We start from the raw sequence: 252,404 nt of genomic DNA on the forward strand, positions 1-252,404 counted from the left end.
TTAAATATGATCAATCTATCTTTGTTAGTTGGCTATGTACCACAGGCTTTTAAGGTGGCAGTAATTAAACCATTACTTAAAAAGCCATCACTTGACCCAGCTATCTTAGCTAATTATAGGCCAATCTCCAACCTTCCTTTTCTCTCAAAAATTCTTGAAAGGGTAGTTGTAAAACAGCTAACTGATCATCTGCAGAGGAATGGTCTATTTGAAGAGTTTCAGTCAGGTTTTAGAATTCATCATAGTACAGAAACGGCATTAGTGAAGGTTACAAATGATCTTCTTATGGCCTCGGACAGTGGACTCATCTCTGTGCTTGTTCTGTTAGACCTCAGTGCTGCTTTTGATACTGTTGACCATAAAATTTTATTACAGAGATTAGAGCATGCCATAGGTATTAAAGGCACTGCGCTGCGGTGGTTTGAATCATATTTGTCTAATAGATTACAATTTGTTCATGTAAATGGGGAATCTTCTTCACAGACTAAAGTTAATTATGGAGTTCCACAAGGTTCTGTGCTAGGACCAATTTTATTTACTTTATACATGCTTCCCTTAGGCAGTATTATTAGACGGTATTGCTTAAATTTTCATTGTTACGCAGATGATACCCAGCTTTATCTATCCATGAAGCCAGAGGACACACACCAATTAGCTAAACTGCAGGATTGTCTTACAGACATAAAGACATGGATGACCTCTAATTTCCTGCTTTTAAACTCAGATAAAACTGAAGTTATTGTACTTGGCCCCACAAATCTTAGAAACATGGTGTCTAACCAGATCCTTACTCTGGATGGCATTACCCTGACCTCTAGTAATACTGTGAGAAATCTTGGAGTCATTTTTGATCAGGATATGTCATTCAAAGCGCATATTAAACAAATATGTAGGACTGCTTTTTTGCATTTACGCAATATCTCTAAAATCAGAAAGGTCTTGTCTCAGAGTGATGCTGAAAAACTAATTCATGCATTTATTTCCTCTAGGCTGGACTATTGTAATTCATTATTATCAGGTTGTCCTAAAAGTTCCCTAAAAAGCCTTCAGTTAATTCAAAATGCTGCAGCTAGAGTACTGACGGGGACTAGAAGGAGAGAGCATATCTCACCCATATTGGCCTCTCTTCATTGGCTTCCTGTTAATTCTAGAATAGAATTTAAAATTCTTCTTCTTACTTATAAGGTTTTGAATAATCAGGTCCCGTCTTATCTTAGGGACCTCGTAGTACCATATCACCCCAATAGAGCGCTTCGCTCTCAGACTGCAGGCTTACTTGTAGTTCTTAGGGTTTGTAAGAGTAGAATGGGAGGCAGAGCCTTCAGCTTTCAGGCTCCTCTCCTGTGGAACCAGCTCCCAATTCAGATCAGGGAGACAGACACCCTCTCTACTTTTAAGATTAGGCTTAAAACTTTCCTTTTTGCTAAAGCTTATAGTTAGGGCTGGATCAGGTGACCCTGAACCATCCCTTAGTTATGCTGCTATAGACGTAGACTGCTGGGGGGTTCCCATGATGCACTGTTTCTTTCTCTTTTTGCTCTGTATGCACCACTCTGCATTTAATCATTAGTGATTGATCTCTGCTCCCCTCCACAGCATGTCTTTTTCTTGGTTCTCTCCCTCAGCCCCAACCAGTCCCAGCAGAAGACTGCCCCTCCCTGAGCCTGGTTCTGCTGGAGGTTTCTTCCTGTTAAAAGGGAGTTTTTCCTTCCCACTGTAGCCAAGTGCTTGCTCACAGGGGGTCGTTTTGACCGTTGGGGTTTTACATAATTATTGTATGGCCTTGCCTTACAATATAAAGCGCCTTGGGGCAACTGTTTGTTGTGATTTGGCGCTATATAAAAAAATTGATTGATTGATTGATTGACATTTGAAATTGCTGGCTAAGGCTAAGCGTAAATTTGGTAAGATTGTAATTCACGTCGGCAGTAATGACACTCGGTTACGCCAATCGGAGGTCACTAAAATTAACATTAAATCGGTGTGTAACTTTGCAAAAACAATGTCGGACTCTGTTGTTTTCTCTGGGCCCCTCCCCAATCGGACCGGGAGTGACATGTTTAGCCGCATGTTCTCCTTGAATTGCTGCTGAGTGGTGTCCAAAAAATGAGGTGGGCTTCATTGATAATTGGCAAAGCTTCTGGGGAAAACCTGGTCTTGTTAGGAGAGACGGCATCCATCCCACTTTAGATGGAGCAGCTCTCATTTCTAGAAATCTGGCCAATTTTCTTGGATCCTCCAAACTGTGACTGTCCAGCGTTGGGACCAGGAGGCAGAGCTGTGGTCTTATACACCTCTCTGCAGCTTCTCTCCCCCTGCCATCCCCTCGTTGCCCCATCCCCGTAGAGACGGTGCCTGCTCCCAGACCACCAATAACCAGCAAAAATCTATTTAAGCATAAAAATTAAAAAAGAAAAAATAATATAGCACCTTCAATTGCACCACAGACTAAAACAGTTAAATGTGGTCTATTAAACATTAGGTCTCTCTCTTCTAAGTCCCTGTTGGTAAGTGATATAATAATTGATCAACGTATTGATTTATTCTGCCTTACAGAAACCTGGTTACAGCAGGATGAATATGTTAGTTTAAATGAGTCAACACCCCCGAGTCACACTAACTGTCAGAATGCTCGTAGCACGGGCCGAGGCGGAGGATTAGCAGCAATCTTCCATTCCAGCTTATTAATTAATCAAAAACCTAGACAGAGCTTTAATTCATTTGAAAGCTTGTCTCTTAGTCTTGTCCATCCAAATTGGAAGTCCCAAAAACCAGCTTTATTTGTTATTATCTATCGTCCACCTGGTCGTTACTGTGAGTTTTTCTGTGAATTTTCAGACCTTTTGTCTGACTTAGTGCTTAGTTCAGATAAGATAATTATAGTGGGCGATTTTAATATCCACACAGATGCTGAGAATGACAGCCTCAACACTGCATTTAATCTATTATTAGACTCTATCGGCTTTGCTCAAAAAGTAAATGAGTCCACCCACCACTTTAATCATATCTTAGATCTTGTTCTGACTTATGGTATGGAAATAGAAGACTTAACAGTATTCCCTGAAAACTCCCTTCTGTCTGATCATTTTTTAATAACATTTACATTTACCCTGATGGACTACCCTGCAGTGGGGAATAAGTTTCATTACACTAGAAGTCTTTCAGAAAGCGCTGTAACTAGGTTTAAGGATATGATTCCTTCGTTATGTTCTCTAATGTCATATACCAACACAGAGCAGAGTAGCTACCTAAACTCTGTAAGGGAGATAGAGTATCTCGTCAATAGTTTTACATCCTCTTTGAAGACAACTTTGGATGCTGTAGCTCCTCTGAAAAAGAGAGCTTTAAATCAGAAGTGTCTGACTCCGTGGTATAACTCACAAACTCGTAGCTTAAAGCAGATAACCCGTAAGTTGGAGAGGAAATGGCGTCTCACTAATTTAGAAGATCTTCACTTAGCCTGGAAAAAGAGTTTGTTGCTCTATAAAAAAGCCCTCCGTAAAGCTAGGACATCTTTCTACTCATCACTAATTGAAGAAAATAAGAATAACCTCAGGTTTCTTTTCAGCACTGTAGCTAAGCTGACAAAGAGTCAGAGCTCTATTGAGCTGAGTATTCCATTAACTTTAACTAGTAATGACTTCATGACTTTCTTTGCTAACAAAATTTTGACTATTAGAGAAAAAAATACTCATAACCATCCCAAAGATGTATCGTTATCTTTGGCTGCTTTCAGTGATGCCGGTATTTGGTTAGACTCTTTCTCTCCGGTTGTTCTGTCTGAGTTATTTTCATTGGTTGCTTCGTCCAAACCATCGGCATGTTTATTGGACCCCATTCCTGCCAGGCTGCTCAAGGAAGTCCTACCATTATTTAATGCTTCAATCTTAAATATGATCAATCTATCTTTGTTAGTTGGTTATGTACCACAGGCCTTTAAGGTGGCAGTAATTAAACCATTACTTAAAAAGCCATCACTTGACCCAGCTATCTTAGCTAATTATAGGCCAATTTCCAACCTTCCTTTTCTCTCAAAGATTTTTGAGAGGGTAGTTGTAAAACAGCTAACTGATCACCTGCAGAGGAATGGTCTATTTGAAGAGTTTCAGTCAGGTTTTAGAATTCATCATAGTACAGAAACAGCATTAGTGAAGGTTACAAATGATCTTCTTATGGCTTCGGACAGTGGACTTATCTCTGTGCTTGTTCTGTTGGACCTCAGTGCTGCTTTTGATACTGTTGACCATAAAATTTTATTACAGAGATTAGAGCATGTCATAGGTATTAAAGGCACTGCGCTGCGGTGGTTTGAATCATATTTGTCTAATAGATTACAGTTTGTTCATGTAAATGGGGAATCTTCTTCACGGACTAAAGTTAATTATGGAGTTCCACAAGGTTCTGTGCTAGGACCAATTTTATTCACTTTATACATGCTTCCCTTAGGCAGTATTATTAGACGGTATTGCTATTGCTATTGATACCCAGCTTTATCTATCCATGAAGCCAGAGGATACACACCAATTAGCTAAACTGCAGGATTGTCTTACAGACATAAAGGCATGGATGACCTCTAATTTCCTGCTTTTAAACTCAGATAAAACTGAAGTTATTGTACTTGGCCCCACAAATCTTAGAAGCATGGTGTCTAACCAGATCGTTACTCTGGATGGCATTTCCCTGATCTCTAGTAATACTGTGAGAAATCTTGGAGTCATTTTTGATCAGGATATGTCATTCAAAGCGCATATTAAACAAATATGTAGGACTGCCCTTTTGCATTTACGCAATATCTCTAAAATCAGAAAGGTCTTGTCTCAGAGTGATGCTGAAAAACTAATTCATGCATTTATTTCCTCTAGGCTGGACTATTGTAATTCATTATTATCAGGTTGTCCTAAAAGTTCCCTAAAAAGCCTTCAGTTGGTTCAGAATGCTGCAGCTAGAGTACTGACGGGGACTAGCAGGAGAGAGCATATCTCACCCGTGTTGGCCTCTCTTCATTGGCTTCCTGTTAATTCTAGAATAGAATTTAAAATTCTTCTTCTTACTTATAAGGTTTTGAATAATCAGGTCCCATCTTATCTTAGGGACCTCATAGTACCATATTACCCCATTAGAGTGCTTCGCTCTCAGACTGCGGGCTTACTTGTAGTTCCTAGGGTTTGTAAGAGTAGAATGGGAGGCAGAGCCTTCAGCTTTCAGGCTCCTCTCCTGTGGAACCAGCTCCCAATTCAGATCAGGGAGACAGATACCCTCTCTACTTTTAAGATTAGGCTTAAAACTTTCCTTTTCGCTAAGGTTTATAGTTAGGGCTGGATCGGGTGACCCTGGACCATCCCTTGGTTATGCTGCTTTAGACGTAGATTGTGGGGGGGGGGGGGGTTCCCATGATGCACTGTTTCTTTCTCTTTTTGCTCCGTATGCATCACTCTGCATTTAATCATTAGTGATCGATCTCTGCCCCCCTTCACGGCATGTCTTTTTCCTGTTTTTTTCCCTCAGCCCCAACCAGTCTCAGCAGAAGACTGCCCCTCCCTGAGCCTGGTTCTGCTGGAGGTTTCTTCCTGTTAAAAGGGAGTTTTTCCTTCCCACTGTTGCCAAGTGCTTGCTCATAGGGAGTCGTTTTGACCGTTGGGGTTTTACATAATTATTGTATGGCCTTGCCTTACAATATAAAGCGCCTTGGGGCAACTGTTTGTTGTGATTTGGAGCTATATAAAAAAAATTGATTGATTGATTGATTGATTCACTTTGGGATGTATATAATGTGCAGCTTTTTAAGTGTTTTTTTTAATGTCGTGCAATGCTTTAAGTCAGACTGTCTTCAATATTTTGTCCAGTTGAAGTTTGTTTGATTTTTGCACAAAAGACGGCATCTCATAAAATCTCACTCTGTACAGATTTTAAATCATTGTACACAGTATTGTTATTCATCATGTATTCCATCTGTGAAATTTTACACTAAATCATATAAATTGTCAACTTTTCTCTGTCTGAATTTGAATGGTTGGACTGATCTCATATGGGGACAGTGATTCAACACAAATGTGGATTGGTACAGTTTCACTTTTTGGTTCATGCTTTAGACGAAAAAGGTAAATAAACCAATTCCATTTATGCTTATAGAGTTTCTTGGTGGAATAATGTGATGACTTGCTTCAAATGGCTTCCTCGCTGTTCCTGTTTGCCTCACACACAGAGAGCAGGCTGGGGGGCTGACCACGCCTTCTGCACAGAGCATTAGACAAGAGGGATACAGTCTGTGGACATGAGCAGTGCTTCCCGCTGAATTGTGACTTTTGGAAACAAGTATGCACAACTGTAATAATTATTCTGTGCAGAGTCACACCGTGTATTCGGCTTACATTTCTGTGTATCGAACCATTGTTTGTGTACCATACAGTTCAAAATGAATACATGTATTGTGACACCCCTAATAACTGGTATTTACAGTTGTTTTAACCAAAGCCATTGGGTTCAATTTCAAGTGTTCTTCAGAAAGACACTACACCACAAAAAGTGCTCAACATTTGGGTACAGTGCCCCATAGTTTATATTTTATTTGGTTTACAGCGCCACTGACAGAAGCAACTGAAGAGGGTTGTGCAAGGAAAACCATTAAATACACTGAATTGAAGGGGAACACTGGAATTTTTCAACCTAGGCCATATTTTTTCTATGTTTTGTGCTCAAATTTACACTGAGGACAAAAATGATGATAATCAGCCGAGTATTGAATTAGAATGCTAATTCTTTCACAGGATAAACAGCCATAAAATGAAAGCCTGTGGGGCAAATTAACAGCCTCAAAGTAATCCGTTTCTAGTCACCACTGAATAGGCAATTATTGTCATTAGTGACTAGTAGCATGGAGAGGATTCCCAGAGGTACACATGTGCAAGTTTACCTTAATAAATGCAAAGAAAATATTTAAAACAAATGACTATGTAAGGGTGCAACTTACCTTCATCTTCTTCACATCTGGCCACACAGTTCCCTGCTAATGCTGCATTCACGTCAGCCGTAAGAGGCAGATGGTAAACCAGATGCTACATTATTTTCAGTGAGAGGTTGCCATAAAAAATTCCTCCACCTCTGGATGTAACCGTGGCAACCATGCACTGCCATGGCACTTGAAGTCAAAAGTTAACAACGTTCAACTTTTGTTGCTTACCGCAGCAACAAGGACAAACTGGATCTCTGTTGTATCTTTCAATGACGTGAATAGTTATCCATGTTGTTAACATTGAAAATAATGCTGCCTCATGTCGTTACCTACAGTCTGGCACTGCAGGCAACAGGAATTCTGCAAATATGACTGATGTGATGTCTTTCTGCTGCTGATGTGAAATCAACATAAGTCCATACAGTTCAGCTGTTGACAAGGGCAGAAGAATGAGCCTCCAATTGATTGATTAAACCCTCCCAGAATGTCCTGAATGTTCCTCAGTGCCTGGCCAAGTAAGGTCCTTGTAACCTTCAAAGACCTCCACACCAGGATTGCTTCGGAACTTTCCTGAAACATTATGAAATGGCATCATTTACACCAGCAGGGATATTCTCGGAAGATTCTGGAATCAAACAAGTTGTAGCTGGGATGGAACCTTCAACATTCTCAGAATATTATGAATGTTACCAGAAAGTCACCAAATAACATCTCCCTATACCTTTTAAACTAAATATCATTACTGTCAATTAATGTTCATATGTGACAAACGTTGCTCAAGAAGAGACATTTTCAGAAAGGTCTGGGATTGTAAAATTTCTAGTTGAGTAGTCACATATGGGAGAAGACCTTTGTTAATGACTTTTCAATACTAACTCAAAAACTAATGCACATATCTTGATTTAAGCCCCTGAATTAATAGATTCAGACAGAGGCCCAGATTCTTCATGATGTTATTAATTTGGGGTAAGGTTTATACTCCAGTGGTCAGAAAGAAATTGTTGTGTGGGCCGCTGAAGAGGAGGTACTGCTGGCCCACCACCAGAGGGCGTCCTGCCTGAAGTGCGGGCTTCAGGCACGTGAGGGCGCCGGAGCACCGGGAGTGGCAGCTGTCACTCATCTACAACACCAGCTGTCACTCATCATCATCATCCACACCTCCATAAGAGCCGGGCAGCATCTTCACCTCACTGCCGAGAAATCGTCTACCGTGAAGTAAACGTCTCAGCCTTTGATTTATACAGTTGTAACGTTTTTACTTCTGTACGTACTGACAGTAATCTGAGTTTGCAGGATCTGTACAAACTCCGTGATTGAGAGGTGGAGGTGCTTTCACCTTCGTGTTGAACTGTTTACTGGGTGTTCATACACCTACCATCACCTGTCTGTTCTTTCTGCCAGCAGTACCCGATCTGACAGCCGGAGGCAGTGGCCACCTGGGGACCCAGTGCTTGGCGGCTCCAGGATTGCTTCAGGTCCAGTGGAGTGGAAGGCGTGTGGGATCCGGCTCTTTTCTGGACAGGCGTCTTCTATCCTCGAGCCTGCTCACACACCACCGTAACTTATTTGACTGGTGATCTCAATTGTGATGTCTGTTGCTCTGTTGTGCACATTCACAACATTAAATTGTTATATTTGGCTTATTCCATTGTCCGTTCATTTGCGCCCCCTGTTGTGGGTCCGTGTTCCTACACTTTTCACAACAGGATTTCTCGGCCAGCGTCATGGATCCCGAGGGGCGTCAACCATCGCTTGAACCGCCAATGGAAACACAGGGTGCACAGGCGTTGGCAGGAGGCGTGTTAGGAGAGCTGCAGCAAATCTTAACCGCCTTCACTGCTCGGTTGGATTTAGTAACCGAGCAGAACGTCATACTCAATCAGAGGATGGAGGCTCTCACCATCCAGGTGGAAGCGCGCACTCCAAGCGCTGCTGCAGCGCCTCCTCCATCCGAACGAGCAGAAAATACAGATGTTCCAGTGGTGATTCAACGAACCCCTCCCCATCCCCTGAAGCATACATAAGCCCACCGGAACCGTACGGAGGTTGTGTCGAGACGTGCGCGGACTTCTTAATGCAGTGCTCGCTCGTCTTTGCACAACGTCCCGTCATGTACGCGTCAGATGCCAGCCGGGTGGCTTATGTCATCAATTTGCTTTGAGGAGAGGCGTGCGCTTGGGCTACGGCGCTCTGGGAGCAAACTCACGGCTCCTAACAACATATACTGGGTTTGTGAGGGAGTTTTAAACTAGTGTTTGATCATCCCAATAGAGGCGAGACCGCTTCGACTGTGCTGCTGTCTATGAGACAGGGACGTCGGAGTGCAGCCGAGTACGCCGTCGACTTCCGCATCACGGCTGCGAGGTCCGGCTTGAATAACGTTGCACTCCGCGCCGCCTTCGTAAACGGACTATCTCCGGTCCTGAAGGAGCACCTGCTGGCTAAGGCTGAGCCGCGGGATTTTGACAGGCTTGTTGACCTGGTTATACGGTTAGACAACTGGTTAGAAGAACACCGTTGGGAGCGGGGCGAAGGGTGTGGCTGGGCGCAAGCCGTCCCTCTTCCTTCCGGGTCCGAAAGGGTGCTGCCGTCTCCACGCTCCACAGTCAGAGAGCCCCGTGGAACCACAGCTCCCCCTGCTGACGAAGCTATGGACACGAGCAGGGCCAAAGTAAAATCACATGACAGACAACGGAGGCTGGCTCGCGGGGAGTGTTTTTTCTGTGGCTCTGATGAGCACATACAAAGAAACTGCCCCAAGCGGTTAAACTTCAACACCCGCCCTTAGAGACTGGGTTAAGGGTGGGTCATAACATCCACGCGGGAAAAGCCCGTAGATCAGCACGCATCCCAGTAACGATCCTTTGTGGGGATCTTACCCTTCACGCCCCAGCACTGGTGGACACGGGGTCTGAAGGGAATCTGCTGCACAGCAGATGGGCTAGGGAGGTAGGGCTCCCCCTAGTGGCACTACCTTCCCCATTGAAGGTACGGGCACTAGATGGCACCCTTCTCCCATTAATCACACATCAGACACAACCAGTGACATTGGTTGTGTCTGGAAATCACAGGGAGGAGATTGTGTTTTATGTAACACCTTCTACCTCCCGAGTGATTTTGGGGTTTCCATGGATATTAAAGTACAATCCCCGGACTGATTGGCCGTCTGGGGTAGTGATGCAGTGGAGCGACATCTGCCACCGGGAATGTTTAGCATCCTCGGTTCCACCCGCTGTGACAGCTAATGAGGAGGTTAAAGTCCCCCCCAATCTGTCAGCGGTGCCTGAGGAGTACCATGATCTTGCTGACGTCTTCAGCAAAGATCTGGCACTCTCTTCCCCCGCACCGTCCGTACGATTGTGCCATTGATTTGATCCCGGGCGCTGAGTACCCGTCCAGCAGGCTGTACAACCTCTCACGTCCTGAGCGCGAATCAATGGAGACCTACATCCGGGACTCCTTAGCTGTTGGGTTGATCCGGAACTCCACCTCCCCGATGGGTGCAGGTTTCTTTTTTGTGGGCAAAAAAGATGGCGGACTCCGTCCATGCACTGACTACAGGGGACTGAACGAAGTCACGGTTCGTAATCGATACCCGCTGCCTCTGTTAGATTCTGTGTTCACGCCCCTGCATGGAGCCCAAATTTTTACCAAATTGGATCTTAGAAATGCGTACCACCTGGTTCGGATCCAGAAGGGAGATGAGTGAAAGACGGCATTCAACACCCCGTTAGGTAACTTTGAGTACCTGGTCATGCCGTTCGGGCTCACCAATGCGCCCGCAACGTTCCAGGCATTGGTTAATGACGTCTTGCGGGACTTCCTGCACCGGTTCATCTTCGTATACCTGGACGACATCCTCATCTTCTCCCCGGATCCTGAGACCCATGTCCAGCATGTACGTCAGGTCCTGCAGCGGTTGTTGGAGAACCGGCTGTTTGTGAAGGGCGAGAAGTGCGAGTTCCACCGTACTTCTTTGTCCTTCCTGGGGTTCATCATCTCCTCCAACTCCGTCGCACCCGATCCAGCCAAGGTTGCGGCAGTGAGGGATTGGCCCTAACCGACGAGCCGTAGGAAGCTGCAACAGTTCCTCGGCTTTGCTAATTTTTACCGGAGGTTTATTAAGGGTTATAGCCAGGTAGTTGGCCCCCTGATGGCCCTGACCTCCACTAAAGTCCCCTTCACCTGGTCGGATCGGTGCAAAGCTGCGTTTAGGGAGTTGAAACATCGGTTCTCGTCTGCACCCGTTCTGGTGCAGCCCGATCCCAATCACCAGTTTGTTGTTGAAGTGGATGCCTCTGACTCAGGGATAGGAGCCGTGCTGTCCCAGAGCGGGGAGTCCGACAAGGTTCTCCATCCATGTGCCTATTTTCCCACAGGTTGACCCCGGCGGAGCGGAACTATGATGTCGGCAATCGGGAACTTCTTGCGGTGAAAGAGGCTCTTGAGGAGTGGAGACACCTGTTGGAGGGAGCTGCGGTACCATTTACGGTTTACACGGACCATCGGAACCTGGAGTACATTCGGACCGCCAAGCGTCTGGACCCCAGGCAAGCCCGCTGGTCACTGTTCTTCGGGCGATTTGACTTCTGGATTACCTACCGTCCCGGGACTAAGAACCAGCGATCTGATGCCCTGTCCCGGGTCCATGAAGAGGAGGTCAAGGTCGAGCTGTCAGATCCACCGGAACCTATCATCCCCGAGTCCACTATCGTGGCAGCCCTCACCTGGGACGTGGAGAAGACCGTCCGGGAGGCCCTGACATGGAACCCGGACCCAGGGACCGGCCCTAGGAACAAACTTTATGTCCCACCAGAAGCCAGAGCTGCTGTCCTGGACTTCTGTCACGGGTCCAAGCTCTCCTGTCACTCAGGGGTGCGAAGGACCGTGGCAGTGGTCAGCCAGCGCTTCTGGTGGGCGTCCATGGAAGCCGATGTCTGGGAGTATGGCCTGCACCACCTGTGCCAGGGGTAAGGCAGACCACCAACGGGCACAGGGTCTCCTCCAACCGTTACCTGTGCCCCACCGCCCCTGGTCCCACATCAGCCTGGACTTCGTCACAGGCCTCCCGCCGTCCCAGGGCATGACCGCCATCCTCACGATAGTGGACCGCTTCTCCAAGGCGGCCCACTTCGTGGCCCTCCCGAAGCTCCCGACGGCCCAGGAGACTGCAGACCTCCTGGTCCACCACGTCGTGCGTCTGCATGGGATTCCTTCCGATGTCGTCTCTGACCGTGGTCCCCAGTTCTCCTCGCAGGTCTGGAGGAGTTTCTGTAGAGAGCTGGGGGCCTCCGTGAGCCTCTCATCCGGGTACCATCCCCAGACCAACGGACAGGTAGAGCGGGCCAACCAGGAGTTGGAACAGGGCCCTTCGCTGTGTGACCTCGGCGCACCCGACGCCCTGGAGTAACCATCTGGCCTGGATCGAGTACGCACACAACAGTCAAGTCTCGTCTGCCACCAGCCTCTCCCCGTTTGAGGTGTGTTTGGGGTACCAGCCCCCATTGTTCCCGCTAGTGGAGGGAGAGGTCGGGGTGCCCTCGGTCCAGGCCCATTTGAGGCGGTGCCGTCGGGTGTGGCGCTCTGCCCGCTCTGCCCTGCTCAAAGCCTGGACGAGAGCCAAGATCCAAGCAGACCGCCGGCGGTCCCTGGCCCCTGCATACCAGCCCGGGCAGGAGGTTTGGCTGTCTACGAAGGACATCCCATTGCAGGTGGAGTCCCACAAGCTGAAGGATCGGTACATTGGCCCTTTCCCCATCGTCAAGGTCCTCAGTCCTGCCGCGGTGAAGCTGAGGCTGCCAGCTTCACTGCAGATCCATCCTGTATTCCATGTCTCCCGGGTCAAGCCTCACCACACCTCTTCCCTCTGTGCCCCCGGACCGGCGCCGCCTCCTGCCCGGATCATCAACGGGGAGCCTGCGTGGACAGTTCGCCGGCTCCTGGATGTCCGTCGTAAGGCTGGGATTCCAGTATTTGGTGGATTGGGAGGGTTATGGACCCGAAGAGCGCTCCTCGGTGAAGAGGAGCTTCATCCTGGACCCGGCCCTCTGGCTGAATTCTACCCGGCGGACATCCGGACAAACCTGGTCGGGCGCCAGGAGGCGCCTGTTGAGGGGGGGGGTCCTGTTGTGTGGGCCACTGAAGAGGAGGTACTGCTGGCCCACCACCAGAGGGCATCCTGCCTGAAGTGTGGGCTTCAGGCACGTGAGGGCGCCGGAGCACCGGGAGTGGCAGCTGTCACTCATCTACAACACCAGCTGTCACTCATCATCATCATCCACACCTCCATAAGAGCTGGGCAGCATCTTCACCTCACTGCCGAGAAATCGTCTACCATGAAGTAAACATCTCAGCCTTTGATTTATACAGTTGTAACGTTTTTACTTCTGTACGTACTGACAGTAATCTGAGTTTGCAGGATCTGTACAAACTCCGTGATTGAGAGGTGGAGGTGCTTTCACCTTTGTGTTGAACTGTTTGCTGGGTGTTCATACACCCACCATCACCTGTCTGTTCTTTCTGACAGCCGGACGCAGTGGCCACCTGGGGACCCAGTGCTTGGCGGCTCCAGGATTGCTTCAGGTCCGGTGGAGTGGAAGGCGTGTGGGATCCGGCTCTTTTCTGGACAGGAATCTTCTATCCCCGAGCCTGCTCACACACCAGCGTAACTTATTTGACTGGTGATCTCAATTGTGTTGTCTGTTGCTCTGTTGTGCACATTCACAACATTAAATTGTTATATTTGGCTTATTCCATTGTCCGTTCATTTGCGCCCCCTGTTGTGGGTCCGTGTTCCTTCACTTTTCACAACACAAATAGCAAAAATCAATGGCTTCAATTGGTTTTAAAATTTAATAGCAAACAAGTCTACCAGTTTTATTTAGTTTATAATACTGGGGTAAAAATGAGAAAACAACAGGAATAGAAATTAGCAATAGATGCAAAAAATGTAATAATAATTAGAAGCTCTTTATTTGTATGTACAAATCTAATGAATAACATCCAAATACAAGTTAGGTCAGATGCAACTGAATAATAATTTTAAAAAAATCATAATGTAAAACTGTCTTTAGAGAGAAGCTGGGAGAGCATGTTGGTGGTTACAGGTGTAACAACGACAGGATTCCACATGGTTTTATGGTTCACTTTATCTCTTCATTAACTGCTTGACTGTGAAATTCTAAACTCACTTTAGGAGGACTATTTCCTAATCTTTGGACAACCCCAACACAAACCCCAATGAAACAAATCAGACATAATAAGAACTAACAGAACACCTGCTCGTAGGAAAAGTACACTATATTATGTCACAACTGATAAAATTAAAACAATAAAACAAACAAACAAACAAAAAAATCATTTTGACAGAGAGGCTTGTCAAAGAAAATGTATAACAGTCAGTACAGATGACTTATAATCAATTATCATTAATTAGTTCTCTTGGGTTTGTGAGTGCACAATTTCTTTCCATCCCTTTACTGAAGCTGCTCATCGTGTTGACAGGTCAGGCCCAGCTTTAATGGGAGGGGATTAGCACACCATCCAGTCTGCTGACACCAGTTCCAATTGCACACATCATTACTGAAAAATTTCCCACACATTAAGAAGGTTTATTATGCCATATTTTTGGAAAACAGGAAACAGCATGATAAAATTCATCTTTTTAAATTGTGTCTCATCTGCCACTGCAGCAGTGAACAAAAAATGCCAATAAATTGTTTTTTTAAGGAAAAATTAACACCCGTCACACAAAAAAAAACCCACCTTAACTGCATGTCCTTATGGAGAGAAGTAACTTTGTCCAGGTATCTAACCCCCACACCAATTTGTAATAATCTGCAGATTTCCTTGTCAATAGAGGAGATTTCCAAACCAGAAATACTACTGTATGTTGGATGCTCTAAGTGGTGTTCAGACAGCGAACTGGATAAGTGGCTGCAACATGCATGCTTTATTGTGTACTTCACTTGAAGATAAATGTACTGGTTCATCTTCAAACATAGGAGGACCCAAGCAGAACACGTTGCACAGTCTCTCTCACACACACACAGACACACCCAGTCATACACGCACAGGAGCAAAGTTGGGCACACATTAGCTGTGCCATGGCTGTGAGATGTAAGCTTTGACAAGCTTTGAGAGCATAGTTCCTAACGACGAGCCCATCCTAGTGGTGGTAGTCCCTTTTACTGTGAGGACGATTGCCCAGTATGTGATCCACTTCTGAGGCAATGCCTGCTGTCATCTTTGGAATTACCTGTGATTTCACAAAACAAGAGGTTTCATAGCAGATATGTGATGATACGTGCACTGGCCAATTCATTAGGTACACCCGTTTAACTGACGATTTAAGGAACCAAGTGGCAGAAGCTCAATGCATTTAGGCATTTAGACAAGTGTAAGAGGATCTGCTGGAAGTCAAACTAAGCATCAGCAAACGGCTTGCTGTCACGCAGTCTAGTTTGAGTATTTCAGAAATTGCTGATCTACTGTTTTCATACACAACCATCTCTAGGATCTACAAAGAATGGCCTGAAAAAGTCACATCCAGTGAGCAGTGGTTCTCTTGGTGAAAATGCATTGTTTATTTCAGAGGTCAGACAAGACCAATCAGACTAGTTACAACTGATAGAAGTAACTTATATAACTACTTGAAACAACCAAGGTATACAGAGGAGCATCCCTAACAAGATGTCAAACTGCGGTGTATCTGGAAAGTATTCACAGCGCTTCACCTTTCCTACCTTTTGTTATGTTACAGCCTTATTCCAAAATGGATGAAATTCATTTATTGCCTCTCAAAATTCAACACACAATACCCCATAATGACAATGTGAAAAACTGTTTTGAGATTTTTGCAAAATTATACAAATCACATGTACATACGTATTCATGGCCTTTGCTATGAAACTCAAAACTGAGCTCAGGTGCATCCTGTTTACACTTATTATCCTTGAGATGGTTCTACAGCTTAATTGGAGTCAACCTGGGATAAATTCAGTTCATTCAACATGATTTGGAAAGGTACACACCTGTCTACATATAAGGCCCCATAGTTGACAGTGCATGTCAGAGCACAAACCAAACATGAAGCCAAAGGAATTGTCTGTAGACCTCCAAGACAGGATTGTCTCAAGGCACAATTCTGGGGAAGGGTACAGAAACATTTCTGCTTCCATCATCTGTAAATGGGAGAAGTTTGGATCTACCCACAGAGCCCTATATAAGTACTAGAGTGCACAGTCGCACTGAAACGTGTCCCGGCAAGGGGGTGTTGCCATTTCGGATCAGAGCAACTCAGTGGGAAGTGTGCACTGACGCTCAAAGAATCTCATCAAGAAACAGGTGCAAAATACTGGAAAGCTCTGTATGTTGGCAATGCCACAAATGGAGGAAGAAGGGAGACAGATCTTCTGTAGACCTCTGAGAAAGGGCTGTCTTGAGGTACAAATCTGGGGAAGGGTACAGAATAATTTCTACTGCTTTGAAGGCCCCAATAAGCACAGTGACCTCCATCATCCGTAAATGGAAGACGTTCGGATCCACCACGACTCTTCCCAGAGCTGGCTGCCTGTCTAAACTGAGCAACTGGAGGAGAAGAACCTTAGTCAGGGAGGTGACCAAGAACCTGATGGTCACTCTGTCAGAGCTCCAGCATTCCTCTGTGGAGAGAGGAAAACCTTCCAGAAGGACAAATATCTCTGCAGCAATCCACCAATCAGGCCTGTATGGTAGAGTGGCCAGACAGAAGCCACTCCTTAGTAAAAGACACATGGCAGCCTGTCTGGAGTTTGCCAAAAGGCACCTGAAGGACTCTCAGACCATGAGAAACAAAATTCTCTGGTCTGATGAGACAAAGATTGAACTCTTTGGCATGAATGCCAGGTGTCATGTTTGGAGGAAACCAGGCACCATCCCTACAGTGAAGCATGGTGGTGGCAGCATCAATTTCAATTTCAATTTATTTTTATTTATATAGAGCCAAATCACAACAGAGTTGCTTCAAAGCACTTCACACAGGTAAGGTCTAACCTTACCAACCCCCAGAGCAACAGTGGTAAGGAAAAACTCCCTCTGAGGAAGAAACCTCAAGCAGACCAGACTCAAAGGGGTGACCCTCCGCTTGGGCCATGCTACAAACATAAATTACAGAACAATTCACAGAACAATTCACGGACGAATATGCAAGAAATGCTATTGACGCACAGGACAGGAGGATCGCCAACACGAATACAACTCCCATCTCTGCATGGAGCTGCACCTTAAACAGAGAGAAAATACAGAATCAGGCATCAGAAAGACAAAAATACTGTATAACTTGCCAGCATTAAACAACAAGAAAAACAGAGAAATACTAAGGTGATCACCGGCCACTAGCCCTAAACTTCACTAAAAGACCCAGAATTTAGGTAAAGTTCAGGCCGCAGCCCGCTCCAATTGCTAATAAATGAATTAAAAGAGTAAAAAGCATAAAACAAAACTGTACCAGTATGCTAGCCATATGAAAGGGAAAATAAGTGCGTCTTAAGTCTGGACTTGAAAATCTCCACAGAATCTGACTGTTTTATTGACGCAGGGAGATCATTCCACAGAACAGGGGCACGATAAGAGAAAGCTCTGTGACCCACAGACTTCTTATTCATCTTAGGGACACAAAGTAGTCCTGCACCCTGAGAACGTAAAGCCCGGGCCGGTACATAAGGTTTAATTAGGTCAGTTAGGTAGGGAGGTGCCAGTCCATGAATAATTTTATAGGTTAGTACCAGAACCTTAAAATCTGATCTCACTGGGACAGGAAGCCAGTGAAGGGATGCCAAAATGGATGTAATGTGGTTGCACTTTCTGCTTCGTGTCAAAAGTCTGGCTGCAGCATTCTGAACCAATTGGAGACCCCTAATGCTAGACTGCGGTAAACCAGAAAATAGAACATTGCAGTAGTCCAGTCTAGAAGAGATAAATGCATGGATCAGGGTCTCAGCATCAGCCATAGACAGGATGGGACGAATTTTCGCTATATTTTGCAGGTGTAAGAAAGCAGTCCTAGTAATATTTCTAATGTGGAGGCCAAAGGACAACGAAGGATCAAAAATTACCCCAAGGTTCCTCACTTTGTCAGTGTGATGTATGACACACGAGCCGAGGCTGAGCATTAACTGGTCAAATTGATGCCGATGTCTCACTGGACCAAGGACCATCATTTCAGTCTTATCAGAGTTTAAAAGTAGGAAGTTTCTAGACATCCAACTTCTCACTGCTGCAAGGCAATCTTCTAAGGATTTTATGTGAACGAGATTACCAGCAGTTATTGGCATGCATAACTGAGTATCATCTGCATAGCAGTGAAAGGTAATCCCAAAACGCCGCAATATGTGTCCAAGGGGTGCTATATAAAGGGAGAAAAGCAGGGGGCCTAAGACAGACCCCTGTGGAACCCCAAATTTCATGTCACTAAGGTTAGAGGTAGTGTTACTGTACAAAACACAGTGAGAACGACTGGTCAAGTATGACGTCAACCATGCAAGGGCACTCCCAGTAATCCCAAAATGATTTTCCAGCCTATCAAGTAGAATATGATGGACCACTGTATCAAATGCAATAGTGAGCTCTAACAGCAACAGAACCGTAGTGGTGTCCGAATCCATTGTAAGCAGAAGATCATTCATCACTTTAGTGCGAGCCTTCTCTGTGGAATGATAGTTTAACTGCAGTGGCTCAAAGAGATTATTCTCAGTAAGATAGTCTACCAGCTGCCGTGACACCACTTTTCCAGAATTTTAGAGAAAAATGATAGATTTGATATTGGCCAATAGTTTTTCAATACACTAGGGTCAAGATTAGGTTTCTTAAGTAATGGTTTAATCACTGCAGATTTGAAACATTTAGGAACAGATCCAGAAGTTAAAGGAAGATTAATCGTTTCCAGCACAGTCGGCCCAAGAGTGGGCCACAGCTCCTTAAACAGTTTTGTTGGTACAGGATCAAATAAACAGGTTGTGCTTTTTGTTGACATTATGAGTTTTGTCAGCATGCCTAGTGAGATACTATCAAATTCTGTAAATCTAGGTAATACCTCAGTAGTGGCGCCCATCTCAATAGTGGCTGGTGTAGTGGCTGGGTTAAGGCATGCCGGGTTAATGTTTAAGCTGATGTCTTCTATTTTCTTCCCAAAGTAATCCAGGAAATCTTGTGCTGTAAAAGGAGAGCGAACGACAGGTGGTTGTCCATGCATAAGTGTTGCCACCATGTCGAAGAAAAACTTTGAGTTATGCTTGTATTTGTTGATCAAATCAGAGTAGTAGGTCCGCTTTGCAGCCAATAATGCATGCTTATAGTCTAATGCTGCGTTCACACCGGGCGCGATCAGATTCCACAAATTCTTGGGGGTCACGTGGCAATGGATGCGCCTCCTTCGCCCGGTGTGTCGCTCTGCTTTTGCTGCGAAAATTCACCCCGGTGCGTCATCAAATAGGAGGAGCTTCCATTCCGCTCGCCGGCTCCGGTTGTCAGTCAAGTTAACATGATGGATCTTGATCACACGGAGCGAGTTGTTGTGGAAAGCTCCCAATACAGGGAGTTTCATTATTTGCTGCAGGAGCTGCATCTGGATGATGGCCGCTTTCAGCGCAGAGGTTCTTCCACCTCTGCGGGGCCCAGTTTGAGGACCTTCTGTCCTGTTCACACGCGCACATGGAAACAATAAAAAAAAAGAAACTCCGCTGCTTGCTGCAGCTTGCTTTTCCCCCAAAAAAACTCTGTCATAATTGTGTTTAGAAACCAGTCACCATTTGTTTTATTATACATCTGTGTAGTTAATTAATAAAATATTCTCCACAGACGATTCGCTCGCGCGCGCACGTAAGAAAAGAGAAAAAGAAAAAACTCCGCTCCCCCTCCTGCAGGGCTGCTGCTCGCTCCAAAAACTCTGTCATAATTGTGTTTAGAAACCAGTCACCATTTGTTTTATTATACATCTGTGTAGTTAATAAGTAAAATAATCTCCATGGATGATTTGCTCGCGCACGCACGTAAAAAAAAAAGAAAGAAACTCTGCTCCTCGCTGCTGTGGGGCTGCTGCTCACTCCAAAAACTCTGTCATAATTGTGAAATAAAGGACAAAAGAGACATAAGTCCTGCTCACAGGCTGCTACCAGAGAAAGGACATGTTCACATCTTCAGTCAAACTCCAGACATCTCCACGTCACTACATATTCAGTCCCTGATTGGTCATCATGGCGCGACGAGACGAACAAGTTCAGATTTTTCAACTTGGGGAGGAGGGCAACGCGACGTGATGCGACAATATCGTGCCACAAATGCGCCAATCGCTCAAAATCGCTTCACTTGCGTTGCTTCATTCACGTCCATCGCATTGCGCTGTGACTTGGCGCCAAAATGCATCGTTCCATAGGGATTACATGGCAACCTGTTGCTGCTGTCGCTCGCGTCGCGCCCGGTGTGAACGTGGCATAAGATAGCATCACGCCACGCAAGGTGAAATACTTCTAATTATGAATGACGCCATTTCCGTTCTAGACCTCTTGCTTCATGCTTGAGGTCATGCAGATAATCATTGAAGCAAGGTGACTGTGATTTGGGGGAGTGCGTTTTTAACACAGGTGGTGAAATCATGTCGAGTGTAGTTTTGAGCACTGAGTTTAAACTATCCACAAGTCTGTCTATTGACTGGGTATTTGTCAAATGTGAAGCTAAGACATCAGGCAGTCTAGGTTCGAGTTCAGTCTTAGTTGAGGAGTTGATGCATCGCCGTAATGATACATAAGGTTGTTGTTCCACTAAACACGGCAGCGAAACTGTAAACTTAATAAGTGAGTGATCAGACACCACTGATGTAAGAGGCATGATGTCAATATTCGTGACAGCAATACCACGTGCGAGAACCAGATCAAGGGTATTTCCACTAATGTGCATCGAATCCTGAATGCATTGCTAAAATCCTAATGCATCCACAATTTCCATAAATGATTTGCAGAGGGGATCAGAAGGCTTATTTATATGAATGTTAAAGTCACCAATGATCAGAATGTTATCTACACTAGTTGACAAGTTAGAGATGAACGCACCAAATTCATCTAAGAATTCAGAATATGGGCCAGGAGGCCTATATACAGTGACAAAGTAATACGACTGATTTTTATTCTTCTGACCTTGGCAATGTGTAATATCCTGAGCAGAGCGGAGAATCAGATGCTCAAACAAGTTATATTTGTAATCCCCAACAGCTAATAAGCTAAACCTACATTTATAAATAAGAGCAACACCCCCGCCTTGCTTTGCATCACGAGGGACGTGACTAAATGTATATGCTGGTGGGCAGGCCTCATTTAAGGGGAGGACAGCTGTAGGTTTAAGCTACATAGCCCAATCATATCTAAGTGATGATCAATAATTAGATCATTGATCAACAGTGATTTTGAGGACAGTGATCTTATGTTAATGAGACCCAGTCTAAGGACCTCAGTGAGGTTGACAGTTGAACTGTTTGGCTTTAGGGGTGGTTCCAGAGTAGCATATATAAGATGCCTAGAAGTAGGTTTAGGTTTGAGACATTCCACGCGCGTTGTAGGTAGCAGACACAAAATCTTTGCTATTGCTGGAACAACCACTGGGCCATCCTCAATTTCAACATCATCCAATATAGTAATGGGTATTAAGTTTGGAAAGCATATCCCTCTATGATTTTTATGGACACAACTACGGAAGCAGGCCACAGTCTCAGCTTGTTGAAATTCCCTCCCTGGCAAATAAACTGCACTATCACCATAGTGGATTTTCTGCACTAAATTCCCTGTTAAGCTAATGGATTCCACACCCACATTTGTCATAAGCCTTGCAGGGTCTCTAATCACCTGCTCCGTGGCCTGCTGTAGATTCCTAATGTTACCCTCCCTGTAGAGCTCTATCTATGTTCACAGACAAGATAGCGGCGCCTTCCCCAGTAGGGTGGAGGCCGTCCGGCATCAGCAAGCCACGGCGGCCCCAGAACGAAGGCCAGTTATCAATAAAGCTAAAGCCTTGCTGTCTACAAAACTGCACCAGCCACCTATTTAACAATGTCAGCCTGCTAAACGCCTCATCAGTACCCCGGGAGGGGAGGGGACCAGAGACTATTAATCGATGCCAACACATCTTTCTGGCAAGGTCACAAGTCCTCTCTATGTCCATTTTTGTGACCTCTGAGTGCTTCATCCTGATATCATTGGTGCCAACGTGAATAACTATGTGACTATACGAGGTCTATTAGAAAAGTATCCGACCTTATTATTTTTTTCAAAAACTATATGGATTTGAATCACGTGTGATTGCGCCAACGCGTCGTGACGTCAGACAAGCTTGAACCCTTGTGCGCATGAATGAGTTTTTTCACGACTGTCGGTTGCGTCATGCGCCTGTGGGCAGGCTTTGAGTGAGCACTGGTCCACCCCTCCCGTCGGAATTCCTTTGTCTGAGAACTTCCTGAGAGACTGGCGCTTTGCTTGATCAAAATTTTTTCAGAAACTGTAAGGCACATCCAAGTGGACACCATTCGAGAAATTCAGATGGTTTTCGGTGAAAATTTTAATGGCTGATGAGAGATTAAGGAGTGTTACTATCGCTTTAAGGACAGCCCACGTCGCTGGACGGCGCGCCGCGCCCCGAGCTGCCATCGTCAGCCGTTTCGAGCTGAAAACTTCCAAATTTAAGCCTCTGTGTTGCTGCAAAACACATCCGTTGGAAGTCTCACAGGACAAGTTTGAACATGCCCAGCTGTTAAACAATTTCTCGGATACTCACTCGACTGAAAGCCATCGAAAACTGCCTGAATCTTATGAATGGCTATCAACATGGAGATGTTTTTCTGTGGCGCCGTGCGATGAGCGCGAATCCGTCCGCACGTCTTTCATTACAAAATCTCCTTTAACAGTGGAATGTCCGGATGAACTGATGATCCCGACCTCTTCTGAAACTTCTCTGCTCTCTCACGACGTCCTGGGTCAACAGAGGCCTAAATTTGGAAGTTTTCAGCTTGAAACAAGCTGACGACGGCGATTCGGGGCGCGTCGCGCCGTCTGGCGCCTTGGGCTGTCCTTAAAGCGATAGTAACACTCCTTAATCTCTCATCAGCCATTAAAATTTTCACCGAAAACCTTCTGAATTTCTCGAATGGTATCCACTTGGATGTGCCTTACAGTTTATGAAAAAATTTTGATCAAGCAAAGCGCCAGTCTCTCAGGAAGTTCTCAGACAAAGGAATTCTGATGGGAGGGGTGGACCAGTGTTCACTCAAAGCCTGCTCACAGGTGAATGACGCAACCGACAGGCGTGAAAAAACTCACGCATGTGCACGAGGGTTCAAGCTTGTCTGATGTAATCGCACGTGATTCAAATCCATATAGTTTTTGAAAAAAATAAAAAGGTTGGTTTCTTTTCTAATAGACCTCGTATCTCATGTCATGTTCCTTTGTCTGTCTTCCCTTCTGCAGCGTCAGCACCCTAAGATGAGATGCAATGTTGGGAGCTCTGGCCCCAGGAATACATTTAACGTCAGCCGGCGTCTGTAACCTGACTTTGCGGGTGATAGAATCCCCTATCACTAAAGTCCGGTGTTTCGGCCTGGAGACAGGAGTGGAAGTCACTTATGGGCTCAGAGAATTCATATCAGGCAAATCCAAGGGGGAGAACCGATTCACAGTTCGCACTGGTGAATGTGATCAGGGTGCCACAACCGGGCACCAAGCCGTACGGGGCTTCCTCCGCCTAGCCACAGTCCGAAAGCTGTCCTCCACAGCCGGAGTTTCTAAGCTGATACTAATGGGCTCACTAGCCGGCCCAACACTAACCTCATCTGGAGTGCCCATAACATCTAACTCCACTGAGCTAAGAAGCTGCTCTAACTTATGGACACGACTCTCTAAGAGAGCCACCCTATCTTCCAACATCATGCAGGATTTACGGAGGGTGTAAAGTAGAATTACTAGTGTACCTTTTGCACAAAGAAATTCAAGAATGTAGCCAAGCAAACACGAGCTAACCAATAATGGATAAACTAACCACTATTAAGGCTCACACTGACACAAATAAATGAATTAAAATTCACAGCAGTTACATTGAAAAACTAGCAGAAGTATTAAACAGGTATTAAACAGGTAAAAAAAGTAGCAGCTATAAAATACACTAAACAGTTAATTAACTAACAGGAGTGTAAAAAAATGAAATGAAAAAATGATGATGGGGGTCCGAAATAGCTAACGCAAGCTAAACCGGGAGCGAAAATGCTAGCCGCTTCTAAGATTTTACACAGGAGTAAAATAATTACTTAAAATTCACAGCAGTTCGACTGAAAAATGAACAGAAGTATTAAAAGGGTAAAAAAGAAACAGCTATAAAAAGTAACGACGGGGGAGGGGAGGGGTCGACTTAGCTAGCGAAAGCTAACCAGTAGCAAATGCTAACTGCTAGCGATTCACAACAGGACTGTTGTTAAATAATGTTCAGAGTAGATACAATTAATAACCAGAAGAGTGCTAAACAGAAATAAAAGAAGCGTATACAACCGTGTGAAGTTCAGAGTGGAGTCACAGCAACAAACCATCAGTCAGAAGCAAGTTCCCACAGCATCATGCTGTGCAGGAACTGGGCGACTAGTCAGGATTGAGGGAAAGATGAATGCAGCAATGTACAGAGACATCCTGGATGAAAACCTGCTCCAGAGCGCACAGACTGGGGTGACAGGACATTGACTCTAAGTACACAGCCAAGATATCAATGAAGTGGCTTTATGACAACTCTGTGAATGTCCTTGAGTGGCCCAGCCAGAGCCCAGAGCTGAATCTGATTGAACATTTCTGAAATCTGAAAAAGGCTGTGCACTGACACTCCCATCCAACCTGATGGAGTTGAGAGGTGCTGCAAAGAGGAATGGGCAAAAATGCCCAAAGATAGGTGTGCCAAGCTTGTGGCATCATATTCAACAAGACTTGAGGCTGTAATTGCTGTCAAAGGTACATCAACAAAGTATTTCGCAAAGGGTATGAATAGTTATGTTATATATGTTATATGTTTTTATTTTTTTATAAATTTGCAAAATAAAAAAAAACTTTTTCATGTTGTCATTATGGGGTGTTGTGAGTAGAATTTGAATTTACTCCATTTGGAATAAGGCTGTAACATAACAAAATGTGGAAAAAGTGAAGCTCTGTGAATACTTTCCAAATATACTGTACATCAGTCCTGGATTTCTGCTCTTTATTGGTTTATGTATTGGTGATCCCACATGTTGGTGTTTTCCACTAAAGTCCCACCCTGTCCATTTTGTTAAAATACTAAGTCAAATTTCACTTTGGATAATAATGAACTCTGGGGAAAAAAAAAAAAAAAAATATATATATATATATATATATATATATATATATATATATATATATATATATATATATATATATATATATATATATATATATATATATATATGTGTGTGTGGTGGCCAAGTGGTTAATGCACTTGGTTTCAGTGCAGAAGGTTCCGGGTTCAAATCCCACCCCTGCCACATTTCTCCATGTAATGTGGAGTTGCATCAGGAAGGACATCCGGCGTAAAACCTGTGCCAGTTCAACATGCAGATCCACCTTGGATTTGCTGTGGCGACCCCGAGTGCAAACAAGGGAGCAGCCGAAGGGACTTACTTACCGGATCCGGCGCCACGGGGGCATTTGGGGGCGATGCCCCCTCATGTCATCAACCTCGCCCCCTCGGATGTTAGACTTATCAAAAAATAAAAACAAAAAAGAAAGAAAAAGAAATACTGGAAAATATATCAAAATATTAGTTATTCAATAATATCACGTATTTAACAAATAAACCAAATTAATTAACTAAAGTAATTAATTTTAAAACAAACGTATATGGCGTGTGTCTGCGTTCAAGCGATTTGATAGGTTGAGGGTTCCGCTTGTCAGTGCAGCAGAGGGCAAGCTCGATTTATTCAAGCAGCTTTCACACTGCAAGCCTCAGCGCGACGCTTTCCCAACGCGTCGTAACGCCAGGCCGGTGCGTTTCCAACACGTCGTGATGTCAGACGCGTTGCTTCGGAAGTGGTAAGGGGGAAGATTGCGGCCACGTCACACTCTGGCTGTTTCCACAACCTGAAAAAAGTTCAGCGATCGCCGTCTTGAATTTAGGTTGCCTGAACCACAAAAAAACTTTAAAAAACAGCAGTAGAACGATTTTCCCATCACCCTGCTGGGAGAAGCTTTTTTTCAGCTACTTTTCGGAGTGACGCCGACTGAGGGAGGACTGACGACTTGGTGGGATATCGATCGAACCGCGACAACGGACTGACCCGCACGGAGAAGCCGGCCTTCAGGCATCATTCCTGGGCAGACCGAGGCAGGCAGCCGGGGGGATGGAGCAAACCCACTCAGTCCGAAATCTCCCACTTTATGGATATATGCAAAGTCCCAGTTTGCCCAGCAGAGATTAGTTCTGCAGCTTTATCGAGGTGAGGATAAAATAAAAATAAAATGTCACATTTCTGCACTGCTGTGAAGGTTTATTGATCGGCTAACGTTAGCTTAGCTTTTTAGCACAGTTGATCTGAGTGAACGCTTTAATTTGTACATGGTTCAGTCTTTCTTATTTTTACCAAATAAAGCTACAGCTTTTTTGAGACACCACAAAAGCTCAACTTTATATAACTTATTTTTTCAGGCGTTTTTTTTCCATCGTTTTTTTGCCGTTTTTTTTCTCTTTTTTATATATAAACTGTTTAGTGTTTCTTTATATTTAAAGAAATATTTTTATTTGTCCCAATCAGAAACACTTGCTGTGCAGACTTCCATTGATGAGCTGAACACCACGAAGTCCAGTCGAAAGAAAACATCTCTGCTCTTCAAAATAGGACAAAAGTGTCTTCAGCAACACCACCAGAGTTCAAAGCTGCAGAAGAGACCTTCATGTGGTCCCGAGAATCCAGCAGAACATCACCTGCTTCTAAATAAAAGGCTCTTTCAACAGCAACTATTTTATTATTTTTTAAAAAGCTGTTTCATTTTATATTTTAACAATAAATGAACGGATTATTAAAAATGTCCACGAATCAAAGTCAAAAGACATTTGCACAGGTAGAAGCGCTCCACTTATTGTGCTCAAATTCATATTTTAGAAATGACTCTGTCCTGATAACATTAAAGGCAATTACATATTCTGACGAAATTAAAAGTTTAAATGACTATATATATATATATATATATATATATATATATATATATATATATATATATATATATATATATATATATATATATAAAAACATCATGAGGATTATGTCACAGAAATCCTACTTTACAATCACACTGCAGTCATTGTTACATTATTTCCTGTTGCTTGTTTTTCTGGTTGAAATGAGATATAAATAATCTACCAGACTTAAAAAATGTACAAGTTTCCATGTTATTTTATTTGCCTAAAAATAAATGTCCGAGGTTCCTTATGTTAAACAAGAAATTATATAATCTGAAATAACAGAGGTGGTTTTAATTTACAGATGAAAGGTTTCTAAAGAACCATTTATTGATTTATTTAGCTATTTTAATTACAAGTGTTCTAAACTTTTTTTTAACAGTAATCAGAAATTTTGAGGTAACAAACAACAACAACAAAACAAAACATTTCCAATGATTTTTCTTCAGAAAACTGCTCTATAAATGAGTTCAGGTCTGGAGACTGGCCAGGCCACTCCAGGACCTTGAAATGCTTCTTACGAAGCCCCTCCTTAGTTGGCCTGGCTGTGTGTTTGGGGTCACTGTCATGCTGGAAGACCCAGCCATGAGCCATATTCAATGCTCTTACTGAGGGAAGGAGGTTGTTTGCCAAAATCTCGCAATACATGACCCCATCCATCCTCCCTTCAATACGGTGCAGTCGTCTTGTCCCCTTTGCAGAAGAGCACCCCCAGAGTATGATGTTTCCACCCCCATGCTTCACGGTTGGGATGGTTTTCTTGGGGTTGTTCTCATCCTCTAAACATGGTGAATGGAGTTGATTCCAAAAAGCTCTATTCTGGTCTCATCTGACCACATGATCTTCTCCCATGCCTCCTCTGGATCATCCAGATGGTCACTGGTGAACTTCAAACGGGCCTGGACATGTGCTGGCTTAAGCAGGGGGACCTTGCTGCCCTGCAGGATTTTAAACCATGACAGCATCATGTGTTACTAATGTAATCTTTGTGACTGTGGTCCCAACTCTCTTCAGGTCATTGAATTCTTTCTGGTTGGTAGGGGAACAAATACTTATTTGCAACCGTAACATACAAATAAATTATAAAAAAAATCATACATTGTGATTTTGGGATTTTTTTTTTTTTAATTATGTCTCTCTTTCTGGGTGCAAAACAGCTTTAACCCAGGGGCGGTATAGATGGCGCTACAACAAAGTGCTCCTCTCATTGGCTGACACCATAGAGCGGGAGAGAGTCAAGAAGAGACCAGCCCACACAACTGCAGGAAGAGCATTCACCTTCCTTAAGGAAGGAGCCAGGCCTGTACAGACCACCAAAGGGAAAAGACCCAGCATACTACATGCCGCAAGCTCCTGGGAGATGAGGGTGGATCTAGGGAGGAGGTTGCAGTTTCCTGAGGTGGTGCAAACATCCCTCCGCCCTGACATAGTGCTGTGGTCGGCAAGAGACCAGAAGATAATCCTGGTCGAGCTGACGGTGCCGCGGGAAGAGGGCTGTGAGGAGGCCCACGAAAGGAAGGCTGTAAAATATCAGCCTCTGGCCCAAGAATGCCGAGACAGGGGCTGGCAGGCATGGGTTTTCCCTGTAGAGATAGGGTGTAGGGGCTTCCTAGCAAAGTCCACATGGAGCTTCCTTTCTGCCATAGGGATGGACGAGCAGAGTAAAAAGCAAGTGGCTGGCAGGATGGGGGAGGAGGCAGAACGTGCCTCATGCTGGATCTGGAGCAAAAGGGAGGAGGAAAGCTGGAAGCCGGGGACAGATGGGTAGTGAGCTGGCCACTCACTGCAGGCCCACCAACTGGAGGGAGTTGTGGTTCAGGGCCGAAACACCCAGTGAAGGTTGGACACCACCTGACGACATCTGCCCCTGGCCTAAAGCTACAGCTACCTGCTAAGGTAGCTGAGGAAGGCACCAACAAGTGTATTCATCAAGTCATCTCTGGGTTACCAGTGGTGTCTAGGAATTAGACTAGATGACAACCGAGAAAGGTCGGTGATGCTGGTGAGACAGCTGACCTCCAGGAAAGATTGGCATGGGCACACAGGGCTAGCTATCCTGTGAGCAGCACTCGCAAGAGGGCACCAACCAAAGCCAAGAAGGAACCAAATGAACAATACCCCCAGAGTCTCATGGGGGGGTGGGGGGGGGGTGGGGGTGGAAGAGAGACTCAATGGGATGGACACATCGGTATTGGCCAGGACAAGGAACATGACTACGAGAAAGCTCAAGCAATCTGCATTGACTGGAGTGGAGTACACTGTAGGGTGCCATTGCGGGAAGATCTGCAAAAGCACCAGAGGACTTAAGCAACATCAGAGTAGGTCCAAGTGCGGAACATCAGCAACTCCGGTGCAGCGCACAGACTCAGAGTCTGGTCAGACGACGGAGAACTACAGCCAGGAAGCATCCCACAGTGCTGAAGATCTCTCCGCACCTGAGTTGCCTCAGCACCAGAAACCTGCTCATGTGAACCCCCCTCCAGTAACCCCAACCCAATTGGCAAAGCGAGACAGGATTAGATGGCCAAAGATGGCAGACAACAATGCGTCGATACAACTGGATGATGACATCGAGGGCATCTTGGAATCGACTACAGCAGAGCCGGTACATAGGAAGATAGACACATTTACCACCATAATGTACAACCTCGCCAAGGAATGGTTTGGCACAATAGAGCAGAAAGGCCAGTGCCAACCGCAGCAGCAGCCAAACAGGAGGAAGATGTTGGGAAAGTGTAATGACATGGACCCACAACAGGGGGCGTAAATGAACGGACAATAGATGAGCCAAAAATACAACACTTTACTGTTGTGAAGCGTACACAACGAAATACAGACAAATACAGAATTTGGACAGGGTCAAATGTACTAAGGTGTTACTAAAGCCTGGAACGTCGCAGGGGCGTTAGTGAGGCCGAACGGCATGACCACGTACTCAAAGTGACCTAACTGGGTGTTAAATGCCGTCTTCCACTCGTCTCCTTTCCGGATCCGAACCAGGTGATACGCATTCCTAAGATCTAATTTGGTGAAAATTTGGGCTCCATGCAAGGGCGTGAACACTGAATCCAACAGAGGTAACGGGTATCGGTTGAGAACCGTGATCTCGTTCAGCTCTCTGTAATCAATGCATGGACGGAGTCCGCCGTCTTTCTTGCCCACAAAAAAGAAACCAGCACCCATCGGGGAGGTGGAGTTCCGGATCAGTCCAGCAGCTAATGAGTCTCGGATGTAGGTCTCCATTGATTCGCGTTCCGGACGTGAGAGGTTGTACAGCCTGCTGGACGGGTACTCAACGCCCGGAATCAAATCAATGGCACAATCGTACGGACGGTGGGGGGGAAGGGTGAGAGCCAGATCTTTGCTGAAAACGTCAGCAAGATCGTGGTACTCAACCGGCACCGCCGTCAGATTGGGGGGAACTATAACCTCCTCATTAGCACTTAAACTGGGAGGAACCGAGGATCCTAAACACTCCCAGTGGCAGGTTTTGCTCCACTGAGCCACAACCCCAGACGGCCAATCAATCCGGGGATTGTGTTTTACCATCCACGGGAAGCCCAAAATCACGCGGGAAGTAGAAGGAGTCACATAAAACTCTATCTCTTCCCGATGATTCCCAGACACCACCAGAACTACTGGTTGTGTCTTGTGTGTGATTAAAGGGAGAAGGGTGCCATCTAGTGCCCGTACCTTCAAAGGTGAAGGAAGCGCCACCAGAGGGAGCCCTACCTCCCTTGCCCATCTGCTGTCCAGCAGATTCCCTTCAGACCCCATGTCCACCAGTGCTGGGGCTTGAAGGGTTAAATCCCCGCTCAGGATTGTGACTGGGAGACGTGTGGAAATACGTGTACGTGTCACGTGAATGTTGTGACCCACCCTTAGCCCAGTCTCTAAAGGCGAGTGTTGTCGTTTTGGCCGTTTGGGGCAGTTTCTCTGTATATACTCTTTTTGAGCTGCAAAGAAAATACTCCCCGTGGGCCAGCCTCCTCATTCTGTCATCTGATCTCCTTTTGGCCCTGCTCATTTCCCTAACAACGTCAGCAGGGGGAGTTGTTGCCACACGGAGTGCTGAGGCTGTGGAGCGTGGGGAGGGCGGAACCTTTTCGGACCCGGAAGGGAGAGGGATGGCGCGTGCCCGGCCACGTCCTTCGTCTCGCTCCCGACGGCGTTGTTCTAACCGATTGTCTAATCGTATGACTAGATCAATAAGCCCGTCCAAATCCCGCCAGATGCTCCTTTAGGACCAGAGACAGTCCGTTTACAAAGGCGGCGCGGAGTGCAACGTTATTCCAGCTGGACCTCACAGCCGCGATGTGGAAGTCGGCTGCAGCACCGTTGAAGCGGTCTCGCCTCTACGTGGGTGATGGAACACCAGTCTGAACTCCCTCACAAACTCAGTATACACCGTTAGGAGCCGTGCATTCTGCTCCCAAAGCGCCGTAGCCCAGGCGCGTGCCTCACCTCGAAGCAAATTAATTACATAAGCCACCCGAATGGAGTCTAATGCGTACATCACGGGATGCTCTGCAAAGACGAGCGAACACTGCATTAAGAAGTCTGCGCACGTCTCTACACAACCTCCGTACGGTTCCGGGGGACTTATGTATGCTTCAGGGGACAGTGGGGGGGGTTCGTTGAACGACCAGTGGAATGTCTATATTCGGCACCAGGACAGCAGGAGGAGAAGCTGCAGCCGCGCCCTGTGCGCGCGCTTCCACCTCCGCTGTGAGAGCCTCCATCCTGCGATTGAGTATATTGCTCTGCTTGGTCACTACGTCCATCCGAGCAGTGAAGGCAGTTAAGATGCGCTGCAACTCACCTAACACGCCTCCTGTTGGCGCCTGTGCACCCTGCTCTTCCATTGGCTGTTCAACAGATGGTTGACGCCCCTCGGAATCCATGACGTTGGCCGAGATATCCTGTTGGGAAAGTGTAATGACACGGACCCACAACAGGGGGCGTAAATGAACGGACAATAGATGAGCCAAAAATACAACACTTTACTGTTGTGAAGCGTGCACAACGAAATACAAATACAGAATTTGGACAGGGTCAAATGTACTAAGGTGACGTGTGGGCAGGCTCGAGGACAGAAGACGTCCGTACAGAGAAGAGCCGGATCCCACACGATTTCCACTGCCACCGAACCCGGAGAATACTGGAGCCGCCAAGTTCCGAGTCCCCAGGTGGCCACCGTCTCTGGCTGTCGGATCTGGTACTGCTGGCAGGAAGCAGAAACAGTTATGTGTGGGTGTGTGTACACCCAGCAATACAATCAGCGACAGTTCCTTACTGGTGGGTAAGACACCTCCACCTCCAAAACAGGAACACAATAACAATACCAGTAGTACCTACTGAACACGGCTGAGAGTTTTACCTCAAAGGCAAACGATATCTCGGCAGTGGGGTGGAGATGTCTTCCAGCTTATATGGAGTGGTTGATGAGTTGATGATTGGTGACAGCTGTCAGGAGTTAATGAGTGACAGCTGTCACTCTCGGCTGTCCTGTGAGGTGGCAGCGCCCTCTCATGCCTGAAGCCCGCACTCCAGGCAGGGCGCCCTCTGAATGGTGGGCCAGCAGTACCTCCTCTTCAGCGGCCCACACAACAGAAGAGGGAGATTCGTCGCCTGAGGAGCGAGATAAAGGCGCTGAGCAAACTGTTCAAGACCAGCTCACCGACCGAGAGAGAAGGTATTAAAGACCTAACAAGTGAGCTGCGAGGACAGCTGCGCAGGCTCAGAAGAGCAGAACACCTTCGGAAGCAGCGTCAGAAAAAAGAGAAGAAGAGAGCTCAGTTTGTAAAAGACCCATACAGCTTCACTAAAACACTTCTTGGCCAACAAAGATCTGGCTCACTCTCCAGCTCAAAGTCGGAGGTAGAAGAGTTTCTCGTGGAAGCCTACAGCGACCCCAACAGGAGTCAGGGTCTAGGAGCCAACCACAATATCTCAAGGCCTGGAAAGCCAACAATTGAGTTGAACGTGAAGGAACCCACATGGCAGGAGGTTCAGGACATCGTCCGTAAAGCCAAATCTTCAGCTGCCCCTGGCCTAAGTGGTATACCATACAAGGTATACAAGAAATGCCCCAAATTCCTCAGGAGGCTGAGGAAAACCATGAGGAAGATCTGGGCCAAGGGCACAATTCCACCTAGCTGGAAACTGGCAGAGGGATGCTTTGTTCTGAAGGAGGAGAGGTCCTCCACAATCTCTCAGTTCAGGACAATCTCTCTCCTTAGCGTAGAGTGTAAGATCTTCTTCTCTGTTCTGGCACGAAGAATTACCACCTACATGACGCAGAACCAATATACCAACACATCCATCCAGAAAGGTGGCATCCCAGGCTTTTTGGGTTGTCTGGAACACACCTCGATGATCAGCCAATTGATTCAAGAAGCAAGGCAGAAGAAAAGTGACCTAACAGTCACCTGGCTAGACCTTGCCAACGCTTATGGGACAATTCCACATGACCTCATCCAAGAAGGGCTTGAACATTATTACATCCCTATGGCAATCCAAGGCTTGATTACCATCTTACCTTGCGGGATTCCGACTCAGGTTTTCATCAGCGCTCTTTGCCACCAGCTGGCTGGACCTCCAAAAGGGGATTCCAACAATGTGCACCATCTCCTCCATCTTGTTCATTATGGGAATGAACCTACTGTTATCCACAGCAGAGGGCATAACAAATCGGAATCCGATGTTGTGCAGCCAGTGCTGCGAGCGTTCATGGACAACATCACTGTAACAACTGTGATGCACGTCCAAGCAAGATGGGTGCTGGAAACCTTGGGCAGCGTCGCCACCTGGGCAGGTATGCTGTTTAAAGCCAGGAAGTCCAGGAGCATGGTCATTAAGAAGGGCAGAGTCACCAGCAAGTTTAGCCTCAAAGTCCAGGGTGAGGTCATTCCATCCATCGAGGGCAGCTCAATAAAATGCCTGGGAAAATGGTTCAATGCATCGCTGACGGATGGCGCCAATGTTGCTGAGGCTGTGAAGCAGACCGAGAAATGGCTGAAGAAAATAGACAAGTCTTTACTCCCAGGCAAGTTCAAGACCTGGCTGTATCAACACGGCCTCTTGCCCAGCTACTTTGGCTATTCACGGTCTATGAGTTTCCCATGACTACCATCGAGGTCATTGAGAGGAAGACCAACAAGCACCTGCGGAGGTGGCTGGGAATTCCCCCAAGCTTCTCAGCAGTGAGCCTTTACATCCGGTCTGGTCAGCTGCAACTCCCCCTGTCATCATTTGTTGAGGAGTACAAGGTGGCAAAATGCAGGGTCGTCCTAACCCTGAGGAATTCCAACGACGACCTCATCAAACAAGCTGGCATTACAACCAGGTCTGGACGCAAATGGTCTGCCAACACAGCTGTGGAACAGGCTGTTGGTTCCCTAAAGTTGCGGGACATAGTTGTCAACCAATGCGTCCACCGACAAGGTCTCGGCTCTGCACAATTTCAAACCTGGGGAGGCGCAAACATGAGAACCAGGCAAGGCATGGTGCAGGCAGAAGTGAGGAGCAGGGAGGAGGAGAAGCGAGTAGCCAGAGCAGTGCAGCAAGGATCCCAGGGGGCCTGGACAAAATGGGATTTGCCCAGGTGCAAAGTCACGTGGAGGGAGCTGTGGCGCCTGGAGCCATACCGCATCTCCTTCCTCTTGCGATCGGTCTATGACACCCTCCCCTCCCCAGTACATCTGCACACATGGGGGCTAAGAGAGGATCCACTTTGCAAGTTGTGCAGCCAGAAGGGGACCCTGGCCCACATACTCTCTGGGTGCAAAACAGCTTTAACCCTGGGACGGTATAGATGGCGCCACGACAAGGTGCTCCTCTCATTGGCTGACACCATAGAGCGGGAGAGAGTCAAGAAGAGACCAGCCCACACAACTGCAGGAAGAGTGATCACCTTCCTTAAGGAAGGAGCCAGGCCTGTACAGACCACTAAAGGGAAAAGACCCAGCATACTTCATGCCGCAAGCTCCTGGGAGATGAGGGTGGGTCTAGGGAGGAGGTTGCAGTTTCCCGAGGTGGTGCAAACATCCCTCCACCCTGACATAGTGCTGTGGTCGGCAAGAGACCATAAGATAAGAAGGAAGGAAGGCTGCAAAATACCAACCTCTGGCCCAAGAATGCCAAGACAGGGGCTGGTAGGCATGGGTTTTCCCTGTAGAGATAGGGTGTAGGGGCTTCCCAGCGAAGACCACATGGAGCTTCCTTTCTGCCATAGGGATGGACGAGCAGAGTAAAAAGCAAGCGGCTCGCCGGATGGGGGAGGAGGCAGAACGTGCCTCATGCTGGATCTGAAGCAAAAGGGAGCAGGAAAGCTGGAAGCCGGGGGCAGATGGGCAGTGAAATGGCCACTCACTGCGGGCCCACCAACTGGAGGGTGTTGTGGTTCAGGGTCGAAACACCCGGTGAAGGCTGGACACCAACTGACGACATCTGCCCCTGGCCTAAAGCTACAGCTACTTGCTAAGGTAGCTGAGGAAGGCACCAACAAGTGTATTCATGAAGTCAAGTCTCACAGTGGACATGCACCTAAGATGAAAATTTCAGACCCCTCCATGATTTCTAAGTGGAAGAATTTGCAAAACCGCAGAGTGTTCAAATACTTATTTTCCTCACTGTGTGTGTGTGTGTGTGTGTGTATATATATATATATATATATATATATATATATATATATATATATGTATGTATATATATATATATATATATCAATCAATCAATCAATCAATCAATTTTTTTTATATAGCGCCAAATCACAACAAACAGTTGCCCCCAAGGCGCTTTATATTGTAAGGCAAGGCCATACAATAATTATGTAAAACCCCAACGGTCAAAACGACCCCCTGTGAGCAAGCACTTGGCTACAGTGGGAAGGAAACACTCCCTTTTAACAGGAAGAAACCTCCAGCAGAACCAGGCTCAGGGAGGGGCAGTCTTCTGCTGGGACTGGTTGGGGCTGAGTGAGAGAACCAGGAAAAAGACATGCTGTGGAGGGGAGCAGAGATCAATCACTAATGATTAAATGCAGAGTGGTGCATACAGAACAAAAAGAGAAAGAAACAGTGCATCATGGGAACCCCCCAGCAGTCTACGTCTATAGCAGCATAACTAAGGGATGGTTCAGGGTCACCTGATCCAGCCCTAACTATAAGCTTTAGCAAAAAGGAAAGTTTTAAGCCTAATCTTAAAAGTAGAGAGGGTGTCTGTCTCCCTGATCTGAATTGGGAGCTGGTTCCACAGGAGAGGAGCCTGAAAGCTGAAGGCTCTGCCTCCCATTCTACCAAACCTGGGGTTGTTCTTATTTTCTTCAATTAGTGATGAGTGGAAAGATGTCCTAGCTTTACGGAGGGCTTTTTTTATAGAGCAACAGACTCTTTTTCCAGGCTAAGTGAAGATCTTCTAAGTTAGTGAGACGCCATTTCCTCTCCAACTTACGGGTTATCTGCTTTAAGCTACGAGTTTGTGAGTTATACCACGGAGTCAGGCACTTCTGATTTAAAGCTCTCTTTTTTAGAGGAGCTACAGCATCCAAAGTTGTCTTCAATGAGGATGTAAAACTATTGACGAGATACTCTATCTCACTTACAGAGTTTAGGTAGCTACTCTGCACTGTGTTGGTATATGGCATTAGAGAACATAAAGAAGGAATCATATCCTTAAACCTAGTTACAGCGCTTTCTGAAAGACTTCTAGTGTAATGAAACGTATTCCCCACTGCTGGGTAGTCCATCAGAGTAAATGTAAATGTTATTAAGAAATGATCAGACAGAAGGGAGTTTTCAGGGAATACTGTTAAGTCTTCTATTTCCATACCATAAGTCAGAACAAGATCTAAGATATGATTAAAGTGGTGGGTGGACTCATTTACTTTTTGAGCAAAGCCAATAGAGTCTAATAATAGATTAAATGCAGTGTTGAGGCTGTCATTCTCAGCATCTGTGTGGATGTTAAAATCGCCCACTATAATTATCTTATCTGAGCTAAGCACTAAGTCAGACAAAAGGTCTGAAAATTCACAGAGAAACTCACAGTAACGACCAGGTGGACGATAGATAATAACAAATAAAACTGGTTTTTGGGACTTCCAATTTGGATGGACAAGACTAAGAGTCAAGCTTTCAAATGAATTAAAGCTCTGTCTGGGTTTTTGATTAATTAATAAGCTGGAATGGAAGATTGCTGCTAATCCTCCGCCCCGGCCCGTGCTACGAGCATTCTGACAGTTAGTGTGACTCGGGGGTGTTGACTCATTTAAACTAACATATTCATCCTGCTGTAACCAGGTTTCTGTAAGGCAGAATAAATCAATATGTTGATCAATTATTATATCATTTACCAACAGGGACTTAGAAGAGAGAGACCTAATGTTTAATAGACCACATTTAACTGTTTTAGTCTGTGGTGCAGTTGAAGGTGCTATATTATTTTTTCTTTTGAATTTTTATGCTTAAATAGATTTTTGCTGGTTATTGGTAGTCTGGGAGCAGGCACCGTCTCTACGGGGATGGGGTAATGAGGGGATGGCAGGGGGAGAGAAGCTGCAGAGAGGTGTGTAAGACTACAACTCTGCTTCCTGGTCCCAACCCTGGATAGTCACGGTTTGGAGGATTTAAGAAAATTGGCCAGATTTCTAGAAATGAGAGCTGCTCCATCCAAAGTGGGATGGATGCCATCTCTCCTAACAAGACCAGGTTTTCCCCAGAAGCTTTGCCAATTATCTATGAAGCCCACCTCATTTTTTGGACACCACTCAGACAGCCAGCAATTCAAGGAGAAAATGCGGCTAAACATGTCACTCCCGGTCTGATTGGGGAGGGGCCCAGAGAAAACTACAGAGTCCGACATTGTTTTTGCAAAGTTACACACCGATTTAATGTTAATTTTAGTGACCTCCGATTAGCGTAACCGGGTGTCATTACTGCCGACGTGAATTACAATCTTACCAAATTTACGCTTAGCCTTAGCCAGCAGTTTCAAATTTCCTTCAATGTCGCCTGCTCTGGCCCCCGGAAGACAATTGACTATGGTTGCTGGTGTCGCTAACTTCACATTTCGCAAAACAGAGTCGCCAATAACCAGAGTTTGATCCTTGGCGGGTGTGTCGTCGAGTGGGGAAAAACGGTTAGAGATGTGAACGGGTTGGCGGTGTACACGGGGCTTCTGTTTAGAACTACGCTTCCTCCTCACAGTCACCCAGTCGGCCTGCTTTCCCGGCTGCTCGGGATCTGCCAGGGCGGCTAAGCTACCTTGGTCCGCACCGACTACAGGGGCCTGGCTAGCTGTAGAATTTTCCACGGTGCGGAGCCGAGTCTCCAATTCGCCCAGCCTGGCCTCCAAAGCTACGAATAAGCTACACTTATTACAAGTACCGTTACTGCTAAAGGAGGCCGAGGAATAACTAAACATTTCACACCCAGAGCAGAAAAGTGCGGGAGAGACAGGAGAAGCCGCCATGCTAAATCGGCTAAGAGCTAGTAGCTACGCTAACCTAGCGGATTCCTAAAAACACGCAAAGTGAATAATGTGTAAATAATTTAGAGGTGATTCAGCAGAAGGAGTGCTTTAGTTAAGGCACGTAAAGATTACACTGGGAAACAAATCGTAATCTAGATAACTAGATCAATCTAACTGCGCAGATTAAACAGCTAACAGATACAGAAAAACACAGCTGTGCTCCGGAACAGGAAGTGATACAATACCGCAGTGAGAGCCAACATATATATATATATATATATCACCTGCAATAAGCTGTGTTGTGTCCTGTATTTGGTTTCAAGCCTCCTGCTAAAATTGACATAAGACAGTTCCGAAGAAAAATGGGCCAAACCTGATACTAGCAAGGTGTATCAAATGAGGTGACCAGTGAGTGCATTCCATTACAACAACTAATGACATGATCATTGAGTGAGGTTTGGAAATAGGTTTGCACCTGTATGGCTCCCAGGTTCTCTGTTAGTTGGCTTGGATTGGAGGATCCGAGCAACACTGAGCTCACTCCTTCATTCCTCAGGCACCAAACTAGAAATCAGGGACAGTTTGTCACTGGAATCTTTAAGGTTTTATACTGTTGCTATGTATGTAGATAACACTGCAAACAACACCTAAATAAAGGCTCAAAGACATCTATCACAATTTCAGGAATGCATGAGGTACAAAAAGGGTGTTTACATTACCTATGGCAAGTTGTGGCAAAGTACAGCCAAGCTTCTCAGCAATATGAGTCAATTCCTTCAGCTTGGCTTGTTGTTTTCGCCCTTCTTCACTCATTATTTTCTCTCTCAACCACCCGTATGGCTGGGAACAACAAAAAAATCAGTTGCTTCAGAAGACAGAGGCTACTTGAGCAAAATTCTGCAGTATTGCTGGCATTGTGAAAAGAATGACTTGAACTGCAGTCCAGAACATGTTCAAGCCATACCTTCATTGAGGCCCTGGAGGATTCAGGGATGCCATTCTCATACTTCCCAGTGATGATTCCACAGGCCAAAGGTGACCAAGAGACCACACCCACACCTGTGATGAAATAAATTTGCAGGGGATGTAAATTCTACTTTACACCTGTTCAGTTACTGAAACTATGTGGCAGCTGATTTAAATTACCTATCTTGTGGTATAGTTCAGGTAGTTGAGTTTCTACTTTGTCCCTCTGAAAGAAGTGATATTCGGCTTGCTCACACACTGGTGGAATTAGATTAAACTGCCTCGCCACAGAGTATGCTTCCTAATGGAATATGAAGGCAAAAAAGACAGAGAAGAAAATGTTCAAGAGAGACGAAGGAACATACAGTGCATCCGGAAAGTATTCACAGAGCTTCACTTTTTCCACGTTATGTTACAGCCTTATTCCAAAATGGATGAAATTAATTTTTTCCCTCAAAATTCTATTCACAAGACCCCATAATGACAATGTGAAAAAAGCTTTTTTTGAAATTATTGCAAATTTATTAAAAAACAAAAACTAAGAAATCACATGTACTTAAGTATTAATACCCTTTGCTCAATACTTTGTTGATGCACTTTTGGCAGCAATTACAGCCTCAAGTCTTCTTGAATATGATGCCACAAGCTTGATGCACTTATCATTGGAAATTTTTGCCCATTCCTCTTTGCAGCATCTCTCAAGCTCCATCAGGTTGGATGGGGAGTTTCGGTGCACAGCCATTTTCAGACATCTCTCTCCAGACATGTTCAATCGGATTCAACTCTGGGTTCTGGCTGGGCCACTCAAGGATTTTCACAGAGTTGTCCTGAAGTCACTCCTATGATATCTTGGCTGTGTGCTTAGGGTCATGGTCCTGCTGAAAGATGAACCGTCAGCCCAGTCTGAAGTCAAGAGTGCTCTGGAGCAGGTTTTCATCCAGGATGCCTCTGTACATTGCTGCATTCATCTGTCCCTCAATCCTGACTAGTCTCTCAGTTCCTGCCACTGAAACATATATGTTCCAGCTTCCAAATTCTGCAGACATGAAGGCACAATATTACACAATCCAGACTGGGCACGCAGGCTGCATCAATTAATTCCACATGGTCCACATTAATTGAATCCATTTTGTCCATCCATTCATCCATTTTCTTCCGCTTTATCCCAGAGTCGGGTCGCGGGGGCAGCAGCTCAAGCAAAGCCGCCCAGACCTCCCGATCCACACACCTCCCCCAGCTCCTCTGGGGGAACCCCGAGGCATTCCCAAGCCAGCCGAGACACGTAGTCCCTCCAGCGTGTCCTGGGTCTTCCTCGTGGCCTCCTCCCAATGGGACGTGCCCGGAACACCTCTCCAGCGAGGCGTCCAGGGGGTATCTGAAAAAGATGCCCGAGCCACCTCAGCTGGCTCTTTTCAATGTGGAGGAGCAGTGGCTCAACTCCGAGCTCCTCCAGAGTGACCGAGCTCCTCACCCTATCTCTAAGGGAGCGCCCAGCCACCCTGCGGAGGAAACTCATCTTGGCTGCTTGTACTCGCGATTTTGTTCTTTCTGTCATGAAATTGCTTCCTTCTGGAAGGAAATCTGTCTCCCTTCTTCCTCCATTTGTGGCATTGCCAACATACGCAGCTTTCCAGCATTTTGCACCTGTTTCTTGATAAGATTCTTTGAGCGTCAGTGCGCACTTCACACTGAGTTGCCCTGATCCAAAATGGCGACCATGCCCCCTTGCCGGGACACTTCTCAGTGTGACTGCACACTCTAGTACTTATATAGGGCTCTGTGGGTGGATGCAAACTTCTTCCATTGACAGATGATGGAGGCAGAAATATTTCTGTTCCCTTCCCCAGAATTGTGCCTTGAGACAATCCTGTCTCAGAGGTCCACAGACTATTCCTTTGACTTCATGTTTGGTTTGTGCTCTGACATGCACTGTCAACTGTGGGACCTTATATGTAGACAGGTGTGTACCTTTCCAAATCATGTCGAATCAACTGAATTCATTCCAGGTGGACTCAAATTAAGCTGTAGAAACGTCTCAAGGATGATCAGTGGAAACGGGATGCACCTGAGCTCAATTTTGAGCTTCATGGCAAAGGCTACGTACATGTGATTTCTGTTTTTTTTTTTAAATTTTGCTAAATTTGCAAAAAACAAAACAAAGCAAAAAACAAAAACAAAAAACTTTTTTCACATTGTCATTATGGAGTGCTGTGTGTAGAGGTTTGAGGGGAAAAATGAATTTTGTCCATTTTAGAATAAGGCTGTAACATAACATAATGTGGAAAAAGTGAAGCACTGTGAATACTTTCCAAATGCACTGCATATTAATACTGACCATTACCACTAGGTTTATAGGTAGGTATTTGGACAGCAACAAAACCTCGGATTCGCGCGTTGGGACGTGGCCGCTCATGGCGTGGGACAAACAACACCTCCATGTTGGAAGTCTCACAGGACAAGTTGGAACATGCCCAGCTGTTAAACAATTTCTCGGATACTCACTCGACTGAAAAGCCACCGAAAGCCGTCTGAATCTTACAAATGGTTTCCAACACAGAGGTGTTGTTTGTCCCACGCCATGAGCGGCTGCGCTGCGTCCCGATGCGCAAATCCGTCCGCACGTCTTTCATTACAAAATCTCCTTTAACAGTGGAATGTGCCGATAAAGTGCTGATCCCAACCTCTTCTGAAACTTCTCTGCTAGTCACACGACATCCTGCATCAACAGAGCCTTAAATTTGGAAGTGATCTGCTCATTCCAGCCTATCGATGGCCGCTCGGGGCGCGGTGCACCCTCCGCCGCCGTGGGCCGTTTTTAATCCAGTTTTAATGGTCCTTAATCTGTGTGATACCGATAGAATCTTCCCCAAAAGCCATCTGAATCTTCCAAATGGTTTCCATCTGGCTGTCTGGCAGAGTTTCTGGAAAAAATTTCATGGAACAAAGCGGCAGTCGCTCCGCCATTCCTAAACAATAAAAATCCGACGAGGGGGGTGGACCAGTGCTCACTCAAAGCCTGCCCACAGGCGAATGACGCAACCGACAGGCGTGAAAAAGCTCACGCATGTGCACGAAGGTTCAACCTTGTCTGATGCAAGCGCACATGATTCAAATCCATATAGTTTTTGAAAAAAATAAAAAGGTCGGATACTTTTCTAACAGACCTCGTAGATTGTTATGTCTGTAATCTGAAAACATATACAGTATGGATTCCACTTTGTAGTGAGTAGTCTTGTGATTTCATGTTCATTATAGACTGACTTTCTTTATATCAGCCTACAGATTAGTTGCAGTATTTGGACTCTACATGTTGCTTCTATGCTGCAATCACAAACAGCTATCAAACATTGAAAACAAAGTGCCAAAACCCTTCTTATCACCTGCCATGACAGCACCAAATGCTCAGCATCACCAAATGTTCCCCCTCATCTGTTACAACAGGATTAAATGTTTCACCTCATCCTCCAAACCAGGATCAAATGTTCCACCTCACTTTCCATGAAAAGAACAAATGTTCCACCTCACCTGCCATGCCAAGATCATATGTTCTACCTCATCCTCCACACCAGGATCAAATGTTCTACCTCACCCATCATGAAAGGATCAAATGTTCCACCTCACCTGCCATGCCTAGATCAAATGTTCTACCTCATCCTCCACACCAGGATCAAATGTTCTACCTCACCCGTCATGAAAGGATCAAATGTCCCATCTCCCCTGCCACGCCAAGATCAAATATTCCACCTCACCCATCATAAAAGGATCAAATGTTCCACCTCATATGCCATGGTAGAATCGAATGTTCTACCCCACCTGTCACCCAGTCTCACGGCAAGTCATGATTCAGCAGCACGAAATATACATTAATCTATTGGTTCGTGATATTTTGCCGAAAAGCGCTTTATTTTCGTCATGGGGGGGGGGGGGGGTGTTCAGGGGGAGTTATGCTTAGGGTGAGGGGAAGGGGTAGGATTAGGTTATGGTTAAGGTTAGGGTTAGGGGTAGGGTTAGTAATAGCGAGTTAAAAAAAACCCTGTCACGAGAATTTGACTCATTTCATGACGGGAGGACAAAAAAGAAATGTGAGACTGGGCTGGAAAGGTTCCACCCCACCTGCCATAAAAGAAGTAAATATTCTACCTCACCTGTCATGAAAGGTTCCATCCAACTCATCCACTGTGAAAGGATCAAATATTCTACCTCACCCACCATGAAAGGATCAAATGTTCCATCTCACCTGCCATGAAAGGATCAAATGTTCACCTCCATTCCGGCATTAATCATCCTGCAACTCCCCCCATGACAGTATCACATGCTCTACATCATCTGTACTGACTGCATTAAATGCTCTGCATCACCCAGCATGACAGGACCAAACTTTTCTTATCACCTGCCATGACTGGATAAAATGGTCTACATCACCCACCATGACAGGATCAAACTTGCTGCATCAGCCCCCATAATCATATCACATGCACTGCATCACCACTCACAGCACCTTTAAATGCTGAGCATCTCCTATCAAACCTTTTCATATCACCGCTCATGACAGCATCATACTCTCTGCATCCTCTGTCATGATGGGATCAAATGTTTTGCATCACTCGCCATGACAGCATCAAATGTTCCATACTGGAACTCGCTTGAGGCTCTTGCTATCTCATGCATGTGGTGTGTGCATCCAGCTTCCAGGCTAAGCATCTGTCTGCCAGACGTGATGTTGAACACAGTGAAGTGGAGTAAAATGTCAAGTTATGCAGTGATATTTCTGACATAACAATCATCATTGTAAAATTAAGGTGAGCAAAACCACTACATTCATAATATTCAAGCATTTTGGAGATCATGCACATCAAAGTGTTCTTATAAATATTAAAAAGATTAAGTTTAAACTGAATCCATGAATGGCTCAGTGAGTAACAATGATGTTGAGAAAGATTCAAGATTCAAGATTCAAGAGTTTTATTGTCATATGTACAGCAGAAACAGGCAGTTACACTATACAATGAAATTCTTACTTTGCTATTCCTCCATTCACCAATATAATCTTAAAAAGAAAGAAAGAGAGAGAGAGGAAAAGGCGAAATGTTTAAAATAATAATAAAAAAACACTTACGTTATTGTGCAAATTGTGCAAATATGTGGAGCAGCGATTCAGAGAGTGCAAATCACGAGTAATGGATGTGGACAGTAGTATTCAGAACAAATATAAATAAACCTATGTAAACAGTATTTTAATAGCAGCCGTACGGTGTATTTAAGGTGCAATCTAGTGTAAACAGGCAAAAATTAAAAAACAGTTCCGGGTGGGAAGGGAGAGGAGGTAGTGTATGATGTGTTTATAAGCCTGATGGCCTGTGAATAAAAGCTGTTTGTTAGTCTTGTGGTCCTGGACTTCACACTCCTGTAACATCTGCCTGAAGGTAGGAGTGTAAAGAGGTTGTATAGGGGGTGAGTGCTGTCCTTGATTATATTCTGGGCCCTCCTGATGACTCTGGTGTGATAAATGTCCTGTAGTGAGGGAAAGGCTGCTCTTGAGATGGACTGAGCAGTCTTGATCACACGCTGGAGAGCCTTTCTGTCCTGAGCAGTGCAGTTTCCATACCAGACTGTGATGGCGCTGGTGAGAACACTCTCAATCGTACTCCTGTAGAAGGTGCTGAGAATTTTGGCTGGCATGCCAAATTTCTTTAGTCTTTTCAGAAAGTATAATCGCTGCTGGGACTTCCTTATGATGGTCTGTGTGTTGTGAGACCAGGTGAGATCCTCACTGATATGGATGCCAAGGAATTTGAAAGTTCTCACCCTCTCCACCTCCGTTTCACCTATATACAGGGGTGTGTGCAGCACCTGCTTCTTCCTCGGATCAACAATCATTTCTTTGGTCTTGTCTGCATTTAATAAAAGATTGTTGTCATGACACCAGGCCACAAGCTCAGCCACCTCCTTCCTGTATGCTGTCTCTTCCCCGCCAGTGATCAGACCAATGACTGTAGTATCGTCGGCAAACTTGATGGTACTGGTGTTATTCTGAGAGGTCACACAGTCGTGTGTGAAGAGTGTGTACAGGAGGGGACTCAGCACACAGCCCAGGAGGACCCCAGTGTTCACTGTTCTTGTGCTGGATGTACGACTGCCGATTCTGACTGACTGGGGTCTATTCGTAAGGAAGTTCAACACCCAGTTGCAAATGGCAGGTGTCAGTCCAAGGGCGAGGAGCTTCTCTATAAGTTTGTATGGTATGACAGTGTTGAATGCTGAACTATAGTCGATAAACAGCATTCTGACATACATATCCTTTCCCTCAGGTGAGTGAGGGCTGTGTGAAGGGCAGTATTGACTGCATCATCTGTGGAGCGGTTCTGATGGTACGCAAACTGAAGAGCATCTATGGTATTAGGAATGCTCTCCTGGATATGAGTCATGACTATCCTCTCAAAGCACTTCATCACAATTGGAGTGAGTGCCACAGGGCGATAGTCATTTAGGCAGGTCACAGCACTTTTCTTTGGAATGGGCACGATGGTAGTACTCTTGAAACACGATGGCACAAAAGCTTGTGCAAGTGACAGGTTGAATATATCCACGAACACATCAGTCAGTTCTGATGAGCAGACACTGAGTGCATGCCCTGGGATGTTATCTGGGCCAGCTGCTCTACGTGGGTTTATTCTCCTCAAGTTCCTGCGCACATCTGCTGGTGTAACAATGAGCGGTGCGTTCTGTGTACGTTCCTAACTAAGGTTTAGTGAACAGAAGTACTTCAGATTTTCACTCACCATGATCTCCATAGCAGACCACCGTGACGTCCCCCAGTACATGGACATTCCCTGGTTGATGACATGTGTCATCGCTCTCACAATCTCTGCACACACAAAACAATACATTCATTGTCCATTTTTGAGCAGTTGATGGCGCCACAACCATGCTTTTATCTAACTAGAAAGAGTTTTAAAATCCTCATTTAGGCCAAGAGGCAATGATTTATTTTGTTTTCAGATTATATGGACAAAAAATACATTGCAAGAGATTCGTTTTCAGGCTTTTACAATAAATAATCATTTCAACTAAGCAAATTTATGGCACAAACGCCAGATTAAGAGTTAAAGGCTAAACATTCTTAAACCTCTTTGTAAGAAGCTCGTCTGTCCCTTCAGAACCATGTCTAACTGCTTGATGTAGTGACATTACTGAGTATTAAATGCTACAGGCTGCTTATGCAGTGACACAAATCATAACTAATTATAGCTGATATATGGGCTATAAATATAGGCCACAGTGGCCTTTGGCGTCTTTATGCATTTAAACCTACATGCTTGCCTTGAAGCAGCAGCGTCCGTATATCATGTGGATGGAATCTTGGACAAGCAGGATTTCATTCATAAACATTGTGTTATAATATTCTAACCAAATCAGTTACAACATTGTACTTGGACTGAAGAAAACAGCATGAAGGAAAAATAATGACTCTTTGTACTGTAGTTTATAATTATATTTAAAGATAAGTTGAAATGGGTCCAATAGTTAGGGGCAATCTTACAAACAGGGTACACTAAAGAGCAAAAAGGAGCACTGTGATTCAGTTCTCACTATAGCATGTAGGCAAAATCGACCCACAATGCACTGTGTCATCAACATTCTGTTTTTTTTTTCTGTTAAAAGCAGCCAGCAGAAGGATTCTTAAGTATTTTGATCTGCTGCATTCAAAAATTGCTGTTGCCAAGTTGTATCTTTACTCCTTCACCCCCTAATTTGCATAAAACAACATGGCCGCCTGTTTGATCAAGTTTGTTTGTGATGTTGCACAACTTCATATCAACAGGAGTCATCTTCAGGCAGTAGCTTGGCTGCAGGCAAACAAAGCTCTTGTCCAAACCAGCATGTGCTGGGAGACGAGGAATGGGCAGCTAATGCCAACTCTGCTGACACTGCTCCTTATACCCGAATCCTGCTTGCAACTTGTGAGCAGTAGTTGCACATCTGGCTGTTCCTCTTGTCACTGCGAATTCAGAAAGTCTGGCATGCTTTGCTGTGGTTCATGCAAATGTAGCTCTAACTGCTGCAATGTGGATGCATCGTACATCTAGTGTTTGTTAAAACCTGTTTGTTGTTCTGTATGTTAAAATGTTTCTATAAATACAAAAGTTGCTTGAGAAATGTGAATTTTATTATATATAGTTTTGTGTACAAGATAGTTTAATGTTCATGTTAGACTTATGGGAATATTGATATTTGTTTCTCACAAACAGTGTTAGTTTCATATGTACACATTTTCCCCATATTTTAAACTTTTTCCTAGAAACGTGTTTCGTTACAAACTGTCAATATAAAATAAGCATGAGTTTAGATTTATTTTAATTTCCTACATGTGTAAAACTGACAGAAGTTATTACCTTGGAAAATTTGGCATCGCTAGCTACTCTAGTTAAGACCTTAAAATGAAAATGTCCTAATATAGCTGTATATAAAAAATGTTTTTAAGTAGATGGTAAATAATGTTGAGATTATTAATTTCACTTTTGCACAAAAAATAAATAGTAATTTTGGTATTATGGTAATAATTTATGTTATAATGTTATAATAATAATAATGGTATGTTGCAAATTTGCGACAACAGGCATACTGGTCAGTTTGGTATGTTGCATATTTGACTCAAATATTGTAGCATATATGCGACAATAGGCATTAAGGGGTTAATTACATGTGATTAAGTGGAGTCATAACAGTGTTGAAAATACTAATCTTGATTATGCAAATTGGGGATAAAGGATTGCATGTACTGCCTTAATATAGTTATTTTGCAGTTAGTCTCACCAAAATACTTGACATTTTTCATTTTATTTCTGGAACATGTACAAGCAGACTAATAAGTAAAATGGTTGGTCTTGCCATTTTATGCAAACTTGGGGTGAAGGGGTAGAGATACAGCTTGCCAATTGCAAATTTTGGATTCAGCAGGTCAGCCATGTTGTTTTATGCTAATTAGGGGGTAAAGATACAGTTGCAAGCATCATTTTTTAAATTCAGCAAGTCACAATACATGGAAATCAATCAATCAATCAATCAATTTTTTTATATAGCGCCAAATCACAACAAACAGTTGCCCCAAGGCGCTTTATATTGTAAGGCAAGGCCATACAATAATTATGTAAAACCCCAACGGTCAAAACGACCCCCTGTGAGCAAGCACTTGGCTACAGTGGGAAGGAAAAACTCCCTTTTAACAGGAAGAAACCTCCAGCAGAACCAGGCTCAGGGAGGGGCAGTCTTCTGCTGGGACTGGTTGGGGCTGAGGGAGAGAACCAGGAAAAAGACATGCTGTGGAGGGGAGCAGAGATCGATCACTAATGATTAAATGCAGAGTGGTGCATACAGAGCAAAAAGAGAAAGAAACAGTGCATCATGGGAACCCCCCAGCAGTCTACGTCTATAGCAGCATAACTAAGGGATGGTTCAGGGTCACCTGATCCAGCCCTAACTATAAGCTTTAGCAAAAAGGAAAGTTTTAAGCCTAATCTTAAAAGTAGAGAGGGTGTCTGTCTCCCTGATCTGAATTGGGAGCTGGTTCCACAGGAGAGGAGCCTGAAAGCTGAAGGCTCTGCCTCCCATTCTACTCTTACAAACCCTAGGAACTACAAGTAAGCCTGCAGTCTGAGAGCGAAGCGCTCTATTGGGGTGATATGGTACTACGAGGTCCCTAAGATAAGATGGGATCTGATTATTCAAAACCTTATAAGTAAGAAGAAGAATTTTAAATTCTATTCTAGAATTAACAGGAAGCCAATGAAGAGAGGCCAATATGGGTGAGATATGCTCTCTCCTTCTAGTTTTTCATTTCATTTTATAGAGCCAATACAGGCAAACTTGTAGAAAATTTGATAAAACGGGCAGCCATGTTGTTTTATGGAAATTAGGGGTGAAGGAGTAGAGATACAGCGTGCTTGCATCAATTCAGCAGGTCAAAATACTTGGAAATAGAAGTTTAATTTTCTTTTCTGGAGGAAAAAAGAAAAAGCAAGCTTTTGAAAAATTTTATAAATTAGGCAGTCATGTTGTTTTATGCTAAATGGAGGTAAAGAGTAGAAATACAGCTTGCTAGCATCAATTCAGCAGGTCAAAATACATGGAAATAGAAGTTTATTTTTTTTCCCTGAGTAAAAAAAAAAGAAGGAAAAAAAGAAAAAAGAAAAAGCAAGCTTTTGAAAAATGTTATAATTTAGGCAGCCATGTTGTTTTATGTTAATTGGAGGTTATGGCGTAGAAATACAGCTTGCTAGCATCAATTCAGCAGGTCAAAAAACCCTAGAAATAGAAGTATCATTTTATTTTATACAGCCAATACAGGCAAACTTGTAGAACATGTGATAAAATGTTGTTTTATGCAAATTAGGGGGTGAAGGAGTAAAGATACAGCTTGGAAACAGGAATTTTTTTTAATAGGTACGGTCGAGCCTACGTCACGTCCGTGTAGTTACGGCCGCCATTTTGGGTCGCCACTGAAAACAAACTGTATGTGCTCTCACAACCATTGCTGATATAGTCATCTTTACTGCTGTTTATTTGCAAAGGCCTGACAATTTGGTCATGCCAAATGGCGTAGGTACGGTTGGACATCCGGGTCCCTGATGTGCGCGCACACAGCAACACGCATAGTAACCAGCGAGCCGCTGAAAACAAGCTGCTTTATCCATTCCCTTTTCCTGAAAATGCAACCTAAGTATTATGTTTTATTTCTACATGTGTCTGTGAGAAAGCAGTGCAAGTTTATGTGATTTTGGGAGAGTGTGACCGTGAAGGTTTGTACAGGGAACAGCACTGAAACGGCATCTACAGTGGGACAGCAGCTCAGTGGGACAGCTGACAGCACTGCTCAGTGTCCGTGATGTCTACTGTGGTAGGACAAATGAAACAATCAAGACCCAAAAATATGATGATGGCAATCAGATGTTTAATGACTGCCATGTGGAACTAGTGAAACTTAGTAGTACTGAAGCTTACAAACACGTATGAAGTCTGAAGCAGCTGTGTGTCACCTCTCCTGAAGTGGACAGCTGTATTTGTGATCTCAACAGACACAAATGAAAGAATGAAGAAACACAAATATGATGATGGCTATAGAGATCTACCTTCCTGACACTCTTAGTTGTCTCCCTGCTCCAACACACCTGAATCCCATGAAAGACTTGTTAGCAGGCTTTTAATGAGCCTTTCATGGGATTCAGGTGTGTTGGAGCAGGGAGACAACTAAGAGTGTCAGGAAGGTAGATCTTGAGGACCGAACTTGGGTACCCCTGGTCTAGTGGTTAAAGCGTTGGGCTGCATGAGCCACTAAGCGTGTGTGCAGAGCGCACATGCGCGTGTGCCACTGGACACCTGAAAGTTTGCAGCAGTCCCACTATGCGTCAGATGCATCTTTTCCAGTGAACTTTAATTTCTTTTTTGCTCACTTCAGATTACTCATAACCATCCCAAAGACGTATCGTTATCTTTGGCTGCTTTCAGTGATGCCGGTATTTGGTTAGACTCTTTCTCTCCGATTGTTCTGTCTGAGTTATTTTCATTAGTTACTTCATCCAAACCATCAACATGTTTATTAGACCCCATTCCTACCAGGCTGCTCAAGGAAGCCCTACCATTATTTAATGCTTCGATCTTAAATATGATCAATCTATCTTTGTTAGTTGGCTATGTACCACAGGCTTTTAAGGTGGCAGTAATTAAACCATTACTTAAAAAGCCATCACTTGACCCAGCTATCTTAGCTAATTATAGGCCAATCTCCAACCTTCCTTTTCTCTCAAAAATTCTTGAAAGGGTAGTTGTAAAACAGCTAACTGATCATCTGCAGAGGAATGGTCTATTTGAAGAGTTTCAGTCAGGTTTTAGAATTCATCATAGTACAGAAACAGCATTAGTGAAGGTTACAAATGATCTTCTTATGGCCTCGGACAGTGGACTCATCTCTGTGCTTGTTCTGTTAGACCTCAGTGCTGCTTTTGATACTGTTGACCATAAAATTTTATTACAGAGATTAGAGCATGCCATAGGTATTAAAGGCACTGCGCTGCGGTGGTTTGAATCATATTTGTCTAATAGATTACAATTTGTTCATGTAAATGGGGAATCTTCTTCACAGACTAAAGTTAATTATGGAGTTCCACAAGGTTCTGTGCTAGGACCAATTTTATTCACTTTATACATGCTTCCCTTAGGTAGTATTATTAGACGGTATTGCTTAAATTTTCATTGTTACACAGATGATACCCTGCTTTATCTATCCATGAAGCCAGAGGACACACACCAATTAGCTAAACTGCAGGATTGTCTTACAGACATAAAGACATGGATGACCTCTAATTTCCTGCTTTTAAACTCAGATAAAACTGAAGTTATTGTACTTGGCCCCACAAATCTTAGAAACATGGTGTCTAACCAGATCCTTACTCTGGATGGCATTACCCTGACCTCTAGTAATACTGTGAGAAATCTTGGAGTCATTTTTGATCAGGATATGTCATTCAAAGCGCATATTAAACAAATATGTAGGACTGCTTTTTTGCATTTGCGCAATATCTCTAAAATCAGAAAGGTCTTGTCTCAGAGTGATGCTGAAAAACTAATTCATGCATTTATTTCCTCTAGGCTGGACTATTGTAATTCATTATTATCAGGTTGTCCTAAAAGTTCCCTAAAAAGCCTTCAGTTAATTCAGCTAGAGTACTGACGGGGACTAGAAGGAGAGAGCATATCTCACCCATATTGGCCTCTCTTCATTGGCTTCCTGTTAATTCTAGAATAGAATTTAAAATTCTTCTTCTTACTTATAAGGTTTTGAATAATCAGGTCCCATCTTATCTTAGGGACCTCGTAGTACCATATCACCCCAATAGAGCGCTTCGCTCTCAGACTGCAGGCTTACTTGTAGTTCCTAGGGTTTGTAAGAGTAGAATGGGAGGCAGAGCCTTCAGCTTTCAGGCTCCTCTCCTGTGGAACCAGCTCCCAATTCAGATCAGGGAGACAGACACCCTCTCTACTTTTAAGATTAGGCTTAAAACTTTCCTTTTTGCTAAAGCTTATAGTTAGGGCTGGATCAGGTGACCCTGAACCATCCCTTAGTTATGCTGCTATAGACGTAGACTGCTGGGGGGTTCCCATGATGCACTGTTTCTTTCTCTTTTTGCTCTGTATGCACCACTCTGCATTTAATCATTAGTGATCGATCTCTGCTCCCCTCCACAGCATGTCTTTTTCCTGGTTCTCTCCCTCAGCCCCAACCAGTCCCAGTAGAAGACTGCCCCTCCCTGAGCCTGGTTCTGCTGGAGGTTTCTTCCTGTTAAAAGGGAGTTTTTCCTTCCCACTGTAGCCAAGTGCTTGCTCACAGGGGGTCGTTTTGACCGTTGGGGTTTTACTTAATTATTGTATGGCCTTGCCTTACAATATAAAGCGCCTTGGGGCAACTGTTTGTTGTGATTTGGCGCTATATAAAAAAAAAATTGATTGATTGATTGACTTCAGGAGCACAACGCAAGTCTGTACACTGTGGTGTTGGTTGGATTATCACATGGGATTTAATTTTTGTGTGGTTATTTGCAGCACACAGGAGCTTGGTGAGAGGCTTTTCACCACAGGCTGTGGTTTCTGGAGTGTGCTCTGCACTGTCCTGGTTCTGTGCTGGAGTGAGTTTCATGTTTAATAACATTGTCACAGCCTGGGTTACAGTTCCATGTCACACCTCCTTCAGAGTTTAGATGGTGATCAAGTAATAATATATATATTACAGCGGTGAGATCCATTCAGCTCTGATGCATGCAATGATGCATTACTGCGCATGAGACCACACAGGTGCAGTGGCACATGGTGCTTTCTGTTTGACTGCGTGCTATTCACATTCACTGTACATGATGAATGTGTGCAACATACATGTTATACATATCAACATTCGCTTTTCCCTCCCTGGTCGGAGTACAGTGGAGTTGGACATCCCACAACACGCCGGCAGACTTTGCTGTGACCAATCTATCTCAGAGCTCAATCAACCACGATCGCATCAGATGCTGTTTTGATGCTGTCAGAATATGTAGACTGCCATCAGATGATGAAAAAACAGCACATAGACTGCCATCAGATGTGTGTCACATCTCGATGGCGCCAAGAGTGTTTTGAACACTTGCAACCGAGAGAATGGGACTAAATATGTAGATTGCTCCTAGAATGCTGTCCGTTGGTCTTCAGACCGCACCTCAATATTTCCCGATTGTGGCCGGATGTGTCATTCTGACGCAGTTCGGCCTCAATCGGGGTATGTGAGATGGGGGTATTAGGGTCAGCTGTCCAAAGTAATGAAAAGTGTGGTAGAGAGGTGAAGAAGAGAGTCCAGTCAGGGTGGAGTGGGTGGAGAAAGGTGGAAGGAGTGATTTGTGACTAATAATAAGAATAATATCTGCAAGAGTGAAGGTGAAAGTCTACAAGATAGTAGAGAGACCAGCTATGTTGTATGGCTTAGAGACGGTGACACTAATAAAAAGACAGGAGGCAGTGCTGGACGTGACAGAGATGAAGATGTCGCGATTCTCTCTGGGAATGACGGGGATGGACAAGATTAGCTCAATTAACTCAATCAAATCTGTAAACACTGATGATTTTTGTTTTACTCTAAATACTATATTTTATCTGAGGGAAGAAGGCTATCCACATTGCCAGACTGAGAACTGCTTGACTCAGCATCCAAGAGTCATGTGGTGGTCTCCTGTCACCTGCGTCATCCTGTCAGCCGTCGTCTGGTAGAATGCCACCTGTGAGGCCTCATGGTTAATCCCAGATATCCTGGACATCTTCATGATGCAAGAACTCAGATGCTTCTCGAGCAATGTGCACAGTTCTGTAATATCATACAAACCCGCTGGGCTTGCTGGGGACTTTTCCACAGTTTTGGCAGCTTCACAGAAACTGAAGGCAGGTGTCAGGTCCTTCATGATGCCTCTCATATTTTCTTTGATTTGTGTGGACTGAAATAAATGATGCATATTTCATCGTGTTGACTGTGTAATACCTCAGTGATATCGAAATAATTTATGACTGAAAATAAAATGCAAATTGTTCTTAGCAATGAGTTTTGTTATTCAGCAAAAGAACGTGGTTCTTCTGAAACAATATCAGGATCTCCAAGATTGATGCCAGCCAATATTTCTTTGAAATCCTGGCTAAAAAATATAAATTGCTGCAGTGAGGCCGGCAACCTTCTGATATCGCACACATCTCTGCATGTTGCCATTGGACTGACTAACCAACCCCCTCCCTATAAAATTTTTTCTTTTTCAGGCCATTATTTTTTTTTCCAAGATAGAGTTTATGTTTGAGAGCAAGGGTGGTGGCCAAATGATTAATGCACTTGGTTTCAGTGCGGGAGGTTCCCAGTTTGAATCCGACCCCTGCCACATTTCTCCATGTAATGTGGAGCTGCGTCAGGAAGGGCATCTGGCGTAAAACTTTCAACATGCAAATCCACCTTGGGTTTGCTGTGGCGACCCCGAGTGCAAAACAAGGGAGCAGCCAAAGGGACTTACTGGGGTTTATTTATGTTTGAGAGGTCACTCTCACATTTTTGAGGTGCAAATATGCAGATATGACTCAAGAAAATATTTTATATTTAACTTTGTGGAACAGCCTCCCCATCATGTGGTAAATGCTCCAAGTGTTATTACTTCAAAGGAATACTTTAATTATTTTATGGTGTTTGATTTTTATTGATTGATGATTTTATTATGGTGTTTGATGACCTTTACTGTGGTATTTATGAGTTTTATACAGTTATATTTATGAGTTTTACTATGACGATTTTTTTAAATGAGGAATGATGTGTGCTTTTATTGTATTTTTATACACGTTTTATGTATAAATAATGATCATTGACTGTGATTTTCTGCCACAGTTGCTGACAGTCTGCATGCTCTTATCAATAATATTAGCAAGTTTTGTCCTGAATGCAATTTAAAATCAACAAGATCTTCATTCAAGCTACACTTTGAACATATTTCAAAGGGATAACCTGCTGAAGCCACGGCAGAAAATGCAAGAAAACATGTGGAAACTGTGCTTTAAAAGTGCATCTGGTGCTATTGCTGGCAGACGACTGGAAGTGAAATACCCCAACTCTCATGGCCGAGTGGCTGAAATCTCAGGGTCGCAATCTCACAAACAGAACTCAGTGGAACACGATCTTGAGTTGGCATTCCACCTCTCTACTTCTATGGAATGAACATATCAGAGGACGGTTTGGAGACAAATTCAAGAAGTGAGACTAAGATGGTTTGGAGATGTGCAGAGGAAGGACCCATGGTATATAGGGAGAAGGATGCTGAGGATGGAGCCACCAGGCAGGAGGAGAAGAGGGAGGGCAAAAAGGAGGTTTATGGATGTGTTGAGGGAGGACATGCAGGTGGGTGGTGTGACAGAAGATATAGAGGACAGGGAGAGATGGAAACGAATGATCTGCTGTGGTGACCCCTAATGGGAGCAGCTGAAAGAATAATGATGATGATGATAATAATAATAATAAATGTCTTCATGTACATTTTAATTCATGACAAGAGATCTGGAAATTGTTTGGCTTGTAATAGACTTTAATGTGAACTGCTATAACATGTTCTCTGTATTATATCCAGATCTTTTCAGTGATCATTAAAGTCTCATGTTATGTTTTTTATTAAACATCTGTTATATTAATGCAATGCAAATTGTGGGTGCATGCTGTGAAGTGGGTATAGTGAAAATGAGGGAGAGGAGATAAGAGAACAGCAGAGTGTGATTTAAAAAAAGAATGATTATATTTCATTAGAACTTCTCCCTCTGGACCAAAATGTAGCTCAGTGAGAGACTGAGAGCACGTGTGAGTGTGTGTGGGTGAAGCAGGTGGGAGGGCAGAAAAATAACAGTCCAGCTGCTCCAGAAGTGAGGGAGGGATTTAGAGGAATGGAAGGACTGAAAAATACTGAATAGAAACCTGACAGAAATGCACTGAACCTGTCAACATGAATAATCAACCTTACTGCCAGGAAAGGCAGATGATAATTTAATCCACAGTGATGTCCACTCATTCTAAAAGTCTGAAAGTAAGTGTCAAGTTCCACAAATAGTCATCATCTTTCTTACTAGACGTCACTCATATCTTGCTCAGATATACCATACCCTGTGTACAATCAACACTCGCACAGTCTATTAATGATTAATGCTTTGCTGTATATTGTATTTATATGTGTAAACAAACATATACTGAAAACGAGGAAAAAACACTTTCAGTGGTGCTCAAATTGAGGGGCAGGACCCCTGTGAGACACAGAGTCACTTCTGGCAGCTGGTACATAGACATAAATTTTTGAAGACTCAAATATGCAGAATTCCAGCAACATATGTAGTTCTAAGGTGGGGCCTGATGGGGTTGTATACGCGCCCCACCAAGAATTCTAGTCACCTCACTACAATCCCAAAAGAAAACTGACAGTTTTTCAGTCTTACGTTGTCAATGCCACCGTCATTCTCTGACACCGTAGTCTCATGTTTTTTTTTAATTCATGATACCGTCACAAAATGTATTACATTTTCACTAGCTTGTTGCCCGTGGCATGGGCGCACACACACACACACACACACACACACACACACACACACACACACACACACACACACACACACACACACACACACACACACACACACACACACACACACACACACACAGAGGGCCCTTTGTTTTGAATTGATGATTTACTGCCCTCTGCCGGAATTGCATGAGTCCAGAATGTAATAGGAGGCCGTAGTCTCATTTGAACCCTCTTTCATATCGCTGGATTTGACCACTTAAGGGGACCTCCATTTAATATATACACACAACATAACTTCACATGGATACATGGTGTACGGTTTTGTTTTCGCCTGCAATCACTGAAGCAGTCGCAAAAAGTTTTTTTTTGGTTCCCGGTGGAGAAGAAAAGGTGAGGAGGTAGGAGACGTCATGTCGGTAAGTGTTAGCCTGCACAGCTAACCAGAGTAGCGCCGTTCTCTCGTCTGCAAAACCGCTTCGACACTTTTTGTTGCGGATCATAAACAAACTGCAACACAAGTCCACTTTCCCACCGCATTGTCACTTTTTCTTTGCATTTTCCCTTTGGTTGCATGTAATTTGCTCAAAACCCCATTGAAAATGCTGTGGTTTGTACTCTGGGAGTAGAGAAATTACATCATATGCATCATATTTTACCCCTTTAGCACCTTCCCCCAAACGAGACTGCGCTGCCCTATTATCAATGTCCTTTGTTTGGTGGCATTCATCCTTGACCCAAAATACATAAGCATACCAAACAACAAATGGTACATGGACCTCATTTATATAGCACTTTTCCATCTGTATCAGATGCTCAAAGTACTTTACACATCAATGCCTCACATTCATCCCGATGTCAGGCTGCTGCCATGCAAGGCTCCCACTACACAATGAGAGCAACTAGGGGATTAAGGACCTTGTCCAAGGGCCCTTAGTGATTTCCCAGTCAGGATGGGAATTGAACTGAGGATCCTCTGGTCTCAAGTCCAATGCTTAACCACTAGACCATCACCTCCCCAAATGTCAGCTCTCCCCAGTTTCTGTGTGATCGGAGCCCTATACACATACAACCCCTGGCAATAATTATGGAATCACCGGCCTCGGAGGATGTTCATTCAGTTGTTTAATTTTGTAGAAAAAAAAAAACAGATCACAGACATGACACAAAACTAAAGTCATTTCAAATGGCAACTTTCTGACTTTAAGAAACACTATAAGAAATCAGGAAAAAAATTGTGGCAGTCAGTAACGGTTACGTTTTTAGACCAAGCAGAGGGAAAAAATATGGACTCACTCAATTCTGAGGAATAAAACAAAACTAACACCTGCATCAAATCAGATCTGCTCGTTAGTCTACATCTAAAAAGGAGTGATCACACCTTGGAGAGCTGTTGCACCAAGTGGACTGACATGAATCATGGCTCCAACACGAGAGATGTCAATTGAAACAAAGGAGAGGATGATCAAATTCTTAAAAGAGGGTAAATCATCACGTAATGTTGCAAAAGATGTTGGTTGTTCACAGTCAGCTGTGTCTAAACTCTGGACCAATTACAAGCAACATGGGAAGGTTGTTAAAGGCAAACATACTGGTAGACCAAGGAAGACATCAAAGCGTCAAGACAGAAAACTTAAAGCAATATGTCTCAAAAATTGAAAATGCACAACAAAACAAATGAGGAACGAATGGGAGGAAAGTGGAGTCAACATCTGTGACCGAACTGTAAGAAATCACCTAAAGGAAATGGGATTTACATACAGAAAAGCTAAACGAAAGCCATCATTAACACCTAAACAGAAAAAAACAAGGTTACAATGGGCTAAGGAAAAGCATTCGTGGACTGTGGATGACTGGATGAAAGTCATATTCAGTGATGAATCTCGAATCTGCATTGGGCAAGGTGATGATGCTGGAACTTTTGTTTGGTGCCATTCCAATGAGATTTATAAAGATGACTGCCTGAAGAGAACATGTAAATTTCCACAGTCCGTGATGATATGGGGCTGCATGTCAGGTAAAGGCACTGGGGAGATGGCTGTCATTACATCATCAATAAATGCACGTTTACGTTGATATTTTGGACACTTTTCTTATCCCATCAATTGAAAGGATGTTTGGGGATGATGAAATCATTTTTCAAGATGATAATGCATCTTGCCATAGAGCAAAAACTGTGAAAACATTCCTTGCAAAAAGACACATAGGGTCAATGTCATGGCCTGCAAATAGTCCGGATCTCAATTAAATTGAAAATCTTTGGTGGAAGTTGAAGAAAATGGTCCATGACAAGGCTCCAACCTGCAAAGCTGATCTGGCAACAGCAATCAGAGAAAGTTGGAGCCAGATTGATGAAGAGTACTGTTTGTCATTCATTAAGTCCATGCCTCAGAGACTGCAAGCTGTTATAAAAGCCAGAGGTGGTGCAACAAAATACTAGTGATGTGTTGGAGCGTTCTTTTGTTTTTCATGATTCCATAATTTTTTCCTCAGAATTGAGTGATTCCATATTTTTTTCCCTCTGCTTGGTCTAAAAAAGTAACCGTTACTGACTGCCACAATTTTTTTTTTCCTGATTTCTTATAGTGTTTCTTAAAGCCAGAAGTTGCCATTTGAAATGACTTTAGTTTTGTGTCATGTCTGTGATCTGCTTTTTTTCTACAAAATTAAACAACTGAATGAACATCCTCCGAGGCCGGTGATTCCATAATTTTTGCCAGGGGTTGTACACGCATACAACACAGAGGCCACTTCGCTTTTAATATATAGATGATTTACCACTCCTTGCTGGAATGACATGTGAGTCAATTCAATTCAATTTATTTCATTTATATAGTGCCAAATCACAGTAAAGTTGCCTCAAGGGACTTTACAGAAGTAAGGTCTAACTTTACCAACCCCCAGAGCAAGCACACAGATGACAGTGGTAAGGAAAACTCCCTCTGAGGAAGAAACCTCAAGCAGACCAGACTCAAAGAGGTGACCCTCTGCTTGGGCCATGCTGCCGACACAAATTACAAAACAATTCACAAAACGAATATACAGGAAATGTTGCCAGTGCACAGGGTTTCAGAAACAGACACCACACCCATGTCTGGATGGAGCCGCACCTCAAACACAGAGAAAAAAAACAGGATGAGGTATCACAATGACAACAAATACAGTTTAATTTCTCGGTTCGCAGAGGAGCTAAACAGCTACTTTAACCATTTTGGCTCCTCCACGCCTGCCCCCCTGCCTGCTCCCGGCTCTCCACATGTCTCCAGCAGCCAGCCCTCCAGTCCCTCTGACCCTTCACGTTCTACCCCCGGTCACCTCCACTGCACCTCGGACCCCGTCCCTCCTCTCCTGGGAATGTATTCAGCACCAGCTCCCCCCTCCCTCCCCCCTCACTGTAACTCCAACCGAGGTGAGAGGCCAGCTGCTGTGGCTGAAGCAGAGGAAAGCAGCAGGACCTGATGGGATCCCCCCGAGGCTGCTGAGGACCTGTGCAGATGAGCTCTGTGAGGTCCTCAGCCACATCTTCAACATGAGCCTCAGCCTGGGGGCGGTCCCCACCCTGTGGAAGACCTCCTGTGTAGTCCCAGTTCCCAAAACACTGCACTCCAAGGAACTGGCCCACTACAGACCAGTTGCCCTGACCTCCCACCTCATGAAGACCATGGAACGGCTCGTCCTCTCTCACCTCTGCACTGTGGTGAGCGAGATCCTGGACCCACTGCAGTTTGCCTACAGGCCTAACATTGGGGTAGATGACACCGTCATCTACCTACTGCAGCGAGTGCTCACCCACTTGGAGACCAGCGGGAGCGCTGTGAGAGTCATGTTCTTTGATTTCTCCAGCGCTTTCAACACCATCAGACCAGCACTGCTGCAGGGGAAGCTGGAGGATGCAGGTGTGGATGGACATCTCATCGCCTGGACCATCGACTACCTCACTGACCGCCCGCAGTCCGTGCGGCTGCACGGCTGTCAGTCTGAGGTGGTAAGGTGCAGCACCGGGGCACCAACCACTTGTGTCTCAATACCAGTAAGACGAAGGAGATGGTGATCGACTTCAGGAGAAAACCACCACCTCACCCACCGGTGAACATCCAGGGGGAGGACATAGAGTCTGTGGACAGTCTCAAATACCTGGGTGTTCACTTCAACAACAAACTGGACTGGACTCACAACACTGACGCCCTGTACAAAAAAGGCCAGAGTCGCCTCCACCTCCTGAGGAGACTGAGATCCTTTGGAGTGAGCAGGCCTTTGCTTAAGACCTTCTACGACTCTGTTGTAGCCTCTGCTCTCCTCTATGTTATCATCTGTTGGGCCCCGGGCAGCACAGAGCGGGAGAGAAAGAGACTGAACAAGCTATTCAGGAAGTCCAGCTCTGTCCTGGGCTGTCCTCTGGAGTCTCCGGAGAAGGTGGCTGAGAGGAGGGTGTTAGCCAAGTTCAAATCCATCATGAACAACTCCTCTCACCCTCTGCACCAGACTGTAGTGGAGCTGAGCAGCTCCTTCAGTGACAGGCTGAGGCACTCTCAATGCAAGAAGGAACAATACTGCAGGTCGTTCCTCCCTGCTGCTGTCAGACTGTACAATAACACTGTGAAATAACCACATGCAATAATATGTCCACAATCACGTGCAGTATTAATATGTCCACAAATCATGTGCAATAACAACTCGTTTACAAATCCCTGCATTAATGTCACCTTACCACACCTAAACTCCATTTCACATATTGTAAAGATGATGCTCCTATCGCTTTTTCAATCCCAATCACGTTTATATATATATATATATATATATATATATATATATATATATATATATATACACATATGCATGTATGTGTGTGTGTATATATGAGGGCTGTCAATAAAGTAACGGTCCTTTTTATTTTTTTCAAAAACTATATGGATTTCATTCATATGTTTTTACGTCAGACATGCTTGAACCCTCGTGCGCATGCGTGAGTTTTTCCACGCCTGTCGGTGACGTCATTCGCCTGTGAGCACGCCTTGTGGGAGGAGTCATCCAGCCCCTCGTCAGAATTCCTTTGTCTGAGAAGTTGCTGAGAGACTGGCGCTTTGTTTGATCAAAATTTTTTCTAAACCTGTGAGACACATCGAAGTGGACACGGTTCGAAAAATTAAGCTGGTTTTCAGTGAAAATTTTAACGGCTGATGAGAGATTTTGATGTGATTCTGTCGCTTTAAGGACTTCCCACGGTGCGAGACGTCGTGCAGCGCTCCCAGGCGCCGTCGTCAGCCTGTTTCAAGCTGAAAACCTCCACATTTCAGGCTCTATTGATCCAGGATGTCGTGAGAGAACAGAGAAGTTTCAGAAGAAGTCCACTGTTAAAGGAGATTTTTTTTTTAATGAAAGATGTGCGGACGGATTGCAGCATCGGCTCGCAGCCGCCGCGATGCTCCGCCACAGGAAAAACACCTCTGTTGGAAGCCTTAAGGACAAGTTGGAACATGCCCAGCTGTTAAACAGTTTCTCAGATACTCACTCCACTGAAAGCCATCAAAAGCCGCCTGGATTTTACAAATGGTTATCAACACGGAGGTGTTTTTCCTGTGCCGCCGCACTGCGCTGGCTGCGTCCCGACGCGCGGACCCGTCCGCACGTCTTTCATTAACAAAATCTCCTTTAACAGTGGAATATCCGGATAAAATGCTGAAACCGACTTCTTCTGAAACGTCTCTGTTCTCTCACGACGTCCTGGATCAATAGAGCCTAAAATGTGGAGGTTTTCAGCTTGAAACAGGCTGACGACGGCGCCTGGGAGTGTTGCGCGACATCCTGCTCCGTGGGAAGTCCTTAAAGCGACAGTATCACCTCAAAATCTCTCATCAGCCGTTAAACTTTTCACAGAAAACCAGCTTAATTTTTCGAACCGTGTCCACTTCGATGTGCCTCACAGGTTTAGAAAAAATTTTGATCAAACAAAGCGCCAGTCTCTCAGCAACTTCTCAGACAAAGGAATTCCGATGAGGGGCTGGACGACTCCTCCCACAAGGAGTGCTCACAGGCGAATGACGTCACCGACAGGCGTGGAAAAACTCATGCATGCGCATGAGGGTTCAAGCATGTCTGAGGTAAAAACATATGAATGAAATCCATATAGTTTTTGAAAAAAATAAAAAGGACCTATACTTTATTGACAGCCCTCATATATTCTATTTACCTCATTTCTTATGTCTCGTCCTGTTACAAGTATTATTATTGCTTATCCTTGCACACGCTGTTTGATGCATATTTTCCTCTACTTGCACCCATCTTGCGTGCTTTTTAAGAGCTGACGTAACATGCGAATTTCTCCTCTGTGAGATCAATAAAGTTTATCTTTATCTTTAATTTGTCAGCATTAAGCAATAAGAAGAACAAAAGAAATACTAAGGTAATCGCTGGCCACTTGCCCTAAGCTTCACTAAAAGACCCAGAATTTAGATAAAGTTGAGGCTGCTGCCACAGGTGGTGCTATTATATAATAATTTCAGAAATGTTCCGTATTGCTTGTGCACATGGAGATTCAAATTCAGCGTTTTCAGTTTGACCCACTCTGGAACCCATTTTCAAACAGTACTGTTTTAGGCAACCGAAAATGCTGGTTCTGTCCGCACAAAAAACCAATATGATACAGAACATATTTGGATATGCCTACACCCCTTTCTGCGAGGATGGGGCCTTGAACTACTGTAACAACACGGAGGTGCAACATGGCGGTCTCCATGAGGGGGTCCGCTCAACCTCAGTTAAAAATTGTTGCATGCAATTATGGTTATACAACCCCTGGCAAAAATTATGGAATCACCAGCCTCGGAGGATGTTCATTCAGTTGTTTAATTTTGTAGAAAAAAAGCAGATCACAGACATGACACAAAACTAAAGTCATTTCAAATGGCAACTTTCTGGCTTTAAGAAACACTATAAGAAATCAAGAAAAAATAATTGTGGCAGTCAGTAACGGTTACGTTTTTAGACCAAGCAGAGGAAAAAAATATGGACTCACTCAATTCTGAGGAATAAATTATGGAATCACCCTGTAAATTTTCATCTCAAAAACTAACACCTGCATCATATCAGATCTGCTCATTAGTCTGCATCTAAAAAGGAGTGATCACACCTTGGAGAGCTGTTGCACCAAGTGGATTGACATGAATCATGGCTCCAACATGAGAGATGTCAATTGAAACAAAGGAGAGGATTATCAAACTCTTAAAAGAGGGTAAATCATCACGCAATGTTGCAAAAGATGTTGGTTGTTCACAGTCAGCTGTGTCTAAACTCTGGACCAAATACAAACAACGTGGGAAGGTTGTTAAAGGCAAACATACTGATAGACCAAGGAAGACATCAAAGCGTCAAGACAGAAAACTTAAAGTAATATGTCTCAAAAATCTAAAAATGCACAACAAAACAAATGAGGAATGAATGGGAGGAAACTGGAGTCAACGTCTGTGACCGAACTGTAAGAAACCGCCTAAAGGAAATGGGATTTACATACAGAAAAGCTAAACGAAAGCCATCATTAACACCTAAACAGAAAAAAACAAGGTTACACTGGGCTAAAAAAGTCATATGAAAGTTATATTCATTATATGAATCTCGAATCTGCATTGGGCAAGCTGATGATGCTGGAACTTTTTTTTGGTGCCGTTCCAATGAGATTTATAAAGATGACTGCCTGAAGAGAACATGTAAATTTCCACAGTCATTGATGATATGGGACTGCATGTCAGGTAAAGGCACTGGGGAGATGGCTGTCATTACATCATCAATAAATGCACAAGTTTACGTTTATTTTGGACAGTGGAAAGGATGATAGAATGATGATGATGGAATCATTTTTCATGATGATAATGCATCTTGCCATAGAGCAAAAACTGTGAAAACATTCCTTGCAAAAAGACACATAGGGTCAATGTCATGGCATAGGGTCAATGTCAACGAGCAGATCTGATTTGATGCAGGTGTTAGTTTTTTGGGATGAAAATTTACAGGGTAATTCCATAATTTATTCCTCAGAATTGAGTGATTCCATATTTTTTTCCTCTGCTTGGTCTAAAAAGTAACCATTACTGACTGCCACAATCTTTTATTCTTGATTTCTTATAGTGTTTCTTAAAGCCAGAAAGTTGCCATTTGCAATGACTTTAGTTTTGTGTCATGTCTGTGATCTGCTTTTTTTCTACAAAATTAAACAACTGAATGAACATCCTCCGAGGCCGGTGATTCCATAATTTTTGCCAGGGGTTGTAAATGCTATATTCCATTTCTGATAAACACCCCTAAATCCTACACACTGTAGCTGTGTGTGTGCATGTATATGTGTATATTTGTGTTTTTTTTGTGTGCAAGTCCTACACACTACCATAATCATATTCAGTGTTATGTTTTTACATTTATTGTGCTGCAACTCCATTCCAAGCATCATGTTTTTTTTTAAAAGTGACTGACCTACTCTGATTTATTGTTTCACCATAATAACAAATGAAGAACAGCGCTGCAGGGCTGCTGCAGGCACAATACACTCAGCCCATCAATCTTATAATTTATTTATCAGGTTTTGTTTTTTAAAATCTGACATCTCTGCGTGCTCAGTCCATTGATTTGTCGGGTCAGACTTCTCCTTGTAAGTGTCAAAAGTTAAATGGCTCTATGTGGAGAAACAGCTCACTTTACATTTTGACGGGGATGGCCACAGGCTCTGTCTGCCACTCACCAGCAGTACCAGTGACAGCAGTGCTGTGGGTATGACAAGTATGATGACAGATTGTCTGTCCACTTGCCGCCTGTTGGCTCACAGAGGGGGAGAAAAATCACTTGGGAAAGCATGGAAAAAGATTTAAGGGTCCTGTAGATTTTGTGTACTAGAAGCATGTCCAAAAATCAGAAGTGGTCACATCATAGGGGATAATTACATTAAGGCAGAAATGGTGGCATGAAGTAGATGTCCTGGATGGACAGTAATAAAGTGTTGAAGGAACTGAGCACACAGTAAGAATTCTGTCTACTGAGATGCCCAGAAATACCAGCTTCCTCCTGGGGGCAGATAATCTTGCTTCAGAAGAGCAGGGAGGGCTGGGAGCTGGGTGCAGCCTCAGAGACCCTGTGGAAAGTAACAATCCCGTAGAGAACTAAAGCGAAAACGCGTGAGGCTGGTGGACAGAAATAGTGGAAGAGCGAGGTGAAGCAAGAGCCTTGCATAACTTGTAATAAGCACGTATCAGCGTGATTCAATTGCACGCGGATGCTTCAAGTCAAAAGCAAAGGTCGCTGTGTCTGCTGAGAGAAGCTGACCTACCGGTATTTTCTCACCTTCTCTTCTTACAGCCTGAACCCCCAGCCAGCCCTCCGGGGTCTGCAAAGTGATCACTCACCCTCCATGGGAGTGTTGCTGTCCGGCCGATTGGCAAAAACCACGTCCACATACTCCAGCTGCATCCTCTGGAGCGAGCCCTTTAAACCTGAGATGAGAGATGTTTATGGAGTCTGGTTTTTATTATTGATTTTTTTTATAGACGTGCCAAACACATGGAAAAACCTCAACAAATATCCAAACAGAAATAAAAATTGACAAGTCAGAGGAGTCTCATCCTGCATACATATATTTGTGCAAATGCCACCAGGCCAAGGATAATAATGCAGTATGACTCAAAGAGTAATGCCAACAAAAAATTAGAGCCTTACGCCCAAGGCTTTTGACTTCACTTCAAGGAATGAAAACAATCGATGTGTTGCTGGTGACAGCAAAACCAGAAATGTAATAGGTCCTTATCATTTGAATGGTGCTTTGAAAGCACCTTCTACTCATATTAATTTGCATGGTTATGTCACACATCCTTAAATGGAATGTCATTTTCCGGTATTTCATTTGGTTCTTACCGCTTTGGGAACAATAATTTTAAGGTGGAACCCACAATCAGAAATGTTAAAATAACAATTAGACTCAGAATGAACCAAACTTATTTCTTTTTAAATGAAATTATAGTTTGAAGTCCTGCTCATGCCTTGGACATGGAAATGCAGACCTGGATCTGAAGAAGTGATAATCACCCTGTGCATGCCATATCCTCCAATTCACAGTCTCCTTTTTTGTAAATAAGCTCAAATTGATTTTTAAAAATTTATACTGTTTGTCTGGGTGGTGCTCAGTTCAACAAAAGAAGATAGTGTGGAATGTTGTGTTTCATTATTCACTTTATTATACTTTTTATATACAATACGTTTTATACAATGAAGATGTGCAATAATCTTTCTCACATTATTGTATATAGTGTCTTTCTTTTGTTGATAAATGCATGCCTTGTTTAGTTATTTATTACTTATCTGATTTTCGTCTTTCCTTTTGCACCGAGGAGGAAGACTATGCCCCACTTTCATTGTGCTAATGGACACTGTGCAACTGTGCAATGACAATAAAGAATCTTGAATATTTACTATCAGGTACAATTGGGAGAAAAGCACATTGGATTGTGGAGGGTGTAGTATTTAACATCAAGCCTTTGGCAAAACATGTTTCATGCTCACACGCGTGGCAAAGTGACAGTCGACCACCCGTAACTCAAGTCTTGGTCCAGCACGTTTTTAGGTGCAGTTTGCACATACATTTTGCTTGTCTTATGCAGTCTGTTTCATCCAACTGGAAGCCTTGTTGTGGGATTATGCATCCTGTTTGCAACTCAACAAAATACTGTGTAGTTTTGCTAAAAGAATTTTAGTGTTAAATCTTCAAACACATCATACAAGTGAACAGTTTTAGGAACACTTGACTGGGGGGCTGTTTCTGAAGATGTCACACAATAGGACAGAGCAGTCTCGTTTAAACCCCAGCATGATATCGTGGGATTTGACCACATTCGATGACAGCCAGCACAAACACGACACAGACTAATCCCCGGGTGGACTGTAGGAGTTCCAGCACAAACCATTTGGCCCAGCTCGGTAAACTTAAACGCATACTTGCCATCACCTACTGGACTTGCCAGTTTAAAATGGTTTCTGCTGAAACCCCATCCACTGAATGATTTGTGTTGACACTCTCACACTCCACCCGCGGATTAGTCTCTCTACACGAACAGCGTTACTTCTAACGGAAAAATGGTGTACTGTTTTGTTTTCGGCTACAATCACTGAAGTATTCGCGAAAAGTACAGTTTTTTCTCGGTTCCCAGTGGAGAAGGGAAATGAGGTAAATGGGAGAGGTCATGTCAGTAAGTGTTAGCCTAGTGATAACCAGAGTAGCTGCGTTCTCTCTCCTGCACAACCGCCTCGATATGTTTGAGCTCCGGGTCACGAAGAAACCACAACACATGTCCACTTTCCACCTCATCATCAATTTTCTTTGCATTTTCACTTTATTTAAAGTGTAATTTGCCCAAAAACTCAGAAAGTGCCGTGTTTCTGATGGGGGTATACGAGAGTTGTTGTCCCCAGATGTGTAAAAATTGTGTCATATTTTAACCCTTTAGCGATCGTCCTCAAACAAGCCTGCGCTGCCCAGATACAAAGTATGAACATATACAGCACATACCAGAAGTGAGTACATTTTATTTATTTATGATGACTTGTAAATATTAGGTATTTAGTATTTTTTCCATTATTTTTGCATTAGGCACAGTTTTTTAAAAACACTACTGTATTTATGTATAATATTTATATTTTTGTTTACTTCCTGGTATTATATCCACACTGGCCAGCAAAGCGCAAACTGTTCAGAAGATGGAAGAAGTGGGCTATCTATCTGAAAGTGATGTGTGTCTATATTTTGTTGTATGCATGTCACGTGTATGTTACAGGCACAAAGTGTGTGTTCCAAAACCGTATGAATTACTTTATTTATTTGCTTATTGCACCGAAAGGCCATTGTGTACAATTCACAATGAAAATGCAAAGGTTTCGTGGATAATCATGTGAAGCTGCATTCACGCCACTATCCCCCAGTCAGAAGGCAAGCAGACATTTATCCAGTGAAGACTGTTTTCACATTTGACACTTGGTGGAAGAACCAAACAACTCCAATCAGGAAAGATGAAAGGGCTGAAAAAAGGTCAGGGAGGGAATGACAGACTGTATAAACATCGACGATAAAAGGATACAAGGTGACAACAAACAATGTTGTGAACAGATGAGCCCTGTTACACACACACACACAGAGCAACAAATAAAAGCTGGAAAGCAAACACAAGGGACTGTCACAGGGGACAGCAGAATTATAGAGAGGAGATGACAGGAAAGAGATGCTCTGAGTATCTCCAGCAAGTGAGAGTGAGCGTGACAGATTAGTGCCAGTGGCTTCATCATTCCCGCCTATCCTGTCTGAGAGTTATGGCTTCTCCGCCACTTAGCCCTTCTTCCATCAAATGCACACCAGTGACTCCAGAAGAAACCATCCCATAAATCCTAGTTTTCGCTGTCTAGTGGATTAGCTGGAGTTTGCCAGCTATAGTATGTGTATTTTTGTGATAGGAAAAAGATAATGAATATGAAATTCAGTTAGGAAATGATAGAGTACTCAGTTTCTTTAATACATGGGCAGATATTAAAAAAAAGATTGACCTGTTCTAGTAATGCCACAATAGAGTTCATCAGTAGTCATTACTGTTGTTGGTTCACCCGTTATCCTACACACTTCACTTTTCTCGATGTATTAGCTGGCCGGGACCAAATGGCTGCCACTGTAGGCCCTGCCACCCGCGTACTAGAGCCCGACTCATATGGATTATTTTAAAGGGCTGATCCTGCTACTGATAATAGGGAGCAAAAAAATTCACGATACTGAAATATCTACCGATGCATGCATAAAAAATAAGCATGATGTTTACAGTTTAAACATGAACTTTTTTGTAAATAGCTGTAAATATAACCAACAACAGGCCAAATCACAATGTCTTCAATGTCGCATCATTCAGCATTTGCATAAGATAGACTTCTCGTCTATTTTGGTCTCATAGATGGTGGCGCAGCGACCACTTGTCTCTTGTTGCTGTACCACCACACTGTAAAATCTAACGTGTCGTTTCAACTTAAAAATACGAGTGAAAGGGCTGCCTTAAAATTTCGAACATAAGTTGTTATCTAGGTTAGATATTCCTTGTTGGGTAAACACCTGCGTTAGTTTGGCTTGATTTGTCTTTCATAATTGATTTAACTCATTCAGGTAGTTGCTTGAATCTGAAATGGTCAGTTTTATAAACCTTTTGTTTCAGTTAAGTTGACTTGGATATTTGTCAGTTGATTTAACTATTTAGGGTAGTTGTCTGAACTAGCAAATCTGTTTCATTTTAATTAAAACTGTAAGTTGTGTAAACCTTTTGTGTCAGTTAACTTAGAGACTTGGATTTATTAATTGATTGACCTGCTTGGTTGTGATTTGAATTTGCACACACACACACACACACACACACACACACACACACACACACACACACACACACACACACACACACACACACACACACACACACACACACACACACACACACACACTTAAATGAAATCGATTAATTTCACCGAGTGAAAGTTTTACCTCCGAAGAAACATGGGGTCAACGATGCCCTCCAACTTGCATCCAAAATGGAGGAAGGGAGGAAAGGAGCACATGTTCACCTGCCCGCAGCTGCATTCCCACAATGCATTTCAAGAAAAGCATGATGACGCAGGTGTTTTTATCCCCAAAGTCGAGTTGACTTACATTTCTAATTCAGTTGGGCCTGGATTTTCAAATTAGCATTTATTTTGTAGTTGAGACATTTTTAACGAATAATTTCATGTTATTATAACAACCTCAGTAATCATGTGTCTTAATGACATAGAATAATATGTTAAGATAACAAACAGACAAAATCACAGTTTACAGTGCATCTATGAATGATCTTTGATTAAAAATTAATGGCAGCTGGCCACTTTGCCTCTGTCTCTGGTAGCTAATGTGACCAAGGAGTGATGGGGTCCCAGCCATGCTTGACAGCATTGTAAACAATGCAGTCAGCACGCCCTCTCGTGGACAGACTATGTCATCGCCCTACTGACGTATCCCATAATCTCTTGCGCGCCGCAGAGCCGCTGCAGTCAAACACATGATGGCAATTGTAAATAAATATTATACTACAAAAATGTATTTTTTATGCTTTTCATCACGTTAATAAGAGACTGCTGCATGATACCCTGAAAACTTGCTAAAACAATTACAGTATAACAAATAATCCATGTCTGATACGTTTAATCTGCGTGGAATTTAATAAATGGAAACCGAATTTCAGACATATTATATATATTAGTCTGGAACAAAGAGGACAAACAGTGTTGTAAAGAACAATAATCAAGATGTTAAAGAGCAAACTTCACTTTCCCCCAGAACGACATGATCAGGAAGCGAGCGTAGCTCACAGCAGCTCACACTGAAAATAACGGAGAGACAGCCTGTGATTCTCGCATGTTTACATAAAATAAATGCAATAATAACATCTATAAACCCAGAGAATATATTCATGAGAGTTTTAGGCACAATATAAAAGTTTTATGTTGCGATGTTAATGGTGTTGTCCGTGTGCGGTGGTTAAAGTGAAGCATGATCAGAGCGTCTCAATGCAGTTCTCAGTGTTACTGAGATCTTGCAGCACGGCGACCTCTCCGAGGTTTTGCGGGATTTGAAACGTCAACAGGGTGAATTGACAAAAAGGGGTGATGGGGTCCCACCATGCTTGACAGCCTTGTAAACAATGCAGTCAGCACACCCTCTCCCAGACAAAGTATGTAATGACACATTTCCGAAAGCCAAAATGTATTTTCTGCATTGTTTAATTGGTAAAATAAAAGTTGACATATTGACAAATATAACACCAATACCGATATGTTCATGACCAGCTGATCTCCATGGATATTATCAACCAACTGATATATCAGTTAGGCTCTATTATGCACAATCCAAGCTGATTATTACCCACCTATCTCAGGTTCTCCACACTGATGCTGCAGTGACAAAAGTGTGGAAAGAGATGACCAGACTCCACAGTCTCCGTCACCTCTGTCCAGTCCCACCATAAGCATCACATTAAACTCAAGCTATCTTCAATTAAACTACAGGTCAAGCGTTTGCTTGGACAGACACTCCATTCCTCAAAGCCAAAACTCTTCAATTCCATGTGACAGTGGAGTCAAGTGAGAAACAGCAAGAGACATAAGATTGGTTGAGATGAGCTGGAAAAATAGGCTGAGTCCTTCAGTGAAACTGAAGCTTTGGTGTATTCCAGAATTCCAAGTTCAGTTTCAGTTTTCACATACAGACCAAGGACGTCTGTGCCACCTACATTCAACCAGGATCCTCTCAGGTGAGCTTTGACAGCAAAAATAGAAATCTGATCATGCAGCTGTGTCAGGAACCCCTCACACATAACTGCTCTGCTATCCCAACTTCCTCCAGTCCAGCCTCTACCCGTCTTTACCCCATGAGGCAGACTAGGAGATGCACAAACCTGTCAGACCAGGGAAAGACACATTTTTACACAAATTGTAGAGGAAGTGCTTCATGACCTGTGAATTATTTACAATTTTCAATCATTAAACATCGATCTTATATGCAACTGGATGCATGTCCTGGACATGACTTCAGGGTATTGTAGGTAGTCCTCCATCCTACAGCTAACCCCTTTCTTGGGGATTGGTGATGGGATTGACCCTTCATCCCCAAGCACACTTCACAAGCCTTGGCACCAGAACAGATGATCTCTTGTTTCTGCAATATGTGGGAATAACTCTGCTGCCTCCTATCTGACCACGGACAGCGATATCTCTTTGTAGGGGACTTTTTGCTCACTCTGTGAGTGATGACTGCCCCAGAGGTGACAAACCTTTGGTCATGGATGATTTCAGTGTGACCACTGGCACTGACAGGCTGCCTGTGAAGACTGTATTAATCTTTACAGATCTGGTAATGATGTCGAAAGTGGCTCAGATTATATTAGATAGAACTTTATTGATCCCTTGGGGAGACTCCCTCAGGGAAATTGCGGTTCCAGCAGCATTGTATAGCAGTACACAGGGTAACAAGCACACAGAGTATAAAAAAATGAAAGTAAAAAGAAAAACTGTTTGCAAATATAAATATAAATACACAATATCAATAACAGACATACTGATCAATACTGGTTTACTGGCTACTACTGTTCCTCTCATTCTCATTCCCGTCCTCAGTCTGATGGCCTGAGGGACAAAAGAGTTTTTCAGTCTGTTGGTCCTGCACTTGGGAAGGAGCAGTCTGTGGCTGAAGAGGCTCCTCTGGTTGCTGATGACGGTGTGCAGAGGGTGACTGGCACCATCCATAATGTCCCTCAACTTGTCCAGTGTTCTCTTCTCTGCAACTGTCACCAGAGAGTCCAGGTTCATACCAACCACAGAGCTTCCAAACTGCAAACAGTCATGGGCTAAGAGTTGTTGGATTTTGGTTTCAACATCCAGATGTTGTCCAATATCCAGGACGGATGAATACACTACATTATTATCACTTTACCGGGGCGTTGCTAGGCCGGTATCACAGATTTACGTCGACGCTATCTGGCTATACCTGCCTGCTGTGCGTAAACAAATGACGTCATAGCGCACGCGCAGCCCAAGAACTGTCCGCAGAGGAAAAGATGAGAGGTGAGAAGTGTGTTTTGGTCCCAATATGGATATTCCTGATGATTTTCTCATGGATAGTACGACAATGAACAGCAGCTAAAGCAGCCAACTTGATGAGGACACACTGGCTAAATTGGAGAGCAGCGCGTGCCAGCTAGCCGACACGACAAAAGTTAAGTGAGCCAACTTTTTTATGTACGCGTTACATGTTGTGTATCTCACTAAAAAGTGATAATAATGCAAATAACATGCTGTTGTCATGCGGCATGCATTTTCTGACTACCTCTGTTCACGCCCAGTCGCCCAAAATGACAGATATTCGCCCGAGTTAGACGAGGTTAGACATCGGGCCTCTGAAAATGCATGCCGCCCTCCAAAAGCATGTTATTGTATTATTATCATTTTCTATATGGTTTATGTACCATTGTAAAATCCAGATTTCATACATATCCATGTACAATATAGTTTCAGATTTGTAAATTTCAGATTTGTAACAAACAGCATTTTTTCTATATTTGTTTTTGTTCCCACATATCACACCTGAATAGAATATTGCAAGAGGATGCCTTCAGTGCAAGCCAGAAAGGTACTTACTTTTGACACCCCGTCATACCCAATAAGTGCTGCTTAACCAATTAGATGATTCATTGGCTGGCCTGTGGTGGATCTTACAGACAGTACTGAAGAAGATGGTGTCAGTAGATGTTTAACTCAGACAATTCATTAGCCCTTAGTGATGCCATACCGGTTGTATCAGCAATGCCACCTATCATGTGGACAGGCACATTGGCTTAAGCTTTACCCCTCTGTCATTGTCTCCTTTTGCCCTTCTCCTCCAGCCTGTCTAATTATAGTCACCTGCTGTTGTTTGGGGCGGAAAGTTTCAGAGGTTGCAGTGAATGCTAATAATGTGGGAAAGCGCTGAGTCACTGTGTTAAGGTGCACTGTGTTGTTGTGCCCTGTTATGGGGTCAAAGTGACATGAAAGGTACTGTGTGCCATTATAAGGAAAACACCTGCATAAAAAAAGGGTTAAAATAGGAAGAGAGGAGATGTTATCAGATTCTTAGAGAGAAAAAAAGTATTACACACAAACACAAAACATCATTTGCTATTTATTGCAGCGTTGACTACAGGAAGTGTGAAATCTAGCACATGCCAAGAAAAATCAAAGACAGGGAGGAGGCACAGACAGGAATAAAAGGGGGAGGGGGAGCAAAAGAGATAAAAGAGGCAGATTACAGGCGTGCGGCATGACTCTGAATAATGGAGTAATGTGAAGGATGAAGAGGAGGCGAGGAAATCCTCGTTACCTTCAATGATGTGCTTTCTGTTGAGGCCTCTCTCCGTCTCCGCTCTGGCACGGCGGGGGGGGAGACAAATACAGGTCAAGACACCGGCATGAGCACGCGCACTTATGCACACATATGCACCTCAAACCAGCTGAATAAGATCATCAAATGGCAAACAAGAGACTGCAAAGCAAACTCCCTGCAAATCATAGAAGAGAAATAACACCCACTCGGTTCCACAGTGGGCCCGCATACCACAAACTGTGCAGTCTGTGAGGTGGCCAAATGGGAGGCATCTGTCTTCTTCAGCAGTAATTTGCAAGCGGCTTCCCACTGAGCTCAGATATAGTGAGTGAAATGTAAAATGACACGAAGGTAAGCATTGCGAAATTAGCTCATTGTGACAGCTTGTGTATGTTATTAGGTTATCTGATATTTTAATGACTAAAAGAACTTGAATTATTGAAATTTCTTTATTTGATTCGTTATTGTCTAAGATGTTTCATTTCCTAGAAATATACCCAGATTATTGCCGCATTCAAGAATTCTGAATTGCTGGCTGTCTGAGTGGTGTCCAAAAAATGAGGTGGGCTTCATAGATAATTGGCAAAGCTTCTGGGGAAAACCTGGTCTTGTTAGGAAAGACGGCATCCATCCCACTTTGGATGGAGCAGCTCTCATTTCTAGAAATCTGGCCAATTTTCTTAAATCCTCCAAACCGTGACTCTCCAGGGTTGGGACCAGGAAGCAGAGTTGTAGTCTTACACACCTCTCTGCAGCTTCTCTCCCCCTGCCATCCCCTCATTACCCCATCCCCGTAGAGACGGTGCCTGCTCCCAGACTACCAATAACCAGCAAAAATCTATTTAAGCATAAAAATTCAAAAAGAAAAAATAATATAGCACCTTCAACTGCACCACAGACTAAAACAGTTAAATGTGATCTATTAAACATTAGATCTCTCTCTTCTAAGTCCCTGTTAGTAAATGATATAATAATTGATCAACATATTGATTTATTCTGCCTTACAGAAACCTGGTTACAGCAGGATGATTATGTTAGTTTAAATGAGTCAACACCCCCGAGTCACACTAACTGCCAGAACGCTCATAGCACGGGCCGAGGCGAAGGATTATCAGCAATCTTCCATTCCAGCTTATTAATTAATCAAAAACCCAGACAGAGCTTTAATTCATTTGAAAGCTTGTCTCTTAGTCTTGTCCATCCAAATTGGAAGTCCCAAAAAACAGTTTTATTTGTTGTTATCTATCGTCCACCTGGTCGTTACTGTGAGTTTCTCTGTGAATTTCAGACCTTTGTCTGACTTAGTGCTTAGCTCAGATAAGATAATTATAGTGGGCGATTTTAACATCCACACAGATGCTGAGAATGACAGCCTCAACACTGCATTTAATCTATTGTTTAGACTCGATTGGCTTTGCTCAAAATGTAAATGAGTCCACCCACCGCTTTAATCATACCTTAGATCTTGTTCTGACTTATGGTATGGAAATTGAAGACTTAACAGTATTCCCTGAAAACCCCCTTCTGTAACTAGGTTTAAGGATATGATTCCTTCTTTATGTTCTCCAATGCCATATACCAACACAGGGCAGAGTAGCTACCTAAACTCTGTGAGTGAGATAGATTATCTTGTCAATAGTTTTATATCTTCATTGAGGACATCTTTGGATGTTGTAGCGCCTCTGAAAAAGAGAGCCTTAAATCAGAAGTGCCTGACTCCGTGGTATAACTCACAAACTCGCAGCTTAAAGCAGATAACTGGTAAGTTGGAGAGGAAATGGTGTCTCACTAATTTAGAAGATCTTCACTTAGCCTGGAAAAAGAGTCTGTTGCTCTATAAAAAAGCCCTCCATAAAGCTAGAACATCTTACTACTCATCACTAATTGAAGAAAATAAGAACAACCCCAGGTTTCTTTTCAGCACTGTAGCCAGGCTGACAAAGAGTCAGAGCTCTATTGAGCCGATTATTCCTTTAACTTTAACTAGTAATGACTTCATGACTTTCTTTGCTAATAAAATTTTAACTATTAGAGAAAAAATTACTCATAACCATCCCAAAGACATATCGTTCTCTTTGGCTGCTTTCAGTGATGCCGGTATTTGGTTAGACTCTTTCTCTCCGATTGTTCTGTCTGAGTTATTTTCATTAGTTACTTCCTCCAAACCATCAACATGTCTATTAGACCCCATTCCTACCAGGCTGCTCAAGGAAGCCCTACCATTAATTAATGCTTTGATCTTAAATATGATCAATCTGTCTTTATTAGTTGGCTATGTACCACAGGCTTTTAAGGTGGCAGTAATTAAACCATTAATTAAAAAGCCATCACTTGACCCAGCTATCTTAGCTAATTATAGGCCAATCTCCAACCTTCCTTTTCGCTCAAAAATTCTTGAAAGGGTAGTTGTAAAACAGCTAACTGATCATCTGCAGAGGAATGGTCTATTTGAAGAGTTTCAGGTCAGGGTTTAGAATTCATCATAGTACAGAAACAGCATTAGTGAAGGTTACAAATGATCTTCTTATGGCCTCGGACAGTGGACTCATCTCTGTGCTTGTTCTGTTAGACCTCAGTGCTGCTTTTGATACTGTTGACCATAAAATTTATTACAGAGATTAGAGCATGCCATAGGTATTAAAGGCACTGCGCTGCGGTGGTTTGAATCATATTTGTCTAAGAGATTACAATTTGGTCATGTAAATGGGGAATTTCTTCACAGACTAAAGTTAATTATGGAGTTCCACAAGGTTCTGTGCTAGGACCAATTTTATTCACTTTATACATGCTTCCCTTAGGCAGTATTATTAGACAGCATTGCTAAATTTTCATTGTTACACAGATGATACCCAGCTTATCTATCCATGGAGCCAGAGGACACACACCAATTAGCTAAACTGCAGGATTGTCTTACAGACAATAAGACATGGATGACCTCTAATTTCCTGCTTTTAAACTCAGATAAAACTGAAGTTATTGTACTTGGCCCCACAAATCTTAGAAACATGGTGTCTAACCAGATCCTTACTCTGGATGGCATTACCCTGACCTCTAGTAATACTGTGAAAATCTTGGAGTCATTTTTGATCAGGATATGTAATTCAATGTGCATATTAAACAAATATGTAGGACTGCTTTTTTGCATTTGCGCAATATCTCTAAAATTAGAAAGGTCTTGTCTCAGAGTGATGCTGAAAAACTAATTCATGCATTTATTTCCTCTAGGCTGGACTATTGTAATTCATTATTATCAGGTTGTCCTAAAAGTTCCCTGAAAAGCCTTCAGTTAATTCAAAATGCTGCAGCTAGAGTACTGACAGGGACTAGAAGGAGAGAGCATATTCACCCATATTGGCCTCTCTTCATTGGCTTCCTGTTAATTCTAGAATAGAATTTAAAATTCTTCTTCTTACTTATAAGGTTTGAATAATCAGGTCCCATCTTATCTTAGGGACCTCATAGTACCATATCACCCCAATAGAGTGCTTCGCTCTCAGACTGCAGGCTTACTTGTAGTTCCTAGGGTTTGTAAGAGTAGAATGGGAGGCAGAGCCTTCAGCTTTCAGGCTCCTCTCCTCTGGAACCAGCTCCCAAATCGGATCAGGGAGACAGACACCCTCCCTACTTTTAAGATTAGGCTTAAAACTTTCCTTTTTGCTAAGCTTATAGTTAGGGCTGGATCAGGTGACCCTGAACCATCCCTTAGTTATGCTGCTATAGACTTAGACTGCTGGGGGGTTCCCGTGATGCACTGAGTGTTTCTTTCTCTTTTTGCTCTGTATGCACCACTCTGCATTTAATCATTAATGATTGATCTCTGCTCCCCTCCACAGCATGTCTTTTTCCTGATTCTCTCCCCTTAGCCCCAACCAGTCCCAGCAGAAGACTGCCCCTCCCTGAGCCTGGTTCTGCTGGAGGTTTCTTCCTGTTAAAAGGGAGTATTTCCTTCCCACTGTCGCCAAGTGCTTGCTCACAGGGGGTCGTTTTGACCATTGGGGTTTTTCTGTAATTGCTGTATGGCTTTGCCTTACAATATAAAGCGCCTTGGGGCAACTGTTTGTTGTGATTTGGCGCTATATAAATAAAATTGATTTGATTTGATTCAAGTTGCCTTGGAAATCAGAAGTTGTGACTGGGAATAACTTCACACCTGAATTAAGTATGATTTTTGAAAGTCAGAAAACATGAGCCAGACGTTTCAGATTTTGGAATACAGAGTGCCAAAAAATACAAGGTCCATCAAAGACACCTCATGGAATGCGACAGATGGCTCACTAGTGTTTCAATTTGCTGCTTGGTTTGTAGTGCAGTTGTTGTTAGCAGCGACTTCCAGGTTAGCCTGTATCAACTGCACCGGTTATTAAACAACACGTAAGTGGTATTTCACGCATATAAACACCATAGCAACATTTCCACACATAACATTAGGACAGTACTTTGTGTACGACTTAATAAATTGGAAACAAAAAAGACAAAAGTCTGTCAAAAAAAAAAGACTAAAAACTACAGCTTTTGATGCTCAGAGCAGACTGAGGGTATTCGCCACACTCTCACGAGCGCCACTAGCTTAGCTTATGGCAAGCGAAACGTGGGTGCTCTCGTTATGGCCGAACAACTGTCCAGTTTCTGGGTATTCTGTGTTAGTACGTGCCCGCGGCCGATGTGCTTGATGAATTCCTGCGCAAACAGTAGTTCCCTGATAATTGTGATATATTCCTGTGAGATCATGAGTATATATATGTCATCTAAATCCATTCTAAAATTTACCAGTAATAAAATTATAAAGATAACTGAAGTTTTAAGAGTGGCCGTAATAAATATTTAAGACACTTAAAGTTTATGAGCACTTTCACCTGTTATTGCTCAAGCACATTGTAAACATTGACACAATGGAGACTGATGCGGAAGAGTTCAGAAAGATACAAATGTAATGATTTGATTACCATTTACAGTTGGCGATGAAAGACTTGGGTGTTAACTTTGTGTTAAAGTCAGAACAAGAAGCTGCACTGAAAGAGATCTATCTGGGAAGAGACACATTCTGTGTGTTGTTGCTCCAAAGAGAGCGGCACGCTGAGCAGGGTGGCAAAAGTAGTCCGGCGAGCTGAATCTGTGGGCGCGAGCTATCCCACAATGCCAAAATAGCAGAGATATCGGTCCAATGAGACCGGCACTCTGAGCACGGTGGGTATTCGCCCTATTGAGCTATCCCATAATCCTTTGTGCGCCAGAGAGTTGTTGCAGTCAAAATAACCACATGACGAACCCACATGATGACAATTGCAAATGAACATATGATCAAAATGTACTGTACATTTTATGTCTTTCATAACATTTATAAGAAACTACAGGCATGAGACCCTGAAAACTTGCTAAAACAAATATTCCAAATATTCCGTGTCTGCTACGTTTAACCTGCGTGGAACTTCATAAACACCAGCCGAATTTCATACATTTTATGGAACAAACAGGACAAACTGTGTTGTAAAGGACAATAAGCAGGGCGTTAAAGAGCAAACTTCACTTTCTCCCAGAACGACATGAACAGGAAGCAATCGCAAATCACAGCAATTCCCATTGAAAATAACAGAGACACAACCTGAGCTTCTCGCATGTTTACATAAAACAAACACAATCACAACGTCTAAAAACCTAGATAATATATTCATGAGAGCTTTAGCTTTATATACAAAGGGGTTTATATTGCGATGTTCATGCTATTCTCTGTGTGCAGCGGGTAAATTACAGCCTGATCAGAGCGTCTCAATGCATTTCTCAATGTTACTGACATCATGCAGAACGGCGAACGCTCCGAAATTTTGAGAATGTGGTCAGATGAGTTCACGAGTTGGAATTCCAACTTTAGGGGGTGTTCCAGTTAAAATGTCCTACTCGTAACTGAAGATTTACGACCTCAGAGTATGACTGAAACGTATCATATGACCTGGACCAGAGCCAGTCTTGCCTTGACTAGAAAATTTACTTCATATGTTCTTTGATCTGTCAGCAGCCTTCACCTGTATGTGCTCAGTTATATTTGAGGTTTACTCATTCTTATAATGCTGTTTTCCCTTCAAAATGTCCTGTTGTTCTACTGTCATAGGTCCTTGTTTGTGCAGTACTGTGATACTTTGCTTCATTTCAATTTGTCCTTTTGTTTCCCTCCTTTTCCAGCACATTTAACAACGAGCACTGCATGTAGTGCGGATATAGACCCTGTACTGACTGTAGCCTTTAAATATTCGATTTAAAAACAGTGCGACCATCCATAATTCAGTTGAGTTCTATTCCATTTCAACATCAGAGGGTGCAAATCAAATTAAACATTTTGAAACATTTGTTTGAAAGCAAGGCTTGCGACAGTCTGGCGTCCTGTCCAGGGTGTACCCCGCCTCACACCCATGCCTGCTGGGATAGGCTCCAGCTCCCCCATGACCCTTACTTGGAGTAAGTGGTTAAAGATGAGTGAGTGAGTGTTTCAAAACAGTGGGTGACACATTTAAACTTAACCCACACACTGAGCAAGCACATTGGCAACAGTGGAAAGGAAATATGCCCTCAGCCAATTTTGATTATAGGAAGAAACCACAAGTAGACCAAACTCAGTGAAGTGACCATCTGCTTTGGCTACACTAATGAAAACAATGTAATTAAATAAAACAGAAATCTTGCAGCTAAACAACCATATGCATATTGTAAGTGTGGCTATCAAAAAAAAAAAAAAAAAAATGAAGCCCCCGTCACACATAGCAAGAATGTGCCAGAACCATGCCCGACACGGCAAATATTGCCATAATCCAACACAGTTGGGAGGAAAAGAGGCATGGTCAGCAATGTCGGCGGGCAGACAGATTGCCTCGTCCACACCTGTCAGATCGCATCCAGAGTGCATGTAGATGACAAAGACTGTTGTCAGATATCCATAAAAGGCGCTGCAGACTGCCCGATCTCCAAATGTCTGGATGGCAAAAGCGGGACCAGAGCACTGTGTTCCTCACACGCATGGGCGCATGAGTGCATGCACACGCATGGGGCTGCAATTCTCAATTAGCTGTGTGTGTGTGTGTGTGTGTATATGCATAACGCTTTTTTCTTGTTTGCCAATTTCAGGTGCACAACGCAACTCTGGACACCGCGATGGTTGAATTATCACATGGAATTAATTTTTTTTCTTCTGGGTGAGAGGATTTTAACCGCAGGCTGCTGTCCCGGCTTCATGTCCACGTCCTGTGCTGTGAAACACTCTGAGCCTGCTGTTGGAGGTGAGATTCATGTTTATTAATGCTGTCATGGCCTGGCACAAGTTCCACATCATATCTTCTACTGAGTTAGAAGGTGATCACTTGTTACAGTGTGAGAGCCGTTCAGCTGCGAGCCTGACGCGTGCAATGACTCGTTACTGTGCACTGTTACTTTTCTTTCTGGCCTTCTGGCCTCCAGATTCACTCAATACACATGCTATATTGCACATCCAGGCACTGCGTTTCATTTTTGGGGTTTTTCCGTAATTATTGTATGGCTTTGCTTTACAATATAAAGCGCCTTGGGGCAACTGTTTGTTGTGATTTGGCGCTATATAATAAAATTGATTTGATTTGATTCATGGGGCAAGGGTGCACTTGGTTCCAGTTCAAGTCATGTCCGCCCTTTCTCTATGTAATATGGAGTTGCGTCAGGAAGGGCATTGGTGTAAAATTGTGTCAAATAGGCCAGAACCAACTTTGGTTTGCTATGGCGAACATGAAGTAAACAAGGGAGAAGCCGAAGGGACTTTCTTTGATTTGTGGGAAAGTCCCATATATATAGTCATTATAATTATTATTATCAATAACAAATGGGTGAATTTTCGTTATATGTCACACCAGAATAAGTCGCTGGACCTCTCAAACTAGTAAACAAACAAACAAACAAAAAAAACCCCCAACAAAAACGTGATTTATCCCCTTAACGCCTGAATTTATATAGCTGTATATAACAAAATGTTTTGTGTGTTTTTTTGGCCTTTAAGTAGATGGTAATAATGTTGAGATTATTAATTTCAACTTTTGCACAAAAATAAATAGTAATTTGGTATTTTGGTAATGACTTTATGTTATAATGTTATAATAATAATAACGGTATGTTGTAAATTTGCGACAACAGGCATACTGGTCAGTTTGGTATGTTGCATATATGAGTCAAATATTGTAGCATATATGCGACAACAGGCGTTAAGGGGTTATACTCAAGAAAATATGGTAAGTAAGTAAGTAAATGCAAGAGTTGATTTACATTAATTGAAGTGTTTATGCATCATATTACTGAATTGCCTGCAGGCTTAAATGTACTAACCCTTCCTGTCAGCTGAGAAGGGTTAGTCAGGCTGCAGAGTAAATTTAACAAACTAATTTGGTGTTCTGTTTTTTTTTTTTTTTTAATTATTTGTTGTAGTTAGTTACACTATAATCATGTCCTTGAAATTAATCTTTCCAACTATTTTTAATGTTTGCCAGCTGGATACCTATGACGTGAATGGATTTCAACAAAGCTCAGTGGTGAGGTTGACCTTGGTTCAAGGAAGGGTTGACCAAATTTGCAACCTGTTATGGGTCCAGAATAATTATCAGTGATCATTTATTGGACGTCTCACACAGATTTTCATATCTAAACATAAACAGAATTCAATGACATTTAGCGGCGTGGTAGGTTTTGAACCAGATGCAAGGCCAGAATCATTCTTAATTAATACGTTTACAGTGTCACCCATTGATTTCCATTGTACACATATGAGGGCCGATTGAGAAGTTTTGAGCCTGGCCCAGAAAAAGCAGGGTGTGATTCTCCACCTTTTGCATTCTGAGAAAACATCATTTCTCAAGAATGTGTGAAGTTTTGACTCACTTGGTGCAATGTTGGAAATGTTGGTTTCTCAGAATGCAAACAATGGGGAACCACCCCCTACTATTTCTGGGCCAGGCTCAAAACCTCTCAAATGCCCCTCGTATTTGTACAATGGGGGACATAGAATTCAAATCTGCACTTCAATTCAGGTAAAAACAAATTAACAGAGGACTTTTGGAGAAGTGTATCCTGTTTGATTACCCTGTATTTAAATAATGTGCCTCAGATTATCTGTCTGCTTTGAGTTTATTGACTTTAGAAGTGAGTGTGTCATAATTAATGAGTAGTCTGGTGTAAGATGAATTGATTGCTGGGGGCTTGTCGTAAATGCATGCCATTTGAAGTATTTTAGAAGAGGCGGTAAAACTTGAAAGAAGCATCAATGGCTTCTTTTTTCTCACAGCATGTGTGGATAGCAGTGTGTCATCCATCTTTATCTGCACCCTGCGATTAAACACACAAAAATAAATTAGCACTGCGGCTAAAAGAGGCTCTTCCGCTTCTATATTATCATGCATTCCTGCTTTTTGTGTGGGAGGGAAAGAAAGGGCATGTTGGGAAAAAAGAGGTGTGCAAATATCTATGTTTAAGCGCTGAGATGCTTGATGAGCCTCTCATGAACTCCCACAGGTTGTTCAGATGGTTGTTGAATGGATGTACCAGATGAAGATCTGGGTTAGATACGTCAAATATTTTATATATATATATGTATATATATATATATATATATATATATATATATATATATATATATATATATATATATATATATATATATATATATATATATATATATATATATATATACAAGGTCTGTTAGAAAAGTATCCAACCTTTTTATTTTTTTTGAAAAACCTGATGGATTTGAATCACGTGTGCTTGCATGAGCCAACCTTGAACCTTCGTGCGCATGCGTGAGTTTTTTCGCGCCTGTCGATTGCGTCATTTGTTGGTAAGCAGCCTTTGTGTGAGGATGGGTGGAGTCTCTCGTCGTTTTTTCTTTGCAAGGAAATGGCGGAACGACTGGAGCAGTGCGACTGCATCAAATTTTGCCAGAAACTGGGCCACAGCCAGGTGGAAACCATTCAGATTATTCAGACGGCTTTCGGTGATGATCCTCTGGGCATCACACAGATTAAGGAGCGGTACAACCGGTTTAAAAACATCCGCACAACGGTGGAGAGCGCGCCGCGCTCCGGGTGGCCATCAACATGCTGAAATGACCAGATCATTTCCAAAGTGAACACTGTGGTGATGTGGGACCGTCGTGTGACTATCCGAAAATTGTGGAAGAGGTGGACATCAGCACTTTTTCGGCACATTCTACTGTGACAGAAGATTTGGCCATGAAAAGAGTTGCAGCGAAATTAATCGGCACAAAGCTGACGGCGCAGCAAAAGCGCCTTCGTGTTGAAGCCTCACAGGACATGTTGTGACATGCCCAGCTCTTCCACCATTCGGAAGATTCAGACAGCTTTTGGTGGCTTTTCAGTCATGTGACTATCCGAGAAATTGTAGACGAGCTGGGCATGTCACAACATGTCCTTGTACATATATATATATATATATATATATATATATACATACATATATACATACATACATACATATATACACGAGGGCTGTCCGTAAAGTATAGGTCCTTTTTATTTTTTTCAAAAACTATATGGATTTCATTCATATGTTTTTACGTCAGACATGCTTGCACCCTCGTGCGCATGCGTGAGTTTTTCCATGCCTGTCGGTGACGTCATTCGCCTGTGAGCCACTCCTTGTGGGAGGAGTCGTCCAGCCCCTCGTCGGAATTCCTTTGTCTGAGAAGTTGCTGAGAGACTGCGCTTTGTTTGATCAAATTTTTTCTAAACCTGTGAGACACATCGAAGTGGACATGGTTCGAAAAATTAAGCTGGTTTTCAGTGAAAATTTTAACAGCTGATGAGAGATTTCGAGGTGATTCTGTCGCTTTAAGGACTTTTCACGGTGCGAGACGTCGCTCAGCGCTCTCAGGCAGCGTCATCAGCCTGTTTTCAAGCTTAAACCTCCACATTTCAGGCTCTATTGATCCAGGACGTCGTGAGAGAACAGAGAAGTTTCAGAAGAAGTCGGTTTCAGCATTTATCCGGATATTCCACTGTTAAAGGAGATTTTTTAATGAAAGACACGCGGACGGGTCCCGCGCGTCGGGACAACAGCCGACGCGGCGCGGCGGCACAGGAAAAACACCTCTGTGTTGATAACCATTTGTAAAATCCAGGCGGCTTTTGATGGCTTTCAGTGGAGTGAGTATATGAGAAATTGTTTATCAGCTGGAGATGTTCCAACGTGTCCTCAAGGCTTCCAACAGAGGTGTTTTTCCTGTGGCGGAGCGTCGCGGCGGCTGCGAGCCGACGCTGCAATCCGCCCGCACGTCTTTCATTAAAAAAATCTCCTTCAACAGTGGAATATCCGGATAAAATGCTGAAACCGACTTCTTCTGAAACTTCTCTGTTCTCTCACGACGTCCTGGATCAACAGAGCCTGAAATGTGGAGGTTTTAAGTTTGAAACAGGCTGATGACGCCGCCTGAGAGCGCTGTGCGACGTCTCGCACCGTGAAAAGTCCTTAAAGCGACAGAATCACCTCAAAATCTCTCATCAGCTGTCAAAATTTTCACTGAAGACCAGCTTAATTTTTCGAACCATGTCCACTTCGATGTGTCTCACAGGTTTAGAAAAAATTTTGATCAAACAAAGCGCCAGTCTCTCAGCAACTTCTCAGACAAAGGAATTCCGACGAGGGGCTGGACGACTCCTCCCACAAGGAGTGCTCACAGGCGAATGACGTCACCGACAGGCGTGGAAAAACTCACGCATGCGCACAAGGGTTAAAGCATGTCTGACGTAAAAACATATGAATGAAATCCATATTGTTTTTGAAAAAAATAAAAAGGACCTATACTTTACGGACAGCCCTCGTACACTCAACAAAAATATAAACGCAACACTTTTGGTTTTGCTCCCATTTTGTATGAGATGAACTCAAAGATCTAAAACTTTTTCCACATACACAATATCACCATTTCCCTCAAATATTGTTCACAAACCAGTCTAAATTCTGTGATAGTGAGCACTTCTCCTTTGTTGAGATAATCCATTCCCACCTCACACGGTGTGCCATATCAAGATGCTGATTAGACACCATGATTAGTGCACAGGTGTGCCTTAGACTGCCCCACATAAAAGGCCACTCTGAAAGGTGCAGTTTTATCACACAGCACAGTGCCACAGATGTCGCAAGATTTGAGGGAGCGTGCAATTGGCATGCTGACAGCAGGAATGTCAACCAGAGCTGTTGCTCGTGTATTGAATGTTCATTTCTCTACCATAAGCCGTCTCCAAAGGCGTTTCATAGAATTTGGCAGTACATCCAACCAGCCTCACAACACAGACCAGGTGTAACCACACCAGCCCAGGACCTCCACATCCAGCATGTTCACCTCCAAGATCGTCTGAGACAGCCACTCGGACAGCTGCTGAAACAATCGGTTTGCATAACCAAAGAATTTCTGCACAAACGTCAGAAACCATCTAGGGAAGCTCTCTGCATGCTCGTCGTCCTCATCGGTGTCTCGACCTGACTCCAGTTCGTCGTCGTAACTGACTTGAGTGGGCAATGCTCACATTCGCTGGCGTTTGACACGTTGGAGAGGTGTTCTCTTCATGGATGAATCCCGGTTCACACTGGTCCAGGGCAGATGGCAGACAGCGGTGTGGCGTCGTGTGGGTGAGCGGTTTCTGCTGTCAATGTTGTGGATCGAGTGGCCCATGGTGGCGGTGGGGTTATGGTATGGGCAGGCGTCTGTTATGGACGAAGAACACAGGTGCATTTTATTGATGGCATTTTGAATGCACAGAGATATCGTGATGAGATCCTGAGGCCCATTTTGTGCCATACATCCAAGAACATCACCTCATGTTGCAAGCAGGATAATCCACGGCCCCATGTTGCAAGGATCTGTACACAATTCTTGGAAGCTGAAAATGTCCCAGTTCTTGCATGGCCGGCATACTCACCGGACATGGTCACCCATTGAGCTTGTTTGGGATGCTCTGGACAGGCGTATGCAACAGGTGTACCAGTTCCTGCCAATATCCAGCAACTTCACACAGCCATTGAAGAGGAGTGGACCAACATTCCACAGCCACAATTGACAACCTGATCAACTCTATGCGAAGGAGATGTGCTGCACTGCATGAGGCAGATGGTGGTCACACCAGATACTAGCTTCTGCAGGGATGAGGAGCATAAATTTGCATTGGATTTAGTTGCCAATTTGGAAAGTCTGAAAGTCCCAGTCTGCTCAAATAGATGTCCAAATTGTGCTCTAAAGGTATTTTGTTCTGCCACATTACATTTCTGATGGCTGAGTTCGGCAAGTCATTAAAATGGCAGCAACAGCGCAGTTGCAAAAGTAGAAAGCAGCCTTCAGTGATTTAACAGCAGTGTTGACTGCATTTAGCCAGACTTTAGTCATGGGTAAGCTCTGATAAGGAGCATGCACTGGTGCATGTACTGCAAGCACCACACCAAGAACCCAACCTTGGATCTTCAATGGCAACCATTCGGCCAGACAACCAGGTCCAGTCCAACCCATCAATTCAAAGTATCCATCTATCTGCAACAGCCAGTGCAAAAAATGGGTGTTCTCTTGGCTTTGTTCAGTCACTGGAGTCCTTAACAATGAGACAGCTACGTGTTGGATCATGCCCAGAGAAATGCACCACATGTCTAAAATGCCAGAGCTGATGTTCCCTGAAGTGTAAGTGATCTTGTGCAAATGACCCTTGATCCATGCACTGCTGCCCAATTTGTCCAGCTAATGCAACCTCTTTTGCCCCACTGGACGCCGTGCTTTTTGGCTGATAAAACCATTCTCTCATCACTCCCAGAATCACAGAGAAATTATCCACAGCTACAGGTTGGCTCATGCATGTTGTGCGGTGGAGAACCCTTTGGAATCTTGACTCAAGGTAATTATTTATAATATTTATATTGTAATGGCTTGGTAAAACAGTTGCATTTTCATTCCTTGTTATGAGTTAGATAATGTATCTGTAAAATGATGCTTATTATAGATGTAACATTTTGTCATAATCGTTCAGATATGCTGTGCACAATGAAATACATTGGCATACCGTGTTTTCTAATAGGTTGTGCAACATTCACGATTATATAACGGCTGAGTGGATTCTTGTCATTTGATTGGTGCTTGTATGTCACATGACATGGATTAATTCATCCCATTTGTGTTGCATTGCATTCAGAGTGCAGCTTGGTTCCATTTAGAGTGCAAATTTGGTTCCATACGTTTGGTACCATTGCACTCCCATGTGCACGCGCACATGCACGACCTCATGCACGCGCACATGTGATCACACATACACACGTGTGCACGTCCGCGTGCACGCGCACACCCGTGCACGTATGCTCATGCACGCGCACGTCACAAACACACATGCTCGCGCACGAGTACATGTGCGCTCACGCATGCTCATGCGCGCTCCCACACGTGCGTGCGCGTACGCACACACAAAACCAATCCACTGTGCTGCCTGCTGGCTGTTAGCAGGAAGAGAGAACAAAGCTGGATTAATTTCTGACATGATGTTGTGGCCCCCGCGTGCGCCACAACATAATTTGAGCTAACTGACTGCTAATTCTTGTAAGATACAGACACACACACACACACACACACACACACACACCACACACACACCACACACCACACACACACACACCACACACACACACACACAACACACAACACCACACACACACACACACACACACACACACACACACACAAAATCCACTCCCTGTCTGGATGCATGAAGAGCTGCTAACATGAAACGCTGATGTGATTTTTGGCTAGACGGAAGAACTACATAAAGTCTTTTTTTTTTTTAATGGAAGTCTGAAGTCAGTGCACAGCATCACTAGACTACACGTCACAGTGGAACACCAAAATGTAAGTCCCTTTTGTTGTGTGTTGGGGGGTGTGGCTGGATGTTTTGGGTGTTCTTTTCTTTTCTTTGCTCTTCAGGTGGCATGAGAACTGATTTGTCTGTAGAGAAGGGCTGGTTGAAGAGTCCTCACCCTCATCAACATCATGTGTAGCACCTGTGACTGGTGCTCACATGCAACCTTAAAGACTTTCAGCTGAAGCAGATAATTGGATGGTGTTCTGCATTTAAGGCATGTGTGATTCAAGCAGAACTGCCGGGAACTCGACCTTGTGATGTTCGTTTGTGAGACGCTGAGGACCGCACCTGGGTTTGACACATCGAGCCCGTGAAGCAAGGAAGGGTGAGGAACATGCTGTCAGCACACATTAAAGGTAATTAAGTGTTTGACTAATTGTTGATAGTAACTTGGTGTTTTGTTACATAGTATACTTGAATTGTGATGAGAATTGTGCAGTTTGCTTCTCACTGCTTTGGCATGCAGATAAGTGATCCTCCACCTGTTGTGAGAAGCTGCTCATTTGCATAAAGTTAAAAAAGATATAGACCTGAATGTGTTGCTGATAGCGTGTGTCTTTTGAAAGATATTGTTGTAACTGCTGACTTACCTCACCTCTTCTTTGCTTCACAGAGAGTCAGTTTGTCGTGTCCACCTGGGGGGTGTTTGTCTGGTGGTAGTGGGTCCAGGAGCACCGGGCTTTGATCCTTACGGGCGCTGGAGAGCGTGCCAACAGTCACTCCACCAGAAAGACACTGTTTAGTTGTACACATTGTTATGCACTAAAGAGGGTAAAGAAATAAATTGTTTTGTTTTGGAACCGCTTTCTGGTTATTTTTAGCGCTGGGTTCTGTCCGACGCAGGTCCGCTCCTCAACCCGCGTCGACACATAACACCTTTTCTGTTTATAAATTAATAAAATATCAAATGACAATGATCTAATTTAGCCGTTATATAAAACAAATAATGAATGTTTTACATTCTTTCAATGGTACGAATATTTAATTCGGTGAAAGCTGGAACATACATTCAACTCAGCTTCGCCTCGTTGAATGGTATGTTCCAGCTTTCACCTCATGAAATATTCGTACCATTAAACTCATAAACATTCATTATTTGTATATTAGTTCATGAAATTAATGTGTGCCAGATGTTTTGAACATTTCAAAATTTTCTTTGTGCACTGGCACGCAAAGGGACTTTAAGTAATCATTAATTTGACACAAAGTCATCAACCTGATTGTTTTTTTCCGAGATGCAGATGTAATTTATGACTTTACGATAGGTCATGAATGCAGCATATCATCTTTTTCTCCTTGCTACTCCATTAGGGGTCACCACAGGAGTCCATCCCCACCCTGACATCTACTAGTTAATAATCTATAGCACTCTATAATATTATGATTAAAACTCATTTCTTTTGGCTTCTGCAGCAAGTAATATAAGATTATAGGCATTATTGACTTAAATATATAGAACAACTCCAAATAAACTAAAACTTAGTTGAATTAACTGCTGTAGATCTTTCTTTATCTATTATAGGTCAGCTGATCACACATCCTGTCCACAAAACAACACAACAACAAAGAAGTTCATCGGTGCTCGCAGGTACTAATCAATATGGGAGTTACTTTGAGGTGTGTCATTTTCCCCTCTGCCAGGGATCCCAGACGACCGCTATTTGCGGAATTCCTCTATTTTGTTTAGCCAAGATGATAAAACATTTGTTTTGGTGGGTGAAAAGATGATCAGAATGCGTATTGCTCGTTTCGACAAGCTTTCGTATGTTTTGGTCGGTGTCGGTTGCTTCCGTTGACATTTGAGATCACTCGGGAGTAAAATACCGCGAGACTGTGCACGATAAAATGAGAAAACAAATGTTAGCTCCCTCGCCGCGTTTTTGCTAGAAAACGTGCTAAACGTTGTCGCATTTTTAGGTATTATATGTTTAATAGCTTAAAATACAGTTTGTGCTTTTGTTTTGTTTTGATATAATAACGTGTTGCTCGCTCGGGCGAGCACGCGAGTATTCACATTGTAAGATGTCATCCTCCATAAGAGAGACAGCGGGATGGTGACAGCTTTGGATGCGGGGATAAAGAATTCGTGGAATTGGTCGTGGCTGGAAAAACAAGTCGACGGATGCCCGCTTTCAGATTTCATTTTAAAACACAAAGATCCGGGGAAAGCCCTTTGTAGTCTGTGTGATGGAAAGGTGATAAACTATGGTGGCAAAGGTTGGCTGTTACTGAAACAACATTGTCAGGGAAGCAAGCACGCTGAGAAGAAGAGATTGAGAAAACAGAATTACAAACTACCTGGTGAGTAATTTTCATAAGTTACAATTCTTAGTAAGGAATGATAGGGCATATATACTACTGTTGGCCAGTGCTCCTGAAACAAAAGCTCATGCAAACAGGGTGGCCAAGAAATTTTCCAAAAAGGCACTGCATAAACACCAAAAGAAAGAGAAAGCCAAGTCAGAGAAGCCAAGGAAAAGATCATCAGATTCCACTGCAGTACAATCTATCAAAAAAAGAAAGATTTAAATCCAAATGTGTCAAGTTTTTACTATACATCATGTACATTTGTATATAGCTATCATATATTCATGACTTATAGTGATATAGTGAAGAGATTTTCAAGCGAATCAAAACATTGAACTAATGAAATAAACAATGGATGTTGAACATTTATATATTCACTGATATGGTGAAGTGAATGGCTCAACAAAAACAGTGAACATTTGAAATGAACTATGGATGCTGTTGTACATTCTTGGAATGGCTAATATTGATATGGTGATATTTTCTCAATAAAACACTGAGCTATTGATGCAGTGGTACAGTTGCATGAAAAAGTGTAGCTCACAGTTTATGGCATCTAATAGATAGAAACCACTGGTACGTTTTCTTGCATTTTTACAAAATTGATATCAATGAAATGTCTTCAAAAGCACCTTGAAATGGAAAAATTGCTTCAGCTTCAAGGTGTGTTGCCCCTGAACCCCCAACAGGGGGTCTGCCACTGTTCCCCTGCGGCCCCCTTGAGCTGGTATCCCTGCTCTGCACTGCTACACCGGAGGGTTCCTGTAACTACCAACTCACACTTTAACCTATGGTATTGGATCATGCATAGAAAAATGTGCCACATGCCCAAAATGTCACTTGATATTCCTTCACCATACCGGTAATACTCCTCATCTTGAGTCCCTAAACCAAGTATTTTGTCAAAATCAACATAGGCTGCAAAGAAGCACTACCCATAATCACGCTTGCATTTAATCAGTAATCGGGACAAGGTGTATCTTTTAAAGTGAGCCATAAAGTTTTATGGATAAGGTAAATTTGAATCTGTGGGAAGTGTTTGTTTTGAGCCATAAATAAAAATTCATGAATGACCAGATGAACCGACCAACCAAATAAGCCAATGAGCTACAATCAATTAATCTGTTGACGATCAATCAATCAGTCAATCAATCAGATAAGCCAAGGGTCCACAGTGAATGCTACATTTAACAAAATTTTTAAGCAAGTCAGAATAATATGTTGGGCCAAAAGTAATACTAAACATGAACAAAATGATGTTGAGCTTCTTTTTTTTTCTTTTTAGGTCAGCATCCCCATGTTGTTGCTCAAAGTTTTACAAAATGTCATACTGTGCAGGTTGATGCAGAAACATCTGTAGAGGACAACACACATGCATACATGGGTACAAACTTACTTTCCTCCCCAGTAGAGCTTTGTAGTGATCACCAGACTGGATCTCCTGAAGAACAAAGAGAGACACGTCAAAGGAACATACTCGTACAATGGCTTTAAACTAACCGTATAGAACCTTTCTGAACATTTCTGAAGACTGAAGTGACCTTTAAGGTCCTTTGAGACCATGCACAGTGTGATTTTGGCAGATTGGCTATATTCATATTTGAAACATGTTTGAAGACTATCTGGTATGAAGAATCACAGAGGGACCTCTTCTCTCTGAACTTTAACAAGATCACTCCCTTGCTATAAAATCCAGCTTGCCGGGATGATCAATTATTTAAAAGGTGCCACAGCTGACGCGAGAGCACACAGAAGGCTGAGCTGATGAGTTGTTGACAAGGGTGCTACATACTACAAAGTCTGTCACAACGGTCTGGTAAACTGCAGTTTTTCTGAAATCCTTCAATATTCACGGTAGCTTTTTAAAGCCTCACATCTACTAGTACCTGCCTCAACTTTCCACTGCCTGAAGCAACTACATTTCTAGATAATGGGCTAATTTCATGGGCTTTATGAGAGATCTGAAGATGAGATTATTTATATAGTACATGTATTGCACAGGGAGTACACTCTTTATTAAAAGCCAACACAACATTAAAGCTGTTGATTAAAAAAAGTAAATCTGTGAGATGCAAAATACAGTCCATCTACTAAATCACTCTACAGAGACACAAAAGTCTACTCTTTCTCAACTTCCAGTGCATAAATCACTACAAAACTCTTGCATGCAACTCGCACACTTCATTTGTACCCATACGCATTCTTATCTTTATATACACAGAATAATTAGCTTGCATTCCCATGGAAACAATGGCCAAGACCAACTCATATAGTCTGCTATCTTCGTACTCAACTATGGAGCTTCTTTTTTCTCTACAAGTTTTTCCTATGTTCATATGTAGTCAGAGGGGCCACAGGCTGGAGACAGTTTACTGGGGTTTAGCATTTTTCTTTGAGGACAGTTTGACCCCCAAATAAATTCTACCATCTGATCTGTCATCACCCAGCTGTTTTCAACTGCATGAAAGGTGACACAATTTAACCTATGCTCAAAGTTGTTGCATTAAGGAGTTGGGCTACCAGTATGTTGGGTTGGATTCAGTTCCTACTCAAGATACCTGTATGTGTCTTTGGACAACACACTTCATCTGTATTGTCTCAGCTCACCCAGCTGTAAATGGATAATGTCCTTGGCTTGGAAGTACCCTGAGATGGACTATGTCCCATCCATGGTGAGTTGTAGACTCTTATACTTCATGCAACAGAAACCAAGGATAAATATGGGAACCAGTGGGCCTCAGGGCCTACATAAAACATACTACTACTACTACTACTACTACTATTGGTATGGCTACTACTACTATTACTACTACTACCACACTAGACATTGTAGAGCAGGTAGCTCAGTAGGATAAGGATTTGGGCCACCAATATATTGACCTTGGTTCAGTTCCCAGTCTCATTACCTGACTGTGTCTATGGACAAGAGACTTCATCTGCATTTTCTCAGCTCACCCAGCTGTAAATGGGTATTGTCCTTGGCTGTGGAAGTAACCTGTGAGGGACTGGTATCCCATTCACGGTGAGTCATAAATTCATATACACTTTATGCTACAAACACAGCACCCATGGGCCTCAAGGTGTATATATAAAGCTTATGACTACAACTATACTAAAAATTGTCAAGCAAGTAGCTCTGCGTGTGTATCAGCTGTACTTTCTTCATATACCATACTGTTTCCTTTATTTTGAATGTGTATGGGTAACTGCAACATTTTGCAGCAACTGCATAAACTTAATTGCCCTTCTGGGATGAATAAAGTTTTCTACATCTGCATCAGTGGATAGGAGTTGAGTTACCTATATATGTAGGTTTGATTCCTGGTCATGCTACCTGTCTGTGTCTGTGGACAGGAGACTTCATCTGCATTGTTTTTGCCCCGTCAGGGTGTCATAGGATAATCACTGACACCAATGGGTCTCAGGGCCTATATAGGACTTATTTTTCCCGAAAGTCCTTATTCAGCATTTCATCTATACAAGGACAGATTTTTATATTAAACAAGCAGGTCAAAGGTACTGTCAGCTGGGGAGCCAAATTATTGAGAGTATTACTGTATATGGGTGAATAACATGTATTGTGCACCCATCAGATTCTCATTTGCTGTAACATGATGAAATGACTTGAACAAAGGTATTGGATCAAATTTTACCAAAAGCTTAGTGATACCCAAGTGGAAACCATTCACAAGATTCAGTAGGCTTTTGGCGATGATGCCATGAGCATTACCCAAATAAAAGAGTGGTATAACCACTTCTAAAATGAGAGTGTGAAGTACTTGGAGTAAGTGGCGCATGAAGTACGTTCCGGTAGGACATCCACAAGCCCAAATGACCAAGTGATGGACAGAATATGGATGTTGGCCATGGATGAGCTTTGTGTCACCATCCGAGAACTTGCAGAGGAGGTGGGGATAAGCAGAAATTTGGTACATTCTGTTTTGACATAGGATTTGGGCCTGCGGAGAGTGTCAGCAAACTTTGTGCTGAAGCTGCTAACGGTGGAGCAGAAGCAACTGCGTATGGAAGACTTGCGGGAAATGCTGGAATGTCCAAACAGAGACCCTGACTCCCTCAATACCGTCATCACTGGTGATGGCACATAGGTTTATGGGTTCAACATGGAAACCAAATTTCAGTCATCGCAATGGAAACATTCAACATCAGAGAGGCCAAAGAAAGCATGGCAGCTGCTCAGCAACATCAAAGACATGTTGACCATTTTCTTTGACTCCTGTGGGGTGGTGCATCATGAGTATGCACCAGAAGGCCAAAATGTTAAAGAGTATTATCAAGAGGTCCTACATTGCCTTCATGATGCTGTGCATTGCAAACAACTGGATCTGTCGGTGGCAAAAAGTTGGCAGCTCCATCATGACAATGTATCCTCTTGTTCTGCTCAGCTGATTCAGGCTTTCCTGACCAAACACGACACTAATGTATCAGGCTCCCTATTCTCCCAACAAGGCTCCCTCTGATTTTTGGCTGTTCTCCATTAAAAGGGACTCTATTTGAGTTGCAACAAGATGTCATGTCGAACACAACATCTCAGCTGGATACCATTCCAAACGAAGCCTTCCAGAAATGCTTCCAACAATGGCGGAACCACTGGGAGAAGTGTGTGCAGCCCTAAGGAGAGTACTTTCAAAGGGATTTGGATTTCAGAACTCGAGGTGAGAAATTGTATTTTTTGTGGCCAAAGGTTGGACACTTTTTGAATGCACCTCATAATTTGAGGAGTGTTGCAATCTCTGGGTTAAGATAAATAAACTGTACCTTCCAATGTTGTAATGTAACCAAGTAGAAATACTTTGTTACTGTACTTAAGTAGGATTTTGACATATCTTTACTTTACTTTGTTATTTGCATTTTTGGCGAATTTCACTTTTACTCTGATACATTTCTCTTAACCATCTTTGTTACTTGTTACGAGTACAGTATAAAAGTAGAAGAAATTTGATTGGGCAATGCCTGTTTGCAGAGGTGAACGTAAGCCGGAGTGCAGCAGATACAGTCCTCTTCAGCCGGAGTGCAGCGCCTTTCACCCCTGCAGCATCAAGTGTTGTGTTTGACATAAAACTTGTTTAAAAGACAAAAAAATAAATGATGACTGGTTGAATCTGCACCCTGCTGAGGAAGAGAAGACTGTGGAGGGTGACTACCATCTGCGCTTTGGACTCCAAATGCGCACACGGTAACTCGCACACATACACATGGATCGGCTCCTGCTGGAGTCCAGCGCACATATCTGAGTTAACACACACTTAAGAGGAAAACCTCAGTACCAAAAAAACTGGCCAGTGTGTCTATTTCATTTAATTTCATTTGAAATTTTCACGGAGAGGCACTGCGGAGAAGCAGTGCATAAAAGCGATGTCACGTTTTGGATTTGAGAGCACAAAGAGTGCTGTGTTTGGATGCTTTGCAGTGGTTGGTGGTGGTGATGCTTGAAAAGTTTTTTTTTTTTTACTTTTCCTCAAATTTGGCACAACTGTGTAGCTATAAATGACTGTTCTGTTCCACAGGAGCGTGTTGTGTTTAACAGAAAAGTGTGTGTGGGTCTTCCAGAAAAAGAACGGTATCTTTATTTACAGCTATGCATCCATCCACCTGTTGCTCACTCATCCTGTCACCAACACTAACTGCTCCACCAGAGGTGGATCCAGCCTTTTATAGGGGTTGAGGCCCCCTCCTGGTTTTTCCAGACACCACACTGGCTTTCTTTTCATGTTGCCGTTTCACTCTCCACTCGTTTTGGATTTTACTTTTATTCAATAATTTTACTTAAAGTACATTTTATATGAGAAATTTACTTTTGATACTTAAGTACAGTAAATGCCAGATACTTTAAGACTTTTACTCAAGTAATATTATCAAATCAAACTTTAAATTTTATGCTAAGATACTTGTAATTTCAATCAAGCATCACTTTGAGGTACTTTATACAAGACTGGTACCTTCTGCACCTTCCATCTGATGAATGCATTCAAGCAAACACATAAACACCACAGCAGAGTTGTTTGCTTTACCTCCAGCACTTTTTCTTAATGATGCTTCCCAGGATTATTTCTGCTCTTTAAAGACAAAGAAAGACAAGAATGGTGAAATATGAATTGCATGCAAGCATGACCCATATCGGACAAAGATCTGTAGCATGAACATGATTAGAAAGATTGTAAGATAAAACCCCGTTGCACTGCATTCCTTAAACTCAGCAGTACCTTAAAAAAATTAAACTTACATCCATATACTATAGACAGTGTGCAATGACGTCACAAGCAACACATGGTTTTGTGTCCGCAGCCATACTGAACGGCTCTGTGTACACATAGCATGGCCGATGCTGGACCGTCAGTGGACAGCCAAGATCCTCGATCCTGAACATCAGAAGAGGTATTTGTAGAAAATACAGCGAATCAACGTGAATCCTGACAATATTTCCCTCGAGAAGATCATCAGTCATATCGATTTTGAGCGGAAGCCAGATATCAACACTCCATCACACTACACAGGAGAAGCCGTGAAGGCATATAAAGTTTGGATGCCTACAGCTTCTTCGCGGCTGGATGGGTACAGAATGTGGTCATCAGTTGGGTTACTGATGACAGCTTGGTAATAAAAGCCAGAGTAGTAAAACTCGCCTAAACTATTATCGTATAAACCAGGTAGTCACACTCACTGGCCAAAAGCAAATGCCCTAATGCTTTTGTAAGGTTTCCCATGTAATAAGCACTGTACGAGTATGTAACAGATTTTGTAGAACAGATTTTCGCTCACATCGGACAAAACATCCTGTCCGACCGCAATACATTTCCATTAAAAACTCCTCACACATACTGGACAGAGCAGTTTGGACATGCCCAGTAACAGAGGTATGAAATTAAAATTCAGCACTTGACACTCACTGATTCAAGGAAAGTATTTCCTTTATTAAAAACTGTTTATTTTTTTTCAAACCATGCTCAGAACCAGGACCCGCAGCCTGATGTGCACCTGCTACATTGGACACTGCAAAAGGCTGTGATTTCTTACTTTTACAGTTTCACTCCTCCCGTCATTTTTTTAAAAGTTTGTGCAGTGCACACACTGATTACATTTTGATCATGATGTTTGGCAGAAAAGTCTGCAAACATGACCAACTTCACAACACAGAATCAAAAAACTACAAAGTCACTCAAATGACCCTCAATTCATGGAGGAAATTATACACCTTATCTTTGTTTTGGAGGTTGGTGAGAGGGACAAATGAATCCAGAAAAAGCATAATCCAGAAAATCTGCATAAAGACACGACAGAGAAAACTCACTTTTCGCTCCGCTCTTTATCAGGGGGAAAACAATAAAAATGTACGCTAGAGACCTTTTGATGGCTCATGCGATCATATGCACAGAAATGAAACACCATGTTGGTATAATTAGACACAATCCAACCACTAGGAGCAGTGGGCAGCCACAGTCCGGCGCCTGTGATAAGTGGCATCACCTGCACACTATCTATTAGTACAGGGGTGGCCAAGTTCAGTCCTCAAGAGCCACATTCCTGACACTCTTAGTTGTCTCCCTGCTCCAACACACCTGAATCCAATGAAAGGCTCATTAAAAGTCTGCTAACGAGTCTTTCATGTGTTGGAGCAGGGAGACAACTAAGAGCATCAGGAATGTGGCTCTCGAGGACCGAACCTGGCCACCCCTGTATTAGTATGTACTTATTTATTCTTTTATATAGTTAAAGTGAACTGTGAACATTATATGGAGCCTCCAGTAACTAATAGGATTATGTAAATCACTTGAGAGACTATTTCCTCCCTGGAAGGTTAGTCCTTCTCCCATGAACGTTAACATTTGGTCTCCTGTAGGAAAGCAAGGTGACAGAACAGCGGCGTGCAGGTGAGGTTGACAACAAATCACTCACTTGCCCCCAGAGTAGACCTCGGCTGTGTCAAACAGGTTCACCCCATTCTCGTAGGCGATAGTCATCAGCTGTTCAGCCACCTGACAGAGACAAGACCTCAGAGCCGTGTAATGTGCTGCAGCAAATTATTCACATTGTATGTCAAAGAGGATAGACCAGGAATGTCCCAGAAGAACAAAAGCAGTTTCACATCACCAGGAAAGTGTAGTGCTCCTTGGCGATTGAAGTTTTTTATTGCTCTACGAAGTTCCCAGCATACAACCCCAATTCCAATGAAGTTGGGACGTTGTGTAAAATGTAAATAAAAACAGAATACAATGATTTGCAAATCCTCTTCAACCTATATTCAATTGAATACACCACAAAGACAAGATATTTAATGTTCAAACTGATAAACTTGATTGTTTTTGTGCAAATATTTGCTCATTTTGAAGTGGATGCCTGTAACACGTTTCAAAAAAGCTGTGACAGTGGTATGTTTACCATTGTGTTACATCACCTTTCCTTCTAACAACACTCAATAAGCATTTGGGAACTGAGGACACTAATTGTTGAAGCTTTGTAGGTGGAATTCTTTCCCATTCTTGCTTGATGTACGACTTAGGTTGTTCCACAGTCCGGGGTCTCCATTGTCGTATTTTGTGCTTCATAATGTACCACACATTTTCAATGGGCAACAGGTCTGGACTGCAGGCAGGCCAGTGTAGTACCTGGACTCTTTTACTACAAAGCCACGCTGTTGTAACACGTGCAGAATGTGGCTTGGCATTGTCTTGCTGAAATAAGTAGGGGCGTCCCTGAAAAAGATGTTGCTTGGATGGCAGCATGTGTTGCTCCAAAACCTGGATGTACCTTTCAGCATTGATGGTGCCATCACAGATGTGTAAGTTGATCATGCCATGGGCACTAACACACCCCATACCATCACAGATGCTCGCTTTGAACTTTCCACTTTTGTCCGGAGGACACGACGTCCATGATTTCCAAAAACAATTTGAAATGTGGACTCATCAGACCACAGCACACTTTTCCACATTGTGTCTGTCCATTTCAAATGAGCTGAGGCCCAGAGAAGGCGGCGGCGTTTATGGATGTTGTCGATGTATGGCGTTTGCTTTGCATGGTAGAGTTTTAACTTGCACTTTTAGATGTAGCGACAACGTGACAACTGTGTTAACTGACAATGGTTTTCTGACGTGTTCCTGAGCCCACGTGGTAAGATCCTTTACACAATGATGTCAGTTTTTAATGCAGTGCCGCCTGAGGGATCGAAGGTCACGGCCATTCAGTACTTGTTTTCGGCCTTGCTGCTTACGTATAGAAAGTTCTCCATATTCTCTGAATCTTCTGATTATATTATCGACTGTAGATGATGGAATCCATAAATTCCTTGCAGCTGAACGTTGAGAAACATTGTTCTTAAACTGTTAAACTTTTTTAACGCAGTTGTTCACAAAGTGGTGATCCTTGCCCCATCTTTGCTTGTGAATGGCTGACCCTTTTGGGGATGCTCCTTTTATACCAAATCATGACACTCACCTGTTTCCAAATAGGTGTTCTTTGAGCATTCATCAACTTTCCCAGTCTTTTGTTGCCCCATCCCAAATTTTTTGAAATGTGTTGCAGGCATCCATTTCAAAATGAGCAAATATTTGCACAAAAACAAAATGTGTATCAGCTTGAACATTAAATATCTTGTCTTTGTGGTGTATTCAATTGAATATAGGTTGAAGAGGTTTTGCAAATCATTATATTCTGTTTTTATTTACATTTTACACAACATCCCAACTTCATTGGAATTGGGCTTGTACTTTGACCTAGTTATTGCCACTGTAATTTATTTAGAGTTGAGAAAAGCCAGTGTTAATAAATAAATGCCGACCAAATGCCCCCCCCCAAAAAAAAATTGGCCCTCCCCTGCCTTCACTGTGGATGTGTCATTTCAGAGCGTCAGCAGCGATTCACCCGATTATCGCCTCGTTTCTGCTTAAAACTGCACTTCAGTCTGTCAGGTTTGGCCCTGGCTTGGGGTCTGGGTCTGAGTTTATGGCTTAATCTCCTCTATGATTTTCTGGTTTTACTTTTCTTAAGTTTATACTTTGTCATGTAAATCTCAGTTTGGTTCTGTTTATTGCTTTTCTTTGTGTCATGCTTTGGTCACTGGTTCATTATTGTTTATCATTTATTTTGTAGTTGGTTATTATATTCTTTCACTCTTGGTCCCTTAAGTTACTTTAGCCTTTAGTTCTGTTTATCACATTTGTTGTATTATGCTTTAGTCACAGGTTTTTGGTTATTATTTATCTTCAGTGTTGCTTATCAGATTATATTCCATTTGTCATTTATTGCATTTTCTGTTTATCAGTTATCTTGTTTTATTTATTGCATTATTCTGTAGTCACCGGTTTTTCTTATTTTCTGTTTAACCAATAGTTTGTTTTGCCATCGTCATTTGTTGTATTCACTTTTATGTCTCAGCCAGAATCAGTTATGTCCTAATTTGGTTTATTATGAGGTTTATTGTTTTGCCCCTTTTTAGACTAGTCACAGACCCTGAACCATCCCTTAGTTATGCTGCTATAGACGTAGACTGCTGGGGAGTTCCCATGATGCACTGTTTCTTTCTCTTTTTGCTCTATATGCACCACTCTGCATTTAATCATTAGTGATCGATCTCTGCTCCCCTCCACAGCATGTCTTTTTCCTGGTTCTCTCCCTCAGCCCCAACCAGTCCCAGCAGAAGACTGCCCCTCCCTGAGCCTGGTTCTGCTGGAGGTTTCTTCCTGTTAAAAGGGAGTTTTTCCTTCCCACTGTAGCCAAGTGCTTGCTCACAGGGGGTCGTTTTGACCGTTGGGGTTTACATAATTATTGTATGGCCTTGCCTTACAATATAAAGCGCCTTGGGGCAACTGTTTGTTGTGATTTGGCGCTATATAAAAAAAAAAATTGATTGATTGATTATTTCTTAGTTTCGCCCCTTTTGTTGTGCTCACGTTTAGTTAGTTTTTCCTGTCACTTACTTCTCTTGCTTTGCACTGCTTTGTTTTTCACTCACACACTCTCTTGCCTTTTTTCCCCTCTTCTTTGATTCACAAAACCACACCTCTTTCCAGAACCTTCCACGCACCTGCTTCACATCATGCTCTGATTACTCCCCTTATTTAAGCCCTCACAGTTCCACAGCTCATTTGTTGACTTTGTTCACTCTCTTGCCTCTTGTATTTTTCCAGCTTGCTCTCTAGTGCTTTTTGACCTTGCCTGTGTACTCCAACCTCCGCCTCGCCGTTACCCTGAACTCAGGCTGTTTTTGACTCTGCCTTTGTTTTTGCCTGTTATACTCCGTGACACCGTTTGTACTCTGCTCATTTTTGGACCACGACCCAGGCCGTACCATGTCTGATACCTCTGCCTGTATGTCTGACTACCTGTGTACCGAATCCAATGCCTGGTTATCAGATAAAGCCTTTTATACATTTCAATGTACCATGTCTGTGAGTCTGCATGGGTCTCCTACTGTCTCCTGTGTCAAGCTACCATGAGTACTGACACCGGCATCATCTGTCTCAGCAACAGATATCTGAAGCTTTTGTTCAGCAATCATTTTCACATAAATTCAGCATTATTTCATAATGAAAGATGATAAAGGTGATAATTGGTAAATCGCTGGTGAAGCTCCAAAATGACGCATGCGCAGTGAAGCCTGGGGAAACTGTTCGGTCAGTGACACTTTTGTAAGTTAGTGTTAGGGCTGTTTCCCATTGATGATTTTTGGCTCTGATTTTTGTCCCGTTTTCAAAAGTGAGGTAATTGGGCCTCATTTAAATAACAAAAAATAGTCACTAAAATTCATATGGCCTACAGGCCTATTTGATTTCCTCTTACATACAAGGGTAACCAATTATTGCTGAATAAACCCACATGATTACATTACATCAGCGGTGCATGCACAGAATGCAACTTCAGCATTTTTCTCCACTGTTGTTGTTCTTTTTGTTCCTGATTGTTCACGGTCGCCACAGCGGATCCAGCAAAGATCTGCACTGGGATTTGTTTTTTAGTTTTACAGGTTTTTCCTGGCTCAACTCCAATGTTACCCAGAGAAGCACACACAGCCCCTGGTCTTCCGAAGAGGTCTCCCATCCAAGTACTAACCAGTCATTAAAAAAATGTCCTCTGTTGAAGGCTTCTGCTCAGAGAATGGTAGGTTCTGATTACTGCATATTGTACCTGATTGTCCATCTCCACTTACCTTTACACAGGAGCACCCCCATCTGCCCCACTTAAATCTGATTATTCTCTTTTTCGATTACGATTTATCCCAACACCACAAATTTATTTAACATGTTTAATACCTTCCTGATTTCTCACAAGGTTCTACAATAGGACTTTTACCACTGATTACACGGTATTTCAGGCCGCAATTGGGTGTACAATTTTGTTTGCATAAAAAATGTTCACAATCAGGTGTCAAAATCGGCAATGGGAGGCTGTCCTCAGTTAGTCCCAGCGGCTTTCAGGCAGTGATGATCTGACTGTAATTTAACGTTTCCCATTGTTCCACGCTGCCATAAAGGCACCGACACCTCAGCAGATTTTAAATATACCACAGGGGAGATTTGGCGCTTATCATGACAACCTGGAAGACCCAGCTGGGACCTGATCCTGAAATGATCACCTTTCTCTTCTGTTTTACCTTCATTTCGCATCACATTAAGCCATGTAAACTGCTAACACATGAGCTGCGACAAGGGTATTGTAAAGTGCTCAATGGTTGGGAGAAAGATGGATTTGTCTTACCTCATCGGAGATCTGACCTCCAAATGTTACCCATGTGCCTGACAAAGGAAATGTCAACACCAAAGAGTTAGATCAAACAAAAAAAGCAGAGGTATATACATAAAAGCAGATTCCCAAAAGAATAATAAAAAAGCTACTCTTGTGTTATTTGTAACTTTGACATTTTGTGTGAAATTACTTGCTTCAACCCATCACAGTCACATTAGTGTTGAAATGTAGTGGAAAAGTCCAAAGGTTACCAAAGGGTCACTGCCAACTGATAAATGTCAAACATATGACTCTTTTCTTTCACTGTTCTGCATCATGTGTTTGTTTTCAATCAATCAATCAATCAATTTTTTTATATAGCGCCAAATCACAACAAACAGTTGCCCCAAGGCGCTTTATATTGTAAGGCAAGGCCATACAATAATTATGTAAAACCTCAACGGTCAAAACGGCCCCCTGTGAGCAAGCACTTGGCTACAGTGGGAAGGAAAAACTCCCTTTTAACAGGAAGAAACCTCCAGCAGAACCAGGCTCAGGGAGGGGCAGTCTTCTGCTGGGACTGGTTGGGGCTGAGGGAGAGAACCAGGAAAAAGACATGCTGTGGAGGGGAGCAGAGATCGATCACTAATGATTAAATGCAGAGTGGTGCATACAGAGCAAAAAGAGAAAGAAACAGTGCATCATGGGAACCCCCCAGCAGTCTACGTCTATAGCAGCATAACTAAGGGATGGTTCAGGGTCACCTGATCCACCCCTAACTATAAGCTTTAGCAAAAAGGAAAGTTTTAAGCCTAATCTTAAAAGTAGAGAGGGTGTCTGTCTCCCTGATCTGAATTGGGAGCTGGTTCCACAGGAGAGGAGCCTGAAAGCTGAAGGCTCTGCCTCCCATTCTACTCTTACAAACCCTAGGAACTACAAGTAAGCCTGCAGTCTGAGAGCGAAGCGCTCTATTGGGGTGATATGGTACTACGAGGTCCCTAAGATAAGATGGGACCTGATTATTCAAAACCTTATAAGTAAGAAGAAGAATTTTAAATTCTATTCTAGAATTAACAGGAAGCCAATGAAGAGAGGCCAATATGGGTGAGATATGCTCTCTCCTTCTAGTCCCCGTCAGTACTCTAGCTGCAGCATTTTGAATTAACTGAAGGCTTTTTAGGGAACTTTTAGGACAACCTGATAATAATGAATTACAATAATTCCAGCCTAGAGGAAATAAATGCATGAATTAGTTTTTCAGCATTACTCTGAGACAAGACCTTTCTGATTTTAGAGATATTGCGTAAATGCAAAAAAGCAGTCCTACATATTTGTTTAATATGCGCTTTGAATGACATATCCTGATCAAAAATGACTCCAAGATTTGTCACAGTATTACTAGAGGTCAGGGTAATGCCATCCAGAGTAAGGATCTGGTTAGACACCATGTTTCTAAGATTTGTGGGGCCAAGTACAATAACTTCAGTTTTATCTGAGTTTAAAAGCAGGAAATTAGAGGTCATCCATGTCTTTATGTCTGTAAGACAATCCTGCAGTTTAGCTAATTGGTGTGTGTCCTCTGGCTTCATGGATAGATAAAGCTGGGTATCATCTGCGTAACAATGAAAATTTAAGCAATACCGTCTAATAATACTGCCTAAGGGAAGCATGTATAAAGTGAATAAAATTGGTCCTAGCACAGAACCTTGTGGAACTCCATAATTAACTTTAGTCTGTGAAGAAGATTCCCCATTTACATGAACAAATTGTAATCTATTAGACAAATATGATTCAAACCACCGCAGCGCAGTGCCTTTAATACCTATGGCATGCTCTAATCTCTGTAATAAAATTTTATGGTCAACAGTATCAAAGCAGCACTGAGGTCTAACAGAACAAGCACAGAGATGAGTCCACTGTCCGAGGCCATAAGAAGATCATTTGTAACCTTCACTAATGCTGTTTCTGTACTATGATGAATTCTAAAACCTGACTGAAACTCTTCAAATAGACCATTCCTCTGCAGATGATCAGTTAGCTGTTTTACAACTACCCTTTCAAGAATTTTTGAGAGAAAAGGAAGGTTGGAGATTGGCCTATAATTAGCTAAGATAGCTGGGTCAAGTGATGGCTTTTTAAGTAATGGTTTAATTACTGCCACCTTAAAAGCCTGTGGTACATAGCCAACTAACAAAGATAGATTGATCATATTTAAGATCGAAGCATTAAATAATGGTAGGGCTTCCTTGAGCAGCCTGGTAGGAATGGGGTCTAATAAACATGTTGATGGTTTGGATGAAGTAACTAATGAAAATAACTCAGACAGAACAATCAGAGAGAAAGAGTCTAACCAAATACCGGCATCACTGAAAGCAGCCAAAGATAACGATATGTCTTTGGGATGGTTATGAGTAATTTTTTCTCTAATAGTTACAATTTTGTTAGCAAAGAAAGTCATGAAGTCATTACTAGTTAAAGTTAATGGAATACTCAGCTCAATAGAGCTCTGACTCTTTGTCAGCCTGGCTACAGTGCTGAAAAGAAACCTGGGGTTGTTCTTATTTTCTTCAATTAGTGATGAGTAGAAAGATGTCCTAGCTTTACGGAGGTCTTTTTTATAGAGCAACAGACTCTTTTTCCAGGCTAAGTGAAGATCTTCTAAATTAGTGAGACGCCATTTCCTCTCCAACTTACGGGTTATCTGCTTTAAGCTGCGAGTTTGTGAGTTATACCACGGAGTCAGGCACTTCTGATTTAAAGCTCTCTTTTTCAGAGGAGCTACAGCATCCAAAGTTGTCTTCAATGAGGATGTAAAACTATTGACGAGATACTCTATCTCCCTTACAGAGCTTAGGTAGCTACTCTGCACTGTGTTGGTATATGGCATTAGAGAACATAAAGAAGGAATCATATCCTTAAACCTAGTTACAGCGCTTTCTGAAAGACTTCTAGTGTAATGAAACTTATTCCCCACTGCTGGGTAGTCCATCAGAGTAAATGTAAATGTTATTAAGAAATGATCAGACAGAAGGGAGTTTTCAGGGAATACTGTTAAGTCTTCTATTTCCATACCATAAGTCAGAACAAGATCTAAGATATGATTAAAGTGGTGGGTGGACTCATTTACTTTTTGAGCAAAGCCAATAGAGTCTAATAATAGATTAAATGCAGTGTTGAGGCTGTCATTCTCAGCATCTGTGTGGATGTTAAAATCGCCCACTATAATTATCTTATCTGAGCTAAGCACTAAGTCAGACAAAAGGTCTGAAAATTCACAGAGAAACTCACAGTAACGACCAGGTGGACGATAGATAATAACAAATAAAACTGGTTTTTGGGACTTCCAATTTGGATGGACAAGACTAAGAGACAAGCTTTCAAATGAATTAAAGCTCTGTCTGGGTTTTTGATTAATTAATAAGCTGGAATGGAAGATTGCTGCTAATCCTCCTCCTTGGCCCGTGCTACGAGCATTCTGACAGTTAGTGTGACTCGGGGGTGTTGACTCATTTAAACTAACATATTCATCCTGTTGTAACCAGGTTTCTGTTAGGCAGAATAAATCAATATGTTGATCAATTATTATATCATTTACCAACAGGGACTTAGAAGAGAGAGATCTAATGTTTAATAGATCACATTTAACTGTTTTAGTCTGTGGTGCACTTGAAGGTGCTATATTATTTTTTCTTTTTGAATTTTTATGCTTAAATAGATTTTTGCTGGTTGTTGTTGGTCTGGGAGCAGGCACCGTCTCTACGGGGATGGGGTAATGAGGGGATGGCAGGGGGAGAGAAGCTGCAGAGAGGTGTGTAAGACTACAACTCTGCTTCCTGGTCCCAACCCTGGATAGTCACGGTTTGGAGGATTTAAGAAAATTGGCCAGATTTCTAGAAATGAGAGCTGCTCCATCCAAAGTGGGATGGATGCCGTCTCTCCTAACAAGACCAGGTTTTCCCCAGAAGCTTTGCCAATTATCTATGAAGCCCACCTCATTTTTTGGACACCACTCAGACAGCCAGCAATTCAAGGAGAACATGCGGCTAAACATGTCACTCCCGGTCCAATTGGGGAGGGGCCCAGAGAAAACTACAGAGTCCGACATTGTTTTTGCAAAGGTACACACCGATTTAATGTTAATTTTAGTGACCTCCGATTGGCGTAACCGGGTGTCATTACTGCCGACGTGAATTACAATCTTACCAAATTTACGCTTAGCCTTAGCCAGCAGTTTCAAATTTCCTTCAATGTCGCCTGCTCTGGCCCCCGGAAGACAATTGACTATGGTTGCTGGTGTCGCTAACTTCACATTTCTCAAAATAGAGTCGCCAATAGCCAGAGTTTGATCCTCGGCGGGTGTGTCGTCGAGTGGGGAAAAACGGTTAGAAATGTGAACGGGTTGGCGGTGTACACGGGGCTTCTGTTTAGAACTACGCTTCCTCCTCACAGTCACCCAGTCAGCCTGCTTTCCCGGCTGCTCGGGATCTGCCACGGGGGAACTAACGGCGGCTAAGCTACCTTGGTCCGCACCGACTACAGGGGCCTGGCTAGCTGTAGAATTTTCCACGGTGCGGAGCCAAGTCTCCAATTCGCCCAGCCTGGCCTCCAAAGCTACGAATAAGCTACACTTATTACAAGTACCGTTACTGCTAAAGGAGGCCGAGGAATAACTAACATTTCACACCCAGAGCAGAAAAGTGCGGGAGAGACAGGAGAAGCCGCCATGCTAAATCGGCTAAGAGCTAGTAGCTATGCTAAGCTAGCGGATTCCTAAAAACACGCAAAGTGAATAATGTGTAAATAATTTAGAGGTGATTCAGCAGAAGGAGTGCTTTAGTTAAGGCACGTAAAGATTACACTGGGAAACAAATCGTAATCTAGATAACTAGATCAATCTAACTGCGCAGATTAAACAGCTAACAGATACAGAAAAACACCGCTGTGCTCCGGAACAGGAAGTGATACAATACCGCAGTGAGAGCCAACCACCAGTAGAGGCATGATCACCATCAGAGACTGACTGGTCTGTTTTCAATACAAAAACGTTGCGGGTACTTGTGCCATGTTTGCATTTTCAAAGCATTGACGCCTACTATTCGTGACTCTTTAGTCAGTTGACTAATTCCAAGTAGTTGGAGCATAAATGGAGAGAGGAAAAAAAAAAAACTGTTGAAGCTATCATAAAACATTTGTGTATCAAGCACTGAATTTTGTTACAGTCATCAATCTGCAAGTCCCAAGTCAATTCTCAAGTCAGCTTGCAAACAATTGGTGGTCATTATGACTTGAGACTTGACTTGGGACTTGCTGATTCATGATTTGAGAGTGACTTGATGGTGACTTTGTCCCACCTCTGCACTGTACATACAATAAATTCTTGAGGGTTTTAAAAAAATACAGCATCATGAGACGCTTTGGAGGACTGAGTCTTGACATAAGTCAACAGACTGTCAGTCTGACAGTTAAAAACCTCCCATTTGTCTGTGGTCACGTCAAGAGAGAAAGAGTTGAAACCTCTTATTTCCTCAAATCGGCCGAGCACAGATACGACTTTGTGTTTGTTTGCTGGATTACTGCAAAAAAGACCTTACTGTTATTAAGACAAACTTAAAGCTGCAGTGCGGAGGATTTACTGTCATCTAGTGTTGAGGGTGCAGATTGCATTTTGCTGTTGCATGTCACGGTTTTAATTCTCTTCATGGTTTTTGCTTGTTAGGGGAGCATAAATATAAATATACGAGGTCTGTCAATAAAGTATAGGTCCTTTTTATTTTTTCAAAAACTATATGGATTTCATTCATATGTTTTTACGTCAGACATGCTTGAACCCTCGTGCGCATGCGTGAGTTTTTCCACGCCTGTCGGTGACGTCATTCGCCTGTGAGCACTCCTTGTGGGAGGAGTCGTCCAGCCCCTCGTCGGAATTCCTTTGTCTGAGAAGTTGCTGAGAGACTGGCGCTTTGTTTGATCAAAATTTTTTCTAAACCTGTGAGACACATCGAAGTGGACACGGTTCAAAAATTAAGCTGGTTTTCAGTGAAAATTTTAACGGCTGATGAGAGATTTTGAGGTGATACTGTCGCTTTAAGGACTTCCCACGGTGCGAGACGTCGCTCAGCGCTCTCAGCCGCCGTCGTCAGCCTGTTTCACGCTGAAAACCTCCACATTTCAGGCTCTATTGATCCAGGACGTCGTGAGAGAACAGAGAAGTTTCAGAAGAAGTCGGTTTCAGCATTTTATCCGGATATTCCACTGTTAAAGGAGATTTTTTTAATGAAAGACGTGCGGACGGGTCCGCGCGTCGGCTCGCAGCCGCCGCGACGCTCCGCCACAGGAAAAACACCTCTGTTGGAAGCCTTAAGGACAAGTTGGAACATGTCCTGCTGTTAAACAATTTCTCATATACTCACTCCACTGAAAGGCATCAAAAGCCGTCTGGATTTTACAAATGGTCATCAACACGGAGGTGTTTTTTCCTGTGCCGCCGCACCGCGTCGGCTGCGTCCCGACGCGCGGACCGTCCGCACGTCTTCATTAAAAAAATCTCCTTTAACAGTGGAATATCCGGATAAAATGCTGAAACCGACTTCTTCTAAAACTTCTCTGTTCTCTCACGACGTCCTGGATCAATAGAGCCTGAAATGTGGAGGTTTTCAGCTTGAACAGGCTGACGACGGCGCCTGAGAGCGCTGAGCGACGTCTCGCTCCGTGGGAAGTCCTTAAAGCGACAGTATCACCTCAAAATCTCTCATCAGCTGTTAAAATTTTCACTGAAAACCAGCTTAATTTTTCGAACCGTGTCCACTTCGATGTGTCTCACAGGTTTAGAAAAAATTTTGATCAAACAATGCGCCAGTCTCTCAGCAACTTCTCAGACAAAGGAATTCCGACGAGGGGCTGGACGACTCCTCCCACAAGGAGTGCTCACAGGCGAATGACGTCACCGACAGGCGTAGAAAAACTCACGCATGCGCACGAGGGTTCATGCATGTCTGACGTAAAAACATATGAATAAAATCCATATAGTTTTTGAAAAAAATAAAAAGGACCTATACTTTATTGACAGCCCTCGTATAATATAAATATAAATTATTTCGGTGTCTCCCTTTTCACTCTGGATCTCAACAATAAATCCAACATGGAACTGCATGTTGATTTGTCACAGGTTTTTCAGCAGATGCCCTCTACTGGTCCATTTCTACATTGCATGAAGATTAGGCACAGGTGAACATGAACTGGGAACATTCGGATTTTGGAAGCAAGTGCACTAACCGCTTGGTCTCTATGACCCATCATACAACCACATGGTGCAACCGTGTGGTTTCTTTAGTCCTCCTGCCATGCTGTGAACTGCGCAAGGCAGAGGAAGTATGTCCCTTTTGGGCTACTGTATCAACATGGCGGCCCCTATGAGGAAATTACTCCCCCCCTCCCCCCATGCTCTATAGATGTGAAGGACACATTGTCGGAGAATTATACACTCATGAAGAAGATGCTTTTGAATGCTACATTCCTTTTCTGCTAATAAATACCCCTAAATCCTACACACTGTGACTTTAAATTTAGAATAAAACAGGATGATCAGCAAATTTGCACTTTTTAAAATTCATTAATTTTTTAGTTTTGCACAACTGGACAGTTTGGGTGTGGAGATTATGTGCAGCTTGGTTTTTATATAGGTAGAAATTGAAAGTACAGTCATCACACTGAATGACATAAGCCCACGTACACATATAGAATCAAATTAAATTCATAAATTCAAATTATTTTGTTTGATGTATGCAACAGACCACAGAAACCCCTGGTCCTGGCAGGACATTTTTTTTCTTCTTTGGGTTGCATTCAGGGACACTTTAGCATGGATCATGCTTACCAGTATCAACACTTGAAGCCAGATCATCCAGCAAAATTGCGTCACCCTGTTGCTTTAAATATTGTGATGAGGATGAACTGTTACAGTGGAGCAGCCTATTCACTTGTGCATCTGTCTATTAGGGCCCCTTCACACATAGTGCAAAGTTTGGACGAAGTGCACACTTAGTGCGCATGACACAGGAATCGTGTGTAAACTGTGTGATGTCGTCCCTGTCGCCAATACCTTGTACACCTGTTGCTACAACTATTTGTGCAAACAAGCGCCTGAAAGACAGAGTGTACGCTGTGCGAACCCATTGCACCATCACGCGGCAGGTGTCGGCCAAATTCCAGGTGACATGCATGAACATCTAACACTGCTCGCTTGGCACTTAGAAAATGTGTGGCCAGTCGCACTCTTGGCACGACAACAGATTGTAGATGACCACTGTCGTACTGCTGTGAAATGTGTCTATGTTCCCCACGAGTGTGACTTTGCAAACACACACTGACACGTGGGTGTGTGCGCTCCACTCACAGGAGGTGTGGCTTCCGACAGAAGCAGCTGTGGTGATCAGTCATTCTGGACATTCCCGCCACACAACACCTACTGTGTTTGGACAGTTATGGACTAACAACTGTCCACTGCGAGGTGCATGTGTCTGATTCCTGTATTTACGTGGACATATATAAAAACATATATCGCCATGGTGGCAACAAGCTGCAGCAAGCAAGCGCGTGCATGGAGCGGACACTGACAGCCCCCCAGGTTGAAACAGACCGTCAGATCAGAACACGCAGCGGGTGATCTGGCGTCATGTCACCCACAATGTGCTCTGTTCCACATGATGCAGTGTCTGTGCTGTGGCACGCTGTCCACAAGACACGTGTGTCTTGTGGACAGCGTGTTGCACAGAATACGCGCGCGGCTGACTGGACGCACCTGACCATGGGTCATCACCGGAGGAACAGATGGATCATATATGTATTGCTTGCTTGGATTTTCATTTTTTTGTAATACTTCCGTGTCCTTCCTGATATGGGGCGGCTTCCCGCAGCTTTCAAAGAACGGCTCCGTAGCTCAGTGGTAAAGTCTCTGACTGCGGATTAGATATTTTGAAAGGTGCGAGATCGCGTAATTATTACACATAAGTGGTGTGATGTGGTCCTACAGGTACCAGCTGGTCTTTATTTCTTCCACATAAGCGGTGCCATGTGGTGCACCTGGCACTGTTCCTGCTTGACAAACACCGGGTTCGTGCACGCCTGCCCGTCGACGCGATGTTTCGTGTGCTAATTTCAAACTGTTTCTTGCTGTTTCGCTGTTTTCGTCCAAACGCTGTCCAAACTTTGCACTATGTGTGAACGGGCCATTAACAAGGTCACTTGAAAAAGCCAAAGATTTCAATGAAACATGGTAGAACTGTTGGTTTGTATCGACAAGGAAGGTTTAAATTTATGGTGATGATGCAGACATGCATGTCCTCTGTTCATTTGTGGAGAGACATCCGAGTTGTGCACAGTGTTGGCCTGCGGCAAAGGTATATATGCTGTAATGAGGTGTTCTTCAGCTGCTCTGCACTGCATCATTGTTTTTTTCCCTTTGCACTTCTTTCACAGCCCCCTGGCATGAACACATGGCCGATGCACATACCCATACACACAGTCTGGCTAAATGAGTCACTCCTATAAAGATGAACAAGCGTGTATTAGCTATTGCAGAACATGTGATGTTTGCGGCACTATTAATGAAATATTAACACGGCAAACATTGACCTTTTGTAAATAAGTTGATCATCTGTCATCTTTCCAGTTGTATGAATGATGCATGAGTTTTTCTATGGGGTGAAGTGAAGCCCCTCCTCCTGTGTTGGGTTGACACAGCTGAGTAGAGTTTGCATGCATTCTTTGAATGCTTATGAAATCATCAGACGTGTGCCTCTAATACTAATTAAATGTACTCACCGAGCCCGAGACAGGAGACACGCAGCCCCGGATTTCCCAGTTCCTAAGAAGGAGCATAGAATATAATTAACAAAACCGCCGCTGTTTTGGGCTCACGGTGTCATCACTCAAACGTAATTGTTAGTAAAATGCTTTGGTTCTCTGTGGATGCACACAGATTTTCTGTTTAAATAAAAACTAAATCGATGTTTCCACTTTCTGTGTGTCACAACTCGAGGCGTGAACTCAGAATAACACGATGCATCTGTGTGACTGGATGTATTGTAATTACACCATTCTGTGGGAAAAGCCAAGGTACATACCCCTGTAAAAATGGATGTAAAGTGAGTGGACAGACAGGCAGGCAGACGGACAGATTATGGATTTAATAACAATACCAAATTGACAATCTCAAGATTTAAGGCCAATTAATTTTTTTTTATTTTTTTATTTTTTTCCACATAGTTCCTTCATTTTCAGGCCCACAAAAGAAAAAAGAGAGGGATGCTTGAGCGATGATAGCATTTTTGAAACTCACTTAAATCAATGGAATTAATTTTTATTTTTCTTATTTAACAATGGTTATGCTCTAAACTCAATAACAGTACCATGTCCACATAACTATGCAGAAAGTATTTTTTATGTGTTTTCTAATCAAAACCGGTGCTTCTTTCTCCGTTTCTCTCAACATGGGTGGTTTTTGAAACAGTGCGTATCTTAAAAGGAGCTTGATTGTCAGTTTTCAATTGCCAAAGCCTGAAATGTCTGATAAGATATGGTCACATTAAGTACAAGAGTCAGCAAGTGACGACTTTCCATTCATTTTCAGTCAGAGTGGGTGTTTTGCAGCAACAGCTAGGTGGAGCCAAAATAGACCTGAAGTCTATTTTATGCAAATACTGAGCAACATGACACAGCAACTGCCAATCATAGTGAGTAAATACCATAACGTCAACTCAAACAAAGTGATCCAACATGGCAGCAAACGCTCTGAACAGTGGCGTTTCTGTATATATCTAATATTCCTCATATGTTTTGTAAATGTTAGCGAGAAATAAGTACTAAATATTTGTACATGTCACTTTGGCAAAGTGGCCAATCCAAAGACGAGTATTCGTACTTCTGCGACTGCCGCTTGGTAAAAACACGCTCGATCTGTATGCTGTTCTATTAAAATCAGCTTGTTTGGTTTTGCCTCTAACAGCGAGCTGATGGCTCTCACTGCCTGGAACGATGAAATTTATACACCAAGCTGACCTAAAATTAACCATTGTACATTAAATTGACTTTATTGATGAGTCTGACCCCTTTGAAAAGTGACCAAATTACATGTATTTGTATTGAGGTCAGCGATGTGTTCACCATCAAAACCCACCCCTAGAGGTTAAATGCCCGGATGACCGACCTCGAGAATGACACCTTTCATTTTCTTCTCTACAAGAGTCAAGACAGAAGTCAGACTACCTGTTGTGTGGGCCGCTGAAGAGGAGGTACTGCTGGCCCACCACCACCAGAGGGCGCCCTGTCTGGAGTGCGGGCTCCAGGCACTAGGGGGCGCTGCCGCCTTGCAGGAGCAGCCAGAGTGACAGCTGTCACCCATCACCTGCGACAGCTGTCACCAATCATCGGATCTGCAGGGGTATATCAGCAGGACGGCATCTCCACCTCATTGCCGAGATATCGCTCTACCAAAGAGGTAACGTTCTCAGCCGATTCTATTGTCTTCCTAACAGTAATACTTTGTTGCTTGTGTGCAGACAGTGAGTAGTACAGCTGGAGACTGTATTGGACGTTTTTGGATAAGTACTCACATTCTTACACTACAGTATTTTTCTGACGAGAGGTGGAGGTGGTGTTTCCACCCTACGTGTTGCTGGGTGCTGCCGCACTCACACCTGACTGTTTCTGTTCCTCGCCAGCAGTACCGGATCCGACGAGCGGAGGCAGTGGCCACCTGGGAGTTCGGGACTTGGCGGCTCCAGTATTCCCGGGGTTCGGTGGCGGAGGAAATCGGGTGGTTCCGGTTCGACTTGGACAGACGTCTCCTATCTTCGAGCCTGCCCACACGACACCGTTGACATTTGGCTTATTTCGACATTGTAATCAGTTGTGTTTGTTGTGCGTGTTTCACAACAGTAAAGCTTTGTTATTTGACTTCCTCCATTGTCCGTTCATTTGCGCCCCCTGTTGTGGGTCCGTGTTCCTACACTTTCCCAACAGGATATCTCGGCCAACGTCATGGATCCCGAGGGGCGTCAACCGGCTGTTGAACGGCCAATGGAAGAACAGGGCGCACAGGCGTCCGCAGGAGGAGTGATTGGTGAGTTGCAGCGGATCCTCACCACTTTCACGGCTCGGTTGGATCTAATGACCGAGCAGAACGTCCTCCTTAACCGCAGGGTGGAGGCTCTCGCCGCGCAGGTGGAGGCGCGCCCTCAGGGCGCTGCTGCGGCTCTCCCTCCTGTCGACCCTGTGCGTAACAGTGACGTTCCACAGGTCGTTCAACGACCCCCCCCACCTTCCCCGGAAGCATACATAAGCCCTCCAGAGCCGTACGAAGGTTGTGTGGAGACGTGCGCGGACTTCCTTATGCAGTGTTCGCTCGTCTTCGCACAACGTCCTGTCATGTACGCGACCGATGCTAGCAAGATAGCTTATGTAATAAACCTGCTTCGTGGTGAGGCACGCGCTTGGGCTACAGCGCTCTGGGAGCAGAATTCACGGCTCCATTCAGACATATGATGGGTTTGTGAGGGAGTTCAGAACAGTGTTCGATCACCCAAATAGAGGAGAGACCGCTTCAGCCGTGCTGCTGTCAATGAGACAGGGGCGCCGGAGCGCAGCTGCCTATGCAGTCGACTTCCGCATCGCGGCTGCGAGGTCCAGCTGGAATAGCATTGCCCTCCGCGCCGCCTTTGTAAACGGACTGTCATTGGTTCTTAAGGAGCACCTGGTGGCTAAGGACGAACCGCGGGATTTAGATGGGCTTATTGACCTCGTCATACGATTAGACAATCGGTTAGAAGAACGCCGTCGGGAACGAGACGAAGGGTGTGGCCGGGCACGTGCCGTCCCTCTCCCTTCCGGTTCCGACCGCGCTCCGCCCTCCCCACGCTCCACGGCCCCTGCGCTCCGTGTGGTTACAGCTCCCCCTGCTGACGAAGCTATGGACATGAGCAGGGCCACATTTAGGGCACCAGCTACACAGAGGAGGCTGGCCCGCGGGGCGTGTTTTGTTGTGGCTCGGTAGAGCATCAGGTAAGAGACTGCCCGAGCGGTTAAACACCAACGCCCGCCCCTAGAAACTGGGCTAGGGTGGGCCGAGACATTCACCGTGGGATCACCCACATTGCCACAACGACTCCCAGTTACAATCCTTTATGAGGATTCAACCCTGAAGGCCCCAGCACTGTGGACACGGGCTCTGAAGGGAATCTGTTAGACAGCAGATGGGCCAGGGAGATAGGGCTCCCTCTGGTGGCGCTTACCTCGCCTGTGCGGGGCGAGCACTAGATGGCTCCCTACTCCCTCCCATCACGCATAAGACACCACCTGTAACTCTGGTGGTGTCAGGAAATCACCGGGAGGAGATTGAGTTTTTGTGACTCCTGCTACCTCCCGTGTGATTTTAGGGTTTCCCTGGATGTTAAAACACATCCCCGGATCGATTGGCCGTCCGGGGTAGTGGTTCAGTGGAGCGAGACCTGCCATCGGGTATGTTTAGGTTCCTCGGTTCCTCCCGGTTCCCAGGCTAAGGAGGAGGTCAGAGTCCCGCCCAATCTGGGGACGGTGCCGGTGGAGTACCACGACCTTGTTGATGTGTTCAGCAAGGATCTGGCGCTCACCCTTCCCCCCCACCGTCCGTACGATTGTGCCATTGATTTGGTTCCAGGCGGTGAGTTCCCTCCAGCAGGCTGTGCAACCTCTCACGGCCCTGAGCGCGAATCAATGGAGACCTACATCCGGGACTCCTTAGCCGCCGGGGTGATCCGGAATTCCACCTCCCCGATGGGTGCAGGTTTCTTTTTTGTGGGTAAAAAAGACGGCGGACTTCGTCCATGCATTGATTACAGGGGGACTGAACGAAATCACGGTTCGTAATCGATACCCGTTTCCCCTGTTGGATTCGGTGTTCACGCCCCTGCATGGAGCCCGAATATTCACCAAGCTCGATCTTAGAAATGCGTATCACCTGGTTCGGATCCGGAAGGGAGACGAGTGGAAGACGGCATTCAACACCCCCTTAGGTCACTTTGAGTACCTGGTCATGCCGTTCGGTCTTACAAAACGCCCCCGCGACGTTCAAGCTTTGGTTAATGATGTCTTGCGGGATTTCCTGCACCGGTTCGTCTTCGTATACCTAGACAATATACTCATCTTTTCTCTGGATCCTGAGACCCATGTCCAGCATGTACGTCAGGTCCTGCAGCGGTTGTTGGAGAACCGGCTGTTTGTGAAGGGCGAGAAGTGTGAGTTCCACCGCACATCTTTGTCCTTCCTGGGGTTCATCATCTCCTCCAACTCCGTCGCTCCTGATCCAGCCAAGGTTGCGGCGGTGAGAGACTGGCCCCAACCCACAAGCCGTAGGAAGCTGCAACAGTTCCTCGGCGTTCAAGGAGTTGAAAAGGCGCTTTCTCGTCTGCACCCGTTCTGGTGCAGCCCGATCCTAGTCGCCAGTTAGTGGTTGAAGTGGACGCCTTGGACTCAGGGATAGGAGCCGTGCTGTCCCAGAGCGGGAAGACCGATAAGGTCCTTCACCCGTGTGCCTATTTTTCCCGTAGGTTGACCCCGGCCGAACGGAACTATGACGTCGGCAATCGAGAACTCCTTGCGGTGAAAGAGGCTCTTGAGGAGTGGAGACATCTGTTGGAGGGAACGTCCGTGCCATTCACGGTTTTCACTGACCACCGGAACCTGGAGTATATCAGGACCGCCAAGCGGCTGAATCCCAGGCAAGCCCGCTGGTCACTGTTCTTCGGCCGTTTTGACTTCCTGATCACCTACCGTCCCGGGACCAAAAACCAGAGATCGGATGCCTTGTCCCGGGTACATGAAGACGAAGTCAAAACGGAGTTGTCGGATCCACCGGAACCCATCATCCCGGAGTCCACTATCGTGGCCACCCTCACCTGGGACGTAGAGAGAACCGTCCGGGAGGCCCTGGCACGAAGCCCGGACCCTGGAACCGGGCCGAAGAATAGACTTTACGTCCCACCAGAAGCTAGGGCTGCAGTCCCTGGACTTCTGTCACGGCTCTAAGCTCTCCTGTCATCCAGGGGTGCGAAGAACCGTGGCAGTTGTCCGGCAGCGCTTCTGGTGGGCGTCCCTGGAGGCCGACGTCCGGGATTATATCCAGGCCTGTACCACCTGCGCCAGGGGCAAGGCCGACCATCGCAAGGTTTCGGGATTGCTACAGCCGCTGCCCGTGCCTCATTGCCCCTAGTCTCACATCGGCCTGGATTTTGTCACGGGCCTCCCACCATCCCAGGGCAACACCGTCATCCTCACGATAGTGGACCGATTCTCCAAGGCGGCCCACTTCGTGGCCCTCCCGAAGCTCCCAACGGCCCAGGAGACAGCGGACCTCCTGGTCCACCACGTCGTCCGGATGCATGGGATCCCCACAGACATCGTCTCCGATCGCGGTCCCCAGTTCTCCTCGCACGTCTGGAGGAGCTTCTGCCGGGAACTGGGGGGCCACGGTCAGTCTCTCATCCGGGTATCATCCCCAAACCAACGGGCAAGCAGAACGGGCCAACCAAGAGATGGAGCAGACCCTGCGTTGCGTGACAGCCGCGCACCCGGCGGCCTGGAGTACCCATCTGGCCTGGATCGAGTATGCCCACAACAGCCAAGTGTCGTCAGCCACCGGCCTCTCCCCTTTTGAGGTGTGTCTAGGGTATCAGCCCCCGTTGGTTCCGGTGGTTGAGGGAGAGGTCGGTGTGCCCTCGGTCCAGGCCCACCTGCGGAAGTGCCGTCGGGTGTGGCGAGCCGCCCGTTCTGCTTTGCTGAAGGCCCGGATGAGGACAAAGGCCATGCAGACCGTCGGCGGACCCCGGCCCCCTACGTATCGTCCAGGCAGGAAGTGTGGTTGTCAACCAAGGACATTCCACTCCAAGTGGCCTCCCCGAAACTACAGGAACGATACATAGTCCCTTTAAAATCCTCAAGGTCATCAGACCCCGCCGCAGTGAGGCTTCAGCTTCCGGCCTCACTGCGGATCCATCCCGTGTTTCACGTGTCAAGGATCAAACCACATCACACCTCACCCCTCTGTACTCCGGGTCCGGCACCACCTCCTGCCCGGATCATCGATGGCGAGCCGGCTTGGACTGTGCGCCGGCTTTTGGATGTCCGACGGATGGGCCGGGGCTTCCAGTATTTGGTGGACTGGGAGGGGTACGGCCCTGAAGAACGCTCCTGGGTGAAGAAGAGCTTCATCCTGGACCCGGCCCTCCTGGGCGACTTCTACCGCCGCCACCCGGACAAGCCTGGTCGGGCGCCAGGAGGCGCCCGTTGAGGGGGGGGTCCTGTTGTGTGGGCCGCTGAAGAGGAGGTACTGCTGGCCCACCACCACCAGAGGGCGCCCTGTCTGGAGTGCAGCTCCAGGCACTAGTCTCTACTATGGAAAGCACCTGAACAACTGAGAGCCTACACAGAAACCTTTCAAGATAAAATCACAAAGTCCTTTACAGTGAAAAAAATAAAATAGAATCACAGAAATTAAAAACAGCAGTAAGCTAAAACTAGTTAACAGCTTAAGCCTTGCTACAATAAGCACTTCTAAAACTAAAAATGCTGTAACCAGATAACACCTCTTAAGTTATTTCGAAGACATCCTACGGCGAGGTTAGTGTGCATGCCCCAGGAGTGCACATTAAGCGACTAAGCCAACTGCATGTCGCTGTCGTTTGTAGCTAATGTGACTGTAGCATCAAGCCACTGCTGTGTTATAATAGCACATAAGGCCACAGACGTTAGCCTCGAAAACTGTTAATTTGCTAACCGAAAAGTGTTGTGTGCTAGCATTAAACGGATAAGCCACTAAAACATTTAGCCAAGTCACAAATAACTGCTTCCTTTTATTACATGAATTAATCTTTGGTTTGATTTTTGTTGGGGGGGTCTAAAAACCTGAATAACAGACCTAAGCACTGACATTTTAACGTTAGCAAAAATATGTAAGTTTCCAAAAAGGTTTAGCACGGCATGCTCAGAGGAGGTTTGTTTGTTCACGTGATGTGTCGATTTTGCTTATTGGATTAGTGTACAAACTTCAGTTGGAATAAATGTATGATTTTAGGATTTACAACCATTTTTGACCAGAAAATTTTGTAAAAAAAAAAAAGTTAGTGGACAAAGTTAGCTGAACTAAATTTGCTAATTGGTCAAAAAAAAAAAAAAAAAAAAGAAGCTAATTGGGCTACAATTTGTTTCAAAAGTCAGCTGAGAAGCACATTTAGCTGCAATGCTAAACCTCGAATGATAAAGTTAGCTTCTGTAATTAGCCGTTAGCTGATGTACCCACCACTGGATAGTAGCTTCTTGTGTATCTGATAAAGAGGGGGATCCACAGGAAAATTTTACAGAGTGAAATAGACTCTGCCGGGACTACATTTGGTCCAACTAGAAATAGTGTAAAATAAACTCTATCACAGTGTTAAATTGGCACCACCACTGTATAAATTCAACTTGTCCCACTTTAATAAAGTTATCTGATGGAGCTAACTTACTGACCACCCTCCCGACTGTGTTAGATTACGACAATTTTTGCCATTTCGGCCTGGTTCCTGCACATTCTTGCTATGTCTGACGGGGCTTACGTGTTATCAGTGCCAAGTCTATTGTACTATCTAAAATATACCATTTGGTTGATGGTTAGCATCACATTAATCTACCCCATCACATGTGGGAATTGAGTGATTTATTCCAGCTATCACAGCTTTGGCGTGGATGAAGAGAAAAAGCTGTTCAAGACACAGGAATATTTTAGACAGACCTGAAAATAATCTAATCAAATAATTACATGGCAGCTGGGCCATGTTGTCCTCTTTCTCTGAGTCCTTATTCCTTATTTTACACATCTGTGTCTTCCACATCGTCAGGGAACACTTTAGTCCTTGGCCTTTTCAAGTTATTGTCTCCCTAACAAAATGCACAACCACTTTTGCTCTCATGCACAGAGGTGTCACATCAATGCTTCCTCACAATACCTGCCTCACATGCCTCTCTTCTCTTCCGTACTCGCCTGCAGCTATGAAACGTATCCCGAGAGTTATCAAACGTACTTCCTAATAGACAGTTAATTTGCATCTTGCTGATTTGTGCCACTGTCATACGGCATTTTCAGCTCTCATTAGCACTGTAGAACAAAAGGTTCTGGTGCACAATCTGTGCCACACCAAGTCCAACTGAGAGGGGAACTCAAGTGTTTAATGACTTAGCAGTAAGAGCAACCAGAGCAGATTGTCTCTCTCCAGCCACCACAGGTGTCTTCTCACAGTACTGCAGGTGAAAGGAGCCTCGTCATGAAACGCTTCAGGGTGCTACTAAGCTTATTGCTACTCAAAGCCTTCCACAAATCTATCAAGGAAAAGTGTCTGATGGAAACATCAGAAATCTACGGCTGTGGTTTTAATGCGTGAGGCCACATGCACACACACAGACAAAGGTTCTTAATCTTTGGAGCTCAGGACCATATTTTTAAGTCAGACATGCTGTGTGTTAGATGTATTATTTGTAGTGCTGCATAAAAGTTTGAGACAGTCCACATATTTGATGCTCCGCCATCAGTGTAGCAACATAAATCAAATTTGAGCTTGCCTTTTTCAATAAAAAAGGCCCCAAAATGTGTTATGCATGGCCCAGAAGCAATGGTTGGAGATGAGCAGCCAACATCTTGAACATGGTCACCAGGAAACCCTGCCCCTGGAGATCACCTGCTCTGTATATTTGCCAAATCTCCCTGTTTCATCCTTGTTAACCAACTCAGAAGTGTTCAGCTAGTCAAGAGGAAGGAAACACCAGACTTGACTCGTCAGCAATAGTTGCAGCAGGTCTGCATGGAAAACATGCAGGGCAGGTGATCTCCAGGAGTAGGATTGTGATCTCTGCTCAAGAAAATGCTTCTGGTATAATCTACTCCACAGCATCACTGAAGCATGCTGGGAGGTAGTTATTACAGATTGTGGGGTGGTTGCCACCCTAAAACTACAACCCCAATTCCAATGAAGTTTGGACATTGTGTAAAATGTAAATAAAAAACAGAATACAATGATTTGCAAATCCTCTTCAACCTATATTTAATTGAATATACACCACAAAGACAAGATATTTAATTTTCAAACTGCTAAACTTTATTGTTTTTGTGCAAATGTTTTCTCATTTTGAAATGGATGCCTGCAACATGTTTCAAAAAAGCTGGGACAGTAGTATGTTTACCACTGAGTTACATCACCTTTCCTTCTGACAGCACTCAATAAGCATTTTGGAACTGAAGACACTAATTGTGAGTGTCATGATTGGGTATAATCATCTACAATCCATAATATAATCAGAAGATTCAGAGAATCTGGAGAACTTTCTACACGTAAGCCTTAAGGCCGAAAACCAACATTGAATGCCCGTGACCTTCGATCCCTCAGGCAGCACTGCATTAAAAACAGACATCATTGCGTAAAGGATCCTAGTGCGTGGGCTCAGGAACACCTCAGAAAACCATTGTCAGTTAACACAGTTCGTCACTACATCGACAAGTGCAAGTTAAAACTCTACCATGCAAAGCGAAAGCCATACATCAATAACATCCAGAAACGCTGCCGCCTTCTCTGGCCCACAGCTCATTTGAAATGGACAGACGCAAAGTGGAAAAGTGTGCTGTGGTCTGATGAGTTCACATTTCAAATTGTTTTTGGAAATCATGGATGTCGTGTCTTCTGGACAAAAGAGGAAAAAGACCATCCAGATTGTTACCAGCACAAAGTTCAAAAGCCAGCATCTGTGATGGTATGGGGTGTGTTAGTGCCCATGGCATGGGCAACTTACAACCCCAATTCCAATGAAGTTGGGACATTGTGTAAAATTTAAATAAAACAGAATACAATGATTTGAAAATCCTCTACAACCTGTATTTAATTGAATACACCACAAAGACAAGATATTTAATATTCAAACTGATAGACTTTGTTGTTTTTGTGCAAATATTTGCTCATTTTGAAATGGATGCCTACAACAAATTTCAAAAAAGTTGGGATGGTGCAAGAAAAGACTGGGAAAGTTGATGAATGCTCAAAGAACACCTAAGTGGAAACAGGTGAGTGTCATTATGGGTATAAAAGGAGCATCCCCTAAAGGCTCAGCCATTCACAAGCAAAGATAGGGCAAGGATCACCACTTTGTGAACAACTGTGTGAAAAAATAGTCCTACAGTTTAAGAACAATGTTTCTCAATGTTCAATTGCAAGGAATTTAGGGATTCCATCATCTACAGTCCATAATATAATCAGAAGATTCAAGAAATCTGGAGAACTTTCTACATGTAAGTGGCAAGGCCAAAAACCAACACTGAATGCCCGTGACCTTCGATCCCTCAGGCGGCACTATATTAAAAATAGACATCATCGTGTAAAGGATCTTACCACGTGGGCTCAGGAACACTTCAGAAACCATTGTCAGTTAACACAGTTTGTTGCTGCATCTACAAGTGCAAGTTAAAACTCTACCATGCAAAGCGAAAGACATACATCAACAACATCCAGAAACGCCACCGCCTTCTCTGGGCCCGAGCTCATTTGAAATGGACAGACGCAAAGTGGAAAAGTGTGCTGTGGTCTGATGAGTCCACATTTCAAATTGTTTTTGAAAATCATGGACGTCGTGTCCTCCGGACAAAAGAGGAAAAAGACCATCCAGATTGTTACCAGCGCAAAGTTCAAAGCCACCATCTGTGATGGTAACGGGTGTGTTAGTGCCAATGGCATGGGCAACTTACACATCTGTGATGGCACCATCACTGCTGAAAGGTACATCCAGTTTTGGAGCAACACATGCTGCCATCCAAACAACGTCTTTTTCAGAGACGTCCTGCTTATTTCAGCAAGACAATACCAAGCCACATTCTGCACATGTTACAACAGTGTGGCTTCGTAGTAAAAGAGTCCGGGTACTAGACTGGACTGAGTGCATTCCAGACCTGTCGCCCATTGAAAATGTGTGGCGCATTATGAAGAGCAAAATACGACAACGGGAGACCCCGGACTGTTGAACAACTGAAGTTCGTACATCAAGCCAAGAATGGGAAAGAATTCCACCTACAAAGGTTCAACAATTAGTGTCCCTCAGTTCCCAAATGCTTATTGAGTGTTGTTAGAAGGAAAGGTGATGTAACACAGTGATAAACATACCACTGTCCCAGCTTTTTGAAACGTGTGCAGGCCATCCTTTTCAAAATGAGCAAATCTTTGCACAAAAACAATAAAGTTTATCATTTTGAACATGTTAAAGGGTCTCTGAACGCAATGACCACATTTTTTCTACAAGACTTCGGGGGCGGAGGACCCGACTGTCCTGCCGGGACGCATGTGCTGGGTTACGTGATGGACTCGTGGAGGAGATGGCAGGTCATGTGCCATTACATGCTTTCTGTGGAGGACGTCGAAGATGTGTACATATTCGGCTTGGTGGTGACCGGCTTTCTGCTGTGTGGAGCGGGCACACTGCTGGTTTACCGGAAAATCAAGAAAGTGGAAGCAGCTTTGATTGGTCCTTCCAGGCTGCCCTACATGATTGATTCGATTGGGAAGGCAGTGGCTGCACAGTCGGCGGGGGTTAACCGCGCGTTGGAAAACATCTCGAATAGAATCGCAGCCCTGGAAACCCGCTCTGACCGTCTGTGAAGACCACATTCTACATTCAGATGCATTGAGAGCCACTCTGTTCTCAGAACTGTGGAATCTTTCAGGCGTCTGCTAATCTGGTTATTCATTTGGCTTCCCCAAACACAGCTGCACTTCAAGGTCGCTGTGATAAAACCTCCTCAGAAGATCAACACTTAAGCCTCGCTCCCTGGTCTTCCCCCCTCCCCTCAGCTTCTCCATCTCTGACGTTGACTGCGCTCAGGACTGCTCAGGGCTGCCCCTCCCCATCCAGGATTGTCGGACAAGGCTGTTGACGGCGCCAAACAGGCTGCCTCAGGAGTGTTCTGATAAACTGGACTTTTTTCAAATCTCGGTTGTCGTCCTGTGTCCTTGTTTTTGTCTGTGTGATTATTGTTTTTCTGTGCTGATGGGGATTTTTTTCCTCATTGCTGCTGTGTAATGCAGCGGCTATGAGGTTTTTTTTTTCTCCTTTTCCCTCGTGTTTTGCTTTTCATATATATGTTTATGTACCGGGCCGGCCTGTGTTGTGTGTTGTGTGTGTGTTGTTTGTTATGGGTCGGTGTTGGTTTGCTCAGCCCTGCTGTTGACCAAGGCAGGGATGTACATCTGGAGCTGGTCCCCTGGCGCCTAATGGCGACTTCTGCTCCTACTGGCAATTAGGATGGGTTAAATGCAGTAGACACATTTCATTGTGCAGGGAACATGTTCTTCTGTGCATATGACAATACAATTCCTTTGAATCTTGAATTAAATATCTTGTCTTTGTGGTGTATTCAATTGAATTTTTACACAAGTCCCAACTTCATTGGAATTGGGGTTGTAACTTGCTGTGGGTGGCTGGTGATCAAAGCTTGGGGCCACAGCCTGTGTAAGGAGATGGAAACCTCTGATCTGATCTCCAACTCAAGTGAATGGAATATTTGTAAACCTTGGAAGGTAGCTGTCAAAGTGAAGAAAAAAAAAAAATAAAATCTGTGAAAAAAAAAGCCAAATGCTCACCCAGCTTGAACTTTGGGTTTATAACCAACTTCAAACAAAATGATAATTTTATGGAAATCAGAAGCATTCTGGGCACAGTCTGGAAACATGCACTGGTGTCACATGCATGACACAATGGAACCACCTTGTGTGGCAAGCACCAAGGTAGATGTCCAGCCCATCACCATCTCTCAATTATGATATTAAGAGAAAAGAGAAATTTCTTTTTCATTAAAAACGTTTTCTGCTCAGTACGTTGCAACACACAAAAAATAGCCTTTGATCACTTACAAAAATGATAAAAACCTGATGAAACCGGTGTTGTATTTTAGAAATAAAATGTGATCCCTTAAATACTTGGTTTCTTGTTGACCCAGTGATGGTAAGACCCCCGTCACACATAGCATGAATGAGGCCGAATGGCGTCAGGATGACGAGTCAGTCCACATCCGTAAAGTGTTGAGGTGCAGTCTGAAAATGTTGGACAGTGGTCTCAGAGCAGTGTAGATGGGCAGGCCCATTTGCGCAGCTACTTCAAATGTTTTGCACATGTGCAAAACAATCGTGGCACAGTTCAGGTGGGATACTGATCCAACGGGAGTCTATGTGCAGTCTGAGCACAATCCTACTGAAATCTACATATTTGTATGGTGTCATAACAACAGTTGGTACAATCTGATTGCGGTCACGGGAACGCCGACATGGATTGGGCACATCGGATCCTGCCAGCATGTCTTGCTTGTGCCACATATGTGCACCTCCACTACTCCCATTCAGGGAATGCAAAGGAAATGCTGATATGCAACATGTATGTGGCATCTATCATGTACAGTGGACGTGAACATTGCGCAATCAAACCAAAAGCACCGTCTGTGGCACCCACAACGCAGCTGAATGGGATATCTCCCCCATAATACACAGATTATGCCATGTTTACCATCTAACTCTATCAGAGGAATGAGGGTGGAACTGTTTCGCCAGCCCATGACACCATAAATAAACATGTGAACTCACCTCCGGTACAGCCTCAGATGTGTTTCACAGCGCAGGGCGGACAACGGCCAGAGAAGCCCCTCTTGGCCCAGCTGCACCATTTGCTGACAACACTGGCTCACAAATGCCCCATCCACCATGGCATAAAACTATCCCATGTCATACACTGTCCTGCGGTGCGCAGATGAACCGAGCAGTCAGCGCGGAGCTCAGCTGTCCTGTGCACTCCATTTGCTGATGACACCGGCTGAAAAACGCCTCATCAAGGCATAAAAATATCTCATGTTAGGTGCTATCCTGCACCACACCGTGCGCTGGCAATCCAACTAATCATCATGGAGCATAGCTGTCCCGTGCACTCCGTGTGCTTAGCACATTGCCATGCCATGTCCATGAGGATGGTGCTGACATGTGGAAGACGCATGTCCATCCTGCTGCCGCAATGTTCTGCTCAGAGGACAGCACGCGCGAGAGCAAGTGGATGAGTGAATCGGTGTATGAGTGGGTGGGTGAGTGAGTGAGAGAGTGACAGCACTTGGACGCATCCATCTGCCACTGTAGGCGTTTTAGTTATGTTTGTGGTGCACCCTGACAGCAGTGTGTGTCTCCGTACTGTTGTCCGACAGCGTTTGGGCTGCGGTTGTGCAGGTGTGCACGACTCAGTCCAGACTGGATCCTCCCACATTCCATGTGGTTGTCTACCGGTCCTACACGGCTGTCCAATGGTCTCTCCCTCCAGACTGTGCCTCAAGGTTTAGGTTTTCTTCCCATTCTGGCTGATTCTTGCATGTTCTTGCTATGTGTGACGGAGGTCTAAGATTTCTGCTGGCAGGGTCCTGACGCCATGTTAGAGAAACTATCACAAATGGCCCCCTTCATTGTGTTAAAATATAAAATTGACTTACATTGTGCTTAAAGCTACAGTATGTAGGAGAGTGAGATTTCAATTTGCATAATTTCATTGCAGGTCACAATTTTCTTTCCCTTCACTTTTTCATTTCTTTGACATTGGTGATTCATGTTCCTTGATTTCTCTTGTGATAAGCAGTATGTAGGATCCTGCATTTCACGAAAATGAGGGTTATCAAGCTTGTTAAGGTGCACTGACACTAGCTGCACACACTTGCACAAATGTTGTCGTGATGCTCCCACCCACTGTGTTCCCAGTTGGACGCCATGCTTTGTTCCACTGCCTGCCACGTGCTCTGTACTGGACGCTGTGTATATAAAATATTATTTTGTTGCGGAGTAATCATTTCCTCTGCAAGTTGTCTGTTGAAAACGGCTGTAATCGCTTCCTGAATCACAGAGAACCGCTCCAGCAGCGCTGTTCACACGTGCGTACTTAATGTGCTGAGAAAGCATTTGGAGCCATCTAAAAAGGTAATTATTTGTCATGTTTACATTGTCATGGCTTGGTAAAACAGTTGCATTTTGTTTCCTTCATGTCTGCAGCTGTTAAAGTATGGTTATAAGAGATTTAACATCTCCTTATAATCAGACGGCACAACCACTCACTCTGGTCACTTCACTCCACTTGACAAGCTGCACGTTGTGTTGTCGAGCAGATCGCAGATCGCGCCACATAGCATGACATTTATATGTGAAGGATCTTTTTGAACATTTCAAAATTTTCTGTGTGCAAATGCATGCGCCGGTGCCCCCTCATGTTCAGTCTGCACCCGTTAAAGACGAGTTTACTTTCCTGCATGACACAGGTCGTGCAAATGCATGAATCAGTGTCAGTGCACTTTTAGCCTGCACTAACAACATTAACAACCCCCTCCCCCACTTCCATGCAGATATGAAGGCCTTATAAACTCTTGAAAACCCACCAAATCACTAGTTTAGATACAATTACACACTAATGAATAGATGGCTATGAATATTACATTTTATTTCCACTAATAAACACCCCTAAAACCGACACACTCTAGCTTTAAAACACAACCTACATCCCATTAGGTCTTGAAAGTGTTTCTGTTCAGTTTTACAGCCTTTTAGTCACTACACAAAAAAGGCCATAAAAATGCCAGAAGTTGTTTTCTTCTGCTTGACAATTAATGTCCTGAGCCTGCCGAGATGTAGGCTGGCTAATCGGAGCCTGTGCTACCGAGCCCTCGGCCAATTCAATTACGTGTCCGACATGGAGATGCATTAGTCACAGAGCTCGTAGTTTAGCTCAGCCCGTCGGACAACAGAGGGAAACAAATGAACTGTTAATATTTAAAAATGTGAAGATTTCAGTCAGTGTTTCTACAAACATCGACAATGTGATGAACGTGTAATTAAAGCATTGACAGGAAGATGACAGTCACTGATCTTCTCATCTCAGACACCTATTCCCTCTCTGACGAATGTAGACGGACCTGATCCCTGAGAGTGTGGCGGCGATGTGCTGTAGGTACGGAGTGATGATGAATAATTTAGGCTGCATATATTGCAACTCACCATGAATGAAAATATCTGCTCAAGACTGGAATAAGGGTAAATTGCACAAATATTTGCCTGAGGTCTTCACTTATGCTGTTTTTAGTGTTTGCAGTGGCTCATTCATGCACATGATTAACTATGCTCGAGGGCACAAACCAAACCAAACTGACTCTCTGCGGAAACAAAAACTGTTTTGGAGAAGTACCATTGGTAATTTTTTTTCCTTTTTAAATGCATTCTACACAGCGTATCCTCATTATAGGCAAAAAACAAAGCTGAATACAGCCCTCGCCTCTGCATTGCCTGGTTTTCTGGGGATTAGCGAAGCTACATCTGATCATTAAGCACACAGTCTGCAGCAGTAACAGTTCCGTCGAGTGCCGCGGTGCCATCAGAGGCAGGATGCTAAAGGAGCTAATGATTCACAAAATTCCAACATGTTATACGCAGTTAAGGCAGGAAATCTCTCTATTGGTGTTCATAAGAAACTTTCAGTGTGGAAGATAAAGAAAGACAAGAGAAACCATAAAATCAAACCCCTGTTTTCAAATGTCACAATAGCTTAGTTAGCATCACACCTACAAAAATGTGAATTTCAGAGTTAGATGAAGTCCAGTTTTGCTTCATCCAGTTTGGTAGACATTTTTATTTTAGACTAAGGGGCATAGCAAGACGACTGGGAAACAAGATAATTGCCTTGAGCTGGAAAGGGACACCAGAGAATGGTTTATTACAATTTCAATTCAATTTATTTCATTTATATACTACCCCAATTCCAATGAAGTTGGGATGTTGTGTAAAATGTAAATAAAAACAGAATACAATGATTTGCAAATCCTCTTCAACCTATATAATTGAATACACCACAAAGGCAAAATATTTAATGTTCAGACTGATAAACTTTAGTGTTTTTGTGCAAATATTTGCTCATTTTGAAATGGATCCCTGCAACACCTTTCAAAAAAGCTGGGACAGTGGTATGTTTACCACTGTGTTACATCACCTTTCCTTCTAACAACACTCAATAAGTGTTTGGGAACTGAGGACACTAATTGCTGAACCTTTGTAGGTGGAATTCTTTCCCATTCTTGCTTGATGTACAACTCCAGTTTTTCAACAGTCCGGGGTCTCCGTTGTTGTATTTTGCACTTCATAATGCGCCACACATTTTCAATGGGCGACAGGTCTGGACTGCAGGCAGGCCAGGTTAGTACCCGCACTCTTTTACTACGAAGCCACGCTGTTGTAACATGTGCAGAATGTGGCTTGGTATTGTCTTGCTGAAATAAGTAGGGACGTCCCTGAAAGAGACGATGCTTGGATGGCAGCATGTGTAGCTCCAAAACCTGGATGTACCTTTCAGCATTGATGGTGCCATCACAGATGTGTAAGTTGCCCATGCCATGGGCACTAACATAGCCCCATACCATCACAGATGCTGGCTTGTCCATTTCAAATGAGCTTAGGCCCAGAGAAGGTGGCGGCGTTTCTGGATGTTGTTGATGTATGGCTTTCACTTTGCATGGTAGAGTTTTAACTTACACTAGATGTAGCGATGAACTGTGTTAACTGCCAATGGTTTTCTGAAGTGTTCCTGAGCCCACGCGGTAAGATCCTTTACACAATGATGTTGATTTTTAATGCAGTGCCGCCTGAGGGATCGAAGGTCACGGGCATTCAATATTGGTTTTTGGCCTTGCCGCTTATGTGTAGAAAGTTCTCCAGAGTCTCTGAATCTTCTGATTATATTATGGATTGTAGATGATGGAATACCTAAATTCCTTGCAATTGAACTTTGAGAAACATTGTTCTTAAACTGTAGGACTATTTTTTCATGCAGTTGTTCACAAAGTGGTGATCCTCACCCCATCTTTGCTTGTGAATGTCTGAGCCTTTTGGGGATGCTCCTTTTATACCCAATCATGACACTCACCTGTTTCCAAACAGGTGTTCTTTGAGCATTCATCAACTTTCCCAGTCTTTTGTTGCCCCCCATTTTTGAAACGCGTTGCAGGCATCCATATCAAACTGAGCAAACATTTGCACAAAAACAATAAAGTTTATCAGTTTGAACATTACATATCTTGTCTTTGTGGTGTATTCAACTGAATATAGGTTGAAGAGGATTTGCAAATCAATGTATTTTGTTTTTATTTACATTTTACACAACGTCCCAACTTTCACTGGAATTGGGGTTGTAGCACCAAATCACAGCAAAGCTGCCTCAAGGCACTTCACACAAGTAAGGTCTAACCTTACTAACTCCAAGAGCAAGCACACAGGCGACAGTGGTAAGGATAAACTCCCTCTGATGATATGGAGGAAGAAACCTCAAGCAGACCAGACTCAAAGGGGTGACCCTCTGCTTGAGCCATTCTACTGACACACTTGACAATACAAATATACAGGAAATTCATGATTTTCAAGTTGCGATAGAGCAGCGCCTACACACATGCGTGATGACATCACAACTCTTTTCGGTTCGGGAGACGCGGTTTCGTTCAACAGCAACTGTCAAGAAACTTTCTCATGTGTGGTTGGAGTTGTGTGGAGATAGGAATCGCCTTTTGAATGCTTGAATAACGATTTCAGTCGCACAAAGAAATCAAATAATAGTGAAAACATGTTCATTGCGCCCAGAATGTTGGTATTTTGGTCGTTGAACTTTCCTAGCAACGACTGTAAAGCCACGGTCACACGGCACTAACAAAGGACACCAAAGCCAAAAAGAAACAAGAACTCTGAACTTAAGTTGACTTCCAGACACATCATTTAACCGGCGTCCAGCTTCGATTGGTCAGCTGTTCTGTGAGGCCTCATAACATCTGATCGGTTAGCCGCTCCGTGAGGCGGCGTCATGACATCCGATCGGTTAGTCGCTCCATGAAGCGTTATAACATCTGATCGGTTAGTCGCTCCGTGAGGCGGCGTCATGACATCCGATCGGTTAGTCGCTCCATGAAGCGTTATAACATCTGATCGGTTAGCCGCTCCGTGAGGCGGCGTCATGACATCCGATCGGTTAGTCGCTCCATGAAGCGTTATAACATCTGATCGGTTAGTCGCTCCCTTAGGCGTCATAACAAGCTGTTGTTTCTAATGACGCCAAACACGCAAGCGTGTGGCTCACTAACCGAAAGTCTGGGTTTCAAGATGGCGGCGCAACTTGAAAATTGTCCATGCTCGTGTCCTGGATGGGAGGCTGGCTGGAGGTGGGTGGATCATTGCAGAAGAAGCCGCCCACTCCCACCTCTGGATGGAGCAGCACGTCGGACAGAGAAAAAAACAGTATCAGGTGGCAGAAAGACTACAAATATGGTATAATTTGTCAGCATTAAGCAACAAGAAAAACAGAAGAAATACTAAGGTGCCATTACATTAGATTACATCAGTCACAGCAACAACAATTTCGTAAGATCCCCTTAACTTCTGTGATGAGCCATATACAACAAAAGTGTGACAACATATCCGGAAACTTCATAATGAGAGCCAACGAAACTAGTTTGCTGCCAAACAAGATGTAAACGTCAATGATGCACATATGCTCACTTACCAATCAAAAAGAAAAGTACAAAGTAGCGAAGAAGGGAAAAATAATAACATAGTTACATTGAATAAAATAATGATGTCAAAGGTTTAATTTGTCTCAGCAGTAGAAAACTGGATTGATTCAGTACTAACAACAGGTAGTTAATCTGTACTAGCACTCACAGCAGCTAGTTAGTCAGTAGACTAGACTTTTCTATCAGAGCTGCTATGAAACAAGCGACAACTTCTGGTGCTGGAAATGCAGCATTGCTAAAACCTGCAGCTCAGTGAATGGCTCCAAATGTTGGGAAAGTGTAGGGACACGGACCCACAACAGGGGGCGCAAATGAACGGTCAATAGATGAGCCAAAAAGTAACAATTTAATGTTGTGAATGTGCACAACGAACATACAGACAATCACAGAATATCATAACAGTCAATACACAGAGGTGACGTGTGGGCAGGCTCGAGGATAGAAGACGTCTGTCCTGAGAAGAGCCGGAACCACACGATTTCCGCCGCACCTGGTGAATACTGGAGCCGCCAAGTCCTGAATTCCCAGGTGATCACCGTCCCCGACTGTCGGATCTGGTACTGCTGGCGAAGAACAAAGACAGTCAAGTGTGGGTGTGTGTACACCCAGTAACAACAACGGTGGGAATGCCACCTCCACCTCTCATTCAATATGTTGCAGCGGTCTCAGCTGAAAAGGAGCGCCGTCTTGCACAGCCTCCTCACAAACGACCGGTTCTCCTGCAAATTCTCACAATAACAGAGTTACAAATCTCACAAAAAAGGCTGAGAGTATTACCTCCTATGAAGTATGATATCTCGGCAACGAGGTGGAGATGACGTCTGGTCTTTATGGAGTGAGATGATGTTGAGTAGATGGGTGACAGCTGTCAAGAGGTAATGAGCGACAGCTGTCACCCCCGGCTGTGTCCATGGCGGTAGCGCCCTCTCGTGCCTGAAGCCCGCACTTCAGGCAGGGCGCCCTCTGGTGGTGGGCCAGCAGTACCTCCTCTTCTGGCGGCCCACACAACAGGACCCCCCCCTCAACGGGCGCCTCCTGGCGCCCGACCAGGTTTGTCGGGGTGTCGGCGGTAGAAGTCGGCCAGGAGGGCCGGATCCAGGATGAAGCTCCTCTTCACCCAGGAGCGTTCTTCGGGTCCATACGCCTCCCAGTCCACCAAGTACTGGAACCCCCGACCCATCCGACGGACGTCCAGGAGCCGGCTTGAACGGTGCGCCGTTCAAGCCGGCTCCCCGTCGATGATCCGAGCAGGAGGCGGCGCCGGTCCGGGAGCACAGAGGGGTGAGGTGTGGTGAGGTTTGATGCGGGACGTGGAAAACCGGATAGATCCGCAGTGAAGCTGGGAGTCGGAGCTTCACTGCGGCAGGACTGAGGACTTTGAGGATCCTGAAGGGGCCAATGTACCTGTCCTGAAGTTTAGGGGAGTCCACCTGGAGGGGGATGTCCTTCGTGGAAAGCCACACCTTCTGCCCGGGCTGGTAAGCAGGGGCCGGGGATCGCCGGCGGTCTAGATGGGTCTTCGCCCTCATCCGGGCCTTCAACAAGGCAGAACGGGCGGAGCGCCACACCCGACGGCACTTCCACAGGTGGGCCTGGACCGAGGGCACACCGACCTCTCCCTCCACCACGGGAAACAACGGGGGCTGATACCCCAAACACACCTCAAATGGGGAGAGGCCAGTGGCAGAAGACACCTGGCTGTTATGCGCATACTCGATCCAGGCCAGATGGTTACTCCAGGAGTCTGGCGGCCCACACAACACCAAAAGTGAGTCACTCCCCATAGAACCTCATGTTAAAATGTCCAGCTTTACAGCAGAAATAAACATGTCTATAGCCTGGTATTAAAAACAAACAAACAAAAAAGGTTTTGCCTCATTAACCACTTTCCCTATTCATGACAGGTGTGTGTGCATATGTATGTGTGTGTGTGTGTGTGTGTGTGTGTGTTTGTGTGTGTGTGGGGGAGGCTTCCGTAAACTTGACCATGTTTGCCGTTTCTCAGCATTTTATTAAAAATATCTCATAACTTGACTGTCGTGTAGTTCATTATACAGTAATGGATCATCTAAGAAGTCTGTGCTCCTGAGGCCTGTAGCCTATCGCAGGAGTCATGAGATGAGAGATGGCGTACACCCTGAATGGGACGCCAGTCTATCACAGGACCGCATGTAGACAGACAAAAACATTCACACACATGGTCAATAGAGAATTTCCAATTCACCTAACCTGCAGGTCTTTGGATGTGGGAGGAAGACGGAGCACCCAGAGGGAACTATGGGAACACGGGGAGAACATGCAAACTGCACACAGAAAGGACCAACTGGAAGCGATCCCAGGACCTTCTTGCTGTGAGGTAACAGTCTTAACCACTAAGCCACCGGCTGCCAGAAATTTCAGTATTATTTAATTTTGATGTTGGTGCCATCAAAACTAGTTAGCAGGTATTGAAACTTTGGTGATATCAATTACTTTGATGGTACCAGGGTTATTGACAAAATATACTGATCCGCACCCAAGCCATCCGCAGAGTTGGGAATAACGCATTACAAAAGTAACAGTTACAGTGCTGTATTCCTGTCTGTTGTAATACAGTAATGTAAGGCATGACTAAGAAATTTTCAGTAATATTATACTTGTGGTCAGCATGGTGATTTAGTGCTTCACTCTGTTTTATCTTAGCTCAAAGGTCGTGTGTTTGCTTCCCAGCTGGGGCCTTTCTGTGTGATGTTTGCATGTTCACCCCGTGTTCGCGTAGGTTCCCTCTGTGTGCTTCCTCCCACATCCAAAGACATGCAGGAAAACGGTCATCAAAATTCATTCAGATTTGGAATGTGATGATGCATGCACTTTAATTATTAAAAACTATCAGTAGCGGTATTGGTATTTGTGATACTGGCCCTGTATTTACTGCTTCCTCCCACATCCAAAGACATCCAGGAAAACGGTCATCAAAATTCATTCAGATAAGGAATGTGATGATGCATGCACCTTAATTATTAAAAACTATCAGTATCGGTATTTGTGATACTGGCCCTGTATTTACTTGGTATCGGATTGATACCAAATCTTGCAGTATTTCACACCACTACTATATAGGCCCTGAAGACCATTGACACCAGTGTTTACAGTATCTCCAGCTCCTCCTGGATGAGACGTCAGTCCAACATAGGTTACTTCCCCAGCCAAGACTGGAACCCATTTAATGGCTGGGTGGACTGAGACAATGCAGATGAAGTGTCTTGTCCAAGGACACAGACAGGTAACATGAGCGGACATCGATCCAGGTCTACATATTGGCAGCCCAACTCCTTAATCCACTGAGCTACCTGCTCTATGGCAACCTATAACAGTGTGCATAATGTGACTCCCTTTAATCTAATGCTGTTGATAATATTGCAGTTTCCCAAACAGACAGACAAACAAAAACGTCGGCGTGGACATGGGTAAAAATGTGTCAGTATGTTTACTGCATGTTGGATGCTGCAGAGCTGCTCAGTGTGACTCGGCCTCTCATGCTTGAATGGCGCCACAAAGAAGCCTTGAAGTAAGATGACAAATGAATCATTTGAAGACGCCCCCTTACACAAACCTGTCATCACATATGAACATCCCGCAAGCTGCAAGTCTGTGTTGCTCTGTCTATTCTTAGCAAATCTCCAGATGAAATAATAAAGAACATCTGGCCGATTTATACACTAAAATCACAGAGAAATGACCTCCGATTGCAGATGCATGTGCACGGATCTTGAGTCACCAGGGCATTTCTTATTCCTTATCATGTCATGTCTTATAAATATTTGTCAGCTAACAAATTCAACAAGGTTAAGTAAGCAGAATAGATGTCTTTTTTTGTCCCTGGGGATTAATCTAGAAAAAGCAAACCCACACAAGCCAACGATGGTGGGCAGAGGGATTAGATTTCTCCCACCTAATTGGTTTCTTCTGCTTTCTTGACGTAACCCATAATGTTATCATAAAGCAGGTTCATAAGCTATATATATATATATATATATATATATATATATATATATATATATATATATATATATGTATATAAATAAAGATGTGCAGGCGCTTTCTGCAGCAAGCATGCAGAAAAGCAAGTCTCAGCCCTAGGTCTAAGTCGATCAAACCCTCTGCTGCACAGATAAAACATACTTTATGACACAGAATGGGAAATAAGAAGCGACAGCTAGTTCCCCGCAGGCTTTTTCACAACGTGCACCCGTGTGTGCGAGCGTGCGTGTTTACAAGGAGAGTCAGGTTCTGCACATAGCCTTATTCTTTGGGTTTCCAAACGGCTTTTAAAAACAATGAGAGCACCGCGCTCATAGAGGACAAACCTCCACCAACACTAGTTAACAATTCCACAAAATTTTACCTTGGAAAAAGTGGGTTTTCATAAGATAAATTACAGCCGCTCACTCATGTTCAACCACTTATCAGTGATCGGGTTGCAGGGGAAACAGCTCCAGCACGGGACTCCAGACTTCCTGTCCCGGGCCACACTGACCACCTCTGACTGGGGGATCCCTAGGCGTTCCCAGGCCAGTGTGGAGATATAATCTCTCCACCTAGTCCTGGGTCTACCCCGGGGTCTCCTCCCAGATGGACATGCCTGGAACACCTCCCTAGGGAGGCGCCCAGGAGGCATCCTTACCAGATGGCCGAACCACCTCAGCTGGCTCCTTTCAACGCGAAGGAGCAGCGGCTCCACTCTGAGTTCCCCACTGATGACCGATCTTCTCACCTTTGTTGTGTGGCTGGGGGGCCTGGCTGCCTTTTGTTTCTGTTTTCTGTCCTGTCTTTTGTTTTTCCTTCCAGGTGGTGCGCATTTGGGACTGAGTGGCTGTGTAGCTGAGTTTATCAGGACCTCACCCTGATCACCTGAGGCTGATCACCTGCGGCTCGTCAGGACTCACAGCTGTGGTGCATCTACGATGGATTGGAACATGGTGGCATTTAAGACTGGAGTACACAGTGTGTATTTGCCAGAGACTCGACCTTGTGACCAGACGGGTGAGATCGTCGTCTCGAGAGCCATCTCATCATCAGTGGATGCAGAGAACGTCCAGGTTTGATGCATGGTCTGTGAAAGAGGAGGGGGTGAGGTCTCACGCTCGTCAGCACACTTCCTGAGATACGTTAGATTTTGTGACTAACATTTATACAGTCAGTAAATGTGGTGTCCCTCACACCTTATTATATTGAGCTGTATGTAGTCGTTTAATCAGCTTCCACTGCAGTGGAGTTTTGTGAACAGGGTGTTCTATGCCTGCAGGGTGGGAAGCTGATTAGTAATTAAGCCAGGAAGTGTTTGCTGTTTGTACACCTTTGAGTGGTCCCTCTGTGTGTAGAGTGTGGACTCACATGATGATTTCTTCTTTCACAGACTCGGTTTGTCGCGGCCACCTGGGGGGTGTCGGCGGGGTACTTGGGTCCGAACTGGTTCTGGCTCCGGACCGTTTTGTGCTGCTGGGAGCGCACCGCAAATCCGCCACGCCAGACCGCGCACTTATTTGTTTGTATTTTTTCACATCACTGTTATGTTTATTAAACCCTGTTATCCTTTGTACCGTACTCTGCTTATTTTATACTGGGTCCTTCAAACGCTGGTCGGTTCTCCGGGCTGCGTCCGACACATAACAGTAGTCTCTGGCCAAACATCACGGACCCAGCGGTAGCAGAGACGGTAACGCGCCGGGAAGGCGGCAGCAGACGTTCAGAAGTTATCCGGATCAGTTGCGGGTGCTCTCCGCCTGGATGGTGCGTGTTTGAGAACCCATTACTGAATACTGATTCGTGCTCTCTTGCAGCCGTGTTTCCTGTGTTTGTGCCTTATCCGTGGGTCGTGGTGGAGTGTGACTGGCGACGGCTTCGCGTCACGCTCCGACCGGATAAGAGGTTTAAACGGGAGCTGCAGGAGTGGGTCTGTAATGGGTGAACGCGCACGGCGGAGCTCTGTGGCACGGGTCGCGGTGCTTCCTGTGTTACAGTCGTAGCCCCGTTTCCCCGGGTAATGGTAGCTACTGCGTCTGTTGTGTCAGCTCCGGTGTTATTTAGTTGAATCACATTTTTGGTTGTGTGTTACACACAGCTGCGCACAGAAGAGCAGCTTGAGTTTGTTTTCTCAGTTACCAAAGGGGATTTTTCATTTTTAGCACTCTGGCTCCCTCTGTTGGTGACTGAGTCACATTACCGTCAAGCTCTTAAGTTGGAACAGGTGTGTTCCATTTGTTTGAGCTTGACGGTATAAATCACTTATTTGTTTTGTTAGTTCATTTTGTGTGGGTGTTTTTTGAGTTGGTTTTTGTGTGGGATTTTTTTTTTTTACACTATTAGTGTCTGGGGTCGTGTCCCTGCAGTCTGTTTGGAGCACAAAAAGGACCCAAGCAACTTTATGTTAGTCTGTTAGTCTCTTTTTATTTCTTTTAGTTTCACCTCCCAGGGTTTGATGGGACGGTCCCCTGGGGGGTGATGGGGGAGGGGGGGGGGGTAATTGGGTTGTTTTTTCTTTTTTTTTGTTTTGTTTTTTGTTATGCCCTCTCTTCTCCTCTGACTCCAGCCGGGTGAGCCGTAGAGTCGGCGTTGCTGGAGTGGTGCAGTTTGGTTATGCTGGGCGTTTCCCAGGTAACCTCTGCACCCGGGAGGGGAGGGGGGGGTTTGGGTTATTTTCTTTTTGTTCCCTCTCTTCTCGTCTGGCTCCAGCCGTGTGAGCTGTAGTGTCGGCGTTGCTGGAGTGGTGCAGTTTGGTTATGCTGGGCGTTTCCCAGGTAACCTCTGCACCTGGGGGGGGGGGGGTGTTTTTGTTTGTTGATTCCCTGTTCCACCTCCGGCTTCAGCGCGCCTTTGAGCCGTCTGCCATCGGCGTGGCTGAGGTGTGGGGCAGTGGGATATACCCGCAGCTGGTGGCTGGTTTGGGAGTCAGAGGAGTGGCGCCGTTTTGTGCCGTCTGCCATAACTGCTGTTCCACTCCTCCCAGTTGGCTTCTGGGGTATAGTCACGGTTGGTGACGCTGGACGTGCTTCCAGTTTCCACTGCGCCAAGGGGGTGGGGTTGGGGTTGTTTTGTTTGTATGTTTTTTTTTCTTTCCTTTTGTTTTTCCCCCCAGTTTCCGCCCTCAGGGTGTGACTGTGGTGTCCTCTGGGGGGGAAAAGGGCTGTGGGTCCATCTAGCCATGGACGGCCGGGGCTGGGTCCGTTGGTCATGAGGGGAGGCGTCTCCTGGGGTTGATGGAATGGTCCTCTGGGAGGCGCTGGGAGTCCCCGTAGGTGACGTTGGATCCCAGAGGGACCTTGGCTGTGGTTATTACTCCTGGAGCTGGCGGGATGTCCTCTGGGGGGTGTTGGTCCCTACATGTCATTGGGGGGGGGGGGGTGTTAGCATTTTTATTTGCAAGCTTAAGTTTGGGTTGTTTTTCTTTTCTCCTCCTCCCGGGGTTTGATGGGACGGTCCCCTGGGGAGGGGGGGAGTGGTTTGGTTGTTTATGTTTGTCTTTTTTGTTTTATGACTAATCAGACTGAACATGGTTGGACAAAGGCTGACCACACAGGTTTAAGAACTCCTGGCCACACCTGTGCTAAGTGACTGACAGAAACAAAGGCAAAGATGCAGCCAGAGGAGAAGACATCAACCATTCTGTTGGAAGACGAATGCAGATATGGTTTCCAGCCATGGCCCCTGGAGGGGGGTGTTTCTCCTGGGCCGGGTTTGTGTGGTCGCCGGGAGGCTTCCCGTGAGGGTGGGGTGCTGTTGTGTGGCTGGGGGGGCCTGGCTGCCTTTTGTTTCTGTTTTCTGTCCTGTCTTTTGTTTTTCCTTCCAGGTGGTACGCATTTGGGACTGAGTGGCTGTGTAGCTGAGTTTATCAGGACCTCACCCTGATCACCTGAGGCTGATCACCTGCGGCTCGTCAGGACTCACAGCTGTGGTGCATCTACAATGGATTGGAACATGGTGGCATTTAAGACTGGAGTACACAGTGTGTATTTGCCAGAGACTCGACCTTGTGACCAGACGGGTGAGATCGTCGTCTCGAGAGCCATCTCATCATCAGTGGATGCAGAGAACATCCAGGTTTGATGCATGGTCTGTGAAAGAGGAGGGGGTGAGGTCTCACGCTCGTCAGCACACTTCCTGAGGTACGTTAGATTTTGTGACTAACATTTATACAGTCAGTAAATGTGGTGTCCCTCACACCTTATTATATTGAGCTGTATGTAGTTGTTTAATCAGCTTCCACTGCAGTGGAGTTTTGTGAACAGGGTGTTCTATGCCTGCAGGGTGGGAAGCTGATTAGTAATTAAGCCAGGAAGTGTTTGCTGTTTGTACACCTTTGAGTGGTCCCTCTGTGTGTAGAGTGTGGACTCACATGATGATTTCTTCTTTCACAGACTCGGTTTGTCGCGGCCACCTGGGGGGTGTCGGCGGGGTCCTTGGGTCCGAACTGGTTCTGGCTCTGGACCGTTTTGTGCTGCTGGGAGCGCACCGCAAATCCGCCACGCCAGACCGCGCACTTATTTGTTTGTATTTTTTCACATCACTGTTATGTTTATTAAACCCTGTTATCCTTTGTACCGTGCTCTGCTTATTTTATACTGGGTCCTTCAAACGCTGGTCGGTTCTCCGGGCTGCGTCTGACACATAACAACCTTGTCTCTAAGGGAGACACCAGCCACCCTCTTAAGGAAGTCCATTTCGGCCGCTTGCACCCGCAATCTAGTTCGTTTGGTTGTGACCCAACCCTCATGACCATAGGTGAGAGTAGGAATGAAGATTGAATAGATCGAGAGCTTCAGCTCAGCATCACTCAGCTCCCTTTTCACAACACAATATGGCAAATCAAATGCAACACCGCCCCTGCTGCGCTGATTTTCCAGTCAATCTCACGGTCAGTTGTCCCCTCACTTTTGAGCAAGACCCAGAGGTAACTAAACTCCTGCAGATTAATTTTTCACTTGTTGCCGCCGTACCCTTCTTAAAAATCTGTGGGTGACATCATTGAGGGTTTGTCCACTATTTATACAGTCTGTGCTTTTTGCTTGTAATATATTAAATTCAGTAGGTGAAGACACAAGTTTTTTTTTTTTTTGTTTTTTGGTTTGGACAACCAACTTTGTTTTTTTCTGCACAGGAAAAGTTGGGATGTGGTAAAGTTTAAACTAAATTTGATGTATTATATCTTTCCATTTTAATAAAATGAAAGGCATTAGAGGGTTGATGCATAACCTCCACGCTCTACACACCACCATATAAATATACACTGAAAAAAGAGAATAGTTGAACCAACTTAAAAAAGTGTTACAATTGGTAAAACCTGAATGAATTAAGTTCTTTGAACTTACATTTGAAAGTTAGATTCCTACAACTTAAATGATTCAGGTTTTACCAATTAAAAACACTTTTTTAAGTTGGTTCTTTTTTCAGTGTAAGTAAAACCTGCAGATGGATCAGAGACTTTCTTACCAACCCTCTGCAGTCAGTCAGGATGGGGTCCTACCACTCCTCAGTGCTGACAGTGAGCACTGGGGCCCCTCAGGGCTGTGTGCTGTACACTTTGTACACCCATGACTGTGCACCAACCCACAACAGCAACATCTTTGTCAAATTTGCGGATAACACTACTCTGGTCAGGGTGATTCACAACAATGATGAGACGGCCTACAGAGAGGAGGTCCTGAACCTCACTACTTGGTGCTCCCTAAATAACCTCGCACTTAACTCCTCAAAGACAAAGGAGTTGGTGCTAGATTTCAGGTGGAAGAGGGAGGACCCACCCCCCACCCCTCATTCAGGGAGACACCGTAGAGAGGGTCAGTGACTTCAAGTTCCTGGGAACATACATTTCTCAGGACCTTACATGGGGCACCAACATCAATGCCCTTGTGAAAAAGGCACACCAGCATCTGTACTTTTTAAGGTCACTGAGGAAGGTCAACCTGTCCCAGGAACTGCTGCTGTCCTTCTATAGGTGTTCTGTAAAGAGCATCCTCACCACCAACATCTTGGTGTGGTACAGGAGCTGCTCTCATGCTGACAAGAAGGCTCTGGAGAGAGTCAGGAAGTCAGCACAGAACATCATAGAAGCGCAGCTGTCCTCTCTGTCAGACATCTATAACACCAGATGTCTGTGCAGAGCCAGAAGCATCAGCTTCAATGGTTCACACCCCAGGCACAGCCTGTTCTCACTTCAGCCCTCAGGAAAGAGGTACCAGTCCATCAAGGCCCGCACATCCAGACTCAACAACATGTTCTACCCAAGTGCAATACGGGTATTGAATGCACATTAGCCTACAGTCTGCACTGTTCATTGCATTTATTTTTTATAAAGGTGAATGCAATGAAAAGTACAGACTTCTATTTATATACACCTACTGGCTCCTTTGTAAATACATGTATATATTCTTATTTGTCTTTTTATATTTACTTTTTACCCCCTTATATGGGAGTTGTCTTTTAATTTCGTTGTACCTTGTGTATAATGACAATAAAAGCATTCTATTCTTCTATTCTATATATACACTACCAGTCAAAAGTTTGGATGCACAACAATCAATCACAAATATTTTTGCTAATCAATGTATGTTTTAGACCATCCATTTAGGCTTCTTTGTTGTTGAGATATTAAAAAAAGATAAGAAACAATAATAAAAGATAAGATAGATAAGAAATCTCACACAGAGTAGTTGTATTTTTGGCAGAGAAACACGATCGAAGCTAGTGGCCCGTAGGCTGTTCCTCGATTGAAAAACATGTGGGCAGACCTGCAATAGTTGATTCTGTACGCAGTGCATTTCAGACAGGGCTGGGAATAAATATCACAGTGTAAAGAAACCCTTCATACAATATTAATATCCAACATATAACAAGACTTTGTAGGTAAAATTAAATGTGAAGCTGTCGTTTCTGTCCACCACACGAGACTGCAAATATGGAAACAAGACAATTTTTTTTAAAAGCTGCAATCTCAAATAATTTAGAATTCAATCTGGAAAAACTGACTTTTTATGCGTTAATGCAAACAGCGGTTTGAAATCAATCGCCTGTGTGACTCAGATGCAAATTGTTTTTTTTTTTTTTTCAGTTTTATCGCTTGTAATTAGCTTTAAGACTACAGTCTGTACTGAGGCTACTTAAAGAGAAACAAACAAAATGCCACTTAACAAGGTAATATACCATTACAAAACCATTATGCTCACAGAAACCTAATTCAGTTGTGACCTTTAATTAAAATACAAAGCCCATGCTCACTGTTTCGGTGAGAATTTAGATGGGACTTATCCATTGGGGCTTACTTTGGGCTGTTGTGCAAAGCCCTGGCTTGTATTATTAAAACTACACGTCACAGCACAATGTTCAACATGTAGGTGTTTCAGCAGATGTCTAATAAACTGCAAAACTATGCAGAAACTCAGAGGGTTGGATACATTCTGTATCTGAAATAACTACCACGGGCTATGTACAGTATGTTCAAACATCCATAAGGGCCCCTTCACACATGGTACAATTAAGTACAAATCTGGGCGACTCACGGTGGAACAGCTCACATGAGCGAACCACAAAAACACCAAGCCGACGTGCAGGCTTGCTCTATATCGGTGTGATGGTGTCGTGTATGCGATGGTGCATATATTTCCATGTGAGGACAGCAGGCAGAGACACGCGCCTCACGGAGAAGTTTTGTAAATTCATGTTCTTCCAAACACAGAACGTGTTCTCAAGCTGGGACATCCAGGAGCAGAGATCATGCCCCCTTTTGTCATTCAGCGCCCAGACCAACATGTCACTCTGTGTTATGTGGTCATTCATTTTCGTTATTTGTTATGTAATTGTGTATGTGGGTATTGTTGTAATTATTATTTATATAACTGTCCTGGCAGTGGTTTCTGTGTTTTTAATGTGTGCACTAAGCCGTCATCTAGCTGTCAGTGTGCTGCGATCAGCTGACAGGCCCCTCCCCATGCTGTGTGCGATCAGACCTGGCTGACCGGCCCCCATGTGATCAGATCTGTACATATATATAAGCATTTTATGCAAGTGTGCCCCCCCCCCCCCCCCCCAGTATGCCAGATGTGTTGGGGAGAGCGGGGGGAGGAGCGTAACACGTGCACTAGTGCAAGACACATGCACCACATGTATGTGGCTTTTTGCAACTCCACACTCATGGGGCACTTACACTAATTTCACATCCAGCTCGACAGTGATCGTCTGCTGACTGTTGTCATGATGATACTGTCGGTCGGAGCCACCCACAAACATCCAACTCCACCCGTGGGGCACTTAGAAAAGGCAGGGCTGTTCGTGCTGCCAGGACAAAAGTAAAGAGCAGCTGACCACTTTCGCCCTGCCTGTGTGAACGGCAGCACATTTTCAAAGTACCCCATGAGTGTGCTACTATCAAGCAACCCAAATATCATGCAAGGTCCCCCAAACACATGTGGCATGCGACTGCTCCCCCCGCAACACATGTGGCATGAGGAGTGTGTTGTCAATGTTGGTGTGTGGTTCCCCTCACAGCAGTGGCCCGATGTGGTGTCACACATTCCAGGTGTTCACACTGTATTCGTGTGCATGCATGAGCGTGCACAAAACTGTCGCCGCGGTACTGTCATGCCTGTTCGACTGTGTGTCTCTCCCGACAGCAGGTGGAATGTTTGGGGGTTCCCCATTTCATTTTTTGTTTGTGTTTTTTCCTCCAGTTTCTGCTTCTTTTGCTCAATTTCGTGTTATGTGTGAAGGGGCCATTGATGCAAAAATCATAATCAGGATTATTTTGGCCAAATTGTAAACAATTATTTAAGATGATTACTTTTTGACTTTCAAAACATTGGGAGTTTATTGAAATAACAATTTGCATTTTAACAGTGGACTTTCTTTAAATACAACTTCAATTCTAAATATCACTGAATTAAAAAACAAACAAACAAACAAAAAGTAAAAATACATTTTCTAGTTAGTAGGTAAAGAGCTGAAGCTTGGGCTTTAGTGACATGTCAGTACAAATGAAGCCCTAATGCAACCCCCCCTCCATGTCTTAGTTACCAAGCAAGCTAATGCTAACAGGCTAACATTGTCTTAGGTGTTTAGCTAATTCATAGTTTTGTTGACTGGGTGTTAGTTTTCATAACTGGTGGCTTTGGTGTGGTTGTTAAAATCTGTGACTGGCATACTGCCTCAGTAATCATGGCACCATCAGAGGACCTATCATCACCAAGATATTGATTCTTGCCAATTAGCGATAATGGCACTAACATAGAAATTCAATAATACTAAAATTTCATTCTGCGGATATACTGCAGCACCGACTTCTTAGATGGTCCCTTTGTGTGGTTAAAGACACAGCATGCCATATTATCTCTGATATTTGGAATAAAAATGTACAAACATGCTCAAGTCCATAGCAACTGGCTACCACAGCTAGGCTAGCAGGGAATGTCTTACGCTGCACCCAGGACACACTGCTCACACACTGCAATTTACACTTGGAAAAGAACATCATTAAAAAATTTTATGTGGCAAAACACTTGTTTTTATCTTGATTACTTTATTATTGTCATCACTCGTTGCCAAAATCGTAATTTGAATCAAAATTCAATTACCACCCATTTTTATATTGTGATATGCAGTTTTAATAATGTTGCTAATTTGAAGAGCATCCTGATAATGAGCAAAACATAAAGATACTAGAAAGTTTTTTGTTAAACTTTTGCCTTTTAATGGATTTTCTTGTTGATGCAACTGATTATTACACCACAAGTTTGGTGGAGATCAGATGAAATGTTATTCAATATCAGACAAATCATACATGATTTAAAAGGTCTTCTCCAAAAATAATTAAACCAGACTGGAATGCTAATTGAAAACTTTTACTCATATTGCACTCAACTGTTGGAGAGACTTTTGGATCTTTAGGCAAGTTTATTTTTTGGTTTTCCTTTCTTATTTGCTGGGGGGGTCCCACTGTGCACACTGGGAGATTGTGCCTCAAGGTTACTTGGGGGACTTCTTCCATTTTTTTTTATTCCTTTTCTACTGCATACATTGATTTCTATTGTGCAGTCAGATCCACAAACAGTTGAACAGTTTTGAAACAATGCATTCCTTGTGGATATCTAATGAATTAAATTTCAATTAAATTTATTTGTTTAGAATCAAATCACAATGCAGGTCATCTCAAGGTGCTTCACAGCAACAAAAACGTCAACAAAAGCAACACAAAATACAAGAGATTTGCAGCAGTGAAAGCAAAATCGATTAATCAAACAATAAAAATCAGTAAAATAAAAGTGCAAATCTTCTCCTTTCAGTTGCTCCTGTTAGTGGTCGCCACAGCAGATCAATCATTTCCATCTCACCCTGTCCTCTGTATCTTCCTCTGTCACAACCAACCACCTGCATGTCCTCCCTCAGCACATCCATAAACCTCCTCTTTGGCCTCTCTCTTCTCCTCCTGCCTGGTGGTTCCATCCTCATCATCGTTCTCCCTATATAACCTGGGTCCCTCCTCTGCACATGTCCAAACCATCTCAATCTCGCCTCTCTGCCACTTGTCTTTTCACCTTATGCCACATCTCCTTGTACTTCTGTCTCCTTCTCTCCAACTATTCCAAAACTTTTTTGCCAGCCTCTTTCTCCTTATGCTTTACTGGACATCTTCATTCCACCATTAAATCTCCTTGTCTTCCTTCCACTGTCCGCATGTCACATCCAGTACCTTCCTAGTTGTCTCCATCACCACACCTGCAGTACTTTTCCAGTTGTCCATAATCACTTACCCTTCATCCAGTGCCTCTCGCACCTGCTCACTGAATTTCACACAAGTCTAATTTATGTTGAGTAACTTCCTACTTTTAAAGTCTGATAAGACTGAAATGATGGTTCTTGGACTAGCCAGCAAGACATCGGCAGCAATTAGACCAGCTGGCGCGCAGCCTGGGTTCATGTGTCATACATCATACGGACAAAGTGAGGAACCTTGGAGTAATTTTTGATCCCACGTAGGACTGCTTTTTTCTATCTGTGAAATATAGCGAGGATCCGTCCCATCCTGTCTATGGCTGATGCTGAGACCCTGATTCATGCTTTTGTTTTTTTCTAGACTAGATTATTATAATGTTCTATTTTCAGGGTTACCACAGTCCAGCATTAGAGGTCTTCAGCTGGTTCAGAATGCTGCTGCCAGACTTTTGACATGAAGCAGAAGGTTTGAACATATTACACCCATTTTGGCATCTTTACATTGGCTCCCTGTCTTTGTGAGAGCAGATTTTAAGGTTTTGTTATTGACTTATAAAGTTGTTCATGGACTGGCACCGTCTTATCTTGCCAAACTGGTGAAACCCTACGTGCCGGCCCAGGCTTTGCGGTCGCAGGATGCGGGACTACTCTGTGTTCCCAGGGCGAAGAAGAAGTCAGCGGGTCAAAGAGCTTTTTCTTATCATTCACCCACGCTGTGGAACAGTCTTCCTGCGACCGTGAGGCAGTCGGAGTCCGTGGACATTTTTAAGTCAAGACTTAAAACCTGTTTTTATTCTTTATTATTTTACTTCTGTTTTTAATTATGTATGTGAATTTTTAAATTTTTATTTATTTATTTCATATTTTATATTGAACGGTTCTGTGTGAGGCACCTTGGGACGGCTTTTGTTGTGATTTGGTGCTTTATAAGCTGATTAAATTGAGTCTACCTTATAATTATTATATACACTTTAATATGTCACTCACAGCACATTTATTTGCAGTTCACAGGCTAAATATGACTATAAATAAACTGTCAAACAGGCAAGAATGGAAGTGGAAATGCATGAAAGGTGTTTTAACTTTACACATTATACCCTCATTCCTAATCCACAGCTGCACTGACAGCAGGGCGTCTCCATATCTGCTCACCACTGATCAGCCTCTGTCCAACACAACCGACATGAGTTTTTTTTTTTGGAGACCCATCTGCAGAGCAATTCTGGACCAACCAAGCAAAATCTTCCCTGAAGCTCCGGGACTTGCCAAAATTCCTTCTGCTTCCCGGTGACCTTCACAGGCATCCATCCAACCAAACAAGAACTCTCTAACAGCAGCCAAAAATAGTCTGAACAGTTTGTGAAGCCAGCAGCGGTGGTGTATTTTGGTACATCACCACATCAGCTGAAGCATAGCAGCATTTTTTTTTTTTTTTTAAACACAGCATATGATATTAACAGTAAAAAGAAGAACACAACAAGCCCAGGAAGGTTGCAACAACAAGACACTGCAATTAGAATTATTATAATAAATTATTTTTGGATTGCCATGACAACTGGAAATGATTCTGCGCACCACATCTTCTGTCTCACTTGTTACGCCTTCAGACTTTTCTGAGTGTGGTGCTTCCACACCGCACAGTTCTAATACAAATTTCATGCAGTCTTACTTGTAGCGTCAGTACTGATGTAGACACCCACAATGTGTTTGGAGTGAGAATGATGCTTTTATTTTGAGAACTTCAACAAAGTTGCAGCACTCAGCCTCAGTTGTGAGCCTGGCTTCTATTCAAGAGAAAGAGATTCCCTGTCAGATTGTGTCCAAAGCTTTAAAAAATAATCTATTTGATGTGTGGAGTTCTGAATCAGATGTTTGGCAGAAAGGAAAGACAAAGAAATACAGAAATAGACATGAAAAGGATGCAACAGACCTTTCATCTGCTTCTTTGTGGTGAAAATGGGAAGTTAGCAGAAGGACTGGAGGCGGGTTTACTGTTAAAGTTGTAGTAGTCCCTGTTGATTTTTTAAACACTTTATTTTGTAAAAATGATTTTATTGGGCACCACTATAATGTTGTTTATTAGGAATGAATTAAGTGAATCCCAATCTAATATCGTCTAGATCAAATCAAATCAATTTTATTTATATAGCGCCAAATCACAACAACAGTTGCCCCAAGGCGCTTCATATTGCAAGGCAAAAGCCATACAATAATTACAGAAAAACCTCAACGGTCAAAACATGACCAAGCACTTGGCGACAGTGGGAAGGAAAAACTCCCTTTTAACAGGAAGAAACCTCCAGCAGAACCAGGCTCAGGCAGGGGCAGTCTTCTGCTGGGACTGGTTGGGGCTGAGGGGAGAGAATCGAGAAAAAGACATGCTGTGGAAGACAGCAGAGATCAATCACTAATGATTAAATGCAGAGTGGTGCATACAGAGGAAAAAGAGAAAGAAACACTCAGTGCATCATGGGAACCCCCCAGCAGTCTAAGTCTATAGCAGCATAACTAAGGGATGGTTCAGGGTCACCTGATCCAGCCCTAACTATAAGCTTTAGCAAAAAGGAAAGTTTTAAGCTTAATCTTAAAAGTAGAGAGGGTGTCTGTCTCCCTGATCCGAATTGGGAGCTGGTTCCACAGGAGAGGAGCCTGAAAGCTGAAGGCTCTGCCTCCCATTCTACTTTTAAAAACCCTAGGAACTACAAGTAAGCCTGCAGTCTGAGAGTGAAGCGCTCTATTGGGATGATATGGTACTAAGAGGTCCCTAAGATAAGATGGGACCTGATTATTCAAAACCTTATAAGTAAGAAGAAGAATTTTAAATTCTATTCTAGAATTAACAGGAAGCCAATGAAGAGAGGCCAATATGGGTGAGATATGCTCTCTCCTTCTAGTCCCCATCAGTACTCTAGCTGCAGCATTTTGAATTAACTGAAGGCTTTTCAAGGAACTTTTAGGGCAACCTGATAATAATGAATTACAGTAGTCCAGCCTAGAGGAAATAAATGCATGAATTAGTTTTTCAGCATCACTCTGAGACAAGACCTTTCTAATTTTAGAGATATTTCGCAAATGTAAAAAAGCAGTCCTACATATTTGTTTAATATGCGCATTGAAGGACATACCCTGATCAAAAATGACTCCAAGATTTCTCACAGTATTACTAGAGGTCAGGGTAATGCCATCCAGAGTAAGGATCTGGTTAGACACCATGTTTCTAAGATTTGTGGGGCCAAGTACAATAACTTCAGTTTTATCTGAATTTAAAAGCAGAAAATTAGAGGTCATCCATGTCTTTATGTCTGTAAGACATTCCTGCAGTTTAGCTAATTGGTGTGTGTCCTCTGGCTTCATGGATAGATAAAGCTGGGTATCATCTGTGTAACAATGAAAATTTAAGCAATGCTTTCTAATAATACTGCCTAAGGGAAGCATGTATAAAGTGAATAAAATTGGTCCTAGCACAGAACCTTGTGGAACTCCATAATTAACCTTAGTCTGTGAAGAAGATTCCCCATTTACATGAACAAATTGTAATCTATTAGATAAATATGATTCAAACCACCGCAGCGCAGTGCCTTTAATACCTATGGCATGCTCTAATCTCTGTAATAAAATTTTATGGTCAACAGTATCAAAAGCAGCACTGAGGTCTAACAGGACAAGCACAGAGATGAGTCCACTGTCTGAGGCCATAATAAGATCATTTGTAACCTTCACTAATGCTGTTTCTGTACTATGATGAATTCTAAAACCTGACTGAAACTCTTCAAATAGACCATTCCTCTGCAGATGATCAGTTAGCTGTTTTACAACTACCCTTTCAAGAATTTTTGAGAGAAAAGGAAGGTTGGAGATTGGCCTATAATAAGCTAAGATAGCTGGGTCAAGTGATGGCTTTTTAAGTAATGGTTTAATTACTGCCACCTTAAAAGCCTGTGGTACATAGCCAACTAATAAAGATAGATTGATCATATTTAAGATTGAAGCATTAATTAATGGTAGGGCTTCCTTGAGCAGCCTGGTAGGAATGGGGTCTAATAGACATGTTGATGGTTTGGATGAAGTAACTAATGAAAATAACTCAGACAGAACAATCAGAGAGAAAGAGTCTAACCAAATACCAGCATTACTGAAAGCAGCCAAAGGTAACAATATGTCTTTGGGATGGTTATGAGTAATTTTTTCTCTAATAGTTAAAATTGTATTAGCAAAGAAAGTCATGAAGTCATTACTAGTTAAAGTTAAAGGAATAATCGGCTCAATAAAGCTCTGACTCTTTGTCAGCCTGGCTACAGTGCTGAAAAGAAACCTGGGGTTGTTCTTATTTTCTTCAATTAGTGATGAGTAGTAAGATGTCCTAGCTTTATGGAGGGTTTTTTATAGAGCAACAGACTCTTTTTCCAGGCTAAGTGAAGATCTTCTAAATTCGTGAGATGCCATTTCCTCTCCAACTTATGGGTTATCTGCTTTAAGCTGCGAGTTTGTGAGTTATACCATGGAGTCAGGCACTTCTGATTTAAGGCTCTCTTTTTCAGAGGAGCTACAGCATCCAAAGTTGTGCTCAATGAGGATGTAAAACTATTGACGAGATAATCTATCTCACTCACAGAGTTTAGATAGCTACTCTGCACTGTGTTGGTATATGGCATTGGAGAACATAAAGAAGGAATCATATCCTTAAACCTAGTAGTCCATTAAAGTAAATGTAAATGTTATTAAGAAATGATCAAACAGAAGGGGGTTTTCAGAGAATACTGTTAAGTCTTCAATTTCCATACAATAAGTCAAAACAAGATCTAAAGTATGATTAAAGTGGTGGGTGGACTCATTTACATTTTGGGCAAAGCCAATTGAGTCTAATAATAGATTAAATGCAGTGTTGAGGCTGTCATTCTCAGCATCTATTTGGATGTTAAAATCACCCACTATAATTATCTTATCTGAGCTAAGCACTAAGTCAGACCAAAGGTCTGAAAATTCACAGAGAAACTCACAGTAACGACCAGGAGGATGATAGATAACAACAAATAAAACTGGTTTTTGGGACTTCCAATTTGGATGGACAAGACTAAGAGTCAAGCTTTCAAATGAATTAAAGCTCTGTCTGGGTTTTTGGGTTCTGGAGTGGAAGATTGCTGCTAATCCTCCCCCTCGGCCCGTGCTACGAGCGTTCTGACAGTTAGTGTGGCTCGGGGGTGTTGACTCATTTAAACTAACATATTCATCCTGCTGTAACCAGGTTTCTGTAAGGCAGAATAAATCAATATGTTGATCAGTTATTATATCATTTACTAACAGGGACTTAGAAGAGAGAGACCTAATGTTTAATAGACCACATTTAACTGTTTAAGGTGCTATATTATTTTTTCTTTTTGAATTTTTATGCTTAAATAGATTTTTACTGGTTGTTGGTGGTCTGGGAGCAGGCACCGTCTCTACGGGGATGGGGTATTGGGGGGATGGCAGGGGGAAAGAAGCTGCAGAGAGGTGTGTAAGACTACAACTCTGCTTCCTGGTCCCAACCCTGGATAGTCACGGTTTGGAGGATTTAAGAAAATTGGCCAGATTTCTAGAAATGAGAGCTGCTCCATCCAAAGTGGGATGGATGCCGTCTCTCCTAACAAGACCAGGTTTTCCCCAGAAGCTTTGCCAATTATCTATGAAGCCCACCTCATTTTTTGGACACCACTCAGACAGCCAGCAATTCAAGGAGAACATGCGTCACTCCCGGTCCGATTGGGGAGGGGCCCAGAGAAAACTACAGAGTCCGACATTGTTTTTGCAAAGTTACACACCGATTCAATGTTAATTTTAGTGACCTCCGATTGGCGTAACCGGGTGTCATTTACTGCCGACGTGAATTACAATCTTACCGAATTTACGCTTAGCCTTAACCAGCAGTTTCAATTTCCTTCAATGTCGCCTGCTCTGGCCCCCGGAAGACAACTGGACTAGGGTTGCTGGTGTCCGCTAACTTCACATTCTCAAACAGAGTCGCCAATAACCAGAGTTGTTCCTCGGCGGGTGTGTCGCCGAGTGGGGAAAAACGGTTAGATGTGACTGCCAATTTTCTGCTCTTTTGACATTGTTGGGAATGTATGGGACCGTTTTGCCAACCTCCTGATAAAATGCCAGGCGAATGTCAGGCGAATCAAATCCTCCCCAGCATTCAGATTTCTCCTGACCATTGACCACTGTGGACAGAGCTCAGAAGACCTGCCTGTAGAAGCTATATAGAAGATATAGAAGATGGATTTCCAAAATATGGAAATAATTTATGTCAGGAAGAAGCCCAATGTGCTGCTGCCTTTAAAGAAGAATGGCTTTATCTGTCTGCTGCTGCAGCTATCCTGCTGCAGAAGAGAAGGAAAAGAGAGGAATTATAAGAAGACTATCTGGGTCAGAGAGTGGTTGCAAACCAAAAAGAACTTTAGCGATGCATTACACTGTTGCCAACGCTTATAACTGTTTTACACACGTTTGCAGCTGTTTGTGGAAAAATACATTTGTGAAGAATTTTTTAACATATTCAACATTTATTTATGGCAAGAAATATTGTTTGCAACCCTCAAAACTGTCTGCAAACTGGTTTGCAACCTGTTACAAACTGGCGAAACCCAAAATTTGCTGTGTTCTTTGGTATTCGCCGCTCCCTGGAATATGCACTTAACACAAAAGTTTTGCTGGATATCTGCTGGACAGGTAGGACAACTTCACAAACGTGTACAGTGTTTATACTTGGATTGGCAAAATATGTAAACCAGAAATTCTAAGTTCCAAATGATAAAGAATGCAGCGTGAACTTCGAACATTGTGTATCTAATGTTATCTGCAAAATCTCATGGAGCGAACTCACTATAATTGCCTTGGAATATCCCCAAAATACTTTACCAGCAATAAAATTAACAGCAAAAATCTCCTTACAGCTTATTCGATGGCTTACTTTGCACCTTATTGTTTGAAAAAATATTAAGGAGTCGAAAAATGTATTAAAAATGTTTAATTTTTAATAACTTCCTGTCTTTGCTTAATAGAAAAATCTTTTGCAAAGGCTTCTTTACAATGGAGTCATCGGACTCATTCAAGACTGAGAAGGAATTGAAGTTGGCCATTTCAATGTTGTTATGGAAACGAGGAGATTATGTGACACGCAGATGCATTTAACTGTTCTGCACCCAATCTACATAGATTCTGCTAATTGTCTCTTTACTGTGAGCTGACCCTCGCGACCCAATTTTCTCATTCACTGGTTCTCTCTTTTTTTGTTTGGTTCTTGTTTTTTCTTTATTTTTTCTTAATCCCTCATTTCTCTTCGGCCTGACACTGTAAATGATGTTACCCTCTCAACAGAATTAATATGTGCAGTGGAAGCTCCTGTTTTGTTCACGCAGTCTGGGTTAAAAACCTTCTCGCTGAGATAAAGGAGCGTTATTTACTTGGCCTAGTCTTATCACGACTCCCACACAAACACAAGTCTCTGCTGCACTTTCAAATGACAAATACATGTGCACAACTCCTTTTTTTTAATGCCTTCAGAAGTATATTAATCCACCAATTGTTTTCTCCATTGTTTACATGCTCTTGTATTCTCCAAATATAACTTTTAGCACTAACAATTCAGGTATTTTTTTTAGAACCAACTACAGACATTATGTTGGTGCTGAAAAGTAGAGAGTTTGTAAAAATGTCAGTCAAGACTAGTAGAAATGGAAATACATTGAGGGATCCTTCCATGAACCAAGACATGTGAGGTATCCATGAGGAGCTATTTGAAATCAAGAACATTGCTTGCAGGACAATGGGATCGCTATGTTGGGGGTTGGGTTTTGATTTGTACTGGGTTGTGGTAAACCTAAGTAATGCCTTATTTATTGACTGATCTGGCATCAGTATAAATACTGACTCTCAGATTGGAGTCTATTTTACTGGGTCTGCACTTCATGTCCTGGTTGTCTTTTTTTTGCCATTGATAATTGATGTATATGTTTGCTTAGCAATAACATTTCTGTCACTGCAAGTTTTGACAATTCCTTGTTGTGCTTTTGTTTTATTTTGTAAGTATGGTCACCCCACTGAGTCTGGTCTGCTTGTGGTTTCTTCCTATAATCATAAAACGCCAGAGGGAGATTTTCCATCACACTGCCACCAGTGTGCTTGATTGTGGGGTGAGTAAGATCAAAACTTTACTCGTGGACCACCTTGGAATGACATTCAAACAACCCAACTTTTTACTTATTGGAGACAAATCTTGTATATCTGACACAATTTAACCCCAGCAAATGCACACCACAAGTTTCTACTTGTTAAGTCTGAGGTCATTGGTTACTATTCAAGTCTCTCAACCATTAAGCAAGACAGATAGCACCACGACCCGCACAACTTGGACCTTTATTTTCCTGCAAAAATATGAGCATCTCCAAACACCTCTGCCCAGTGACTTCATGACTCCATAAGCTCTTCCCAGTTATATCTCAATCTCAGAAGCCAAGGACCCAGAGACATGAATGACACTGCTGAGATAAGTGAATGTTTCCACAAGTTCAACACTTCCACCACATACTGATAAACTTGTGAGTTCTACTAGGTCCATATTAAATACACTTTTTTCTCTTGACTCTCACAGACATAAAAGATAGAACCAAAAAATAAATAAATTAAAAATCATGGTAAAATATCACACCAAAAATTAGCTTAGACGTGTGTGCCAGCATGTTGCTGATGCTGAGATTTGAGTCCAGTTGCAGGTTTTTGAATCACTATCTTTCAAAGACACACACAGATTTAAGGCACTGTGCTGCGGTGGTTTGAATCATATTTGTCTAATAGATTACAATTTGTTCATGTAAATGGGGAATCTTTTTCACAGACTAAGGTTAATTATGGAGTTCCACAAGGTTCTGTGGTAGGACCAATTTTATTCACTTTATACATGCTTCCCTTAGGCAGTATTATTAGACAGCATTGCTTAAATTTTCATTCTTACGCACATGATACCCAGCTTTATCTATCCATGAAGCCAGAGGACACACACCAATTAGCTAAACTGTAGGATTGTCTTACAGACATAAAGACATGGATGACCTCTAATTTCCTGCTTTTAAACTCAGATAAAACTGAAGTTATGGTACTTGGCCTCACAAATCTTAGAAATATGGTGTCTAACCAGATCCTTACTCTGGATGGCATTACCCTGACCTCTAGTAATACTGTGAGAAATCTTGGAGTCATTTTTGATCAGGATATGTCCTTCAATGCGCATATTAAGCAAATATGTAGGACTGCTTTTTTACATTTGCGCAATATCTCTAAAATTAGAAAGGTCTTGTCTCAGAGTGATGCTGAAAAACTAATTCATGCATTTATTTCCTCTAGGCTGGACTATTGTAATTTGTTATTATCAGGTTGTCCTAAAAGTTCCCTGAAAAGCCTTCAGTTAATTCAAAATGCTGCAGCTAGAGTGCTGACAGGGACTAGAAGGAGAGAGCATATTTCACCCATATTGGCCTCTCTTCATTGGCTTCCTGTTAATTCTAGAATAGAATTTAAAATTCTTCTTCTTACTTATAAGGTTTTGAATAATCAGGTCCCATATTATCTTAGGGACCTCATAGTACCATATCACCCCAATAGAGTGCTTCGCTCTCAGACTGCAGGCTTACTTGTAGTTCCTAGGGTTTTTAGGCTCCTCTCCTGTGGAACCAGCTCCCAATTCGGATCAGGGAGACAGACACCCTCTCTACTTTTAAGATTAGGCTTAAAACTTTCCTTTTTGCTAAAGCTTATAGTTAGGACTGGATCAGGTGACCCTGAACCATCCCTTAGTTATCAATCAATCAATCAATCAATTTTTTATATAGCGCCAAATCACAACAAACAGTTATAGACTGCTATAGACTTAGACTGCTGGGGGGTTCCCATGATGCACTGCTGGGGGGTTCCCATGATGCACTGAGTGTTTCTTTCTCTTTTTGCTCTGTATGCACCACTCTGCATTTAATCATTAGTGATTGATCTCTGCTCCCCTCCACAGCATGTCTTTTTCCTGGTTCTCTCCCTCATCCCCAACCAGTCCCAGCAGAAGACTGCCCCTCCCTGAGCCTGGTTCTGCTGGAGGTTTCTGCCTGTTAAAAGGGAGTTTTTCCTTCCCACTGTCGCCAAGTGCTTGCTCACAGGGGGTCGTTTTGACCGCTGGGGTTTTTCCGTAATTATTGTATGGCTTTGCCTTACAATATAAAGCACCTTGGGGCAACTGTTTGTTGTGTATATAAATAAAATTGATTTGATTTGCATTGTGATCCCTGCAACACCTTTTTATTCAGCCCAGTCTCGTGTTTTTTTTCATTCCGTCATGAAATGTGTCACATTTTCGTGACGACAGTCAAGTTTAGTTCACTATTTTTAACCCTAACCCCAAATTCTGTGATACCATCACAAAATAATGTTGTGATCCCACCATGTTCATGCCACCATGAACTCAGCGTGCAATCGGGTTGTAATTAGTTTGGGTTGTTTCCAATCTGGCAAATGGCTTGTAACTGCTGAGAGACCAAATAGCAGTTGTCAGTGCCAATTAAATTCATGAATTACTTTTCTATATGAGGGTTCTAGGGTTATGGAGCCTATTGAAGCAGTCACTGGGCAAGAGACAGGTTACACTCTGGACGGGATGCCAGTTTATTGCAGGGCTGACTCATACAGACCAACAAACTCATTCATATGCTCATTTTAGACTCACCAGGTCACCTAAACCAGAAACCCAGGCAAACACAGGGAGAACATTCAAACTCCATGATACCGTCATGAAATGTGTCACATTTCATGACGCCGTCAAGTTTACTTCATTATTTTTAACCGTACCCCTAACCATAACCCCACCCCGACATCACCCCAAATTCCAAATTGCCTGTCTAAATGTGTCAGCGCTGCAATAAGCTGGCAGCCTGTCACAAGGGTGTAACCTGCCTCTCGCCCAGTGACTGCTTCAGTAGTCTCCAGAAAATGAATTAATTATTTTAAGTGGCATTGACAACTGTTGTTTGGTCTCTGCCCTGGTCTCCACGCAGAAAGGCCCAGATGGGAAGCGATCCCATGAGTGGCAGTGCTAACTACAAAGTCACTGTGCCACCGCCCCTACTTAAATTATCAACTACATTTGGTAACATGAGGAGTGAAAATGTATTAAGCAGGGGCGTGAAAGGTGATGCCCAAGAGATTTAAATGGCAGGTTTCCCTGTCATACAGAAACCCATGAAGGTGCCCTTGAGCAAGGTGCTTAATCCCCAAATTCCTCCTGGTGTGCAGTTGAGCGGGCCTTGCATGGCAACACCATGACATCAGTGTCAGAGTGTGAGGCATCATTATATAAGGCTCTTTAAGTGTCTACTTCAGATGGAAAAACAGCAAATGTAGTCAATTTACTATCAGGTATGTGAGACACGTGTAGATAACCTGTAAGTAAACATGTAGAAATGTTGAATGCAGACTGTACAACTCCTCACTCCAGGAGAGGAGGGGTAACAGGAAGACAGAGGATGGGAAGGAGAGGGGCAGTAACAGCCAGTAAACCAGTACCGAGCAGTATTTCTGGTATTTATATTTATATTTGCAAACAGTTTTTCTTTTTTACTTTCATGTTTGATACTCTGTGTGCTTCTTACCCTGTGTGCTGCTATACAATGCTGCTGGAACCTCAATTTCCCTGAAGAAGTCTTCCAAAGGGATCAATAAAATTCTATCTAATCCAATCTAAACAAGGCTTGGTACTGCAGGTGATCTTTCCAGCTATCAAGAATATAACCATATCATCCAGATATATGGTGAAACACTGCAACCCAGTTACCAGCAAATTCATTAACTTCTAAAAAGCAGAACACACATTTCTTAATTCAAATGATATTACTTGTATGAATACAGTCCTGAAGTTGTAACAAAGGAAGCAATGGCTCGAACATTATGTCAAGGTCACGAGAGTAATGTATGAACTAACAAACTTCCTGAAATATTTCTTTGTACCACCTTAATCTACCAAATCCCCCATAAACTGTAATGGGTAGGAATGTTTAATAGTTTTTTAATACGCAAAAGTCCAAAAGTGTGGTCAAGCATAGTTGCCAACAAGCATGGTAAAAATATGTTGAGATCTTCTTCCACCCGACAGGTCTTGTTTGGAGACACGTGACAGAAATGTTGCCTAATTGGGACAACATCCCCCACATTAATATTTTGTTCAGTCAAGGCTGTTCATGAAGGTGCAATTGAAAATAAAAAAGCATTCTTAGAATCATATTGTAGTCATCTTGGGCAATGGTAGGCACCTTCTCATGTGTCATGATCACGGATGAAGACAATGCTCCCTGGCTTTCTTTATACTTGCTTTTAAAAGTGCTTCTTGAGCAATCAGATCACAATTCACTCATTCATTTTCTATATCTGCTTATTGCAATTAAGTGCTGCCAATAAAGGGCTGGAGCTTATCCCAGTGGTCACTGAGTGAGAGGTGGGGTACATCCTCGACCGGCTGCCAGTCTACTGCACTACTACTACACTGGAGCGAAAACCAACACAATCAACACTGAAACACAGCATGCAACAGAATCAAAAAATATGATAGCAGTGTATGGACCAGCAAATCCTAAAATAACAAATAACCTTGCCAACTGTGCATGTGGTCTATTCCTCAACACAAGCTCTTACCATGAGCTGCAAGTGACTAATTACAGCCAAATGGAACAACAATGACAAAGCCAACTCACCACCGACAAGAAGCACCTCAATGCAGAAGTAACACAAGAAAAAAAAAAAAAAAATAGTTTTAAAGATTTTAAAACTGGGAGCTCCTTCCTGAGAAACCTTTTATTTCAAACCCATCTCTGGGTCTGTATTGGAAACCATATAACTATTGTCAATGCTAGAGAACATTTTAAGGTTTTGTTGCTGGCACTAAATGGTTTGTGTACCTACCTAGCTTACCGGTACATAATTTATTGAGCCTTATGTCTCTTCTGGTAAATAATGATCTCAGAATGTGGTCTACCTTTGTGTATCGAGGGTTAAGAAGATGTTGGTAGGCTTTAGAATCTTTGCTTATCATGCTCCTACTTTGTGGAACAGTTTGACAGTTGATATTAGAAAGTCAGCCTCTGTTGAAAATTTTCAGGCTCATATTAAAACATTTATTTTGTATTGCTTAGTGTTAATTTATGGTTTTATCTTATTTGAAATATATTTGTTGGTTTGTATGATATGTGTGTTTTGTTGATGATGACTTTGTATTTTTCTCATGGATGTTTAAAGTCTTTTTTACTATTGGATTATTGATATTTTACAATAGGGAGCACTTTGAAAATTTCTGCCTGAAAGTATTGTAGAAATACTACTACCACGAGTAATAATATTATTTCTTTACTTATTGTGCTAACCAAATAACCAAAAATAGCCAAATAAGAAAGATGATGAATGAATGGTGATGGTCTAGTGGTTAAAGCGTTGAGCTTGAGACTAGGGGATCACTGGTTCAAATCCCAGCCTGACCGGAAATTCACTAAGGGCTCTTGAGCAAGGTCCTTAATCCCCTAGTTGCTCCCAGTTTGTAGTGAGTACCTTGTATGGCAGCACCCTCACATTGGGGTGAATGTGAGGCATTATATGTAAAGCACTTTGAGTGTTTGATACAGATGGAAAAGCGCTATATACGAACGCTATATATACGACTCGTAAATGCAGTCCATTTACTATTTTAAAATGTGTTCATCAGTCATGCACTGTAAGACAGTGTAGATGAGTGAAAAGTAAACATGCAGAAAGCTAAAATAGCAATGATGTTGTAGCACAATGGGTAAAATGATGTTGATCCATATTGAAGCCTGGCATTGAATCAATGTAGGAAATATGCTGGATTAGAAAATTTGATCAATTTAGAAATTCTAACATTGGCTCAACATAGATATTTACTATAGATATTCAATATAATGTTCAACTTACTATAATAAATGTTAGTGGACATGTCGCACATCCTGTTAGCAACACAAGATCGAACTATTCATGATTGTAAGTCTATCTGTACACATGTGGTAATAATTAGTGGTCGCTGATGTATTATATTGCTAATTATCCCTCTTGCTGGTCAAAAAAGGCACATCAGAGGCTTTATTTTCTACGAGCATTGAAGAAGAACAACCTGTCGGCTGAGCTGCTCAAGGCCTTTTATCATTGCTCCATCGAGAGTGTTTTAACCTATTGCATTACAGCATGGTTTGCAAACTGTTCTGAAAACAATAAGAAATCCATCAGATGAGACATAAGAATGGCAGAAAATATCATTGGTCCCCCTCTGCCCTCATTGGATGATGTTTTTAGGACTCGCTGCCTCCGCTGAGCAAGCAGTATTCTGCAGGATGGAACACACCCCTCACATCACCTTTTTTCTTTGCTTCCATCTGGCAGGCGTTATCGGGCCTTTAAAGCCCATACCACAAGGCTGAAAAACAGCTTCTTTCCTCGAGCTGTTATAGAACTGAACAGACACATGCCCAAGCTTCAGTTGGAACAATTGCATTATTCTAATTAAAATAAGGACGGACATGTGCAATAATTGTTTTTAATTATCTTTAATTTTAGGTATATTTATTACAATTTTTATGCTATTTAAGGGGTTTTATTAAGTTGGGTATTTTTACTGTTAATTGATGTTTTAGAGGGATACGTGCAATATGGGACATGTGCAGCATGGGATAAGTGTAATATGGGATAATGACAATGTGGGATTAGTGCAATACGAGTTGTGTTTGTGTCCGAGCTTGCCCCCCCCCCCCTCCAATCTCCTGATGTTTTTTCAATATTTATTGAAGTATGTGTAAGGGGTAGTGTGTTTGAGGGTGGTCATTGTTTTTGAGGCTGCACAAGCAAATTTCGTTGTGTTGATCGCTGCGCAATGACAATAAAGGTGATTCTGATTCTGATTCTGTTGGTTCTGGAAAACATCTTACTCTGCATTTCTCACCATTTCTTGGTGTGCAATGTACATTTTAGCAAATGCAGAAACATCTTGATGACTAACAGACAGAATGAAATGAATCCTGCTACACCCGATAAAGCTTCTTTGCTTTCATTCAAAAGTGATGGCTCAGATTTATAAAGGATGTACAGACAGGTGACAACACACTTCGAAATTAATTTTTTGAGAGTCTGTCAGATGCTGGATCCTACGTGTGCTGACTCTGCTGTCTGTGACACAGGACGCTATTTTACTGCTGCCGTGAACGTACACCTGGAACACCTCCATGACACTGTTTCTATAGGCTGCCCTGACATGCAGATTTTATTTCTTACATTGGAAAAAGTCAGAATATGTTATTTTCGGGGGATAATGGACTTTCTATCTAACATGCAGAATCGTGAGAGAACTTTGTGAGAAGCGTGACAGCGGAGCTGCTGTGGGAGCATGCCAAAATGGCAGAGATGATTGGAGAGAGAGCTGCTTTTGGAAGTGGCCGAGAGAGTCCAGCAGCCATGCTCATGGTCGGTGGGCTGGACACACCTGTCCACATTAGCTAGGATTATCCTTTTTCTTCTTCTTCTAAATCATGACCACAATGGGAAAGCCTCATGCTGGTGGTCATGGTCAGACCACAATGCACAGAGGTGGGCATAATGACAGTGGAATCATGGAGAACATCTGTCCACAGGAGGATGGCATAGAGTTGCACATGGCTCTCTCCGGCTGGCAACACGCACCATCGATGTGTGATAACTTCTTTCACGGTGTGGACTTTACAGATTTAATTTTGGAAATCATTCTACAAGTGGGTGAGTGCCCTGTTCAGTTTTTTTTCCTTTTGTATTTTATTTTCATCAGTTGAGCTGGAAGCTTGTTAATTTTATTTTACTTTGAGAAAGTCTGTTGGATTTTGGATCTCAATCTGTGCAGAGTCTGCTGTCTATACTGGAGCAGCACACTGTTTTAACCCCATTATAGCTCCCACCGTGAGCGTGCAGGCAGAACTCTCCATTGTTCTGATCACATAAATGTATTTCTTAGATTTTTCACAGTTATATTGATGACAACACTTGTTGAGCCTCTAACAGAAACAGAGTTTTTAACAGGCTGTGTTATGATGGACATGCACACTGTTTTTCTCACAGTGAGAGCAGTTGCTGCTTTTACTATGACTGTGTCAAAATGAACAGTTATCACTTAAAATTAGTTCTCATAATGCAACAACACACTTATATAACTTTGCAATTAATCTGCGGCTCCATTCTTAACATTAGCAGCTACATTCCATTCAACAGCATGCTGGGACATTTTCTTCAAGCTACGTAAATGCTGTCAGAACACTCAGAAAAAATGAGTATACTTTCAGACTGGTACACGGAAGTGCAAAAAGTAATCCAGGTGTATCATCAGATGGTCACTAACAGCCTAAATCTAAGTTGTTATGAGTTCTGTGTGACATGTCCTTTAACAGGGCAGCATGGTGGCTTAGTGATTAACACTGTTGTTACAGCAAGAAGGTCATGGGTTCGATTCCCACCTGTGGCCTTTCTGTGTGGAGTTTGCGTGTTCTCCCCGTGTTTGTGTGGGTTCTCTCCAGGTGCTCCAGCTTCCTCCCACATTCAAAAGACACGCAGGTTAGGTGGATCTGAAACTTTAAAAAACTGTCCGTAGGTGTGCGTGCAGGTGTGAATGTGTTTGTTTGTCTATATGTGGCCCTGTGACAGACTGGCGTCCTGTCCAGGGTGTACCCCGATTTGCACTCTATGACTGCTGGGATAGGCTCCGGCCCCCGGCGACCCTTAATTAGACTATGTGGTTGAAGATGAGTGAGAGTGATGTCCTTTAACATAGACTTCCTATGGGTTTCTGACATAATAAAACAGTATCTCAACAATACATGCGAAAAAACTGAACCACATTTCGAGAATGTCTGTAGACTTATGTTGGCGCAGCATTATGTTGATTGATGTCAAAATGTAATATAACCAAAACATGAATTCCTTTTGACTGCAATCCTTCCATCAACTGTAAAATGATTAATCTTAAAATTAACTTTTCCCATGAAACAGACGTCTTCCAAATTTGTCCCATTGCGTCACCTTGGCCAGTCCACACTTCTCTGAGTTTCTCTGAGTTCCACACTAAACCCATTTCTTTTGATGCTACCCTCACACACATTCTCCATCAGAATTGGAACAAAATCCCTGTCAAATCACTTTTAAAGTTTGGCATTGCAAGTCTCAAGCCAGATTTGGTTTGGTGACTTGTGAATAGCAGTGTCAAGACCCCGGAGTTACATCACAATGACTATGTCTCATGTCTGGTCTACCAATATTAGTCTACATACCGGTACTTCATGCCCGTGAGCTTGGCTGTGGATTCTTTGAGGTTGTGGTGGTAACGATGGGTGAAGGAGCCCAGGCTGCGAGCAATCAGGGCCACTGTGCGGAAGCGGGTGCGTGTATGGGTGGTCGTGTTGGGGCTCGTGGCGTTCTGCTTGCTGTGCTCACCGTTACGTGGGGCTTTCAGCCCGTGATCTGTACATGCAAAGGATACCTGCATGGCTGCCGGTACACACCAAGGCCTCTAGAATGTCTCTAAGGGTTTGTGTTTTCACTGGACTGTGCTGTTGCTGTCGTTGACGTGAAGTTGAAAGTCTGCGATCCTGTCAAAGGTGGGATTCAGAGTCAGAAAGAAAGCTTTCAGCTTCTTTTTTCCTTTGGACTTTTGGCTGCCGACCCTCAGGCTGACTTTATATACCAAGATCAAACATAGCAGTGGTGCCACTCAGTGCACGAGGAGTTGAGATGTAGGTCTGCCGCAGGTCTGACTGCACCTGAAAATAAGAGAGAGCATGGATGTAGGGAGAAGGATGATGGAGAGGAGGCACTCAATGTGTTGCTTGATGTGTCCGTGTTCCACGTAGGATTAGAAATGAGTTAGATGGGTTAGGAGAAGTGGAAACTAAATCCTGCAAAAATAATGTCTGTTTCTGTCTTTGTGCAGTGCAATTTATTATTTTATCGAGCTGTATAGCTTCCCTTTTGTGCAGAAATATTAAGCACGAGTGCAAATGTGCCCCACTTTTTCTCCTCTATCCAGGTCTCGCTCTCAGTTTTGTCTTACTCGGTTTTAATTTCTTGCTGACTTCCAGTGAGTCTATTTCAGTTTACATCTGTCTCCAAAGCTTCCACTTCCAAGGCTGTTCTCTTCGGGGATGTCTCTGAGCTTCTGTCAGGCTATCTGGGGAGTCTTGCACCCCTGACTAAGCTTTTAAGTCAAACACCTGGAGTGACTAATATATCACTGCACCGCCGCGCTATTCGCTTAATCCACTCACATAATCGCAGGCACCCTCTCTCCGCTCTCACACATCCCACAAAATAAGGTCATGCTTATGCAGAGAAGCAAGGAAAGCCGGCAAATGATCGAAATCTTCACTGATACAAGTGGTCTTACACACAGTGCTCTCTGGGAAACCATAAGGCGAGACGACAAGCTTGATCGACGTGGTGCCAAAACTGCAACTTTGAGAAGAATCAGGCAGCCTCACATCGCCGGCAGAGGTGCAGCAGAGATCTGCATCCCAGCTGAAGCATCAGCAACATTTTCCACCAGCTGTCCTCCAGCACTGTCTCCAAAGTCCTCAAACAAGTAGCACGGCTTTTAGGGTTCCTCGCTTTGCGCCAAAAAAAGCTTGGTTTGATAAACGGACCCTGTGATGGCAACAGACAAGGGGAGAGGAAGAGCGAAAAGGAAGATGCATGGTACCTCACTTAAGGGAGGACAGACGCACAGTGAACGAGGGAGTGGGGAGGCGAGGAGCAACGTGTGCCGAGCATAGAGTGAGCCAGGCGATGAAGGGGGGGGAGAAAGAGAGAGAGAGAGCACAGACGAGTGACTGTGACTGAGTCAAAGAACTGCAGTGCTTTTTCAGCATGGCGCCACACGCGTTCCATACTTCATTAAATTTTGAAAGACAGACTGATCTTCTCTATATCGTTGAGAAGGACAGGACGCTGACAGTCAGACAAATCTTAGATCAGGCGGTGCTCAGGAAGTGCAGCGCCTTTCCTTTTCCCTCTGCCACGTTAATATGACAGTACAGGATTTCACCCTTAAGTGAGCATCCATGAAACTGGGGGCCAATATTATTTGATTCCAACTTCTTTGATTTTATGTGATAATGCCACACAGTAGCAAGAGGGGCTTTGGCGGGCTTCGAGTGCAGACAGTGGGGAGGGCTCCAAATGACCATTTAATTATCTGCCGAGGCACCATGTGCACATAGCGATGTGTAATGTGCCAGACGTGTTATTTATCGGATTCAAAGGAATGCTGTAGGACAATCCAGCAAAAATGTTGCTCAGCCTGTTTGCCACACAGCCTGCAACGGTGAAGCATATGCTCACAACCCCTTGGTTTTCAAATCTGCAAATGAGAAAAACATGAATAAAGAATATTTTAAGTCAGCAAAATAATACAGGTTTTTTCCCCTGTTAAATATAACGGTTGGACATCAGCAACATTTCATGTTGTAGTTGACCTTTAGTTACGAAAGCAGGGATTTGTGACATTGTGACATCAGTTTTTGTGAGGACCTGTGTGTACAGACCAAAACCTTCTGCACATACAGCAACAACAATCCTTGGTTTACTGGGAAACAGAGGCAGCTCCACCAGGCCAAGGAGGAGGCCTACACAAGTGGTGACAGGCTCATGTACAACCCCAATTCCAGTGAAGTTGGGATGTTGTGTAAAATGTAAATAAAAACAGAATACAATGATTTGAAAATCATTGTATGAGGTCCTTAATCCCCTATTGCTCCCGGTGTGTAGTGAGCGCCTTGTATGGCAGCACCCTGACATCGGAGTGAATGTAAGGCATAATTGTAAAGCGCTTTGAGCGTCTGATGCAGATGGAAAAGTGCTATATAAATGCAGTCCATTTATTTGCAAATCCTCATCAACTGATATTCAATTGAATACACCACAAAGACAAGATATTTAATGTTCAAACTGATAAACTTTGTTGTTTTTGTGCAAATATTTGCTCATTTTGAAATGGATGCCTGCAACACATTTCAAAAAAGCTGGGACGGGGCAACAAAAGACTGGGAAAGTTGATGAATGCTCAGAGACCACCTAATTGGAAACAGGTGAATGTCATGACTGGGTATAAAAGGAGCATCCCCAAAAGGCTCAGCCATTCACAAGCAAAGATGGGGTGAGGATCACCACTTTGTGAATAACTGCATGAAAAAAATAGACCAACAGTTTAAGAACAATGTTTCTCAACATTCAGTTGCAAGGAATTTAGGGATTCCATCATCTACAGTCCATAATATAATCAGAAGATTCAGAGAATCTGGAGAACTTTCTACACGTAAGTGGCAAGGCTGAAAACCAACATTGAATTCCAGTGACCTTTGATCCCTCAGGCGGCACTGCATTAAAAACTGACATCATTGTGTAAAGGATCTTATCGCATGGACTCAGGAACACTTCTGAAAACCATTGTCAGTTAACACAGTTCGTCGCTACATCTACAAGTCCAAGTTAAAACTGTACCATGCAAAGCGAAAGCCAAACATCAACAACATCCAGAAACGTCACCTCCTTCTCTGGGCCTGAGCTCATTTAAAATGCACAGACGCAAGGTGGAAAAGTGTGCTGTGGTCTGATGAGTCATGTTTCAAATTGTTTTTGGAACTTATGGACGCCGTGTCCCTCCGGATAAAATAGGAAAAAGACCATCCAGAGTGTTACCAGCGCAAAGTTCAAAAGCCAGCATCTGTGATGGTATGGGGTGTGGTAGTGCCCATGGCATGGACAGCTTATAATCTGTGATGGCACCATTAGTGCTGAAAGGTACATCCAGGTTTTGGAGCAACACATGCTGCCATCCAAGCAACATCTTTTTCAGGGACGTCCCTGGTTATTTCAGTAAGACAATACCAAGCCACATTCTGCACGTGTTACAACAGCGTGGCTTCGTAGTTAAAGATTGCGGGTACTAGACTGGCCTGCCTACAGTCCAGACCTGTCACCCATTGAAAATGTGTGGCGCATTATGATGCGCAAAATACGACAACGGAGACCCCGGACTGTTGAACAACTGAAGTTGTACATGAAGCAAGAATGGGAAAGAATTCCACCTACAAATATGAGCAAATATTTGCACAAAAACAATAAAGTTTATCAGTTTGAACATTAAATATCTTCTCTTTGTGATGTATTCAATTGAATATAGATTGAAGAGGATTTGAAAATCATTGTATCCAGTTTTTATTTACATTTTACACAATGTCCCAGTTTCATTGGAATTGGGGTTGTACAAGAAGGCCAGAAATACGCTGACAAAAGGTGCACTGACACGTGCATGACTTTGATTCAGGCACTTGCACGCACGTCGTCGTGATGATCCCACCCGCTGTGTTCCCAGCTGGATTCCGTGCTTTGTTCCACCACCTGCCACGCGTTCTACACTGGACGCTGCGTATATAAAATAATTATTTCATAGTGGATTAATCATTTTCTGCTGCACCTCAGGCAACCCGTCTGTTAAATTCCTGAAATTTGCGGACGATGCCATCATTGGTCTCATCTAGGATGGTGATGAGGCTGCATACAAACAGGAAGTGGAACAGCTGATCCTCTGGTGTCGTCAGAACAACCTGGAGCTGAACCCACTCAAGACTGTGGAGATGATAGTGGACTTCAGGAGAAACCCCATTCACTCTACCCCCTCTCCATCCTGAACAATATTGTGACTACTGTAGACACTTTCCAGTTCCTGGATCCACCATCTCTCAAGATATGAAGTGGGCCTCCCACATAGACTCCATCAGGAAAAAGGCGCAGCAGAGGATGTGCTTCAGAAGTTCAACCTGCTCCAGGAACTGCTCATCATCTTTTACACATCCATTATCCAGTCTGTCCTGTGCATCGCCATCTCTGTTTGGTTTCCCTCTGCCTACAACAAACTGCCAGAAAAAAATCATCTGAGCAAAGCCTGCCTTCCATCCCGGACTTATACTGGTCCAGGACCAGGAAGTGAGCTAGTAACATTTGTGCAGAGCCCTCACACCCTAGAGACACACTGTTTAAAGTCCTCCCCTGTGGCCGATGTTACAGAGCTCATTACAGCTAAACAAGACACAGAAACAGTTTCTGTTCACAGACCATCACACTGACGAACAACTTAACGTACCAAAAAACTCACTAATTCATATACCTCATGTACAACTTCAATCTGTTTGTCTTTCTCCTTTGCACACATTTTTACTGCACATTTAATTTGCACATTTTTCTATTGTGAATTTTTCTTCTTTTTCTTCTTCTGCTTAGAGCACAGACCGTCCCGATTACTGCATATTGTACTTTTACACAAGATGACCCCAGATGTACACCAGTTAAACCTAATTATTCACATTGTCTAGATCATCACGTATAACACTCATCCATTTTATATACCTGCTTAGTCCAATTATGGGTCAGAGGGGGGCTGAAGCCCATCTCAGCAGTCATAGGGTATAAGGCAGGGTACACCCTGGACAGTCTGTCACAGGGTCACATATAGACAGACAAAGACATTTACACCTGCACACCTATGGTCATCATATATAGCAACATCACAAAATTTTAAAACATGCTTAAAACTTTCATAAATGCTCACAAATATACATACATCATCGACCGCTTATCCAGGATTGGATTGCGGGGGGCAAAAGCTCCAGCAGGGGCAGCAGGGGACCCCAAACGTTCCTTTCCCAGGCCATATTAACCACCTCTGACTGGGGCATTCTGGGGCATTCCTAGGCCAGTGTAGAGATCAGAGAGAACATAGAGAGGGCCGACTCCCACAAAATGATGTAATCTGGACGCCATTTTGATTGTGTGTAACTAGGGCAGGTTGGCTGCTGCAGTGGAGTGACGTTTTGTAAACAAAACTTCTCTTGAGTGTACTACAAGCTACTGTAATGCACTATTTGACTTTAGAACACAAGGAACTACTATTACAAATGTTTATTTAAACAGCTGTTTATGATTGTGGAGTGTATACACAATCGGTTGTCAGATAATGGAGACTGCTCTTACTGACCCCAACAACTGGGAAAGGTCAATGTAATGCCCACATATCTCATGGCTGCAGTAGACAGATGGCTATTTGCAGGATGTGGGTACAGAGTTTCTGTGTGGTTGTGAGGCTTGGATGCTAACCAGTGACCGAAGGTGGCAACTGGAAGTCTGCTGTACCATGTTTCATCGCAGATCCTTGGGTACTGGTGCAATGATCGATGATGAGGAGCATTACTCGCATTGTGAGGCGTGTTTCTATGCATATTCTAGCACATGGGTGCCTGAATGTCAAAGACTCCAGTTGCTGGAGAAGGCTATGGGGGTGCCCGTCCTTCACCTGGCTGCAGCAGATAGATTGTTATTTGAGCGATAAGGATGACCCATTTGTCTACCTGGGTGGTTGCCATCAAGGACCTAAGGTGGTTCTGTGGTGTTCTGGATGCAGTTCGCAGACTTGACTTGGGATGGACCTATTATCTGTCTGGGTAGTTGCCATGCTGGACCCAGTGGTGCATGCTGCGTCGAACAGCATCATTGCCTGCTCCCAGACCTGACCTGATTCAGTGCCATGTGAAATTGCAGCTGTACATCACGTGTTAGCTGGTGGGGCTTAACCTTGGATAATATAACGTGCAGAAGATGCAAGTCTACGAGTCCCCCTGGACACATCGCAGGTTAATTCCCCACTCAAGGCACGTACCCATTTATATCTCTGCTGACTGGGACAATGGAGATAATGTGTTTTGTCAAAGGACGAAGAAAAGGCAGCCTAAAGCACACATATGGAATCAAACCCTTTCAATGCCCCTATGCCACAGAGCTACTCGTTTTCTTACAAAACAAAGATACATATTTCTGGATTTTGGCAATGAAACTCTCTTAAGTAAAATGAAGCTGAAGTTTAGTAAACAGCTTCTCAAATGTTAGGCACGATGAGAATGTCAGCTTGTGAGACTAAATGAAACTGGGAGTTTTAACTGCTGCTGTCAGACGTCACACAATCATTTTGTCCAAAATGCTCAGTTGACACAGGTACTTTTTCCTGTCCTTTTTAGTGACAGTGAAAGCTTTCTGTCCCCATGTGCAGGATACAGAACCACTGCTCTAGTGCACAGTGATGTGCACATCAGTGGGCTCTTTGCTTGCCAGAAAACCCTGTTTCAGTACCATCATGTTGTTTTGCAACACCCTGGAGATGCACAACACAGCTGGGCATTGGTGCAAGCGTTCCCATAGTGTCATCAGCACCCTACAAGGCTAGAAATTCCTCTTTGTTGGTCCCATTTAAAAAGTGTGTCAGTCAAATCCATCAGCGATAACATATATCCACATTCTAGGCTGGAATCCCCAGAGGAAGACAGTAAGAGTTCTCCTGCAAAGACACAAACATCCATAAGGTGCAAATTAAATCCTTCCAAGCTAAGCATGTATTTCCTATCTGTCACCACAGCAGTGCTTGCTTTTTTTTTTTGCCAGAATACTGCACTGATTTATGGAGTGCTCTGTGATTTTCACCACTCACAGCATAATTACAGCAGTGTAAATGATCTACTGCCCAACTCAGCCATCTTCTTTATGTGCATGTGCTCAAAGCACAATTTAATATCCAGTAGTTTTCATTAGGAGCACTAGCCTCCTGTTAGAAAATGGGAAAATAATGAGGGGGAAATCTTTCCGTGCTCCCCGTGACGTCACTGCTGCAGCAGTCCCAGTGACATCGTTTTGTTTGCTGTGTATTTTTCTGCATCCATCTCCTCTTATTCTCAGCACACTAAATCACTGTTTCACAGCTTTTCCTACCATCGCTGCAGTCTAGCCTTTCCTCCCCTCATGCTATAGATTAAATTCAGAGTGCAAGTGCATCATTATGATGCACCGGGTGTACAGCAGCAGGGGGAACTGGTTCTTTAATCCAGTGGTTCCAAACACGATGCGTTTCCTATCAGTGAGGCTCAGGCACCACATCGTTCTTTAGAACTGCTATCAAACTGCACGTTGCTACACCTGCATGCAGCAGTATTGCGTGCTGGTGTGTTGTTTTCGGTCTTGTGTGTCTGTGTGTGTCAGAGTGTGCTGAAACAAAATAATGGAAAGAGTTTTGACCTGATTTGGTCCAGGACAAAGTGATGTGATCTTGAGGAAAAGCTGTTACAAGTCAAAGTTATAGATCAAGGCCTACATAGTAGGGAATAGGATACTTATTTCAAGGAATTGGTTAAAGGTACAACTGTGGTTACTATTTGATACCAAAATGAAGTAATCTTTCTATTTGTCACACAATCTTTGACCTTGGGTGACCATTAAAAGTAAAACTCAGGGTCAGAACTGTTTAATTCAAGGATATGGCCATAGGTATGTTGAGTGCACGGAGTTCTGACCAAGGCTTTCTCACTTCCAAATCATTAATTACATTTTGACACAAAACCACTGTTTTGATTGAACATCAATATGTGATAACCTTCACATCATTTACTGATGTGAAGAGAAATGCTAACCATTACCATAACTATAACCCAAAGATATAGAACTACTAGTGTGTTACCCAGAGGATCCATGGACTCTAGATTGGGTAGTGTTTATAAAATAGGTAACCTGATATTTTTCAAGGGTGGTGATAAATTATGCAAAGTTTCTATAATGATTTGGAATGGTGTGTGAGTCCAGAATGTAATTATCAACATTCATTGTTCACTGTTGTTACATAATATCCATAATTTCTCCACAATATTAGTCCTACCAACATTCCGTTTTGGCGGCGTTTGCCTGTGACCCAAATACATAAGCATACCAAATGGCAAATGTCAGCTCTCCCCTGTTTGTCCGTGTTCGAAGGCCACTTTGCATGAAAATTCAGTAAGGTATGTCTTCTAAAATACATTCCAATTGTAAGGTAGAACTCTACTAGTGTATACTAAGGTATATCTAAATATCTAAAAAAAAGAGAAGAGTAGAATAGAGTAGAGCCAGTTAGGTGCCTGGTCTTGAGAACCAGGGATGGTTCTCTGGAATGGCGTGTGAATCCAGAATGCAATTTTCAACATCCATTGTTCACTGTTAGCTAATATCCATAATTTCTCCAAAAATATTAGTTCAATCAACTTTTTGTTTTCATGGCGTTCATCCTTGACCCAAAATACATAAACATACCAAAAGGCCAGTGTCAGCTCTCCCCAGTTTGTCTGTGATCAAACCCATACACACACACACTCAAGTATACATGTACACAGAGGCCACATGGTTTTTAATATATAGATTGTCTAATAGTGCAGGAGTACTAGTCTGCACATCACTCAATGACAGGAAGGGGCTACCCATGTCGCCACATAGTGATGCAAAGGGACACTTGCCAAACACAAATATGTGATGAGAGCATTAAAATAGCAGAGTTATCCCAAAATGGCAGGTTGTCCCAACGAACAATCCGTAGGAAAATGTATGAAAAATAATGCACAAAATCTCTCACATATCCTACATATTTGTCAATGAAGAGGCTTTGATCACATGCCTGAAAAAATCCAGATCTTGACTGAAAAAAGGTGGAAATTCACCCTATACTTAATATTGTTAACGCTGAATGCAAAATGTGTGTTGCACATGTGCATGGAAATTCAAAGGAATATTCCTAAAATATTGCGCTGAACATTTCGTATGATATCATATGAAATTCTTCATGAGAACAGTGCTGAGCAGGATGTGCTCGGAAAGTCTGACTACAGGAAAAATGTCATTGTTTAGAGTATAATTTTACTTACTTGATATGAAAAGTGCAGAGTATACATAGCAGTAATCCACACATGGACAGCAAAATTTATTCCTGCCCCACCGTTTACTTGCATCTCTGTTGATTCAGGAAGTGCTGAAAGTTGGAGTGTGAAATCGATAGACAGATTGGGGCAGTGTCTGAAATTTTCGGATGCTGTACTAGACCGTCATGGTGAAGAAGGAGCTGAGCCGGAAGGCGAGGCTCTGAATTTATCAATCTATTTATGCTCCTATCCTCACCTATGGTCAGGAGCTTTGGTTAATGACTGAAAGAATAAGATACAGGCGACAGAAATTAGATTCCTTCATCGGGTATCTGGGCTTATACAACTGGACAGGGTGAGAAGCTTCACTATCCGGGAGGGACTCAGAGTAGAGCTGCTGCTACTTTGCATCCTCAGGAGCCAGCTGAGGTGGTTTGGGCATCTGGGGAGGATGCCCCTGGTCATTTCCATAGGGAGATCTTCCAGGCACATCCAACTAGGGGGAGGCCCGAGGAAGACCTAGGACATGCTGGAGGGATTATATTTCCCAGGTGGCTTGGGAATGCCTTGGGATCCCCCGGAAGAGTTGCAGGACTTGGCCGAAGATAGGGAAGTGTGAAATGAGCTGCTTGCTCTGCTGCCACCGCGACACTGACCGGGATAAACGGCTGAAAATGAACAAATGAATGCACTGCATTAATACATTGTTATATGACTGGGTTCTGCTGTAGCCACTCAGAGTATCTGACCCACATGCACACACCGTGCTACCAGTAGTTACATGTGGATGCATCTCGTACCTGTAGCCACTACTACCTGTAGCCACATCCTTATGTTAAATGATGTTGGCACCAGTATGGTACCGACATCGTGGAAGGTTTGTTTAATCTTTCAGGACACTGAAGAACAGCACTGAGAGGCTTCACAGTGAGAGCTGGGTGGAAATTCTCATCTGTATAAGGTGTTGAGAAAGCAGTCCATGATGACGGTGAGCAAGTGACAGACTGTCTGTGGTTTAGTGTCTCTTGGCCTGCTCACGGGGAATCAAAGGAATGCTTCTTTTTTTTTTTTTTTGGCTGCCCCTGTTAGGGGTCACCACAGCACGTTGTTTCCATCTCACCCTGTTCTCTGCATCTTCCTCTGTCACACCAACCATCTGCATGTCCTCCCTCACCACATCCATAAACCTCCTCTTTGGCCTCCCTCTTCTCCTCCTGCCAGGTGGTTCCATCCTCAGCATCCTTCTCCCTATATACTCCAAGTCCCTCCTTTGAACATGTCCACAACCATCTCAAATTTGCCTCCCTGTCTTGGTCTCCAAATCATCCAACCTGAGCTGTCCCTCTGATATGTTCATTCCTAATCCTGTCCATCCTTGTCACTTCCAATCAAAATCATAATATATTCATCTCTGCTACCTTCAGCTCTGCCATCTCCAGCTGTGCCTCCTGTCTTTTTGTTAGCATCACAGTCTCTAAGTCAAACATAGCTGGTCTTACTAATGACTGTTTTGGAAACTTTCCCCTTCACTCTTGTAGATATCCTTCTGTCACAAATCACTCCTGACACTTTTATTTACCCACTCCACGCTGCCTGCCCTCTCTTCTTCACCTCTCTACCACACTCTCCATTACTTTGGACAGTTAACACCAAGTATTTAAACTCATGTACTTTCACTGCCTCTACTCCTTGTAACTGCACTATTCCACTGGGTTCCCTCCCATTCACACACATGTACTCAGTCCTGCTCCTGCTGACTTTCATTCCCCTTCTCTCCAGAGCATCTCTCCACATCTCCAGGCTTGTCTCAACCTGCTCTCTACTCTCACAACAGATCACAATGTCATCTTCAAACACCACAGTCCATGGAGACTCCTGTATGATCTCATCCGTCAACATGTCCATCACCACTGAGAACAAGAAAGGACTCAGAGCTGACCCTTGGTGTAATCCCATCCCCACCTTGAATGGAATCCTACTGCACATCTCACTGCTGTCACACTATCCTTGTACATATCCTGTACCACCCTCACATACTTCTCTTTCACTCCAGACTTCCTCATACAATATCACAACTCTTCTCTTGACACCCTGCCAAAAAGCTTTCTCTGAATCCACAAACACACAATGCAACTTCTTTCTTTCTCTATACTCCATCAGCACCCTCAGAGCAAACATTGCATCTGTTGTGCTCTTTCTTGGCATGAAACCACGTTGCTGTTCACAGATCTTTACCTCCTTTTTGATCCTAGCTTTTACTACTCTTTTCCATAACTTCATGCTGTGGCTGATCAATTTTATGTCTATGTAATTACCGCAGTTCTGCACATCACACTTGTTGTTAATAACAGGAACCAGCACACTTCCTCTCCACTTGTCAGACATCCTCTCACTTTCCAATATTTCAAACAATCTGATTAGCAACTCTATTGCCATATCTCCTAGAAATTTCCATGCTTGGTTGGTTCATAGGCGTGTCTCTGGTATGCAGGCTGGCGTTGTGTGTTCGCCGTTCGTCTGATTTTCTCCAGTTTTCTCGTGTATAATTCGGTTTTTAGTGGCTTGAGTGTAATTTTTATTTTGGATATGTACTTAACGTGGTTTTTGGTCCTTCAGTGTGCATTTTTAGTTATCTTTGATTGTTTATTGCCTGCTTTGCGCTGTACGACGCCGCATTTCACTCCCTCGGCTGGTGTGATGCTAAGCTACTCTGCAGCTGAGCTACGAAGCTTGAACAACAATAATGTCCCTCGGGACATTCTCGCTATCAGAGAGCTTGGCTTGTTCCGCCGACGTCGCTGTGTCCACAGAGGCTCCCGGAGAAAGTTTGTGTTCCATTGAACTGGGTCGTCTGTGCCGGTCATCTGGTCAGCTGAGCGCATCGGCGCTCGGCGCCCACGTCATCAGAGCGCTGCAGCTTCTGGGAATTGTAGTCCTGATGTGACGACAGCGGTTCCTGACACTCTCCGGGCGCTGGATGGAAAACGTGGAGTGGATTTTAAGATACTCAGGCCTATTCAAAGATGTCAGTCTGTCAAACTGACAGAAGTCTTCAGTTTGGGTCTTATTAACATCAAATCTTTGTCCTCAAAATCCCTGTTGATTAACGATCTAATTATGGATCATCATTTGGACATGATTGGGTTATGTGAAACCTGGCTCAAACCCACAGCTGTTCTTCCTCTGAATGAGGCCTGCCCACCAGGGTACACATTCAGTCACATGTCTCGTTGTGCGAAGCAAGGTGGGGGTGTTGCTTTTATCTATAAATCCAAGTTTACCTTCTTGACTGTCGGGGGGCATAAATATAATTCGTTTGAGCATCTGACTCTCCGCTCTGCCCATGATGCTACATATTGTCAGGGTCAGAAGTATGGAAATCAGTCATGCCATGTTGTCACTGTTTATAGGCCTCCTGGCCCATATTCTGAATTTTTAGATGAATTTGGTGCATTCATCTCTAGCCTGTCAGCTAGTGTGGACAACATTTTGATTATTGGTGATTTTAATATTCACATAAATAAGCCCTCTGATCCCCTTTGCAAGTCATTTATGGAACTTGTGGATGCGCTGGGATTCCAGCAATGCATTCAGGATTCAACGCATACTAGTGGAAATACCCTTGATCTGGTACTCACACGTGGCCTTGCTGTCACAAACATTGACATTTTGCCTCTTGCCTCGGTGATCTCTGACCACTCATTTGTTAGGTGTGCATTTATGTTGCCACGCCTAGTGGATCGAAAGCCTTGTCTTTCTTTGCGGCGACACATTACTCCTTCAATTATGATAGAACTCGAAGCCAGACTGCCTGAAATTTTGGCCTCGGGGTTAGAGAATATTCAATCAGTGGATAGTCTTGCGGATGGCTTGAACTCAGCGCTCAAGGCCACACTGGACAAGGTTGCGCCTCCTCTCTTAAGGACATGCCTTCCCAAGGCATACTCACCTTGGTTTAATGGTTACCTGTGTGACCTTAGGCAGAAGGCTCGAGGTTTTGAACGGAAATGGCGTAGTTCTAAGTTAGAGGTGTTCCATCTTGCATGGCGAGATGCTGTCTTGGATTATAAGCAGGCACTACTGGCTACAAAGCGTGCCTATTATTCTGATTTGATTAATAAAAATAAGCATAATTCCAAGTTTTTGTTTGAAACTGTAGCACTTCTTATTCATGGACAGCCACCTGTTATTCACTCTCCTTTCTCAGCACAGGACTTCTTGGATTACTTCGAGAAGAAAATTGAGGATATTAGGTTGAGTATATCTCAGCAGGCTTTGGCCCAACCACTGCATACTGCTGTGGAGGTGGATGCGCCCACTGAGGTGGTATCCAGATTTACAGATTTTGATGGTATCTCGCTAGGCGCACTGACGAAGCTCGTGATGTCTACTAAAAGCACAACCTGTTTAATTGATCCTATACCAACAAAACTGTTTAAGGACCTGTGGCCCATTCTTGGACCAACTGTGCTGGAAATTATAAATCTCTCATTAACTTCTGGATCTGTTCCTAAGTGTTTTAAGTCTGCAGTGATCAAACCATTACTTAAAAACTCTAATCTCGACCCTAGTGTATTGAAGAATTATAGACCAATATCAAATCTGTCATTTTGTTCTAAAATCCTGGAAAAAGTGGTCTCACGACAGCTCATGGACTACCTCACTGAGAATAATCTTTTTGAGCCACTGCAGTCTGCTTTTAGAAAATTTCACTCCACAGAGACAGCACTTACTAAAGTAGTGAATGACCTTTTGCGAGCAATGGACTCGGATATCACTACGGTCCTGGTGCTGCTGGATCTTAGTGCTGCATTTGATACTGTGGATTACCATATTCTACTCAATAGGCTGGAGAATCACTTTGGGATTACTGGAACTGCTCTTGCATGGTTGACGTCGTACCTGTCCAGTCGTTCCTACTGTGTATTGTGTAATGGAATCTCCTCCGATCATAGAGACATGAAGTTTGGAGTTCCTCAGGGATCCGTTTTGGGCCCCTTGCTTTTTTCTCTTTATGTAGCACCCCTCGGGAATATATTGCGGCGTTTTGGGATTCCCTTTCATTGCTATGCTGATGACACTCAATTGTATATGCCAATAACTGCTGGTAATCTTACTCACATAAAATCCTTGGAAGATTGTCTTGCATCAGTAAGAAGTTGGATGTCTAGTAACTTCCTACTTTTAAATTCTGATAAGACTGAAGTTATGGTTTTTGGTCCAGCGAGATATCAGCATCAATTTGATCAGCTAGCATTTAGCTTAGGTCCGTGTGTTATACATCATACGGATAAAGTGAGGAACCTTGGAGTAATTTTTGATCCTGCGTTGTCCTTTGATCTCCACATTAGAGACATTACAAGGACTGCCTTCTTCCATTTGCGAAATATAGCGAGGATTCGTCCTATTCTGTCTATGGCTGATGCTGAGACTTTGATTCATGCGTTTGTCTCTTCTAGATTGGACTATTGTAATGCTCTATTCTCTGGCTTACCGCAGTCCAGGATCAGGGGTCTTCAATTGGTTCAGAATGCTGCTGCCAGACTTTTGACACGGAGCAGAAAGTTTGACCACATTACGCCAATCTTGGCATCCCTGCACTGGCTTCCTGTTTCTGCAAGATCGGATTTTAAAGTACTGATTTTAGTTTATAAAATTGTTCATGGACTTGCACCTCCCTATCTGGCTGACTTGATAAGCTTCTATGTACCAGCTCAGGCCCTGCGTTCTCAGGGTGCAGGACTTCTGTGTGTTCCCAGGGTGAATAAAAAGTCTGCCGGTCACAGAGCTTTTTCCTATCGTGCCCCAGCTCTGTGGAACGATCTGCCGGCACACATTCGGCAGTCAGACACTGTGGAGACCTTTAAATCACGTTTAAAGACTCATTTATTTTCCCTGTTTTATCATTAGTGTTATGATGTGTTTTTAATCTTGTATTCTTTTACTGCTGTTTTTCTTTTATGGTTGTTTTTATTGTGTTTTAAAATTTTAATTGTTTTTTATGTTGTGAAGCGCCTTGAGATGATTTTGTCGTGAATTGGCGCTATATAAATTAATACATTTGAATTTGAATGCTTCCAGTGGTATGCCATGTGGACCAACTGCCTTTCCACTCTTCATCCTCTTCATAGCTGCCCTCACTTCTTCCTTACTAATCCCCAGCACTTCTTGATTTACTGTCTCGACATCATCCAGTCTTCTCTCTCTGCCGTTGCCTTCATTCATCAGTTCCTCAAAATATTCCCTCAATGAACACTTGGGAAGCTGAATAACAAGTCAGCCTTAGTATGTAATTGGCCTGGTTCAAGACTGCGATGGTCATGCTGATACCTTTGTCGAAGAAAGAAGGTCCAAGTCTTTACAACTGTGGTGCTTCCGGTTTTACTGTCGTGAGATTTGGATGCAAACAAATGACCTGGATGTTATTGGTACTACGTTTCACTATCCTTGGGCACTGCTGGTATGACTCTACTCTACTCTTTTCTACTCTCCTATTTTACTCTTCCTTTTTAGATATACCTTTATATACTAGCATAGTTCCACCTTAGAACTGGAATATAATATATAAGATATAAGTTACTGAATTTTCATGAAGGAATGCCAGCCATTGTGGCTATGTGGTATGTTTCCTTGAGCATCATTCAGTATACAGTCAGCTCAGTGCTGAGGGTCCAGCTGTTGGAAAAGGCCTTGTGAACACTCACCTCTCACCTGGTTGAAGCTTGTTTTTGGGAGGTCAGTATGAACGGGTAGTTTGAGTTTTCCAACCTTGGCTTTTAATTATTCTAGAGTGTGGTAGATGAGGTGATGCATGGTACCAGTGCGTGCTCCCAAACCCGACCTGAAGAATTGTGTGATAACCAGTGCTAGAATGGTTTAAGTTTGGATAGATTTCATAAAAGATCATGGCCACACAATACCATATTATAAAGAATCTCTGAGACAGAAAAAGGTAACTTCCATGAATCAGTGTTAAAATTTGTAATGTGGAGAAGTTGCCCATTCTAGTTTATTATTATTATTCAGCATATTCTTAGTGTTCCCATTATACCAACTTATGTTCAAACCAAAGGCCACTGAAACTCAAAAATTCTTGAAAGGGTAGTTGTAAAACAGCTAACTGATCATCTGCAGAGGAATGGTCTATTTGAAGAGTTTCAGTCAGGTTTTAGAATTCATCATAGTACAGAAACAGCATTAGTGAAGGTTACAAATGATCTTCTTATGGCCTCGGACAGTGGACTCATCTCTGTGCTTGTTCTGTTAGACCTCAGTGCTGCTTTTGATACTGTTGACCATAAAATTTTATTACAGAGATTAGAGCATGCCATAGGTATTAAAGGCACTGCGCTGCGGTGGTTTGAATCTTATTTGTCTAATAGATTACAATTTGTTCATGTAAATGGGGAATCTTCTTCACAGACTAAAGTTAATTATGGAGTTCCACAAGGTTCTGTGCTAGGACCAATTTTATTCACTTTATACATGCTTCCCTTAGGCAGTATTATTAGACGGTATTGCTTAAATTTTCATTGTTATGCAGATGATACCCAGCTTTATCTATCCATGAAGCCAGAGGACACACACCAATTAGCTAACTGCAGGATTGTCTTACAGACATAAAGACATGGATGACCTCTAATTTCCTGCTTTTAAACTCAGATAAAACTGAAGTTATTGTACGTGGCCCCACAAATCTTAGAAACATGGTGTCTAACCAGATCCTTACTCTGGATGGCATTACCCTGACCTCTAGTAATACTGTGAGAAATCTTGGAGTCATTTTTGATCAGGATATGTCATTCAAAGCGCATATTAAACAAATATGTAGGACTGCTTTTTTGCATTTACGCAATATCTCTAAAATCAGAAAGGTCTTGTCTCAGAGTGATGCTGAAAAACTAATTCATGCATTTATTTCCTCTAGGCTGGACTATTGTAATTCATTATTATCAGGTTGTCCTAAAAGTTCCCTAAAAAGCCTTCAGTTAATTCAAAATGCTGCAGCTAGAGTACTGACGGGGACTAGAAGGAGAGAGCATATCTCACCCATATTGGCCTCTCTTCATTGGCTTCCTGTTAATTCTAGAATAGAATTTAAAATTCTTCTTCTTACTTATAAGGTTTTGAATAATCAGGTCCCATCTTATCTTAGGGACCTCGTAGTACCATATCACCCCAATAGAGCGCTTCGCTCTCAGACTGCAGGCTTACTTGTAGTTCCTAGGGTTTGTAAGAGTAGAATGGGAGGCAGAGCCTTCAGCTTTCAGGCTCCTCTCCTGTGGAACCAGCTCCCAATTCAGATCAGGGAGACAGACACCCTCTCTACTTTTAAGATTAGGCTTAAAACTTTCCTTTTTGCTAAAGCTTATAGTTAGGGCTGGATCAGGTGACCCTGAACCATCCCTTAGTTATGCTGCTATAGACGTAGACTGCTGGGGGGTTCCCATGATGCACTGTTTCTTTCTCTTTTTGCTCTATATGCACCACTCTGCATTTAATCATTAGTGATCGATCTCTGCTCCCCTCCACAGCATGTCTTTTTCCTGGTTCTCTCCCTCAGCCCCAACCAGTCCCAGCAGAAGACTGCCCCTCCCTGAGCCTGGTTCTGCTGGAGGTTTCTTCCTGTTAAAAGGGAGTTTTTCCTTCCCACTGTAGCCAAGTGCTTGCTCACAGGGGGTCGTTTTGACCGTTGGGGTTTTACATAATTATTGTATGGCGTTGCCTTACAATATAAAGCGCCTTGGGGCAACTGTTTGTTGTGATTTGGTGCTATATAAAAAAATGATTGATTGATTGATTGAAAACCACTTATGTCTCCTCTCTCAGTGTAGATGCGGCTGTAATTAAAGTTATTTTATATTGTAATTGTATGGTTAAACTATTTGAACACATTTAATTAGTTTCATGATTAGCTACATTGCTGTTGAACAGGTCATAAACACAATAAACGGTGTTCATGTGAGATGCTCCATTTCAGAACTGCCTCAGGTGGTGGCAGGCACCCAATCAGACAACTCCCATATAAGCAAGGCTTTAATGAAAATCAAATGAATGTGAAAACTGGATGGAATGAGAATGAAGGAAGAAGTCGGTGCCTTAACTATAAATCCCCCCCCCCCCCCCAAAAAAAAGAACTAAAGTACAACAAATAAATGCAACAAATGCCAAATAGTAAAAGTAAAATACTGTTATTACCCTTTGCGCTGGCAAAGTAGGATATTGTTTTCACTGGTATGTGTGTTTGTACAGTATAACTCAAAAACAGCTGGATGGATTTCCTGCGAACTTGGTGGGAAAATTACTTTGCTCGATATGTAGATGTGATCAGATTTTGGACTACTTTGGTCAAAGGTCAAGGCCAGGGATAACATAGTCTGAAAAACATACAGTGAGGAAAATAAATATTTGAACACCCTGCAATTTTGCAAGTTCTCCCACTTAGAAATCATGGAGGGGTCTGAAATTTTCATCTTGGTGCATGTCCACTGTGAGACATAATCTAAAAAAAAAACAAAAAAAATCCAGAAATCACAATGTATGATTTTTTTAAATAATTTATTTGTATGTTACTGCTGCAAATACGTATTTGAACACCGGTGAAAATCAGTGTTAATATTTGGTACAGTAGCCTTTGTTTGAAATTACAGAGGTCAAATGTTTCCTGTAGTTTATCACCAGGTTTGCACACACTGCAGCAGGGATTTTGGTCCACTCCTCCATACAGATCTTCTCCAAATCTTTCATGTTTGGAGTTTCAGCTCCCTCCAAGGATTTTCTATTGAGTTCAGGTCTAAAGACTGGCCAGGCCACTCCAGGACCTTGAAATGCTTCTTACGGAGCCCCTCCTTAGTTGCCCTGGCTGTGTGTTTGGGGTCATTGTCATGCTGGAAGACCCAGCCATGACCCATCTTTAATGCTCTTACTGAGGGAAGGAGGTTGTTTGCCAAAATCTCGCAATACATGACCCCATCCATCCTCCCTTCAATACGGTGCAGTTGTCCTGTCTCCTTTGCAGAAGAGCACCTTCAGAGTATGATGTTTTCACCCCCATGCTTCACAGTTGGGATGGTTTTCTTGGGGTTGTTCTCATCCTCTAAACATGGTGAGTGGAGTTGATTCCAAAAAGCTTTATTCTGGTCTCATCTGACCACATGACCTTCTCCCATGCCTCCTCTGGATCATCCAGATGGTCACTGGTGAACTTCAAACAGGCCTGGACATGTGCTGCCTTGAGCAGGGGAACCTTGCTGCCCTGCAGGATTTTAAACCATGACAGCATCATGTGTTACTAATGTAATCTTTGTGACTGTGGTCCCAGCAATCTTCAGGTCATTGACCAGGTCCTCCTGTGTAGTTCTGAGCTTTCTCAGAATCATACTTACCCCACAAAGTGAGATCTTGCATGGAATCCCAGACCGAGGGAGATTGACAGTCATCTTGTGTTTCTTCCACTTTCTAATAAATAATCATAACAGTTGTTGTCTTCTACCAAGCTGCTTGCCTGTTGTCCTGTAGTCCATCCCAGCCTTGTGCAGGTCTACAGTTTTGTCCCTGGTGTCCTTAGACAGCTCTGTGGTCTTGGCTATGGTGGACAGGTTGGAGTGTGATTGATTGAGTGTGTGAACAGGTGTCTTTTATACAGGTAACAAGTTCAACCAGGTGCAATTAATACAGGTAAAGAGTGCAGAATAAGAGGGCTTCTTAAAGAAAAATTAACAGGTCTGTGTGAGCCAGAATTCTTGCTGGTTGGTAGGTGTTCAAATGCTTATTTGCAGCAGTAACATACAAATAAATGATCAAAAATTCATACATTGTGATTTCCAGATTTTTTTTTTTTTTTTTTTTTAGATTATGTCTCTCACAGTGGACATGCACCTAAGATGAAAATTTCAGACACCTCCATGATTTCTAAGTGGGAGAACTTGCAAAATTGCAGGGTGTTCAAATACTTATTTTCCTCACTGTATTTTTGTATATCTCAACAATCAAGAAGCCTAGATGGGTGATCTAAAATATATTGATCCAGCAAAATATTTATGATTGATTGGCATGAGTGACTTCATAATGAAGCCACACAGAAGTCAAATGATGAAGTCATACATTGCTCAAAACATCATTTCAGACATATGTATATTTACTTGTACACAATTATACTGTGGTGTGTAGAATGTACAGAGTATGCATCAGTCCTCAGATGCCTTTCATTTTCTCTGGATTCCAGGGTAGTGCGAATATGTACAACTCAGGGCAACTCTCATCAGAACAGCTCGTATGAGCGCACCACAAAACATTGTGCTGACTGGCAGGCGTGCACGATGCTGGTGCGGCAGTTCGTGCAAGCAGGAACACAGTGCGAGAAGCAGTGCGATGTGTAACCACATCGCGGAGCTGCTGTGAAAATAAAAAATAAAAAATACATGTCACCCACAGGATACCAGTCAGAAACTTTACCACTGAGCTACCATTTCTGGCTTGTGAAAGGTCTGGAAAGACATGGACGTATTGAAAAAAATAAATAAATAAAATCACACACTATATAAAAACATCGCATTATATTGAATCCCTCTTATTAAGTGGGCAATACAAATATGATTCATCTGTTCCTCTGTAGATGACCCATGATCACAGATGTACAGTCATGAAATGACATAAATGAGAAGCAGTTTGCTCGTCTCATTCATGTCCACATCTGCTGGCGCGTGTTCAGCCGCCCCCGTGCGCATGTCCTGCCAGCGCGCTGCAGGACTGACACCGCGTCATGTGGAACAGAGCTCACTTGGGTGACGTGACAGTCAGATCGCCTGCTGAGTGTTATGATCTGATGGTCCGTTTCAACCTGGGGGCAGCCCGTCACCACAGAGATATATATATTTTTAATTTATGTCCACGTGATGACATTAAGCAGACACATGCGTGTCACCATGGACAGTTGTTAGTCTATGTCTGTCCAAACACAGTACATGTTGTCGAGCTGGGATGTCCAGAATGAAAGATCTCCACAGCCGTTTCTGTTGGCGGACAGACCAAAGCCACATTCATGGGGCACTTAGACAAATTTCACTGCCAGCACAACAGTGATTGTCTGCTGACTGTTGTTGTGCTCATAGTGCGAATAGCCACACATTTTCTAAGTGACATGCGAGTGGTGTTAGATGTTCATGTGCGTCACCTGGAATTTGGCCGACACCTCCCACAAGAGTGTTCGATGGGCTCACACAGTCTGTCTTTTAGCAACAGGTGTACTTGGCAGCTGTGGTTTTACACATTTTGCACATGATTCCTGCTTCATGCGCACTTTATGCTCAAATTGACCAAATTCGCACAGTGTGTGCAGGGGCCCTAAGTGATGATAAATGCACTACATTTCGTAGATATCTGTCTGACAACAGGCAGTAAAAATGATTTTCCATGATGCCTTAGAGACACATCAACATCAAGAGATGCCATGCAGTCTTCTCATCTGCACACTGGAAGCAGTTTGGGTATCGTATTCATTAACCCTTAGAGCCCTACTGATGCTCTCCTTCTTTGTGGTCAGCTTTTCATCATGTTTCTATTAATAGAGGCTGCATGTGACGTCACAACTTTGCAGAATATACATTGTTTCTATTGTAAATAATCCTGGAAGCCCTGCGCTTGACCTGCAGTGTGGTGATGGGGAGTGACCTGGTAGTGGGCAGGTCACGTGTCTGCAAAGCCTCTATAGATCATATCTTTTCGCAGTATTCTAAACAAATAGATGTCTCACATTCAGAAAGCTGAGATTGTTCTGAACATTTTTATATGGAACAAAGAGGCAATATACTAAAATAAAGTGCTTGAAAAGAGGAATTTCTTAAGGCATGGTGGAATCAAGTCAGCAATCCTGTGCTTAATGGACAGCACATGCTACTGTAGTGTAATTTCTTTGTTAAAGAAAGATGGTGTGCGAATGAAAAATATGAGAAAAGGGGTTTGTTGTGTATTTCTGATGACAGTGAACAGATGTTTAAAAGCTATATGTTTTGTGCAAAATGTATGTTTTCTTTCAAAGGAAACTAAGGCCAGAGTTTGGATATAAAGGTATTTATTTGAGTGAAAAACTGTGAAGAAAATGAATATTGGATTAAACATTGGATTAACAAGAGGGGTAAATATCCATGACGCAAGGCCTGTTGAATCAGAAATGAACACACTAGCCTGGTAATTTTCCATGACAAAGGTTTTTTTAACACCTCCACCCTGACCGAGAGTGAACTCACTGGCTGGGGGATTTCCAAGAAATTAACTAATTTGCATTTGTATTATGATTTCATTAATAACTTTTTTTTTTGGTGTAAGAAGTGCTAAGTTTAGAAAAACCACCCACTTTGAGTGGAGTTGCTGACCCCTGAAGTCTATAAAAATGGATTGACAGTCATTGTCTCTTTGAAGCTGTTTTGTTATTCCTGAAGATTGTGGATTTTGCTTCCTTTTGTGCCGGCAAAAAACAAAAACTGTTGCTTTGAGACTAAAGGTTTTTTTTTTTTTTTGTCTGGTGAGTAGGGACTTTGTCCTAAATTCTCCACATTACCACCTGAATTGCATTTGTGCTCAGTGTTAGAGAGACCAATAAATACTGGGGATTAACACTGACGATCTAAGAATATCATGACCCTCTTTGAGGCCACAGTGGAAAAGCTATTTGAGGTTACTCTGGAAACCTTGATTGGGACGAGTAAACTCCAACAGAGCATTGCATAGTAAGACCTCGCTTGTATTGGAACGTAGTGTCCTGTGGCCAAACGTAAGCCAAAAGCCCTGAAAAGCAACAACAGATTCACTCAGAAAATTTGTACGCTGTCGAGCAGAGGTCTCAAACGGATTCCAGAAAGGGCCAAGAGGGTGCAGGGATGCAAGTTTTCTTTGCAACCACCCACTCCACTAGGTGATTTCACTGATTAACGTGACTTTGAGCAGATGGAATCTGTTAACCAATGACATCACCTGGTGGAAAAGGGGGTTGCAAAGAAAACTTGCACCCTCTTGGCCCTTTCTGGAAATAGTTTGAGACCTCTGCTGTAGAGCTTGGTGAGGCTTAAGCGTGGCTGGTGCAGATATACGAGGGCTGTCAATAAAGTAACGGTCCTTTTTATTTTTTTCAAAAACTATATGGATTTCATTCATATGTTTTTACGTCAGACATGCTTGAACCCTCGTGCGCGTACGTGAGTTTTTCCACGCCTGTTGGTGACGTCATTCGCCTGTGAGCACTCCTTGTGGGAGGAGTCGTCCAGCCCCTCGTCGGAATTCCTTTGTCTGAGAAGTTGCTGAGAGACTGGCGTGTTGTTTGATCAAAATTTTTTCTAAACCTGTGAGACACATCGAAGTGGACACGGTTTGAAAAATTAAGCTGGTTTTCAGTGAAAATTTTAACGGCTGATGAGAGATTTTGAGGTGATTCTGTCGCTTTAAGGACTTCCCACGGTGCGAGACGTCGCGCAGGGCTCTCAGCCGCCGTCATCATCCTGTTCAAGCTGAAAACCTCTACTTTTCAGGCTCTATTGATCCAGGACGTCGTGAGAGAACAGAGAAGTTTCAGAAGAAGTCGGTTTCAGCATTTTATCCGGATATTCCACTGTTAAAGGAGATTTTTTTAATGAAAGACGTGCGGACGGGTCCGCGCGTCGGCTCGCAGCCGCCGCGATGCTCCGCCACAGGAAAAACACCTCCGTTGGAAGCCTTAAGGACAAGCTGGAACATGTCCTGCTGTTAAACAATTTCTCATATACTCACTCCACTGAAAGCCATCAAAAGCCACCTGGATTTTACAAATGGTTATCAACACGGAGGTGCGTCCCGATGCGCAGACCCGTCTGCACGTCTTTCATTAAAAAAATCTCCTTTAACAGTGGAATATCCGGATAAAATGCTGAAACCGACTTCTTCTGAAACGTCTCTGTTCTCTCACGACGTCCTGGATCAATAGAGCCTGAAATGTGGAGGTTTTCAGCTTGAACAGGCTGACGACGGCGGCTGAGAGCGCTGAGCGATGTCTCGCACCGTGGGAAGTCCTTAAAGCGACAGAATCACCTCAAAATCTCTCATCAGCCGTTAAAATTTTCACTGAAAACCAGCTTAATTTTTTGAACCATGTCCACTTCGATGTGTCTCACAGGTTTAGAAAAAATTTTGATCAAACAACGCACCAGTCTCTCAGCAACTTCTCAGACAAAGGAATTCCGACAAGGGGCTGGACGACTCCTCCCACAAGGAGTGCTCACAGGCGAATGACGTCACCGACAGGCGTGGAAAAACTCACGCATGCGCACGAGGGTTCAAGCATGTCTGACGTAAAAACATATGAATGAAATCCATATAGTTTATGAAAAAAATAAAAAGGACCGTTACTTTATTGACAGCCCTCGTACATCTAACCTTATTCCCCCGTCCCACTCGAGGCCGAATGAGGTCAAATGGTGTCCGAATGAAAGTTCAACCCACAATCCGGAAGTGTCGAGGTGCATTCCTGGATGTTGGATAGCATTCTGAGAGCAGTCTAAACAGCCGGGCAGATTCTTGTGGCCACCCGACTGTTTTGCACATATGCTCATGTGCACACAGTTGAGGTGCAGTCGAGGTGGAAAAATATCAAACGGTGGTCGAAGTGCAGTCTGACCGCAATCTGAATGCAAGCTAAAATATTCGTACGGCATGAAAACGGCATTCGAAGCATTCTGATCGTGTTCGAGGGGCAGTTTGAAATGACCCTCCATTTCCCAACTATGCCTGAACACACACTCTTTTTTTTGTAACTTTTTTTTGCCAATCCACCATTTTGTTTGTCCTTTACTTGTGGCCATTTCAGTGTAGTTGATACACATCTTAACACAACTCTAGTTGGATAACTGGTGCAGAACGGCGCGTAACATGGGATTTATTTATGCCGAGGTGGATGATGCTTTTGTGAGCCAATCAATGTTGCCAGCACACAGCGTAGCCAGGTGAAAGGGACTTCACCACATGCTGTGGTCCCTGGCTGCTGTCTGCGCTGTGGAGTGCTCCTGGGGCCGTACCGGAGGTGAGTTGCATGTTTATTTATGTTGTCATGGGCTGGAGAAACAATTCCATGCCATACCTGCTACAGAGTTAGGAGGTGAACATGTAATAATACGTGTATTACAGCGATAACATCCCATTTAGCTGCATTGCGGTGCGCTGCACCGAGCCTGAGTGCGCAATGACGCACTGACGCATTGCAGCACACCAGCCCGTGGTGTAACAGCTATGACGTGCACAATATTTCATACAAATAATCTCGCCTATGGGAGGTGTATCTGTACTGTAAGGACATAATGGATATAACAACCCATTCAGATCTGCGGCGGTGTGCGCACTATTCGGCCTCAACTGCACATGATGAAAACATGTATGTGTGCCACATACATGTTATTACATATCAACATTTCCTTCACCCTCCCTGGCTGGGGTCCAGTGGAGGTGAACATACATGGCACAAGCAGGACATGCTGGCAGGCTTTGCTGTGACCGATCCATCTCAGAGTAAATCAACCGCGATCAGATCATTTCAAATGCTGTTATGATGCTGTCAGAATATGTAGATTACGATCAGATGGTGCACAAATTGCACACAGACTGCCGTGAGATTGGTGCCCCATCTCTATGGCACCAAGAGTGTTATGAACTGTGCAACACACTTGGGACAGCCGAGCAAATGGGACTAAATATGTAGACTGCTCTGAGACTGCTGTCCATCTGTCTTCAATCCGCACCTCAATACTTCCCAACTGTGGTCAGATGTGTCATTCTGATGCCATTCAGCCTCAGTCGGCCTATGTGTGACGGAGGTCTTAGACTGAGACACTGAGTAGAAATCTGGTAAGATTAATGACTAAAGAATCAGAAGGGAAGCTGCAACCTTTGTAAATCTTGTAAAAATATTTCAATGTCCAGCCAGGAACAGAGACATTACTGGGGATTTTGATTTTATTTAATGTCAAATGTAATTTAAACATCCAACCTTTCACAAAATAATTAAATTTCATAAAGGTTATAGCTGAGGTAGGGGTGTATAATCAACAGGGTTTGTGTCGGTTATACTGTCACAGCAGCAGTTTGAGACCCAAAATGTATGAAACCACGGTTAAGGAATGGTTTAAATGTAGTACTTTTAAATCAAACCAAAATACAGCCAATGAATCATGTACAAATACATACAAGTGGAATAACTGGGAAAAGACTAACTAAGCCTGGATACATAAAAACAAATTAATCAAAAGTGGAAGAAGTTGAATTCATTGTGCTTGTGTCCTGGCTGGGTTTTAGTCTCAGCAGCGCTACACATGATAAAACAAGACCTGGAATTAGCACTAAAATGTTGAGCCCAGAACTCTAAAGAGGTGAAAAAACATAAACTGGTAAGACGATGAAGTGAATGCCTTTTATTTTTCGACATCCTTTATATGTATTTCATCATTATTAGGGGAGAACTGCCATTTGAGCAAGTTACCGTTATCACTCCTCTGTGTGTGTATGAACAAAATAATAATAATAAAAAATAAATAAACAGGCTAGATTAATCTTCACCAAACCTGTTGGTAATATTATCCAGACTATTATCTGTTAGAACAGACTTGTTAAAGGTCAAGGTCGAGCAAGTATAGCCCACAGAACACCTTTACTGTTATATCTCTGCTACCAAATTAGTTACAGATTTGATCAAAAGCTCATAGTAATCAGTGTTCGAGTGGTATTAGTAACTTCATGATGAAGTCACAAAGAAGTCACGCGTCATATATATAAGTCACGTGCAAAAGTATTCAGCGCCTTGGTATTTCACACATTTTAATTTGTTTATGGTATTTCAAATACAAAAGGAAATCAGGCTTCTCAGCTTAAAAATTTCTAAAATGATCTTCCTTAGATTCAACCTCAAAGCAAATCTCAACAACTTGATATAAATTAATTCAAAATATAAAAGCTGAACTTTCAGGTGTTCCTTTTAAGATCATCCTCCTCTGTACTACTTCATCATGAAGCTGTATAACTGGGGATACAAAATGCAAAACATGCACTATGCACAATTTCTCCAATCACAGCCACAGAAGCCTATAACTTCTTCTGGGTTGTCTGGGTGTCTTGGTGTCTTTCCTCACGCTTCTCCTTCTTGCACAATCACTCAGTTTTTGAGAACTGTCTACTCCATACAGATTTACCATAGAGTAAAATACTGTTTGTATTTCTTCACAACTGATGTAAATAAAGTTCAAGACATATTCAGTGACTTGGAAATGTTCATGTATCCATCCCCAAATTAACGAAAACCAAACTACCTTTACTCGACTACACGTAGTCCCTCAAAGCTCACTGTATGCATTGCTGACAATAAATGTTCATAATATTAATTGATATTTCAGTGTGCAGAGTGCACAAGGTGTGTGTCAGCTCACTGATGCCTGTCACTGGCATTATAATCATCACTCCATCACCACCATTGTGACATTTGCCACATCATCCTCTTTAAGCTTCTTATCATTTTGCAACATGGTGATGTCTTTATTCTGAGATATCTCACACATGTCCATTGATGTCATGTGGCATCACAGTGATCATAATGAATCACTGTCAGTAGATGTTGGTAAACCAACAGAGGATGAAGGAGGTGATGTGACTGCTTGTCTGTTTGCGCACAAGATATCTCAAAAACTAGTAGACTGATTTCAACCAAAGTCAGTGTAAAGCTGGTTATCAGGTCAGAGGTTATGTGATTGGGACTGGTAAATACGTAGGCCTTTCTCAGAGAGCAGCTTGGGCTGTAACGAGGAGCCAACCAATGAGGAGGAATCTGTTGAAGCTTTCCGGCCTAGTTCCCTTCTGATGAAGTGGCGACGGACCGACAGAAATGCCACGTTGTGGTCAATGCAGGATAAATTACACAGCTCGCTTTAAAGTGCGCTCCTGCACTCTATGTATCAAATGCTCTCAAAAGAAATTTCAATGCGAAAAGAGTTCATCTTATGCGCTACACGGCAGAAATTATTTATGGGTTCAAAACCCAATAAACCATCTTAAGATAGATTTAGAGCAAGAAAATCTGAATAATTAATTTGTCATGGAGCCAGCATATTTTTGCAGGAGATCCAGAGGTCTACTACCCCAATTCCAATGAAGTTGGGACGTTGTGTAAAATGTAAATAAAAACAGAATACAATGATTTGCAAATCCTCTTCAACCTATATTCACACCACAGTACACCACAAAGACAAGATATTTAATGTTCAAACTGATAAACTTTATTGTTTTTGGGCAAATATTTGCTCATTTTGAAATGGATGCCTGCAACACGTTTCAAAAAAGCTGGGACAGTGGTATGTTTACCACTGTGTTACAACACCTTTCCTTCTAACAACACTCAGTAAGTGTTTGGGAACTGAGGATACTCATGATTGGGTATAAAAGGAGCATCCCCAAAAGTCTCAGCCGTTCACAAACAAAGATGGGGCGAAGATCACCACTTTGTGAACAACTGCATGAAAAAATAGTCCAACAGTTTAAGAATACTGTTTCTCAACATTCATTTGCAAGGAATTTAGGGATTCCATTATCTACAGTCCATAATATAATCAGAAAATTTAGAGAATCTGGAGAACTTTCTACATGTAAGCAGCAAGGCCGAAAACCAACACTGTATGCCCATGACCTTCAATCCCTCAGGGGGCACTGCATTAAATATCGACATCATTGTGTAAAGGATCTTACCGCGTGGGCTCAGGAACACTTCAGAAAACCATTGTCACTTAACACAGTTCGTCGCTACATTTACAAGTGTAAGTTAAAACTCTACCATGCAAAGCAAAAGTCATACATCAACAACATTCAGAAATGCCGCTGCCTTCTCTGGGCCCGAGCTCATTTGAAATGAAGAGATGCAATGTGGAAAAGTGTGCTGTGGTCTGATGAGTCCACATTTCAAACTGTTTTTGGAAATCATAGACATCGTGTCCCCTGGACAAAAGAGGAAACAGATCATCCAGATTGTTACCAGCGCAAAGTTCAAAAGCCAGCATCTGTGATGGTATGGGGGTGTGTTAGTACCCATGGCATGGGCAACTTACACATCTGTGATGGCATCATCAATGCTGAAAGGTACATCCAGGTTTTGAAGCAACACATGCTGCCATCCAAGCAACGTCTTTTTCAGGGACGTCCCTGCTTATTTCAGCAAGACAATTCCAAGCCACATTCTGCACGTGTTACAACAGTGTGGCTTCGTAGTAAAAGAGTGCGGGTACTAGACTGGCCTGACTGCAGTCCAGACCTGTCGCCCATTGAAAATGTGTGGTGCATTATGAAGCGCAAAATACAACAACAGAGACCCCGGACTGTTGAACAACTGAAGTCGTACATCAAGAAAGAATGGGAAAGAATTCCACCTACAAAGCTTCAACAATTAGTGTCCTCATTTCCCAAACGCTTATTGAGTGTTGTTAGAAGGAAAGGTGATGTAACACAGTGGTAAACATACCACTGTCCCAGCTTTTTTGAAAGGTGTTGCAGGCATCTATTTCAAAATGAGCAAATATTTGCCCCAAAACAATAAAGATTATCACTTTGAACATTAAATATCTTGTCTTTGTGGTGAATTCAGCTGAATATAGGTTGAAGAGGATTTGCAAATCATTGTATTCTGTTTTTATTTACATTTTACACAACGTCCCAACTTTATTGGAATTGGGGTTGCAATTATACAGGCACATGCAAAATCTTATTTTAATAAAAGCATGTTATTATATAAAAACTACAAAAGCTAGAAGATTTAAACTCTAGAGGTCTCAGTTGGGAGACCCATGCTCCACCAGGGGCGCCAAAGGAGAGCTTCCTCAAGCATTTCTCATGTTCCTTCTGGCAAACTGTAGCTGAACTTTCAAGCCTTCTTTTTAAGAAAATCATTCTCTAAACTATTTTATTATGGAGCTGTAGAACTGGTGATGTAAAATGCAAAACTTGTGCTCTGCACAATTTGTCCAGTCGTAGGCACCCGAAGCTGATAACATCTTCAAGGTTGTCTTCTTGGTGGCTTTCCTCACTCGTCACCTCCTTGCACACTCATTCTGATTTTAGGAGCTACCTTGGGACAGATTTACCATACAGTATCATACTGTTTGTATTTCTTAATAATAAATGGAGTCCAAGACATCATCAGTGTCTTGGAAATATTCATGTAAACATCCCCTGACTTGTCTGGAGAAAACTGGATGTAAAAGTGATGGTTTAAGTGTTACACTAAAGTAAATCTGCCCAAATCTGTAGTGATAATTTCACAAAAGAAAGATCAGAGCGAAGCTTGAATCTCCCATGTGGCTTTTGACAATTTGGATCTGCGATTCTGTGATCTTTTTCAGAAAATCCATTTTTGTACTGCTCCACCATGAAGCTGATAAGTGATGATTCCACCCGTTTGCAGGAGTATAATAATAATGATCTGTCTGTCTATCTATATTATAATTGGAGCAACAGTCCGTAAACTGTCACATTCTAAAAATGAACAAAACACCCCCCCCCCCCCCCACAGTTACAGACTATTTAGTGATTTTTACCATCACTTCACCCTGTTTATGTGACATTCACATCAAATTTAGTGATTCACGTTCACTGAACTGGCAAACACCATATTCTCATAGCTTTCACATCAAATTAGGTGAGAGCAATTATCGCACCACATCTCAGTGCAACTTGTCTTTATCAGTCAGCAATGAGGCATTTAACAAGACTGGGATCAGCTCAGCACATCTCGACTTCAGTCCTAATTGGCAGTGTTGAAAACCGATACAAATTCCAGTGAAATGAATTGAGAGGCAGCTACTCACACACACACGTTATGCTTGAGCAGATGATAAATAATGTAAACTGTAGTTTCTTAACCAGAATCCACAAGCAGGACTGAACACCCTCTCACTCCACCCCCCCAAAGAACAAAAACAAAAAGTGATGCAGAATATGCGTAATGGAAAATTTATATGCTGAATTTAATGTGACACTTCCTACCTGTAGACCATGCTGGCACTAGGCTGAACAGACCCTTGGAAAAAATGACTGTGCACATGTAAAAACTGCTCCAAATTCTGCTCTCGAGGTCTGCTGGCTCCGACGCTCCCGGTGGAGATAGTGGGATGAAGCCTTGTTCCTGCCCCTTGCCTCTGCTGGAGGGAAGTGGGGCAATGTTCGAGCCTGTGCCCCCCTCTCTGCCTGCAGGGCACAGGGATCTCACTGCACACAGTCTTCAGATACATGTTTGGGTCAACCTCGTCTGGCTGGACACTTTTGTTAGCAAATCTCTTCCGGTATATTTAGTCATACTGTAGAGAGAATAGTCTGGCCTAAAAACATCTCCATGTAAGTACAAAGGACCGCCGGTCACCCGTGATATCTGTGTTTGCTTGAGAGTTTTTATTATAATTTGCAGGCACCGTTTCAAATACATACACAACACACACACACACACACACACACACACACACACACACACATTAGCACTCTATTATTGGCTGTCTGAAAGGCGATAACACGTACAAATATTTCAGTGAGCCACAACTGTGATGTCAACTTTATTCTTAGATGATTGACAAATAAAAGGACAAAGGTGGCTTTTGTTTGAGCTCCTGGTGGCTCGCGTGAGAAAATCCCTGCAAAGCCTGACGGTGTATTTATGTCACAGTTACCTGGATACAATTGTTGTACCTCCAATTCAAGCAAATAAAATCTGATCCAGAGATGACATTTCCCTAAAAGTCAAAGATTTACTACGATACTTGATACATGTGGGAAATCCAAACATTGGTGGGTTGGGGTGCAGACAGTTTTGCTAGTGATCTACTAAGAGTTAATGTGCAGTTGATAGCGACTGATAACAGGATGTACACAGAAGTATGTAAATGATGATTTTGGGCGTGTTAATGGTTGTAAGAGCAAAATTAAGTTAAAATAGTCACTTGCAGGTATGCACATTGTTATATGCATCATGTCTGACACATAACAGAATGTTCATGAGTTTGCAATTAAAAATATAATGCAATGCTAAAATACCGTATGAGCATAAATATAGGATACATAATGTGACCTTTTGACCTCTTAAAATAGGTCAAGGTTAGCCATCTTTGAACTTATCCCAGGTCTGTGTCCCAAGCATGCTCCCTGTGAATTTGAAGACCCTGTGTTACAATTTATGCTAAAATGAGTCAAACAGGACCCCAGATGCAGGGCGGCCAGGACACAAAGGGTTACGTTTAAAGGTACGCGGTGCTTTAATCATTCCAAAGTGACAATGATATAACAATGGTGACAAGGAACTCCCACATGAACAACCATCAAAAAACAGCAAAAGACTTTGTGGAAAAACTAAACAAAGAAATAATCAAAAACAACTGTCAAAAACACAGCAGGGTGCAAACACTTACAAATTGGATATCAAGGTGGAGTCTGACAGGAAGCGTAACAGAAAACAAAGGTAATCGACTGGCAACCAACCATGAAGAGGGTGAGGCTTAAATAAACAGACTAAAGAACAACAGGTGCAATAATCAGGACAAACAGGAACACATGATAACTAGAAGAACACAAGGGGGCAGCAAACTAAGACATCTGCAGGTGACTGAAAAATAAAACATAATAACAATGACCCATAACCAAAGACATAGAACTCAAATACACATCAAATAATAAAATGCAAAAACACCTCAGGCACTAAAGTGCAAGTGCAGCCATGGTGACACTGACATGAAGACTCAAAATAAACAAAAAGGTAATCAAAAACCCCTGTGACACACTGGCATCCTGTCCAGGGTGTACTCCGCCTCGCGCTCTATGAATGCTGGGATAGGCTCCAGCCCCCCACAACCCTTACTTGAACTAATGTCTGGTTCACATGGCATGATTTAAAAATTGTCTGTTGGTTTCCAATACCTGAGAGACCACACACATGGAGATTAAAAACAAAATCATAGATCTAACAGTTTTGGTCGTACAGTGTGTGTTGTGCAGCCACACGTAAAGACAACACACCACACACGAATAGAATACACACAGGAACATTCCCAGGTAAGACAGGAATCTCACAAAATCTCTCGAGATTAAATGTGACTTCAGAGTAAACAAACAGAGATAGTTTGTGGACTATTTCTAACAGAGAAAAAAAAATGATACAAAAAAAAAAAGAAAAGGTGTTCTTTAAGGGAGTGGAGACAGCACAACCACTGGACTTTCTGGTGCGCCATAACAGCCATTTTGATTTTGGATTCCGCTCCGTGTGTCTGTCACCTCGCTTTCTGATTGGCTACACATCACATTCAGCAGGCTGTGTGCTCGTTTGTGGTCGGGGGGACACCCCATGCGCTGGGATATCAGGCCAAGACAATCCAACATGTTGAATATCCACGATTTGCGGTCTGAATGGTTCTGACGTCCTTCCGAGCAGACTAGAGCACTCTTAACGCACCACACACGGCAGGAATATCTGATAAGGTTATCTTTGGAGCCATCATGATAGTCGGGGCGCACTTAAGATTGTCGGAAAGGGAAGATCGGGTCCGAAATCAGTGCAATTATCTTGCCTTGTGAATGAGGCATAAGCAGCTGAATATGAGTGTGTTAACTGTAATCAAAAACCAAAACTGCCACATGAATTAAACAGTCATCAAAAAGTCAATCCAAGACACACGTAAAGACACATGGATTCAAAAAGATAGACAAAGTGCAAAACATACAAACTGGTGGGAAAGTGTAGGAACACGGACCCACAACAGGGGGCGCAAATGAACGGACAATGGAGAAAGTCAAATCACAAAGTTTTACTGTTGTGAACTCACACAACAAACACAACAGATTACAAATACAGCAGTAACCGAATTCCAAAGGTGTCGTGTGGGCAGGCTCGACGATAGGAGACGTCTGTCCGAGTCGAACCGGAACCACCCGATTTCCTCTGCCACCGAACCCCGGAGATACTGGAGCCGCCAAGTCCCGAACCCCAGGTGGCCACTGCCTCCGCTCGTCGGATCCGGTACTGCTGGCAAGGAACAGAAACAGTCAGGTGTGGGTGCGGCTGCACCCAGCAACACACAGGGTGGAAACACCACCTCCACCTCTTGTCAGGAAAATACAGGTGAGTGCAGGAATGTGAGTACTTATCCAAAATACAGTCTCCTGCTGTCTTTTCTCTTTCTGTGTAAAGGCAAAAAGTATTTAATGGTCAAAAGATGATCTGTTAGGCTGGATACGTTACCTCCTTGGTAGAGCGATATCTCGGCAATGAGGTGGAGATGCCGTCCTGCTGATATACCTCCCTGTTGATTGATATCAGCTGACTCGTCTCAGGTGATGGGTGACAGCTGTCACCCCGGCTGCTCCTGTGAGGCGGCAGCGCCCTCTGGTGCCTGGAGCCCGCACTCCAGACAGGGCGCCCTCTGGTGGTGGTGGGCCAGCAGTACCTCCTCTTCAGCGGCCCACACAACAACAAACCCTAACACATAAAGACATTAGAACAATTAGATGTTTTAGAATTGATTTTAAAATTTTAATGTTTGTTTTTAAAGCTATTTATGGCCTTGCACCTCCCTACTTGTCTGAAATTTTAACTTTGCGCACCTACAGTAGGACATTAAGGGCGTCTGGCCAGCTTTACTTAGATGTTCCAAGGTCAAGATATAAACGCTGGGGTGATCATGCTTTCGCGGTAGCTGGCCCCAGACTGTGGAATGAGCTACCTCTTGAGTTACGTACTATTCCTGACCTAGCACTTTTTAAATCTAAGTTAAAGACTTTATTTAAACTGGCTTTTAACACTTAGTGGGGAGGTGACATGTTCTGTTATTTTTATGTTCTTTTTTTATGTGTTGTTTTAAAATTTTATTTTATATGTTTTATTTTTGTAAATTTGTGTTTTTAATGTTAAGCACTTTGGACACCAGTCGGTGCTGTAAAGCGCTTTATAAATAAATGTTGATTGATTGATTGATTACACAAGCAGACACCCGCTTGCGCATACACCTACATTGGACGAAACTGAACACACACACAAATGACAGAGGCAGGAGCGAACATGCACACATCAGATCCATCCGAGACACACCAGCACATACGGGACCCACAGACAGAGACACCCACTCAGACAAACGTCAGACACGGATATGAAGCAGGAAGGCAGATACGATTACACATACACACAGCTGACAGAGGGGACACACCCACACACATGCAGACTGGAGGCAGGTGGACAGAGACGCACAAGACAGATAAGACCAGAACACAGCACCGAACAAATAAAAATCCCCAGATCAGATTTGGTTTGTGAACTGCATGCTTGGTTTGGCAAAATTAATGCAGGATGCTCTTCTTGATGCAACTCTAATTTATTCGGTCTTTGACCTGGCACTCGGAATGCACTGAGTTGTGCATCCCACGTGGCTAAGTTTCAGTCAGAGAGACCAGATCATGGTTTGAATTATAGGGGGTGAATCCCCCCTCACTAAGGACCTAATTTGGACCACCCCAAAACAAAACAAAAAAACAACAGTTTGTAGGGACATTTATATATCTTTCCTACCTTCTTTTGTTACCTGAGGTAAGCATTACAATAGTATATGTATTTCTCATGTTAATGCCTGTAAGAATCTTGTACTACAATTTTAGACAAACCTAAAGTAGACCATACCACTTCTTAACCTTTGTTGAACGTGTCATCTGCCTGCCTCACTCCATCTCTGCAGTGGCTCAATCAAGTTCTTGCTCCAGTGTGTTCTTACCTTTAGAGGTTCCTTCTACTGATGAATACTCAACTGTAAAACATTTCAAAACAGTTTAATTTGGAAATGAAAGTTCATCTGCTGCCTTGAAAATACAAGTTAACTTTGTTTATATCTTTCTTTGAGAATATCTTTGAGAATATCTTTGTATCAACTCAGAAATGAAACCTGAAGTGGTCCATTTTGTTTACCCCAAATTGTCCATATTTTAAATGGAATTCAAATATAAGACATATCTGCACTAAATAACTACTTTATTTTATCTATGATTCAACAGTGGTTTAAAGGTCCCAAGGTAGATTTTTTCTTCATATATCTCCAGTCCCGCCATTTCCTCCCCCACCTCCTCCCCAAATTGATAACATACAAACCAAAATACAAACCAAAATACAATCAATAAGTCTCAAATAGTCAAGACAATAAATTACTAAGTTTAAATTGATAAAGCCTATACAATTGAAACTCTAAATCTTGTCAATCCTGTTTGAGTCCAAGGGAATAAATGAGTGGATATAACTAAATGGTGTTGTAATGTTTTACAGTGAAGCCTTCTAGTTTCTAACTTTTGCCATAATTCTGGCCCAGTCTCACCATTTTTTTTCGTGCTCCCGTCACGAAATGAGTCAAATTTTCGTGACGGGGTTTTTCTTTTTAACTCACTATTACTAACCCTACTCCTACCCCCAACCCTAACCTTAACATTAACCCAATCCTATTCCTTCCCCCAACCCTAACCATAACCACCCCGATCCCCCGCTTCACTTTTAATTTTGGTGCAGTGGGATGAATTTGTGCTTCCGTGACAAAAATGAGGCGCTTTTCATCGCAATATCACAAACCAATAGATTAATGTATATTTTGTGCTGCTGAATCACGACTTGCCGTGAGACCAGGTTGCATAATTCACCCTTGAACTAAGTTTAGGTAGGCACCTTGTTGAACATTTGCTAATTAACATAAGGATCCCCTCCCCTCTGATGTCATTATAATAATTCTCCCTCTGGGCAAGACTGAAATGGTTTGGATATGTGGGTACATAGGGAGAAGGATGCTGAGGATGGAACCACCAGGCATGAGGAGAAGAGTGAGTTTATGGATGTGGTGAGGGAGGACATGCCACACCAGCGGTTGGTGTGACAGATGATGCAGAAGACCGACTGAGATAGAGATGAATTAATCAGCTGTAGTGACTCTTCAAATGAGCAGCTGAAAGAAGAAGAGTTCAGAGAATTGGCAAAGAAGGCAATCTGTGTGATTTTTAGCTGTGAAGGGCCATAAATGACCATACACACTGAAACTGTAGTGTCTTTCCTGAGAATGTAGCAGCCATTAGGTAACCACAAATGTCTTTTTGGTTGATTTGACATTTCTTCTCAGAATATTGTGATGTGTTATTTCTTACATTTTGTTCTGGTGTAACTGTATGCAGATTAAATGCGTGTGTAATGTTGAAACTCTAAACAGCAGCTATTTTTTTTTCCAGGCTTCACATCTTCTTGGGTTTTAATAGTACATTTGTTTTTTGTCATGAATCTTCTCAAGCTAAACAAGTGGTATTTGGAGCATCTACAGGCCATGTGTGACATATGGGACCACACAATACTGCCATCACACTGCCGTATACGCACGTCTACGCAAAAACACTGGCTCTTTTAATCCTAACACAGGTACCCTCAGCATATATTTAGGTGTTCCCACATGGATAATTCCTGACTTTAGTCTACTTACTATATATTAAAACAGAACTGATAATTATGATGTGATTTGTTTGTCCAGTTGTTTTCAGGTATTTTCACAGCTCCAGTAAGAGGACTCTATTACTTCAGCTACTCTGGGCACAACCACTCAAGCAAGTCAATGGGGCTCCAGCTGATGAAGAATGGAAGGCACATCACCATGGTCTACAACCATCCATATGGAAATAGATATGAGACGGCAACCAAAGGCACGACTCTTTATCTTAATGTGACAGACCAAGTGTACATGAGACTCATGAAACACAACTGGATTTTTGACAACAATAATTACCACAGCACCTTTGTTGGGTTTTTGGTGTCCCCTCTGTAACCTATAATCCGTTTACAACCTCTTGGTGTTTTTTGTTTTTCCTCTATACTGTATAGCCTTCGCAAACGTAAAGGCATATGGTAAATGAACCATTAATTTGTAGCAGCTGTCAGAAAAGCTTTTAAAAATTTCAGGAATATAAGCCACTTTCAAGTTTAGACATTCACAAATTGAGCAGTGACATTTAAAAACACTAAAATATGTACAACGTTATGTTCCTAAATAGGTTTTTCAGGAACAGGATTTGGGGATTAATGTTTTTGATGCTGGTGAATATATAAACTCCAGCTACAGAAAGAGAAGGAATTAAAAAAAGATTTATGCTCTGTCAAGATTGTGAGAACCCTTATTTTCAGGCACGCTGCTGTGTCAGGGATTTTACATCCAAGAAATGTCATACTTATGGAAGCTCATTTAATTCCCGAGAGTGTAAAGGTTTTTTATTTTATTTATTTATTTTTTTTTGCAGATATTTAGGCATTTTGTTAAATATCGCATGCTACTTTTAATTTTTGATTCTACTGTACAATAATTGAATATTGGTGTTTTATTCTTGTATGGTGTTTGGTGCTGGGAGTCTGTTTTATGTTGGAACTATTGTAATGCTGGATTATTACTGTCTCTTTTGAAAAAAGAGATTTTTGAAATCAACAAATCTTACCAAGTTAAATAAAGGATATAATAATAATAAAAAAAAATAACTCCAGAGCACTGGGACCACCCTCGAACCACTCCATCTTTGAGGGATTAAAGTCAACACATAAACTGTACAACCAGTTATTTCACCATTTAAATATTACATTCCAAATGACAAAGATGAAAAATTTTAAAATCAAAAATACAAGTGCAGACAATCAATGTATGCACTTCATGATATTCAAAACATAGATATAAAGTTACTGAACAAATGGAGAGTTATTGGTGATGGAAATACAGACACACCACTGGTTCACCCACTGTGGGTCCCATGTATTTTCAATTTATTTTCATTTATATAGTGCCAAATCACAAAAAACGTTGCCTCAAGGCGCTTCACACAAGTAAGGTCTAACCTTACCAACCCCCAGAGCAAGCACACAGGTGACAGTGGTAAGGAAAAACTCCCTCTGAGGGGGAAACCTTAAGCAGACCAGACCCACAGGGGTGACCCTCTGCTTGGGCCATGCTACCGACGCAAATTATAAAACAATTCACGAAACAATATAGAGGAAATGTTGCCGGTGCACAGGATAGGACGGTTACAGAAACAGACACCACACCCATCTCTGGATGGAGCCGCACCTCAAACAGAGAGAAAAACAGAATCAGGCATCAGAAAGACAACAAATACAGTGTAATTTGTCAGCATTAAGCAACAAGAAGAACAAAAGAAATACTAAGGTGATCGCTGTCCACGAGCCCTAAGTTTCACTAAAAGACCCAGAATTTAGATAAAGTTGAGGCTGTAGCCTGCTTCATTTCCTAATAACATAAATTAAAAGAGTAAAAAGCATAGTAACATACTTTGCCAGAATGTTAGCCATACGAAAGGGAAAATAAGTGTTATGTGTCGGACGCAGCCCGGAGAACCGACCAGCGTTTGAAGGACCCAGTATAAAATAAGCAGAGCACGGTACAAAGGATAACAGAGTTTAATGAACATAACAGTGCTGTGAAAAATATAAAAATGCGCTGCCTGGCGTGGTGGATTGCGGTGCGCTCCCAGCAGTGCTAACGGTCCGGAGCCAGAACTGGTTCGGACCCAAGGACCCCGCCGACACCCCCCAGGTGGCCGCGACAAACCGAGTCTGTGAAAGAAGGAATCATTATGTGAGTCCACACTCAACACACAGAGAGAACGCTCAAAGGTGTACAAACAGCAAACACTTCCTGGCTTAATTATTAATCAGCTTCCCACCCTGCAGGCATGGAACATCCAGTTCACAAAACTCCACAGCAGTGGAAGCTGATTAAATGACTACATACAGCTCAATATAATAAAGGTGTGAGGGACACCATATTTACTGACTGTATAAATGTTAGTCACAAAATCTAACGTACCTCAGGAAGTGTGCTCACGAGCGTGAGACCTCACCCCCTCCTCTTTCACAGACCATGCATCAAACCTGGACGTTCTCTGCATCCACTGATGATGAGATGGCTCCCGAGACGACGATCTCACCCGTCTGGTCACAAGGTCGAGTCTTTGGCAAATACACACTGTGTACTCCAGTCTTAAATGCCACCATGTTCCAATCCATGTAGATGCACCACAGCTGTGAGTCCTGACGAGCCGCAGGTGATCAGGGTGAGGTCCTGATAAACTCAGCTACACAGCCACTCAGTCCCAAATGCAAGCCACCTGGAAGGAAAAACAAAAGACAGAAACAAAAAGGCAGCCAGGCCCCCCAGCCATACAACAATAAGTGTGTCTTAAGTCTGGACTTGAAAGTCTCTATAGAATCTGACTGTTTTATTGACACAGGGAGATCATTCCACAGAATAGGGGCACAATAAGAGAAAGCTCTGTGACCCACAGACTTCTTATTCACCCTAGGGACGCAAAGTAGTCCTGCACCCTGAGAACACAAAGCCCGGGCTGGTATGTAAGGTTTAATTAGGTCAACTAGGTAGGGGTGGTGGCCAAGTGGTTAATGCACTTGGTTTCAGTTCAGAAGGCTCCGGGTTCAAATCCCACCCCTGCCACATTTCTCCATGTAATGTGGAGTTGCGTCAGGAAGGGCATCCGGCGTAAAACCTGTGCCAATTCAACATGCAGATCCACCTTGGATTTGCTGTGGCGACCCCTAGTCCAAACAACGGAGCAGCCGAAAGGGACTTTACTTTTAGGTAGGGAGGTGCTAGTCCGTGAACAATTTTATAGACTAGTAGCAGAACCTTAAAATCTGACCTCACAGGGACAGGAAGCCAGTGAAGAGATGCCAAAATGGGTCTAATGTGGTCAAACTTTCTGCTTCCTGTCAAAAGTCTGGCAGCAGCATTTTGAACCAATTGGAGACCCCTAATGCTGGACTGTGGTAAACCAGAAAATAGAACATTGCAGTAGTCCAGTCTAGAAGAGACAAATGCATGAATCAGGGTCTCAGCAACAGCCATAGACAGGATGGGATGAATCTTTGCTATATTTTACAGGTGGAAGAAAGCAGCATCCTCCTAATATATCTAATATGTAGGTCAAAGCACAATGTAGGATCAAAAATTACCCCAAGGTTCCTCACTTTGTCAGTGTGATGTATGACACATGAGCCTAGGCTGAACATTAACTGGTCAAATTGGTGCCGATGTCTTACTGGACCAAGAACCACCATTTCAGTCTTATCAGAATTTAAAAGTAGCAAGTTGATAGACATCCAACTTCTCACTGATGCAAGACAACCTTTAAGGATTTTAAGTAGATGAGATTACCAGTAGTTATCGGCATGTATAACTGAGTATCATCAGCATAGCAGTGAAAGGTAACCCCCAAACACCGCAATATGTATGTTGGCAGGCAACAAACATTTTAAGTGCATGGATGCTTTGATGTTATTTAGTGTTTAATGCAGAAAACAAACATCCTCACAGTAGAGGTTAACCAATCATTTTCTCTCCTTAAATTGTTTTTTCTTTCTTTCATGTTTTACAGGACACAAATCAATAAAATTTGTATTGACACTGTTTTGGTGTGTGCAACTCCACTTTTCTGTGTATACGGTGTGTAATCTGAGCACAAAGTAGGGTACTAATGACAGGTGATTGTGTGTGTGTGTGTGTGTGTGTGTGTGTGTGTGTGTGTGTGTGTGTGTGTGTGTGTGTGTGTGTGTGTGTGCATGTGTGTGAGAGAGACATAGAGCGTCGTTAGCAAGGTTACTGTATTTGGTGACAAATACACGCATTTGCCAGTTTATTAGGTACACCTAGTGAATAGTAATGTAGCTCTGCAGCACTTTCCTCTTCAAGAAGTGAAACTACACCCTCAAATCAACACCGCCATTTATATTTAGTCACTTAACTTGTCATAGGTGTGTTTTTGGTTTTAACATGAGAGCTTTTCTGGCCAGTTTTTGGATCTGCACGCAATGTATCAAAGTGTGCAAGTAGAGACCAGACACCAGAGCCCTCTGAGGTGAAGCAGGGAGGTGAAGTATTGTATTTTTCTATAAGTGTTTACTTTTATTTTGTTTCATTGTTGTTTTCAAATTAGTTCTGTTGTGTGCGCATGCGTTGAGAAGCCTCCTGTGCTATATTTGAATAATGCACTATATAAATAGCAAGAAACGTCTGCATGGATTTTAGGTCAGGTTTTTGGTGGTCTATGGTGCAATTCTCCAACACTGTGCCAGATCACACCTCATTTTATCCTCCTGTTAAAATCAAAACAACCATGGGTGCACAAATCAGCACAAATGCACTCACTATTTAAACCACATGAATGCCAGCCATGGAAATGATAACTGAAACGAGCAATGACACTTTCACTGCACCGTGCACTACATTGCTCCAGTTGGAAGATGGGGCCCTTCATGTGTATTTGTCAATGACCGAATACAAATGTATAGCAGGCAGTAATCACATTACAATACTCCAGATTTGGGGAACAGGATTTAAATTAGATTACTTGGGCAAACTAATATAGTTGCACATTTTCATGTTAAATACTTGATTGGATTGCTATTACAGACAACTGCCTGATGTCTTGAACCCACAGACATCTGTGGGTTCTACTGACCTGTTTTCAGTTCCTGTTTGTTTTTGAGGGGGGTTTTTTTGCCTTCAGTTATGCCTTCACAAAGTAAAATGATGTGGGTTCATTCCTTCATGAGAGCAAGACAGAGAGAAATACACATAGAAAATACACATTAGCCCCTAAACCTTTATAAAATAATAAAAAATCACCATAAGGAATCGGGCAACCAATATGTAGCCGTTGTTGCTGACAGTCCCAGTCACATTACCTGTCTGTTTTCTTGAACACAACACTTTATCTGCATTGGTCCCAGTCCAACCAGCTGTTAATGAGTATCGGTCTTGGCTACTGAAGTAAGTAAGACCCTTCGGCTGCTCCCTTGTTTTTCACTCAGGGTTGCCACAGCAGATTTGAGGTGGATCTGCATGTTGATTTGGCACAAGTTTAATGCTGGATGCCCTTCCTGGCGCAACTCCACATTATATGGAGGAATGGGCAGGGTGGGGTTCGAACCAGGAACCTTCTGAACTGCCAGGAGTCGTTGACTCATCCACTTCGTGCTACAGTATCTGGGGCACTGGTACCACTTTTTCCAGCAATTTGTCTGCTACAACTTTCTACAAACTAGAGGTCAACACTAATTTTTTAAAACGTCATCAATAACAACAACAACAACAACAACAGTAATAATAATAATAATAATAATAATATACTGTGACAGACTGGAGTCCTGTCCAGGGTGTGTCCTGCCTCTCGCCCAATGGCTGCTGGGATAGGCACCAGCTGCACCATAATCTAACTGAAATATGCAGGTATCGAAAATGAATGAATGAATGGATATGCACAACAATGCATCCAGCAAGCAGTTTATAATTTCGACATGCAGACGCATTCACGTCATAAGTGCAACACCCAGAATTTTAACAGGTAACAGATTTTTGGGCTTCCTGTAGCAATATTTGGTGGTGCCAAAATTTAGCATTGTTGTCTCACAACAACAAGGTTCTGGGTTTGACCCGAATATGAGACTTTGATGTGTGGAGTGTGCATGTTCTCCCTTTGTTTCATTAATTTGTTCATTTTCTATACTTGCTTACTCCAATCAAGGGTCGGAGCCTGTCCCAGCAGTTATGGGGCGAGAGTCGGGGTACACCCTGGACAGGACGCCAATCTATCACAGGGCCACATATAGATGGGCAAACGGACTTATGGTCAACTTGGAGTCACCATTTCATCTAACCTGCATGTCTTTGGAAGTGGGAGAAAGCCGGTGCACCCACAGGAAACCCATGAAAACACAGGGAGAGGATCAGGTTGGTAGCAAACCTGGAACCTGTTTGCTGTGAAGCAAAAAGGTACTGACATTCCCCAACCAGAAAGTAGGGGCGGGGGAATCATTAAACTGCCCTGATGGAAGGTCCTTAATTCCCAAGTGGCTCCTGGTGTGCAGCTGAGTTCTTTGCATAGCAGGACACAGTTGTTGTTGTGTGGGTGAGTGTATAACTGTAGAGTTTTAGCACAATATAAATACAGTCCACTGTCTGTGTCAGTCCACACCGGCTCAGAGACGTCCACGTCTCGCACTATTCCACACATGCAAACCTATAAACATGCCCTATAATGATCAGCAAAGGTTTACGGAGCACATCCCACATTACAGACTTGAGTCTGCACACGGAGGTTGGTACTTTTTGTCGTATCCTTGCTGGCACCTCCCAATAGCCGCCATTGACCTGAATATACACCGCAATCCGAATGTGTCAGACTGTGCAGCTACGCTGTGCTCTGTGGAATGTCTGCTGCATTTCACTGTGCTAGCTATCCTCTAGAGGTTACGTTTGCACTCGCAGCATGTTTACCTGTAGGTGTTGGAAAATTATTCTTGCATAACAGATATCATAGCTGTTTATACCAAGCACCACCCCCTCCCCCAACCCTCAAAAATATATCATGATAAATGTGCTGTTATGTGTCAAGATTTCTGTGGATAAATGGCATTCTAATGAATATTATATTGTAATTTCTTAAATTTTAATGCCAAATTATCTTCAAATCAAATTTTGCATATAGACTGTAAGGAACCACTTTGTCACAAATGATGCATTATGATGGTAAAAGTAAAGTCCCTTCAGCTGCTCCCTTGTTTGCACTTGGGGTCGCCACAGCAAATCCAAGGTGGATCTGCATGTTTAATTGGCATAGGTTTTACGCCGGATGCCCTTCCTGATGCAACTCCACATTACATGGAGAAATGTGGCAGGGTGGGATTTGAACCTTCTGCACTGAAACCAAGCACATTAACCACTTGGCCACCACCCCTGCCATGCATTGTGATGGTAATGGCCAAAAAATAATAAATAACTAAATAAAAATTAACAGAAATAAATCTACTTTATGATGCAGACCTCACTGAGCCTAGATCAGAATGTGGTTTTAAATGAGTCAGAAACATTAATTTCACCTGTACTATTTCAGTTTGCTGTTGTTCATTCGGCTGCTCCCGTTTTTTTTTTTTTTCCCGGGGCACCACAGCGGATACAGCCAGATCCGCATTGGTAATTGGCACGTTTTATGCCAGATGTCCTTCCTGACGCAACTCCAGTTTTACCTGGAGAAACACACACAGCTGCTGGTGTTCCAAAGAGGTACTATCCGAGTACTAACCAGATCCTGCTCTGCTTAAGCTTCTGAGATCTGACGGGATCAGGCTGACACAGAGCAGACTGGCTGCTGTACTATTTCAGTTTGTACAGGGGTCAAAAGTTAAAGTTGCCCTAGTTTTGGTAAAACGTGGTGCAAATTATTGGCTGTACTAACAGGATTAATAAATGGAATATTTATGACTATGCTGAATGTTTAGTCTCCAAAGTAAAGGTCAAACAATATCAACTACTAACAACAATATCAAGGTGCAAACTTTTAACATCCCATTTACTCAACCAATAATTTGCATCACTTTTCACCAAAATTGGAGCAGCTTTAACTTTTAAGATCTATACCAGCTGAAATTGACCTTTGTCACCATTTTTTTAGTTTTTGCCCCCTAACTCCGTAATCTTCAGTCATAGATAGTCCAAACTATGCCTTTTTGGAATCTGGATGATCAGACAAATACTGTAGTATGCTTTTCAATACACTGCACAGAGGGAGGACAAAGTCACTGTCAAGTCACTCTCAAGTCATGAATCAGCAAGTCCCAAGTCAGGTCTCAAGTCAGCTTGCAAACAATTGGTGGTCATTATGACTTGAGACTTGCTGATTCGTGACTTGAGACGTGATGGTGACTTCGTTCCACCTTTGTGACTGGAGCATTTTTTAATTTTGACCCCTGTGTAATCTTTCATTGCCCCCTACCTGACTATAGCTACCACCGTGGGATGGCTATCACACATTTTTGTGTAAGCCATGGTACACTGCTTTCACCACAGCCTGGACCCGGATAAGTGGCAGAAAATGAATGAATGAATATGTCTTGGACATACGACATGTTAAATCTGTCTGGTGTAGGCAATTCTTAAAAACTGTGTGACCGTCTGAGACTCATGAGGGAAGCCACCCAGACAACCCAACAACTCTGAAGGAATATAGGCTTCTGCTGGTGATTGGAGAAACTATGGCTAGTGTAGCTTTAGTCTGTTGTGTCACCATTTTTACAGCATCATAGTGGAGTGGCACAGAGAAGCATTTTGCCAGAAGGCACATGGGAGACATTCATCTGGATTTTTTTGTTTGTTTGTTTTGTTTTTTGAGTTACAACATGGTGCAGCCCATGGTTTTTGTACATCAAATCAGCTCCCAAATAGGTTTGACCTTATGGATACCAGTCCAATAAGTGTTTTGAAGAGCCGAGGAATCCTGGATCATGCGGGCTGTCAACAATTCACAGCTACTACTACATATGAAGTTTTACTGCAGCTGTTCCTTCCTGTCTGATGGAGTTGCTGCAGCCATGACTATCATTATAAACCATTAAATTGACACTTGCCAGGTTGACAAAGTGCAAACCTACATTCCTTTGATTTGCACAAATTAGAATTACATGGGTGAGACTTATGTATATAAAATTATGCACAACATTGTACTTCATCATGTAGAATCAATGCAAAACATGGCATTAGAAATGTGATCGAAGAATTCTAAACACATCGTGATCCAAGAATTCTGAACACATCGTACCTGTGGCGTTTGGCTGAACAGATGTCTGCACACAGATACAGGCATCTGACTGCATGCCGGATCAACCTTGTCTCCCACAGGCTGACAGGACACTTTTGTTCACAAATCTCTTTTGGTATATTTAGTCATGCTGCAGGGAGAATTTGGCCTAAAAACATCTCCTTGTAAGTAGAAAGGAACACTGCTTCTATGCAGAGAATTTGGTTACTTAACAGTTTTCGTTGTAGCTTCGAGCACTGATTTAGACCGATTTGCAGTTTCATAAAGTTATATTTGCTCAGGTGTACACAGGATACCCAATGCAGATACACAATAAAATTACCGGCTATTATTTAAAGTGTAAAGGGAGCTAAAAAAGCGAGGGTATGCGCGTACTTCTCAGTGTACCATTCCTGTCATATCAACTTTATTCTTAGATGATTGACACATAAAGGGACAAAGGCAGATTTTGTTTGAGCTCCTGGTGGCTCCAGTTGAAAAAGCCAAACAAAGTCGCAGGGTTTATTTCTGTCCTGAATATCTGGATCCAGCTGCTGTCCACCTGATTCAAGAAAACATAACCTGATCCACTGAAGAAAATTAGAACAAAACAAAACTGACGTAGGTAAGTATATGGACTCGTTTATCCACTGGGACTTCACTACAGAGACACTAAAGGCAATTTCACACATATATAAAAATAACTCATATAAAATATAGGGCTCCAGCATAGATGGTATGCAACGTGTTGCACAACGGAAATATAAAAGTTAAATAATGCTGGAAGTTGGACAGTTGGGTCAACACCTATGAGAATATTGTGTCCTTGAACACCTGTTCCTCCGCTGCCCAGGACGATACACCTTGAACTACTTTCTAACCATTTGGAGTCCATGAAAGCGCCAGGTTGTCAGGTGAAGTTTTTGCTATGTTTGTATTAATAGATCAGGGATGGAAAGTCACAGATACTTCATTTGAGCACCTCTTGAAACTACAAATTTTCATCTTAGTGCAGCAGATAGCTGAAACAAGCTTTCAAATGAAAAAGCAGACTATCCATTTGATTTTTTCATAGGCGGCCAAGTAGGGGTTAATGAAGAATTACACAGGGTTCGCCTGACGTGACCTTGATAAATGCGGTGGGTGAAAACAATCGTAATTATAATAAACACGCCCATAAATATTCAGACTCCGCTTCAGACACACCCTCATTTTACGACATGGAAGTCGGGAAGATGGCAATGAAAAAGAACTCCACCAATCACGACGTGTGCCAATAGAGCGTCAAAAGCGGCCGTCGTATCAATTGTTTTGTAGTATATAATCAATAAAGTGTTACAGTGGTCCCTCATTAATCGCTGGAGTTACGTTCTATCAAATCTGTCATTTTGTTCTAAAATCCTGGAAAAAGTGGTCTCGTGACAGGATGAAATTTTGTATGGTGTTTACTGATAATAATATTAGTTTTTGAAAGTATGAAGCAAATTGAAGATGATGGGTCAGAAGGCTTCCGGTGATTTCACATGAAGTGGCCCTTTTGTGCCATAATCATCGAATTTCTTAAAGATCTAATGATCCAGCTGAGTTGAACCCTAATAAAATGAGCTGGAAATGTCCTGACTATGTCACACAGCTATCTGGATTTCCCTTCCTTCCGGGTATAATATACTTTTCCAAAATGCTGACTGAAGTTGAACCAAACAGACAGGTGCTTTTATTCAAATGGAAACCTAACTACCCACAGCTGATGTCCACTAATCACTAATTACGTGGTTTCCAACGTCAGTTACCTGCAAACCTAATGTCTTTATTATGTGATATTAAAAGGTATTGTGCACTTATGCAATATATATTTTTATATTTCATTTAATTTAGATTATGTTGCAGAGATTCATTTTTACATTGACATTAAGGAATATTTTTAAGATAACTGATGAAAGAGTCTAGATTTTAAAAAAATGTCTCATTTCCCCATTTCCCCACAATCATTTCAGTTTATAACTTAAGCAGTACATCACACAGAGCCGCACTCACACTGCACTCTCACTGTTATACACTGCCCTCTGGTGGACAGACGTCAAACTCTGACGCTCAGTAATCCTGAACTGTCAGCAGCACATCAAAGAATGTTTAGCTTAATTTTGCAGTATACTTATACAGACAAGTGACAAATTAAAGGAAAAACATGAAGAGATTAATGAAGAAACACAGCACATGCCTCGATCCATTGGACATGAGGGGACGCCAAATGGTTAGATGGGTACAAAAATAATATGAATCGTGCTTTGGCCTTTGCAGTCACCAGTTCTCAACCCACCTGAATACCAGTGGGAGGTTTTGGACTGATGTGTTGGACAGCACTCTCCACGACCATGATTTAGAAGAAGGGTGTTCCATCTTTCCAGTGAAGTCAATGTTAAGGTTCAAAGAAGCTGGTGGCCCGACACCTTATGAAGACATTTTGGCCCTCATTTTCCACAGTGTGCAAAATGACACATGACTCAACACAAAAGTCTTTGCTAGTGTTTCATTTACATATTCAAGGAACTTTATTTGTCGTGCCAGATCACATTTACATTTTAATGGTACGAAATTAGTACTCAGCTAATTGGTTATTAAAAAAAAAAAACCTTCTAAAAACTATATAAACTATTAAAATGAAATAAAATAAAAGCTGAAATGAGCTATGTTTAATACCAAATATAAGTGTGAACAGCAAGTAGACTATAACATTGCACTGGGAATTAGGTGAAAACCAACACTGCACGTATATTGCCCATGGGGGATTATTGCACATGGGCAATTAAAGTGTTTTTAGTGCAGTCTGTATGTGATGGTGTAAGTTCTATGGAGCACAGCTTGAGTTCAACAGTCTGACAGCCTCAGGGAAGAAGCTGTTTCTGAGCCTGGTAGTTCTACTGTGAATGCTCCTGTTGAATCTATCGCCCATTTGCTTTTGGGGCCAAATATACTTCTCAACCCCAAATATACACACATCTTTGTGCCCATTGACATTTTCATCTACAAATGAGGTGTGGCCAAGTTGGTGACACACACAAAAAACCCATTAGACAAACCACAACAGTCACACTAATAATGCCACTGACAAATGACAAGGACAGTGTCTTCAGCAACAAAGGGGACACAAACAAAGGTATGTTGTGTGAATGCGAGTTATGTGACTGTACATATGCGTGTGTGCATGGGAAAGCTATGAATCAGTGTGGACAGTATTGTAGATGAAATGGAGGTGTGTGAGTCATGCACGAGTGTGATGAATTGCATCAATGCCTCATCACCCCAAAAGTGCAGATGGGGCGCCACAGCTACATAAGCTATAGGAACACCACACTGCACAGCGATAAGATTAACATCTCTGACATAAGACTACAGAGTGGACCCGAAACCCCACAGAGAGCGTGAGCTGCAAAGACGGTGGTGTTGGGGGTGTTTCCAGCTAACGTGGTGGGTAGTTCCAGGTGCTACATTGTGACTGCCAATGGGTGTGGAGGGTCATGGTTCCTGCACTAGAGCCATTGGTGGAAATCTCCAGCCCGAGAATATCAAGAACTAGATGATGGTTTTTTCCATTAATTCGCTACCATCTGTGTGTGTGTTTGTGATATACAACCTCAAATCAGAAAAAATGAAAAAACAAACCTGCAGTGATCTTTACATTCACTTTGATTTCTATCCCATTGCAATTCAATTCATTTACATATCACCAGATCACAACAAAGTCACCTTAAACCTTTAATATCCTCACATTTTTCAATAATGTAATAGATCTCAATATGCTCTACCAAACGGCTGAGTTGAACATTAAAAGGTTAAGCTGCTTCACATGGGTAAGGTCTAACATTACCAACACCATGAGTAAGCACACATGTGACAGTGGTAAGGAAATACTTTTTGGAGGGGAAGAAACCTCAAGCAGACCAGACTCAGAGGGGTGACTAATTGGTTAGGCCATTCTAAGAGTAATAGAGAATTGATTAAATGAAACAAAACAAAAAATACAATGCAGAAAAAACAACATGCAAAAAATAAAAGAAAGAAGAAGAAGAAAAAAGAAGAGTCTAAAACAGATCTGAGTCCAAAAAGTTCCCCAAATTTTTAAGTCAATTTGAAGAGCTTATTCCACTGCGGCATCCAACAAGACATCCTCCCCCTGAAGGTGCTTTGTCATCCAATGCTCCAATAAACACTGACAAAAACCCTGGTCCCAGGTCGATTTTCAGCAACAGAGAAAACAAGAGCATTATCAGTTGACCAGAGCTAACGGCCGTATAGTCCTTTGCTTTACTAACAGTCCCAGAATTTAAATATTAGGCTGGGACCTACTTCATTGTTAATCTTCTTTGTCTTTTGGCTGTTCCCGTTAGGGGTCGCCACAGCAGATCAATCGTTTCCATCTCACCCTGTCCTCTGTATCTTCCTCTGTCACACCAACCACCTGCATGTCCTCTCTCAGCACATATATATGAACCTCCTCTTTGGTCTCCCTCTTCTCCTCCTGCCTGGTGGATCCATCCTCAGCATCCTTCTCCCTATATACCCTGGGTCCCTCGTCTGCACATGTCCAAACCATCTCAATCTCGCCTCTCTGACTTTGTCTCCAAACCGTCCCACCTGAGCTGTCCCTCTGATATGTTCATTCCTAATCTTGTCCATTCTTGTCACTCCCAAAGAGAATCTCAACATCTTCAGCTCTGCCACCTCCAGCTCTGCCTCCTGTCTTTTTGTTAGTGCCACTGTCTCTAAACCATACAACATAGCTGGTCTCACTACTGTTTTGTAAACTTTCCCCTTCACTCTTGCTGATATTCTTCGGTCACAAATCACTCCTGCCACCTTTCTCCACCCACTCCACCCTGCCTGCACTCTCTTCTTCACCTCTCTACCACACTCTCCATTACTTTGAACAGTTGACCCCAAATATTTAAACTCATCTACTTTCACCACTTCTACTCCTTGTAACTGCACTATTCCACTGGGCTCCCTCTCATTCACACACATGTACTCAGTCTTGCTTCTACTGACTTTCATTCCCCTTCTCTCCAAAGCATATCTCCACTTCTCAGACTAGACTCAACTTGCTCTCTACTCTCACTACAGATCACAATGTCATCTGCAAACATCATAGTCCATGGGGACTCCTGTCTGATCTCATCCGTCAACCTGTCAATCACCACTGCAAACAAGAAAGGACTCAGAGCTGATCCTTGGTGTAATCCCACCTCCACCTTGAATGAGTCTGTCATTCCGACTGCGCATCTCACCGCTGTCACACTATTCTTGTACATGTCCTGCACTACCCTAACATACTTCTCTGCCACTCCAGACTTCCTCATACAATACCATAACTCTTCTCTTGGCACCCTATCATAAGCTTTTTCTAAGTCCACAATCACACAGTGTAACTCTTTCTGTCCTTCTCTGTACTTTTCCAACAGTATTCTCAGAGCAAACATTGCATCTGTAGTGCTCTTTCTCGGCATGAAACCATATTGCTGCTCACAGAGCTTCACCTGTTTTCTAAGCCTAGCTTCTACTACTCTTTCCCATAACTTCATGCTGTGGCTGATCAGCTTTATGCCTCTGTAGTTACTGCAGCTCTGCACATCACCCTTGTTCTTGAAAATAGGAACCAGCACACTTCGTCTCCACTCCTCAGGCATCCTCTCACTTTCTAAGATTTTATTAAACAATCTGGTTAGAAACTCTACTGCCATCTCTCCTAGACATTTCCATGCCTCTACTGGAATGTCATCTGGACCAACTGCCTTTCCACTCTTCATCCTCTTCAAAGCAGCCCTCACTTCTTCCTTGCTAATCTCTTGTACTTCCTGATTTACTCTCACCACATCATCCAGCCTTTTCTCTCGCTCATTTTCTTTATTCATTAGCTCTTCAAAATATTCCCTCCACCTTCTCAGCACACACTCCTCACTTGTCAGCACATTACCATGTGCATCTTTTACCACCCTAACCTGCTGCACATCCTTTCCAGCTCTGTTCCTTTGTCTGGCCAATCGGTACAAGTCCTTTTCTCCTTCCTTACTATTCAACTTCTTGTACAGCTCGCAATATGCCTTTTCCTTTGCTTTTGCCACTTCTCTTTTCGCCTTACGCCGCATCGCCTTGTACTCCTGTCTACTTTCTTCATCTCTCCGACCATCCCAAAACGTTTTCGCCAACCTCTTTCTCCTTATGCTTTCCTGGACCTCTTCATTCCACCACCAAGTCTCCTTGTCTTCCTTCCACTGTCCAGATGTCATACCCAGTGCTGCACTAGCTGTCTCCCTCACCACATCTGCAGTACTTTTCTAGTTGTCCAAAATTGCTTCCCCTCCAACCAGTGCTTTTCTCACCTTCTTCTTTGTCTTTCGGCTGTTCCCGTTAGGGGTCACCACAGCAGATCAATCGTTTCCATCTCACCCTGTACTCTGTATCTTCCTCTGTCACACCAACCACCTGCATGTCCTTCTGCAGTGCTTCTCTCACCTGCTCGCTAAAATTCACACAACAGTCTTCCTCCTTCAGCTTCCACCATCTGATCCTTTGTTGAGCTCTCACTCTCTTCTTCTTCTTTACCTCTAAAGTCATCCTACAAACAACCATCCTGTGCTGTCTAGTGACACTCTCTCCTGCTACCACCTTACAGTCTGTGATTTCTTTTAGCTTGCATCTCCTATAAAGAATGTAGTCCACCTGTGTGCACCTTCCTCCACTCTTATATGTTACCCTGTGCTCCTCCCTTTTCTTAAAGTAGGTATTCACCACAGCCATTTCCATCCTTTTTGCAAAATCAACTACCATCTGTCCTTCCCCATTCCTATCCTTGATACCATATCTACCCATTACTTCCTCATCACCTCTGTTCCCTTCACCAACATGCCCATTGAAGTCTGCTCCTATCACCACTCTTTCATGCTTGGGCACACTCTCCACCACCTCATCTAACACACTCCAGAAATCTTCATTCTCCATCTCACAACCAACCTGTGGGGCATATGCACTGATGATATTCATCATCACCCCTTCAATTTCCAACTTCACACTCATCACCCTGTCAGACACTCGCTTAACCTCCAACACACTTTAACCATACTCTTCCTTTAAAATGACCCCAACACCATTTCTCTTCCTGTCCTCACCATGGTACAACAACTTGTACCCACCGCAGATGCTCCTGCTCTTACTTCCCTTCCACTTGGTCTCTTGCACACACAATATGTCTACCTTTCTCCTCTCCATCATATCAGCCAGCTCTCTCCCTTTACCAGTCATACTACCAACATTTAAAGTCCCTACTCTCATTTCCACCCTTCTAGTTTTCTTCTTCTCCCGCTGTTTGTGGCAACGTTTTCCTCCTCTTCTTCATCGTCTTCGCCCAGCAGTAGCCCAGTTTCCATCGGCACCCTGTTGGGCAATAGCACCGGTGGCGGACGTTGTTAACCCGGGCCGCGACCGATCCGGTATGGGAATTCGATTCTGAGTCTGTATAGTTCGGTTGGCTTGTTTTATGCCGGATGCCCTTCCTGACGCAACCCTCATTTATCCGGGATTGGGACCGGCACTCAGAATGTACTGGCTGCACACCCCATGTGGCTGAGTTCAGTGCTTTTCTCACCTGCTCGCTAAATTTCACACAACAGTCTTCCTCCTTCAGCTTTCACCATCTGATACTTTGTTGAGCTCTCACTCTCTTCTTCTTTACCTCTTAAGTCACCCTACAAACAACCATCCTGTGCTGTCTAGTGACACTCTCTCCTGCTACCACCTTACAGTCTGTGATTTCTTTTAGCTTGCATCTCCTATAAAGAATGTAGTCCACCTGTGTGCACCTTCCTCCACTCTTATATGTTACCCTGTGCTCCTCCCTTTTCTTAAAGTTGGTATTCACCACAGCCATTTCCATCCTTTTTGCAAAATCAACTACCATCTGTCCTTCCCCATTCCTATCCTTGATACCATATCTACCCATTACTTCCTCATCACCTCTTTTCCCTTCACCAACATGCCCATTGAAGTCTGCTCCTATCACCACTCTTACCACCACCTCATCTAACACACTCCAGAAATCTTCTTTCTCCATCTCACAACCAACCTGTGGGGCATATGCACTGATGATATTCATCATCACCCCTTCAATTTCCAACTTCACACTCATCACCCTGTCAGACACTCGCTTAACCTCCAACACACTTTTAACATACTTTTCCATTAACATGACCCCAACACCATTTCTCTTCCTGTCCTCACCATGGTACAACAACTTGTACCCACCGCCGATGCTCCTGCTCTTACTTCCTTTCCACTTGGTCTCTTGCACACACAATATGTCTACCTTTCTCCTCTCCATCATATCAGCTAGCTCTCTCCCTTTACCAGTCATACTACCAACATTCAAAGTCCCCACTCTCATTTCCACCCTTCTAGTTTTCTTCTTCTCCCGCTGTTCGTGGTAACGTTTTCCTCTTCTTCGTCATCTTCGCCCAGCAGTAGCCCAATTTCCACCGGCACCCTGTTGGGCAATAGCACTGGTGGCGGACGTTGTTAACCCGGGCCGTGACCGATCCGGTATCTGAATTCGATTCTGAGTCTTCATTATTAATAACATAGTTTAACGGGAGAGGAAAAAAGGTTCAATACAATGCATGTATGCTAGCCATACAAAAGGGGAAACAGATGTGTCTTTAATCTAAACTTGAATGACTCCAGAGAATCGGTCAGTTTTATTTAAGCAGGCAGATTGTTCCACAGAACAGGTGCGCAATAACAGATGGCTCTATGGCCTGCTGTCTTACATAGTAGTCCTGTGTCCTGAGAGCACAGAACACAGGACAAGGTTTGATTTGGTGGACCAGGTAGGGAGGCACTAGTCTGTGAAGGATTTTGTAAATTAGTAACATAACCTTAAAATAAGACCTTGCTGAGACAGGAAGCCAGTGAAGGTAGGCCAGAATCAGAGTGATATGGTCAGATGTTTTGCTTCTAGCCAAAGTTTTAGCAGTAGCATTTTGAACCAGTTGGAGACCTCTACTTCTGGACTGTGGTAAGCCAGAGAATACAATGTTGCAGTAATTCAGTCTAGAAGAGGTAAAGGCATGAATCAGAATCTCTGCATCAGCCATAGACAGGATAGGAGGAATCTTGCAATATTACAGAGGTGGAAGAAAGCAGTCATAATGAGTTCTCTAATACGTAGGTAAAAAGACAGTGTAGGCTCAAAGATCATCCGAAGGTTTTTCTCTTTGTCATTGTGATGTATAACATACGAATCTCCATGGACCACTGACCATCATCTCAGTTGTGTCCCATAGTTAAAAGTAAAAAGTTGCTAGACATCCAGTTTTTCACTGATGCCAGGCAGTCCTCTAAAATCTTACTGTGCGTGAGATTGCATTCAGTAACTGGCATGTAAAACTGAGTGTCATCAGCAACAACAGTGAAAAATGTTCCTATTATGTCCCAGTGTCTACCTAAGGGGTGCTATATAGAGTGAGAAAATTGCGGGTCTAAAACAGACCCTTGTGGGACCCCATATTTCATAGGAATAGGATCTGAAGTGCCATTATTGTACAGGACACAATGAAAGTGACTACTTAAATAAGATGTCAACCATGCTAGAAAACTGCCAGCAATCCCAAAGTGCATCTCAAGCCTATCCAGTAGTAGCACCGTAGTGGACTCAGAATTCATTTCAAGCAGAAGACCATTCACCACTTTACTAAGTGATGTTTCTGTGTGTCAGGTTTAACCCTTTTTACTTGCACATACAAAAACAAGACTCAACAGAACCGGACAGAGAATAGGAATTCCTTTGGTGGCTTTGCGAAAGGGGAAGAGCTCAACAGAACTTGCAGCTTTTCTGTGCAGTCTTCCAAAGAGGTCCCACTTCGCAGAGCCTTTTTATTGAGACACAAACATGGGTGGTTACAGGGTGAATCATTCATTTACATACACGTGATCGTATGATGCACATTGCAGGCAGACAGACACAAGGCACTTCAAGGCTGTGGAGCATTCTGTTCCTCTGACTAATCAGTTTCTGCTGGCACATGTTAAACCACAAACAGGGACATGCAGTCCTTGATCAAGCCTCTGTTTGCAACCTTGACGGTTTTGGAATGTTAAGCAATTATTATTATTATTATTATTATTATTATTATTATATATATATACATATATGTGAGTAACTGATCATTTTAATGGCATATGTGAATTTTTCCAACATAACCCCTCTTGTTTATCATTTATGAACACATATGTACAAAAACACCATTCTAAAACATCAGTTATAATCTCTTGCCAGTGACATTTTTAATTACAACATCATGAACAGAATGGATGTCATCTCAGGTGTTGCTCTACATATTTACACAGAAGTTACGTCATCATAGGCGTCTGGGTCATCTTGCATTAAAGATTGATAGTGGCATTGGGGTTGTTGGCATTGAAGAACGTTGCACTGGACAAATGTTTGCGCTACAGTTTTAACGATCATGGAATGGATGCAGGGTATTACACAGCAGAATAACACGAAAACTACAGCCATTATTACAAAGACCGGAGTCAACACTTTGAGCGGTAGTTGCCACTAGGTACCAGAAGAAAACCAGGACCAGAAGTCCCAGTGGTGGGAATGCATGGTGAACTCAACTGAGTCCCGAACTTAAGTCATTTCTCGCAAGGCTCGGGTGATAGCTCCTCCATCAGCGGTGTTATCTGGAATGAAAGTGCAGCACGCTGTGTCCACTATAGTACACACACCTCCCTGCGGTGCGGTCAACAAGTCCAGAACCATACAGTTCTGCAACACCATAAATCGAAGGGCTCTTATTTCTTCCGTCGTAGCGTTTGCCATAGCGAGGGTGGAGTTCATAAAATGTAAGAAACTATATCGTGTCATTTCCACTTGATCTGCCACTAGGTTGACCCCGGCTTGAGGAACAAAGCCGAATAAAACCCTCCATCCGTCCCCAAAGATACGTTTATGTGGAGGTATGTTTCCTACAGTATCAACTAGGGTGCGCTTGCATCGTTTGATATTGTGTGCTTCCCTGAATTTGAATGTTTAAGGATGTAACCTAATTCTTCATGTAAATACACTAATCCGCATGTCCCTCCCCAACCTGGAGGGAGGTGGGCATAGACATTGGTGCCACAGAGCCAGTAGTAATCATTTAGTATCCTGTTACCTTTTTTGGAGGGAGCAATTGCAGAACAACCACATCCTGGTGAATTATAACACCACTTTTTGTCATCAAATGATTTCTTGTAGAATAGTCGTCTTAAGGTTGCATTGTTGGCACAGGTATTATTATTCATGCATTGTTTTTGGGCAGTTTTATTCTCATACCGACAATAGGTGTAGATTGCATTGCACAACCATTCGTGAACATTGCCTAATCGTCTAGAACCATTGGCCGTCACGCAATAGTCAAAAGCGTGGTATAGCAGTAGGTCGGATATTAGTAGGGGGATTTTTTACTTGGGGCCATTCTATTGTGTCGGGTGTTCCATTCGCTGAACAATTTATGCGGGATAACGCGGAAAACCCAGTTATATTGATTGGGATGGTGAAATTGGCCTGATCTATATCTGTATTTATTCCTGGGTGCGTGGACAAAGCTAATAAGCAGCCTGTTTTAATAAGTGCTGGTATTGTAGCATGTAGCCCATTGTGAGTGCTGGACACTGGCATGTGAGCGCATACATAACAGTTAGATTGATTAGCCATGTGTGAAGTGTAATTCACAAATCTCCACAACATATTCATGGCATATGGGTGGCATGGTGTCTCCGGCGTGTCGACGTATCGTTTCTCTCTGGTGGTCAGCTGTTGTTTCGCCAGTTGAACACGTAGCATCCATTGTTGGGCTATCCACCAAGACATTAGTCCCACCAGAACCATACATGCTAAGACCACAGCACAACAGCCTGTCCTGCAATGGGAGGGATGAGTACGCCTCTTTGGGCCGCGCTATCCCTGCTCATTCATTTCAGGCATTGTTGCTAGGCTACAGTGTCGCCAGGGAACCACACCTAATTGAGTAGGCATCCCCCTGCTTCACTGACGTTGAGACGAACCACCCCTATATGGTGGAACCCCTTTGTAGTTAGACTACTACTCGTTTGAGGTTCCTGGCACACGCGGCAGCTTACAGTGGCTTAGATGTATCCACATCGGTCTTTCAGCAATCTTCACTGCAGTGGGTGTAGTCAGTAGCACTTGATATGGTCCTTCCCAGCGTGGACTGGACCAAAACTTTCTTTTGATGACTTTCACGAACACCCAATCTCCTGGCTTGACCAGCACTTTATCCTGTGGAGACAAACAGTCAGGCGGCAGTGAATGTGCACTGGATATTTCTTTTTGTTGTAAAGTTTGTCTCATAAAGTCAGCTACAGTCTGTTCTTCGTCTGCTGTCTTCAAGTCCATTGAGAAGAGTGGTATTCTATAAGGTCGTCCATAGAGGATTTCAAATGGGGTCAGTCCTGAACTGGTCGGCGTTATGTGCATGTACAGCTTCACTAAGTCCAGGCATTCAGGCCAGGGACGGCCTGTGTCCTCCATGCATTTTTTCAATCTGCTTTTCACTGTTCCATTTGTGCGTTCTATCAGTCCTGCACTTTGCGGGTGGTATGCACAGTGATGTTCCAAATCAAGGGAGTATGGTGGGTGATCTACCAGTTCGAATCCACACTCATGGATAGTGGCCATGGCCACTGTTGACTTGTGAGCTGGGGCATTGTCTTTATGGAAAGCACCCCTTTCGTCAGCTTTCCTGGTCGCTTCTTTTTGATAGCCTCACATAACTGTCTCAGTAGGTTAGAATAGTACTGTCCATTTATGGTTTGTCCCTTTTCAAGATAGTTAATGAACACAATGCCCTTGGCATCCCAGAAAAATGAAACCATGACCTTCCCCGCAGACAAAACAACCTTGGCCTTCTTTGGAGGTGGTGACCTTGGGTGTTTCCACTGCATTGATTGTTTTTTTTGTCTCTGGTTCAAAGTGGTGAACCCAACACTCATCCTGGGTAAGAAAACGTTCCATGTAATTGGCTGGATCCTCTTCAAATTGTGCCAAGTTTGCCTTCGACATGACTAGCCTGGTGCATTTCTGATCAGGCATCAGAAGATGTGGCACCCACTGAGCTGACACCTTTGACATTCCAAGTTCTTCATGCAGAATGTGTTCAATTCTCTCACGGGATATTCCCACAGCATCTGCTAGCTGATTAATCGTCGATCGTCTGTCGTCCATCACCATTTCATGAACAAGGTCAATGTTTTTCTGGGTTGTGGCTGTTGCAGGCCGCCCAGACCTTGGGTCATCTTCGAGGCTCTCTCTGCCCCTCTTAAATTCAGCTGCCCACTTCTGCACTGTAGATATGGAGGGAGCTTCATCCCCTAATGTAGCAACCATATCCGCATGAATGTCCTTGGGCTTTAACCCCTTCTTATGCAGGTACTTAATCACACCGCGATGCCAGATTTTGCCCATTTTTGCCGTTTCCCTCTACCACGAACTTTCAAACTTGGCTATGAACCACAAACTACCTCACAACCTGGAAGAAAATAACACAGTTAGTCATCAGAAGAGTTGAACTTAATGCATGCCAAGTTTTATTGAAATGGCATTTCTCCTTCTTGATGAGCCTTAGAACTTTTCAGCCTACCCTCGTATAGGCGTCAGAAACACCATAATTACCAGCCGCTGCCACGTTAGCAACTGTGTCAGCGAGGCGGTTTCCACTGGAAACATAATCAGTGCCTTTAGTGTGTGCAGCACATTTGCATAAAGCAAGAGCAGACGGGAGGGTTACAGCATATAGAAGGTCTCGCAAAAGGCCAGCATGAGTGACTGGTTTTCCTGTAGAGGTCACCATGCCTCTTTGTTCCCATTGTTTAGCAAAGAAGAAAATTGTAGAGAATGCATACTGGCTGTCGGTATAAATGGACACCTTTTTTCCTTTGGCCAGTATGCATGCTCTTGTCAAAGCAATAAGTTCTGCTGCTTGGGCAGAGTGGGAAGAGTTGAGTTGTTTTGCTTCAATCACAAAATCAGGCAGGGCTATGACAGCGTAGCCGGTGAATGGTTGTCCATTAGCACCTTTAAAACAAGAACAATCCACAAATCAGTGCTCACCGTCCTCATAGGGAATGTCAGTGAGGTCTAGTCTGTGAGTGTAGTACAATGTGATGTGTAACTGTTCAGGATGGAGTGCATGCTGTAAATCAGTCAATTGCTTTGCAGCATTTTGAAGTAGGCATGAAGCCTGTGTCATGTCCGTCAGGTCCAACGAGTATCTAGTCGCTTCTGTGGCGTCATAAAATATGTCATCTATAGTCAGTCTGACGACTTTCATTCCTCCTGAAGTTGGGAGGATGCCAATCTTTAGACTTTGTAACAAGTCGCGTCCCAGGAGATTCACTGGACATGTTGGAGAAAAGACAATGGGTTTGTTTATTTCACGGTGGGTGTCTGGATCAGTAATGTTCACTGGTTTCAACATTACTTCTTGGTTAGTCATACCATTAGCTGATTTCACATAAATTTTATTGTGTGATTCTTTTGCTTTAGGGGGCAGTGTGTTCATTACTGTTCTACATGCGCCCGTATCACACAAGAACTCAAAAGGAAAACCATTTACCACCAAAGTGATGGTGGGTTTGTCTTTCATGCCCATCATTGTCCATGCTCCACAAATGTCTAATGAATCCAATCTGTCATTGTTAGAATCATCAGAGTTAGCCTGCCTGTTAGTTGGTGTGACAGGAATGTCATTTGATTCAAATACTGCAGTTTTTGCAGCTTCATTTTTCAAAGGGAGAGGCTGATGGAGCGGGGCCCTTCCTTTGAGATGGACCTTGTTGATAGGGGCAGTCTCGTGCCCAATGTCCAAATTCTCCACAACTCCAACAGGTATTTTCCTGTCTGTCAAATATCACATGTGCTCTTCCCCTGCCCCGAGGGCAGCATCCACCACGTCCGTGACCTCGGCCGTGGCCACGTCCGTGGGGAAATCCACCCTGGAAAAACACCTCATCATTCGAATAGAACTTATCCAAAGAGAAAATATATAGAAAAAATATAATATATAGAAAAAATATGTCCTCCTTCTGTCTCCTTTTTTCATCACAGCACTTGTTGTTAGTTTATCAACATTTTGTTGTATGGGATTGACTAACAATTTCCCATTAAAATTGTATTTTCTTCCCCATTTTTCCAGAAACCGTGTATATGCAGGGTTTAGTCGATGCATGTATTTTGGATCATTTTCGTAAACTTGTTTACCCTGTGTGTTTCCCATTTTGGTCGTTCGTGGGGGTGTCTCCTAGAGAGACCTAAACGAATGATTATTTGTCCCTTTTTACTGTTTGGTTATCAGTCTGACTGAAAAGTGTCAACCACTTCAACCTCCCGAAGGAGGTGGGTGACCTTGCCTAGTGCCTCTTTTCAGTCACGTCATTCAACACAAACAGGTGTGGTGCATATGGATCGGTTCACAATTTACTTCACAGACAGCACCTTCGTTTTTGTCCCCTGGAATGGAGGATGTCAGGGCGCCCGTGCTTCAATTGTAAATCGTCCCTTTCATACAAATCACATTCACACAAATCACATTCATTCGTTTAGACAGCTGTATTTTGTCACATCCTGTTGTAAAATCCTGTGTAAATTTGATCACTATTACTTTTCACGTATCCTGTTGTTAAATCCTACGTTCTTATTCAACGTGTCCCACACATTTTTCTCTGTGGACCTTGAGCGCCACTATTTTACGTACGATTTTTATTCCTGTGTCATGTCTCTGTGTGATCATCGTTTTCCTACTTACTTTCGGTCTGTCCAGTCCGTTGATTTTTTTTTTTCCGTTCGGATGTCGTCAATCCAGCATTGCGGTCGCAGGTTTACTTCTAAATCACCGATCTGGCGGAGAATTCACTCCTCTGGACTTTCTTTCGGTCTCCCTATGGAGCCGGCCGTCGACGGGCTTCGGTGTGTCTCCCTCCCTCCTTCCACAGCGACTGGGTATGTTGACATCTGGGTCACGGCACCAGGAAATATGTTAGGTTTAACCCTTTTTACCTGCACATACAAAAACAAGACTCAACAGAACCAGACAGAGAATAGGAATTCCTTTGGTGGCTTTGCGCAAAGGGGAAGAGCTTAACAGAACTTGCAGCTTTTCTGTGCAGTCTTCCGAAGATGTCCCACCTCGCAGAGCCTTTTTATTGAGACACAAACATGGGTGGTTACAGGGTGAATCATTCATTTACATACACGTGATTGTATGATGCACATCGCAGGCAGACAGACACAAGGCACTTCAAGGCTGTGGAGCATTCTGTTCCTCTGACTAATCAGTTTCTGCTGGCACATGTTAAACCACAAACAGGGACATGCAGTCCTTGATCAAGCCTCTGTTTGCAACCTTGACGGTTTTGGAATGTTAAGCAATTATTTTCACAGGATTCATCTCAGGCTGTGGTAATAGGAGAATGATGGTCAAATAGAAAAACATATATATATATACATACGTATATGTGAGTAAATTATAATTTTAATGGCATATGTGAATTTTTCCAACACTGTGGAATGGTGCATTATAAATGCAGACTACAGTGTCTCAAAGAGTTTATTCCTAGTGAGATGGTCCACAAACTGCAGTGAAACTACTTTTTCAAGGATTTTAGAGCACAAGGAATACGTTTGATATTTGTCAATAGTTTTTCAGTAAACCTGAGCCCATGTTATGTTTCTTAAGAATACCTGTAGATAAAAAAAAAAAACATTTTGCAAGAGAACCTGAGGTTAAAGACAGGAAATGACATTGCAGATAAGATGAACCCAAGATATTTCACATTTTGTGTGGTCAACTTCCTTGCATTTGTTATTATGCATTCATTTCTGCATTCAAGCCCTGCAACATATTCCAAAAACAGTTGGTCAGGGACAATTCATTCTAAATTTAAGGGACAATTTATTCTGAATTTTTCCACACTAATCATCACTTTTACAGCCAGTTTTCTTCAGCCAAGTCATGGAGGGGGGATTTCTAAACTACTGAATGTCTTTCACATCATTCACACTGTTGTTAATTTTCTGTCCCTTATCTGGATCCCGGACGTGGTGGAAGTAGACAAAACAGCTCCACCCATACTTCCCTATTCTTGGCCAACTCTTCCTGGGGGATCCCTAGCTGTTCCCAAATCAATGAGGAAATATAATCCCTCAATTGTGTCCTGGGTCTTTCCCAGGGTCCCTTCCCTGTGGGATGTGCCTGGAAGACCTCCCTTGGGAGAAAATTATGGGGCATCCTCACCAGATGGCTGAACACCTCAGCTGGCTCTTTTCGATGTGATGAAGCAGCAGCTCTACTCAGAGGACGTACCTCCCAGATATTTGAGCTTCTTATTCTGTCTTAGAGCGTAAGCCGTGATGCCCAAAGGAGGAATCTCATTTCTGCTGCTTGTATCCATAACCTTGTTCTTTTGGTCATTACTCAACATTCATGACCATAGGTGAGTATCGAAGTGTCAACTGACTGGTAAATCAAGAGTCTCACCTTCTGGTTCAGTCCTTTCTTCACCAAGACTGTCGGCGTACATAAAATATCAGACACAGTTCCAGTCCATCTATTGGTCTCATGCTCCAACCTACCCCCACTCGTGAACAACACTCGAGATATTTAAACTTCTCCACTTGGGGCAGCAATTTTCTCCTTAACCAGAGGAGAACAACCCACTCTATTCCGACAGAAGACCATGGTCTTAGATGTGGAAGGGCTGATCCTCATCCCAGTCACTTAACACTCTGCCTCTAACCTGCCCAGCGCACATCGGAGGTCAAAGCCTGATGAAGCCAACAGAATCACATCAACTGCAAAAAGTAGAGACATAATTCTGAGGTCACCAAACTGGTCACCTCTAGTCATTTACATCAATCATTACGAAATTGAAACAGCATGGTACTATATGGTAAAACTTTGTCAGGTATGCACTTCTCAAAAAATGAGTGCACATGCTAGAAGGAGACTAGTGAGGGAAACCACCAAGATGCACAAACAACTCTAAAGGAGTTAGACTTCTGTGGTTGGAGAAATTGTACATCATGCAACTCTTGTCTGTTGCATCATCAGTTATACACTTTCACAATGAAGTGGTATAGAGAAAGATTTTCTTAAAAAGAACACAGGAAACTTGAGCCTAGATTTGATCTGTTTTACAATCCTTCTCAACTCTATTCCAACATTAAGCTAAGAATGGGGATGCAAGAGGCAAATGTATCACCAATGCCAGTTTCTCCTCTCAAATCTACAGAAGCTGATAATTCTTTCAGAGCTGTCATTGGTATCAAGTCAGTTTTATTTGTATAGTGCCAAATCACAACACACACCCCAAGGTGCTTCATAAGAGCAAGGTCCAACATTAGTGGACCAGGCACACTTGGGTGACCACCCACTCTGGCCACCTCAACAACAAACAATTAAAATAAGTAAATAAAGGTACCAGAAATTTCTCACATTAGATTAGATAGAACGTTATTAATCCCTTGAGAAGACTCCCTCAGGGAAGTTAAGGTTCCAGTAGCATTGTATAGCCGCACACAGGGTAAGAAGCACACAGATAATCACAAGTGAAAGTAAAAAAGAAAAAAAAAACAATTTGCAAATATAAATGCACAATATAAATACCAGACATACTGATCGCTACTGCTTTACTGGGTAACTACTGTTCCTCTCCGTCACGTCCTCTGTCTTCCTGTTACTCCCCCTCCCCCTGAGTGAGGAGTTGTACAGTCTGATGGTCTGAGGGACAAAGGAGTTTTTCAGTCTGTTGGTCCTGCACTTGGGAAGGAGCAGTCTGTGGCTGAAGAGGCTCCTCTGGTTGCTGATGATGGTGTGCAGAGGGTGACTGGCATCGTCCATAATGTCCAACAGTGTGTCCAATGTTCTCTTTTCTGCCACCGTCACCAGAGAGTCCAGCTTCATGCACAACCACAGAGCCAGCCCACCTGATCAGTTTGTCCAGCCTGGATGTGTCCTTCTTGGATATGTTGCCCCCCCACGCACACCATGGTGCAAAAAAAAAAGGCTGGCTACTACAGATAAGTAAAACATCCTCAGGAGTTTCCTGCAGATGTTAAATGATGACAGCCTCCTCAGAAAGTACCACTTGCTCTGTCCCTTCCTGTACAGGTGTTTGTGTGGGTTGTCCAGTCCAGTTTGCTGTTCAGCCACAACCCAAAGTACTTGTAGGAATCCACAGCCTCCACCTCAACTCCCTCAATCAGAACTGGTCGCGGACTTGGTCTGGACTTCCCAAAGTCAATGACCAGCTCCTTTGTCTTTGAGGTGTTGAGCTGTAGATGGTTTGTGTGGCACCAGGCAGCAAAGTCCTTCACTAGGCTCCTGTACTGCTCCTCTCTGTCATCTCTGAAGCATCCAACAATGGCTGTGTCATCTGCAAACTTCTGCTTGTGACACAGCTCAGAGTTGTAGCAGAGATCAGAGGGGTACAGGGTGAAGAGAAGAGGGGCCAGCACCGTGCCCTGGGGTGCTCCCGTGCTGCTGATCACAGTGTCAGATGTGGCGTCCCTCAGCCTGACATACTGCGGCCTGTCGATGAGGTAGCTGAAGATCCAAGTGACCAGGCAGGGGTCCACTCGCATCATGTTCAGTTTTTCCTGAAGCACAAGGGGCTGGATGGTGTTGAAGACACTCGAGAAGTCCAGGAAGAAAATCCTCACTGTGCCATTTCCCTTATCCAGGTGCGAGTGGACTCTGTGTAGCAGGTAGAGGATGGCATCCTCCATATGTATAAAACAATAACATTGCTGCGAGCAACCAAAACCAACTGCCAGAGTAATCATACACATTAACTTCAAACAACAGTGGACTAATTACAAAGTGCTGAACCCAATCCCATGCTTCAGCAAAATTCCCCCAAAATTGGACGCAACAGTCATGGCAATTACTGGAAATGTGCAATATGCTGTATATCATTTACAACAACATTGTTGTTTTAAAGATGTGTAATCTCACATTATCCAGTATTTATCCCATGATTACAACATAGCAATGTTGCCAGATTGGATGGTTCTGAATTTTGTTTTGTGGGCTGAAAGCATAGACTGTATACTGGAACCTTAGTTTTTCTATAGAGACCCGGAACAGCCCATATGACGCCTATATCTGGGAGTTGCCATGTTGGCAGCGGAGCCAGCACTGATTTACAATAAAGTGATTAAAGCATAAAGGGGTGCAGCGTGGTTGATGAAAGAAGCCTGCGCACGCCCCCATCTTAGAGTCTGAACCAGCTAAGCTAACAAGCTAACCTTGGTTCAGGTGTTTATTAAATCAGATATTTGGGGATTGTGGTTCTTACAACGATTTGCTTTAGTGTGAACATTTATAGTTATGAGGCCATCAAAGCTTCCTGTGTGGCTGAAAGTAGTTTCTGAAGAGCCTTTCAGTTCAATTCAGTGTATTTATATAGTGTCAAATCACAACAAAACTGCCTCAAGGTGCTTCACATGGCTAAGGTCTTACCTTACCAACCCCCTGAGCAAGCACATAGGTGACAGTGGTAAGGAAAAACTCCCTCTGGTGTTTTTGAGGAAGAAACCTCAAGCAGACCAGATTCAGAGGGGTGACCCACTGCTTGTGCTTATTCTAACAAAGTTACAAGCAGATTACAAAAGAAAGTAAGTAATGGGGCAAAGTCCATCTCAAGGCCAAGACCAATGAGTCGAAGATCTTTATTTGGATGGGATTCTCCAGTGTTCAGCAGAGTAAGAAGCTAATCTTAACCACATTTTCAGCATGTGTCCTCAGCCTCACCGGTCTTGTATCCTTGCGCCATGTGTGGGTTTGCAAGTAATCCTACATCCTGAGAACACAGAACATTAGGATCCATGAAAAATACAAGTGAGAGAAGCAGATGAGTCTTTAACTCAGATTTAAATGAGTTAACAGAATCTGACTGTTTCACAAAAATGGTGCATGATAAGAAAAAGTTCTGTGACCTGATGACTTCTTCTTTACCTTTGGAAGACACAGCTGTCTTTTATCCAGAGAATGCAGAGCACAGGTTGGTACATAAAGTGAAAGTTGATCAAACAAAATATGGGGACATGAGTTAAAGAAGAATTTTCTGCATTAATCACAATGGTTTAAAGTAGAGCCCGGCCGATATTATTGGCCAATATAAGCCCTTTTCAAAGGATTCACTATCGGCCAAAATTTTGCCAATAGAACGCAGATAATTTCTCATAAACAGAACAATTACTGAAATAATGTTTGTGTTGGCAATGTAAAATGTCCTTGCACCATTTGTCCAGTGAATGGAGCTCTGACTCCATTCAGCTGAGAGCTGCTTACACCCCTGTTTAAATGTGTTCATCACCGGCCCCGTAGTTCGCTGTCACACTGCACTGATTGGCTGACAAAAGCATACAATTAAGTTTATAAGGATCTATACCCTTATCCTGAACCTATATCTAAGTTGCAGCAACAAGAGGTACAAGATCAGATGTATTTCACAACTCTTTTTAAGGATATGTATTTGCTAATTTCACAAAGGTTTAATTCTTGATTGCATTTTTTGAACTTGAAAATTCTCTGTTATAAAGTTAATCAATATGAGGACAAAGCTTCAGCTTTTAGCTCATACCTTTTTTTGTTAAGGGTCAAAAAAGAACATTTTATTCATTTAAAAAATAAAAATAATATCAGCTGATTTATTGGCTATCAGCAAATCAGCCGATTTATCGATTATCTGCATTTTTTTCATCCAAATATCGTTATCGGCATCGGCCTAAAAAAATCGATATCGGTCGGGCTCTAGTTTAAAGTCAGACCTTGTAGGAACAGTAAGCTAATAAGGGGAGACCAAGGCTGGAGTACAATGATCAAACTTTCTTCTCACACTTAGAACTCTAGCAGCAGCATTTTGAATCATTTGTGGACTCCTCATGTTTGTGTGTAACAAGCCAGAAAACAAAACAAGACAGGCATGACTCAAAGTTTCTGCATCTACCATTGACAAGCTAGGAAGAAATGTTGCGATATTACGCAGATGAAAGAACGCAATCCTTGTAATCCATCAAAGGTGTAGATCAAAGGACATTATAGGACGAAAGGTCACCCTGAATTATTATTATTATTATTTTTTTTTTTTTACTTTATTACTCTGTTGAATGACACATGCCTTAACATTAATTGGTCAAACTGGCTTCCCTGCATCATGGGACAATTAAATGACTGTCATTTTTGTCTTCTCTGAATTTAAAAGTTAGAAATTACTGGAGATTCAGTTCCTCACTGACATCAAACAATCCTCCAAAAATCACAATTTGAGAGGGATTAGTGGCATCAATCTGCATATAAAGCATAGTGTCATTGGCAAGACAATGCAAAGCAATTCCATAGCTACACAATATGTGTCCAACAGGTAAGGCAAATAGCCCAGTACAGAACCTTGTGGTACTCCATAATAAATGTTATACAAAACACACTGATATCAGTTGTACAGCCATAAGAGAACCTTACCAAAATTACCAAAATAATTTTCAAACCTATTCAACAGTATGTGGTGATCATCAGTATCAAGATACTACACAGGCAGCACAGTGGTGGTATCCACACTTTGAATTTCACAAATGGCTGTAAGTGTGATGATTTTATCCTTATATTTAGAATAAACTGCTCCATCCAACCTTTTTTGGAATGTGTTGCAGGTCTTAAACACAGAAATAAATGTATAATAGCAAATAAAAAGAAACTGACTGCACAAAACATGGACTATTTTTGGATCATACTGTCTGCAATGAACTGGAAGTAAAAGCAAATGTAAGGATCACTGCATTTTTATTTTTGCATCTTCTGTATGGTCCCAACTTTATCTGATTCTGAGTTGCATCACAGAGTAGAGGTTGCCGAACATGGAGATAAAATAACTGGATGAATGTGTGTCTGCAGTGTCCTCCCACTCGGTGTGTGAGGTGAGACGTAGACATGGAACATTTATTCTGGTTTTCTATTTCTGCCCCTGGTATGTGAGGGCTTTTCTTCACTGTTCCCTCCAAAAAAAAGTGACTCATCCACAAGCCTATGCTGGTGGAAAAAGCAAGCCCTCAAACTGCCATGAGGCTGTGGTTGATTAAAAAAGGCCTTCAATAACTGCCGGATAAGCAGTTGATTTATGTATTGTTGTTTTTTTTTCCGGGCTGTGTACAATCTCAATGTGTGTTCTTCCCTCTACTTTGTTCTTCCTTATCTGCCTTATCATAAAGCATCACCATAAAACTGGTTAAAAAAGAAAAGGTTGAACAACACTGATCAACGAGTGCAAAGTTCAAGGTACACTGCATCCAGAAAGTCTTCATAACATTTCACTTTTTCCACATTTTGTTATGTTACAGCCTTATTGCAAAATTTTTTTTCCCCTCAAAATTCTACTCACAACACCCCGTAATGACTACATGAATAATTTTGTTTTTTAATTCTTGCAAATTTATTCAAAATAAATCTTCTGGAATAAAAACCGATAAAAATAAATTCTTAGTTTTCTCATTTTAACTGTGTTCGGTAGTGGGGACAATTTGGGACAACTTTTGGAAATGATGGAGAAGGAATTACTCAATTTTAAATATTGATTTGATTCTAATAAATTGTCACTTCATTTTGGTAAGACAGAGTGTATTATATTTTGAAATAAGGCCAGGAATTTAAATAGAAACTTATCATTGGACAATGTTGAAATTGAAATTGTATCTGAAACTAAATTTCTTGGCATTTTTATTGATGATAAGTTAAGTTGGAAAACTCACATAAATTATGTTAAATCTAAAATTTCAAAAGTTATTTCAATTTTGTATAAAGCACAATATTTTCTCCCCCAACATGCGTTGGTCATGCTGTATCATTCATTACTTGTCCCATATATGACCTATTGTATTAAGGTTTGGGGAAACACGTATAAAACAAAAACAAATCCAGTTTTTCTGTTACAAAAGAAAGCTATAAGAGTTATAATTAAAAAAAACATATTACGAAGCAACAAACCATTTGTTTGCTTGTCTGTGTATTTTGAAATTTCAAGATTTGGTGGATTATTTTACAATACAGACCATGTACAAAGTTAAAAATAAACTTTTGCCTCTACACGTTCATTAGTAGCAGGAGGTGGTAATGGTAGAAAATATATTTTTTTCCAAATATGCTTACATCCACTTTAGAGATTGTGCATTGTGTAATTTGGGAGATATTTCATATAGGAAGTGGGTGTCTACCATGACAAAAAACCCCACCCCATGCAAAAAAGAAAACTGCAATATATACTGTAATTTTAACATCTTTCGAAATATTAGAATGTTATTGTTTTGACTTCATGATTAGTTTTGATGAACCCTGCATTGAACACGTTGTGTGGGCTGCCAGAAGAGGAGGTACTGCTGGCCCACCACCAGAGGGCGCCCTGTCTGAAGTGCGGGCTTCAGGCACAGGAGGGCGCTGCCACCTTCCAAGAGCGGCCGGGTTGACAGCTGTCACTCATCGGCTATGACAGCTGTCATCAATCATCTGCGCCTCACCCCGCATAAAAGCAGGACAACACCTCCACCACGTCGCCGAGATATCGTTCTTCCAAGGAGGTAATATTCTCTGCTGTATTTAACACTGACAAATACTCTGAGCTCTTTTGCAGCCGTTTTTCTGTGGTATTTCCTTATCTGCTGGATTGGCGTTTGGTGTGATTAGCGACGGCTTCGCCTCACACCTCAACCAGATAAGTGGTTAAACAGGAGCTGCACGAATGTGTGATTTGAGGTGGAGGTGGAATTTCCACCATCCTTGTTACGGGGTGCACACACACCCACACCTGACTGTTTGTGCTCTTCGCCAGCAGTACCAGATCCGACACGCGGAGACGGTGGCCACCTGGGGAACTCGGGACCTGGCGGCTCCAGTATCCTCCTGGTTCGGTGGCGGAGGAAATCATGTGGTTCCGGTTCTTCTCCAGACGGACGTCTCCTATCGTCGAGCCTGCCCACACGACACCTTTATTAATTGACCTTGTATTCATTCTATAATCTGCTGTGTGTAGTTGTGGAATTCACAACAGTAAAGTGTTCAGATTTAACTTCTCCTATTGTCCGTTCATTTGCGCCCCCTGTTGTGGGTCCGTGTCACTACACTTTCACAACACAACATTCACGTTTATGATATATAATGCTCCTGACTTGGTAGTACTTGTTTTAGAGAAGTCACAAAAGCTACATAAGTACTGATATTATTACAGTGATCATGCATGGCAAGCATGGCAAATTGTAGTAAATCAAGTGTCATGGCCAAGCCAAAACAAGATCTCAGGCTAAAGAATTTGATAAAACCTTTGACAATGGTTTATGTTTTTAAAGTTTTTGAAGAGCACGGCCTCCTCCTAAGTTCTGTTATTCACACAGTGTTACTGAAATAAAACCTTTGTGAAAGAATTGTGTTTATAAAGTTTTTGAAGAGCATGGACAAACTTTACACATAGCGGAATAGCCATATAATTGAAAATAGACCATACTTTGTTACATTCAAGGGGTGGGGGGTTATTTTCAAGATATAGGATTAATTTTGATGCCAAAATACTGGTATTAATATTGTGAATCATTTCCCAAGTGGATGTATTGAAATTCTGACTTGTGATTTTACCACCTCCTGCTATCATTAGTTGTTTAAAATGAGGGAGTCCCATTATCATTTGCAAGGAACACTGATATTTGAGAGAAGGAAGATTCAAACTACTGTTAAAAGTCATTATATTTATGTAAAAGGTGTCAGAATCTGGAATAATTGTTCTGATAGTATTAAATCATCTGGTACATTGGTAGGTGTCAAAAGACTATAAAAACAACATAATTTCTTACTATCGCATGTTATATTAGGCTAACTGTTTTTGTGTTTTTTTTTTGTTGTTGTTTATTTGCACATCATATTACCGATTGTTCTGTTCTGTTCAGTTATGTTATTTTTCTGATTGTTACCTTGTTGTGAGTGGATTTAAATGCGAATAGTAACTGGTGTAGGGGGTGGGTGTTTATAAGCTTTTGCTTCAGCCCATGCCCTTTTGGCTGCACTCAACTGGGAAATCGTTTGAGTTACTGTTGAATTTTCTTCTGTTTTTTGATTTGTTTTGTTAGTAAGAGATTCTTATGTTGGTATTTTGTTTATGTGCGTGCTGAATAAAATTTATTCATTCATTCATTCATTCAAATTTTGAGGGGAAAAAAAGAATTTCATCCATTTTGGAATAAGGCTGTAACATAAGAAAATGTGGAAAAAAAATTTGAAGCACTGTGAATACTGTAACTACACTTGAATTGTTTCATAACTCATCTAAGGGAATTTTCTCAAGTACAAACAACAGCTCTGGAATATCTTAAATGCATATTGTTTGAGAAAATGTTTCATAAAAGGGCTAGCACATAGAGTGTTAAAATGTAGTTACATATATTCATATTTTTGCAACCTGTTGACAGCTTGTTTACAATAGAAATATTTGTAAAAAAAACTACATAGAACATTCATTCATTCATTTTCTGCTGTTTATCGGGCTGCTCTTTTCTCTGCCCCTGACCAAGACAGCGTCTCTACATCTGGACTTGGTCCCTGGGCGCCGGACTGTGGCTGCCCACTGCTCCTAGTGGTTGGAATGTGTCTAACTGTAATTAGGACGGGTTAAATACAGAGGACAAATTTCATTGTATGTATATGTACAATGACAATAAAAGGCTATATTATGATAATGATGATGATGATGACGATGATGGTTTGGTAAAATTAGGTATTGGGGTATTTCCAGCTTTATTGTCGAGTTGAAAAGAGGACGATTGTGTTATGAGAAAAGTGCCTTCAGGCAGTTTTTTCACTCCATCCACCATGAAGCTGTGACCGCTGATGATGCACAGTCTCTATAATCACAGCCACAAGTTATATGTCACATTTCTATGGGTCACATGACTTTCAAACTTAGGTTACCTTGAAAAATCAAACTCATATAGAATAGCATGGTAACTATGGTTATCATGAAACACAAATAGGAACTCCGACATCACTTTTCTGCTCTGTTTTTGGCCACATGAACTTTGAGCTTGGGGGATTCTGAAAGGTCAAGCTCATTGTGACTGGCTGTTTTGAGGAATTGGTACAAATACGAGGTCTGTTAGAAAAGTATCGGACCTTTTTATTTTTTTCAAAAACCATATGGATTTGAATCACGTGTGATTGCATCAGACAAGCCTGAACCTTCGTGCGCATGTGTGAGTTTTTTTACGGCTGTCGGTTGCATCATTCGCCTGTGAGCAGGCTTTGTGTGAGCACTGGTCCACCCCTCTCGTCTAATTTTTATTGCGAATAAATGTCTGAACGATTTGGAGCTTTGCTGCATCAATTTTTTTTCCAGAAAGTGTGAGAGACCTCCAGGTGGACACCGTTCGAAAAATTAATATGGCTTTCAGGGACGATTTTATGGGGCTTATACAGATTAAGGAGTGTTACTGCCACTTTAAGGACGGCCCACAACTGCTGAGAGCGTGGCGCGCTCCCAGTGCCGATCAACATGCTCAGACCCAGCTGAAACAACCAGATCATTTCCAACGTGAAGGCTTTGTTGATCCGGGACCTCGTCTGACTTTCACAAAAAGGCAGAAGGAGTGGACATCAGCACTTTTTCGGCACATTCCACTGTTACAGGAGTTTGTTTCATGGAAAAAACAGTCATGAAAATGATGAGTAATCAGAATGATTCAATATCTCATCCTAATGTCTTATGGTTTACTTAATTGCAAGTTCACATGATGGCTGTGTTGTGATGTTTTCTTTTATTGTGTATGCATAGTATTTTAAAATAAATAACAAATATTTACATGTGATGGAAATTACATTTGTGCAAGCCGAGTTGGGAAATCTGTTAAAAAACACCAACTTGTCTTAAACTATCAGTGTGTTCTCTTATGAATCATCAAACTAGACTAGTTGTTGTGAAAGTGTCGTGACACGGACCCACAACAGGGGGCGTTAATGAACGGACAATGGATAAGCCAAAAGTAACAATTTAACGTTGTGAATCGCACAACGACGTACAGACAATAACAATATGGTGGACTGTCAATCATACACCAGGTGACGTGTGGGCAGGCTCGACGATAGAAGACGCCTGGCGAGAGAAGAGCCGGATCCCCACACAGCTTCCACCACCAACGGAGCTTAAGAACACCGGAGCTGCCGCCAAGCCCTGCGCCCCAGGTGGCCGCTGTCTTCAGCAGTCAGACCCAGTACTGCTGGCAGAAAACAGAGACAGTCCTGATGAGCGCCTTGGGGCAACTGTTTGTTGTGATTTGGCGCTATATAAAAAAATTGATTGAATTGAATTGAATGAGTGTGAGTTCGCACACTCAGTAATCCCACAGTCAGTGTTTAGTTAGGAGGGAGCACCTCCACCTCCAATCACACACTCGTGCAGCTCCTGTTTCACCACTTATTTGGTTTGGGGTGTGAGGCGAAGCCCTCGCTGATCACACCAAACGCCAATCCCACAGATAAGGACACACCAGGAAAACGGCTGCAAAGAAGTTCAGATTAATACTTAATGTTTTGAGTCAGCAGAGAAAATTACCTGAATGGTAGCTGATTTCTCGGCAGGGAGGTGGAGTTGCAGTCCGGCCTTTATGGTGGTGGTGATGAGTAGTGGATGAGTGACAGCTGGTATGGATGATGTGTGACAGCTGTCACTCCTGGTCGCTCCGACGCCCTCTCGTGCTTGAAGCCCGCACTTCAAGCAGGGCGCCATCTTGTGGTGGTGGGCCAGCAGTACCTCCTCTTCGGCGGCCCACACAACACTAGTTATGCTTACCTATTACACTGTGACAATTTACATTTTCACAAGTTTTTCCTCTTCAAGTTCACAAGGCCAGTAGCACCCATAGTTAAAGAATCACCCAAATATGGCATTCATAACCATCTGTTCCTTAGTGTAACAACAAATCGATGTGTTTTCATTTGCATAAAATGAGGCCTTCATTTCTTCACTGGTTGCATGTATGCACTGTGATGTTGATATTATAGCCCAGGTTACAACCTCACCACTAGATGCCACTAAAACATGATGGAAGGGTTGTGCATTAGTCCTGGATGAAATGGTTCCATTTTGGACAAAACTGAACAAATGCCAAGGCCACACAGAACCATACATTGTGTCACAAAGAATGAATTTGCACAAATCAACGTTGTGCTGTCTGAGTAACACTCCTAGTTCATTATTTTTTCTCATAAAAGTGTTCATCCTCTTTCGTCTGCACTTACAAATGCTGTTATTGCAAAATCTCACCAACACTTTGCATGCAAGACATGAGATAAAAGAAAACTTTTTTACTTCCACATTTTCTCACGTTGTCCTCCGTGCTGGGGTCAGACGTGGTTGCTCATGTGGTTTTGCAACTTAAAGAAGAACCTACAGTAGACACCTTATAACCAGATCACTTGAGATGAGCTTTACAAGTGTTGCTTTTTATTTATTTATTCATTTTTTTGAGGCTCCTTGCATCCTGCTCCTCCCTTACATTTTCAATATCAAGTGCTTCAGCTCAGGTTAAAAACTTGTTGGAGCATTCCAGGTTCTTTCAGGGTCACTTTGAGTGTCAAAGCTGTGACAATGTAAAAAAAACCCCAAAACATTCATTTCTTCACACTAAAGAGGCACTGTCTGTTATAACAGTTCATCAACCTGAGCTACTTCTCAAAACAACGGAAATGCTCCATCATGCACCCTTCCTTTCTGCTGCACTTTACCAACACACACACACTGGTTTGTGCAGCTGCATGTGATGCACTGTGTCACGCGTTACACTGTTGGCACACAGACTGAAGATGAAACACTGGAAATGTTGGAAAGGAAAAGTGCATTTGACTTAGCTGCTGGAAAGTTTCAGGGTGAACCAGTGGCTTTGTGTAAAAATATGCAAAATGCAGTGTTGTAATCCACGCACCACTTCAGCTATGTAGTATTATCAGAAAAGTACTTTTGTTACACATTTTATTAATGTTTATGCCCAAATTCTAAAAGCATATTTTGGCACTCGAAGAACTCATACCTCCAACAGTCCTCTTTTTCTGTCTCTCTTGACATTTTCCTTTGAAAAATGTAGGCCTTTGATTCTGAACATTATTGCTAATCACCTGTCTTTGATCCTGAACCCGACCTTTGATCCTGATTACTGTGATTTAATCCCCTTCGCTCATTTTGCATCCTAATCTTTAATCATAAGATTTTATCATCACCACTTATCTTTGATCCTGATTGCAACATTTTGATCCAGAATCTTGATCCTGATCACTTATCTTTGATCCTGTTTCACTCACTTTTGCTCTTTGAACCTCAACAAGAAGGTTATGTTTTACCTCCTGTCATTAAAATTGTATGTCACCATTTGTCTGACTGCCATACTTTGATCAGGATCAAAGTGGAATATTTTGAGGAGCTGATGAATGAAGAAAATGAGAGAGAATAAGATTGGATGATATGGAGAGAGTAAATAAAGAAGTGCAAGAGATTAGTAGGGATGAAGTGAGGGCAGCTATGAAGAGGATGAAGAGTGGAAAGACAACAATCAAATGCAAAGCATGCACTGTGCACAATTTCTCCAAATCACAGCCACAAAAGCCTATAACCTCCTCTGGGTTGGCTGGGTGTCTTGGTGGCTTCCTCACTCTTCTACTTCTTGCACAGCCATACTGTGTCGTAATTGATGTATATAAAGTCCAAAACATATTCAGTGGCAGTTTTACATTCACAGATCCTCATCCACAATGACCACAAAAGGCTCCAGGCTGTCATTGATGTTAAAGGGGGCAACACATGGTATTAAGAACAAGGGTATGTAAACTTTTGATCAGGATCATTTGGGTAGTTTCTGTTGCCATTATGATTTAAAAAGAGCAAACACGGTTGTTTGACAATAAATGGCTCCACCCAACTACTAACCATGAATGAAGAACAAAGTTTTGTGTTATCATTCATCTTCTCTCAAAAATGGCCAATAAATAAATAAATAAAAAATTCTGCCAGGGTATGTAAACTTTTGAGCACAAGTGTATGTAAGGAATGTCTTCTGGTGTAGTTTGAGACTGATCCATTGAGGATGCCGCTTACAAATGAGCAAAAAGGGAAACTGGTGGAATTCTACTTTGAGACCAAATCGATCGTGCAAAACCCAACAATAACATCAATGTCATTTTGCAGTTAGAAAAGTTCCAGACACAAAGACAATATGGAGGATTGTAAAGAAGTTTCACACTTCTTGTGAACGCCAAAACTCTTACAAACCGAGGTGAAATTAGAAATGAACACCAGAGATAAAAATCCCTGAGATATTCTTCAAGATGACATAGAACAGATATCAGTGTCCAAAAGTGTATATATTTTCTATGGCTTTATTTTTGTGGCACTTTTTTGGGGGGGACACCCTGTACTTGGGGTCAGTTGTCCAAAGTAATGGAGAGTGTGGTAGAGAGTTGAAGAAGAAAGTGCAGGCAGGGTGGAGTGGGTAGAGAAAGGTGGCAGGAGTGATTTGTGACTGAAGAATATCAGCAAGAGTGAGGATGAAAGTCTACAAGACAGTAGTGAGACCAGCTACGTAGTACGGCTTAGAGACGGAGGCACTAACAAAAAGACAGGAGGCAGAGCTGAAGATGTTGACATTCTCTCAGGATTAGGAATGAACATATTAGAGGGACAACTCAGGTGGGACGGTTTGGCGACAAAGCCAGAGAGGTGAGATTGAGATGGTTTGATCACAAGCATTGATGCTTCTTCTTTCGGCTGCTCCCGTTAGGGGTCATCGCAGCCAATCAATCATTTCCATCTCACCCTGTCCTCTGTATCTTTCTCTGTCACACCAACCACCTGCATGTCCTGCAAACCTCCTCTTTGGCCTCCCTCTTCTCCTCCTGCCTGGTGGCTCCATCCTCAGCATCCTTCTCCCTGTATACCCAGGATGACCCCTCTGCACATGTTCAAAGTCTCAATCTCACCTCTGTCTCCAAACAGTCCCACCTGGAGTGATGGAAATATACACTTACCAGTTACTTTATTAGGTACACCTTGCTAGTACCGGGTTGGACCCCTTTGACCTTCAGAGCTGCCTTAATTCTTCTTAGCGTACTTTCAACAAGGTGGTGGAAATATTCCTTAGAGATGTTGGTCCATATTGACATGATGGCATCACAACACTATCACTCATTCAACCAGTTCTCCTCTGACATCTGCCATCAACCAGGCATTTTTGTCCACATAACTGCCGCTCACTAGATATCTTCTCTTTTTCAGACCATTCTCTGTAAACCCTAGAGATGGTTGTGTGTGAAAATTCCAGTAGATCAGTAGTTTCTGAAATACTCAGACCAGCCTGTTTGGCACAAACAGCCATGTCACACTCAAAGTCACTTAAATCCCCTTTCTTCTCCATTCTGATGCTCAGTTTGAACTTTAGCAAGTAGTCTACCCCACGTCTACATGACTAAATGGTTTGAGTTGCTGTCATGTGATTGGCTGGTTAGCTATTGCCAATCAATTGAACAGGTGTGCCTAATAAAGTGGCTGGTGAACGTAAGCATCAATGGGATGTTCCTCATGATGTCACCACCCACTCAACTCCAGCCTCTGATTGGCCATTTTGGGAAACATGATGCAAACGTTAACCCAAATTAATTTTACATTACAAACTAGGTGCCTTAATACATTAACTTAACTGTTCGTGACATTGGATTCCTGTGATAAAATATGGTTTAATTAGTCATGCTTTGTCATATTTGGGCAAATAATTGGGGGAGCACCCCAGAAAACAAAATTCATTCAGGCATTTAGATAATTGTCTCACATTCAAACAAAAACTTTTCCTTTATAGGATCAAAACTGTCCATTTCAATTTTGGGGGTGCACTTGAGTAAAATTTTTTTTTCATAAACTCTGCAGTAAAGTTACTTGAAATTTCTTATAGTAATTGACAGGATTTCTCTGAAGTTATATCTTAGAAACAAATTATCGAAAACACTGGAGCAACTTAATCAAAATAAACACACAAATTGTGTCTCATTGGCACAGAGCAGTAAAATTTGACGTTTTGTTTTGGTACGGCCATTTTGTTTCACCACACAAAACACTACAATAATTGCCTTTGTACTTTACGACTTACTGTGTGTTGTCATTTTCTCCCAAAATGGCAACCACTACATTAAGACATGTCACCATGACAACATGTTGGAAGGCACTTTTGAACCGTTTCAAACCAGGAATCAACACATCAGATTTGCACACTTGATTCCATTAAAGCCACAACCGGTATGAGAGACAAAAATATAAAAAAAATAATAGTTAAAAAAAAATAAAAAATCACAGCAACCAGGGTTCCATAAAACACATTTTGTATTACAAGCCTTTAACAGGTGGATGGTAGATTTATCAGAGACTTTAACAATTACAGCAAGTTAAAAATGTCACATTTTTTGAGAAAGAAATCTAGATAATACAGACAAAAAAATGGCTTAAAATTCAGTAAACAAAGACCCTACTAAGTTAAAAGTTTTTTGTTTGTAGCTGCGTATGGTACCTCGAGAAATGGTCCGATTCTCAGCCCATCACAAACTAAAATTTCACAACTTCAAGGCATTAAAACGGACAGAGGCCCTTCTCACTTTGACACCAAATGTAACTAGGTTTCATAAAAAGTTCTGATTGCCATCAAGACGCACTGCAGAGACGTAGGGCCCACCAGTTGGCACAGTCACAGGAATTTACTGAGGAAGGCACTTGACACGGGGTCACTGCGTTCCCTGTGCAGTGGCAGCAATGCACCATGGTCCTTGTGTGTGTGTGTGTGTGCACACTGAGACACCGGCAGCAAAGTGCAAGTTCCAAGACAAGAGTCCACTTTTAGCAAAAGCAGATAGGGAGGAAAAAATACAAAACATGTAGATGTCACAACCCAACCCCAGTCCACAGAGTCTGAGCGGGTGGGTGCAGATCATACTTGAATTTTTGCAGATGTAAACATGTAACATTTGGGATTGGATTTGGGTAGATTATGCAAGGCGTGACTGGTGATTTGAAGGAGAAAAAAAAAGCAACTTTTTTTTGTACTTTGACAGGCCTTTTTCATTTTAGCCACTGTTCATTTTAGACATTTTATTTTAGCCACTGTCAAAAAAAGAGTGCCCAGAGGTATACCACAATCCCTCTCACATCCCAGACGCTGTAACAGCCCAACTCAAGAAGAAATCACAACCCCGACACGTTTTCTGATACATAAATAAACAAGAAAATATGTGTCTTAGGTTTTTCACAAAAACATTCCCACTGAGGCACATTTCCAGAGAACTGTGAAAATACAAAGCTATTAAAAAAATGCAAAAACATTCAAGTACTTTTTCATGTAAACACTTTCCAGGCTATTATACATGATAGATTGTTATCGATTTTTTGTGTGCAACAGTAAGACAACAGTGTCAGGAGAGAGCATGAGACAGGAAAATTAAAGAGGTCATATTATATGTAGCACCCGACAGATGAGTGTTTTTTTTTTTTTGGAGCCGATATGATACCAATATTAGGGGGTAAAAAAAAATTACAATACTGACATATACATAAAAAATGGCAATGATTCCCAAACATTTAATTGTCAAAGAAATGTAATTGCGGCTCAATGTTTTACGGTTTAAACATGAGTTTTATTAGTTTAATTACTATAAATATAACCAACAACCAACCAGTCGACATCACACTGCCTTCATTTGGAGTGACGTCACCATTTTGGTCCAGCCTAACTGGCAGCATAGCAACCACTTGTGTTTTGTCACTGTAAAACACCCACTCTGACTGAAAATGAACAGCAGCTGATCGCTTTGCCTCTGTCTCTTGTAGCTCATGTGACAAAGCGGTGATGGGGGTCCCAGCCATGCTTGACAGCATTGTAAACAATGTACTCTGCTGGAGAAAATAAATGACACCATTTCTAAAAGACAGTGCTTTCTGCATTTTCATATCAGAAAAAAAAAAAAAAAAAAAAAAAAAATGCAGATACCGATATGTTTGTAAAAGGCTCATCCTAGCCAACCCATATATCTGTCGGGCTCTAATTTCAGCATGCCTATGTAGGCCAGCAGGCATCATCACACAGATATTAAAGTTAATGATTAGTTAAAAAAAAAAATCTGGGTGTTTAAAAAACAACCAATTTCAGTGCCTGTTGCTTTAAACACAATGAAAGCTGCTTGTAGCCACGCCCTCTCCCCCCTGCACAGACTGGTTCATTGGGTGTGTCTCCCTAAGCAGGAAACAAGATATGGACTTCTGTGACATATGTCACAGGAGTCCACAAGATTTTGCTTTCAGCAGGCGAATTTCCATATGCACTGCCACCGAACTGCGGGACTTTAAGGATGTCAAACCTGAACACCTCCGGTAATATGTCAGTGTTTAAAAGCAGCAGATACAAACCGGTTTAGCACAATATGACCCCTTTAAAAGACAAGTTGGACTTCAGTTTTAGAGCAGGACGCAGGAGCAGCACTTGTTTCCGCCGCTGGGAGCAGCAGAATAGTTCATCTGTCGGACAATTTCTGCAAACAGTTCGTCCACCGAGCCTTTGTTTTTGGCTGAGGTCTCCATAAAGGGGCAGTTCCAGTCCTGGGCCAGAGCCTTGCCTTCTCCAGAGGACACCTCTCTCTCTCCCTCCAGGTCCACCTTGTTGCCCACCAGGATCATGGGAACCCTCTCGTACCTCTTAACCCGGATGATCTGGTCTCTCATGGGCTTGATGTCCTGGAAGCTCTGCTGGTTGACCAGGCTGTAGACCAGGATGAAGCCCTGGCCGTTTTTGATGTACAGGTCTCGCATGGAGGCGAACTGCTCGGTCCCCGCCGTGTCCAGGATCTCCAGCACGGACGGAGAGGAGTCCACCTCGATCTCCTTCCTGTAGAAATCCTCTATGGTGGGGTCGTACTTCTCGATGAAGGATCCGGTCACGAACTGGACGGTCAGTGCGGATTTACCGACTCCGCCCGATCCCAAAACAACCACTTTGTACTCCCTCATGTCTGGAGGAGGAGAAGCAGCAGACGCCTCCTTTCGGCGACGTTTTCACACCGAGCTGCAGCGGAAGGCTCTGATCCCTCCTAGGCCACACTCCGAGACGACGGATCCGACGATTAAAGCCGCTGCTGGACATCAGCGCGCTAAAATAAAACGCGTTTTGTTCGCACGCACTGTGCAACGCCACTAGGAAGCGTGATCGCTTCGTGCGCTGCGGCGGCGTTTCCTGCCCACATCCTCACAGCGCGTCAAAAAAAAAACAAAAAACAAAACAGCTCCTGTTTTCTTAAAGGCGCCCACACACCCGGAGGAGAGGAAGAGAGAGAAACAGCCACCACGTGACCAAACGCCGCGTGACCTCTGACCCCTAACTGGCAGTTCACTGTCACAGATCACAAGGAGAAGGCTTTTCATTTTGAGCTTTTAGTGCAGCAGATAACTGCAACAATCCTTCACATGGTGATACCAGCACCGAATCTGCCACAAATACATTACTCTTTATTAAAAAAAGAGCCCCAGTAGCCACGTGAATTTTCAAGGGGGTCAACTGAAGTATTGCACAGGGCTCAAAAAAAAAATAAAAAAAAAAATGTTCCAATCATATTGAAAGCTATACCACATTATGTGTCTGATCACAAAAATTCCAGAAAGGTATAGTTTGGACTATCTGTAACTGAATGTTAAAACATTAATGGTGATAAAGGTCAATTTCAGTTTGTACAAGGGTCAAAATTTAAAAATGCTCCAATCGTATTGAAAGTTATTCCAAATTATTTGTCCGATCATAAAGATTTCAAAAAGGTACAGTTTGGACTATCTCTGAGTGAATTCTATGGAATTATGGGGTAAAAAAAAGAGCAGAAATGGTGGCAAAGTTCAATTTCAGTTTGTACAAGGGTCAAAATTTAAAAATGCTCCAATCGTGCTGGAAGTTATTCCAAATTATTTGTTTGATCATAAAGATTTCAAAAAGGTATAGTTTGGACTATCTGTGAGTGAATTCTATGGCGTTATGGGGTAAAAAAAAAAAGCAGGAATGGTGAGAAAGGTCAATTTCAGTTTGTACATGGGTCAAAATAAAAAAAAAATGCTCCAATTGTATTGAAAGTTATCCCAAATTATTTGTCCGATCATAAAGATTTCAAAAAGGTATAGTTTGGACTATATGTGAGTGAATTCTATGGAGTTATGAGGTAAAAAAAAAAAGAAAAGAAAAAAAAAGAGCAGGAATGGTGAGAAAGGTCAATTTCAGTTTGTACAGGGGTCAAAATAAAAAAAAAAAAGTTCCAGTCATATTGAAAGCTATACCACATTATGTGTCTGATCACAAAGATTCCAGAAAAGTACAGTTTGGACTATCTGAATATGACTGAATGTTAAAACATTCATGGTGATAAAGGTCAATTTCAGTTTGTACAGGGGTCAAAATTTAAAAATGCTCCAATCGTATTGGAAGTTATTCCAAATTATTTGTCTGATCATAGATTTCAAAAAGGTATAGTTTGGACTATCTGTGAGTGAATTCTTTGGAGTTATAGGGTAAAAAAAGAGCAGAAATGGTGATAAAGGTCAATTTCAGTTTGTACAGGGGTCAAAAGTTAAAGTTGCTCCACTTTTGTTAAAGAGTGGTGCAAATTTATTGGTTGAACTAATAGAATTAATAAATGGAATACTTTTGACTGTGTTGAATGCTTTGTCTGCAAGGTAAAGGTCAAACAATGTCAACGTCCATTGGATTCTATGACATGTGACATATGTTACCCTGTAACATGATAACTAAACATGACACATGGTGCAAACTATTCCTTTTTGAAACCCTATTAATTCAACCAATAATTTGCATCATGTTTTACAATAATTGGAACAACTTTAACTTTTGAGCCCTGTACAAACTGAAACTGACCTTTGTTACCATTCTTGCTGTTTTTGCCTCATAACGCCATAACATTCAGTCATAGATAGTCCAACCTATGCCGTTTGGTAATATTTATATTCAGATAAATAATGTGATATAGTTCTAAATATGATTGGAACATTTTTATATTTTGACCCCTGTGTAATTCTTTATTGACCCCTGTAGCTCATTAGAGGTCAGCTTAAGGATGGGTCCATATCTGAAAATAAACATTAGTTGATTTAGAATATGTGTGCCAAATTCCATGCTTTTATCACAAAATGAACATTTTTTTATGGAAATTATAACCAAGCTGCACAAAGAGCTTTACAAATAATGCCTCACATTCACCCCGATGTGAGGGTGCTGCCATACAAGGTGCTCACTACACACCGGGAGCAATAGGGGATTAAAGACCTTGCCCAATGGCCCTTAGTGATTTTCCAGTCAGGCTGGG

At 43.0% G+C, this 252,404-nt stretch overlaps 3 protein-coding genes across 4 annotated transcripts; 1 reads left to right on the forward strand and 2 right to left on the reverse strand.

Moving 5' to 3' along the window:
* Positions 1-13,893: 13,893 nt before the first annotated feature.
* Positions 13,894-168,259, reverse strand: kcnab1b (potassium voltage-gated channel, shaker-related subfamily, beta member 1 b). Of its 2 annotated transcripts, none has more exons than XM_034183008.1 (14): positions 166,752-168,259; positions 114,853-114,895; positions 105,067-105,104; positions 100,270-100,349; positions 98,388-98,432; positions 93,755-93,799; positions 75,149-75,192; positions 66,600-66,686; positions 46,402-46,487; positions 39,803-39,923; positions 39,621-39,715; positions 39,376-39,496; positions 39,132-39,220; positions 13,894-15,206 (listed from the first exon to the last, which is right to left on the reverse strand). In XM_034183008.1, exons 1-14 carry the CDS (start codon positions 166,968-166,970, stop codon positions 15,117-15,119), a joined length of 1,203 nt encoding a protein of 400 aa, XP_034038899.1. In that variant the 5' UTR covers positions 166,971-168,259; the 3' UTR covers positions 13,894-15,116. The 2 variants fall into 2 exon arrangements, with proteins under 2 accessions (XP_034038899.1, XP_034038898.1); XM_034183007.1 differs by having other exon boundaries at positions 166,756-168,255.
* Positions 168,260-204,038: 35,779 nt separating this feature from the next.
* Positions 204,039-205,086, forward strand: LOC117521265 (cerebellin-4-like). Its single transcript, XM_034182593.1, has 3 exons — positions 204,039-204,139; positions 204,564-204,679; positions 204,799-205,086. Exons 1-3 carry the CDS (start codon positions 204,039-204,041, stop codon positions 205,077-205,079), a joined length of 498 nt encoding a protein of 165 aa, XP_034038484.1. The 3' UTR covers positions 205,080-205,086.
* Positions 205,087-249,392: 44,306 nt separating this feature from the next.
* Positions 249,393-250,313, reverse strand: LOC117521116 (ras-related protein Rap-2b-like). The gene has a single exon (XM_034182444.1). It carries the CDS (start codon positions 250,054-250,056, stop codon positions 249,508-249,510), a length of 549 nt encoding a protein of 182 aa, XP_034038335.1. The 5' UTR covers positions 250,057-250,313; the 3' UTR covers positions 249,393-249,507.
* Between the last annotated feature and the right edge of the window lie 2,091 nt (positions 250,314-252,404).

This window comes from Thalassophryne amazonica, chromosome 12 (genome assembly GCF_902500255.1).
Source record: "Thalassophryne amazonica chromosome 12, fThaAma1.1, whole genome shotgun sequence".
NCBI lineage: Eukaryota > Metazoa > Chordata > Actinopteri > Batrachoidiformes > Batrachoididae > Thalassophryne > Thalassophryne amazonica.

What these genes read in the sequence shown, in the direction of transcription:
- LOC117521116 (XM_034182444.1), bottom strand. Translation starts at nt 250,056, where the DNA reads ATGAGGGAGTACAAAGTGGTTGTTTTGGGATCGGGCGGAGTCGGTAAA.
- kcnab1b (XM_034183008.1), bottom strand. Translation starts at nt 166,970, where the DNA reads ATGCAGGTATCCTTTGCATGTACAGATCACGGGCTGAAAGCCCCACGT. An exon ending in TGTCTCCTGTCTCGGGCTCG is followed by an intron (nt 105,105 to 114,852) that starts GTGAGTACATTT and finishes TTCCTTTGTCAG; the next exon opens with GCACATGGGTAACATTTGGA. An exon ending in AGAACCTGGGAGCCATACAG is followed by an intron (nt 15,207 to 39,131) that starts GTGCAAACCTAT and finishes GTGAAATCACAG; the next exon opens with GTAATTCCAAAGATGACAGC.
- LOC117521265 (XM_034182593.1), top strand. Translation starts at nt 204,039, where the DNA reads ATGTGGGTACATAGGGAGAAGGATGCTGAGGATGGAACCACCAGGCAT. An exon ending in GAGGACATGCCACACCAGCG is followed by an intron (nt 204,140 to 204,563) that starts GTTGGTGTGACA and finishes AAGCTAAACAAG; the next exon opens with TGGTATTTGGAGCATCTACA. An exon ending in CTCTTTTAATCCTAACACAG is followed by an intron (nt 204,680 to 204,798) that starts GTACCCTCAGCA and finishes AGTTGTTTTCAG; the next exon opens with GTATTTTCACAGCTCCAGTA.